This window comes from Watersipora subatra, chromosome 10, assembly GCF_963576615.1.
Source record: "Watersipora subatra chromosome 10, tzWatSuba1.1, whole genome shotgun sequence".
In the NCBI taxonomy this organism is placed as follows: Eukaryota; Metazoa; Bryozoa; class Gymnolaemata; order Cheilostomatida; family Watersiporidae; genus Watersipora; species Watersipora subatra.
Genome location: NC_088717.1, coordinates 56,959,281 through 57,214,092, shown reverse-complemented (window position 1 = coordinate 57,214,092; position 254,812 = coordinate 56,959,281). Strand labels below are relative to the sequence as shown.

The window sequence follows — 254,812 nt, the reverse complement described above, 5'->3', positions numbered from 1 at the left end:
ATCAATTAAACACAGATATTTATCGTCTTGACATGATATCGAAAACGTGGATATACCCGATTACAGAATTGACCTACAAATTGCCCCAAAATGAAATCGTCCCACACAAAATCGACACCTATCGTTCAATATCGTTTTATCTGCAGCACTAGTTACAGAGGCTCTCCATGTGAAGTAGGCAGTTCTGCTACAGATAAACGCCCAGCAGTTAGAAAGTGACACAGTAAGATATCTACAGCGTGTGATGAAATACTACAGAATTACACTAACTTCTCCATAACATGGTCGGCTACAAGATGAGAACGGATCTCCATAATATATACAGCACGTATAGCTCAACAGATTTTTGCAAAAAGACCACAGAGACGTGTGGATCTGATGAGTGTTACTAAGTTATAGAACGCAGGCTCATTGAAAAAGCTGACAAAATGTTTGATTAGAGGCAAGTCTGGTAATGTAGGTGGCGTGACGGATCACAGTGATGCTAATACCAGAGGTGATCACAGTTTTAGCTATGGTACAGACTACAGACACTACTGCTTGTAGTGAGTGTTAATACTTGTGGTGAGGGTACTTAGGGTAGTACTGGCTACTCTGAAAAACTGCCTGCTAGTTGGAGCATTGCCAATAGCGTAAATAATGATTTAGATGTTGTCTAGCAACTAAACTTCATCCAGACATAAAACAGCAATATGCTGCAAGCCATATACCACAACCCTAATTTTGCACGGTTAACCAAATGAGGCACTCTTTCAAACTGGAGTGTTCAAAGATTTCAAATGTATCCAAGATGACTTGTCTGCAATTATGAGCAAGTGATTTGGTCAAGCTGCCTGTTTATAAAATAACACACTGGGTCCTTTAATCGTTCAATCCATTAGAAGTATATATCATGTGTCGGCCTACAATAATTTAAAAAATCTTGCATACGCAAGTGTTAGGATACAATACCTTAAAAAATTACCTCCAACAAAACAAAGCTCGAAGTAAATTATTAGACAAGTATTTTCCTACAACAGATAACAAAAATGTGAAGGAGCTAAGATGTAGCAATTGCAATGCAGCAGTTTTAAGTTTCATGAAACTTAAAACAAATAAATAAATTTTACTAGGAATTGTTTTCATAAAAATAATAGAAATTCTAAAATAATACAAAAATACAATACACAATATTGTACTATGCTTAGTAGGAGTGACAAGATAAGCCAGGGAAACTGACCTATATAATTCAGGCAAGTAAAATACTTCTATTTTATATGTTAGAACATGAAATAAAATATGAATTGCATCGCTTGACTAGGTTTCCTCATTTAAAGGAGGGTCGACGTTGATAGGCCCTGAGCAGTCACATGGCAAATGGAACTTGACTATATTCACCTGTTCAGCACCTGTGAAGTAGACAGGTGAAATGTATTCTTGCAATCTAATGCATTTTCATGAGAGACAGAAAAGATGAGTTTGGGCATCTGAGACAGTCTGATTGCCTGATGATCTGTCTTGTAATATTATCAAGACACTAACTGTTCTAGCAACTACTGATCTCCTTGTTCCTTATCCAATAGAAGAGATTTTACCTAGCTTTGGGTAGTGTAAGTACAGTGCGCCCTCAGGATACGATTACCCTATTATACGATTTTTCCCCTTACAAAGTGGAACATGATGAATTTTTCACCTCGCCATATGAATCTTATTTCACCATACAAATTCAACAAAATTTTTGCCCGAGTTCAAATTTGGCAGTCAGTGTGCTTATTACGTATGTTAAAATAACAAGACACGGAAATGCTTTTTGCCGAAAAATTTTCAAAATGCTTGAAAGAGACGCGATGACTGATTTCTCTCAGTTCAACAATTCTCTTATGCAAATTGGCCATATTTTTCCTTTAAAACCAGCGAAAAAGTTGGAGTTGCGATTCCTTCGAACAGAAGGTCAGTGGTCAGACAACTTTCTTAAACCTGCTAACAAAAATCCACTTTATTACGAAAAAAGCCTTGTTCGGGCTTTTTTGTCGAACTAGGTTAAAAAAGGTTTTAATGAGGTCCATTAAAAGTTATGGGGAAAGCGAAGAAAATTTGATAAGTGATATAATTTTAGTGATAACAAGATGAAATTCAGTAAAATAGTTAAAAATGCATACTAAAACTTAGCTTCAAGTGTGTGTGTTTAGTAAGCTAAACTTATTTGAGGTGAATTCAAAGTTTATATTATATGTATGTCTGTCTTGAAGGTAAGAGCTCCCTATGGTACGTACTGCACATGGTACATGTGCAGTACGTACATGTGTATATACAGTACGCACAGTACCGCATAATGATACATTTTATCGCAGATCAAAACCACTAAATACACTAAGTATAATAAAGTTACTGTAGGTAACTATAGTTACTAGGGTTAGCATACTATTTTGTTCCTAATTGTTAATGTGTACAGTACTTATATAAGATGTTGATGTGTTTCATCTGGGGATGTTTGCATTATATAATTGCCCCTACATACATAGATTTTTTTACCATGCATTGCCAACCCTGAAATGGATTAAAATCGTATCCTGAGGGTGCACTGTGTGTATATATATATATATATATATATATATATATATATATATATATATATATATATATATATACACCACACACAGTTATTACACTGTGTGTGTAATAGATATATATATAGTTATATATACATATATATACATATATGTATATATACATATATGTATATATATGTATATATACATATATGTATTATATGTATATAATACATATATGTATTATATACATATAATATATACATATATATATACATAATATGTATATATATATGTATATATACATATATGTATATATATATATATGTATATATATACATGCATGTATATATATACATATATGTATATAAACATATATGTATACAGAACGGACTATAAGTTTTTAGTAGTTTGATGCATCATTCCTGCATGTTTGTTTGTACTTCAACTTATAACTAAACATATTATCTTGAATAAACACTTGGCTTGTTAGTTTATCTGATCAGTCTTATGGAGAGTAAACGGCTGGTGGAGTCTTTTCCAGTATTATATAAGCAATTCCTTAACTACAATGTTGCCAAGTTTACGCACTAAAGTAATAGACCTATCATGAATATGACGTATGATTGAAACCATATTTACAAATTAGGAGTTGCCCTCCTTTACACAATGATAACACCAATTGAAAGAGAATGTCACTACAACTTACGTTCAATGGAGTCAGGAAGGGGTCTATTTTTGGTCTCAGGCAAAAAAAGAGCATCTATGGCTCCAATAAGGCTAACCGATGAGAATATTATATAAGGAAGTTTATCCCAATATCTCACCTGCAAATGTAAGTCAATTGACTATATTTGGGTCATGATCTCACAAAGTGGAAATTATCAAAATTTAGATGGCAGCTCAGCTTAACAAAGGAAAACCTACACAATTCCCTGCAGAAAAATCTTTGTTTCTACGTTGATTAGAACTGATTTTATAGTCAAAAGTCTACATATACCTTTTTACAACAGTCGAAACGCGAATCCTAGAAAATCGCCCTTAAAGTTTCGAGTCACGTGACTAGTTGTTTAAAGTTAGAATCACCATAGCAACCACTACTAAATTTAGCTGTAATTACACAAATACATAGATTCCAGGACAGAATTTTATGCTGAATCTGAATATCTAAATTAGAAAGTTGTAAATATTTAATGTCTATAGATAATATTAGCTACAAGTTGATAACCAAATTTTGTTGATTGCAAAAAATTCGATTTGTTATTGCACAACAATATGGTAACATGGAACATAAAAATGTTTTTCACCTTATAGACAATACAATAAAATTTAATTTTAAATCCCAATAACTCAATTAAAATCTTTTCACTAGTAATGATTCATATTATTAATAATCTATAAAAAGTCAAAATTCAAGAGCGGAATATGTGGCTGATTTTGGCTATTTCACTGTGAATATTTCTTCCGTTGTTTAGATGGACACTCGTCCATACTAGATGCATCTGAAGTGTTGAGAGTTTTTGGTATTTTCACCAGGGGGCAAACTAAGTCTCGGCAATGCTCCTTACAAAATTCTCTTATATTGTTGTACAGGTAATGCTGTCGATCAACTGGCAATCCAAGTGGCATCAGCTGGTCAGGCATGGAGTTATCGATTGGTTTTATATTGAAGGGTTGAGTAGCACTGAGGGTTGAATTGCTAAATTGTCTAATTGTTACATTTTCTGGCGATTTACTATCAAATACAAACTGATGCGCTGTTTTGAATCCTGGAAATTTTCTGCAGTAAGTTTGCAGGTATGAGCTCCAATCGTACGTAAGCACAAGGACTTTTCCATCTTGTGAGCCAACAAGGACTCCCAAATTAAAAGTAAAAGATCTCTCAATACAGTCTTTTATTTCATCTAACGACGACACAAACTCTTTCTGCTATCTTCTTTCGAATATTCCAAAAAAGAGATCAGACCCAAACTTGGTGTGTCCCGCTATCATAAAATTTAACTCAACTCTTTGATGACAGCCTTTAGCCACTTTTCAAGCCAGATACATTAGCATGTAATTATTTTTATTTTGTTCTGCGCAATTATCTGCATGTATGATCAGGGGATTTTTAGCTTCGTCAGACTGGTTTGTCTCCAAGTAGTGATGCAGATAGGATACCACACTGTTGCACCCTTTGCCTATGCTAATCACCTCATCAACTAGGTAGTTTGTCTGACGGGGTAGGATTCATCTGTGACTCCAAAATATCGCACACTTTCTTGGTGTCTTAACGTATACAGGTTCTGGCTGTAATGGATTTGATGGATAATGCGCTTGCTGCGCCATATCAAATGAAATATGCAAGCATTTTTTGATTTAGCTTTATCTATCGTATCTCTGTAATGCAATCTAGCCTGGGAGGCAACTGCTAGATGATCTTCCTGTTGCTTCAGGACTGCTTCTTTTTCCTCATCAGATTTAGATGTACTTCTACAGTAAATGATATCAAACCTTTAACACCAAAAAATTGATATGAAAATAATCGATTGTTAAATCATAGCACAGACTGAAAATTAACTTATTGTATAGAAGCACAATAAAGAGTCTTGTATAAAGATAATTCAAGATTTAGCTATATCAAACACTAGACTATAGTAGCAAACAGTGGCATACTTACTGTTAAATAAAGGTGTTGTTCTGCTGACAAGTCCAGCACAGATCTGACATTGGTTTACAGCAGTGTACTCAAAGGAACAGCAACTTCCGCAGTCGTTTAAAACTAGAGATGCTGACTTTTAAAAATTCGGCATTAGAGCTTGCTTCACAATATTGGCTGTAGACGTATTTTTTAGTCATGTGTGAAGGCAACACTTCCGTAGCTTCTCTGGATATTCCGTTCAATCTACCAGGTAGCACTAGACTGTGCCGCTGCAGGAAATTTTTCATGAATCTTTGAAAGCATACGGACTGTTCATATGTGATCTTTGTTTTGCTTCCGCCATTTAGCTTCCTTGGAATGATTGACTGGACCGACTTGTAGTGATTTACCATCTTGTCCAGCCAATTGAGACATATAGTGTGCATATATGCAAACATAAGTCTGCATATTGGTTTATTATAGTGTTTATACTCAGTTCTAGCTTTCTCTTTAAGTAGATTACTAGCTCTTTTTTGTAGAAACTGTGTGCTTCCTAGCATGAAATCCGCATTCAATCTTTGCTAAGATAGCAATATCCAACTCAGTACTGGATAGTTCAGAGCAAGCATATCTGCAGAGACTGATTTCATTGCTCTCAAATTGAAGTATACACTTGGAGCCTTCTGGATCCAATTTACATGAACATTTACAATAAAGGGAGTGGTTAGGAAGGCCAGAATTTTCATTACCAGCGTGAAGTTCAGTTTCGTGAAGGAAATTTCCTAACGAAGTCTGAACTCTAACGGCTTCTTGCTTTTCTAACCGTGAAATTACCTCTTCATAATTATCTTCAGCATCGATCGAACATGGAACATCATCCACATCAAAACCTTCCTCTTCATCAGACGAATCTGTATCAGTTACATTGCCAAAGTATTCTTCGAAGGTATCATTTATTTCTTTATTACTAATCAAATCAATGACAAAAACGCTCGTTCGACTTTTGCAGCCATGTTTTATTATTTCCGGTTTGCATAGCAACGGCTTCGCGAGGCAAATTTAGGCTGTTTTAAGCTTCTATTCGTTGGACAGAGTTAAGATTTTGAAAGAGCATTCTTGATTGGCCTAAATAAATGTGATTTTCAAAACACAACAAATGCACATGGGATTGAGTTTACTAACTTGCAATCGCTATTACGCAAATTCAATACATGCGACTAAACCCCACTTACCGAGATCGCGACCCATTTAAACAGTGGTATAAAGGTCGGCATGTACACTCAACAAAGTTTTATTACACATCTATGAGACTTGAGAGACGCAACAAGAGTGACCAACTGAGCAACTGAAAGGTCTGATATCCATGAACGGTCAGTTTACATACTTACTGTTGAGGGTATGAAGGGGGCAACAGCGCCACCCACCCTGGCCAGGGAAGAACCAGTTCCAAGAGCTAAAGTTCTAGTCTAAAACAAAACCGAATGTAACATAAAACACCAGCCCGATATGTATAGCTATGTGACCTGATGAGAAAAGTGAACACAACTCTAAACTTTCACTACTGTTAAAAAACTGTAAGCTGTTTGCTGCTACTCAATCAGAAGGACCGACCTGGAAAGAGACATCAGGTTAATTGCAACACAATTTATGCATTGATCAGGTTGTAAAATCTACATTACAGCTAAAACTACACTACTAAATACCGCCCTTTTACGCTGAAGCAGAGCAAAAATGGAGTCGCTACTTCTAGTGTCAGCATATACCCTTTCTATGCTCTTATGGAGTCTAGAAGCTCACCTGTGTAGGATAAAGTTCTATAGTAGCTATATATATGTAGCTGAAGCATGGAGCAATGATAAACTTTCCTATCATGGCGAGGATGATCACAGCCCAGTATGAACCTGCAATGACACAATGGAAATAGACGCAGAATTGGGTGAGATCAGTATAGATAGTTAGAGATCCTTTGTAACTATTGAGACATCTTGGATGTTGCATAGATAAGGGATGAGTAGATTTACAAAAGCAAATACAGAATCTCCTTCAAGGCACAGTCAGACATTTCCTTTATCCCTTGTAGTTTACAACCTGCACAACCTACTGATATTATCGCTCCATTCGGACACACCAAAAAATTATCTAGTTTGTTTATCTAAATTTTATTTATTAAATTTATTTTAAAAAATTATCTAGCCACAACCTAATTTATCCCAGATATTAAGAGCTCAAACATTCTCATCTTCTTGAGCTTTGTGTAATGACATTTTTTTAAATAAAAACTGTGTTTTGCATAGTATATTAGTGTATTAGTTATTGTTATTTTTATCAGAATAAAAAACACAAACCTTTTCTATAGTCTTTTATTTTATACCAAAATCTGAGTAAATGAGGGCAGGATAGCACCTCCTAGAGATACAGCAATATATTCCCTAATCTCACCTCCTCTATTAATAAAATATTTATGAGAAACTTGATGTACTTCATATACTGCTTGATCTCTTCATACAGTTTTTTGAGTAAAATAATGTAAAACCGACTAAAGTGAGCTAAAAAAATTAGCTTTTTAGTCTTGGAACAAATTAGAAAGATTTACATTATTTTTCAAGTTTAGGAATTCAAACTAACTTGTTTTGCACGACTATCTCCTTCTCCGCGCCATGATCCCAGTTTTTCCGTTTTCTCAATGCAGTGGTTAAATTCTGATTTCGACCTAATTTTTCTTCTGTAGTGATGTGATTTTATGATAACTAATACCCTGGCAGTCTCGTATGACTTGAGAGATCGGTATATGTAATAACTAAGCGCACAATTATTCTTAGATGTGGAAAGATGGTTGAGTAGTGCAGATGGTAGCGCATTTCGCTGGGAATCTGAATATCTGTGTTTGACCCCTGAGCGGTGTAATCTTTATTGCTCTTAGCGTGGCTTCGAACAGACAGACGGACACATATCTTATTATAGTAAAGACTTGATGAATACCCAGCATTGTCCGAGTAATAAAAATGTCTTTGCACAAAAAACTTATTTTATTCAACACATACAACATTTACCATTCTAACTTTTAAACTTGATATCATGAGAAAATGTTTGTGTGCAGTTCAAATAAGTTAAGAGAACAAATAAACAAGGAGTACATGGAAGTGTGTATATAAAAAGATTTACTGTTGCAGCAGAAGCTCATTGTGTTCAAAATTTTTGATTGATACTGGTACCTTTCGATGCTGGTACAAATGTAAAAATGAGATATTGGACTTTCTTTGTCTGATACTTTGTCTGACCGAATGGAGAAAGAATGTAGAAGCAATTCCTACTCCAAATACTAATACAATTGTCCACATGAAAATCAGATTACAGATTTACCGAAACCGAGAATATGAGTGTAACGACACATTTGAAATCAAAACATCACATTTAAAAATAAAAAATATAGGTAATTGTAAAAAAATTAGCTTTCAAAAAAATAACAAATGCAAAAGGTAATGTTAAATTATAATAAAAAAAGCGCATTTAGCAATCGCGACAATGATATACAGTATATGGAAGAGTGATGGAAATGATAAGAATGGCTTAGCCTTGTGGTTACGTGTGTTTGTCCATAGATGTGCTATTTGAACGTTGAAAGATCAAATCCATTGCTAAAGTGATTTTTCATTGCTAAAACCTTATCGCTATAACTGGAGAGACAAATGAAAAGCACTGATATTTATGTATATAGATTCCATCAAAGTAAATCTGCAAGCCGACTGAAATAACCTTTCAATGTAATAAAAGTACTAATTTAGTTGAAACATACCTTGAGCAAAAATGATGGCGAACATAGCGGCTAAGGCTATCGTAAACATAGTGAATATTGCGGGGCGCCTGCCGAACTTGACAACAAATATGCATAGTCCATAGGCAACTAATTCGACTGCTCCAAGAATGGCGTTGTTGACATAAATACTCCCTTCCAGATTGGCTGTTAGAAATAAAACAATGACTTCACTGATGAGCTTAGAGAGACTACAGACAAGTATGATGATATCGATGTTTACTCTGGGATAAGATATTAACTATATAACTAAATTGAATTTGTTCAGTTCTTTGTAAGCCAATAATATCTCTTGCTACTAAGGAAACAAATATGCACAGCTAAAGGACTGGACAATTGGCCCGAATGTTAAGCTGAAATAATAACAAAAATCATTTGCACTGAAACCAATAATCACCCAGCTATTGCTGTTAATTGAACTTTGACCTTAGCTGACCGCCAAGCAATTATCCTTCAAAAAAATTTGGCCGTTACCTAAAAATAGGCTGGTAATATCAAAGGGTATTATTTATGATCACAATTTATAGTTTGCATTTTATTCTTAACATTTTTTACTTTATTAGTAAGCTAGGAAATGCCATTCCAATGTCACTGTTTATGGTCAAAGTTGTAATGGGACAAATGCTATTGGCTTTGGCTAAAGAGAGATAGTTTTACAGGTCCAACTGTCATATACTACGGCAAGGTCAACTAGAAGTAAAACTGTATACAGTCATACCGCAACGTACGAGAAAACCAAGATATGAGCAGCATTTCAAGTAAGTTTCTTATTTGAGATACGAGTAATCTTTGACATACGAGCGTATGACCAGTTTCTCGAAAGGCCAAGTATGACCTTTCGAAATGACCAAGTATGCAGGAGACCGCAAAAAATGTTTTTTCAAGGTTGGCTAAAAGTTAAAGTAAATGCGAGGTAAAAAAGTGTTAAACCGGAAACAGATAATAAAATTAAAATGACAATATTAAAGTAAGTTTAGTAAAAGATTAAGACTTAGCTTCAAGTAAATATTTAAATATTTTTTACCAAATATATATATATAATATATATATATTTGGTAAAAAAAATATATATATTTATATACCGTACAGGATGAATAAATATATATATGTATATATTTGGTAAAAAAATTTATTTAAAAGTATATTTATATATATATATTTATATATAAATATATATATATATGTATATATATATATTTCATATATATATACATATATATATATGAAATATATATATATATTTATATATATTCACATACAGTGCATGTAGTAACAAAACAGTTCACTTTTCTTGTAATTTGTAATTATTAATAGTAGTTACTGTTAGTGGTACAGCTCTTATTGTGATAACGAAGTCTCTCTTCTATTGCTGAACGAACTGCAAATGTCGGGATCAAGAGAGAGATAGATACCTTTATGCATCGTCTGCTCAAATTACTTTCGTAATGCTAGTAAATAGAAATATTACACTGCATTCTTGTTTTCATTTTTTGTTATCTCGTTCATGATTGGCTGCAATGAATCCCATCGCTGTAATTGAAAAATACCACACTTTGTGATCACATCCTGACTAAAGCAAAAAGGTTCCTCAGCTGTGTTGATCAGGCTATAGAAATTAAATAAATAGTGTGGCAGCCCCGGAATTCATTAAGTGTAAGGAATTTGCAGCAGATGATCTTTATTAGTGTAGCAGATTAAAATACTGTTTTCTGCTAAATAGTTGATCTGTAAAAAGTATCTGAGGTTTCAGATTTTTTAAGAAAAGATCAGCCGATACCAATTAAGATACTTAACACCCATATCAGCACAGATACCAAAATCAGGGCAACTCTATCTGAGACGGCCGTTAGCCACTACATTTGTCTCGAAGGTGAAATCTTACAGTAGTGTTCGTAGTAACGTTACATTTTATTGTCGATTTCAACAGCTAAATAAGTATTTGCCACCTTTTTAGCGAGTGTACTAAATTGCAACACTTTTTCCACCATAATAATCCTGTTTTATGGGGTTTCTTTTAATAGTACGGTATCGGACTAATTTGTATTTAGTTATTTTATATAAGAAATAGTGAATTGAGACACGAGTGAATTGACATACAAGCTCAGTCTCAGCACCCATTAAGCTCGTATGTTGAGGTATGACTGTACTCCTTGCTTGTACGCTCAACTTTGTATCAACTTCACAACGTACTGCCACGGCATAAGGGTCCTCATTCCTAAGTTCTTAAAGACTTATATTCCTTGATTAGTGACCAGGGATAGAGTGCTAGCTGTAAATTTACCAGAGAGATGCTGTCAGTGGTTATGATATACTGAACACCCATGCAGTTACATGAAGATAATACGAATGTTTCCTAGATCTATTCTATAAAGATATTCCATAGCTATTTAGCATAGAGTTAATCAAATATTCGAGTCTAGAGAGAATAAGGACAACTCACAAACATTGTATGACATGCCAAAATAAACAAGGGAGACAATAAACCACAAAAGTGCCATCAAGAGTCCAATTTTTCTCATGTTTGGTGTTCTCACAAGATCCAGAGTGGAATGGCTCTGTGGGGGCTGCAAACGATAAACCATAAAAACTGTCCAACTCATGACGCTGTAACATTTTATTAATGCTTTCATTGCAGACAGGAGCAAGTATACATTCTCTATTATGAGAAACCAATAAAAGCTAACACTCGTGACCTTCCTTCATCAATCTTGGCATGTCTATATAATAAAAAAACGTTTAAATATGACATCTTTATATGATTATCAATAATAAGGCAAGAAAAAACAAATTCAGAAACATGATGGTACATATGGTATGCTTGTTCTCTCCAGTTTATACAAATAGTGAAAAGTGTGCAATAAGTAGACTCATAACTTATTATTATGGTCGGACATGTGTCTTACAAACCACTTTTTACCATGTGAGCTAGATAGATAATTTGGAACCCTGGGAAGTATTTATAATTTGTTTGTTCAAACTTATGGTATTATTACCATAGTGTGATAGTTATAAATGATAGTGCTTTTTGTCACTACAATACCACTGTAAGTCACAAATGTTGAGTTTGAGGGATTTGGATAAAATTAAAATAACTTTCAGTGAAGCAATATATCGTGAAATGGAAGTTTCCAACCCTTACTTTCCGTTGAAAAACACAGATATAGAGGTCTAAGGTATTTAAATAGAATTCCAGAGATACCAAAGAACAGCCCATGCAACCACACTGGTTAGTAAAAGGTTGCAAACTTCTGATTTGCAGGTCTCCTTTCAATACCCCCTCAAAACTAACATGCACCTACCTGCTTGGGCAGTACAATAGTTACTGCAGGAGGCAGGTGCTTTCCATTGACTTTAGCTGAGGTTCTGAAATATTTTAAGGCTTCTTTTTCTTTGCCCTTTGATAGTTGCCACCTGGGTGACTCGGGCATAAAACTACAAATATGATGGAGTGATGCAAGGTGTGGCCTTACATATTCAAGGTGACAGGATGAAAGTTTTCTACTATATGTACACATGTAAGGTATACTCAAGGAACACTGGCTAAGACCCTGGTACAATATTATTGAGCTATAAAAGTGAAGTCAGAAAAGGAGGGTAGCGTATTGCTGGTGAATCACATCACCACACATGGCCAGTAAAAAAGGTCTCAGTAGAAACGTAACTGATAAACTCTTACAAAAAATATGTGAGGTAGAAGATGTGAAAAACTCCTATATAGAACTGAAAGTGTCTCCAGTTAGGGTCAAGGTAGAAGATTAGTCCAGTTAGAATATAGGCACATGAATATGTCATGTCTAATATAAGACCAAGGGTGGCTCTGTCTTGGGGTCGACCATACTCTGCCGCTGAAATGAAAACGGAGGAGGTATGGCTACCAAAGAGGAGACAACATTGAAAGCAAGTTAAACGAAAAAATCTAAACTGTGATATTTGGCTATATTGATGAGGAATAACCAATTTCATTCACCCTAAACTGGAACACATTGCACTGGAAACAGGTCAGTAATTGTTTGCGGCTTTAAGGACTTCTCTGTAAACTATATCTTAGCCTGAAGTACCTACTAAGTATATAGCCTGAGTTCCTTGTTCCAGCCACTCCAACACCCACAAAGAATCTTAGAATGGCAAACACAGCATAGACAGGACTAAAAGCAGCCCCTACACCGGCACCCAATGATAGTAATACAGATAACAGTAGCATCAGGCGTCTCCCAAACCTGCAAACAAATGTGGGCTGCAGAAGGAACCATCAGCTTGGTGAAGGTATGACTTTGTTCAGAGGCAAGCGGGGCAGGGGTATCAATTTTATTAAAATGTGGAAACCTATCTCACTATTACATGTTGTAAAATGTACTCATTTCAGCACAAACAAGTATAACTCTTCATAAACACATCCTAGATATGTTTTGCATCTAATATACATATCTTAATACAAATTTTGATGAGACGACAACTTCCTTTTTATATATGCTAATTTAGTCAAGGTTTTTAACCTCCTTATCGGCTAAGAATTTCATTGGAGGTGACATGATTAGGGCAGCACGGTGGCTCTGGGTATTTGCTTTCAAAGCGAAAAAAGTATGAAACAAATTGTCACATGTCATATAGAGTTATTGAAACAAATAGTCACATGCCATATGGTGTTATTGAAACAAATAGTCACATGTAATATGGTGTCATTGAAACAAACTGACACATGTCATGATGTCATTAAAACAAATAGTCACATGTCATATGATGTCATTGAAACAAATAGTCACATGTCATATGATGTCATTGAAACAAATAGTCACATGCCATGATGTCATCGAAACAAATAATCACATGTCATATGGTGTCATTGAAAAAAATAGTCATATGCTATATGGTACCATTGAAACAAAGAGTGATATGCCACATCATGTCATTGAAACATAGTCACGCGGTGTCATACTAACCTGTCAGCAACATCACCAAGAAAAATACAGCCAACAAAGAAGCCCAGCATATAGATAGTGGAAGCCAGGTCTACAAGGTACTCCTTGTTGCAAGTGAGATCCCACTATGATACAAGGTTTAGTTTTATAAATGAACTGACACAGAGATATAGATTAGAGTGTTTTGAAATATCTGTTGACAGTTAAAGGCACCCAAAAATGCCTATAGTAGTACATGTAGAGTGTGCAAACAGATGACAGGACAAGAACAGAAAGACAAACAGTTGTACACACAGACTGATAGAGTATGTAGATACCTCTGTAACGATAGTAGAGTTGTAGACCTCTCTGTTATATATCCAGTGAGAGCAGCTGAAGTTCTGTGAGTGAGAACTCATGTTAGCCAGATTAGTAGTAGTCTTTGTGTACTCACATGTATCTGCTACATATTGAACAAGATAGTAGGACATACCTGACATGGTGAGAGTTATTTATAATAAGATAGTTCAGACTACATAATGTTGTTAGTGAGTAGAGATGCTGGCTCAAACACGAAGTTCACATTATCTTTGCAGCTAACACTATTTATGTAATAGGATACAATAGTTTTTAATGTCACGAAATACCACTCTTACTATAGTACAAACTATTCTGCCCTTGCTGACAGCGGTCAGATTGGCGCGGTAGGTAAGGTGTAGGTATCGCAAACTGAATGCCAAGGTTTTGAGTCCAGTACATAGTAATCCAGCTTTAATATGCTTCTTAACTACCACATAAAATATGTTAGTTCTCCAGCACCTTAACTACCACATACAGTATGTTAGTTCTCCAGCACCTTAACTACCACATACAGTATGTTAGTTCTCCAGCACCTTAATTACCACATACAGTATGTTAGTTCTCCAGCACCTTAATTACCACATACAGTATGTTAGTTCTCCAGCACCTTAACTACCACATACAGTATGTTAGTTCTCCAGCGTGACCGTATCAAACAAAATTACAGGACAATCAAAGTTATATAAGTATATGGATAGACTAGCTGAATGTCCGGCGTTGTGTGGGTAATAAAAAGGGGGTTGCACTTGAAATTTATTTTAATTTTAAATATACAACATTTACCATTTTAAATTTTAAATGAAGGTGTTTGTTTATTTCTGTGTGTGTCCGGCCAATGCAAAACTCCAATATTTAAAAGCTCGAAGCATAGCTAAAACAGATTGTTGAGAACCATTTCTTACTTCTTATGCTACACACTCGCTCAAGATTTAAAATAGCTTATAAATAGTGGCAGGTAGTGCAGTCGCCAGTGGCTAAGTTTTTTTACCTAATGAACTTGAGTAATTTGAGCTACTCTTAAGCTTTACTATAATAAGGGCCATGTCTGAAGCCAGCTTGCGCTTATAATAATGCTTAGAATTGTTACGTTACATGCGTGCTAATAGAGTAGTAAGCGTGTTAGTACAAAAATACTAACCAATAGTATTTCTGTAAGCGCTGCATTAGTATGTGCACAATTATCCCTTAGTATGGTAAGGACAGCTTAGCATAGTGGTTAGCTCACCTGTCTGCCGAACTGGAGATAATAACTGGAGATAACACGGTGAAAGTTAATTATAATAAAATAGTTCAGACTACATGTTGTTAGTGAGTAAAGATGTTGGCTCTACATGAAGTTCAGATTATCTTTGCAGCCATACTTTTTACGTAACAGGATAAAATAGGCATGAATAAAGAATTTTAAAGGTTGACTTGCAACAAAATTCACATTACAGTTATTTGGTATCAAAAGATTCACCATGTCTTACTCTGCTGTGTTGTAGGTGCAAAATATGTGGAAATGTGATTACAAGCTCTTAAAAGCTCAAACACGAAAAGCCGCACGTAGATTGGAATCTCTTTATTTCGATGACGTAACCACAAAATTTGGTTATCGTCTTGTCACATATATTCTCACGTGAATTGAAAGGCCAATACAAAACTCAATATAAAACTTATCGTAGCACTAGTTTATGACAAACACTTCGGGTTTTACCGAAGACCCCGTATTAAATATAGATGCTCGCTACTTTACAGTTTTGTTTAGGCATTATTCAATCGTCATGTCGTAATCTGATCATGTGACCCAATACTTCGCAAATAATTTTTGCAGCACTTTTCGATTATCACAGGTGACCAACAGGCTCGTCATGATTATCAGACAATGATATGTACTCATTCGAGGTAAGGTTAAAAAGTTTAACGATTTTTACGGTAAGTTATAAGATATCAGTGATAAAAGTGACAGCATTACGATGACAATAAAATAGATGCGTAAGATCAATAGACATAGTTTTATTGAATGCGTGAAGTATATTTGTGAAAATATTTCGACGAATAAGGTTGCAAGAAAGTGTAAACAGAAACCATCTACCACAACTACATCACATTTGAGCCATTTTGGAAAGGAAATCCAAACTACGGCGGTCTCATGTGGCTGCGATTTTCTGTTCGTTTTTGAGCTTTTAAGAGCTTGTAATCACTTTTCCACATATTTTGCACCTACAACACAACAGAGTAAGACATGGTGAATCTTTTCATATCAAATAACGGTAATGTGAATTTTGTTGCAAGTCAACCTTTAAGATTTTCAGCCAAAGCTAAAGCCATTAAACATGAATTCAAAACTTTGAAATCATTTTAAATAAGTTTGGTTTACTAAACGCACACTTAAAGCTAAGTTTTAGTATGTATTTTTGGATATTTTACTGAATTCAAACTTTTTATCACTAAAATTTTATCACCAATTAGTTTCCGGCTTCATTTTTAATATAATTTTAGCTGAAGATATCCATTCGAATCTCATTAAAACCTAGTTAACCTAATTCAGCGAAAAAGCCCAAACGATGCCGTTTTTGTATTGAAGTGGATTTTTGTTAGCTGGTTAAGGGAAGTTGCCCGACTACTGACCTGTTTTGAGAGAACGCAACTCCAACTTTGCTACTGATTTAAAGGGAAAACATTACTGTTTTATAGACGGAAGTTGCTGAACTGAGAGAAATCGGTCATTGTGTCCCTTTTAAGCATTGTAAAAGTGTTTTTGGCTAAGAAAATTTCAGCATCTTTGTTATTTTGACGTACGTAATAAGCCCACCGACTGCCAAATTTGAACTCGACCGAAACCTTTGTTGAATTCATAAGGTGAAATAAGATTCGTATGGTGAAGTGAAAAAATCATATACCATGGTAGTTGTATCCTGAGGGTGCACTGTATATAGATAGATAAATAGTGTTCAATGGCCTGACATGGCTCATGTCTTTCACAAGTAGAGTTGTCTACCCCAGTTTACTTCGTAAATGTGCATCATTGACCCTTACTATACTTATTTTAAAGCTCTATTTAAAATACGACAATAGATAGACATTGTTAGACAGGTAATTTGACTTGGGTAAAGTCATTATGAGATATACATGTATCATGCCAGTTAGTCTCAATTTGAATGCAATAAAATAAAGGTTGTGCTTGCCTTACCTGCGGAGTATGTAATTAGACTTGAGTTGTCATGAGATGTCCGGTTTTGAGGCATCACACAAATCTGACCACCATTGCCTCCCTCAAACACCATGGCCATATTGTTGAACCCGCCTGACAGCGACACAAGCGCTAAAAATGCTAAGCAAAGGAAAGAAAGAATAAAACCCGTGCCCGAAATAAACAATGCGATGCTAAAATAGGGATACAGTTCTGGATATTTAGACCATGCAATGCTAGGATAGGGATACAATTCTGGATATTTAGACCATGTAAAGCTAGAATAGGGATACAGTTCTGGATATTTAGACCATGCAATGTTCTAGCTATACTCTCTGTATCTAGCTTCTGCAATACTCTAGCTATGTAAACTATGAAGGATACTACATGCTCATTCTACATGCATTGTTAGTCCAAAGTAACCTACAGGTAGGTGGGTTTTTTGCTTTTTCACCTTCCAATACTTGACCCTTTGATCATACAATGTTTACTATTTCTGGCGTTTATACAATAGGAAAACATTCTCTTCAAATATATATTGGGGCAGGTAATTAATAATACCTTTCACCACTGGCAACAATACTGAAGCAAATTCTTGTGTAATTTTTTATACTATACCATAAAACCTTTATTTGAACGCCATGTCACTCTACTTTTCAACCCTTCCCTGTAGTAGCGCTTTGTTAGAGGTGACGTTCAAATAAAGGGTGTCGTTATAATTTTTAAATAGCTCATCATAATTCTAATAAGATAAATATAACCCTTCACAGGCCCTTCATTTAGTACTCTCCTTCGGTCAGAGAGACGTTAACTTTGTTGGATGCAAGAAATCTGCCATAACTTACCTCCAACTTGTCGTAGATCTCTAAATAAATATGTATTGAGAAACTGAGAAATATTTCTACTAGATGATTACTCGCTATTAACGTATTACAATGATTTTATAGCCTGCATTGCAAGTTGTTGAAGCATTCAGTTTTTTATTTCATTTTAAATTAAAAGCATATTTCTATTTAATAACTAAATTTAACAATGTTGTATAAAAGCTCACTTTACTCATTGATATGTTTGCTAGAGTTTGCAGCCAAAACTGGCTTTTTATGTGCAATAGAAGATGAGTTATGAGCGTCGATTCATTGTAAGCTAAGTTTAGATATCGGCGATGATGCTATCAAATAATATGTTAAAAATCTGCAAATTTATAAGCTATATAGTAATCTATCAAATGCTATAAATATATATTCAAGAACAAGTGATATGAACCATATTTATAATACATGCAGGAACTAGAACCTTTGAAACAAAAATATTTGCATCGTTTGCTCTGCTAGTTGCATTCTTATTGCTACTTTTGTTTGAAACCATTTCATCTTTTTCTGGCTGTTCAATACCTTTCACGTTGTTTTCTGACCTCAGCCCTTCCTCTGCACTGCTGAGCTAGTTGATATTTCGGGTGAAAACAATTTTTTTATTAGAACAAAACTTTTACGCCTTGCCATTTGTAATAATATGGATGTTAGCAATCAGTTTGTTTTGATTGATTCTACTATATCTATATACAATGTATATGTCTCAAAGTTAGTGTGTCTGTGTGTATCTCAAGCTACAGTTATTTGAATTCTGCATTCAGATGGATTTGAACTCACGGAGATTACAACCGCAAGTTTTTATATCCACGCGCTCTACCACTGAGCTATACAAGGCGTATTGAACAATGATGTTATCATATACCGTATAGCGCATGCGCATGCTAAATGACATATTATTTGAGTATTGCGTATTGCGTATACATGTTACAATGCCCCTGCTATGAAATATTCTTCGCCTAACTATGGAAACACGATGCTTTTTCTGCTGAGCGATATCAACAATATACAATAATTTCTCTCGAAATTAAAATTTGGCGATTTGAGCACTGATTATGTACGTTATTAAGTGATATACGTTGCTCGCCATGGCGAGTTCAGCGTTATCAGCTATCATATATGGTATAGTGTATGCACACACTAAATGACGTATTATTTGAAACTCTATGAAGGCTCAATTACTATATCTGAGGTCAAGGCCAATTCTTTTCACGCGGACAATTGTATTATCTCCGCAGGAAGAGCCTCGACATTCTCTCACTGTTCGGTCAGACAAAGACAGTATGATATCTCATTTTTACATTTGTACCAATGTCCAAAGGTACCAGTATCGTCGTATTCAAAGTTTTGATGGATAGCTTCTGGTGGAACAGTAACCTTTTTTATACACACACACTTCGATGCCAGAATTGTTATTATTAATTCTACATATTTACGATTTTTATTTTGTTTTCTCAGTTCGTATTAATTGTATCATTACAGAATCATCTTTTATTGTAATCGTAGCAAAACAGATTTAGCTATTACTTGCTAATTATTTCACATTTACATCTAAACCTTTTTATAGTCATTTTATTTTTTAAAATTTATTTTACCTGCACGAAACATTTTCCTCATGATACGAAGTTTAAAAGTTGTTTGACAAAACTCGAAAACCTTTACAGTTGTTTTTATTTTCTCTCTTAATTTATTTGAACTGCACCAAAACACTTTTCTTGTAATATGAAGTTTAAAAGTTAAAAGGGTAAATTATGTCGTATAGATGTTAAATAAAAATTAGGTTTTCTACGAAAATACTTTTTATAAAAACACCTCAAAGATGTGCATTTATAAATAAACTAGTTGAGTGGCTAGGTGAACTTTTGATCAACATGTACAGCATTTACCATTCTAACTTTTAAATTAAGGTGTTTATTTATTTCTGCATACTGTGTTTATTTTCGTGGACTGTGTATATTTCTGTGTAATTGATGCTGTACCAGCTGTTGTGCCTACTACAGCTATATACTGATTGCAATAGTTTAAGCATTTTTCCTTCACATATGGACACATATTTTTCTTCTGGTATGGCTTCCCGCAAAACGTTAGCTAAAGTGGTAAGCGTGAAGCCATAAAATGTTTGCAGGTGTAATGTAAGTACAGTAAGTATGTACACAATTTATTCTTTAGTATAGCCTGTTGAAAAGCATGGTGTATTGGATAAATGCGTGTCGGCAGAACTAGAGGTTTAAAATTCAAATTTAGTGCGCAGCGAATTTTTCATTCCTAAAACTTTGTTGTTATAATTGGACAAGCCGGCAGACATACGGACATTGAGATTTATATATAAAAACTAGCTAAACGCCTGGCGTCGCCCGTATAATAAAGGAGCCTTTACACAGAAAATTTATTTTTATTTAACATAAACAACATTCACAATTCTAACTTCTAAACTTCATATCACGAGAAAAGTGTTTTTGTGCAGTTCAAATGAATTAAGAAAAAAAATAAAACCACCGTAAGGGTTTTCAAATTTTTTCACACAACTGTAACTTTTAAATTTCATATCATGAAATAAGTGTTTTGGTGAAATAAATTAAGAGAAAAATAAACCTGCAAAGGTGTTTAAATGTAAATGTGATATCATTAGCAAGTAATGGCTAAATTATATAGTCTGTTTTGCAATGATTACAATGAAAATATTTTTTGTATACAGTTATACGATTTTAGTTCAGTTCAGTGTTGGCACAATAAGGCGAAAATATATAGAGTGGTATAGAAACCCATAGTAATTATCTAATGCAAACACCTGGTAAAAATCATCATCGTTAAAAAATAGTGACAAAACAATATGTTAACCTTAGTAACTATAATTACCTACAATAACTTTAGTGCATTTTGTGGTTATGATCTGCAAGAAAATGTAACATTACAATATATCTACTACTGCAGTACGTACCATGGGGAGTACTTACCTTCGAGACATATGGGTAAAATAAGCACTGAATCTAATTTAAATGAATTTAGCTTACTAAACATATACTTGAAGGAAGTTTTAGTATGTATTTTAGTAAACTTCAAATTTTAAATTAAAATTTTATCATTTATCTGTTTGCGAATGCGTTTTTACCATAACAGGTGATGCTGAACTGAGATAGCGAGCAACGTATATAATCTCTTTCTGGCGTTGTGGGAAATATTTTGGACATTTTTGTTATTTCATCGGAATCAGTACAACAATCGCCAAATTTAATTTTGAGATAAATATTTGTTAATATCGTACGGCGAAAAAACAAATTCGCCTTATTGAAAAAATTCGAAAAAGCATCGAGTTTCATAGAGTTAGGCAAAAAATATTTTATAATTATAGGGGCATCGTAACCCGCGGGCGTAATGTATCAATTAATGAATTCAATCGAGAAAAGGCTATACGGTATATGATAAGAGCTATACGGTATATGATAAGAGCTATACGGTATATGATAAGAGCTAAACAGTATATGATAAGAGCTAAACGGTATATGATAAGAGCTATACAGTATATGATACGAGCTATACGGTATATGATAAGAGCTATACGGTATATGATAAGAGCTATACGGTATATGATAAGAGCTATAAGGTATATGATAAGAGCTATACGGTATATGATAAGAGCTATACGGTATATGATAAGAGCTATACGGTATATGATAAGAGCTATAAGGTATATAATAAGAGCTATAAGGTATATGATAAGAGCTAAACGGTATATGATAAGAGCTATACGGTATATGAGAAGAGCTATAACATTACAAGAACTCCGTGGCTTTGTAGTTAGATGCTAGTATAGAAAATTACGGTCACAATCTTCGTGAGTTCAAATCCAGCAAGAAATGAACTTTTCAATCTAGAATTTTAATAGCTACATGTATATCTGAACAGACAATGACAAACTTTGAGATATATATATATATATTTAAGATTTATAAATAAAATTTATTTTTGAGATATAAGGCATGGCAACAGCTTGCAATACTTGGTATTTAAACGGCACGGAGACTCAAAAAACAAACACACACAATGGAGCCATTGATAGTAAATCATTAGCCTAACAGACAAGTAGCTAGAGATTTTTCTCATGTTGCCTGTTAGATACCTCTATTGGTCACCTCATACTAGGGACACCTCTATTACTGCAGCCTTGAAGTACAGATGCCGCTAGTAATAGTCTGGTAGGAGCGATATCTCTAGCAAACCTTATTGATACAGCTTACTTGCTTACAATCATGTCTTGGTAGAGTGTAGGGTGAAAAATACTTATGCATCTAACTACTGGAGCTTAAATAAAAGGTAAACCCCATTCAAATAGTTCAGTCTACATATGGAATATACAGCAAGAAAACCTTAAAATAGCATGACTGAGTAATGCCCTTCTTGCAAATGGAGAATCTCTCATATGATCAGAGAAAGAGAATGCCCCATACCTTATCAGAAATCATAGAACTACCTTCAAGGGTCAAAAGGTCACTGTGTGATAAGTTGTTATGAGTTGAGAATGTTTACTGGACAATTGGTCTCATCTTAGCAGAGACTCAGTACAAAAGGTTACAGATGACTCTACCACTTACACCACAAGATAAACTGGTAGCGTCCAAAGCCAACCTTGCAGACAGCTTCATCGAATTCCCAGGTCAAAGTTCGATGTTCCTGTGAATGGCGTGAGCTGAAGTCATCTGTACTCGACTCACCCGCGAGCAGATGGGTTCTTTCCTCTAACAAGGAAATATTATAGAAACTATTTAATGCTTTAGTGTCAGGATATTGCAGTTAATGGGTGCAAGGTGTGAAATGTGTGGGTAGCAGGCTATACAAACAGATTTGTAAAACACGGTGCACGCACGCAAAGAAGATTTACTATTAAACTTTTGAAGCTATCACAACACAAGTATTGCTCTCGACGGCATAATAAAAATGCGAAGCAATTTCCCTGAAGACATGCAAACTTACTGAATGCCTAGTGCTAAGAATTGCTGCTAAACGCAATTCAGCAGCATTCTTTACATTCCCTTCCGATAATCAAAACGCACAGTAATAATTTGATGCCTAATTTCCTATTTTAAAGAACTCTGTGATGAGTTTTTAGTTTATCTGACAAATGCAATACAGAGCACTAATAGTCATCAGCCACATCTTACTAAGCAACTGCCAGGAATAAGTGCTGAGTCTTATAAACCATATGGTGAAACTGAACTATCTAGTGAAAGCTGAGCCTAAATTTATCAAACTCCAATCATTATGCTAACTGAAATTATACTTGTCAATGTTATTAAGTTTTCAGATCTTGTGCCAAGTGCGGTACTACTGTTAGTATAGAAAGTGAGAGGGTGATATGTTGCCCAGTCACAATGCCAGATGTCAGTCAGGACTTATTAGCAGTGCAGTAGATAATCGCTTAGAAGGAATAATGAAAACAGACTTCAACCTTTGACCAAATGCTGAGATAATACATTCTACAGGAACATGTATGTAATACACTTTGTCAATGAAAGAATGCTAAAATAATTTGAGCTGGGTATGTGGCAGGGTAAAAATAAGAATGTAATAGTGTTACCCACCTGATGACATGCTCAGTTTCCAACTGCTGCTTTCACTGCACTCTAGAATATATTAACATCAGATTAGAATGAATAGCCACTAGCATTAGTACCAACCTATGTAATGCTAATAAGTACAACTTGTATATACACTCTTGAGTACGTCTGCTCTGATGCTATAGAAACAACCAATGGGAATAACCTTTGCAACTTCATTTATGCTGCTAAAAATTTCATCATTTACTGAATGATCAGTTGAACACAGCTAAAGCAATCTATGTAAGCGTACTGTGTATCATTCAACTAGTAAAATGTTCATGATCAAGGAGCATCTTTGTCCATTGTCCCAGCCCGGGTTATAACAGGTTTAGAACAGCTTCTTATTTGTAAAGCTCTCTATATTGATAAAATATAACTGGGTGTTATCAATTATAACTATATTTGATAGCAGTGATAGTTACAGGCATACCAGACACTTGAATTACACAAAATGACTTACACCTTCCAAAAAGGCTTGAGGTTTGCTAACACATGTGAAAGGTGCTGAGTTATGGACTACTTGCAGCTACAAGCAACAAAAAGTATTACGTACATTCACACTTCAGAACACTAAGAGAGAATGAGAATGTATGGCACTGAGTAAAACTCTTCCGCCAATGTAAGTAGATTACTCAAAAGTAAATCACATGAAAAGTGCTTAACTTCAAGAATTTATAGGTTGAGGGCACATGATACTCAATTCTCTTGCATAGGCTACCTGTATTCCGGTATACCAGGTACCGTATATCATTTTAAATGATGTAATATCAAATCTTATCATCATATCTACACGTATAACAGGTAAGTAAGGCATATATGCCTTACTTACCTGTTATAGATATTGCATTATATATGTATAATAATGAAGGTCTCTATTCTTAAACAGAAGCAGCCATCTTAATCATGTGTTTCTCAAGCTATATAGCAGCTGGAACTTTACAAGTACTCCCTTCAACAAAGAGTAATCTAGCCAATAAAAACACATGTGCTCTGTAGTTATTCATCTGTCTTTAAGAGCTTCAAACTGTTTTTTTATCTCGTAGCACTTCTTAATGCTCTTGTTCGCTTGATTTGGCAAAGTTCTATTTGATTGTGTTTGCAATTTGGTTATCTGGTGAATTCGAGAGCATGTAAACATATTAAAGGTTGGCTTGCAGAGGTTAGTAAATGTCCCAAGTTTAACTTTAGGGCGTTACAGAAAAATGTTCATTTTACATGACCAAACAATTTGTACAATTGTTAAACTTTGCAGATATGCGTTTATCAAACTTTGCATTGCATCTTCATGTTACGATTGATAATTTTCTCCGGATAGTTGATACATAGAGGACGGCGGCTAAAAATGTTTATTAATTAACGCTTTAATGGCCTCCAACAGAAAACAGGTTATATTTTTTCTGTCCAAACCATTGTAACTATCATATATTAACGCGCTTGAGATGCTAGTTCGATTTAAACAAATTTTCATCGTAATACACACGCTACCGTTGAATCTATCTCATTCAAAATAACAAGAACAAAATGTACTATAACTTACCATTGCAAACTCATCGTTCGATGCAACATTCACTACCAGGTTTCACTTGAACTAGCTAAACAATTTGTTCTTCGGTACGGTACGCATGTAGTTTGCTTTTATAAAACAGTTTCGGTTCTATTAAAAGAGCGAGAGTTCGTCAAATAGCACGACAATGTTGAACTTTGCGATATGTGGGTGCCTAAGCTAAAGTTTAGTTTATCGGGTTTCCATTAATACCTCTTCCGTCAATTGATTTCATGTTCTGAGGCTATGAAACCCCATGACCCCTCGAAAACACCCAGCATAACAAATTACATATCTACCACGAATAGTAAGATCGTCGGCTATAGGTTCTTTTATCGAGCTAGCGACAAGACCACCCTTAGTAACTCCTGTTCGTTAGCTTAACAATTGTGTAAGTTCAGTCGCCAATACTCTACTTGTTGGAAACTCCTTGAAGACGTTAACTGCTTTATAACTGCCATACCAGCTTAAATGGCTTTGTGCTAGTTTTCTTCGTGTTTTAAAATCTTCAGTAGGAATACGCTCTCCATTAAAAGGTATTGCGCTTGTTACAAGATTTTATATTACTTTTGTTTCTGTGCTAGTATGACTCAATAGATGTTAGTGTGCTGTTAGTTTTATTAGCTCTATATCTAAGCGCTACTTGATACTGCAATAACAGAAAAAAGAATGTTTGACTGTTAAAAATAATGTTTAGGAATACAAATACAAACAAGTTATGATAACATCAATATCCCTTTGGCATGTTTGCTAAAAGTAGCCTATTTAATGGTGTAAACTCTTTTACAAACCATGTCTAACTCTTTCAACACATAATGCTGCATAACCGATTTAAACAACAGAACAAAACACATGTGAGCTTCGACAGCCAATGTTAGTAACGTCTCATGACCAGCGTGTTATCTAGCACTCATAGCAAGAACATTAATTAATAAATCACGTATTGCTGGTATTTGGCTGGTGTTTTTGATTGTCTTGTTCTGTGCCATGTTTCGTTTTTAGGAAATTGGATAGTGTCACTTGTACCATTTTGCTGAGCTTTAGCCAGTACATCTTAGTTTTGTAATTCAGGTTCACCATATACCACCGTCTGCGAATCGTTATTACGAACAGCAGACTGTGTTTTAGATGTGCCAACTGCTTCAGTACCATGACTGTACCAAGGTGTGTACTGAGTTTAGATTCAACTACTGGTTTTAGATCAATCCTGTTGCGACGAACAGCATGCTCTCCCATCTTGCTTGACACCAGATATGATTGATCAGAGAGTTAATGTAGAACTCGTCCTTGCTGCCACTTGTTTTTGAAATTGAAAGTCTCGTAGCTACACTTGCGACCCCATAGCTAGCTGTGGAAGATTTTTCTGTTTTGTTGTATTAGGCCATTTCTGAGTTTTGAGCTAATTTTGGCCCATTTGCTTGATAGCCTCAGAGTTAAAGGCGTCATCAGTTGGAAGAATGGAGCGTGTTGAATGTCCAAACATTTGTTGTGGTAGTGTAGAGTCTATCTCGGCAGCAAGTATGGTATTTTAGTATGGTAAGATATGGGTCCTCTGCTCTTTGCATGAACTTTTTGATGATCTTCACCGCAGCTTCGGCCTTTCCATTAGATTTCTGGTGGCCTGATGATGAGGTTATATGTACCAAACCCTGCTCTTTGCTAAAAAACTGCTTTTTGCTTAAGTGGACTGTGGTGCGTTAACAGATTACATTCTGTGACTCTGTACCTCTGATGTGCTCACATTCAAAAGAGTCTGAATAGTAATCTACTAAGACAAGGTAGTTTTCCCTTTGGGATGGGTAAGTCAAGATATATATCCCAATTTTGAACTGTGTTTTTTGGGTATGTCATGATGTTATATCGTTTCAGGTGACCGTGCAGGAACATCTAGGGCACATGTTATGTTTTTTCTATGATATCCTGAGCCATTTTGGCCGAAATATAGCAGATCAGGCCCTCCTGATTATTGCAACAGATACCGTGATGGCTTGTGCGCAACTTGTTCAAGATATCAGTTCGAGCTGCAGCTGGGACAACACTTTGGAAACCTCTGTATACCACACCATCTGTGTTTAGTAAACCAAGTGTTTTAGTAAATTATCTGGGCAACACTTAAGGAATGGATGTAGTAACACTACGAAACCGTCGCAGATGATGATGGCTCCTGCATTTTAACATGCAATCAGGTTTATAAAGTTGGATTAGCTGGATTAGCGCATTGAACCAAAAAATATAAATGCCTCAAAGACGCTGGAGGATAGCAGGTATTTGTATTAATCATAGCAGCAGAAAACAGACACAGTCGCAAAACACTTTAGTTAAGTAATAGGTAACGCTCCATGACTCACAAAATTACCCACCTGGCAGTTGTCTCCTTTTCTTAGAGAAAATGAAGTCATCCATAAATCTGTCTTATGGGAGCTATTGCTTTATGAGTAGTGATCCTACTACAGCTAGTTTAATGCATTAAAGTTGACAACAGTGGTATTAGAAAGTGTCTCTTCATCTTCAATTTGGAAGAGTTATGTCAAGGTCTCCAGTTTATGAGTTTTTTGTAGTAGTCATGTGATGGTTTTTGATGACGAGATCACTGCTAAGGGTTCATGAAAAGAGATTGATGTTTGTTTTCAGCATATTGAGAAAATGGTCTTTGAATAATCTTGCCTAATAGTGTAAAAAGTGTTAAATTTTTATTGGTCTATAGATATATAATGAAAACTATTGTATTCACAGGGCTTACACAAACCCTTTTTTGGTTTCAACTTCTTGAGCAATTCCAAAGAATGTTGATCTATAATTCACTAATACCCTTTGGGTTGAAATGTTTTTTATTGTTGACGAATAATATGCACAATCTAGAATTGAAAGCAAACTCTAGGGTGAACTTCCAATCATTCGATTTACTTTTGACCAAAGGATATTCTCATCACGAATGCTTGTTTAGCAGATACATTATAACTAGTAGTAATAACTTTATGTAATATTAGCTTAACACAGAGGATACATATTAAATTTAACTTTAATGTTTTGTGTAAAATAACTAGTATATCAATTTCAAATCTGCCATGACCTGCTGCCAGAATTATATATGAGAGACCATACCTTATTAATAATATAGTTAGTTGTTATACCTTATTTTCATATATTCAGTTATCATTATTCTCATTATTATGGTTATTATTATTCTGTTGTTGAATTAATTTGATTCCGGTACTTTCTCACAGCTCATTTCTTCTGCAACACAATCACCAGATGGAATACTATGCACCTCCAAGGTGTGATCTTAGCTGTCTTTGTTATAATCACATTACTAGCTGACTACTTGGCTCCTTCTTTACCACCAGTTTTTTCATATTCAAAAGGTTCAATGGATCTGTATGGCAGCGCTGCCAATGCTACCAGCCCTAATCCTAGTGGTAGTGGAGAATTGCCTATCTATGTAGGCTACATCGGATGTCTTCTCGCAGCGCTGTTATTCGGAAGTAATTTCATACCCGTCAAGAAATTTGAAACAGGAGATGGTAAGTTAGTCATTAATAAGAATATAAATCTTTTGTGTAGCATCATAAATTTAGGGCCCAGTAGATCTTTAACATAGGAAAAAATAGAATATATTTCAAATTTTGTATATCTTTTCAGCATATAGATAGTGCTGCACGATAAAACGATATTGCACAGTAGGTGTTGATTTTAAATGGGACGATATCATTTTGGGGCATTTTTTACGTCAATTTTGTCATCGAGTATATCGAGGTTTTCGATATCATGTCAAAACGATAAGTATCTGTGTTTAATTGGCAGAAACAACATCGATTATCTCTGGCTTTCGTGACTCAATATCGGCACAGCACTAGTTCCTGAAAACTTATTTAGGAGCCCGCGAATTTCCTTTATCTTTGAGAATCCTCTAGAAACGGACCGGCTAGAAAGAACGAGTGTCTTAAAGTTAGAGAGACAAGACAACTCCTAATTTTTGTATTTGGCCACGATTATCGACCTTGTATTTATGTTTTTTATTGTGAAACGGCACGATAATCTATATCGAGAGAGCATAACTCCAAGGTTTCGATACTGAACGATATCGATAGCTCACAGGCCAATATATCGTTTTGGCATGTGGTGTAATATCGCACAGCACTACATATAGATATTGTGTAATAGGATCATAATGGAACTACTTACTATCACATTTGGTGCATGGGGTGCTGTCATCACCATGAGCAAAGTTTGCATCTGCTCTGAATTACAAAAACTTTGTATGCTGATGTTTACAGGTGTCTTTTTCCAGCTGATTCTCTGTATTGCTATCTGGCTTCCTTCGGTCATACTTAATGCTATCAGAGGATTTCCACGATTCTGGCCATTTGCCATGCTTGGAGGTTTCATCTGGTGTACAGGTAGCTTTCTAACTTCTCATCGGTTTTTGCAACCACATTCACTTTTATCGATGCGCCTTTTACCCAATAATTAGACAGGCTTAGATTTTAGAGGTTAGAATATATCTCTGTTATAAATTATCAATATAATATCACTTATATTTGGCTAATAGTACTTAATAATATCACTTAAATAATACAGTCAGACCTCTACATACAAGTGCCTCAACATACAAGAAACTCGAGATATGAGCTGACTTTCGAGCAAGTTCCTTCTTTGAGATACTAGTAATCCCAAAGATACGAGCATTCGAGCCAGTTTTTGATGGCTACTAAGTGGTCAAGTACGCGAGAGGCAGCTTTCAAGAACAGCATCGCTTGGTCTTTCTCCACGAATCAGTTTGACAAAAGTTTTCAAATCTTGGCTAAAAGTTATAGTGAACACGAGGCAAAACCGCTCAACCAAAATCATAGTATCATAGCTCGCCAGGTGTTCATAGTATGGTAACGGATTAATTTGTACTTAGTGATTTTATATAGGAAATAGTGCCTTGAGACACAAGTAAATTGGCTTATGAGCTCAGACTCAGAACGCATTAAGCTCGTATGTCGAAGTATGACTGTATACATAAATAATATAACTATTATCTCTTACTATTTGAATAGCAGACAAATTTATCTGCATCATTTTTCGCATTTGATGGCTTTTTTGTTACCAGATTAATATTACACCAGATGTCTGTTGGCAGGAAACATGATGGTGGTCCCAATTATACAGTGCGTGGGTATGGCAATGGGAATACTCATGTGGGGCACAATGAACTTAATTACTGGCTGGGCAAGTGGACGGTAAGATGGAATCCTTGGCCGCCCTTTTTCTTTTCTAGCCTTTTCTTCCCCTCTCTTCTCTTGAACCGCTTGCTCCTTTTTTTCTTTCTTCAAATCTTTTTTCCCCCTCTTTATACTCCTCCCTTCTGTTCTCCTCCCTCCTCTTACTTCTCCCTTCTATTCTCCTCCCTCCTCTTACTCTTCTGTTCTCCTCCCTCCTCTTACTTCTCCCTTCTATTCTCCTCCCTCCTCTTACTCTTCTGTTCTCCTTCCTTCTCTTACAGGGAGGGGGGGGTTAACGATGTTGATGCATATACAAAATAACCTGGTGACCCTATAGCCTTAGTGAGTTCTGCTGCTGATGATTTCTATCAATAGTTATGGTAAATCAGAAACTAGTTGTCGCTGATAGACAATGTGTGTTCCTTATCAACAAGAGTTGTGATTGCCCTTCAGTTCCACATGATCAGGTGTCAAAGTACGAGGGTTAAGAATAAATGCCAAATTTTGGCTTTGTGCCAATAAAAGCTATCATGAGAGCGTTTCTTGGTTATATAATGCAGATCTCGGTTCTTTTGTTGTATTCTGTTATATTACAGTAACTGATCTACTTTCTCTTATTATGTAATAGATACTGGTGCTATGTGTTATATAGTGCTGCTTTTCAACTGATTCGAACCAGCTGTAATTTGGCTCTTGCTGAGAAAGGTTTGTCTTGGTGATCACAAGCTGTTTTGGCTCGGTCATAATGCTAGTAAAGTTATCAGACTTGATAAATGTGTAGAAAGACAAATATAGATGATAAGTGAGAGTAAATCTCTTGGAAGGATATATAATGGTATGTAACAAAAGAACAAAGACTCGCATTACATAACGGTGCAATATTCTCAGCTCAAAAGCAATAGGGTTGAATTATTACTAGTTGAACCTTTAAGGTCTATTATTACTAGTTGAACCTTTGAGGTTTATTATTACTAGTTGAATTTTTTAGGTTTATTCAGCGGAGGGATCTATGAGTTTACTTAGTTTTAGGTTTCATCTATGGCTGAAATAATGTTCATCTCTTCTGTCAACCACTGAGGTCAATAGCATCTTTCTACTGACTGATATTGTAGGTAGATTGGTTAGCTGTTGGTGATTGACTAATTAAATTAATGGTTTCTATCAATATACAACTAAAATTCTTCTTTTTAAATTAAATTGAAGCATGACTCTTCACTTAAATTGTTGCATCAGCGTGTAAGATGCCAAATGATTTAAATATTTTACTGTGCAGGCTTATACAACAAATATAGTAGGCTTCCATTGGTAATTATTCGTGTTGTTGAGGCCTGAGGCTACAGTATATGAACTGGATTCATAGCAGTATTCAGTCCTAATAACACAATTCTTTATGTCAAACAGATTTGGCTGGTTTGGACTCGATCCAGAGATTCCAGACAATACTCTCTTAAACTACTTTGGGGTCTGCACTTGTGTCCTGAGGTTAGTATGACACTCTTTCTCATGTACTGGGTTTTATGGTTCTAATGGGTTTGGAGTTTCTTTTTCTCCGAATTATAGAAAGGATAAAGTTCAAATGCATTCGACGCCATTTCGCTTTGCTAAATTTGTGCAGTCATTTTCGAGGAGACTACTATTCCACATTACAGAACCGCTCACTGCGGATGGATTTGAATTGATAAAACCCGGCTGAGCTCTCCCTAGTGGGGGTAAAAAATTCAGCGCATTTCATCACACCTCCAACCGGGTCTCTTCTAGCTACTTGCTGCAAACAATGGGTTGCTCATATGATGACGATGAGATGATTACCTTTTTATTTATATTATTACCTTATTTATAAAATAACTGAATCTACTGATTGTGCGGATTCCTACTGCATTAGTGCTGACCTCTTCCTAGGTTGAATTCTTCTAGCATAGAAAAAGCTTTTTAATAAAAGCGATTGTTATTCATGTGATCTTTGAAGTAATAACTGTATAGCAAGTAATAAATTCTGTTGCTCTATTGTAATATAGAAGGCAGCAATAAGGAAAACAGAATGAAAATTATGATCAGGTGTCCTGGCTGAGTTAGTGCAACGAGTGTATAAAGCGTGAATTGAAAAGCGACCATGACCCGAAAGCCAGTCTACTTTAACAAGTTCTGTTTCGAGGAGTACATCGCTAGTGTAGGAAAGATAGATATCGTGCAACTCTAAATTGTTAGAACGGTAGGGTGCAAATTCATTGACAGAGGTAAACTCCAAATCCATTCGAAGCATGGAAACCCAGTAATGGTCTGTTTATCGCTGTAACCCTGGGTCAACATAAGTTTGTCAATCTGCTCATTAATACGTTTATGAGTTAAATATAAACGGCTTTATACATGTATATATTTATTGTTTTCTCATGTTCTATGCTATAGGGCTAGACCAACATGTATCCTTAGTCATTAACTAGTCCTCTAAAGCGTGTGCTATATAGGGATCATTTTGTATAAAAATATGTACCAGATAAAGATATGAAATGTCAAAGTGTGTGGTGCTGGCACTGATCCATTTTTACTGATAGTAGTTGATAAGCTGTCAGCTATGCTCTTATCTGGCATCAGTTGTATATCAGTGATTGATATAACCTCTAACTCCCCTACTCCTTCACCAGAGGTGTTTATCTCTCACATGAGTAGCACTCAGACCAAAGCATTCTTACCTGCTCTAGATTATCATCATTTGAAGATGGCCTCTGGCTCTTGAGAACTTCAGTATAATATCATTTAAATGCCATAAATAATCATATTCTCTGTTATGTCACCTGTTTAGTGGTGTCAGTGGATGAGTCCTATGCTAATTTAAACCACCTACCAATATAAATTAACCTTCATTTCAGTTTGTATCTTCAGTTGGCGGAAGATATATTGGCAGCTCTCTCATATCTCCTTAACAAAATAACAGCTATATAAATTTATGTAGCAATGGTCTATCTATTACAGCGGTGTTATGGTTGCTCTCATTAAGCCACATGTTGGAAACCCAGATGATAGCTCAGCCTCTTCTCAGCAAGTTCTTGTCAATGAGAGAGAGTCCCTCATTCCTCCCTTCTCTGGTGATCCAGTGAGTAATCTTGCTACTGCAATTTGATTGGCTATTCAGTTAATCCTGCTGATCATATTGGCTGATCAATATATTCTATGCTCGACTAGATATAATCATGTTCATTTTGGTAGATCACTAAGGGATAATGTAGTCGAAAGGGTTGGCCACTGAATAAATATTTCTAAGTGCTCAAATCTTTTAACAGAGCTGGCTAGAATCAAATGCCGAAAATTATCATTGTTCCGTATAAAGTAAAACCTCTATTTGAATGTCATAGGGCTGTATTTTTTAACCCTTCCCTTGTGGCATTTAAGTGGCGTTTAATTAGAGGTGGTGTTCAAATAAAGGCTAGCACTGTGTTTTTCGACTAACTCGTCAGGTCTGTTGAAAGTGATAAATTTAACCCTTTGACAGGCGAAGCAATGCTAATGGTGCCTATATTTTACACTCTCTTTGGGCGAATATTTTGCTGATATTAATGCCGTCGACCTCAGCATTTTTCTAAAACATTTTTTTTATTCATCAAAGCATCAGACTGAGTCGAACAAGGAACTACTTTGATTATAAAATATTAGCGTGGTACTGTTATTAAGTATTTCAATGGTGCCACTTTCAAAGTTTTAAAGAGAAAAAAAGATGTACAGCTTTAGAGTAAGAAAACATTTGGTTTGGTTTGGTTTGGTTTGGTTTGATTTTTATTGCGTAATAATAACATGATAATATGAGTAAAAAATACACAGAGTAGCAATAGGACATGCCAGATAGCCAGAGGCTAGAGTCAAGGCAGCCCCAGCAAGCAGTAGGAAAAGAAACAGAATCAGCGATAAGCGCACACTCCGGAGCACCAGAGTCAGGAAGGACAGTCCCAGGACGCCCACAGGCGCTCTACCAACTTCGCCTTCAGCTGACCCGGAGCAGAGCCCGCACAATCACTCAAAAATTTATTATATAATTTCATTGCACTAAAAAATATCGATCTCTGTCCCTTAGAAGACAAACACTTTTTCAACTTTAATTGATTTTTACTTTTTAAACGGGTATCTTGACAATGATCTATCATAAAATCTTGCAACTCTTCCATGGGGAAAGAATTTGTTAAAAACATTAGCAGGCGATACTGGAATAAAATTTCAATTGGCATTATTTTTAAAATTTTAAAATTTTTGGAAACTGTTTGATTTGGTTTAAAATTGAGTATTATTCTGATTGCCTTTTTTTGCATGATTAAAAGTTTGTTTAAATCAGTTTTGTTGCCGTGGCCCCAAAACTCGATTCCATAAATTAAAAGAGAATAGAAAAAACTGTAGTACAAATTGATCATGGTTGATTTGTCTAGGTAGGGGCGAATGAAACGTAATATTAGTAATATGTAATTAAGTTTTTTGATGAGACTTTGGATGTGTTTTTTAAAAGTCAAGTTGTTGTCTAACGTGATACCTAAAAATTGAGTCGAATCTTTGATTTGTAGTTGAGAATTGTTTAAAGAAAGGCTTAGATTATAATTTTGAGTGTTTTTAGACGGATTTTTGAAAACTACTTGAAATGTTTTACTGTTGTTTAAAATGAGTCTGTTTGATAGGCACCATTCATTAATAATATTTAATTCCTCTTGGAGTTTAGAATTATCTGTTGAAAATATATTGGTGTCATCTGCGAATAAAATACAATCCAAAGCAGGTGCAGCATTTACTAAGTCATTTATAAAAATTAAAAATAAGAGGGGTCCTAAAATTGATCCTTGTGGGACACCAATCGTAATTGCCCTCATTTGCGAACAATCAGTATCTGTTTTGGTAAATTGAAATCTATTTTGGAGATAACTTTGAATAAGAGAGGAAGACTTTACACTAAAATTGTAGTAAAAAAGTTTGTCAATTAAAATTTTGTGATTAATCGTATCGAATGCCTTTGAAAAATCCAAAAATACGCCCTGAGTTATATTACTTTGATCTAAATTAGTATATAAAAATTCCATTAGACTGTTTATTGCTGTAGTGGTGCTTTTACCTTTTCTAAAACCAAATTGTTTAGGCGACAAGATGTTATTGGTTTCTAAAAAATCCCGTATTTGCAAAGACAAACATTTCTCTAAAATTAAAAACATACATGTTTTTAATGTTTAGAGACGTTTTAAAGTTAGAATACGCCATAACAACGGCCACTATTACGCCGTATGTTGTTTATGAAGAGTATTCTCATCATACATCAGAACCTCTTAAAATCGGCAGGTAAGCTTGTAAACAACATTATGGACAAATCTGAAAACAATGGATATGATTTAGCCCTTGGTGACTTTGAATCAGGGTGTAGTTTTGATGATTGTGACGATTGATCTTTTCAGGTACACCGTCATTAAAACCATAGCAACCATTACAGCAACAACAAAAATTAATTTTATTGATGTAACCGAGTCATTGTTAGTACTATTTCGTGGACACTTTTCTACTGATCACTTTCCGTTATGGGTTTGCAAAAATCAAAAGAGGTCAAAGTGGTGGACAAATAGAGGTGGCGTTCAAATAAAGGTGGCATTCAAATAGAGGTTTTCCTGTATTTGATGTCTTATGGCTCCACGGGTTAAATTGCTGTGTTTTGAATCACTAAATTTGCGTTGTGTAAAATGTTGACAAAATATTGCATTTACTTTCAATAAGTTGTCTGACCAAACACGATATTCAATTGCTTTTTCCTTACTGAAGCTATTTACTTGCAAACTTTTACATTTTGGCTTCATTAGTGAGAAGTTTAGGACCAGCTACCATGTGGCTGCCTTGAGTAGTAAAGAGCTTCTCATCATATGTCATCATTAAGTCTTGTAACTTCTAAACAATATCAGTCAGCAGCTCTGTACAATAACGCTTATATCAGTAAATCACTGCATATTTCAAGGATCTCTGCTGCATAGCTTACTTAATAAGATAGCAAAGCACAGAATGAAAATGATAGTAACAAATGATGTTTTGCCTCAACCACAGAAACCAGTGCAATTGAGTGTAAATACATCAGGTTATGCGCTATAAACTAAACCTATATAATTACGAAACCATTTAGACACTCCATATATGTACTGTATTCCTTGCACACTTTGCAGAAAAGCGCTCATAATTTGAGTTTGATTGATTCACTTGGTGTAAGAATCATGGAACTTGTTTACATTTACAAAGTCTATTTCACACCGGTTTGTGAATGTCTGAACTGTCTCAGATGCGTAGTATGTACTTGTAAAGACTAATTGGGCTCAACTCCAAGAGTGAATGTCTGAACTGTCTCAGATGCGTAGTATGTACTTGTAAAGACTAATTGGGCTCAACTCCAAGAGCGAATGTCTGAACTGTCTCAGATGCGTAGTATGTACTTGTAAAGACTAATTGGGCTCAACTCCAAGAGTGAATGTCTGAACTGTCTCAGATGCGTAGTATGTACTTGTAAAGACTAATTGGGCTCAACTCCAAGAGTGAATGTCTGAACTGTCTCAGATGCGTAGTATGTACTTGTAAAGACTAATTGGGCTCAACTCCAAGAGTGAATGTCTGAACTGTCTCAGATGCGTAGTATGTACTTGTAAAGACTAATTGGGCTCAACTCTAAGAGTGAATGTCTGAACTGTCTCAGATGCGTAGTATGTACTTGTAAAGACTAATTGGGCTCAACTCCAAGAGTGAATGTCTGAACTGTCTCAGATGCGTAGTATGTACTTGTAAAGACTAATTGGGCTCCAAGATAACATCAGCCATCAGGTCTTAAAGATGATCTTACACAAAATTTTTAGAGATTTCATCAAAAATCTATAATTTTCTATAATTTGCGATTGTTTTTGATGTTTGAGGTGATCTGACTTCCAAAACGTATTTTTCTTCTGATCGTTTTAACCATGATCAAGTTTTGTCGAATTTGATATCGAAACATCCTGGCAGTCAAATCACCTCAAACATCAAAAATAATCACAAATGATAGAAAAATACCGATACTTTCTGATAAAATCTACTAAAATGTTGTGTAAGTTGATATTTAAACTCACAGTATATCGCAGGTTAATATCTCAACTTTGACTTTTGTACTAGCTAGTGAGAAGTATCTAATGTTTGTTGACACTACTAACTGACTATAAGTAATGTATCCAGTAGACTGTTAGAACCAAGAAATCTCTGGTATCAAGTGGTCAATAGCTGATAGTGATCGCTGTTCGGCGACTGTACATCGCTCGTTAATTCGTGTCTCTGTATACCATCCTATTCACACATATCTTGGGCCACTAATGATGAAGTTTAAAAAAGACAGATATGTCAAAAATTAATTTCATATTACAATTGACCATTTTATAGGAAATTCTATTTGTTTATGTGAAGATGAACGTCTCTCGTGTAAACCTGTGAATCATATTCCAACATGCTTGTAATTTTCTTAGGAAATTTCTGTGTTAAAGTTGCGTGTCACAATTATCTAGGATATACATGTTTAAAATTATGTTTTATGCATGTATAAAACATAGTTTCTATTTTAATGGCTACATACTTTTTACTATAAATCTGGCTGTAGCTCTGAATACTTCCTCAACCAACTTTTATCTGTCCCTAGTCAGAGACGTACCTCACTAGTCAGAGATGTACCTCACTAGTCAGAGATGTACCTCCCTACTCATAGATGTACCTCCCTAGTCAGAGATATACCTCACTAGTAAGAGACGTACCTCACTAGTCAGAGATGTACCTCACTAGTCAGAGATGTACCTCTCTAGTCAGAGATGTACCTCCCTAGTCAGAGATGTACCTCCCTAGTCAGAGATGTACCTTCCTAGTCAAAGATGTACCTCCCTAGTCAGAGACATACCTCACTAGTCAGAGATGTACCTCGCTAAGATGATTACTCACAGAGAGTTTAAAAGCTTGCATGTAAACTTGTTAAAATATTTTCTCAAACATTTATCCAAACATGCATAATGTATGATATTAAATTGGCTCCGCAGATTGATTATTGCGCTAGAGTGTTTCAGACTTAACACAGTTTTCCTTGTCTGACTTACGACTTTCACCTATGACAAATCTGCTTATGGGCCCCTGTTAAATGTAAAGGTCAACTTTTCCCATAAAACAGGTTGTCATAAGTTTGTTCACTGTAAGTTTGTGGAAGAGAAGAGTGAACTGGTTACATGCATTGTAGTTCTCTGTCAATGATGAGGTATGGTATGAGTCTATCGTGTAGCTCTAACTCTCCATTAGCACACCTCTAATGCTTAACTAGTGCTGCCTTGACTAGTGCTGCCGTGTGCCACCCCGGGTCAGCGTGTCATAACATCAGCTAGATCTGTTCTTTCCGTCTTGTGTCTGTCGCTGTGGTACACTCGCTTAATAGTCGGTACGCTTGCGCAATCTATAGTGGTGTAACTTAGTGGTGGCTCTTGGGTCATTCTGTGAATTGGGTACACTATTGGTGACTTTCTCTCACTGTATTAGTTTTAACACACTGTTGTACCTGTCTCTCTGTCAAGGGTTCATATCTCTCTGTTTTTAACTTTAGATAATAGCAAATATTTGTGGCTGTTTTCTCTGTTTTCATTTCTCTCTTGCTTTACATCTTTCTCTCAATGTATCAAACTTATAAATTACCACTTTATCTTCTCTCGGTTAATTTCCATTTACTACAGTTGATAGTCTCAGACTAACAGCTGTTTTGCTGCATATTCATGGCTAGATTACGCATTCAAAAAATGCTGCTATGATAGACTCTCTGGAGTTGTTACACTCATTCTATACAAATATTATATATAGTATAGAGTTGAGCTTTGAATTCTTAATTTTCTCAGAGTTGTAGCTCTCTGTTTTAATCACACTTATGAACATTGAATTTTTATGCGCTGGCAGCCTCCAGCCTATGGATCAGTAAGTGATGCGAAGGAGAATTCAGGCAGGGTGAGGGCAAGGTCAGCTCCAGAGGATCCAGTGGATCATACAAATCCTCTTATTCGCCGCCTTTCTACTTTTCAGCGAAAAATACTGTAAGTTGTGTCGTGGTTTACATGCTTCAGTCCAGCTAGTACTACTTAGTTGTACAGTCAACTCCTGTCGCCTTTTCTTGTATTTCAACTTATACAGTCAACATCTAGTGGTGCTTCAAAGCAGTTTTATATTATATGACATGTGTACTACAGTGAACACTCCAAACCCTTTCGGTATATTTGTTCTTACAGTTATTATACTGCAAGGATTGTTCATACAGAGATGCAATGTTATGTTTCTAGGGGTGTGATACTATGCATTTTATCTGGCTTCTTGTATGGTTTGAACTTTGCTCCAGTCATCTACATAAAGGATAACTATCCTAAATGGTATGGCAATTGTACTGCTGATCCTTGCCTTGTGGAACCCAGTTCCAAAGGTATGTCTGCAAGTCTCATTTTCATCTTCATGTTGATGATCTATTCACACAGTTTGTTTACAACCACTTTTAGTGGGATTGCTATTAGTCACAGCAAGTGATTAGTCACCGTAGATGATTAATTATAGCAGGTGATTAGTCATAGCAGGAGATTAGTCATGGCAGGTGATTAGTCACCGTAGATGATTAATTATAGCAGTTGATTAGTCATAACAGATGATTAGTTACGGCAGGGGATTAGTCAAACCAGGTGATTAGTAATAGTAGGTGATTAGTTACAGAAGGTGATTAGTCACAGCAGGTGATTAGTCGTAGCAGGTGATTAGTCACAGCAGGTGATTAGTCGTAGCAGGTGATTAGTCACAGCAGGTGATTAGTTATAGCAGGTGATTAGTCATTATTCACCGCAAGTGATTAATCACAGTATGTGAATAGCCATGGCAAAAGTCATTTGTTGTTCACTTATGTTGTAATTTAACACTGTCACTTGCTACATGTAAAGTAGCTAGTATCAAATGTTGATGGTATATAGTCACTCAAATAATGACTGAAACATTATACCTCCTGTTATAAATGAGCGTTGTGTCCCCTGCAAACTTTGGATATTGTCTGTTGAGAGAAATTAATTATTTTATTATTGCATGTTTAAATAGGTGAGCAACTCTTGGTGTCGTACAGAACTTCATCTCTTAAAGATTTATGTTATACGGCGTGGCCTTGTAAGTACATACCTCATAGATAAGTCAATATACTTTGCACTCGCTTTTGTAGATATAGACTATGTATTCGCTCACTTCACTGGAATCTTGGTGACAAGTGTTCTCTATTTTACTATATATTGCATCGTCAAGAAAAACAAGCCTGTGGTCTACCCTCAAGTCATACTGCCAGCATTGGCTTCAGGTATTTTAATTTTCATTTGTGTGTAGAACTGAAACTAGCGAATTCCTTCCATTTACTTGAACTTATAGTTGAGATCAGGATACGCTGGATTGAAGTGCATAATGCTTTTTTGTATTTCTCTTACTTTTAAAAACTTGCTGCGATGTGGTTTCAAAACATTTATTGCTCATTTCATGACCTGCGCCACAGCATTTGACCGACTTTGACATATAGCCTTGTAGCCATTCATGAGTCATATTGGAATCTTTTCATTTTTATTTGCTTATTTATAACCACCTTGTTTGTTAGTACATGTAATAATCATATAATATATCTTTATATAATCATATAATATATCGTTACCTATCATCAGATTGCAATCAGTGTTGATCTGGAAGTGTTTTTCAATGCACAAAGTGTTACATGTAGTACACAGTTTATTTAGATGATATTACATAAAAAGCTTAGATCTTACTAAAGGACAGACAACTCCTTTGATTCAGCTCCTCAGGGGTTAGCACTTTGAAATGTCAGCTCAGGCAACTTAGAACATAGAGTGATAGAACATCAGCTGTTAGTTTTATCAAAGTTAAAGATCTACAAATTATGTAGGTTATTTTAAAATACTACTAAATACTAGTATACTAAATATACTAAATACTAAATATAGATGCATTATCTTATGAATATGTGGTTGGTTTTTATTGCACTATTTAATGGTTTTCAAATGAGATGCATATGCTTTGTTAGTACCATTGAGACAGGCAGATCTGTCTCTTATTACGCTATTGGAGGTGTCTAGACTTAGAGTGGCATCTTCTTGCAGGTTTGTTGTGGAGCATCGCTGATATTGGCTTCTTTTTAGCCAATGAAGTCTTGGATGAATCTGTTAGCTTTCCTATCATTAACGCGGTGAGTAGCACAACAACATTTGCAGTTTTCAGCCGTTTTTTCAATGACACACTTGTGTGTAATAGCATGCATATATGTATTGCACAAACCTTAAGCATCAGCCTAATTGGGGAAACTGTACCGTACCAATCATACATTGTGGGTAGCTTTGCACATTGGCAGGATCATTGGTACTCCGTACTCTAACCACACCACGACTTATTTGGGGTGTCACCTGCTATATTTTGTCAGTTCCCTATGCACTCTCACTATTCTCTTTATCGTGCATATGCTACAGTGCGTTAGCCTCTTACATCACTTGTACATTGTATTGTGGGTAATTTATTATTGTTATATTGTTTATTCACACTGCATGTATTCCATCGCATAATAGCTCAAGTAGCACACCTGTATGAACCTTCCATATTTGTGCTAGCGTAACGTAAGGATATCTCTTACAGGGACCAGGAATTGTTGCCTCCATGTGGGGAGTGCTTTTATTTAAAGAGATACAGGTATGTAAGAGCATCTGACAATGAATAAATTACACTATGAAATATTTAGTGACCCGTTGTATGAGAGTTATCCCATTTCTACTTGTGTAAATTAGAATCATGGACATACCAGTCTGGGTATGCTTGGAGTGGGTGCTTTTATGGTATTCTTTCAGTCATACTTATAAGCCACAAGAAAGGTTTTGAAGGCCATTTTATCATAATGCATTTGTATACAGCTTACCTAGAATGCTGTTATCCTAAATGACTATTTTATCACAATATATACACTATTAGCCGAATGTCCAGCTTTGTACAAGTAATAAAAAACAGCTTATAAACATTACCTTACCTCCTACATTACCTTTACACTGCATTACTTGCAACTGTTTATAAGCTGTTTTTATTACCTGTGCAACGCCGGGCATTCACCTAGTGAGGCCTGCGGGCAATCATTCTATGTGACCCAACATCGTTATACGTATTTTAACCGATGTAATGAATATCGTCAACATTATTGTCTGCTGTGCTCAGTTGAATGCCGTAGTCTAATGGATAAGCTCGATGTCTCCAAAACTCGATGCCTCTGCAAAACAGATATTTCGTTACTAAAACTTTATCAGTACAACTGGACAGAACAACAGATTCTGAAATTTTTATATATGTACTAGGTGAATGCCGGCGTCACCTGGATGATAGAAAGTCTGCACAGAAAATTGATTTCCATTTAACACATACAACAGTTACCATTCTAACTTTTAAACCTCATATCATGAGAAAAGTGTTTTATGCTGCTCAAATAAATTAAGAGAAAAAATAAAACAGCTGTAAAAGTGTTTAAATGTAAATGTGAAACAATTAGCAAGTACAGTCAAACATGGATAACTCGAACTTCACGGGACCGAGCGAAAGTGTTCGAATTATCAGAGCGTTCAAGTTATCAGAGCACTGTCACAAGTCCATGTATTTACTTATTTATTAGTAGATACATGTACATATACAAACTATAATATAAATCAAAAGCACAAATGGCTTGTTTCAAATTAAATGCTTCTAATGTAAAGTTTAAAACGTTTTTATCAAAAAGTATAGAGATTTTTCTATCACTTGAGATTGGTTTGTTGTTTGAGGTGATGTTATTGCCAGGACGTTTGACCTAAACACAGAATACATGTACGTTCAATAAGTATCCATTCAAAAAGCGTGAGTGATAGAGTGATATACAATGTACCGTAAAACCTCGTAAGACTTCTAATTGAACTGCCTCGGAGTGTTGCTCTTAACAAATACCACTTTCCTTGCTTCTGAAGGGCGATCGCTAAGCGGATGTTTGGTATAAATCAAATTTCACCAAACCTTTAGAAAAGTCGTTGACAAAAATATTTTGCCGATGGTGGTAACAACGACGCTTATGAATTACGAAAAGTTGAGGTTTACCTCTATGGCTTGGAATAAAGTGATTTTCTAAAGCGATAACAACCGTTTCGGTAGTCGTTGGGCAAAAAACAGTTCGAGTTAACAGTGTTGAGTTCGAGTTATCTATAGCAATTTATCATTGCGTGGGAACGGACCGAAGAAACCGTTCGAGTTAACCATGTGTTCGAGCTATCCGTGGGCGAGTTATCCATGTTTGACTGTAATTGCTAAATAATGTTCGTTTTCCTACGATTACAATGAAAAATGATTTGGTAATGATACATTTAATACAAGCTGAAAAAAATATCATGAATATGTTGAATTGATATCAATTAGTGCATACAAGTTTGTGGATAAAAAGGTTACTGTAGCAGTAAAAGCTAGCCATCAAAATTTCGAATACGACGATACTGGTACCTCTGGACACTGGTACAAACGTAAAAATGAGGTATCAGATTGTCTTTATTTGGAACTTTGTTTGACCGAACGGAGAGAGAGAATGTGGAGGCTATTCCTACTCGAGATAATACAATTTTCCTCATGAAAAGCCCTTACAGATTTAGCGATTGAATCTTTTAAAAAACTGGAAATAAGAGTCTAATGGCATATTTTAAAAATACAAATTAAAAAAATAGGTAGTAAAAAAAATTAGCTTCTAAAAAATTTCAAAAAAATAACAAACACAAAAGGTAATGTTAATTAATAATAACAAGTGTACAATCAGCATGTGCAATCAAAAAAAGGATATAAAGTGAATAGTGAAAGCGATTGGAATGATGAGAACGGCTTAGCCTTGTGGTTACGGGCTACTTGTTAGTAGATTTGAGATTTGCAGTACGAAGGTGATTTTTAGTTGCTAAAACTTTATCGTTCTACCTGTACAGACGAATGACAGACGACAGACACACAGTGAGATTTATATACAGTAGACACTCCTATAATGTATACATCTTATAATGTATACCTCTTATAATGTATACCTCTTATAATGTATACCTCTTATAATGTATACCTCTTATAATGTATACCTCTTATAACGTATACCTCTTATAATGTATACCTCTTATAACGTATACCTCTTATAATGTATACATCTTATGATGTATACCTCTTATAATGTGTACCTCCTATAATGTATACATCTTATAATGTATACCTCTTATAATGTATACTTCTTATAATGTATACATCTTATAATGTATACCTCTTATAATGTATACCTCTTATAATGTATACCTCTTATAATGTATACCTCTTATAATGTATACCTCTTATAATGTATACCTCTTATAACGTATACCTCTTATAATGTATACCTCTTATAACGTATACCTCTTATAATGTATACATCTTATAATGTATACCTCTTATAATGTATACTTCTTATAATGTATACATCTTATAATGTATACCTCTTATAACGTATACCTCTTATAACGTATACCTCTTATAACGTATACCTCTTATAACGTATACCTCTTATAACGTATACCTCTTATAACGTATACCTCTTATAACGTATACCTCTTATAACGTATACCTCTTATAACGTATACCTCTTATAACGTATACCTCTTATAACGTATACCTCTTATAACGTATACCTCTTATAACGTATACCTCTTATAACGTATACCTCTTATAATGTAAATTCCAGATAATGTAAAAAATCATGTGAAGTTGTTGCTTCCGACTGCGTAAAAAGATTCCATATAACGTTAAGTGTCAAGTCGGGTGAGTTCTCAATTCGATTTGAACATTAATCTATCTTGCTGCGCTTAACAAAGAGAAAGCGACAAGCGTATAGTGTTATACCTAATATATACATACTACATTCGCAACAATCTAGTTCGTCGTGATAGATGTGTCGACAAAACCAAGAATAAAGTAGCTGCGCGTTGTTCATGAATACAAAGGCGATCGATTGGTGCAGGTGCTACAGCATTGGTCCACCAATCCAAATATCATGAGTTGGAGTATCGTCAAAATTTTTCTTTTATCCTAACCTTGTCCCACCGAATACAGATAGACGACGAACAGGTAGCACCGCTTTTTTGTAAAATATTCTGTTGTTTTGCTTTCTTGTAGACGCTTAAAATGTTTGTTATCAGTTTTACTTTGAAGATTACACTTTGCTGTTTAGAAAAATAACAAATCGTTTTGAATGAACGTCAAAGATATGCGCTCCCCATCAACTTTTTGTAGAATTACTGCTATAATGGTCTATAATAACCAGTGAGAATGATCATAAGAAGGAGGAAAGTCGTCAATGTAAAATAATAATGCTGCAGTCATGGTACAGCCTACTAATACAAAAGTCATATCAAGTCTTTTCCTTTTTTGTATGCCCAAAGAAGTGAGTTCAGAAAGATCTTGGAACTGATTAGGCAATTTACATGTATTTCACTTATCTTATAACGTAAAATCCCTATAACTATATATATTCCTGAAATGGATTATTTACGTTGTGGGAGCGCGTACTTTATATAAATTTAAGAAACTAAAGTTGACAGTCCACAATAATTTTTATATAAAGCTAGTACCGTGGGAGTCTCATGCGCTGTGAGCCATGTTAATAGGTATGTGCACAATTATTCCACAATGCAGCAAGGTGGTTGAGGGGCGTAGATGGCTGCTGAGCCTAAACATAACTTCAGATGGACATGGCTTTTATTATAATCAAAGTTTTTTTCATGTAGTTGTTTGGTTCCATTCAAGCTAATTGAAGCCTCAATACTATGTAAACTAGGACTTTTAGCATGGTCAAGCTTTCCTGTTTGACTAGACCAATGTGAACTTGAACGGTGTAACACAGCATCTCTAAGAGCAGAGCTACCGGTATATTGTATTTTCTGTATTAGAGAGAAAGCTAAATGTTCCGTATATTTAAAATACCTTTATTGGACAGGTGTCAATGTTTCAGAATTTTAGTGTTTCCTATATTTTATAGTCTAAAAACACTCAACTGATCATTCAAACAGTTTAAAGTTGGGGTACTTTATGGGAAGGAATCCGCCTGACAAACTGTTGTTCATACTCGTTATCAGGAAGAGCAGTTGTAAAAGAAAACTTGTTTGACTGCGTGTGAGGCATCACTTACCAGAGGTGTGAATGCTAACATTAATTGAAGGTGTTTCGAACAGCAACCGTATGAACCAGTCATTTTGTTTTTGACCTGTCAAGTCCAGAGTTGTGTCAGCATAACTCTGTATGTGTTACACTGTTACAGTAGTCATTGGTAATACCAAACAAGTATGTCAAGGTTGTGGTGGGTTTTTCAACAGCCAAGTTAACATTAGCTGGTATGTCTGTTAAGGCTATAATCCTAATTGATGTTTTCATTGTTTGCATAATGCCAGTACATGAAAAGTTAGTTTAGCTCACCTCCACAATTCATACCATAGACATATTAACTATAGTTAATAGTCAATTCATACCATAGACCTATTAACTATAGTTAGTAGTCAATTCATACCATAGACCTATTAACTATAGTTAGTAGTCAATTCATACCATAGACATATTAACTATAGTTAGTAGTCAATTCATACCATAGACCTATTAACTATAGTTAGTAGTCAATTCATACCATAGACATATTAACTATAGTTAGTAGTCAATTCATACCATAGACATATTAACTATAGTTAGTAGTCAATTCATACCATAGACATATTAACTATAGTTAGTAGTCAATTCATACCATAGACATATTAACTATAGTTAGTAGTCAATTCATACCATAGACATATTAACTATAGTTAATAGTATAGTTAACAGATCTATGATTCATACGGATGTTTTGTTCACCTCTGGTTTTTAAAGATGTTTTATTTTTAGGGGCGGAAAAATTTAATCCTTCTAGCCATAGCTTTTTGCTTAACGATTGGTGGCTGCGTTCTTTGTGGACTGTCAAAGTGAGAATACTTCAATGCGCTTAGGCCATCTACCATCATCTCTCTATTATTGTCAGTTACCTCTATTGCTCAAGGTTCCTCCACAGAGGTCTCCTCGATCATTTATGTATAACTTGTTTTTTATTCAAGTTTTTGAGGCTTAGGCTTAGCTTTTGAGCGGTTGACCTCTTTGGGTACTGCTGAACTTGTAGCATGTGCTATTTATATGCTGTTGTGCAATTGTCTTACCCGCTGTCAGATCTTGGTTATTTTGTGTTTTGGCGTTGTAAAGTTTTAATGATTTATTGGTTCTTTATGAAATATATCCTCGAGTTAAATATTGATGATTTTTCTACAAGGTTTTCTGCATAAATTATAGTTCAGGCAAGGTATGGACATTTTTTAATATATTGCAGATTATATTATTCACTATTCTTTATAGTATTATAATTCATATGAAATTTTGTTCAGATAATTTAAAAATACAATGTACACAAAATTCCTGTTGACCCTTCGCTTTGATTATAAGTTCAATCATTATTCACTAGTTGCTTCAGTTGAAAAAGAGCCTGGACCAGATTGACCAATCAGAGAGTGACCATCTGATAATGCAGCAGCGGCATAAACAGCAGCAACAAAAACTCTTACCTTTTACATCCCTAAAATATTGCATTTACACAAGTTTAAAAAGAGGCTAAAAAATTTGCTAACTGCGATTGCATTTTATATCACTAAATTTGGTTAGTTTATGGATTGCATTGCATCATTTGCGAGTCTTGAAAACTCAACGAATATAATGATCAGAGGTGATATAATAGACAACTAAGTATGTGTCATTTGGATAGTCAAAGGTGAATCATATTTCTATATATAGCACAGTTATGACAGCATGTTAGCGAGTCACGGCAGCAATAAATATATTTTTTTAAATCATTAAAGTAGCCATGAATGTATAGATCTGACACATGTACACTATCCTAGCTCACTAGCCTGGAGTGTATGTGTGCAGGTACACTTCCATTATAAAGTTTGTATGGAACACTGCACAGTGTTTGTAATTCTTTCTGTTCATCTGTAATGAAGACCCTAAAGGTCTCCCTCCGCTTGTGAAAAAGCAAGCAGAGTAATGCTAATTCATATTATTATATTATGTTGGTTTTTTTATACACGGTAAGCATTCCCTTCCTGTAGTATAATCTAACAGACGAGTCCAATTTATTTCAAGCTTACCATCTGCTAAAACTGCATATAAAAAAAATGTAAAAAGAATCTTCAAAAAACATTGTTGGAATGGGTCATCCAAAGGTTTGTTCATCAGTATGTATTTTTAAACACTTTTTAAAGACATCGTTTTTGTTTCTACTCCTTTCCCCACTCATTGTGGAGACACCAGTCAGCTGTGTCTTGTGAGAATGCTGGCACAATAGTTGGTTGAAGCACAGGAGCAATAATTATTGTGGTTGGATGGCCTTTCTAACGCTACCAACGGTCCTTGTGTGACTTCAACCATCAACTTACACTCACTACCGAACCCTGGCTGTTTCCTAATTTGTAAGGACACCACACACTAAAACAGTAGTGACTTACTTTTTATTTAAAATTTATTTTTAGCTGGTGAAATATGGCATTGTTTAAATAGGTAATGTTTGGTAAGTCGTACGATTGGTTTATTGCCAAATTTAGGCAAATCATGATAGCACGAGTTTTGCACAGCCCGTGGCTCTCACGCTGCCGTGATCATGACTTTCCCTATCTATAGATAAGTTTTAGAGGTGCTATAATACTGTTTTGTTTAATGCTCCTTGCTTAGAGTCCATCAATGCAGGTTAAAGAAGTGCCTGAGCTATGCTGATGTTTCGTCTTACTCGTTTATCTAAAAGGATCTTTTTCTGCCTCGCCATAAGATAATGTAAAAAGTGATCCATGTTCACGAGCAACATTCAAGAAATGTAGCTTTTAAATGCACTCCTCTCAAACAGAACAACTGGCTCCTAACAAAAATAGTCATCCAACATACGAGAGCACTATTTGGCCGGGTAAAATTAATACCCCATATATGGTACTCAATATATGCCATGGGAAGACAACTCTTAGAGGCTCGTATTGAATGTGTTACAAACCATTCAACAACACACTTAATGGTCTCACCATCTTGGAAACCTCAAATACACGAGATCTTATATACTAAGTTTCTATACAGCGGTAGTGCAGCGACACACCCATATGTGGCACCGCAATGCCATCATGGAAGCAACTGTGTCACTCCCATTCTGTCATGATTCAGTGTCTCTGTTTGGAAGCGAAACGCCTGTACGATGCTCCATCTTTGTGCCATGGAAAGGGTCATGTGTGACCAATAGCGTCACACATGTTCATGCGCATAGATACAGTAATGCTTTTATGTTTCTTCATACGCAGACATATGCCTTGATATCAGGCGTCACACAGCCATTGCTTTACTGTAGCGTCCTATGACAGCATGACATGCTTGAAGCCCAATTGCCATTACACTATTACTATATGGAACTGAGTAGTAGACTCTGTGCTACTCTGCAGACCTGTTGGTATCCTACTAACTTACACAGACTTACTACAACCATTGATAAGATGATAGCTACATGTAGGTTAGAAACTAAAACTATCTGATTGTTGTATGTTGAAGCTGTAATATCAAAGACAAACACATCCATCTTATTTGTGGTACTACTCTATCTGAATTTTAGTGTGAGGAATTTTGCCTTTAGCATGAAGTGACTTCATACTTTATGAGGTCGCTTTTAAACCAACGCTAAAGAAATAACGCAATAATAATTTCTTTTAGTGTGCAGCGGCTTTTTAGTTTTTTTATACTCAGTTTGTTTGCAGCAACTGTATTTATATGAATTCCTTTTTTAACTGTCCAAAACAACAAGCCACTTCCGGAACGCAACTTTACATACCAGTTTCCATTGAAGCCTTATTGCTGCAATCTAATGTTAGCTTGCAAGATGAACAAGCACAAAGTTTTAGCACATTTTATTAAAAAGTGTCAGCATTTTTTTATCATTTTTTATTGTTTTTGATGTTTGTGGTGTTCTGATTGCCAGGATGTTTCAAGATTAAAATTTACAGTACTTAATCATTATCAAAATGCTCAGATGAAGTGAAAGTGCAATAATGACATCTATAGTTGCAAGGAAACTGACAGAATAGCAACGCGTAATGCTGTAACTTGAACACAATAGCTGATACCAACTATAGCAATTATAGCAACTAGTGACATCACTTTGCATGTATTTTTCTTCTGAGAATTTTAATTGCGATCATGTTCTGTTGATTTTAATCTTGAAACATCCTGCCAGTCAAATCACCTCAAATATCAAAAAAAATCACAAATGATAGAAAAATAACGATACTTTCTGATAAAATCTACTAAAATTGTGTGCCAGTTCCTTATAAGACACATTGGTATAGCCACTACCAACACTACATGTTTGATTGCCTGAAGCTTGTTGGATCAGTTAGATAGCGATGCACTCATTGTTACTGCATAAACACTACTTCCACGTCTTCACTTTTGTTCTCCAAGTCATTTTACAAACGAATTGTTATGTTATGTGCGTATTGAACTGGTTTTTACCTGTTACAAAGATCTGTCAGAGTAAAGAACTGTAACACAGAAAAGTATGAAACTGACTGCGTCACCAGTAAATCTTTCTGAAGCACTAACAAAGTTTTGACATTTGTATCTGCGTTAAAATTTGTTTCTTTTAATTATGCTAGAAGCTACTTAATAGGTTTAATTTTTTTCTCTAATACATGACTTTTACCTGATATCTTTTAATAAAAAGCTACTCTGATGTGGAAAAGCAACGAAAAGCTTCAGCGGGTGATTTTACTAGCGAGTTTACTCACAAATGGGTGAAAGCAAACATAAAGAATTTAGTTAATGACACTGAGTACTTTCTCTGCAAGCTCTTTTTTGACTGACTGAAACACATCTTTGGCATCATCCAGGTAGGACTGCAGCTCATCGGTGAGGTCACCTAAAGTCTCCTGAACCTGTAACAGACATCATTACTAATTGCATTGTGTCTCTTCTATAAGTTTGTTCTCAACTGAATGGGAAAGATTTATACTTCACCTCAATAGAATTGCTTTTGTTCATCAATGCTAAAATCAGAGATTACGTGTTTGTCACAATTTCCATTTCCATAACATTTCCATAATTTATTTCCATATTATTTTCATTTCCATAACATTTCCATAACTCATTTCCATAGTTTTTTCTATTTCCATAACATTTCCACAATTTATTTCCATATTATTTCTATTTCCATAATATTTCCATAATTCATTTCCATATTATTTCCATTTCCATAATTCATTTCCATATTTTTTCCATTTTCATAACATTTCCATAATTCATTTTCATATTATTTCCATTTCCATAACATTTCCATATTTCTAAAATAAAATTTCCATATCCATTTCTATAAAATTATGGACATACTTATGTTTATGGAAATGGATATGGAAAAGTAAACATTTTCATAATATGTTTAGCAATCCCTGGCTAAAATAGGTGCAAAAAGAAGTGAAATTTTATAGTGTCTAAATCAAGGCTAATAGGAGGCTTAACAATTTACACTTGTTGTTTAGTTGAAATTTTTTGAAAATAAAATGTTCTCTTTAATCCAAATGTTCACAGTATGGTATTTAGAATAAGTAGTTTAATTGAGGTACATGTGATGCTATTTATTTCTGATTTTTAAAATTTTTTCAATGATCACTCAGTTTTTCCGCTTCATTTATACATTACAGCTTAAGTAGGTGTTTTGAGAGCCAATCCTTCGCGCAAGTTAGCTAAAGAGCCAGATGATGCTATGATAAATATGTGGTCAAATATATGATTAATGCTATGGCTAGAAAATGTTGGACTGAAACTTTTTGGAAAAAATAATCTGGTGCAGGACTTTTTGGCACGATGCTTTTTGTTGAAGGACCTTTTAGCGCAGGTTACATGTTCCGAATTTATCCATTTTTTGTTGTAACGTGGCTCAATAGATTTCAAGTGATAGTGAAAAAAAAATTGTGCATAATGACTACATTTATTTATCTAACAAATGTAGTTCACGAAATCTTTCAATCAAACTTTAGCAATGTGTACGTGAAAATTATTTTTTTAATGTAATCCAAAGAAAACAGTATTATGTGCAAAGGAGAAGTTCCAGGAATAAGATAATGTTTTTACATATTCTTGTTATCATCGTCATGCTAGTTATTTACTGTATATAAGCGTAAATAATTTTTTTAGTATAAAATTAGCAGTATTAAAAAGTTTGAGCCAAAATCTTCTGCTTTAGAAAGTCAGCACCAAAAAGTCAGCGCCAGCAAATCTGTACAAAAGAGTCCTATACCGGAAAACATGACCATTTCAAAAATGTTTTAAAGATTTTTCAATCCTTCTTTGCAAGCAGCTGTAAGATCTCTGTGAGATGTAGGAATTGTACGCTATTGAATGCATAGCTAAACTTTGGAAAGGCTCCGTGTTATTTTAGTATCATCGAATAAACAATTTTAAAGCTCCTTTAAATACATAAAAAGCAAACTTTGAGCAGATAGATATAAGTAGGAGGTAAGTGGTAGGTAGGTAGGTAGGTAGGTAGGTAGAAGGTGGTAAGAAAGTAGTGGCCTATGCATCTATGTATGACCGGCTGATGGGTTCAATTCCAGTTGAATAGAAATATTGATTTCATTTTATTGAATCCATAAATAATTTATTTCATGATTTACACATATTTCACAGCTTTCTGATTTTTTAGGAATTATAATAGTCAAAACATTTATATATGGAAAGTTACTATCACTACTGTTCAAGCTATAAGTCAGAGACTGCACTCTTGGACTTCTGAATCAGTAGTAATGCTTTAGAAATGATGAACTGTTTACCAAATTAAAACTCTATGTGATCAGAGTTTAAAACCAGTTTATCAAACACCTTTTAGCAGGATTATGTATTGATTTAGTAAAAAACTTTTGTGGATGATAGTCTATTGGTAGTCATAACATGCGTGATTAAGAATTGTAGAAATGATGCACTGCAAAATTAAAATGGATTTTATGGCCTTTTTGTAAAAGCTGGCCATGAAATCCATCCTCATTTTATAGTGTATCATTTCTACAATTCGTAATTAGAGAGTCTCTACAATGTTAACACCAGTTATTGCTGGGCTTCACTGTTTTCTGTTGTAATCATCCAAGTTATGCATTGGTTACAGGTTTAGTTGTTGCGTCTGTGCTCCTAATTTGAACAGGAGAACCGAGATTACTTCGATGGGAACTATATTTATAGTTTTAGATCTACACATCTACAGATCTAAACAAGTTTTTTGCATGTGATACTTGCTAATAATTATATTAAGTGCACATTCTATTACTTCCTTAGTCTTAGCTTCCTTTAGAGTTTCCTTTTTTCCTTCAGTTTCCTTTTTCATGGTAAACAAGGATGACCCATCTTTCAATGCATTGTTTGTATAAGTGGCCCATCAAACAGATTATGTATATGTATGTTTTAGCTTGGATTAAACCACAACCTTTTTGTCATGTATCTCACATCAATCTAAAAAGCTAATTTTGTGCGTTAAACCATAAATCATAAATCTTGCAGTTGTCAATATTTTGGAAAATTTTTTCTCAATTTTGATAGCATTCCTGCGCAGCTCTATGTCACACACTTACAAAATAAGTTGTTCTTACCTTGTCACCTGCCTGCTCCTTCACATGTTCCCATAATCTACCAGCATAGTGTTTCAATGCAGCAACCACATTCTCTGTCATCTATAATAAAGGAATTGTTCACGGAGAACTCATCAACTCAATTAGGTAAACCTGGTGCTGATATCTGTTCCTAGTTTTTTAACAAATTTTGTTTACAAAGGCTGAACCAGCAAGAGCATCAGTGAGACAGGAACAGGAAAGCAAGTGCCTGTTAAACTATATCAAACAGGTGACTCACTTTTTATGGTTAGCAGATCTTGAGACTTGTTCCCTAACTTGATAATTTCTGTATTGCTATTACAGGTTCCGAAATCCTGTGTAAGCTATGTCAACAATGTTTTTATTGATCCTTCCACATGACAAACATCATTTTCTATTCCGTGACACCAACATGCTACATCTACTAATGTATGTTTCAGTTTATGAACTTTCAGTTACTACAGCCTACAATTCACTATCCGCGCTAATTTTCAGCAATACTATTAGATAACCAACTTTTAAAGCATGTTTGTACAACTCACTCAATAATTACTGATTTCTGTGTTTTCATTTATTTTCCATTCTTTTTCCATGCAAAGAAAAAGATTATTTAGTTGATGATTACCAATAAAAAGTTATAGACTGACACAGCTCTCACTCATCTATACATCCTTGACGTCAGCAAATAGGTTAGTGATAGTATTCTCTTCTGCATACCTCTGAAACCTTCTCCGCTTGAGGGACAACACTTTCCTTCAAGTCATTCACTTTGGAACTGATAGCTTTCCATGCTTCCTCGAAAAGTTCTCGTTTGCCTACCATTACTGGGTCAGCAACTTTCTGTTTGCCTCCTCCAAGTGCTGATGTCTGAAAACATAAAAGATGCCATTTTAATTGAAAACTTAGAAATGTTTCAACAAAAGAGCGCTCAAAGGATAATAGAAATTATAATGGCTTCTGGAGGCTTCAAAATTGTAGTTTGTTTATTCATCTGTCTGGCTGAGCAAAACTAATGATTCTTCTTAGAGAAGTTAAACTGAACACAGAAGAATCTAAGTTAGATTTCTGTGTTTAAAAGTATCTTTAGTTTCAATGCTTTTGTTCTTTAATATAAATTCTCTATTTATTCCAGCGTCTAAGCACATTCTAAAAACTACCTAGGAAATGAAATGTTCTAGAGACAAGTATGAACTTGAATGAAGTAACTAAACAGAGTTTAAATCAACGCAAGGTTTTTAGAGACCATTCTTTATTTACCAACATATCCTTTCCTTTGTAGTAGAGGTTCCTCAAAGCATCAATGGCGCTGTTGAGGGTGTCACCGATAATACTTCGAACGGCAACCTTGTGCGAATCTTCAATAAAAATTGTTTATATACACTGAGAGATCAAAGTGAATATCCACACTATGGGAGGTCAGAACTAACAAATATCAGACATAATTTTCTTTACTAAAACATCTCAAATAATACAATAATTACTGCAACTCTCACATTTAGGTGGAAGCTAATATTAATGCTAACGTTTTAAACATTCTGCCTACTTGTTCTTCTCAAAAGTTTCCATATTTGTTAAACGTAGCCTTTGGTAAGAAAGCGAAGTAAATACAATCTGTATGTATTTACACCCACCAATTTATGTACTTACCAAGGACGTTTGTCAATTCAGAGGCAGCATCAGCGGGACATTCATAGTTGTGTAGATTCTCAAGCACTTGTGTCAGGCCGCTCGATGTCTTATCAAAAACGTTGCCAATCAGTTGGGCAGCTCCTTCTACCTAAAAATGGCAAAAAAATCATCAGTATCAGTACCAGGCTAAATGTGGACTGTTTCATTGAGGTCAGACTATCACAATCATTTAGGAGCTGGTTCTCAGTCTACGAATGAGATGTGGTTTGTAGTCTACAAAAGATATGTGATTCACAGTCTACAAGTGAGATGTGGCCAACAATCTAAAAGTGAAATCTGGTTCTTATTCTACACGTGAAATGTGGTTCACAGTCTACACGTGAGATGTGGTTCACAGTCTACACGGAAATGTGGTTCACAGTCTACATGTGAAATGTGGTGTATAGAATCATTAGCTCTGGAGATGCTGGGGTCCTTCTTAATGAACTTTAAACAATAGCGAACATGCTAGGCATTCATCTTTCATACTATCGGCTGTTCTACATGATTTCTATTGAGCACTGCTACTTGTATACCATTTGTACTTTACAAATCACTTATATAAGCATATAAATCACTTGTCTCAAAAAGTTTCGTCAGTATTACTTCACCAACCAATCACCAAGCGTAAACCAGCTAGTTGATTTACCTATTAAAGGAAGTGGTAAACAAATTACTCTCAATATGTTGAATTTGGATTTGAATGTTTAAATGCGGGAATTCCCTGCAAGCCAACTTACCAAACTGTTAAGAATATTTGGAAGGTCAAAGGTTCTCTTTCCTATCTTTAAACCCTTCAAGCTTTCGATGGTGGCTCCAGCAACAGCTGCCAACATATTGCCGAGGTAATATATGCATGCTTCATTAATGGTTGAACACTCATATGCATATCCACATTGTCATGAAAATATATCAACTTCTAAGACTTCACCAATAAAATATCTGGTATTGATCATACAGTATCTGTTATTGATCATACAATATCTGGTATTGATCATACAGTATCTGGTATTGATCATACAATATCTGTTATTGATCATACAATATCTGATATTGATTATACAATATCTGTTATTGATCATACAATATCTGATATTGATCATACAATATCTGGTATTGATCATACAATATCTGGTATTGATCATACAATATCTGGTATTGATCATACAATATCTGGTATTGATCATACAATATCTGTTATTGATCATACAATATCTGTTATTGATCATACAATATCTGGTATTGATCAAACAATATCTGTTATTGATCATACAATATCTGATATTGATCATACATTATCTAATATTAATAAGAAATTGATAAGCTTGTACTCACACTGAATACAACCTTTGACAAAAATGATTTTCTTATTACTAGTTAAGGTGCTCCACATACGCTTTCTGCCTTCTGTGCATAGGACAATCGACAATTTATCTATGGAGCTAGTTTATGAAGCAAATTAAACCGCAAATTGTGAATAGTCATCAATCCTTTTGTTAGCTTTGAATATAGCAAAATGTCTGATGGTATGAATATGAGGAGCATCAATTCTATGATGCAACAATATGATAAACTATAATTTAATCATATAACATAATACGATATAGTATAATATAAAACAGTATAATATAATAATAAAATATTGCGTAATATGACATTAGATAATATCATGTTCATAGATAATTAACGAGTAGACTTCAAAATTACTACAATTATGTATCTGCCAAATATAGTTCACAAGATATTTTAATAAAATTTTGGCAATGTGTACGTAAAAACTATTTCAATGTATTAAAAAACGGTATTATATGTGACAAGGAAGTTTCATGAATAAGATAAGGTTTTTACATTTTATTGTTATTATCGTCATGCTATTTATTTACTGTATATGAGCGTAAATAACTTTTTTTGTATAAAAATAGCCGTGCTAAAAATAGCCGTGCTAAAAAGTCTGAGCAAAAAAGTCTTGCTCTAGAAATTCAGCGCTACCAAATTTGTAACAGAAAGTCCCATACCGGAAAACAAGAAAATTTAAAAATATTTTTTTAATTTGAATAAAAATAATACAATATATTATAATTACCTGCAATATAATTTTATGCTGCATAATATTGTATTGTATTTAATTATAATATGTTGTATTATTTTCATTCAATTAAAAAAATATTTTTAATTGTTTTAATAATAAAAATATAATATAAATAATAAAAATATAATAGTATAATGTTGTACCTTGCAAAGATTGTGAAAGAAGGCCTTTGACCTGGTCAGTAGCCACTTCATGAAGAGCACCAAACACTTCCTTGAGTTTATCTCCCAGTCGGTCCGCTGAGTCTTTCACTTTTGTACCAAACTCTTTCATTTTATCAGTAAAGGCACTAGCATCGCATGAGCTTAGAATGACACATCCTATGATGAGTATTGCCAACTTCATCTAAAAATTTAAACAAAAACATGACAAGGTTTGACGTCTCTTGCAACTCGCGGAAATATACAATGAAAATTGAAAGCTTGTTTTACAAAATTGAAGACAAAAGATGATAAAGATCTTCACTCATCCATGTTTTTGGGCAAAAAATTGACCACTAAGCGCAACTGTGTAGCAAGTTTAAAAAGCCTTAGTTTTATGAGATCTATCAATTAGCAGAAAAGTAAGTTTTACCTTTTTATTTGAGTGAATTCAAACGCAGAAGTGAAAGGCTGAAGTCGTGTACGAATAATAATATTAATAGTCAGCATCTACCAAAACTCCTTGCATTGACTACAAAGCATATCGCTCCTCCTCCTGCGTCATATCATCTAGCGCAAACCCTGTGAGCTAACACATTGACATGGCACACTCTTATCAGCGAATCATACGATGTGGGGTGAACTGCTGTTAAAATTTGGAGCTAGATCACCGGAAGCTGGTCGCCAAGTTGTATAAGTGTTATACGATTATGAATAGCTAACAATTGAAAACTTGTAAAAGATTTTTAAAGCATACTTGGCAATAGTGTAACTTATTTTATACAAAGAAACTTACTGTTAAAGATATTTCAAATGTAGAAACTAACATGACTTTGTTCTGATGCAAGACAAAGTCCTTCTTAAAGTAAATCTGCCGCTTGAGAAATGCACTATGCAACTTTTCACTTTTAATCTTGCCAGTTATTTTTAGACGAGTTAATCTTTAAAACGCAAGTAGTTAATTGGTTCTTATCTGATGCCTCTTGTTCTAGCAGATGCAGTGCTTGTAGGGCTGACATATCGTTCCCTTAACCAGTCAGAGTAGTGGCTAATGACTGGTGTTGTTAATCTGTCAGAGACCTTAGATCATTGTCTTAGTTTTTTGTTGGTGATAATTCGGTTCGAGTGGAACGATTTTGTTAAACAAGAAATTTTTTCTAAGCCTATGGCAGATTTTGAAAAAAATGGTTGCGGGATCTGTTGGCTGAGTAATACTAGACAGACTCACTCTTGGCTTCACGCGTTATATGCTCATAGTGAACTAGAATGATCTGAATCGCATCTGTATCTAGAGGATCCCATAAGCCTATGAATATACCAGAGCATTCACATCTGCATGTATTTGCTGGCTAGTGAATTAACATTGAAAGATATACGCAGGCCTTTTCTTGATTGACTTAAAACTTTGGCTTAATAAAGCAATGAAACCTCCCTAGCAACAACATGGTAAAGCCTTCAATAAACATTTCTAGCAGTTAATTTAAGAAGTTCCACAAAAGTGTGAAAGTCTATATAGAAATTGGAAAGTTTTTATTGTGGGTTAGATAAGTATCGATGGGTTTTTTACTATCAAGTGTTCATAATACACCTTAACCAACACCTGCGTACATGCCATCTACTTTTTAGGTGACTTGGAGAATAAACTACACACTTTCTATCTATCAGTTTCACACAAAATTTCTCTGCTATGCTACAACAGTCTGCTACATGTGTCAGTCATACTGTGATTAAACTATATGTGTCAGTTATACCGTGATTAAACTATATATGTCAGTTATACTGTGATTAAACTATATGTGTCAGTTATACTGTGATTAAACTATATGTTCAGAAACGTGGGCTACTTACAGCACTGGCGTTAAGGTTCTGGAGAACTATCACATGAGGAAAATGAGAGAATTACTAATGATCAAATGGTCTGACAAACACACTAACAATAGTGTGTATCAACAAGCTAAGATGTCCAGCCTCGAAAGTATGATCGTTAAGAACAGACTTCGTTGGGCTGGACACTTGGTTAGAATGCCAAACTACAGACTACCAAAACAGATTCTGTATGCCGAACTAGAAAATGGGAAGAGGTCACAGGGGGGACAAAGAAAGCGCTATAAAGACTGTCTCAAAGATAGCTTGAAGCGTTGTCACATCAGATGTGAAACCTGGGAATGGAATGCCACGAGAAGAACTGGATGGAGAACTCTAACTCATAAAGGGGTGAAGATACTTGAAAATGAAAAAATGCGTCACAGAGAAGAGCTCAAGGCAGCACGAAAAGTGCGGCTTAGCTCATCTGATACTTTGATGAATGATGACTACCAATGTCCACATTGCAATCGTCAATGCAGAGCAATGATCGGACTACGAAGCCATCTTAAAACACACCAAACACATCAATAAAGCAAGCAGACATCTTACTCTAAAGAGAGGGATTGCAGAGAGAGAGAGAGAAACTATATGTGTCAGTTATACTGTGATTAAACTGTATGTGTCAGTTACACTGTGATTAAACTATATGTGTCAGTTTTGCATTGAGTTAACTATGCATAAGTAGAATTAACTAGGAATAACTTGCGGTAACTATATAGAAATGTATCCTATAGAGCGGTTGTGGAGCATTTTAGGAGATTTTAAGACATTTTAGGATTTCTTAATGATTGTCAAGAGCTGTAGCTTACTGTCGTTCAACTCATGTGACTCTTTGTGATTTTTACTATTGGCTCTTGATGGTTCAATTTTAGTGTTTTCTGATAGTTCTACACTTGCCACTTCTGGTGGTTTAGCTTTGGTTACTCTTGGTGGTTAACCTCTGGTGTCTGGTGACTTATTTTTCAGCTCTTTATAGCAAGTAGGTGTTCCTCCATTTATGAGAGAGCTCTTTTGCCGTTATTTTCAGAGGCGCCTAGACAACTTTAAAAAACCCAACAGCTTCTGCTTATAACAAATAAGCAGAGATCATGTTTACAAACTATTGAGATAGTAGGCATCAACAGTTTTAGCAATCTGTGTACTGTGAGCATCGAGATAAAATGGCAATATTAACAACTCAGTCATAGTGAAAATGCAATCTTTAAATCAACAAAAGATTGTTACCAAGAGAGTTTGTCTTCAGTGGTGCTGCGTGCAAGGACTCCTGTCAATTATTTGCTGACTAGTTTACTTGCTCCAGCTATGTAGCTGAGCCACTTACATAGCTTGAGGTTTCCCATAAATTGAGGGCTCTACATACATTGTAGCTTTAGAGCTCCCCATAGCTTTAGAGTTCTACATAGCTTGAGGACTCTACATAGCTTGAAGGCTCTACATACCTTGAGGGCTCTACATAGCTAGAGGGTTCTACAAAAAATAAAACGTTTCTATAACCTGACTACTATAAATATCTTTGAATGTTGCTACCTAAAATAGTGTATATTACTAGTTCTAAAAATTCACATCGCATGAGGCAGCAGATGGGTAGACATGGCCTGCATTCACATTGCATGAGCCAGCAGATGAGTAGACATTGCCTGCATTCACATCGCATGAGGCAGCAGATGGGTAGACATGGCCTGCATTTACATTGCATGAGGCAGCAGATGAGTAGACATTGCCTGCATTCACATCGCATGAGGCAGCAGATGGGTAGACATGACTTGCATTCACATCGTATGAGGAAGCAGATAGGTAGACATGGCCTGCATTCACATCGCATGAGGCAGCAGATAGGTAGACTTGGCCTGCATTCACATTGCATGAGGCAGCAGATGGGTAGGCATTGCCTGCACTCACATCGCATGAGGTAGCAGGTGGGTAGGCATGGCCCGCATTCCCATCACATGAGGCAGCAGATGGGTAGACATGGCCTGCATTCACATTGCATGTGGTAGCAGATGGGTAGACATAACCTGAGGACTTGATAAAAGCTGAGAAACCCTTTTAATCTTAACAAGCATAATTTCAGTATGTTATGCATGTAAACGAAGTACTCACTTATATGCAATTTGATTTTAACTTGTTAACTGGTTATTACTTCACCTAATGTGTACATGTAGGTTTCCTGAAATCTGAGTTTTCAAGGTTGAAAAGATGATGAAATAACCCACAAGGGTTGTTTTTTAGCATTAGCTGAGATGGTAAACCCAAAAGTGAAGGTTAAAATGATATCACCATCAGTGCATTAGTGACGATATCATCATCAGTGTATTAGTGACAATATCATCATCAGTGTATTAGTGACGATATCATCATCAGTGTATTAGTGACAAAAAATGTGAACAATTTTCAGATGAAGACAAGATATCAAATATAGAACTAACCAAAAGGTATCTAAGAATGTTTCCTTACATAAGTTGAACTTTAACCTCGAATTGAGTGTGAAGTTACAGCTGTTGCAGGTAGCTATCTCACTCCTTGGATCAACAAGTTATTTATATCTTTTATCATCTCTTTTCTCCTAAATGTATTTTAACATATGTCTTAATAGAAACAGTCAAAGAAATCATGGCCTACTTGCATGTTAGTTGAAAGTTACTTCATGGCATTAGTTTTTCCTAAAATTAGGCTTTCAAATGATACATATGGTAAGGAGAGACATGCGATTACACCAAAAAAGTAGTGATGGGCTTTTTGTGTGTATGAATCAGAAAACAGTCAAAGAAGTATAGCATTATCATTATGCTCTTTAAACTCAGACCACAGATTACCAATGACGAGAACCAACTTTTTACTACTGAGATAAAATCAAAAAGAGCAACCAATGAGACCAATATCTGTAACAAAAGATAAAATAAAATTAAGTTTTAGTTTAGTTTAATTGACCTAGCGAACATTGTAAGTAATATTTTGGGCATATTGAAAAGATTTGACTTTGTCAATATTAGACATCTGTGGAACGATTGTGTAATCTAAAACCAACTATAAAAGTAGACAAAGGCTAAATAAATAAAAAAACATACATTCTAGTAGAATGAGGCTGTGAAAGAAGAAGCTGGGGACAAATTTGAAGGTTTTAGACATTGGATAATGAAAGGAACAAATAATGAGAGAAAACAAAATATATTCTATTTAACCAAAACATACAAGAAAATAATGGAAGGTATACAACCGAAGAATCTTGAAGGATAAAAAATATCAACATACCATGAGAAGCTAAATATGATGGCACTACCTGTCTACATTGCTAGGCTGAAGATTAAAGGAGATATGAAATAAGCTATTGGCTAGAGAGTCTGGTAAAGAGCGAATTGGGAGTATGGCAACACGGGTACAGAGATACTGTTCCTATTGAAGATATGATGGACAAATACTGGTAATGTGACCAACCACTCTTTATGACAAATTGTTATATCTAAAAAAGCATTTAGTAGAGTTCTCAAGATTATTTTGTGACTAATGTTGGAATGTTAAACTGCCTCCTAACATCTTTGTAGAGCAATCCTAAGCGCATACAATTTAGTTTAGTGTATGTAGTTTTTACTGTATAAAAAATACTCTGATTTGTGATGAAAACTGGAGTGAAATAAGATAGCAAATTACTTCCTCCTCTGATTTTATGTAGGAGTTTGTGTTTTGCCATTAGAGAAACAGGAGATACTCAGGTGTAGACCAATTTTTTGGCATATGATGATGACACAGCCCAACCAGATACAAGCCATTACCTACAGAACCGTATTATGGTGAGACTTGATTGCTACACGAGATAAAAGCTCAAGGTTTACTTCTAAATAAGCAAATAGTTATGCTCTATAGATTTCAAACAATGACCATGGAAACAGTAGAGGTGAAACAAGGTAGCCATGTTTAGTTATCTCAGCAGCTTTCTGTCTGAGATTGATTCTAGACTGATTAAGATCAGCTCTGAGACTGATTGTGATCAGATTTGAGACTGATTGAGATCAAATCTGAAACTGATTGAAATCAGATCTGAGACTGATTTCAATCAGATCTGAGACAGATTGAAATCAGATCTGAGACTGATCTCAATCAGATCTGAGACTGATTGAGATCAGATCTGAGACTGATTGAGATCAGATCTGAGACTGATTGAGATCAGATCGGAGACTGATTGAGATCAGATCTAAAACTGATTGAGATCAGAACAGATCTGAAACTGTGACCAAGGACAAATGACCAAAAACTATGGCCAATTGTGCTTTATGGAAATAAAGTATGAAACGTTAAAAGGAACAGCATAAAGAAAATATTAGTAATATCATACAACATCTAATAATTGTTTTGAAAACACTATTGCGGGCCGCTTTAACAATCTTCGACCTAATACCCATGCTCTTAGCAAAAAAAGGTATTTTATATGCTCTACGTCAAACCATTCATTTGATTTAGTGGTTAACTGATGTTTTTTTTTCTTTTCTTTTCGTTTTATGATTCTTGTTTGGCATAATTTGAAAAATTTTATGTCTGAAATAAAATTGTTACCAATAAAGTAATATATATAACTAGAAATTCCCCTGTCATAAAGCCCACGACCAAAGTGATATTAGAAAAAAGAAAGGGTACTGATGGTTGAGAAATGCACTATTAGCAGTCAAATGGCACTGCAGTGCAATAGGATAACTGCAATGGTAGCTGTAATGTACTGGGTGTGGGTGTTGTTATACACAACAAACAGCAATAATGAAAGGAAAAGATTATATGTTTATATCTTTCTCCCTGCAATAAGAGAAATGCAATATTGGCCAATATTAGAAGTAAAATGCACTGATATTATTAGAATAACCAATATTATTAATAAAGTAATAATAGAAAACCAATGCACAATTTTGTTTACAATTCCAAACGTCATAGCTAACAATATCAAGAAGTTGGGATATTTATATAGATTTTTAGAAAATTTATTTAACAAAACTATTTAGAAAAAATAATAACAGTAACATATTGCCCATCATCGATGTTGTGAGTGTGACTATAAGACTTCAATAGTCCTCCAAACTTATAATTAAATATTGTAATAATCTCATAAGAATCATTAGAAAAAAATATCATCATCATTTCCTTTACTTTCACTGCTTTAGACATCAGTTAGAATACCAAAGTACTCAAAAGTTTCCAAAATGTCAGTTACTTTGAAATCGGCAAAAAAGAAACGATTTCTGTACTTCTACGTTAGTTACAGAAACCTTCGGCAATTCGACAATGCTATAGACTGGTGAAATGTGCACGTTATTTTTTGTGAAATGCGCCCGACTTAATGGTTCTATTCTCTGTTGCTCAGCGTTTCAATTGCCGGTCTCAGTTTTGATAAAAGTAAGGCTTAGCAAGTTTTAATAACGATTTTCGGTCAAATTAATCTGTCTATTTGTGTATAATCCGTTCAGATGGGTAAGTTTTAAGAGAATGTCGACACTTTTCATTGACTTGGTAATATATTTAAATAGGTTTATATGTGTTTTGTACTTTAACGACTCCATTGAAAAATGGTTAAATTTGTAGATGAGATTTCGATGCAAGGGTTTGCGACGTTGTTGATAAATAATTTTCGTAAGTTGCGTGCACATGCATTTATCATAAAAAACTCTCAAACTTCGCTCCGCTCGTTCGGTCGTGGGAATATGCATCAGTAGGAAAGATGACAGTAAGCCAGAAGCTCACAGGCTAACTAAGATGGATAAATTACCAGAGAAATCAAATGGTTTAAATATCGAAGAAAAAGACTATTGCTGTGACACAACTATAGCAGGAAAGATACAAGACCAAACAAACAGCCTAGGAAAAGTTAGGACCAGTATATTTATAAACTCCTGATAGAAAAGGAAGCAAGTCTAATTAAATCAAATAATCAAAGACTGTATGAAGACAGAGAGGAATGATTTGCAATGCTGATCTTTCCTGGCTGGCAGTTGGCTATCTTGAGTTTGATGAGAACGAGAGAAGATTTATTGAGGAGAACAGTCAGCAGGAATGAAAACTGGTTGTCTAGAAACTGCTGGTATGGTATTGCTATTTTCTAAAAAAGGTTCTTAAAGCTTTAAGGTTCCATTAAGCTAAGCTTGGTTAATGATAAAGGAAAGAGTATAAAATGTAAAGGTTTTATAGTAACTTGTCAGTAGACTATATATTAGCCTCTGAGAGTCAGCGTATCAAGCAAACTGTTTTGTAGAGAGGAGCCACTGTCCTCTTAACTACATATTATGATTCAGGTTTGTTATTTACAAACAACTTTAAGTTTTTCTTTAGTTCAGTTTGTTTAAAGATTGACTACAGAGTATAAAATGTATCAAGCAAACTAAGTCCATTTAACCATCCATACAAGTCTCATGTTTACCTTCCGGTAGAAGGAACTGACGTAAAGGGCTGATTAGGAGAGAAAGACCAGATGTTCTATTACCTAACTATCTTTCCCATTATAAGATGCAGCATTTTACTGTTGACTGCATGTACATATAGAAAAGAGTAAGAGGGAAAAGGGTATATAAACTGGAACCAAGAGAGGATTCTCTACTCCAGTAGTCGAATATTGCAAGGTAAGCATTATATAGCCTGTTCATCACCAAAGTATATAGTTATATTCTTTGTTGGATAAATGCATAAATATCATGTTTGTTAGCAATTAGCTACAATGGAGTGTACATGTAGATAATACTGTGAAGTGTTTGGACAATATCAGCATGTATCAACATACGATAACTTCCTGGGTGAGCGTATGCTTTCAGAATAAGTGAATCTGGATATGCTTGAAGTTTTCTATATAAACCACTCATGACATCTGCATGTTTTTGCAAATATATGAAAATGAAATAAAGTAAAACTGCTTTGTGTTTTTAGGTTGTCACCTGATTTAAAAAGATGAAGTTCGCTGCAGTAATATTGGCCGTAGCCATTGTCGGGGCTTTTGCCCAAGATACCACAACTCCCGTTGGCCCACCACCATTTGTGTGTACCAGCTCCAACTCCTTTGTATGCACTGTAAGTGTCGTATACCTTTATTGTATTCCTTTATGTTATGGCTGTAAGAGATACCTTTCTTGTATTCCTTTATGTTATAGCTGTTTGAGATACCTGGTTTTTTCCAAACTCTTGAAGTTTGTGCAACATTTCTCTAAAACCTTCAACCTCTGGCATAGAGTGATAGTTTTTATTGATGTAACTATGGATTGCTTGTTACGCTGTTGCTTTCTTATACAGTTCCAAAAACTGGGACACACCATCAGTTACCATGCCAAAAAACTCGGAGGGAAACTCGCAGGTGTCGGACAGAACGTTCTGGATGCCGCTTTGAGCCAAGGAGGAGATCTTCTCGCAAACGCTGGACAAGGTAGCGTATAAATACCAAAATGATTTTGCTCAAATTTTCAAAGCATTTTTTGTTGTTTACACCATAAATATATATCTATGAGCATAATTCTTTTAGCTGTGCTTGGAACTGTTTTGGAGCACTTGAACACTGAGGGTCTTCTTGGCAAAAGAGCACTACTTGATAATGTTAAGGAGCATTTCACCCAGGGCGTTGACAAGCTTAAACAGGTAAGTTTTCTATCTAAACAGGTGATTGTTATAGTAAGAAACCAAGAAGTACACAGCCGCAGCTCACATAGATCATGATGTCTCAGACATGTCTGTGTTGTAGCTCAAAGAGAAGCTTCAGGAGAACTTTAAGAAGGCTGTCGCCAAACTCACTGGTATGATCGCTGACCAAGGCTCTCTTAAGAAAATTGAAGATGATGCTGAAAACAAAGTTGATGGAATTATCGGTAAGTTGGACTACAAAGTTTTTTGCAGTATGACTTTTCAAGCTCTTAAAAAATCTCAAAGAATTTACTATTGAAACAAATTTAAAAAGGAAGAAATTGAAAGTCGGCTTCAAGTAAAGACTTCAAGTGAAGCAAAGAAAACATGGTCTTCACATAGATTATGATATTGTAGCGGAGTTCAACAAAGAAAACAAGAAGGGATTCCTCAGCATGGCCTCCACTATTGCCTCCAAAATTAGAGACATCTTCCAGGCTGGTATGTCCAAGTTGAGAGAGAGGTTTGGTAAGAAGGTTGATGAGAGAGCCATTCTCGGATTTGACTCTATTGGAGATGCATGGAACGCTGCCAAGCAGAAACTGGCTGACTTTGCTGGAAGCGTGTCTGATACCTTCCAACCACACATTGACAGCCTTAAGACTGTGAGTCTAACATATATTTTCCTCTGATCTCAAATCTTTGCTTGAGATATTATGATATATAGAAGTTGTCTAGTAGAACATAAATAGCCTGTGCACTTCCTACTTCCCTACTGTGTACACTGTAGGGAATTGCTGCACTTGGAGCTCAAGCTAAGGAGCACGCTGGCAAGCTGGTCGATGCTGCCAAGGGAAGCTTTGATGATCTCAAGAACAAGCTTACCACACATATTGAAAGCCTTAAGGGACAAGCTGCTCAGCTAGGAACCCATGCTACCAATGCTCTGAATGCCCTTAAGGAGGCTGTCACTAGCATTGCCAGTGAGTTTTAACACTTTTCTAAAACACTCACAGAACGGTCAAAATAAAACCATCCACCTTGTGAAGTCAACAATGAAGAAGTGTCATGTTCACTAGGCAAATCCTTTAAGGCTTCAGTATTGAATTCTCTTTAAACAGACTGTTTCATAGCTCTATTGACTCTGTGTTTCATATCCCTATAAACACTTTTCATAGCTCTATTGATTCTGTGTTTCATATCTCTATACACACTGTTTCATAGCTCTATTGATTCTGTGTTTCATATCCCTATAAACACTGTTTCATAGCTCTATTTAGTCCGTGTTTTATATCCCTACTAACACTGTTCAATAACTTTATTGATTCTGTGTTTCATATTCCTATAAACACTATTTCATAGCTCTATTGATTCTGTGCTTACATTGCTTTAGCGATTCTGTGTTCCATATATCTATGAACAGTTTCACAGCTCTATTCACTTTGTGTCACACTGTTAGTTTTACTACCTTATAAACTTCTTTCTTTCAGCTCAAGCTCTGGCCAACGCTAAGGGAACCCTTAATGATGTCGCGAAGACTGGAAGTGATGCTGCAGGTGTGATCACTGACCACCTTGTTGGCGTCCTCGGTGGAAACTAATAACTTCACTTTTACAAATATTTTACGACATACTTCATGAATGCGGAATCATGTGAAAACTGACTAAATATAACACAAGTTTTCTATAAATCAACCGGTTGATTATTGAATAAGAACTTAGCAGTGAGGAGCTCGAAGCCCTTTAAACCATAGCTCATTTGTTAACTATTTTACTTATTTAAAATAATACACACCTTCCTTATTTGGTTATGCAGATGAAGTAAACTCACTAGCCAGGTAGTTTGGTAACTAGAATTTTCAAGGAACTTTGACTATTCTATCGATAATTGTAAAAGACAAAGAGTGAAAATATCGTCTGGTAGGTCAGCAACCATAGCAATGGCAGCCAGCGCCATGAAATAAAGAAGCGATGAGAAAAATTCTCTAAACACGAGATAGAAAGTCAGTCATAGCAATGCCTAAATCCAGTTGATGACACTTGAATATGCATTAGATCTGGGATACAAGATAAACTGTCAGTAGTGTGTCTCCTCACTTCTCTCACTTCTTTCACCTTTTTTCCTCTTTTTCTTTCTTTCCTTTTTTCCTTCTGTCCTAATTTTTTCAAAAAGATACATGTATATGTGGCATGCACTGAGTTGGTTAAATTATGAGAGACATATCAGGCTGTTGAACATGGTATAAAGCTCATGAGCTCAACAGGCAACTAAGGCTGTGTGAGGGCAAACCTTTAAAGTACGCAGTTACTAAACTCATTCAGCCCCTGCTTGTCATTGCGCATGAAAACCTTTAAGTACCAGCATCAGCATATCATTTTGTTTTAAGAAAAGATTTACTGGCTGTTCCCGAGACCACAACTCCGCCAGCATTTTAAGTCTAGACTAGCGAATTTTTGGTTATTTCATGTTATTCTTACTAAACTCCAGTCAAGTGATTAATCACTTGAATCGATTTGGCAGAGAGAACGATTTCAGGTCAAGTGCTTCTTTTATCACCATTAATGGCATTTTCTGGGAATAGAACTTCAGCCTGCTATTCCAAAGTCAGGCACTCTAAACCATTAAGAAATGGCACTCCTATATTAGATAATTCAAAGCTGTTAGAATAGCCGTGTCTAGGACCATGACTCAGTCTACCACAAAACATACTGTAATAAGTACTTTTATCCTCATATAGTCCACCAGCAAACTTGACACCAAGACCGCTTGTATTCGAAAGACACAATAATAGGTATATCATAACGAATGACATAATGAATGACATAACCACTGGGTAATAAACACAGAGACAGCAATCCATGAGACAACAATATTTTTACACAAAAATGAGTAATAGTATTACATGTAGTACACAAGACTAAATAATATAGGGTTATAAAATAATACATGCACGCATAGGTTACTATGTATACATAGACTACACGTACTATGAACTTTGTAATGCTCAGTTTTTAGATCAAGTAATGTAATCTTCCGATTCTGATCTGCGGTTGTCTTAGTTCTGATTAGAGGTTTTTGAGAGAATGTGCCCAGGATACACAAGGGTAAACAAACAGCAACAACTACTTGGAAAATGTGACTTAAAGGCGCCCTGGTTATGCAAAAAGAAGACCTTGTACATGTACTAATTATAAGCCAGCAAAGTAGGAATGATCGAGCACAAAAACTACATTGACATTTTGCTGAGGTGTATCCAGTAAAAGAGGCCTATCTTAATCTGACATACTTGTAAGATAGTCAGTGACAGCATTTGGTACAGTACAGCAAAAATGGAATAAAAGATATGCATTTGTAAAACATTCATAGTGAATCTTTATTTCTCCATTTAGAACCATCTACTTATACGAGTTGTATAAGAATATATTTTGCATAAACGTGATGTACAAAGTAGAGCATGCAATAAGGTACAAAAATCCCCGTTGAAGGTGGTCGGCTAATGGGCTGATTCCTTCCTTTACTAAAATAGAGGGTTAAACTTTGAAAGTTTGGCCCACACTTTCCTCTTTCAGGCTGAAAGTATCATAGTACCGAGCCAGAAGGCTGGCTAGCAGCTCTAGCTGTTCAAGCTTTATTGTATTTTGTTTGTTTTATTTTATTATACATTAAATCATAACATAACAAGATGATAAAAAGGTAAGATGCAATAAAGCACATATGCGCAGTAGCATGGCTATTCGAGGCACAGAGCCCAGAGTTAACAGATGAGATTTTAATAAAGAAAACATGGTTGTCTAAGCAAAAGAAATCGGTAAAAATTTATTCCAGAAAGTCCAGCAAGTGCTGCTTCAAAGCAGCCCTAAAACCATCAACACTTTCAATTTTTCTTAGCCAAATTAGCAAGGAATTCTACGCTTATGACACACAATAGGCAACCTGTCTAGGGCCACTAGTAGAAGAGGAGGGTGGAAGAGGTAATAAAAATAAGGAATGACGAGTGTTGTAATGTGTTGACAAGTTAGTTTGAGATTTGAATTGTGTGAAGACTAAAAGACATATTCTTAGTTGGTATAGTTGATGTATAGGCAAAACACGAGATCTTTTAAACAAAGGAGTTGATGGAAAACAAGAGTTTTTATGATATATTACGCTAAGAAATCGCTTCTGGATGACCAAAACTTTGTTTAAGTAGCTCATTGGAGCATTTTCCATGCTTCCAAGTGATAAACTATTTTACTGTTAATTAGAGCATTATGTAAAAGCAAAAGAAGTATTTTTGATAAGATCAATGAGGCCTGGTAAATAAGTCCCAAGCTTTGTCGCAGTTGTTTTTTCAATAATTCTATGTGTCTTGACCAGTTTAGTGTACTATCTATTGTAACGCCTAAAAATTTTTTACTATCCGTCATTTGTATGTTTTGTCGATTCATGGAAAAGTTTTCGGTTAATCGAAATTTTTTTTGTAGATTTTGAATAACCATGAAATTAGTTTTGTCAACATTCAATGTTAGTTTGCTTTGGTCACACCAATTTTTTATTGCATTTAATTTTTTGTTTATTATAGTTAAATCTTTATTCAAGTTTTGAGTAGTATAAAATAAGTTAGTATCGTCAGCAAACAAAATAGTTTTAAATTTATCAGTACTCTTTACAAGATCATTTATATATAAAAAAAATAGTATTGGTCCAACGATGGATCCTTGGAGAATGCCACATTTAATTACTAAAGGTTTGGGATATTTTCTGAGATATTATACGACTTTGAAAATGATTCGATAGATAATTTTGGATTAATTCTAAACTCGAAAGTGAAAAATTTATTTGCTTAAACTTATTTATCAAAATAGAGTTATCTATTGTATAAAAAGCCTTTGAGAAGTCAATTAATATACCTAAAACAGATAGATTATTGTTTAAAGCTGAAAGTGTACTGTGTGTAAACTCTATCAATGCTTCACAAGTTCTTTTCCCGTTATGAAATCCAAATTGAGATTTGCAATAACGTTTTCTTTAATAGTGTAGTTATAGATTTGCTGGTTGATAAGATGCTTAAAAATTAAAAAAAAACTGGTAGAATAGAAATAGGTCTACAATTATTAGATAAAAGCCTATTCCCTTTGTTTTTAAATATGGGTAAAACTTTAGCGCATTTCATTTCTTGTGGGAAAACACATTGCTTTATGCTTACATTGTGAACATGCTTTCACTAATTTTGCCATAATTCATTCTATGCCTTCTGTCTTTATTCATTTAAATTTGTAATAACTCTTTGAGCTCATGAACTTCTACAAAATTGAAATCTGGGAATGTATTTATCTTTGAAGCTTGAAGTTTTATATTTGTATTAAAAAAGGCTTGCGCAAGTCTAGGTGCTATTTCTGTAAAATAAGCGGTAAAATCTGTAGCTATTTGTTTGTCATCGGTTAATTCTTTGGAGTTAGAGTCTACAAGCTCAGTAATTTGTTGAGCTTTACTTTGGTTTTGCCCACAAGCATTATTTATTAAATTCCAAAGCTTTCTCGGGTTATTAATTTTTAATATTTCATTACAATAATTATCAGAATTTGCTTTTTTGATATGATATGAAACTTTATGTCTTGCTTTTATGCAGCTCATTTTTAAACTAGGACTGAATGGGTAAGCTTTGTATTTGCCGAATAATCTGTCTTTTTTACGAATCCCCAAAAAAGCTTTTTGGTCATAAAAAAGCTTTGAAAGCTGTAAGGCTTACAACAAGTTGTTTCCTTTATAGCAGTTTTTTAGTTCTTTTGGGCTGTCCGGAACAAGTCCTAAAGGTGAGTTGACACCCCAAATTTTTGTACTTCTGTGTCTAAGGCTTATTAGTTTCAGCAAGAGAAGGGCAGCTCTCCATCTCCCTGTTGGTCCTCCACTCTAGTGTAGGTTCGCACTGTAGAACTGGCTAAAAGTATCAGAGGCTTCTTGCTAAAGTTTAGGCACTGCCTGACTACGCTTCCCTTTAGTCCAGCCCGGTTTCAGCTAGTAGCCAATGAAGTCTTTAAGGGCAACTCTCTACCCTTACAGCCCTACCAGGCAGTATTTCTTGCGTATTATAATCTGACAAAGAGCTGCTATCTTGGTCCTGGCCATCACCACCAGATCTCTCACCACTTGCATCTTGATCAACAGTAAGTGACCGTGTATGTCAGTGCACCTCAGATGTCGTCTGTCCATGGAAACTGTGAGCTCTAAAAATCCATTGAGAACTAGTGAGTCACCATGAGAAAACACCAAAGATGGCTTTCTTGCTGATGTGGCTCACCACAAAACTTTCACAGCATTCACATCCCGTAACCGAACTGGCAGCCAGATCATTCCGTAGAACTGTAGCCAATAGACTGCGGCTGTCATTTCCCTCAATGTAACTCTGCACAGCTTTGAAGAGCCACTCAAACACCTGCTAGTTTAGCAGGTTCATAGTGGTGCCAGTGTTGACCAGGAGTTGGATAGATTGACCGCTTAGTTTTTTTGGAAGGAAATAGCTAGTCGAATGGAGTCAATTCAACGCCTATGACTTGATCGACTCTCCATCATCTCTGCACCTGGAGGCAATGAGGTTTGGTTCAGAGAGTCTTGAGCCTGCCACTTTTAAGGCAGGTGGTTAAGTTGCCTGATCAGTCATAAGCTGCGTGTGGCTAGAGCCAGTCTTGCCACTTTTTAGGCAGGTGCCATGTATGCCGCTGATCCAGCTTCTCATGTTTTCCATCGGCTTAGTCTACTGCTGGCCACTGGCCTAAAATAGATCTAGGGATGCCAGGCAAGCCCACTTCCCTACCAGCCAAGGTTGTGTTCAGATGACTCCACTCAAGTTTTTCCAGAGCTTTGTAGTAGTGGTGGGTAGCCACAGTAAGCTCCTTCCCTCCTTCTTCATTCCTCACCTTTGAGGTTTTTTTGGGCATAAGCCCAGCTTGGCATTATTGGTCTCGTCAGCCAACTAGTATGTCTGTTGCCAATACAATGAGACAATGAGCTTGTAGAAGCCTTTGTGCAACCTGTAGCAAGCACCGCTGTTGCAGCTCTTAGTCGTTTTTTGTAAATTGAGCACTTCCTGCAGTTGCTGAACCTGCTTCGCTTGCTGTTTTACCAACAGATTGGTCATTCACCACTGTCACCAGTTGGTTCCTCTTATTTGGTCTACTGATGGATGTCTGCTGGCGTTCTTCAGCCTGAATTTTAAAAAGCTCTGTACCAACTCGTGCTGCATCAGTCAACCTAAAGGCAAGTGCCACTAGCAAATTTCATTGCAGACAGAGACTGATCAGAATGCTGCAGGACATCTTTGTTGCCATGCTGGCCCAGTGGAGTCTGGCAGATTGCAGTAGCCAATTTGGACTAGCTGTTTTACCTTGATGGCGGGCATGTTGGAGAGGGAGGGAGGGGTCGGTCTGCGCACTTCTCTACAGGGTACTCAGTTCTGCCGATCTTGCCTAAGAGACAGATTGAACCAAGCTCTGAGCAAGTCAAATAAAGCTTCAACTTGGATGACCTGGCCACATTTTTTGGCGTTTTCTTTCAACACCTGCTTCAGGTGCCGCAGCACAGTGACCTCCGTCCACTGGTTAGCTCTAAGTACCTTTCGGAAGTAATAAAAACTAATCCATGTTTTTGGTACCTGTGTAATGAGTCTATTTAAACTAATGTGCTGGGACTAAGGTATTTTGTCAAAATCCCTAGTTAGGCAAAACTTTTAGAGGCAAACTGCCACTTTTGAGGCAGCTCAGCTGTCACCAAACTGCAAAGGATCTGGTTTCGTGTCACTCGGTTCCTTGTTGCAGGAAGTTCATCTAGGAGTTCACTGGCTTATGTAGAGCTGAGATACCGAAGGTTCCACTGCTACTACTAATGCAAAGTATCTGCTGTGAACCTTTACCTCTCTACTTAGAATCAGCCACTTGAGTATTATAAGAATATATTTCTTATAAACATGATGTATAAAATAAAGCACGCAATAAGGTAAAACAATCCACATTGGAGGCTTTCTTTGCTTTGCTGTTCTTGAGCTTGGCTTCTACCTTACATACTGTAGGCTCTGCTTACTTTTCCTTAAAATTCAAGTGGTTTTCTCATGGCCAAGCGGCATCTGACCAATCACTCTGTCAGCTGGGCTGTATAGCTTTTCTCTGGTCTTAATCCAGGCACAATCTCTCGGCCAAGACATTTCTCTTTCCTTCCTTCATTTTAATATCTGCCAAGAAAATATAGAGCGAGCTGGTGCCTTGGGTGTTTGGCTGAGATAGTGTTCAGCGGGCTTCCGCTAAACATTCACCACTGTCAGAGCTTTGTAAATATTGGCCAACATTAAACCAAGCCAATTGCTCAATATGTGTAAGTATGCTAAAAGAAAAGGAATGTGAGACATGTAAACAAAGATGTTCTCACTTGAAAATTTCTCAAGAGATTTTTTGAACTGACCTGATGTTAGTACTTAGTACTTGCTGAGTACGCAAGTGTTTGGCAAGCTTTCTCAAAGCACAGGGAACTTGCTCCAGAAGAATGACAGTTGGTCCGGAAAAAGGACAAAAAATGGCATTTTTGTGTAGACTACCGATGGCTGAAAGCAATCACTCAAAAGGACGCCTACTCCCTTCCTTGGATCGACGACAGCCTTGATGCCTTTCTGTTAGCAGATTTTCCAGTATGCTGAACTTGGTCATTGGCTACTGGCAAATGCTGTTAGATGGTGACACTCAGGAAAACTCAGCATTCGCTACCCGCTCCGACATGTCGAAGTTGAAGATTTTCCCATTCAGACTCGCCTCTGCACCAGCTTCCTCCTAGAGGTTGGAGCAGCGCATGTTGCACGACTTGCACTGGAAGCTATGCAATCTCTATCTGAATGAAATAATCATCATCGCGCCTGACTTTGACACTCACCTGCACCAATTGAAGAAGGTGTTCTAGCGACTGAAGAAAGCCGAACTAAAGTTGAAACTAAATCTGTGCAAGTTGTTTCAGTTGCAGGTGGGCTATTTAGGTTATATGGTTAGAACTGATTGGTTGGCTACTGAACCTGAGAAAACAAAGGTGGTCTGTGAATGGCCGACTATCTAGGGGTTCAGGAAGTTGCAAGGCTTTCTGGTCATAGTTGGGTACTGCCGTCAGTGCATTCTGAGCTGCACTACCACAGCATGACCTTTGCACTGGTTAACAGAGAAACGAGAAAAATGGATGTGGAGCAAACAAAAGCAGACAGCCTTTGAAGAGCTGAAAAGGCAATTTTTCTTGGCACCGATTTTGGGCTATCCCATTTCGAGTTAGCCATACATTCTGAACACAAATGCAAGCAGATGTAGATTGGGCTCAGTATTATCGCAAGTGCAAGATGGCACCGAGAAGGTCATTGCATACTTCAGTAAGATCTTGGCACCAGCGAAAAACTACCATGTCATCCAAAGAGAGCTGTTGGCTGTGGTCAAGACCGTGAAACACTTTCCACCTTACCTTAACGGACAACATTTCCTAGTCTGCACCGACCATGCCTTACTCCGCTGGCTGTGCAAAAAAAAGAGCACTCAAACCAGGTGGTCTGGTGGCTAGAAATTCTAGCTCTTACACCTAACACCCTAGCACCCTGCACCAAACTCCTCTGTTGATACGGGGTCAGGAAGAATGGGGCACGTTGCTCCCCAAATAATGGGGGCATATAGAGGTACCCCCACTCGCACAAAAGAGACACAATTAATCTATTAAGGCTCGACTAAGAATTACACTTGTCAGACTAATTAGAGTTCTGAACACCACCCATGGAAAATCAGCCAACACAGGAGTATAAGGTAGAGACACTCAAGCAATTAGAAGAGGTGCACACAACCCTCCAAGAGAAGCAGAGTGCCATTTGGTAAGAGGACAAGGAAAAGCCTCTATTCCATCCTCTAAGAAACTGGGTTTTGCTAGAAAACAAGCAAAAAAGGGGAGAAAATCCTAAGCTACAGGCAAAGTTCGAGGAGCCGTACCAGGTCATAAAAACCAGGCCTAACCAGACAAATCTGATAGAGTGACGAGAAAAATCTTCTTTCTAGAGTGAGAGCTGGCTAAAACCTTACCATGCTTATCAGGAGGAGCTACGACGAGCGCTAACTACCATGGAGCCTTGCAGAAGCCCTATTATGCAAAAGCAAGAGCCAAGAGAAGGAAAATAGAAGCCAAGCTGGATGCCAAACTAGAGTTTACCAAGTTGGAAGCGAAGGCTACAGGCAACCAGGAGTTCAGCAAAGAGCTAGAACCTTGGCTGAAAAAGCTTCAGAAAAAATTAAAACAAGACCAGGTCGATATTCCAAAACAGTCAGCCATACCCTGGAGTCTAGAGCCAGCAGCACCAGGAACTGTTTGGCATAACCCTCGGCCAGCTCGTCCCACTCGGCAAACGGACCGATATGGAAAGTTAGCTTGGCTATCTGCCGTAACAGCCAATCTTAAGTAGACCTCAAGTAGGGATACAGAGGCCAAAAAAGGTGCCAATCTGAGTAATCGAGCAAGTACTCTACAGAAAAGCTACCAATATTTATCAACCAAACACTGTACAGCATTCATCCGAGCGTGTCCACATGGCTAAAAAAGATAAGACTGTTGAACCTCTTAAAGAAATGTTCAGCCAATTAGAACCATTGGAGCAGGGGAGGAATGTTTGACAGGCTTCCTAAACTTAGATGAGTAGTCTGTGTCTGTGTGTAAGAGCATGAACAGTCGGACGAGGCAATGGGACCCTCCAACATTAAGGAATAACAGCGTTTTGGCCAGGCTGTTTCCATGAGTGACTCTTTTTGAACAGAGAAACTCATATTGAGTCACACCTAGTTGGCGCTCTGCTTTCCAGCGATCAGCCGAAGGCAGCAACAATTGTGACATTTAAAGAGGTGTTTAAATTGTGATGTTTAAAGAAGTGTTTAACAGCTAGCCAAGTGAAAAAAACCTTTGGAGATTCATGGAAGACTCGACTAAGTACAAAAGGTTGAATGAGCTAAGTTTGCTGAGACGGCTCGGACTTTTGCCTGACCAAGAAAAATTGATCACGGTAAAAATGCTCAGAAAAAAAAGATGTGTTCAGACTTGCCCAAAATGATGTATACAGTGAGACAGTCTGTCTTTATCTCTTGCATTCACATCGGCTCTTGCAATAAAAGTCTAGTCCTATGCGGCTCTATTGACATATATTTTATTTTGTATATGCTCAAGATCGCCAGAATAAAATTTTTAATCAAGTTGCAGATACATTATTATGAATGTCTCAAACATCTCAAATAAGAATAATTAAAAATTTGTTGTATTAGTTTCCTCCAAATGCTGTGTATACCTCTCAGTATGGACTACGATTCTGCCAGTCTACGGTAATTAGGTCGTTGAGTGAACTTATTTCATGGCGGCCTTTCTATCAGTGTAGTTCTCAGTTGCTACCCAAACCGGAAACTAGTTACTAGATAAAATAAGCAAGCTGCATCTTTGAAAAGAGTATGTTCGAATATATGTATAGTCAACGCTATCTAGTCATTATTAGTATCAAATATTTGTAGAAAGTATTTATTATTTGTAGAAAATAATTCACTGGTCAAACTTGATTAGTTGATTCAAGTACAAAACAAATCGTTCTTAGAGTTGACTAAAGTCGTGAACGCAAAAACATCGTTAATTTCCTTGAAGTCAATTAAACTACCAATTCTGGCAAAGGCTTAATAAATTCTTGCACCTGGTTGACAGTTTGTGGCGTGTACTCACTTGTTATCACTTAGTACATGTAGCATTGGATATAACAGTTTTTGAGTAGCTTTTAGTATTTTGGCTGTTGGAATTGAGTCGAGCTATGCAAAAGTATCTGTCAGTACAGCTCCAATTACACCTCATAAATCCATCTATTGGACAAGTTTTCAGCACAGACGGCAACGGGGCTTCGATGGCAAATCACATTTTGCATTATCTTCAACATTATTATTTTATTATATAATTTTTACTAAAAAACTTTCATCTCAGCAAAACTTTTTTACTAAAAACATACATCCAAGTCGTGGCCACTCGCATAGTTTCAGCTCATGTAATAGGACAAATTACTCTACTGCAGTAAACTCAAACACAATATATCATGGTTTGTGCAGCGGACATTCATGTCTCTCTTACCCGTGTATGACGGTTTTTACACTGACACAACTGTCCCACTGGTGGCGCCACATAAAAATCTTGTAATCAATAAAACAAAGGTAATAAATATATGTCATTCATAGATATTTCGTTCCAACGTGTACCTACTAAAAGCTTTTAATTTGGAAGTTACATAAATTGAGAGTGTAAAATTATAAAATGAACAAATGTTTAACAACAAAATAAGTACACCAAGCCAACAATTCAAAGCTTTGTTTCTGGGAGTTAAAAATGAGTGAGCATTGTTGATCAATCGATTTTCCTCACTTTTTACAAAAGAGAAGTAAACTTAAATTCTAATCATAAATCTAATTTACTAACTAAAACTGCCAAAAAAGTTTAAAGCAAATATTATAGCTAGGTGACACCGCATTAAAGTTATGAGACGGATGATTCATGATAGCAAAAAGTTATAAGTTCTTTTATTAGTAGACGTATTCGCATTCGTAAATGTATCACCTTTAGTTTATTATTTACATGTATATAGAAGACTAAAAGATACATTGTAAAAATAGATTTGTCTCCATTCTCCTATCTTCTTCTTCAGCATGACGCTGCTGATGCCTGTCAGCTTTAATCAGCTGTTTGTTACAATCTTTTACCAGCTTATGCTTGGAAAACTCTAAGTCTTTCTTTTTCTGCTCATAAACTGTTTTACTTAGCGAGAACTTTTAAAAAGAATCATGGTTATAAGTATGTTTGGACAAAGAACCAAAATGTGTATCTTCGAACGGATTAGAATTCAACAGCAATTCTAATCAAATCTGAAAAAGACATTAAAGATCTGAGTATTGATTAGGAAGTAATAAATAACACACTGTATCCAAGTTTTTGATATGCCTGACTTTATTTTCATAGATTCAGAATGTGACATAGACTGTCAAAGTTATGACTCAATTAGATTGAGTTCTTTTACCACTAATGGGTTTAGTGTTCTGCATGTAAATATTCGTCGTCTAAAAAAGAATGTTGATCGACTTTTAGAGTTGCTTGTGTCATTCAAATTTTCTTTTGACATTATCTGCCATCATATGCCATCATATGCCATTATCATAAGTGAAATCTTTTTGTATTGTAACCAACACACATTCTTTCCGTTTTCTTATTACATGTTTATAGGTGACAGCTGTCCATCTCGTTGCGGAGGCACAGGGGTCTACGTGTGCAGTGGCTAAGCTGTTTTAGATTCTTCAACTGTGTCACTATACGGAGCAGAGTCTATCTCACTGAGGCTGGCTGGGGCTGATGGATGTATATATCTCTATATCGAGCTCCATCTGCTGACACCAATAGGCTCTTAATTGGTTTAGACAGGTATATGGCATCTTTTAATCTGAGAGGGGTGGATCCTGTGATGGTTAGTGATTTTAATAATAATGCTATGTCCACTAACTCAGCTGATTATCTTGATTTAATTCACCAGTATAATTTTCAAAATATTATCGATATTCCTACTCTAACTTCCTATTCGGCTAGTTGTATAGATCATATATTAATTAATTTTCATTATTTAAATATTGTTTGTGGCACAGTGGAAAAATACACATCTGCCCACCAACCTATATTTGCCTGTTTTAATAAAACTTTGATGAATGAGTCTGAAAATATTCTTAAACGGAGTTATAAAAACTTTAATCCTGACAAATTAAACGATCTTTTGAATGGGGTTGACTGGGACCCTCTGGTTCACCAGATAGAAAGTGTACGCTTGAGTTATAACAACCTTTTGAACATAACTAAAGAAATTTTTGATCAAAATGCTCCTATAAAGGAAACAAGTTGTTGTAAGCCCAAAAGCTTTAAAAACTTGTAGATGACCAAAAAGCTTATTTTGGGGATCCGCAAAAAAGACAGATTATTTGGCAAGTACAGAGCTCACCCTTTTACTCCTAATTCAAAAACGAACTACATAAAAGCTAGAAATAAAGTTGCGTCTCTTATCAAAAAAGTTAAAGCTGATTATTGTTGTAATGAAATATCAAAAGTTAATGATCAAAGAAAGCTTTGGAATTTCATAAATAATGCTTGTGGACAAAACCAGGGTAAAGCTCAACAAATTACTAAGTTTTTAGACTCTAACTTCAAGAAGGAATTAACTGATGACAAACAAATAGTTACAGAATTTAACACTTATTTTACAGAAATAAAACCCAGGCTTGTGCAAGCTTTTTCTAATACAAATATAAAACTTCAAGCTTCAAGGATAAATACATTCCCAGATTTTAATTTTGTAGAAGTTCATGAATTTACTGTTCAGAAAGTTATTGCAAATCTAAATGAACACAAAGCAGAACACATACGAGTAGCTGGAATTCTCATAAAATTAGTGACAGCATGTTCATTTGAGTTATCAAAACCTTTGGCATACATATTCAACATGAGCATAAAGCAATGTGTTTTCCCACAAAGAATGAAATGCGCTAGTTTTACCCATATTTAAAAACAAAGGCAGTAAGCTTTTATTTAATAGCTATAGACCTAGTTCTATTCTGCCGGTTTTCTCAAAATTCTTTGAGCATCTTATTAACCAACAAATCCATAACTACACTATTAAAGAGAACATTATTGCATAATCTCAATTTGGATTTCAAAAAGAGAAAGGAACTTGTGTAGCATTGATAGAACTTACAAACAATACACTTGCAGCTTTAAACAATAGTCTATCTGTTTTAGGTATTTTCATTGACATCTCAAAGGCTTTTTATACAATAGATTACTCCATTTTGATAAATAAGTTTAAACAAATAATTTTTTTTCATTCAAGTTTAAAATTAATCCAAAATTATCTATCGAATCATCTACAAAGTGTTATAATATCTCAAAAAATATCCCAAATCTTTAGTAATTAAATGTGGAGTATCCTAAGGATCTACCCTTGGCCCAACACTATTTTTGTTATATATAAAGGATTTTGTAAAGAGTACTGATAAACTCAGAACTATTTTGTGTGCTGAGGATACCGACTTATTTTATACCGCTGAAACTTGAATAAGGAAATAATTATAGTTAACAAAAAATTAAATGTGATAAAAATTGGTGTGACCAAAGCAAACTAACATTGAATGTTGACAAGACTAATCTCATAGTTATTCAAAATCCACACAAAAAAATTTTAATTAACAAAAAGCATTGAGTAGACAAAACATACTAATGACGGATAGCATACAATTTTTAGGAGTTACTATAGATAGTACACTAAACTGGTCAAGACACATAGAACTATTGAGGAAACAACTGCGACAAAGCTTGTGACTTATTTACCAGGCCTCGTTGATCTTACCAGAAATGCCTTTTTTGCCTTTATATAATACTAAAGATTAACAGGAAAATAGTTTATTGCTTGGAAGCATGGGAAAACGCTTCAACCAGTTACCTAAACAAAATTTTAGTCATCCAGAAGCGATTGCTGGGAATAATATATCATAAAAACTCTTATTTTCCGTCAACTCCCTTGTTTAAAAGATCTCGTGTTTTGTCTATGCAGCAACTTTACCAACTAAGAATATGTCTTTTAGCCTTCACACAATTTAACTATCAAACTAATTTGTCGACACATTACAACACTCGTCATTCCTTATTTTCATAACCTCTTCCACCCTCTTCCTCTACTGGTGGCCATAAATGGGTTGCCTATTGTGTGTCATCAGCATGGAACTCCTTGCCAATTTGGCCAAGGAAAATTGGTAGACATGATGGTTTTAGAGCTGCTTTAAAGCAGTACTTGGTGGACTCTCTGAGATAAATTTGCTCCGATTTCTATTGCTTAGACAACCTTGTTTTTTTACATTAACAATCAATCTCATCTGCTAACTCGGGCTCTGTGCCTCGAAATGCCATACTACTGCGCATATGGGCCCACATTGTACCTTAGTTTACTAGAATCTTATTATGTCATGATTTAATGTAAAATAAAACAAACAAACATTCGCTCGAATCTGAAGCCATATTTCTTTAATCAGTAAAATCTCTAACGACGAGGATCTTCAAAATCTCAGACAATGCGTTTTACAAGCGATAGCATTTATTATGACCTACATGTATATAAACCTTTCGTGCTGATGATTTGCTAAAGAAGAGATTATATATTTATCGCTCACGGATTCTGCATATACACTCACTATACACGTCACAAATAAAACACTCGCTTGAATCTGACCACTTCAAAAAAAGTTTTTTTCAAACGTTTATATCTCTGGACAGGGCTAATCTACAAAGACAAAAATGACATCAAATTGTAGCTGATGTTTCAGCCTCATACTGGTTTTAATTTTACTTGATTGACTTCTTTGACGCATTCACATCTTTAAATAGACTGTTAATTATCACAGTATACAGTTATATTCCGAAATGGTTGATAACTTCATAAATATCATGTTTGTTAGCAATTAGCTAACTATTAAATGAATTAAAAACTAATTTTAAAAAGATGAAGTTTGCTGTAGTAATACTGACCGCAGCCATTGTCGGAGCTTTTGCCCAAGATGTCACAACTCCCCAGGCCCACCAGAATTGGTGTTTGAGTAAGTGTCATTTAGCTCTAATGTATTTCTTTATGTTATGGCTGTAAGCGATGCCTGTTTTTTCCAACTTGTGGAAATTGGGAAACATTTTTCTGTGACACAGTTTTATGAACACATCAGTTACCATCTCAAAAAACTCAAACAAAATCTGGCTGATGTTAGACAGAATGTTCTGGACAGTGTTTTGTGCCAAAGATGCAGCCTGTTTACAAAAGCTGGAAATGGTGGGGTGACAAATCTAAACTGTTCTTGAATAGCAGTTCAAATCTGTACTTGTTGATTGGAGCTGATAGATTTGAGCATAACTTTTGTAGCTGTACTTAAAACTGTTCTGGAGCACTTGAACACTGAGCATTTTACCCAAGGCGTTGACAAGCTTAAACAGGCGAGTTTTCTATCTAAACAAGTGATTGTTATTGTTGTTGTATTATTAAGAGTTGTCTACCCCCGTGCTTATATTGTTGTTAACCACACCCACTGCTCTGGAAGATTCTAATGACTCATGTTCTATTGCGTGTGACTTATGTAAGACACTTATTAAATGTCGAGCATTCAGACAAGCTGTGTTCTTTATTTAATAGTAATAATCTAACATGGTGGCAGTAGTAAATGTGTGGATAGCAAGATTATATTTGAAACTTTCAGTATAACAGTGACATATTAATCATTATGGAAGGAATTTTGTCTCCTCAGCAGCTGGATTTAAGGTGTGAGGATTTGTCTGGTGAATGGTGTCGTTGGCAGAGGGCTTTCAGTGACTACCTTTTAACAATTGACCTGACTGGAACTACTAAGGCAGCTGAAAAGAGAAAGCTGGCCTTATTCAGGCAGGGGTGAGGATGTAAGATAAGTCTATTTGCAGATGAAGTTCAAATCACAACTTGATGATGACGGCAATACTGAAGAGCTAGAGGGGGAACTGCTGGGAAGAAGTTAGATGATGTTATCAAAAGATTTCAAAAATATTGCAGTCCCAGGTCAGGTGATGAGTAGATTTAAGTTTCACAATAGCAGTCAAGGTGGTGACACTGTGGATGTATTTTTGATGAAACCAAGACAGTTGGCTGAGGGTTGTCAATTTGGTAATTGGAGAGATTCCTTGATTCGAGACAAACTGCTTTTTGGCTTGGATGATAAAAAAGAGCTTATGAGAGAATCAGATGAAAAGTTGTCTCTCGACTATGTGATCAAGTCATCGAGAATTGCTGAAAAGTCAGGAAAACTGAAGCACCAAAACGCTGAGGAAAAATCTGAACATGTCAATGCAGTATTTCAGTTTAGAAGAGAGAAACCTGTCAAGTCAGCAAAACATGGATTTTCCAAGCAGAAATGTGAGAATTGTGGGAAGAGTCACAATAAGGGTCAGAGTTGTCCTGCATATGGTACGCAGTGTAAGCGTTGCCAAAAGTTTGATCATTGGGCAGTTATGTGTAGACAAGAATCTCATATAAATGAAACAGAAGATCATGATGTTACAGAAGAAGTTTATCTGGGTGAAATAAACACCATAAATGCCACTAACTCGTCTATGACTGACTCCTGGTATGCAGATTGATGAGTACACGCAAATGCTGTGAAAATCCAGCGAGCCAGATTTAAACTGGATACAGGAGCTGCTTTGAGTGTATGTGGACCAAATCAGTTAACTGGTGATGTTTTGCCTTCTGGCAAAAAGTTATATGGACCCGGACACACACCACTAAACTGTATTGGGATAATCAGTGTAAGATGACTGCCAAGAGTGAGATTACTGAGGAATATATAAATCTAGTTCCAAACCAGAAAATGCCATTACTTGGTAGGAGAGCTTGTGATGAGTTGAAGCTAATCAAGGTTGATGAAGATCAATGCCACATTGGGAGTGTCACTATCAATCCTAAGTTGTTTTCAGGACTTGGAAAGTTGGCAAGGAATATTCTATCAAGTTGAAAGAGAAAGCAGTACCTTATGCTATACATGTTCCCAGACCGATATCATTTCCACTGAGAGACAAAGCAGATAGAGCGCTTCATAAGATGGTAGAAGATGGAGTCATCAAGAAGGTTGGACCTAATGAACCTACATCATAGTGTGCTCCAATGGTGGTGGTTCCAAAAGCTAATTAGGAGGAAGTAAGAATTGTATCTGACTTCACAGAGCTTAACAGGTTTATCCAACGGAAAATTCATCCCATGGCATCAGTGGATGCGAGTTTAGCTATGTTAGATAGAGGAACAGTGTTTTTTTAAATAGATGCCAATAGTGGTTTTTGGCAGATTCCACTTAGCTTAGACTCCAGTTATCTGACCACTTTCCTCACTCATAAAGGACGGTTTAGATATCTTCAACTTCCACAAGGCCTATCCAGTAGCCCAGAAATCTTCTCTGCCGAGATGAACATAATTCTTAAAGACTGTGAAGGTGTTGTCATACACATGGATGATTTGCTTGTATTTGGGAAAGATCAACAGCAACATGATGAACGACTACAGGCGGTTTTGGACAAGATTGCTGACGCTGGTATGACCTTAAACAAGACAAAATGCAAATTTAGTGCCCCATCTGTTGAGTTTTTTGGACACCTGATTGGTGAGCAGGGCACTCATGCAGGACCAAGGCTGCAAAGAATATTGGATTTCCCCCGACCTGTTGATGTTCATGGTGTTAGAAGTCTTCTGGGCATAGTAAAACATTATGCTAAATTGTCATCTGAGCTTGCCAACATTACAGAGCCATTGAGAGCGCTACTCAAGGGGCCATGGCAGTGGTTGGATCCTCAGGAGTCCGCATTCCAGAAACTGAAAAATGTTTTGCTGATGCACCTGTTCTCGCTATATATGATGTAAAGAAAGAAACTGTAATAACCTCAGATGCAAGCAAATTGGGTCTTGGTGCTACTCTCACACAAGCTTAAGATGATGGAAGTCCGAGGCTGGTTGCTGCTGCAAGTCGTTCTCTGACAGAGACAGAACAGAGATATGCAACTATAGAGGAAGAGGGTTTAGGAGTCTGCTGGGCTATGGAAAAGTTTGCTCTCCATGTCCTAGGTATGGAAAATGTTACAATAGAGACTGATCATCAACCTCTGGTATAACTATTTGGAGATATGTTCCTTGATAGATTGCTACCTAGACTCCATGGATTCAAGCTTCGTCTACAGAGATTTCAGTACATGATGAAACATATCAAGGGAGCTATGAATATGACGGCATATACACTCTCTCGATATACCTCTGCAGAACCAAATAGTTCAGATGTAGCACGAGTGGATGAAATGGAGCATTATGTTGATTTAGTTGTATCTCCTAGTGGCTCAGATTCTAGATTAGAGCAATTGAAAGTTGATCAGAGAGACGACACAACTATTTCCCAAGTGATCAGATTTGTTGAAGGAGAGTGGCCTGTCTACTTGTCCTTAGAAGACACACTTCTGAAACCCTACTTTGACAGAAAATCTCTCTTGTCAATGAGTAAAGGGTTTCTGATGCTTGGTACCCGATTAGTCATCCCGGTAAGCCAAAGAAAACAAGTGTTGAAGGACCTTTATAAGGGACATCTTGGAGTCACCAAATGTCAATCAAGAGCTAAGAACAGCCTGTGGTGACCAGGAATGCCCAAAGATATTGAACAGATGATAAGAGACTGTAATGACTATTGAGTAAATTCCAACAAACAATGGGAACTTCTCAGGCCAACCTCTACTCCAGATAGTCCTTGGCAAATGCTTGGCACCGATCTCCTACACTTCAAGGGTCCAATTTACCTGTTAGTCATTGATTATTACTCTCGCTATCCAGAATTAGCTCTTTTAGGTGCACGAGACTTCTCATCAAAAAAGGTTATCATGTAGTAATTATCAGACAGTAATATCTGATAATGGTCCACAGTATTATAGTAATGAGTTTGCAGACTTCACCATCCAGTATGGATTCTGTCACGTTACAGGCAGTCCAGAATATCATAGAGGAAATGGAGCTGCAGAGAGAGGAATGCAAACCATCAAGAAAATGCTGGTTAAAGAAGAGGACCCATATCTGGCACTTCTGGCTTACTGTTCTTCACCACAGTTTGGCCTGTACTCCCCTGCAGAACTGTTGATAAGAAAGAAACTTAGAACCACTGTGGTAACTCATCCAGATGATTTGCTGCCCAAACAACCAGATCATGCCCGATTCATTGCATCAAATGAACAATATAAGTCAAGGATGAAGCAGAACCATGATAGTAACTGTAAAGTAATACCTCTAGCACCTGTTCACTTTGGAGATGATGTCTGGGTCAGAGATAAACAGAGAAATAGAAAGGTGATTGCTGCATCTGACAATATTACAAGGAAAGTTATAGTTGAGACAAAAACTGGTAGATTGCTCAGAAACAAATCAGATGTTGACAATATGGAGCCAAATGCCCCTCTACACAGATCTCAGAAAATCAAAAGTCCCCAGTAAAGTTTGAGGCAACTGGTCATGAATAGCAAAGACAATCATTGATGGTGTGCAGTTTGTTTGTATTCTATAGCAAACAAACAGTTCTTACATGTTTCTCATTCAGTTTATTATATGTTACTTTTGTTGGAAGTACAATCATTATATTCTTGTTTAGAGCTTGAAGGGGGATGTTGTATTATTAAGAGTTGTCTACCCCCGTGCTTGTATTGTTGTTAACCACACCCACTGTTCTGGAAGATTTTAATGACTCATGTTCTATTGTGTGCGACTTATAAAAAACACTTATTAAATGCTGAGCATTCAGACAAGCTGTGTTCTTTATCTAATTGTAATAATCTAACAGTTATAATAAGAGATCAAGAAGTACATAGCCTAAGCTCACACGGATCATGATGTCTCAGACATGTCTGTGTTGTAGCTCAAAGAGAAGCTTCAGGAAAACTTTAAGAAGGCTGTCGCCAAACTCCCTGGTATGATCGCTGACCAAGATTTTTTTTTTAAATTGAAGACGATGCTGACAAAAAGGTTGATGAAATTATTTGTAAGTTGGATTACAAATTTAGATTTTTTGAATACCAAGAAGAGAAAAATTTAAAAGCAAACATTGTCTTCACATACATTATGATGTTGTAGAGGAGTTCAACAAAGAAAAAAGAAGGGATTCCTCAGCATGGCCTCCACTATTGCTTCCAAAATTAGAGGCATTTTCCAGGCTGGTATGTCCAAGTTGAGAGAGAGGTTTGGTAAGAAGGTTGATGAGAGAGCCATTCTCGGATTCGACTCAATCGGAGATTCATGGAACGCTGCTAAGCAGAAACTGGCTGACTGTGCTGGAAGCGTGTCTGACATGTTCCAACCATACATTGACAGCCTTAAGACAGTGAGTTTAACATGTATTTCCCTCTGATGTCAAACCTTTGCTTGTGATGTTATGATATATAAAAGTTGTCTAGCGGAACATAAATAGGGTGTGCTACATTGTAGGGTATTGCCGCACTTGGAGCTCAAGCTAAGGAGCACGCTGGCAATCTGGTCGATGCTGCCAAGGGAAGCTTTAATGACCTCAAGAACAAGCTCACCACACACATTGAAAGCCTTAAGGGACAAGCTACTCAGCTAGGAGCCCATGCTACCAATGCTCTGAATGCCCTTAAGGAGGCTGTCACTAGCATTGCCAGTGAGTTATAACACTTTTCTAAAGTACTCAAAGAACAATCAAAATAAAGCCATCCAGCTAGTGAAGTTGACAATGAAGAGCTGTCATGTTCTCTAAGCAAATCACTTAGGGCTTCAGTATTGAACTCTCTAGTATAAAAATATAGTTCTAGCAAACTTAATGAATGCCGTGTATAAACCTGCTTTCCCTGTTCTTTGTGATCTCCTATAAACACTGTTCCAGAGCGATCTTAATACTGTGTTTTCATATTTCTTTAAACACTGTTTCATAGCTCTATTTACTCTGTGTTTCATAGCTCTATTGATTTTGTGTTTCATATCTCCATAAACACTGTTTCATAGCTCTATTGACTTTGTGTTTCATATCCCTATAAACACTGTTTCATAGCTCTATTGATTCTGTGTCTCTTTGTTAGTTGTACTACCTTGTAAACCTTTTACTTTGTTTTGTTTTATTTCATCAAAGGATATGAAAACAGAAAAACAACAAAAGAAATAATGATGAGGCCCAAACTGGGCAGTAGTATTGCTAGTCAAGGCGCTGGCCACAAGTTAACAGCGAGCAGCCAGAAACTATTTAGTCACCACTCAACAGGTACAGCTTGAGGGCATGTCTAAAAGTGGGCCCACTCACAACCTTACACAGTTCATCAGACAGAGCGTTGCATTGTGCTGACTGCTGGTAAGACATTCTGCGATGACCCGAAGCAGATTTAGATGAAAGTAGCTTTAGATTTAAGAAAGGGCAGCGAGTGGGATATTGATGAATGCAATGTGATTTAAGGCTGTAGAATAATTAATGAGACGCGATGAGAGTTCAAAATTTATAGAGTTTATTCAGTCAAAATTGAAGATTTTTGAAAAAATGGTCAGGTGTTTTCTAATTTAGGTTTTTATGCAAAACCCTGAGGACTCGTTTTTGGAGAAGTTTGAGTTTGTTTGCGTATTTACCTGGGGCGTTTCCCCAAGCCTCAATACAGTAGCTGAATCTAGAATGAATAAATGTGTTGTAAATTAGAACCAAAATTTTGTGGGGTAAATAACTTGAGCATTTATATAAGAGTCATAACAAAAGTTTAACACTATTAAAAAGTTTGTCTATGTGATCCTTCCATGATAAATTTGTATTAATGTGAACACCAAGAAATGTTACACTTTCGACTTGGTTTAAAATTTTACCATGCAAAGTTAAAGCGGTCCTAGGGAATTCGTATTTATTTTGATAGATTTTTAATATTATAAAGTTTGTTTTGTCTACATTTAATGTTAGTTTATTCATAGTACACCATTTTTAGATTTCATTCAGTTCATTATTTACTGCAGAAATTTGCTCATCTAAGTCTTCGGATTCTAAAAACAAGTTTGTATCATTGGCATACAAGATGGGAGTCAAAACTGTTAAAATGTTTGGTAAATCGTTAATATAAATTAAAAAAAGTGTAGGGCCAGGTATGGGTCGCTGGGGAACACCACATGTAATGCTTAGTTCATCAGAAACAGATTGTCCAATAATGGTGACTTGCTTTCGTTGAGAAAGAAAGTTTTCCACCCATTTAATAGAATTTGAACTAAACTTTAGCTGTTTCAGCTTATATAAAAGAATTGGGTGATCGAGGGTATCAAAGGCTATACTAAAATCAAGATAGACTCCAAGTACGGTTTTCTCATCATTAAATGCTTTTAAAATTTGATTTGTGAATTGAGTAAGAGCTAGTGAAGTGTTTTTATTTTTCCGAAATCCAAACTGGTTTTCATGAATCAAATTATTACTTTTTAAATATTGCATTATTTGTGTGTTCATGATCTTTTCCAGTATCTTGCTTATGACAAGCAGTATCGAAATAGGCCGATAATTTGAACATAGCTTTACTGAGCCTTTTTGAAATAAAGGTTTTACTTTAGCTATTTTAAGAGATATTGAGCTCAAGCTTTGGCCAATGCTAAGGAAACCATCAATGATGCAGGAAAGACTGGAACTGATGCAGGTGGTGTGATCGCTGACCCCTTTGCTGGCACCCTCAGTTGAAACTAATAACTTCACTCTTACATATTATTTGTAATATACTTCATGAATGTGAAAGTCATTTGAAAACTGAATAAATATATCACAAATTTTCTATAAATATGATTGATTATTGGGTAAGAACTTGGCATGCAGCTAAAAGCTCAAAGTGACTTTAAACCATAGTTCATTGGCTAAATATTTTATTTATTTCAAATAGTACATATCTTCATAAATTCATTAACTACTTTCTCCTCTGTTTTACGTATGTACTTGTATCTTGTCATTAAAGTCACAGTAGATACTCAACTGTAGACTGATTTCCTGATGTACGATGATAAAATAGCTCAACCAGATACAAACTAAGACCTACAGAACCAATAAGAAACAAGATAAGACCTACAGAACCAATAAGAATCAAGCTAGGAACTACAGAACCAATAAGAAACAAACTAGGACCTACAGAACCAATAAGAATCAAGCTAAGACCTACAGAACTAATAAGAAACAAACTAGGACCTACAGAACCATTAAGAAACAAGCTAGGACCTACAGAACCAATAAGAAACAAGCTAGAACCTACAGAACCAATAAGAATCAAGCTAGAACCTACAGAACCAATAAGAAACAAGCTAGGACCTACAGAACCAATAAGAAACAAGCTAGACCTACAGAACCAATAAGAATCAAGCTAGAACCTACGGAACTAATAAGAAACAAGCTAGGACCTACAGAACCAATAAGAATCAAGCTAGGACCTACAGAACCAATAAGAAACAAGCTAGGACCTACAGAACCAATAAGAAACAAGCTAGGACCTACAGAACCAATAAGAAACAAGCTAGACCTACAGAACCAATGAGAATCAAGCTAGAACCTACGGAACTAATAAGAAACAAGCTAGGATCTACAGAACCAATAAGAAACAAGCTAGGACCTACAGAACCAATAAGAAACAAGCTAGGACCTACAGAACCAATAAAAAACAAGCTAGAACCTACAGAACCAATAAAAATCAAGCTATGACCTACAGAACCAATAAGAAACAAGCTAGGACCTACAAAACCAATAAGAAACAAGCTAGGACCTACAGAACCAGTAAGAAACAAGCTAGGATCTACAGAACCAATAAGAATCAAGCTAGAACCTACAGAACCAATGAGAATCAAGCTAGAACCTACGGAACTAATAAGAAACAAGCTAGGATCTACAGAACCAATAAGAAACAAGCTAGGACCTACAGAACCAATAAGAAACAAGCTAGGACCTACAGAACCAATAAAAAACAAGCTAGAACCTACAGAACCAATAAAAATCAAGCTATGACCTACAGAACCAATAAGAAACAAGCTAGGACCTACAAAACCAATAAGAAACAAGCTAGGACCTACAGAACCAGTAAGAAACAAGCTAGGACCTACAGAACCAATAAGAATCAAGCTAGAACCTACAGAACCAATAAGAATCAAGCTAGGACCTACAGAACATTATTATGGTGAGACTTGAAAGCTATAAGAAATAAAGGCTCAAGACTAACTCATAAAAAAGCAAATAGTAATGCTCTATAGATAGCCAGAGTCAGCTATGGAGACAGTAGAGATGAAACAGATAGCCATGTCTAGTTGTCTCAGCAGCTCTCTGTTTGAGATTGATTCTAGACTGATTGAGATCCGATCTGAGACTGATTGAGATCCGATCTGAGACTGATTGAAATCAGATCTGAGGCTGATTGATTCTAAGGTCAACAAAGGAACTAAACTTAATTTAAAAATCTGAGAATCTTCCACAAGCACCTTAAAGCAAGGCATATAACTATAAAAAATCATACACTCTGGAAAACTATGCTAATTGTGCTTTATGAAAATAAAGTATAGAACGCTAATAAAAACAGTATAGAGAAAATATTAGTAATATCATACAACATCTAACAATTATTTTGAAAACATTATTGCAGGCTGCTTTAACAATATTCAACTTAATATCCATTCTCTTAGCAGAGAAAGGTATTTTAAATGCTCTACGTCAAACCATTTGTTTGAAAAAGTTAACTGATGCTGTTTTTACTTTTCCTTTTTGTTTCATGATTCTTGTATGGCATAATTTGAAAAAAATTTCTGTCTGAAATAAAATTTTTACTAATAAAGTAATATTTAAATATATACATATCAGTAGGAGAGAGAATGATATGCCACAAGCTCACATGATAACTAAGATGAATAAAATACCAGAGAAATCAAATTGTTTAAATATCGAAATAAAAGACTATTGCTGTGACACAACTATAGCGTGAAAGATACCAGACCAACCAAACAACTTAGGAAAAGATGGAACCAGTATATTTATCAATTCCTGATAGCAAAGGAAACAAGTTTAATTAAATTAGATGATCAAAGACTTTATAATGACAGAGATGAATGGTTTGGAATGCTGATCTTTCCTGGTTGGCTAACTTGAGTTTGATGAGAATGAGAGAAGGTTTGTTGAGGAGAACAGTCAGCAGGAATAAAAACTGGTTGTCTAGAAACTGCTGATATGGTGTTTGTTATTTTCTAAAAAAGGTTTCTTAGAGCTTTGAAGTTCCATTTAGTTAAGCTTGTTTAAAGATAAAGGGAAGAATATAAAATGTGAAGGTTTTATAGTAACTTGTCAATAGACAATATATTAGCCTCTGAGAGCCAGCGATCAAGCAAACTGTGTTGTAAAAGGAAACCACTGTCCTCTTACCTAAATGTATATATTTTGATTCAGGTTTGTTATTTACAAACAACTTCAAGTTTTTATTTACTTTGATTTGTTTAAAGATTAAGTACAGAGTATAAAATGTATCAAGCAAACTAAGTCTATTTAACCATCCATACAAGTCTCCTGTTTGCCTTCAGGTAGAAGGAACTGACGTAAAGGGCTGATTAGGAGAGAAAGACCAGATGTTCTATTACCTAACTATCTTTCCCATCCTAAGATGCAGCATTTTACTGTTGACTGCGTGTACATATAGAAAAGAGTAAGAGGGTAGAGGGTATATAAAGTAGAACCAAGAGAAGATTCTCTACTCCAGTAGTCGAACATTGCACGGTAAGCATTATATAGTCTGTTCATCACCAAAGTATATAGTTATATTCTTTGTTGGATAAATGCATGAATATCATGTTTGTTAGCAATTAATGTAGCTACAACTGAGAATAGGAAATTGTTTAGATGATATCAGCAGGTATCAACATATGGTAATTTACAGGGTGAGGGTATACTTTCAGAATAAGTCAACCTGGATATGCTTGAACTTTACAATAGAAATCACTCATGACATCGGCGGTTTTTTGCCAATATATGATAAGATATTAAGTAGGGCTGGTTCGTGTTTGCAGGTTATTACCTGATATAAAAAATGAAGTTCGCTGCAGTAATACTGGCCATAGCCATTGTTGGGGCATTTGCCCAAAATGATACAACTTCCGTTGGACCACCACCATTTGTGTGTGACAGCACCAACTCTTTTGTATGCACAGTAAGTGTCATTTACCTTTATTGTCTTTTTCTACGTCATGGCGGTAAGAGATACCTGTTTCTGCAACCTCTTGAAGCTCATAAAATATTTCCTACTTCTTTTAATGTCTGTCGTCATAGTAATAGTATACTAGTTAAAGTATGGATGGTTTATTACATTGTTGGTTTCTTATGCAGTTCAAGAAACTTGGACACACCATCAGTTACCATGCCAAAAAACTCGGAGGCAAACTCGCAGGTGTTGGTCAGAACATTCTGGATTCCGCCTTGAGCCAGGGAGGAAGTCTTCTTGCCAATGCTGGACAAGGTAGTGTTTGTAGTCTAAAATGATTGGTCTCAAATTTTCAAAGCAGTTTTTGTGCGGTCTACACCAGAAATATGTAACAATATACATGTATATCTATGAGCATAATCCTTTTAGCTGTACTTGGCACTGTGCTGGAGCACTTAAACACTGAGGGTCTTCTTGGCAAGAGACATAATGATGATTATATACTATATTCAAGGAGCATCCAGGGTTTTGAGAAGCTTAAAGAGGTATGTTTTCTTTCTAAACAAGGGATTGTTATAAGAGACAAAGAAGTACATAGTCTCAGCTCACATGATTGTGATATCTCCAAAATGTTTTTGTTGTAGCTGAAAGAGAAGCTTCAGGAAAACTTTATGAAGGCTGTCGCCAAACTCACTGGTATGATCGCTGACCAAGGTTCTCTTAAGAAAATTGAAGAGGATGCTGAAAATAAAGTTGATGGAATTGTTGGTAAGTTAGATTACAAGGGTTGCCGCATAATGACTTTTAAATTGTTTGAATATTGAAAAATGAGAAACGTCAAAACTTATGTTTTATACGGATATCGATTTAAAAGCAAACATTGTCTTCACATACATTATGATGTTGTAGCGGAGTTCAACAAAGAAAACAAGAAGGGATTTCTCAGCATGGCCTCCACTATTGCCTCCAAAATTTGAGACATCTTCCAGGCTGGTATGTCCAAGTTGAGAGAGAGGTTTGGTAAGAAGGTTGATGAGAGAGCCATTCTCGGATTCGACTCAATCGGAGATGCATGGAACGCTGCCAAGCAGAAACTGGCTGACTTTGCTGGAAGCGTGTCTGATACCTTCCAACCACACATTGACAGCCTTAAGACTGTGAGTCTAACTTATATTGTCATCTGATCTCAAATCTTTGCTTACCATATTATGATATATACTGTAGAAGTTGTCTATCGGAACATAAAGAGCCTGTGCTACACTGTAGGGAATTGCTGCACTTGGAGCTCAAGCTAAGGAGCACGCTGGCAAGCTGGTCGATGCTGCCAAGGGAAGCTTTAATGACCTCAAGAACAAGCTCACCACACACATTGAAAGCCTTAAAGGACAAGCTGGTCAGCTAGGAACCCATGCTACCAATGCTCTAAATGCCCTTAAGGAGGCTGTCACTAGCATTGCCGGTGAGTTCTAACACTTTTCTAAAATACTCACAGAATGATCAAAATAAACTCCTCTAGCTACTGAAGTTGACAATGAAGAACTGTCATGTTCTCTAAGCAAATCACCTATGAATTCAGTATGAAATTCTTTTTAAACAAGTTTCATGATTTTTGTGTGGAAACCTGCATTTCCGGTGCCTTGTAATCTCTGCTTAACCTCTCTATAACCTCTATAAGTCAAATTTTTAAAAACACTGTTTATTAGTTCTATTGATTTTGTGTTTCATAGCTCTATGAACGCCGTTTCATGGCTCTATTGATTCTGTGTTTCATATCTCTATAAACACGGTATTCATAGCTCTTTTGATTCTGTGCTTTCATAACTTTAGCATTTCATATCTCTATGTACACAGTTTCACAGCTCTATTGATTCTGTGTGTCATCTTTAGTTTTACTACTTTGTAAACTTGTTACTTTCAGCTCAAGCTCTGGCCAACGCTAAGGGAACCCTTAATGATGCCGCGAAGACTGGAAGTGATGCTGCTGGTGTGATCACTGACCACCTTGCCGGCATCCTCAGTGGAAACTAATAATATCACTGTTGCATATAATTTATGATATACTTTGCGAATGTGGAAGTCATGCGGAAACTGACTAAATATAACACAAATTTTCTATAAGTCAGTTGGTTGATTATTGGGTAAGGACTTGGCAGTGAGAAGCTGCAAGAACTTTAAATCATAGCTCATTGGCTAAATACTTTATTTATTTAAGATAGTACATATCTTCCTTATTTGGTTATGCAGATGTAGTAAACTCACTAGCCAGGTAGTTTGATAACTAGAAGTTTTAACGAACTGACCATGCTATTGGTAATTGTAAAAGACAAAAATGAACATATCGTCTGGTAGGTCAGCAATCATACCAATGGCAGCCAGTGCAATGAAATAAAGAAGCGAAGGTAAGATTCTCTAGACACGAGATAAAAATTCAGTCATAGCAATGACTAAAATCCAGTTGATGACACTTGAATATGCATTAGATCTGTGATACAAGGTAATCTGTCAATAGTGTGTCTTCTCACTTCTCTCATCTTTTTCTTTCCTTCCTTCCTAACCTTTTTGCAAAAAGTGATACTGGGCATACACGGGGCTGTCTAGAAGGTTTAAGAAAGATGCTAGCTCAGATTTATGCTTTATGGTGATAGCCAAAAATGACATCAGAGGGTTAAGTTATGAGAGACCCATCAGGCAGCGGAGCATGGTAGAAAGCTCATGAGCTCACCAGGCAACTAAGGCTGTGTGAGGGCAGATCTTCAAAGTATGTAGCTACCATACTTGTTCAGTCCCTATTTGGGCATAAAAACCTTTAAGTGCCACCATCAGCATATCATTTTGGGTGGGTGGCTATTCCCGAGACCACAGCTCCGCCAGCATTAAAATTCCAAACCAGCAAGTTTTTAGTTATTTTATGTTATTGTTACTAAACTCTAGTTGAGTAACTAATCACATGTACCCATTTGGTAGAAAAAACAATTTCAGGTCAAGTGATCTTTCCATTACCATTAAAGACATTATTGGGAATTGAATTTCTGCCTGATATTCCAAGGTCAGGCGCTCTAAGCCATTAAGACACGGTCGCGCTCCTATATTAGATAATTCAAAACAATTCAAATAGCCATATTTATGACCATGATCCAGTCTACCACAAAACATACTATAAACTTTGTAATGATCGCTTTTTTTGATTAACTAATATAATCTACCGATCCAGACTTGCGGTTGTCATAGTTTTTATGAGATGTTTAAAAGAGAGTGTGCCCAGGGCACACAAGGATTCAAAAACAGCAACAATTGCTTGGAAAATGAGACTTCAAGATGCTCCGATTATGCTAAAAAGAAGACCTTGTGCTAATTATAAGCTAGCCATGTAGGAATAAATTAGCACAAAATCTACATAACATTTTGCTGAGGTGTATCTAGTGAAAAAAGCCTATCTTAATTTGACATACTTGTTAGAAGCCAGCAACGGAATTTGGTACAGTACAGCAGAAATTGCATAAAAAATATGCGTTTATAAAATATCCACAGTGAATCTTTATCTCTAGATTTAGAACCAGCCACTTGCATGAGCTGTCTAAGAATATATTTCGTTTGAAAGCGATGTACAAAGTAAAGCATGCAATAAGGTACAACAATACACATTAGAAAAGAAGTTTGACTTATGGGCTGGTTCCTTCCTTTACTAGAATAGAGAATTAAACTTTGAAAGTTTGACCCACACTTTCTCTTTCATGCTGAAAGTGGCGTAGTGTCGAGTCAGAAGACTGGCTAGCAGCTCTACCTGTTCAAGATTTTTGTAGCTCTTTTGAGCTGTCCGGAACAAGTCCTAAAGGTGAATTGACACCTCAAACTCTTGTACTTCCGTGTCTGAGGCTTAATGGTCTCAGCAAGAGAGAGGCAGCTTTTCATCTACTTGTTGGTCCTCCACTCTAGTGTAGGTCCACAGTGTCGTACTGGCTCAAAGTATCAGATAGTTCTTGCTAAGGTTTAGGCACTGCCTGACTACGCTTCTCTTTGGTCCAGCCCGGTTTAAGCTAGTAGTCAATGGTGTCCTTTAGGGCAACTCGCTACCAGCCATACCAGGCAGCAGTTGTTTGTGTGATAACCTGACATGGACCATCTTGATCCGAGGCAGCACCACCAGATCTCTCATCACCTGTATCTTGCTCAACAGTAAGTGCCCATGTATGTCAGTGCATATCAGCTGTCATCTATCCATGAATACCATGAGCTTGGAAAATTAATTTAGAACTAGTGAGCCACCAGGAAAAAATCCCAACAATGGTTTTTTGATGATGTAGCTCAGCAAAAAAACCTTTTCCGATCACTCCGTAGAACAGTAGCAAAGTCCCGTCAGCCAATAGATTGTGGCTGGCCAACATTGAACCAAGCCAGTTGTTCAATATGTGTAAGTGTGCTAAAAAAAGAATGTAAGACCTGTAAAGAAAGATGTTCTCACTTGAAAACTTCTTAAGACATTTTTTGAACCAACCTTATATTAGTACTAAATTTCTTAGACTATTAGCCACTACTTTTTTCAGACGTTTTGAGCCATGCGGTTTATTTAGAGGCTGCGGCTCTAAATAAATTTTGTGATTTTTTATCGTTAGGGTCGCACTAACTGGAATCTCCGGTTAGCGCGCCTTCAGCGGTAAAAGAAAAAACAAAACAGTGCCCAACGGTACTGTTCCGTTAGGCACTGGGTTAAAAAGCGGCGGTTTATACGAAAAATTGCTTAATGGCACTGTTCCCTATTAACCAGCAAAGTTGTGGCCTCGTTAAAAACACTTTTATGAGTTCAGCGGCCTATACAAAAAGTGCGGCCTATGTATTGTTTTATTATCAGTTTATAAAAAGATAGAGCAGATGCGACTTATATAGGAGTGCGGTTAATAGTCCGGAAAATACGCTTCTTAATAAAAGGAGTTGGTAGTTGCTAATTGTTTCTTTAAATGGTTCATCTCTAAAATAAATTTAGGCTCACCACAAGGCTGAAATATTTCAAACCTAGCCATCAGTCTCTTATTACAATGAAATAATGTTTAAAATTTTGATGACTGATCGCCAAAACCAAAGTTAGGTTAGGAAAATTAGCCGATCCAGAGAAGATCGACACCACGACTAGGTCGAGCCCTGACTTGGTAGATGACAAAGCTTTTGGTAACACTTCCAGTCAGCTGAAGTTGGGCTACCGAGTTGACATTACTACCAAGAAGTGGAGCCAAGCCATTCTTAGAAACTGTAAGAGACACAACAAAAATGACCAAGAGCAATGCACCTAAAAGCCTCACATCGCGTAGTCTATTGTTGTTGTTTTTTTGCACCGTTTTCATATACATATATTAGAAATAATTATATATACTTATATGCCTTGCACTTGAGTAGTAGGTTTACTGTAGAGCAAGTAGAAAAACTTGTTCATTTTTTACACTGTTGGCAGCGGTGGGTTTGCTGATCTTGACTCCACAAGAAGCAGGGAACCTCCGGATATTCTAACCAAGGCTATTCTAGTGATAGTAAAAAGAGAGCTCTCGAGAGAATGAGTACTGTCCAACAAGACCACCTTCTAACCACAGAGAGCCTTAGCTGGCTAAAGGGTGGCATGCCTCTAAGAGTCTGCAAGGATGCTCGTAAGAGTTCACACTCTCGAACCCAAGCTCGGAACAACTCTTGCCTCTCGAGGCAAGATTGGTACCGAGCCAATCAGGGCACAGGCTCTAGACCAACTTCAATCTATAAGCCACTTCCTCCCTAAGAACCTAGAGCGGAGGGCTTATCTAGTTCTTGATCAACACTTGAGCTTGCTGAGTTAGCAAATGTTTGCCAAGCTTTCTCAAAGCACAAGGGACTTAGTCAAGAGAAGTGACAGTTGGTATGGAAAAAGGACAAAAAATGGCATTTTTGTGTAGACTACCGACGGCTGAATGCAGTCACTGAACCAGACGCCTACTCCTTTTCTTGGATCAACGACAGCCTTGATGCTTTCTAGCAACAAATTTTTCAGTATGCTGACCTTGGTCAGTGGCTACTGGCAGGTGCTGTTAGATGGTGACACCCAAGAAAAGTCGGCACTCACTACCCGCTCCGACCTGCAGAAGTGGAAAGTTTGCCCATTCAGACTCACCTTTGCACCAGCTACCTTTCAGAGGTTGAAGCTCATGTTACATGGCTTGCACTGGATGCAATAATTGCACATAATTATTATTGCGCCTTACTTTGACACTCACCTGCACCAATTTAAGAAGGTGTTCCAGCAACTGAAGAAAGCCGAACTTAAGTTGAAACTAAATATGTGCAAGTTGTTTCAGTTGCAGGTGGGCTATTTAGGATATATGGTTAGAACTGATTGGGTGGCTACTGAACCTGAGAAAACAAAGGTGGTCCGAGAGTGGTAGACTCCCTAGGGGCTCAGGAAACTGCAAGGCTTCTTGGTTATAATTGGGTATTACCGTCAGTACATTCTGAGCTCTGCTACCACAAGATGACCTTTGCACTGGTTAACAGAGAAATGAGAAAAATTGATGTGAAGCAAACAAGAGCAGACAGCCTTTGAAAAGCTGAAGAGGCGCTTTTTTTTCGGCACCCAATTTGGGCTATCCCATTCCGAGTTAACCATATATTCTGAACACAAATGCAAGCAGATGTAGATTGGGCTCAGTATTATCTCAAGTGCAGGATGGCACCGAGAGGTTTATTGCATACTGCAGTAAGATCCTGGCACTAGCAGAGAGAAACTACTACGACACCCACAAAGAGCTGTTGGCCGTTTTCAAAACCGTGAAACACTTTTCACCTTTCCTTTACGGACAACATTTCCCAATCCGCACCAACCATGCCTCATTCTGCTGGTTGTGCAAAAAGAAAGAGCACTTGAATCAGGTGGCCTGGTGGTTACACATTTTAGCCGAGTTCTAATACACCCTAGCACTCTTACACCTAGCACCCTGCACCAAAATTCTCTGTTGATACAAGGATAGGAAGAATAGGGCACGTTGCTTCCCTATTAATGAGAGCATTTGGAGGTACGGTAGCAAACCCAAAAGAATCGCTAACTATTCTAGCAAGCAAATTATAAAAAAGGCGATGGTCTTACAAAGAGTTGTGAGAGAGCAACTCCATAAGCCTTCATTTAAAATAGACTGAAGAAAAATTTGTATGCAAAGAACATTTAATCAATTTATTTTTTATTGTTTACATCTTCGAATGATTTATTTATGTTCATAATTGTTTATCAGAATAATCTATCTGTTCCAATCAAGCGCTAGCTGTTGAAGTCATTCAAGTTATGTTTTTCCGTTTTTGTTGTTACTTTTTCTTGAGATAACATTTTGTATTTAGTTTTTTTCGTTATTAGGATGTGTCTTACTGTTTCCCAAGAATATTATTTTCTACATAGTATATGTAGAATTTTATAGACGTTTTATTAGAGCTCAGATTATTAGACTGCAATGGCTAGTCTTCCATCAATATGAGTTTTCACATCAGTTGATGTGATTGACGAGTTTGAATAAGAACATAATGTCAAGCCGTTATGCTAATAAAGAGGTACTGCTATATTTTGGTTTAAAAAGGCAGCTGTCATTTTGTTCTTAAGAAAGACATGATATTATCACTGTAATAAATTGTTTATTCGTTAGATCAATATCATTTTTGATTGTTATTCAAAGACTAGCAGCCAGCTCGGACAAGATTACAACAAATGATATCGTTTCTGATCGTTATTAGAAAACTTGCAGCAAGCTCAGCTCAAAGAAAATTGCAACAAATAATTAGATAACCAGTGAGCTGGTTTCAGCTTCTTCCTGTTGAGTTCAGAAGGTTGTATCGTTGGCAGCTTTCGGTTCAGCGCAGATTCGCTAGAAGTAAGAGTTGTCTCCACCCCAATGCTTAAAGTTTTCTTCAGTACTCCTTACTCGGCAACAAGAGACACAACCAATCGATTAATGCTTGACCAAAAAGTACACTTGTCAGAGTAGTTGGAGTTCTGACCACCACCCATGGTAGATCAGCCAACACAGAAATATAAGATGGAGACACTCAAGCTATTACAAGAGGTGCACACAACCCTCCGAGAAAAGCAGAGTGCCGTTCGGCAGGAGGACAAGGAAGAGTCGCAACTCTATCTTTTAGGAAACTGGGTTTTGCTAGTGAACAAGCAAGAAAAAGTTGGAGAAAATCCTAAGCTGCAGGCAAAGTTCATAGGACCGTGTAACAGCTCATATATAAAAGCTAGGCCTAACCACACATGTCTGATAGAGCAACAAGGACAATCCTGTGTCTAGAGTGAGAGCTGGCTAAAACCTTACTGTGCCTGTCAGAAGGAGCTAGGACAAGCACCAACTACCATTGAGCCTTGCAGAGGCCCTAATATGCAAAAGCAAAAGCCAGGAGAAGGAAAATAGAAGCCGAGCTGGATGCCAAACTAAAGTTTACCAAGTTGAAAGCCGATGCTACAGACAACCAGGAGTTTAGCAAAGGGTGAAAACCTTGGCTGAAAGAGCTTCAGAAGAAATTAAAACAAGACCAGCTCAATATTCCAAAGCAGTCAGCCAGACCTTGGAGTTTAGAGCCAGCATCACCAGGGACAGTTCGGCATAACCTCGGCCAGCTCGAACCACCCGACAATCAAACCGATATGGAAAGTTGGCTTGGTTATCTGTCGTAACAGCCAATCTTGAGTGGCCCTCGAGTAGTGCCACAGAGGCCAAAAAAGGCGCCACTTTGAGTAGTCGAGCATGTACTCTACAGGATAGATACCGATATTCACCAACCGAACACTGTACAGCATTCATACGAACCTGTCAACATGGCTCTACAAGATAAGACTGTTGAACCTCTTAAAGAAATGTTCAGCCAATTAGAACCATTGGAGCAGGGGAGGAATGCTTGACAGGCTTCCTAAACTTAAATGAGTAGTCTGTGTCTGTGTGTAAAATCATGAACACTCGGACGTGGCAATGGAACCCTCCAACACTAAGGAATAACAGCGTTTTGGCCAGGCTGTCTCCATGCGTGACTCTTTTTTGAACAGAGAAACTCATGTTGAGTCACTGATGACAAAAACTGGCTGTGAGAACCGCCAGCCTGATACAAGCAAAGAAATTGCAAGGAAAGGATTGGGTCTTTGCCGAGATAGAAGTCCGCTGCCCGAGATAGGAGTACAGTGCTCGACAACCCTGGCTCCAGTCCTAGCTGGTCTTTCCTCTCAACACTGTGTGAGTAGTCTTTAGAGCCTTCACTGGCTTGAGAGTGTGGTGACTGATTGCAGAGACCAGAGTTGGGCTAGGGAGTGGGGCCGATCTCAAGACGACCAAAGCCACTATCAGGCTTAGCTTCAACTCAGTAGACGGCACGGCTCTCAATAACATTTCTGGTCAGCCAAGGTTGACTACCAAGTCGGCCTTACTACCGAGGTGCAGAGCCAAGTCACTCGCAAGAGCTATAAAAAATGCTGCTGAAGCTATTTCATTGTGACTGCACTTATATATATTTGAAAAATATTATATATACACTCATTTGGTTTGAACTTGAGTGGTTTGTCTCTAGTGGAGCAAGCAAGAAAACTAGGTCGCTTCCTCTACACAATAACATTGCTTCAGACTCAGCAAGACATAAAATTATTTATATATGATTTGTATGAATTTACATATTATGATTTAGATTTCCTATTTATTCACAAAAAACACCAAAGTTGTGTCATATTAAGTTGGTTTAAAGATTAACTACAGAGTATAAAACGTATCAAGCAAACTAAGTCCATTTAGCCATGAATACAAGTCTCCTGTTTGCCTTCCGGTGGAAGGAGCTGACGTGAAGGGCTGATTAGGAGAGAAAGACCAGATGTTCTATTACCTAACTATCTTTCCCATCCCAAGATGCAGCATTTTACTGTTGACTGCGTGTACATATGGAAAAGAGTAAGAGGGAAAAGGGTATATAAACTAGAGCCAAGAGAAGGTTCTCCACTTCAGTAGTCGTATATTGCAAGGTAAGCATTATATAGTCTGTTTATCGCCAAAGTGTATAGTTATATTCTTTGTTGGTTAAATGTATGAATATCGTCTTAGTTAACAATTGGCTACAATGGAGTGTAGATGATACTGTAAAGTGTTTGGACAATATCAGCAGGTATCAACATACGGTAATTTGCTACGTGAGCGTATGCTTTTAGAATAAGTGAATCATTTTGTTTGACGTTTACTATATAAATCACTCATGACATCTGTATGTGATTGCAAATACATGAAAAATGATATAAAGTAGAACTGCTTTGTGTTTTCAGGTTGTCACCTGATATAAAAAGATGAAGTTCGCTGCAGTAATACTGGCCGTAGCCATCGTCGGGGCTTTTGCCCAAGATGCCACAACTCCCGTTGGCCCACCACCATTCGTGTGTACCAGCTCCAACTCTTTCGTATGCACTGTAAGTGTCATTTACTTTTATTGCATTCCTTTTATGTTGTGGCTGTAAGAGATACCTGCTTTTTTCAAACTCTTGAGGTTTGTGAAACATTTTTCTAAAACCTTCAACCTCTGGCATAGAGTGATAGTTTTTATTGATGTAATTATGAATTGCTTGTTACGCTGTTGCTTTCTTATACAGTTCCAAAAACTGGGACACACCATCAGTTACCACGCTAAAAAACTTGGAGGAAAACTGGCTGGTGTCGGACAGAATGTTCTGGACAGTGCTTTGAGCCAAGGAGGCAGCCTGCTTGCAAACGCTGGAAATGGTGGGGTGACAAATATAAGCTGTTCTTGAATAGCAGTTCAAATCTGTACTTGTTGGCTAGAGCTGTTAGAGCTGAGCAGGACATATCTATGAGCATAAATTTTGTAGCTGTACTTAAAACTGTACTCGAGCACATGAACACCGAAGGTCTTCTTGGCAAAAGAGCCCTACTTGATGGTGTCAAGGAGCATTTCACCCAGGGTGTTGACAAGCTTAAACAAGTGAGTTTTCTATCTAAACAAGTGATTGTTATAATAAGAGATCAAGAAGTACATAGCCTCAGCTCACACAAATCATGATGTCTCAGACATGTCTGTGTTGTAGCTCAAAGAGAAACTTCAGGAGAACTTTAAGAAGGCTGTCGCCAAACTCACTGGTATGATCGCTGACCAAGGCTCGCTTAAGAAAATTGAAGATGATGCTGAAAACAAAGTTGATGGAATTATCGGTAAGTTGGACTACAAGGTTGTTGCATTATGACTTTTAAATTTTTCGAATACCGAGCAAAGAAAATTGTGAAAACTTATGTTTTACACAGACATGATTTAAAAGCAAACAAGATCTTTACATACATTATGATGTTTTAGCCGAGTTCAACAAAGAAAACAAGAAGGGATTCCTTAGCATGGCCTCCACCATTGCCTCCAAAATTAGAGACATCTTCCAGGCTGGTATGTCCAAGTTGAGAGAGAGGTTTGGTAAAAAGGTTGATGAGAGAGCCATTCTCGGATTCGACTCAATCGGAGATGCATGGAACGCTGCCAAGCAGAAACTGGCTGACTTTGCTGGAAGCGTGTCTGACACCTTCCAACCACACATTGACAGCCTTAAGACTGTGAGTCTAACATATATTTCCCTCTGATCTCAAACCTTTGCTTGCATTGTTATGATATATAGAAGTTGTCTAGCCGAACATAAGGAGCCTGTGCTACATTGTAGGGTATTGCCGCACTTGGAGCTCAAGCTAAGGAGCACGCTGGCAAGCTGGTCGATGCTGCCAAGGGAAGCTTTAATGACCTCAAGAACAAGCTCACCACACACATTGAAAGCCTCAAAGGACAAGCTGGTCAGCTAGGAACCCATGCTACCAATGCTCTGAATGCCCTTAAGGAGGCTGTCACTAGCATTGCCGGTGAGTTCTAACACTTTTCTAAAATAGTCACAGAACGAGCAAAATAAAATCCTCCAGCTACTGAAGTTGACAATGAAAAACTGTCATGTTCACTAGGCAAATCAAATAGGGTTTCTGTATTGAATTCTTTTTTAACAAACTTAATGATTTCTGTATATAAACCTGCTTTCCCTGTTCTTTGGGATCTCTTCTTTACATCTCTATAATCTCTATGAGAGAACTTTTGGTAAACACTGTTTTATAGCTCTATTGATTCTGTGTTTCATATCTCTATGAACACTGTCTCATAGCTCTATTGATTCTGTGTTTCATATCTCTATGAACACCGTCTCATAGCTCTATTGATTCTGTGTCTCATTGTTAGTTTTACTACCTTATAAACTTGTTACTTTCAGCTCAAGCTCTGGCCAACGCTAAGGGAACCCTTAATGATGCCGTGAAGACTGGAACTGATGCTGCTGGTGTGATCACTGACCACCTTGCTGGCGTCCTCGGTGGAAACTAATAATATCACTGTTGCATATAATTTATAATATGTTGTTACGTTAAATCTTACCAAATATAGATATTCTTTGTGGTTAGTTGCTAACAAACTAGTTTGCTGGTAGACAATGGAAGCTTCGCTTGTTTTTTCACTTCTGATCTGATTTAACAAAATCAGAATTATAAATGATAAACTTATACTCTGTCAGCGATTGGTCAGTTAGTTCCAGCTATCCAGGCTCATCAAGGTCTCAGAGGATCTCATTACAACTGTTTTTGGTAACGCTACTATTGGTTATATCACTTTACCTCAACGTTCGATATGGAAATTTATTTCTAGACGTGAGGAAAAAAGACTCCGATCCTGATGGTTGCGTTTGCTCTATTAATTTCATCGCCTTGTTACCATGAAAACATATAGAAAAAAAGCCTGTTAAGGGCAAATACACATACTTAGAGCAGCAGTTTAAATAACAGTGACGAACAGTGATAATATTGATGAGTCGTTAGAGATGCTAGGGTTTCAGTGGTCGGCGATAAGGTCCAGCGATTGTTCATTAATGTTCCTCTCTGGCCACTCAATGATAGGTTGTCGAGAGATCAAGGTCAGTGTAGGTCGAGTGAGACTTATTACCAAACAAACACTCTTGTGGGTTTTATCTGCTAAAACGTGTCCTCATATACAATGTATGCGTAGGTTATGTAATCCCATTGTTCTAGGATTGTTGAAATTCCCTATTCTGATTGGTTGAACATACAGGTTTCTTGATTGATCATTTTCACCTACCATCACTCAACCAATTACTTTTGCACCTCCATAGCAGCTTCTTCAAAAAAAGGTAAATGACTGGCTATAATATGCCTAAAATAGTTACTATCCCACAATAATCATAATTTTTTCAAATAATGTTTTTCGCGCAAGCGAAAATACTAGTAGCTCAAACTTGATCGGTTTAATAATTGTAAAATTAGGGGTTCACAATAGCGAAGCATTACGGAAATTTTTTGGCCATATTTGAATTTTAGCCATATTTTTCTTATTTGAGTATTTTAGCCATATTTCTGAATTTCTAGCTCTCCAGTCATTTAAATGTCTACAAAGACCGAAATTTCGTAACACTCTTTTAAGCAAACAGTATTAGTGTAGACAAGCCATTTTAGGCTTGTGTTATTGTAAAAGTGACAACTGAGCTCAAACATAAATAAATGAACTGCTTTCATTCTTTAAAACTATTTGAACAATCATTAAAACCGTATTCTCCTGTAGGTTCAGAATAAAAGAGCTTCTGACCAGCTGAAACCAACCCCATCCCTTAGTTACTTCTCATGTTATTTGCTCCGGTTAAAGTGTGTGCTTATTGGATTATAAATTACAATGCTTCTAGAAGTCTTTCAAAAAGTCTGATGGTAACAGAAAAGACAAAGATTTGATGCATTCACTAACCATTGGATAGAAGGCTCTTCTCACACACTTATTTACATCAAACACTAAAATTGTTACACTTGCTGTTATTTTTTGAGCAAGAATAAACAACTCAAAATTTTCATTAAATAGACATACATTTCACCAATCACGGCAGTATTACAGCTCGGTAACAAATCTGTTCTTTTGTAAGTTTGCTGTCAGGAAGTAATATATAAATATAAGCTCAATAGAATTAGTCATCACCGCAAAAAGTTATTGAGAAGGTAATTTATGAGGTTAAGCCTGGAGGACTGTATGCTAATCCCATGTGAGAGAGTCGTGTCAGCCGTCGGAGTTGCTGCCTCTGATTCACGATATCCATCGTAGTTGCCACCGTAGTTGCCACCGTAGTTGCCACCATAGTTGCCACCATAGTTGCCACCATAGTTGCCACCGTAGTTGCCACCCCCAGATTGACGATACTTGGCTCTTCTTGCCCTGCTCTCTTGTCTAGCCTCTTTTATTTTCTGTCTTGCTTCCTTGTTTTCACGCCTATTATTTTGCCGGCTACGTCGGGACTTTGTTGTCGATGGTGGAGGTGCGCGAGTATTACGGTGAACCGGGCATGCCTGAAACAAATTACTGCTTTTAATTAAGTGCTTTTGGGTGCAAGTTTACTTGAGCAAAAAATTGTGTCAATCTATATTTGCCAAAAATACAGAAAAATGATGTATTTAATAAAAAAAAATTACTAGCTAAAAGAGAAATACAAACAGTTTGCTAATACAAATGGTTTTCTTAAAGTTAATCAAAGCAAACATTTTTATAAAAGGATTGGTGCAGCAGAACAGCAAGTCGGTGTTTACAAATCACAAAAAAAACTGAGTATCATGTATTTCTTATCGGGTGATAATAAAGTGCAACCTTTTTTATCAGTCGCCCAGAGAAACCTTTTTTAAAGAGGAAACAAACCAGTTTTAGAGCTTCTATTGATTTTCTGCTCTTTGAATTTATGTCTAACCAACAGTATTTGCTAGAATTTTTACGAAAGCCTCACATTGACTGAGTGAACTTAGTCGAATTCATCAAATGGTGCGTAGCACTTTAAATTATCTCTGCAGAAGTTGTCTTACTTTGTACTCCTACATGTATATGTTTGAGACTGAGCTAATGTTCATGGAGTTAACATCGTTCAACGGCGGCGTACCCAGTATGACTCAGTCAGGAGGCTTCAGTAGAAAAATTCAAGAACGTGTGCCCAGATTAACCACAACAAAGTCAGCCCTTCACGTACAAAATTATCTCATTTTTTAATCTGTTTGTGTATTAGAACGGTGATATGTTTGTATGTTAGAACAGTGATATGTTTGTATGTTAGAACGGTGATATGTTAGAGAAAGTCTATTTATTAGAATTAACTGTAACTAATTAAATTTGCCCTACAGCACAGAATTTATGATAACACCTTAATAAATAATGCACGTAATGAAAAAATGTCTTGTATAAAAATATAAAAAAGTGAAATGTTTGTAAAAAGTAAGCTAAAAAAGAAATCACCAATAGAGGTTTTGTATGCTTACTATATCTTTTAACTAGCAGTGCCTCCCGGCATCACCCGGGGATTAAAAATCAGCTTATAAGCAGTGAGAAGTAATGAGAGTTGCCTGCTACTTGTTGGCAGGCAACTCTCCAGCAAGTGGCAGGCCAATGCCAAATGGCCTGGCATATTGTCAATGGAAAATTCCAGTAAGCTAGTAGGCTTCTAATGATGGTACGCCATTACATTGTGTCAGAATTGCCTAGCTACGCTATTCTAGTAATAGCTATAGCTGGAGGGACACACATACACACACACACACACACTTTTAGAACTATACATATAGACTAGCCGAATATCTGGCGTTGCACGGGTATTAAAAAACAGCTTATAAACAGTGGCAGGTAATGTAGTTGCCATCGGCTAATTTTCTTTATCCAATGAATTTGAGTAATTTAAACTAGTTAGCTAGAATTATCTTATAGGTTAGTAAATTAAGTTACTATAGTAAAAGTCGTGCTTATAATTGTGCTTATATGTTGTGCTTGTACGTTATGCTTAATGATTTCTCACGCAATCAATCATGATCTTCAAGAGTGCTAGTCGTAATCAATAGTACTTTTGCAAGCACTCCAGGCATGCGTATTTCAAAAGGTGTAATGAGTATGACCACAATTATTTCATTGTATAGCAATGTAACCACTTGGTCTAGTGGTTAACATGCAGATCTGGAGGTTCTGAGTTCAAATTCAACGCAAATTGGACTCTGTGTTCCTAAAACTTTATCGCTATAGCTAAACACGCAAATGACAAACAGATGACAGGCAAACAAACACTGAAATTTATATACATAGACTGTTAACTATCAATGAAATTTTTTATCTTAGTCGCAGTAGCATAAATGATCCATACTGACTAGGAAACTGACAAACATCATCTTCAGCCGACGTTGCAAGGATAAAACACTAGCTACAGCTGCAATAAATTTAAAGAGGTCATGAGAATTTGGAAGAAAAAAAAAGAAGTATGTCACATTCTCTGTATGACTTATAGCACTAATATGTCTGAGCTACACTGAGAACCAACCTGAGTGGCACACTTGGAAACGCTGGTTGTTTCACAAGTTGATTCAACTGGGCACTCCCGCTGCCACCGCCGAATGCCATTACCACATGTGGCAGAACAAGTGAAACGAGATCTCCATGGACCACATGCATTACAGTTCATGTTGCCTTCCACAACTACTGTATGATTGACCAGACTTGTACTAGTTACTTCAGTTGAGCTGTTACTAGTTCTACTCCTTTCTGTTGGATTAGCATTAGATGATAAAAAAGATTTGGTGATTGCACTTGTTCCTGATTTGGAACTTCTTGGCGGGTCTGAGAGTGGGGTTGCAGGTGTTGCTCCTGTTGAAAGGTTTGGCTGTTTGGTTAGATCTGTTGAAACAATTCTGTTTAGTATAGAACTTGATGTACCAGCAGTAGAGATAACTCTAAAAGCTGATGCCGAGGTAGTCGAAGATAAACCAGTGATAGGTCGTATGTTGTCTGCTGATTCTGTGGAAGTTATGGTTTCTATAGTTGGAGTAAGTGCTAAAGTGGTCATTGTCATAATAGCTGGGATTGGTGTGGTGGGTGTTGGTTTAGCTGATGTGGGCAGTGTTCCACTTGTTGAAGGGGTCGTGGTAGCAGACGGTAATGTGTTACCGGTAGCAGACGATGTGATAGTAACTGTTATAATGGGATTTGTTAAGACCGGGGCAGCAGTAGTGGTAGTAGGTCTGGTAGTAGGTGTAGTAGTAAGGGTGGTCGTAGGGGTAGTAACAGGAGTAGTAGGAGTGGTAGTAGGATTGACAATATGATTGAAAGTAACAGTGGTAGTAGGAGTAGTAGTAGAAGTGGTAGTAGGAGTGGTAGTAGGAGTAGTAGTAGGAGTGATGGTAGTAAGAGTAGTAGTAGGGGTGGTAGTAGTAGCAGTAGTAGAAGTGGTAGTTGAAGTAGTAGCAGGAGTGGTAGTAGAAATGGTAGTAGGGGCGGTAGCAGGAGTGGCAGTAGAAGAGGTAGTAGGAGTTGTAGTAGGAGTGGTTGTAGGAGTTGTAATAGGAGTCATAGTAGGAGTAGTAGTAGAAGCAGTATTAGGAGTGGTAGTAGGAGTGGTGGTAGAGGTAGTAGTAGGAGTGGTAGTAGGAATGGTAGTAGGAGTGGTAGTAGAAGTGGTAGTAGGAGAGGTAGTAGCAGTAGGAAGGGTAATAGGAGTAGTAGTAGGAGTGGTAGTTGTAGTGGTAGCAGAAGAGGTAGTATGAGTCGTAGTAGAAGTGGTAGTAGGAGTGGTAGTAGGAGTAGCAGTAGGAGTGGTAGTTGGTGTGGTAGTAGGAAGGGTAGCTGGAGTAGTAGTAGGAGTCGTAGTAGGAATGGGAGCAGAAAAGGTAGTAGGAGTTGTAGTAGGAGTGGTTGTAGGAATCATAGTAGGAGTGGTAGTAGGAGTGGTAGTAGGAGTTGTAGTAGGAGTGGTAGTAGGAGATGTAGTACGAGTGGTAGTAGGAGTGGTTGTAGGAGCGGTAGTAGGAGTCGTAGTAAGAGTGGTAGTAGGAGTGGTGGAAGGAGTCATAGTAAGAGTGGTAGTAGGAGTGGTAGAAGGAGTGGTTGTAAAAATGCTTGCAGGAGTTGTAGTAGGAGTAGTGGTAAGAGTCAAAGTAGGAGTTGTAGCAGGCATTACATTAATAGCTGTGGTAATAGTTGTTTTTGTTGCTGATATTGCAGTAGTAGCCACCACTGGTTTTGTAGTGGGTGTTATCACCCTAGTTGTTGTTGCGGCAGTCTCTGTAGTTGAATGCGTATTACTAGCCATTCCTTCATCAGTTTTCAAGGTATTACTTGTAGTAGAAGGTGATCTACAGTGGGCAGTTGGCACACACCAAAGATGTTCACTTGCTTGCCCACAGAATCTTCCGGCTTCAAACAATTGACAAAGCGCGTCTGTTACGCTGTTGTTATCCGAAACTAGTGGATAATAGAAACCTATAATCACAAAAATAACAATGGTGAGGTAGCATTTTCTCAGAACTTTGCTGTCACATCAAGAGTTGCTTATTCAAGGATGTTTATCTATGAAAAAATTGTTTAATTGAATCAATGGCTTGATCATATTGCTAGGTTGACAGTTATTTTTCTAAAAAAGATAACTATATCCTAACAGCTTATCAAAGCAACATAAGTGTATTAAAACACGATACATTATCTTCTCAATTCTATGGGGTTAATACTATAATGCTTGTGAATAACTAACAAGTCTAAGAGTTTCACAGTGTTGTAGCTAATCTAAGATTACAGTGATAAGCTTTTAGATCGCTGCTACTGCGGCTGCACCTACGACTACCGCTAATACTGTCATTACTACTACTACTACTACCACCGCTATTGCTACTACTGCTATTGTTTTAAGAACTGCTACTACTACTATTGCTACTAAACCTACTAATAGTACCAGTACTATTAGTAGTACTAGTTTTGCTGCTACTAATACTACTACCTCTGATACTAGCACTACTGCTATTACTGCCACTACTACTACCATGACTACTAAAACTGCTAGTACTACAATTACTACTACTAGTTGTTACTACTAATGCGACAATCACTCTCACTACTATTAATCATACTAGTACTTATTCCCTTACTGCTCTTACAACTACTACTACTGCTACTCATACTAACTCTACTAGTACTAGTACTATTTGTAGCACTGCTACTGAGTCTGCTACTTCTTTTACTGCTATCACCACTTTTGTTATTTTTACAGTAACTGACACTTTGTTACTGCTGATACTACTACTTGCTGCAACTACTACTATTACTATAGACATTGACTGCTTTGTATTACTTCGAACCAAGTTTTTAGTTTTAAACCAGCAAGAAGCAAAGGAATGCGTGCTCATCATGATTCAAAAATTACTCATATATTTTTTTGACTCGCCAATATGATACGTGTATGGGAGTACCTCTATGGGAGTACCTCTATGGGAGTACCTCTATGGGAGTACCTCTATGGGAGTACCTCTATGGGAGTACCTCTATGGGAGTACCTCTATGGGAGTACCTCTATGGGAGTACCTCTATGGGAGTACCTCTATGGGAGTACCTCTATGGGAGTACCTCTATGGGAGTACCTCTATGGGAGTACCTCTATGGGAGTACCTATATGGGAGTACCTCTATGGGAGTATCTATCTGGAGTGTATGGGAGTACCTGATGTACTATCTACTGTACTAGTCGGAGTGTATGGGAGTACCTGATGTACTATCTACTGTACTAGTCGGAGTGTATGAGAGTACCTGATGTACTATCTACTGTACTAGTCGGAGTGTATGGGAGTACCTGATGTACTATCTACTGTACTAGTCGGAGTGTATGGGAGTACCTGATGTACTATCTACTGTACTAGTCGGAGTGTATGGGAGTACCTGATGTACTATCTACTGTACTAGTCGGAGTGTATGGGAGTACCTGATGTACTATCTACTGTACTAGTCGGAGTGTATGGGAGTACCTGATGTACTATCTACTGTACTAGTCGGAGTGTATGGGAGTACCTGATGTACTATCTACTGTACTAGTCGGAGCATCAGATACTGCAAAACAAGCCCATGTCCCACCATCCACTCTATTGCACACTGAGTTGTTCTCTCCACTTCTCCAATCACCAATAGATGTGTTTTCACTCGAATCTGTGAAAAAGAGATTGGATGGATTAACAAAAAAACAATGCAGAACAGCTTTAGAGAATTCAAATCAGTATCGCAGCAAGCTATCAAGCGGCACTCTAAGAATACAAGAACCTATAGACAGAGCTTTTGTTTTTATAGTAACTTGACTGAGACAATATATTTTGCTCAGAGAAGTAGATGATGAGACTGTCAGTTTTTTAAAAGAAATTTAATGTTCTAGTAACCCCAATTTATCGTTAGGGATTAAATTTAGCCCAATAACTCAAACTTTACTGTTTCACTTCCTGTATCAGTAGCCCGACTGTTGAATTAGCTAAAAGAAATCAAAGCTGTCTGGCATGTATTGAGGATCAGGAAACTCACTTGTTGCGTTTTCTATTGCGCAGACATAGGAAAAGGAAGCTGATATTTGCTTGCTGCAGTGGCTGCTTGGCTGCCAGTGCAAGCAGACTTCTCGTTGGCCCTGAGCATTGCAGGTGCCGTCAGTACCAGCTCCTTGAATTCTCAAGCACTTCCCTTGCTTTGCACATGTTTCTGTAGTAAAAGCCAAATAATTAACAGTTAACTTACAGGAAAGTTCTGCAAAATCTTTTTTCTTTTTATTGGCAAGCTAAGTTTCTCTATTCCAATTGTAAGTATCAGTTTAGCACTGGAAATGTCAGTGGCTTCTTTGATTGGACGAGATTTTAATGGTATTACCGTTTCCATAGTATAAAACAACCATATTTTACAGCTATATATCTTTCATCCAAAGACCCAAACAAACACTTTAAACTGAGGATACTAGGTAAAAAATAAATTTTTTGGTCGAGCCTAGTTGTATAAGAGATTCTATGAAAGCTACCAGGCAGTATTGTGTGAATTCTGATATTTAGATCTATCTAGTAAATGCTGTCGCATGACCAGATGATTTTATGAGTTTCAATAAAGTAATACTAAAAATTAACATCATGTAAAAAAGCAAGTTTATTTTAGGATTTACGACGTTTTCTAGCTTTCTTCCATCTTTTAGCGTCATTGCATAAGTGGTTACAGATTTTATAAACAATCTAGCTTCTGCCATATGCAAACCAGTCATATAATGTTACAGCATTGATGCTGGACTAAAAGCTATTTCAAATAGACAACATAAGACCTGGTGCAAAGATATAATCAAAATTAATTATCGTATTACAATGTTTATTTGCTTGTAAAAATACAGCTACACACATGCAAACAGGCCGAAAAACGCAAGCACATGTATACGAAAGTGCTCAAACAGAATAATATACATTCATATAGGTATATTTCATGTGAAATGGGACAATGAGATGTCATATATAACCTAAGCGAGTCCTATCTTCATTAGGAGTTGTGCTCTCTGGTAGAGGAGACTGTTGAGCAGTTGTAGCGGCATCTGTAGAAGTAGTCAGGACCGACGGAGATGGTGTTTGGCTGCTGGTTGCGCCAGAATGGCAAGAAGGGGTATCAAAGCACCACATGTTGTCAATGACTTGTTGTACTCCATGGCAGTTAGAGAGTGTTTGCTCTGCACACCTACCCATCACTTCTGTGCCTCGGTGTGTTCGAATCGGAAAACTACTTTCTAAAGCCAGAAAAGAAATTCTTAATTTGAAACTACCATAACCTATTATAATATGAAATACACAAAATATAATTTTTGTAAAAGCTTACAATGAGTCTTTTACTTATCTACATAACCACTTTGCAAGGAATATATAACCATTTCAAAATACACTAGATGGCTTTCTCAGTATAAACTGACATGATCTCTGAATTGCTGTGCACTTGTTCTAGATAAAAGTTGGGAATTTATAATGTGCGTTATATTTTATTTTGTACAATTCAGAGCTAGCTTCACTACAGTATATAACTTGAACTGCACACCTTAAGTTCATTCACTTGACTTTCCCTGGTTTAAAATGCACATTAGCTATTAAAAGTCCCAATATTGTATATACTATATTATGACGTATTGTATATACTATATTATGATGTATTGTATATACTATATTATGACATATTGCGAAATATTTACATATATAAATCTCAAAGGTTGCGTGTTGTCTGTGGTTCGGTCTGTCTATCTGTAGCGATTAGGTCTGTCTATCTGTAACGATTTCCAGCTATAGCGATTAGTATCTAACAATGAAAAATCTGTATCACAGAAGATTTGATCTCGGAACGTCCTTTTCACCAGGCAATAGCTAACCAATTAGGCTACGCAAGACACATTAAATTCATTGGACGATTTGAGTGGTTATCTGGGCTAAAATACGCATAGCAGCTCTGCATTACGTTACGGTGCAACGTCACTAAAATTGCTTTCATGGCTCTTATTAGTAAGTTTGACAATAGGGATACTAGCTTTCTCAAATTAGCCAATGGCAATGTGCCAGGCTAATGGCAAGTGGCAGGCAACTACATTACCTGCCACTGTTTATAAGCTGTTTTTAATAATCTGCAACGCCGAGCATTCCGCTAGTTATATTATATAGCAATGATACAAAACTTTTAAAGACTACCACTGGTAGTCTTTAAAATATTAAAATAGCCAATGGCAACTACATTACCTGTCACTGTTTATAGGCTGTTTTAACACCCATGCAATGCCAGGGATTTTGCTAGTAGTCATATATAGTAATATATACGACTTATTTTTATTAACCATTCTAACTTTTAAACTTCATGTCTGGAGAAAAGTGTTTTTGTGCAGCTCCAACAAACTAAGAGAAAAAATAAGCAATGAGTACATAGAAGTGCGTGTATAAAAAAGGTTACTGTTGCAGCTAAAGCTTGTTGTAGTCCAATATTTGATGGACAATACCGGCAACTCTCCAAACTGGTACAAACGTGAAAGTGAGATGTCGGGCTTTCTTTCTCTGGTATGTTGTCTGACCGAACGGAGAGAAAATGTAGAGGAAATTTTTACTCCAGGAAATACAATTGCTCACAGGAAAAGCATTCAGTTTCTACAGTTTTACCAAAACCAGAAATATGAGTGTAACGCCAAATTTGAAATTGAAACTGCTTATTTGAAAATTACAAATTACAAGCATAGGGATGTAATGGTAAAAAAAACTTTTCCAAATTTTTTTTAAAGTGCAAAAGATAATATAAATTAAGAGATGGCAAGACCTTGTCATACAACTTTAATCTGTTCCACTGTTGGCATCATAAGACAAAAATGTCGTATAGAGGGGTATAGAAACCCACAATATTGATCTAATGCAAGCACCTCTTGGTTAAAAACCATCAGTTTTATGTACATACTGTGCCTTTCAAAAATTAGTAATAAAATAATATGTTAGCCTTAGTAACTCTAGTTACCTACAGTAACTTTAGTGTATTTAGTGGTTATGATCTGCAATAAAATGTAACATTACTATGTACTATGTGCAGTACACATCGTAGGGAGTTCTTACTTTTGAAACATATAACATAAATTTTGAATTTAACTTAAATGAATTTAGCTTACTAGACACGTTCATAAAGCTAAGTTTTAGTATGTATTTTACTAAACTTCAACTTTATCATCGGCTAAAATTTTATCGTCTATTTGTTTCCGGTTTTGTTTTCACTACAACTACTAATGAATAACACGGAACTGAGAGAGAGCAAGCATCGTATCACTTTTAAACATTTTGGAAGGGATTTCAGTGAATAGCATATTGGCATCTTGGTTATTCTAATCAGCACACCGACTGTCATATTCGGATTTTGAGATAAACCTTTGTTGACATCGAATGGCGAAAAAATGTCGAATGGCGAGGGTGGAAAAACACCATGTTCCATACCGCAAAGCGAAAAAATCATATAGCAGGGTCTTCATAACCTGAAAGCGCATCGTGTAATAAAAAGCGCACATTTAGCATCAGCAATTCAAAAAAGGATATACAGTATATGGTAGGAGTGATGGAAATGATCAGAATGGCTTAGCCTTGCGGTTACAAGTGCTTGTTTCTAGTCTTGTGGTTACAAGTGCTTGTTATTAGCCTTGTGGTTACAAGTGCTTGTTTCTAGACTTGTGATTACAAGTGCTTGTTTCTAGACTTGCGGTTACAAGTGCTTGTTAGTAGCCTTGTGGTTACAAGTGCTTGTTTCTAGACTTGTGATTACAAGTGCTTGTTTCTAGTCTTGTGGTTACAAGTGCTTGTTTCTAGTCTTGTGGTTACAAGTGCTTGTTTCTAGCCTTGTGGTTACAAGTGCTTGTTTCTAGCCTTGTGGTTACAAGTGCTTGTTTCTAGACTTTTTAATTAAATGTCACAAGTTCAAATCCACTATGAAGGTGATTTTCATTGCTATAACCTTATCGCTATAACCGGACAGATAGACAAACAGACAGACAAACATTGAGATGTGTATATATAGATAATAGATAAATAGATAAAAGTGGCTGGTACATTTTTATAAAACCATTAATAGTAAACACAGTATCATCCTAATATGATAGTTCTGGTATATTATCTAAACTCTGGTCAATTTGCCTCTAAATTTACTTTGGAATTCTGTGTAAATTCACCTTTATGGTATAATATTAGTCATTTAGATATGGATAATATGACTTACCTCTAGTGTAGGTATCTTCAGTCATATCTCTGACAGCGAAGCACGCTTGATCTCCACCTCTCACTCTTATGCAAACTTGGTTGTCTCTACCATCTTTCCATTTAGTTGTTACATTGTTTGCGCTGCTGTCTGGCAACAAAAGATTAGACCAATCTCAAGATTGCCTCAGTCTGTATGTGCTTATTAGACTCACAGCGTATGAGCTAGTTTAAGAGCACAGTCTATTGTGGTAGAGTTTGGCTAAGCGGCTTTATCAGATCTTTTGAGTTTGTGTTGAGGCATTTATACTACTCCTGCGTGTTTCTCAACTCTAGTCGAGTCAACAGACTCTAGGCAATAAACTATATTGATTGTATACGACTACACAAATTATCATCAAAGTGCTTAGATAAATTAAGAATCTTGTTATATTTGGGCAGTGTTTATAGAATTACAAATTACATCAAGAAAAAAACAAATTGCATAATGTATTATACGATTCACTAAACTTAGCTTGAAAAAATAAAGATAGTCTTTCAAACATTAAAAGTTTAACTGATAGCCAAAATTATCATTTTAAAATAGATTTATGTTCATTAGAACAACTGTACTACTCTAATGCTGCGACACCATGCTGCTAGACAGTAGCCATCTTGATAAGCCAGTAGGGCTGCCTATCTTTGACATTTCAACATTATATCAACTGGTGAATGTAGATGTATATGCATGAAGCTGATGAACAATGCAAGGTAGCAGATCTATACTTGAGCATTCATATATACACACATACATACGTGTATATATGTACATCTAAACATACAAATCTCAGTGTATGCGTGTTTTCTGTATTGCGGTGTGTCCAGCTATAGTTATTAAAATCTTGGAACAAAAAATCATGTCATGCTGAATTTGAGCTCGTGAAGATTTAAACTGCATGATTTTAAACCAATCATGTAACCACAAATCTACAAAGGTTCTTACATATGCTATATATGTATACATACTCTTACTATACATTGTATACCCTTTTCCCGATTTCACACGCCAACTCGATTTCACACGCTAAATGACATATTAATTAATACATTGTGCCTACATGTCCCTGTAATAAAATATTTTTTGCTGAACTCTATAAGCTTTTTATAGAAGCTTTTACATCCTCACCATACTAGGGCAAATTTTTTTTCCGCCATACGATATCACCAAAGATTTCTCTCAAAATTAAAATTTGGCAATTTGAGTACTGATTATATACATGTACGCTATTAGGAGATATATGTTGCTCACCATGTCGAGTTCAGCATTGCCTATTATGGTAAAAATGGATCCGCAAACAGATAAGTAATAAAGATTTTCGTTGAAAGTTTGTAGTTTACTAAAATACAAACTAAAACTTCCTTTAAAGGTTGACTAGCAACAAAATTCACATTACAGTTATTTGATATCAAAAGATTCACCATGTCTTACTCTGTTGTTTTGTAAGTGCAAAATATGTGGGAATGTGATTAAAAGCTCTTAAAAGCTCAAAAATGAACAGTTAATCGCAGCCACAAGAGACCACCATAGTTTAGATTCTCTTTCCAAAATGGCTCAAGTGTGACGTAGTTGTGGTAGATGGTTTCTGTTTACACTTTCATGTAACCTTATTCGTCGAAATATTTTCACAAGTATACTTCACGCATTCAATAAAACTATGTCTATTGTTCTTACGCGTCTGTTTTATCATCATTGTAATGCTGTCACTTTTAGCAATGATATCTTATAACTTACCGTAAAAATTCATTTAATTTTTTAACCTTACCTCGAAGGAATAATATCATTGTCTGATAATCATGACGAGCCTGTTGGTCACTTGTGATAATCGAAAAATGCTGCAAAAATTATTTGCGAAGTGTTGGGTCACATGATCAGATTACGACTTGACGATTCGATCAAGCCGAAACAAAACTGTAAAGCGGCAAGCATCTATATTTGATACGGGGTCTTCGGTAAAACATGAAGTGTTTGTCATAAACTAGTGCTACGATAAGTAACATATTGAGCTTTTTATTGGCCTCTCAATTCACGTGAGAACATCACGTGACAAGACAATAACCAAACTGTAATGACTACGTCAGAAAAATAAAGCGATTCCAATCTACGGAATCTTTGAAAGCTTTTCGTTTTTGAGCTTTTAAGAGCTTGTAATCACATTTCCACATATTTAGCACCTACAACACAACAGAGTAAAACATGGTGAATCTTTTGATACCAAATAACAGTAATGTGAATTTTGTTGCAAGTCAACCTTTAAGTCTGTGTTTAGTAAGCTAAATTCATTTAAATTACATGTAGATTCAGCGTTTATGTTACACATCTATTTCTAAGGTAAGAACTCCGCACGGTATATATTGCACGTAGTACATTGTAATGTTACCTTTTCTTGCAGCTTATAACCACTAAATATACTGAAGTTACTGTAGGTAACAATAGTTACTAAGGCTAACATATTGTTTTGTTACTATTTTTTAATGATTATGGTTTTGAGGATTTTTACCAGGAGGTGTTTGCATTAGATAATTACAATGGGTTTCTATACCACTCAATACGATAATTTGGCCTTATGATGCCAACTTTGAAACTAACTAAAATCATAAAATTGTATACCAAATAATTTTTAAATATAATTGGAGAAAAACAGACTATATTTAGCCGTTACTCGCGAATTATTTCACACTTGCATTTAAACACCTTGACATTTTTACTTTTCCTCCTAATTTATTTCAACAAAACACTTTTTTGTGACATGATTTTTAAAAGTTACAGTTGTTTGAAAAATTTTGAAAACTTTCACAGTTGTTTATTTTTTCCCTTAATTCATTTGAACTGCACAAAAATGCATCTTAAGATATGAAGTTTAAAAGTTCGAACGCTAAATGTTATATGTTAAATAAAAATAAATTTTTGTCCAAATACTTGTTATTACCTGGGCAATGCCGAGCACTCACCTACTATATATATTAGGAAAAATAGAGTCGGGAGCCCTAAAGTGCGCAGTAGACAGTGAAAAGAGAAGAACAGAGAGTAAAAGCCTAGGAATCCTTCTTGACCAACATACACAAGGGGCCAGCTAAATTCCACCCAAGTAAGGTGACAATAGAACCACACACTAATGATCAGAAACCTGAATGGAACACTACACAACTTTGTGGTGCCTACCACTGACAAGTATCTAAGATTGACGACCTCCACCAGACATATACATCGCTGAACAGAAGTGACCTAACGGCTAATATAGAGTTGATAATTATGGCAGCACAGAAGCAAGTGCTTCCAACTGGGCTAGTCTAAACACAGCTCTATTACACTAGAAATGATCTAAGAAGCTGATTGCCAACCTTAGATACTCATCACTGATAGGCACCATGAAAAGGTATATAGATATAGATTTAGTGCTAAAATTAACAAGTAAAATAGCACATACCATGAATATTGTTTACTGGACAGACATGAGAAAGGCTGCCTTCTGTCTTTTGACATGCACTGCGAATTTCTTTATAGTATGGGTACCCGTTGCTTTGGCTATTTCCAAACTCCCAGTAGAGGCAGACCCGACGTTGACCTTGTGGATCACATAGCCTGTTTACCGGTGGCATCATAATTCTCAAGCAACTACTCTGGTCAGCGCATGTTCGTACTAAAGTAAAACACTTCAAAATATTATATAGTTTAACCAACATGATAGACAAATAGAAAATTGGAAAATTTGGAAAAGACTTTGTCAGCTGCCTGAAGATTATTACAAATAGTTTTAATATGATATCAAACACATTCAACAAGAGAAGGGTGTTTGCAAATTCTGCATGTGTGCACTAGAAATGTACATCAAAGATGTATGCCAGAGTACAATAGAGATGTACACTAGAGACGTATGCTAGGGTACATGTGACAAAGTGTTGCAAAAAGATATTTGTCATGGAATGGAGCATTTCATAAGCATTCATTTAGTTATGTGTTTCCATAAATTTGGAGTTATCCTCTACCAGCTGCCTTCAGTGATATGTTACTGCCACAGTAATTACACTATTGATGACCCATAATTAATTTCAGTAAAAACGTTCTCAGCATACACTTAACACATTTGTTATAAAGTAAGCATTTAGTTATGGTTGCCTAACAACATTGAACGGTCATAATGATCTTGCTCTACAGCTGCTAATAATGCATTGCTGAGCATGTATTTATCTGTTGTCAATAACACCCAACCTAACTTGGTGATTTCCTATCTGCCCCATTTACTACCTACCCCAATCAAAGCAAAAATTCAAAAACTGTGGTGGGTACACATTTGGAATCTGAATTCTGCATGTAAGCCCCAACTGCAAATGTTTTACACGTTGGGAATTCAAGAGCACCCAAGTCTCAAAGCGCCAAGTCTTATTACTCTCTGGCTAATAAGCTGATCTGTCTGATGCTGTCTCTAGATCTATTATTATGAATCGTTGCAAAAACTACCGTGATAATAATAATAATACTAATAATAATATCTCAGGAAAACTGAGTTTATCTTCAAGCGTCAGGCATTGTACTCTATGATTTCTTTCTTCTGTCTTCTGTACAGCTAGCTGACACAATAAGCAACTCTTTTTATTATAATGCTATTTATTAGTTTGCAAGTTATTTATTATTAATGCAAGTTTATTAGGTGAAATAGAATCAAGTCTAAGAATTCATTAAAATAGAAGTGATGTAGTATGTCATGATATACTTACTTCTAGCAGCGGCTGTCACAGACAAAGTCACGCTCAGAACTAAAAATAAAAGTCAAAAGTAGCTTAGAAAAAAATTGTTTAAAATTTCCTTTAGCCAATCCAAGTGTTTTATAATTATAATAAGGTTCGTTATTTCAATGCACCCAGTATTAATAGAAAAAAGGTTTTTATTTTTTATGTGAAGGGATGGCAAGAGGAGGATTATTAAAAATGGTAAGGTCATAAAATAGGTGTTGACTACAGATGCAGGTGCTGACTACAGATGCAGGTGCTGACTACATATGTAGATGCTGATTACAGATGTAGGTGCTGACTACAGATGCACTATTTTTTGCAAACTAATCTGAGAAATGTCGTAAATTTTGTCTCCATAATTAAACCATCCGACATTGGAGGCATGTACATGTATTGTCTCCTATGCTGTACATGTAATATTTACCGAATGTCGCAGAAAGCACTAACTTTCATTTGATCTGCTGAACCATATCACACTGAGAGCACCTGTCTTAGCTTGCAGCACTTTGCTATCTGGCATGAAAGGCAGCTGTCATGACTTTGGCAACTACAGCATTTGACTAAAGATGTGCATGCTTTGACTTGCACCACTACACCATTTGACCTAGCAGACGCCTGCTTCAACCTACACTGCTATACCATCTAATCTAATGAGCACCTGTTGACACCTGTTGACACCTGTTGACACCTGTATCGCTGTTCTGTATGTCCTAGGAAATACTAGTTTTAGCAGTATGCAGTCAAAATGAAGCTATAGATTTATACCATTATGCAGAGATAATTGTTGTACAATGGTACCACAATTATCAACACAGAGTAACAAGAATTTTAAAAGGATTGTCTGCTCACTTTCTTGTCATTAACTTTTAAAAAGCACTTTTTTGTTGCTTTTATTATAATAAAACACCTTGTTTAACTAGACCCATTTACCGTGTCTCAGAGATAACTAAAAATCTGTTCTATTTTTAAGACAACAGCAAAGAGCCATAATCTTATACAAAGTCTTTCTGTGGTGATTCAATGATATAACACTATAAAGTATATGATATATGATATATGGTCTATGATGTATGGTATATGATATATGATGTATGACATATGGTATATGGTGTAAGTTATATTATATATGATACATGGTGTATGTCATATTTCATACGATGTATGATATATTATGTATGGTATGTGATATGAGATGTATAATACATGATACAATATAATGATTTATGGCGTAGGTAATACATGATATGTGATATATGATGCATCATATGTGATTAATGGTACATGGCATATGGTACATAATACCTGATATATATAATGTATGGCATAGGACATATGATACAACGTATATGTTTTATGACATGTGATATATGATATGTGACATACAATGAATGAAATATAATATATGAATAACAATATAAGATATATGATATGTGATGTATGATATACAGTATATTATACATAGTATATTATATATACCAAAGGTATACTATGATATGGGATGCCTGACACATGTTCTTTGATACATGGTACATGACATATAATATATGGCATATTAATTATAATATCTGATGTATGACATATGTTATAAGATTTATGATATATATTTCATGATATATTATATACAATCTAGGAAATATGGTGTATTATATTCGATGTACGTTATACGATATATGATATAATATATCATAGGTCATTATGACCTATGATATTTAAAATATGCGCATTAAAAATGTTAAATTTAAATTCATGTCATATATTCATTTTCTTGCATAAGCCAAACTCCAGGCAATTATGTACAGTTACTTATTAACGCTATACAAAATACATGTTCAACAGAAAGTTGTCACTTTTATAGTTTCCTTTTTTATTCAAACTCGAAAAATCTCTGTATTTGTGCATTAGTGTAGGCGATAACACAAAAATAGTTTAATCAAAACATTTAGGGTTTTTGTTAGCTTTGGTAAAAACTTAATGAGAAAAACATTGACACAGTGATGTTGGTTATTAATCTTGGCTGAATTGTTTTGAAATTGAAGCGAGTCACTAAAAATGGCTAAAACATTATTCCGATTTCTGTTAACAAACATAACAAACCGAAATTTAAAATGTTAGACTACATATATGTACTTACTCAAAAGCTTTAAGATTTTCGAATCCATTATCCTTTTCCAATGTTTGTTCTGAGAATAGACTGAATACCTGTAGTCCCGTCTGATATAGTGGGATTATCTACATATTAGGGTAGTTATGGTCCATATTTAGATTAAAATGCAGCCTACCTGGTCACTGATCATCTGATGGCAAGCTGATTACATAATAACTTAATCTAAAGTAAACAACCTGACGAGACAAGTTCTTCCCACAGTTGCGACATATCAGGTTTTTTTTATCAAGGATAATATTACACTGGTTGACTGTTCAAAGGAAACTAAATTTCAGTCTAGCATACATGTACTTAGTACTTAGTACTTGACTGAACTGAGGAGCACTCTGTCTTAAGTTCACTTATATGTCTTCTAATCTTTAATATATTTTGTAGATTTGGCAGGTAGCCCCGTCAGCCATTGACTATAAGACACAATAGCAAATGGCAAATAGCGTTGCAAATAGCAACATGGTGACTGTTTGAAGCATAGAATTAAAGCTAACATCTTTTTACCAATAGCGACTTTTATTAAATGACACCGAACACAAGATAAGAAAAAATAGTAATTTAATAGCAAGATAAGTTCATATTCTTGTTATTTAAGCTATATATTATTTGATAAGCAAAGACATCGGCGCAAAGGCTCTTGATGATGTTGTTACAGCTTAGTACTTGACTGAACAGAGGAGAACCTTGTCATATATTTAATATTACAATCTCAAATATATAATTTGTTTTGGTGTTTTTGCAGATAACCAAAGCAGCCATTAACTATAGAATAAGACAGAAAATGGAATAAAAGAAATAGTTTCAAAAACCATAATGACCGTTAACGATATTAACGATATTAACGATATTAGCGTATTAACGATACGACATCTGACAGCAAATATTTCTAATAACTGCTAAATAATGAGAATTAAAAGCTTTTAGCTGATATCGTAGTTTTTTAATAAACTTTTGTTTACTGGCTAGCTTTGAGTCTTAGAAAAAAGTGTTAGTTTGCTTTCATCTTTACTGATTCAGTGAAAGAGCATCTTGTCTTTGTGAGGTGGGAGACAGGAAGAAATCTTCAGTTAACAGCTAGTGGTCGGGACGCACCATGTATGTTCCGTAGTTTTGCCACAGTAATTGTATCCCCAGCTGACCCAACAGAGAGCATCAGTCACACCACTGCCCTCTGAGTACAGCGTGTAGTATGGCTCTAAAGTAAGATTGAACAAGAGCAGAAGACTCTAAAACTCAAAGTCTCGTAAGGCAATAAATAATACCAGTTTGTCCACCATAGTTCGACATAGCAGTTACATTTAAGTTTTTGCTCACAAATATTAGCAATAACGTTGAGGCAGATATATCTTATTTGATTTCTTGAATGAAATTTATCGAAAATCAAATTTTCGAGCTCGATTGCTTAAAAAATAATAATCCAAGTTATCATTTTTTAGAATCTCATATTTCTTAAAAACTCATATCTATTCTGTCAACAGAATTTATTGGAAAAAAATTCCCGTATTTCACGGAAAAAAATATTTTTTTGAATTGACTGAGCAACACTAATGTTAAAAACCTACTTTGAATAAAAGAACGGAAAACAAATACGAAGTTTATAATTTTCTTGTATGTATCAACATGCAGAATAAAGAGCTAAAGATTAAAATGCAATCAATTAGGTATAATGTTATGGTAATTTATAACTTATGCTTTTTGCTAGTAAAAATATTTCTAATTATTGGTTAGGTAGATGATAAAGCTGATACAAAATTTTTGTAAAGCCGCATTCATGTTCTTACAGCGCAATGTAACACTGTAGCTAAACATGAGCTACATTAACACTGTAGCTAAACATGAGCTACAGTAACACTGTAGCTAAACATGGGCTACAGTAACACTGTAGCTAAACATGAGCTACAGTAACACTGTAGCTAAACATGGGCTACAGTAACACTGTAGCTAAACATGAGCTACAGTAACACTGTAGCTAAACATGGGCTACAGTAACACTGTAGCTAAACATGGGCTACAGTAACACTGTAGCTAAACAAGAGCTACAGTAACACTGTAGCTAAACATGGGCTACAGTAACACTGTAGCTAAACATGGGCTACAGTAACACTGTAGCTAAACATGAGCTACAGTAACACTGTAGCTAAACATGGGCTACAGTAACACTGTAGCTAAACATGGGCTACAGTAACACTGTAGCTAAACAAGAGCTACAGTAACACTGTAGCTAAACATGGGCTACAGTAACACTGTAGCTAAACATGGGCTACAGTAACACTGTAGCTAAACATGAGCTACAGTAACACTGTAGCTAAACATGGGCTACAGTAACACTGTAGCTAAACATGGGCTACAGTAACACTGTAGCTAAACATGGGCTACAGTAACACTGTAGCTAAACAAGAGCTACAGTAACACTGTAGCTAAACATGAGCTACAGTAACACTGTAGCTAAACAAGAGCTACAGTAACACTGTAGCTAAACATGAGCTACAGTGTTCTAATCGCAAGCTGACATAGTTAAGCATAAAGTTGAACATAAATAATTTTAATAATAACAACTCATATTATCAAGTAACATCAAATACAGTCATTTTCATTTCTTTTAAGCTAACTGTGTTTTTTTGCTAAAGATATCAGCTCGAAAGCTATTGTTGTAGTTGCTATGAACTATATTGTTCTGCTATTTAAATATTTTAGAGTTGTTCAGTCACAAAGTTTAGATCAATTTTTATAGTTGTTTACTAAAATCAGCCTAATCTTATATGCTAACTTACATGAATATAAATATGTGGTGAGATGACAGCAGGTCTCATGCAAAGTTGGCAGCAATTAAAATATTATTGCATAGAAGTTATGTCGGAGGGTTAGTTAGTTTTAATACAAAATTAGACCAACCTTCTGTCACAGCCTTTCTTTTTTACCTTATCACATTTCACTGAAGTTGAGTTTTGTATTTTCCACTCTTACAGTGCTACAGTATTCTCATAGTCTATTACTGTAAAATTACCGGTGCAGTGCAGATGCACCTGTTTGGCTTACACATTAAAATATAGCAAACATTTCATATCTTGCACACTTACTTTTACGACAGTTGTTTCTATTTAGCCACCTAGAGGAGTAAACAGTTTGTAAACTGTCATCATCTGTCAAACTGTTGACAGCTGTCAAGCTGTTGTCAACTGTCAAACTGTCATCAACTGTCAAACTTTCATCAACTGTCAAACTGTTGTCAACTGTCAAACTGTCGTCAACTGTCAAACTGTCATCAACTGTCAAACTGTTGTCAACTGTCAAACTGTTGGCAAATTTGTCAAACTGTTGTCAACTGTCAAACTGTTGTCAACTGTCAAACCTGCTGGCAAAAATTGTCATTTTGTTAGAAATTTTACACAAGTAGTATTTTTCACTTTGATATACGGTAGGTTGTGGTTGGTATAAGATGTGCTCAGCATGCTTGATATAAACTGTGTCCTGTCTGATAAAAGTCGGTGTTTAACCTTTCAAGTCCCTCTCTGAAAGAGATAAACCGGTAGACCGACAGGTTATCACCAAAGCTCCTCATTGGAATGTCGTTTATAATAACTCAACAACATTCTGACATTAGCTGAGGGTTTAGCAATTGACACTGCCATTCCCGCAAAAAGCCTGAATGTCCGGTAAGTTGACATTACTAAATAAACATCTCATAAAGACTAGGCGACTTACATAAAAGTTTGGAAGGTTATATTCTACACTTCACTCAGACAGAAGCTATTATCAATTATTAACAATCAATTATTGGTAATTACTAATTATCAAAGTAAATGTTTGAGTCAGCACAGTCTACAGGATGCACTAAACCACGTGAGACAGTTAAAAGTCAGCACAGTCTACAGGATGCACTAACCACGTGAAACAGTTAAAAGTCAGCACAGTCTACAGGATGCACTAAACCACGTGAGACAGTTAAAAGTCAGCACAGTCTACAGGATGCACTAACCACGTGAGACAGTTAAAAGTCAGCACAGTCTACAGGATGCACTGAACCACGTGAGACAGTTAAAAGTCAGCACAGTCTACAGGATGCACTGAACCACGTGAGACAGTTAAAAGTCAGCACAGTCTACAGGATGCACTAAACCACGTGAGACAGTTAAAAGTCAGCACAGTCTACAGGATGCACTAACCACGTGAGACAGTTAAAAGTCAGCACAGTCTACAGGATGCACTGAACCACGTGAGACAGTTAAAAGTCAGCACAGTCTACAGGATGCACTGAACCACGTGAGACAGTTAAAAGTCAGCACAGTCTACAGGATGCACTAAACCACGTGAGACAGTTAAAAGTCAGCACAGTCTACAGGATGCACTGAACCACGTGAGACAGTTAAAAATGAACTTGCACAAAATTTGTGTAGACTTTATCAGAAAGTATGAATATTTTTTATTATTGGCAATTATTTTTGTGTATGAGGTGATCTGGCTGCCAGGATGTTCCAAGAATAAAATCGCTAAAACTTGATTGCAAATATAACGCTCAGAGCAATCTAAAGTGTGATTACGACGTTTCTAATTTCACAAAGAGATCGACAAAACAGAGACGCGTAACGTTGCAAATTGAACGCAATAGCTGATATCAACTATAGCAACAATAGCTACTAGTGACATCATTTCGCACGTATTTTCTTCTGAGGGTTTTAATCATAATGAAGTTTTATCAATTTTAATCTTGAAACATCCTGGCAGTCAGATCACCTCAAACATTGAAAACAATCACAAGTGATATAAAAATACCGATAGTTTCTGGTAAAATCTCCTAAAATTTAGTGCAAGTTCAACTTTAGCTGGTTCAAAGTGAGTTGTCACTTCGAACCAGCTAATTGCTGTCTCTTTCTGTCTTAGCATAAATAGATGTGAACTGCCTTTTAGGGTGGATACTGTCAGTCCAATTATAGAAGTAGACACTACGTTACATAAAATAAATACATATACATAAAAACATTATTTGTCATATGCAGGATAAATGAAGTATTGCATTAAAAGGCTTGAAATACCTTCATTATTGTCAGCTCGAGAAGCAGACGAGTCAGAGAGAGCAAAGCAAGCCCAAGTCCCACCAGTTACTGTTTTGCATACCGAATTATTCACTCCGCTTTTCCAGTTGTTAGTCCTAATGTTTGCATTCAAATCTGCATAATATGTTATAGTATAATCCTACACGGGCATGCAATGCACAAGCCACAATTTAGTTGCTGTTTTAACCGGATAAGCTGTCTATGATTGCATTACTCTATGGAATCGGTTGCAAATATTAAGCTATATCTTACCTACTGTGCTTTGCAGAGGACAAACATAAGAAAATGTCGCTTTTTGTTTGCTGCATCGCTTGTTTGGCTGCCAGTAAATGCAAACCTCTCTCTGACCTTGATCATCGCAAGGACTATTTGCGCCCGCACCCTGGAGTCTCAAGCACTTGCTCTGACCAGCACAAGTTGGCACTGCAAATAGATAAAAGAAGCTAACAATAAGTAGAGCGCTTTGCAAGTGCTTTTATACCTTTGCTAATACTTTATACTAGTGCTCTGGAAGTCCCGTGCACTGTGAAAGAATGTCAGGTGTGATAAGTATCTGCACAATTATTCCACAATACAGCAAGGTAGTCGAGTGATGCAGTTAGTAGTATGCCTGGCTGCTAAGTTGAATAACTAATTTGATTCCTATGGGATGCTTTTTTACCTCTAAACATGGCTTTAGACATACGAACCGATGAACACGGGTTCTTATTATAGTAAATATTGTTCACGAGTAAGAGATGATAACTCTTTGGACAAAGTTAGTAGGTAGAGTAGGATTAATACCTTCTATAATGAATTTAAAAAACTGTGTGTTCTCATCCTAAGGTTGTATTGTAGGCCTAAATGAATATGGTGCAACATTGAACTCTTTTAACTCAGTATAAATATAACTAAAAATTATTGTTAGAGAAGGTTATACAAAACTTTTTAAAATAGCTTTAAAATTAAAACAAATAATTTGCAACTGTACTGTTTTAAATGGTCTCGTACTAAGATTTACCCGTCAAAATGTTAAACTGGGACAGCTCAAAAATTAATACATGTTGTGGTTTATCTTCACTATAATAAGGGTCGCGTTGGTCGGCGTCGATCCACGTCGATCCTCGTTGATCCATTTGGCTAAAGCCATGGTTAGAGACCGAAATAAAAGAAATCTCCCTACAGGATTCACACTCATGACCCTCAGCTTAGTAGCTAAGACTGTAACCCCTGTGTTAGTCAACCACCTTTCAGGGCGCCAGAACAATTGTGTAGATATATATTTTCTGTACTTTATCTGCACATCTGACATCTCTCACACTTACGAGACTGCTAGGTTACTAATGTCCTATAATAATGCCTATTTCTTATCCAATTTTTACTTGGCCTCTGTATGTATACAGTCACTGTATATTTACATTGATCTTTGTATTTCTGAGATGTTAGTGGTTAATAGCTTGGAAAGCATGCTTGCACACGCTAGTAAACACACGCGCACACCTATATTAAGACATGCAACACACCTACATGCATGCATACTCACACCCGCATAGACATACATGTATGCACAAATGCACATACAAAATCATACCCAAATGTATATGCATGATATTGGTTTTAGCTCTATGACAATGAATTTTAATATCGCCAGTAAGGATGTTGCAGCTGTCTAACCTTGCTGACTCGTGTCAATAGCAGCTTCAGTCAGTGTCTGGTAGGGGGTTGTTTCAGGGGCTCTGGTAAACTCTGCAACTGTTGTGCATGATGCGTTACTATGTATCTATTTAATAAATCCACTGTTATTTGTTCACATATATGCTGTCACACTATATATAGAGATTATATTATATAACACACATAAGTATGTGCTGCATGAATAATTAAAGAAAGTGATTGCTATTGGAGGATGACAGAGAGAAATGGTTGGATGATGAGAAGCGAAAGAGCTAAGTGTTATGGGATGGTAAGTGAAAGTCATTACTTTTGATTGATGAGAAGTGAAATTCATTGTTATTGGATGCCGACAAGTAAAGTTAATTGTTATTGGATGACAACAGGTAAAGATAATTGTTATTGGATGACGACAGGTAAAGGTAATTTTTATTGGACGACGACATGTAAAGGTAATTGTTATTGGATGGCGACAGATAAAGGTAATTGTTATTGGATGACGACAGGTAAAGGTAATTGTTATTGGATGACGACAAGTAAAGGTAATTGTAATTGGATGATGACAGGTAAAAGTAATTGTTATTGGATGACGACAAGTAAAGGTAATTGTTATTGGATGACGACAGGTAAAGTTAATGTTATTGGATGACGACAGGTAAAGATAATTGTTATTGGATGACGACAGGTAAAGGTAATTGTTATTGGATGACGACAGGTAAAGGTAATTGTTATTGGATGACGACAAGTAAAGGTAATTGTTATTGGATGACGACAGGTAAAGGTGATTGTTATGGGATGACGACAGGTAAAGGTGATTGTTATTGGATGATGACAGGTAAAGGTGATTGTTATTGGATGACGACAGGTAAAGGTAATTGTTATTGGATGACGACAGGTAAAGGTAATTGTTATTGGATGATGACAGGTAAAGGTAATTGTTATTGGATGACGACAGGTAAAGGTAATTGTTATTGGATGATGGCAGATCACAGACTTTTTTATAACAGACAGTCACAAGTATTCATTTTAATAATAACAATAATAATATTAATAATAATACTAAAGGTGTTTCTGTAGCCAACCATGCCATGTCTGGTTAAGATACACTGTTAGGAAGTTTGATAAATATAGTTCAATAACATATCTAGCAAGATTGAAATAATAGCAGATGTGTTAAAGGTAGACCATTAGAATGTCAGATAAAAGTGGATAAAAAGAAGGGGGGTGGAAATGAGTAGATAACGGTTTCATATCAGTATACCAATAATAGAGTAGTTAGAACTAAGCAAATACAATTCTGAAAGAACTAGTTCAATAGTTAGCCGCTCTGGTAAAATTGGCAGATGGCTGGTCTGAACGGAATAGACCAATAACTGGTCTGGTAAGAATTGGTAGATAGCTGCTATGATAGAAATAGACCAATAGCAGGTCTAGCAGAAGCACGCCATAAAATCACACATACTACTGCTAAAAGTGTTCATGGCACTCCACAAATGTGAAACAGCTCAACCTCAAAAAGGTTATTGTTTAAGTGTGATACATATTTTCCATTTTAATGAGAAAGAATTTGAGCAGCATCGGTCTACGCGCTCTCATAGCGGCCCATATTAATGAGACTGAGTTTCTTAGACAAAGATTCTCTTGTCATTTGCCTCTAAGACATCCTGAATACTTTATGATTTATAGACTCCAATTCGAAACTAATTTTAATATTATGTCATGAGGTAACAAAACATAACCTTGTTGATTTGCACCAGCTTCTCCTTCCCGTGAGGTCTTATCAGTTGTAAAATACTGTGTAGTTGTCTGAGCTGCTGGAGAAGTTAGGGTAGTGCTACTTGTGCTGGAATGACATGAAGGCGTGTCAAAGCACCACAAATTGTCAGCGACACCTCCTCTGTTACTGCAGTAAGAGTTTTTTTGTTGTACACACTTGCCAGTCACTGCTGAACCAGAGTCTGTTAGAATCGAGAACGTTTCTTCTAAAAAGTGAAACGAAGTAAAATGGTGAATAATTGAATTTGACAAGAATATATCTACGTTCAGTCCAACACTTAAAAATGTACTCAGTTTACTCAGACACCAATTCCCTAAAAACAAATACGTTTTAAAGTTTCGATTAAAATCTTGTACAACATATATATATATAAATATAGATGTTGATGATATATATAGATACATATATAAATATATGTATCTATATATATTTATATATATATAGATACATATATATATAAATATATATATATATGTATTTATATTATATATATTTATATCATCTCAAAGTTTGTCTTTTGTTTGTCTGTCCAGCTATAATGATTAAAATCTTGGAATAAAAACTGCACTTCGTAGTGGATTTGAACTCACGAAGATTGCACCCGCAAGTGCTTAATCATGCACATCTACTCAGAAAACTAAGCCGTTCTTACCATTCCCATTGTTTTCACCATATACAGTACACCCTCTTCGCAGTTATACATGTTAAATTATTAATTAGTACAGTGTTCCCTTAGGCCACGATGCCCTTTTTATAAGATAGTTTCGTCATAGGCCTACTATATGGAACACGATGTTTTTGTCGTCTTCTCCATACTTGCAGAGGAATTTTTTACTTTTTCTACCATACGATATCCAAAATAAGTTCTTGAAAAACTATTATCTAGTAGTTGGTGTACTGATTACAATGAAATAACAAAAAATGTCAATATGCTATTTGGCGAAATCCCTATTACAAAGCCTAAAAGATATATTCGATGCTCCGCTATCTTAGCTCAGCGTTATTCATCATAAGTTAGAGTAAAAACGAATTCGGAAACAGATGAGAGATAAAAGTTTAGACTATAACAGAGTCGAAGTTTGGTTTAGTAAAATACATTCTAACATTTAGCTTCAAGTATGTGTTTAGTAAGCTAAATTCATTTAAGTTAAATTCTACGCTTCTGTTATGCGTCTGTCTCAAAGGTTAGTATTCTCCATAGTACTTACTGAACGTAGTACATTGTTTTGTTACAATTTCTTGCAGATCGTAACCACTAAATACACTAAAATTGCTGTAGGTAATTATAGCTACTAAGGTTAACATATTGTTCTGTTACTACTTTTAAAATGTCCAGTACATATATAAAACTTTGATGATTTTACCAGGGGGTGTTTGCATTAAATAATTACTGTAGGTTTCTATACCATTCTATACAATTTTTTCCCTAGAACTCTAAAACCAATAAAAATCATATAATTGTGTTCCAAATAACTTTTTATTGTAATCGTGGCAAAATAAACTTTATTCAGTCATCACTTGCTAATTATTTCCCATTTACATTTAAACACCTTCAGATTTGTTTTATCTTTTCTTTTAATCTAGTTCAACAAAACACTGTTTTTACGATATGAAAATTACAAGTTACAGTTGTTTGAAAAAGTTTAAAAACGTTTACAGTTGTTTTACTTTCTTTTAAATTTATTTGAACTGCACAAATCACTTTTCTCATAATACGAAGTTTAAAAGTTAGAATGGTAATTGTTATTAAATGTTAAATAAAAATAATTTTTTATATAAATACTTCTTTATTACTCAGGTAATGCCGGGCATTCATCTAGTAGATACATGTATATATATATTCATATATATATAATATATGTTATGTATAGTATATATAGTAACTAAAAGCAGATGCAAAAGTATAAAAAAAGAGAACTCTACCCTGAAAACCTAAGAAGCAACTAGCGTAGTATAGAATAATAGAATAAATGTTAGGAGTAAAGTAAATTTTTAGCAAAAGCGCTACAAATCTGTTTTGTGCAGTGCCCTTTTTAGGCGCAGTTTGACTAAAAAAAACTTTTGTTTTAGTCAAACTGCACCTGGATAGTGCATCATACAAAACAGATTTGTAGCACTTTTCCTACAAATTTACTTTACTCCTAACATTTCTTCTATTAGTATACATTATGTATATAGATATACATGAATATATAAAAATCATACTGGTGATGATTTGTTAAGATTACACTCAATGTTGATGGTAGCTACTCACAAAGAATAGAGTGTTTTTCATGTACTCACAGTACTTGAAAAACACTCCACTATTATCTCAACAGTTGCTTAAGACCTACCATTAACATACTAGGTACTTCACATATACTCCACTATTACCTAACAACTACCAGTAATACTCCACTAGGACATTAAAGGCTACTTGAAGAATATCCCACAATTGCCATACCAGCACACACATATTACCATACCTACTACTATAAGAATACCAAGCTATGGCCTTAATAGCAACTACAGAGGTAAAACTTAGTGAAGGTTTAGTAAGGTTTCTGTCAAAATGTTGCATCAGCTTGACTGTACAGTTTGACCAACATCACCAACCAACCTCTTGAGCCAGTATACCGGTTCCAGTCTCTAACAGCAAAGCAAGCCTGCTCTCCCGCCCTAACTCTCATACAGACTTGGTTATCCACTCCGTTTTGCCAGTTTATTGTCAACTTGTTCTTGCTTGAGCCTTCAAGTGGAGTAAGACACTGCTGCTCAAGGACTTTGAGCTAACCAGACTATTGTAGACCAAACTATGTGGTGAATACTATCCTGGAAAAGGTAACTAAAACGTGTTCTTTTATTTGGTTAGCTTATTCTTTCATAAATAAAAAATTATGCAAAGTTCGAAGCGTCCAGAAAAGCTCTGCATTTCTTTATCTCCTGTCTATTATTAGTGTGTATTCTGTTTGTTACTATCTTCTGTCTGTTACTATCTAACTAAACAAAATCTGTTGCTAGGCAAACTTTTCCTTGAATATTTTAAGGCATCTTTATAAACCGGTTGTTTACTTGTTTATTTATAATTTAGTTTAATTTTTAGTAAAAAATATTGTTATATGAACAGCAGTAATCATCTTGTGAAGATATTCGTTGTAGATGACATTACAGCAGTTACAGCCCTAGCTGAATGCTGAGTGGTAGTAGTATTTGGCAAAATAGTGACTTACCTCTATTGCTGTAAACTGGACAAACATGAGACAAACTTTCTTCAGTTTTTAAACAACGACTGTGGCTTTCATATTTGTTTTTTTCTTTAGCCTCGGGTTTAGTTTCCCAGTAAAGACAGACGTTGCGCTGGTCTTGGTTATCACAAGAGTCTTCTTCTCTTGGCATGCTGATTCTTAAGCAATCGCTCTGCTCATCACAATGACGAACTGCATTTATAAAGGAAGCTGGTATGCTCGGTATAGCCATTTTTATTTTATAGAAACAAAAGCCATTAAGTGGGAAACTATGAAAGTTTTTCAAAAATAAGCATGCAGGAGTTAAGGAAACAGAGCTATAATCATATAAGACACATTTTTCTTTAAATTTTCACAATTAATTCATTACAACTTGTTAACAAACTAGACGTGCAGATGACATAAATTTCCAAGAAATAAATTGATGTGATTTTGAAACAGTCCTAGCTATATTTATATTTTAAGTAGAGTGTATGTAAGCTACATACTAGGATATGCCATGTAGTCTTTGTTACTTCCACTTCCAGTGACTGGTGTCTGAGATTGAGCCAGGCAAACAACTACAAACAAGAGTTATGCGTAAACCTAACAGCCCGTTTCATATTTCTATTACCTTACTTTCCTTGACCCTTTAATATCTCTTTACCAGCAATTAGTCAGCCATAACTATTAAGTTAGTTTAACCATCTGTTTTTATTGAATCAATATATAGATGAGGTTATAGACATTCATGAGTACCTGTTCATTGTTGTCAAACTGATATACCGTAAAACCTTTATTTGAAACCTCTATGATGCTATCAAATAATATGCTATAAATCTGCAAATTTACAAGTTATATAATGATAATCTATCAAATGCTATAAATATATATTCATGAACATGTGACATAAATGAACCATACTTATGTTACATTTAGATACAAAAATTAACGTTTTTAAAACAAAAATATTTCCATTGTTTGCTCGAATAGCTGCGTTCTGATTGTGGCCTTCCATGGAATGAACATCTTCTGTTTGTCCAATATCTTCCACAATATCTTCTGACCTCAACTCTTCTGCACTGCTGGACTAGTCAATATTAGCACCCAAGCAATTTCCTAGCAGAGCAATACTTTTTAGCGCTGCATTTAGCACAAATGCAATGCGTAAAAGTTTTGCTCGCTAGGTCTAACCTTTGGTCTAAATCTAGTCATTCATCTACTATTGTAAATGTAAACCGTTGTTTATATACACGTACTTTAAAGTATCAAGACCGCGCTAAACAAGGAACTACTGTTATACTGATATCGTTATTAATTATTTCTATGGTGTTGCTTTCAAAGTTTTAACGTAAAAAAGCGAAAGACTGTAGTTGGACAACAAGCGAATTGATTGTTATTGATGTAAACAATTCATTATTAATACAATTTTGTGGACACTTTTCTACTGACCACTTGATATTGTGGTTTCATAGACCAAAGATTGTCAAAGTGGGGGTCAAATGGAGGTGGCGATCAAATAGAGGTGGCAGTCAAATGAAGGTGGCAGTCAAATGGAGGTGGCGATCAAATAGAGGTGGCGTTTAAATAGAGGTGGCAGTCCAATAAAGGTGGCAGTCAAATGGAGGTGGGGATCAAATAGAGGTGGCAGTCAAATAGAGGTGGCGATCAAATAGAGGTGGCAGTCAAATGGAGGTGGCAGTCAAATGGAGGAGGCGATCAAATAGAGGTGGCAGTCAAATAGAGGTGCCGTTCAAATAGAGGTGGCAGTCAAATAGAGGCGGCAGTCAAATGGAGGTGGCAATCAATTAGAGGTGGCGTTCAAATAGAGGTGGAAGTCAAATAGAGGTGGCGTTCAAATAGAGGTGGCAGTCAAATAGAGGTGGTAGTCAAATGGAGGTGGCAGTCAAATAGAGGTGGCGTTCAAATAGAGGTGGCAGTCAAATAGAGGTGGCAGTCAATTGGAGGTGGCAGTCAAATAGAGGTGGCGATCAAATAGAGGTGGCTTTCAAATAGAGGTGGCGGATCAAATAGAAATGGCAGTCAAATGGAGGTGGCGATCAAATAGAGGTGGCAGTCAAATAGAGGTGGCGTTCAAATAGAGGTGGCAGTCAAATAGAGGTGGTAGTCAAATGGAGGTGGCAGTCAAATAGATGTGGCGTTCAAATAGAGGTGGCAGTCAAATAGAGGTGGCAGTCAATTGGAGGTGGCAGTCAAATAGAGGTGGCGATCAAATAGAGGTGGCTTTCAAATAGAGGTGGCGGATCAAATAGAGGTGGCAGTCAAATGGAGGTGGCAGTCAAATGGAGGAGGCGATCAAATAGAGGTGGCAGTCAAATAGAGGTGCCGTTCAAATAGAGGTGGCAGTCAAATAGAGGCGGCAGTCAAATGGAGGTGGCAATCAATTAGAGGTGGCGTTCAAATAGAGGTGGAAGTCAAATAGAGGTGGCGGATCAAATAGAAATGGCAGTCAAATGGAGGTGGCGATCAAATAGAGGTGGCAGTCAAATAGAGGTGGCGTTCAAATAGAGGTGGCAGTCAAATAGAGGTGGTAGTCAAATGGAGGTGGCAGTCAAATAGAGGTGGCGTTCAAATAGAGGTGGCAGTCAAATAGAGGTGGCAGTCAATTGGAGGTGGCAGTCAAATAGAGGTGGCGATCAAATAGAGGTGGCTTTCAAATAGAGGTGGTGGATCAAATAGAAGTGGCAGTCAAATAGAGGTGGGGATCAAATAGAGGTGGTAGTCAAATAGAGGTGGCGATCGAATAGAGATGGCAGTCAAATGGAGGTGGCGATCAAATAGAGGAGGCAGTCAAATAGAGGTGGCGATCAAATAGAGGTGGCAGCCAAATAGAGGTGGCAGTCAAATAGAGGTGGCAGTCAAATAGAGGTGGCAGTCAAATAGAGGTGGAGATCAAATAGAGATGGCAGTCAAATAAAGGTGGCAGTCAATTGGAGGTGGCAGTCAAATAGAGGTGGCAGTCAATTGGAGGTTTTACGATAAGAACTAGTAAAATCATTAGTTAGTGAGTTGAAATAATGGTATAAACCAAATGGATTGCGAGTAATGGGAATAGAATAACAGCCAACAGAAGAAAAGTGCGGATTTTACTATATGTATTATGCGCGATTTACTCTAGGCTATCACAATTATTTGTTATTTCTATTATTTTCAGAATTACTATACTGTTGTTTTGTTATTTTTAACCACCAACTACTATAGTAGTGTCTTATTAATTAAAATAAAGTTCTCATCTATTACACTCAAAGTACATCAGCACAAGTCTGAAAAACACTTCAACCGAGCAACGACAGAACTAGCAACTTTATTTAGTTCTAGCCCACTAAAGAACGCTTTCAGTGCCTGTAATAAATATTGTTAATCGGTTTTATCAAAATTTATCAAACTTTAAGAAGGTTATTGCAACAATGAAATGCATTTCTGTACCTTCCTCTATAAAGTATTTAGACAGAGAATCATAATTTCACGATTGTGACTTCCACTGGAAATCAAGTTATTGCTGGAAGAGCAGAATTAAACTTATTTTACCCAATCTTCTACAGTTACTTGTTTGTTATGTCATGGCGCCGCATTCACAATGTTAAAACATGTAATTTGCAGTTTTTTTTCATTCTGGTGTATCTTTATAAACGACTTGCAAAAATAAAATGTCTTTTAGAATACTCACTCGTAGTTATGAAGATGGTTAAACCAGTCATGGCTGCAGAATGGCTGAAATACAACTAAGGAGCTCAGCTGTGTGACCAACAAGCCATAACGTTTGCCATTTTCCGCTCTATCTCCTTTATACTCATATTTTTACAATGACCAGAATGATTGCTGATAATAGCTAGGCTAGCTGTGTCTCTGTCCAGCTAATGGATAGTTTTGGTAAAACAGCCGGTGCACTTTCGTTGGTGCGCAGCTGTCGGACGAGTATAAAATGCTTCTTACAACCCTTAGCAGTGCGTTTTATAAGTGATTATTATCAAATACTCTGACAGAACTAATGGTGTGTAATATTATGTTACTGTTGGCTCAAAATGTTTCCTCAAACTATTGTGTCTAAATCTTAAAACTCTTTTTAAAATAGTTGACTAAAGTTGATTGCAAGCTACAGAACTAGTAGCAACTGCTTGTTGACCAACCAAATTGATTAAGGATGGATCGAGGTCTTGAACTGTTTTTAAAAAAATGAATGAGTCTCATGTCTTTGATTTTTCATGCAGTTGACAGAATGTGTAACAGTGTTAGTTAAGGCACAATTATATGGATAATGAAAAACACTTGTTATGGATGGTAGTCACTATATTTCTTAGAACCAGCTAAGAATACTATAGCACAATTGTTGCATGACGAGTAACAACAAGTTCTCATAGAAGTCAGCAGTAATCTACATGGTGTCTGAGATTATTAGTTTCCACCGAGGATGCCAGCGAGGTGGTCAGTGATCACACCAGCTGCATCACTTCCAGTCTTCGCAGCATCATTAAGGGTTCCCTTAGCATTGGCCAGAGCTTGAGCTGAAAGTAAGAAGTTTATAAGGTAGTAAAACTAACGATGATACACAGAATCAATAGAGCTATGAAACTGTGTTCATAGAGGTATAAAACACAGAATCAATAGAGCTATGAAACAGTGTTTACCAAAGTTTCTCTAATAGAGATTATAAAGATGTGCAGCAGAGATCACAAAGAACAAGGAAAGCAGGTTTATACACAGCATTTATTAAGTTTGTTAGAATTATATTTTAATACCAGAGAGAGTTCAATACTGAAGCCCTAAGTGATTTGTTCAGGAAACATGACAGTTCTTCATTGTCAACTTCAGTAGCTAGAGAAGTTTATTTTGATCATTCTGGGAGTATTTTAGAAAATTGTTAGAACTCACCGGCAATGCTAGTGACAGCCTCCTTAAGGGCATTCAGAGCATTGGTAGCATGGGTTCCTAGCTGACCAGCTTGTCCTTTAAGGCTTTCAATGTGTGTGGTGAGCTTGTTCTTAAGGTCATTAAAGCTTCCCTTGGCAGCATCGACCAGCTTGCCAGCGTGCTCCTTAGCTTGAGCTCCAAGTGCGGCAATACCCTACAGTGTAGCACACGCTATTTATATTCTGCTAGACAACTACTATATATCATAATACTGCAAGCAAAAGTTTGAGATCAGAGAAAAATATATATATGTTAGACTCACAGTCTTAAGGCTGTCAATGTGTGGTTGGAAGGTATCAGACACGCTTCCGGCAAAGTCAGCCAGTTTCTGCTTGGCTGCGTTCCATGCATCTCCGATTGAGTCGAATCCGAGAATGGCTCTCTCATCAACCTTCTTGCCAAACCTCTCTCTCAACTTGGACATACCAGCCTGGAAGATGTCTCTAATTTTGGAAGCAATAGTGGAGGCCATGCTGAGGAATCCCTTCTTGTTTTCTTTGTTGAACTCGGCTACAATATCATAATCTATGTAAAGACCAAGTTTTCTTTGCACAACTATGTAGACACGCAATGCAAAGTTTTTGCTTGAAGCCAACTCTCAGATTTTTCCTCCATAAATCTATTTCAATAATAAATTCTTTGAGATTTTTTAGAGTTTGAAAACTCATACTGCAACATCGTTGTAGTCCAACTCACCAACAATTCCATCAACTTTGTTTTCAGCATCATCTTCAATTTTTTTAAGAGAACCTTGGTCAGCGATCATACCAGTGAGTTTGGCGACAGCCTTCTTAAAGTTCTCCTGAAGCTTCTCTTTGAGCTACAACACAGACATGTCTGAGACATCATGACCTGTGTGAGCTGAGGCTATGTACTTCTTGATCTCTTATTATAACAATCACTTGTTTAGATAGAAAACTCACCTGTTTAAGCTTGTCAACACCCTGGGTGAAATGCTCCTTGACATCATCAAGTAGTGCTCTTTTGCCAAGAAGACCCTCAGTGTTCAAGTGCTCTAGCACAGTGCCAAGTACAGCTAAAAGGATTATGCTCATAGATATACATGTATATTGTTACATAATTCTGGCGCAAACCACAAAAAAACTGCTGTGAAAGTTTGAGCAAAATAATTTTGGACTTTATACACTACCTTGTCCAGCGTTTGCAAGCAGGCTGCCTCCCTGACTCAAAGCGCTGTCCAGAACACTCTGTCCGACACCTGCGAGTTTGCCTCCGAGTTTCTTGGCATGGTAACTGATGGTGTGTCCTAGTTTTTGGAACTGTATGAGAAACCAACAGTGTAACAAACCATCCATACTCTAACAAGTTACATCGATAAAAACTATCACTCCATCACTAAAACTAAAACTATCACAGTAGTTGAAGGTTGTAGAGAAATGGTTCACAAACTTCAAGAGTTTGAAAAAAGCAGGAATCTCTTACATCAATAACATAAAGGGAATAAAGAATAAAGAAATAAAAAAAGGTAAATGACACTTACAGTGCATACGAAAGAGTTGGTGCTTGTGCACACGAATGGTGGTGGGCCAACAGGAGTTGTGGCATCTTGGGCAAAAGCCCCGGCGATAGCTACGGCCAGAATTACTGCAGCGAACTTCATGATTTATACTGTGGTGGTGACCTTAGAACAAAAAGGTTGTTTGAGTTATCAAAATAAACTTACTTCTATGCTGAAGAGAAACAAAACATTCAAAGTTATGATTATGCCATTACACAGTAACTCACCTTCAAATGTATGACTACCAGAGTGAAGAATGCTGCCACTGCGCTGACTTATATACCCTCTCCTCATTCTCTAATCTCTTCTGTCACGTAATTTGCTGTAAAACTGCGCCACGTCAGCAGAACATCTGGTCTTTCCCTTTTAATCAGGACATCTCCCGGATTTTGAGTTATGCCATTACCCATTTTGGCTGTACAGCAGCTCATCTCAGCCAGATGTACGGTCTCACACTGATGTCAAACAATCTTATCACTATGTACACATTCCACTTAGAAAACATTCAAATTTTATTTACTAACCAGAAGGTGACTTGATGTGTAGCAATACATATTCTCTAAGGGCATATTGGTCTCTCTTGGCATTTTAGCTCAGAAAATATATAAAAATTTGAAAAGCTAAACAAAGAAGTTAGTGAAGGCTAACTTTTTATGAACTTTGAATATAATACTTAAAAATGTAGCAATTGATTTAAAAATCTATGTTTAGTGAAGCACTCCCTTTATTTTCTAGTTTTTGCATAACCTTTTGTAAATGTAGTTGTAACCAATACTTGAACTTGGCACCAGTTATCCTATAGCACCAGTTACATGTACATGTAGGTCTGCATTCATTAATCTGTTTTGTATCACAGGTGTCCTTTAGCGAGATATTGCCGAAGCCGAGGCCGGGCCGTAGTTTACACACACAAAAAAACAACAAAAATCCACATAGTTATGAGCAAAAACTAAAGTATCCACCCAAATATCTCACCAATCCGATGAGCAGCACACGCAAAAACTAAACCAATCGACAGAGCCACCCATCATGTCAAAAGATTCCAAGTTTTAAGTCATGTCTTACACAACTCACCTTATGGTTTCTCAAAACTTTTCCCAAAGTCCCTATTAATTTGAGACTGTCTGATTGCTGTTTTAGAAATGGTCGCCGCTAGCCTAACCTAACGTCCTGATTCAACATCTCAGTAACTAGCGGGACATTGCTGAGTGCTCCCGAACTTTTTGATTCCCTCTTTTAGCAATTCCCCGATAGTTAGTGAGATGTTGAATCAGGACGTTAGGTTAGGCTAGGCTAGCAGCGACCATTTCTAAAACAACAATTGGCAAATTAGTAAACAATTAGTAAACTATATAAAATTAAACTATATGTAAAAAATTGTAAAGTTATAATTAATAAAAAGAGGTTCTGTTGATACCTTAAAGACACGCAGGTAAAAGTATAAAATCAATTGCAGGTAAAGTTAGATTTGAATAGGCTTAAAGGTTAAGGCCGTAATAGAAATATGTCAGTGACTCACTCCAATTAGACTAAATGAAGTTTAAATTAACTTAGATTGCATTTTTTGATATTTACATACATCATAAATTATGTTAAATATTTACCAGATTTTTCAGCTCCATCTGCAGAACTGTAATGTTCAAAGAAACTTTGAATGCCATTTGTTGAAATTAGTTAACGCGGAGAGTAAAATATTTTTTGTCAAATTTATAATGTATGTTGAAACATTTGTAAGTTGAAATGATTGCAAATAGAGGTTGGCTTGTATTCAATTTTACAGATCAATGCTTTAAGAGTGAATTCTAAAGTACTTTGTAGGTCAAACAGTCCCAAAGCTATTGAACACGCCCCGAAAAACCTGTGCAACAACTGACAATTTAGTAAAAGTACAAAATTGTTTCAAATATTTTCATGGACTAAATAACAAAACTGGAAGGCAACGCATCGGCAATCATAATGCTGTGATATGCGAAAGCTAGATATGAGTATTACACGTAATCTTTCTGTCTCCAAGCTGCCAATCGCAATCACCAACTTATTTTACCATTTAAACTACAAGCTAGTTCTCTGTGTCTTTATGTCTTCTCACTGTCATATTGTGTTTTTATTCTGCTTCCGTTATTAAGTTATTTTATAAATTATGTTTCTTTTTTGTTCATTGCGGATGATATAAAGTCTTTGAAAACATGCTTGTCTTAAGTTTAGTACATTGCATGTCGCCGTGTAGGCCTGGGAAAAGCCATTTTGTTGTTTCCAGCAAAATAATATTTTGGCATTATAAACTGGTAGAGTTAACTTACACACTTACTCAACTCCCCAGTCACCAAAAGGAAACTTGAATTTCCTGAACACAAAATCAGTTTTATAAGAAGTAGCATTTAGAGATAATCAGTGTGTAACAGAGAAGAGCCTTATAGCCTAACTGATACCTTTATCTATAAATCTCAGTGTTTGTCTGTTATTTGTGTGTCCATTTATAGCGATAAAGTTATATGAGCGAAAAACCTGCTTCGTACTGGATTTGAACTTTGAACTATCTACTACGCCAGGGTCTACATTATTATACAATTAAATAGTTGTGGTCATACTCAATAGACCTGTCAACGGGCTTAAGCTTAAGCTAGCGTTAACCATGAAGCCATACTAGAAGAGAAATACGTGCCGGTACGTGAACAAACATGTTCGAACTTAAATGGTCAATAAGACTATATAATTGTAATTAGTATAGAGCTGTAGTAGGAACTGCGCCGGCACAGTATGAATTACACAGAAAAGTAAACACAGTACATGTAAATATTTATTAAAAATAAGTTTTCTGTTGAAAAACTTTTTAACTGTAAAAATGCCAGGCATTCAGTTAGTGTTTGAATATAGAATGCTGCCATATATAAAAGCTTCAAATGATATGATTTAGGCTAAGAGCATTATGAATTGTGAGACAAAGCTCTTTGAATACCTTGTATACCGCTACTGATAAGTTTCTGATATACTAGCCAAGAGTCACAGCATTGGCTTAAAATATTTTCTAATTTGTAGCCAGAAAGTTACAACTTAGTTTTTTAACTGCTATCAATATACCATATTAGGCCAAATATTAAACAGCATTTCCTACAGAGATTATTACCTGCTGCCAACATATGTATTTCACTGAAACCATTTGAAAAATGAAAAACCTTCTTTTCTATGGTTATCAATGACTACCAAGGAAACAGTTTTGTGCTTCAATCTGGTTATATTGAAAAAATAAAGGATACTACGAGCGCTAAAACATTCTGGGAAAGAATCTATTATCAGTCAAAGTAAATACGTACAAAAATATACACCTTTTTGTAGATTTGGAAAATAGACCTGCTTTGTTGCACATGCATGTACATGTAAGTACAAGAATAATCTTAGAAGTAGGTGATTCGTATGGTACCTGTTGGCAGATCTAAGTTTGTCAACCTATGTTAGCTGATGTTAGCCATTGTTAAATGCTGTTAATAGTCAGTAACAACTGTTAACATATGTTAACAGTTGTTAACATATGTTAACAGTTGTTAACATATGAACACATATATAACAGATGTTAACATATATGCCAACAGCTACATTGATTAGCACTCCTGACATATATGTATATAATAGCCGTAAGCTAAAAATCTATACAAAGATATGTACATAAGGAAAGAATTAATTCTTCAGTTCTTAGCTTGGCTCCACTTTTAGAGGTGAATGAGGACGTTTGACGGAAGCCCCTTATTTTAGATTATGCTGTGCTGATTGTTGAATGATTAAGTAATCAAAACGACCTGGTAAAAAGCCTTTATGTGTGAATAGAAACCCTTAAATGTGAACTATCAAACAAAATGGGCGAGGCCATTATTGTTTCTATATGGTGCCAAGTACACTCGCGATCCCTGAGACTTTCGTCGGTGGCTTTTTCGAAAAGCGTTTCTCTTTGCCGATGAAAATCGATACTTCACTGCTTCAACTACGGATAGCTGAGGTTCTTCAAACTCTCTGTGTAAAACATATTGACAGAAGCACATCCCCTACAAATGGCAAAAGAGTTGTTAAGCTAAGGCTGTTGCAGTACATCTGGACATTCTCTCACTGATAAAGTAGATAAATAGGCAGCTTTCAATCACCTAATCAACTCCTGTGCATGAGAAGAAATAATTTTAGGAGCTTTTTTAAAACAACTGAAATTGCTTCAACAAACTCATAGCAAACAAACTCAAAATGTAAAGAAATAAAAAACAAGTCGTACTTCACATTAACAAACTCGATATAATTGGCTCAAGTTCAACCGGCAAGCAACGCAACGTCTCAACGAATATTTACCATTCTTGGTAAAAGATTCATTGCCAACCATCGATGACAAGTTTGTTTTAACCAATGTTTGTTTGTTGCGTTTGGTAAGAGTGAGTCAGAAATTATTTACATACAGATTACATTTAGAAAGTTGTCAAAATAAAATTCCATAATTTTTGCTAAAATTTTGTTTTACTTATCAGCTGTCACAAGTCTTTGACAGAGGCAGTCTCTGTGCCATGTATGTCATGTATGTCATATGCAGGAACAAGTGTTAACATAGTAGTGTCAAGATTCTAGACTAAGGGCATTTCAAGATATTTTTCAAGTTCTTCGAAAAAAACACAGCTACTTAGAGAAAAGGTGGCTTGAAAAAAATGAAACTGAACGGAAAGAGAAGTTTGACTGCAAATTTTCTGGTGCCTGTTATTAGAGATCACAAGACAAAAAAACAAAAACAGGTTTGGTCTTTTATAGTTGAAATCTATAACTGAAAGTAAAGTAGCGTGTCGGAGGGTCAAATCAAATTGCTTACCTTTTCTCGGTGTTCTTTTTCTTCTACATTTGGCAATTTGTGTCTGGTGAGTGCCTCAAAATAGTCCCACTCAAACTTCTTTGTCAGCGTATTCACTCTTTTCTGTAAGCAGTTAAAAGTCAGCGTATTCACTCTTTTTTGTAAGCAGTTAAAAGTCAGCGTATTCACTCTTTTCTGTAAGCAGTTAAAAGTCAGCGTATTCACTCTCTTCTGTAAGCAGTTAAAAGTCAGCGTATTTACTCTTTTCTGTAAGCAGTTAAAAGTCAGCGTATTTACTCTTGTCTATGATGTTCCTGTGTGACATATTAGAACCCATAGGAACAACTGAACCTGATGTTGCTCACCTTGACCACCATTATGGCTAACTTTTATATCACATGTATAATTGTAATTATTATAATTATTATTATTATAATATATATTATTATAATTATTGTTATTATAATTATTATTATTATCGGTTTTATTATGGGTTTTACCACAGCTTAAGCTGGTGTTATTTCCTGCTAACAAGATAGTTCCTTTAGGCTAGAATGAACAGAACTTTCTTGAGGATGTTAGCCAATCCAAACAGATTGTCTGCTGCATCAACGGTTTTTTTCATAACTCTCAGTAGAGCGATCCATTGGCAATAAACCCGATTTTTGGTTCCGATAACTCCTGATATTGAGAGGAAGAAAGGCCAGAAAAGGGAGAGAGAGAGGGAAGCCTGGTATTGTAGCAGTAGATGAGCTGAGGTCAAAAATTGGTGATTATTATTATTAGTCACTGAAGAGTTTAAAAAGATAATACTGTAAATAATTCAGTCTTAATCAACATATTTTTATTGTGAGTTCTTACCATGATTTTATCTAGCTTGAGGGTGGCACTGTCTCCATTCCCTAAAAAGTTTGTCTGTGCGGTCAGAGGTCCGTTAACTCTTGTCATATTGTCATGAACATGACAATAAAGGGTTTGCTACAATATTCAGTAAGCAAATAAAATGTTTTCAGGGTTACATGCTGAGAGAAAAGGAAGAAAACTTCAAAATTAAGCTTCAAATATGCAAAACTCCAAAACCCTGCTACATTAATATTTATTTTTAGAATGGTTAGGTCAACTTTCAGTTTTAGCGTTTCTGCATATACAAATACAAAAAATCAAATTTCAGGACAAAAAACCAATATTACCCGGAAAAAAACGTAAAGTGATCATAAAAAGACCAATTGGACCAAAAGAAATTGTTTAAACCTAAAATAAGAGAGCATGAGAGTTATAATCTGATAGTAATTCGTACTAATTTATTTTTTATATTTTTATGACAGTTTAGTAACTAAGAAACCATTATAATGAGTAAATCATAGTATCCACAGATGAAAATTTTAAAAACATTGTAAAATAAAACAATATCTTGGTTCAACTTATTGGATCCAAGAAAAATAAGGACCTAAGAAGGAACATTACCTTTACTTTTCTCACAGGCAAGGTCAATCTTACCTGGCAGAGTTCAAAGTTGTAGTAGATAAACAATCTTACCTGGCAGAGTTCAAAGTTGTAGTAGATAAACAATCTTACCTGGCAGAGTTCAAAGTTGTAGTAGATAAACAATCTTACCTGGCAGAGTTCAAAGTTGTAGTAGATAAACAATCTTACCTGGCAGAGTTCAAAGTTGTAGTAGATAAACAATCTTACCTGGCAGAGTTCAAAGTTGTAGTAGATAAACAATCTTACCTGGCAGAGTTCAAAGTTGTAGTAGATAAACAATCTTACCTGGCAGAGTTCAAAGTTGTAGTAGATAAACAATCTTACCTGGCAGAGTTCAAAGTTGTAGTAGATAAACAATCTTACCTGGCAGAGTTCAAAGTTGTAGTAGATAAACAATCTTACCTGGCAGAGTTCAAAGTTGTAGTAGATAAAATAGAGACGTATTCTAGATGAGCAAGACCAGTAGGCCCTCTGGCAGTGTAGCACCAGGTTGGTTTCTCTGAACCTTTTGTTTAGCTCTTCTGTTTTAATTCTGTACTTTAGATATTTCTAAAAACAAAACAATATATACACTTATCTAATTAGCAGGGTGTATAAAGACCTATATAATTAACAAGGCATATAAAGACTTATATAATTAACAAGGTATATAAAGACATATAATTAACAAGGTATATAAAGACATAATTAACAAAGTGTATAAAGACTCACATAATTGACGAGATGAATAAGAACAGCGAGCATTACGAGGGCAACTAGAGTAGGTAAAAAGAAAACCAAGATCATAAAGCTCCAGAAAATGCTCCCTGACAAGTCAGCATCTTCCGAACTATGATGATGTAATGCGCCTACAAAGTATATATGTATGTATACACTGTACTATCATCAAGGCTGTACTGTCAAGCATATGCACATACACGTATAATGGTTGTGACCTCATGTCGACCTTTTCATCGTATATCAGCTTTGCCGTGTTGTTTGTATGAATTTTTATTTTTCCAAATAGAGCTGTAAAGTTAGAAAATTTACGGTGCAGAATGTTGCACTTTGTTGCCATAATTGTTTTGCACACACTATACCCGTTTGCTATATATATATATATATATATATATATATATATATATATATATATATATATATATATATATATGTATACAGTTATGTCAATGTTTGTATATATTTTAATATAATAGACGACCTGATTGTTTCAAGAGCATACCAGTGGCCAGGAATCACAGGCTAAAGTTTACCACTGCTGTTAACTATTAAAGGGAATAGGAATGACCAGTGACTAACAATCAATGACCGCAACTGCTGCCTCTGTCATCACTGAGAAGTGCAAAAAGGCATATCAGTGGCAAGGAAACGGAGGCCAGACAGAGATTACAGCTGCTTCAGGCATTACGGAAAATCATAAAATAGCATACCAGTGACAAGAAACCAAAGGCTAAAGGTCACAGCTGCTGTCACGGCCATCACTGATAAGAATAGGGTTGGAAGTGAGCAGTCAACTGCCTTCTGGAAGAACGACACTTTGGAGGCTTCGGTCAGGGATTTAAGGATGCTTTCAAACTCTGCATCAGTTATCTGTAGCCAAACAAACAGTTCTGCGTTAGCCAAATAGCAACGCACAGATTAGAAAATAGCCAATGAGAATTGGCATTATGACTCATTTGATGTAAAGTCACTCTTTTACGGAAAGTTGTTAATCAAAATCATTAAAATCCGTTGTAATCAAAAGTATGTTGTCTATTCATCTAATTTCTTTTTTGAAGCCTACAAATTAATCAGAGTTTGTTGTTGTAATTAGCCCGAGTACCTGGAGACCACGACGAGTGAGAGCGGAAGGAGCTCGGTAGACGGGATCCTGTTGAGGACAACAAAGTGAGGTGCATGGACAGTAAGTGTCCAGTATGCTAGGTGGTGTTCCCCGCTCAAGCTCAAATGACTTGTACTTCCGAGCTGTAATACGGCGGATGACTGCTCCGTTAGGATAATCTGTCAAATTATGAGCAAATACTCAAATCTTCATAACAAAAGTATTATATGTCTGATAGCTTTGCTGTTTCACTTCATGTCTTTAGCGATTCTACTGTAGGAGGTGTCAAGAAGGCTGTGAACTAAGACAAGGTAAAGAACTGAAGCTAAGGAAATGCTTAAGGTTGATATAAAAGATGAAGGAGTTGTCCTCTTTATGTACTCACTGCTTGGTTCTTTGGTTATGATAGCCTGAGAGTCAGAGGAAGTCTTTTGAGAAGATGAATGTTCTTTAGAAAAGGGAGAGACACCTCTAAAATCTCCCTTTTCGGCTGGCGGTGCAGAAGGCTGCACAGCCATATTGTCCTTGTTTACTGGTCCTGCAATAAGGGGTAACAGTGGTATCTTACAACTCTACTGAAAATACCAACTTTTAAGAATGAAAAAGCATGTAATTCATATACAATGTATATGTGTTACATACATTGTGCACATACCATATATAATGTTAATAACATTCACAATATGGCACACATATAATGCATATACAATGTGTTCATCTAAAAAATAATGTGTGTCATATGCATTATGTAAATGTCATATACTGTGCCAGCAATATAAAGTGTTGTGTCACATACAGTGTGGATGTATCACATGCTTATTACGCTTTAGCTGCTACACTGAGTAAACCTATTATGTCTGTGGATCGTACAGTACCCACTGCTTGCTATGCGTAACGTACACCTTCTGCCATAACAACCTGCTTGACATGTGATGCACTATGAAATTATGTCACCACTCCAAGTACCTCTGTGTTAGATAGTATTCATGATCTCGTATGAGCAAACACAACAGTATATATGTGTAAGATGATTGTTCTCTCATGCCATGTCATGCCAATGACTCATGTTAAATCACATTCAACAATGTTATGCACATACATGGTTATTACAGAGAATGCTCTGTTCGGTTGGCTACATACCACTAAGTGTGCTACACAATTCAAAATCTTTTTTGGCTCGCTACTGGCTAATGGTTGTTCATTTCATGCCAATATGAGTAAGCCACAATTAACTCATTTTGTGAGAAGAATAAGTGAATGTGACTGATTTTTACCCTTTAGGTAGTAAGACAATTATTTCAACTCATTTTTTCATTTTTCACATTTCACAAACTGCTCATATTGTTCCGTAATCAAAAAAATAAATAAAGATGGCTGCATCGCCCCAACGAAAAACATGCTAAAGCACAGCAATCTGCAATAGATAGTGTTCATGTCAAGAATAGATCAATGACATTCACTAAGCTTGAATAAAAATTATGCCATTTAAGATTCTGGCAGACACCTGCCAGCTGGTGTCTACTGGAGCGCTCAGTGCCCTCAGTACAACAAATCGTAATAACCTGATGCAATACTTAGCCGAAGTGTATGTCGTACATGAAAGTTAACTGTCTACGCTATATCATCATTGCTCATTCATATTGTATTTATGCATATGTTACTGATAATTAATAATACTAGTTACCAACCAGAAGAGAGAATCTTGGTGAGTCTATCATAGCAGTCTGTGTCAATAGAGTGAAATATTTTTGGCAGGCGACTTAGGCTGGCAGGAAGCTCCGCATCTGGCAGCAACAGAACTAGCAGCCTGTTCTTTCTGTCTTCCTGCAATTAAGATGTTATTGTTTCCTTCTAAGCTCTGCATTTTACGAAAGTGTCAGCTCTTGTTTCGAGCTGTGTGTTCTTGTTCTCCTAGTGTTGATATTGTATGGTCATTTTCTGTCAGTGTCAGTTTTGTAAGTGTCACTCACTACTCTCATCTGTACTCGCACTAGATAATCATAACCATAAATGCCACTTATTACACGTGTCATCTACTAAAAGTGTTATCTATGGCAAGAGTTTTTTACTGCAAGTGTCACCTACTGCAAGTGTCACTTACAGGTGAGCGTCATCTACTGCAATTGTCACCTACTGCAAGTGTCACCTACAAGTGAGTGTCATCTACTGCAAGTGTCATTTACTGCAAGTGTCATCTACTAAAAGTGTCATTTACTGCAAGTGTCAGCTACTGGAAGTTTCACTTACTGCAAAGTTCCTACTGTAAGTGTCATAACTGCTTGTGCTCTCACAAGAAGAATAAGAATAAAAATGTCAAAAGACAGCAATCTATGCCAGTTTTTTGTAGGATCAGTGTAGTATTTAAAACGCATATACCACTCTACGGCACGTGTGTTACTTTAATTTTACAGTGGCTTTTGTCATTATTACAAGGTTTATTATGATGAACAAAATGTTTAGCTCTTTAAATGGGAACAACATCATTTATTATACTTTCTGCATATCCCTCCATTGTACCCGCTGTCATGAGATACTCACTTCTGACATGACGCCATACGCAACTGACTCAAACTGAGGCAGCTCATTTTCTACAAACTCTTGACTGCAGACGAGTACAATTCGCTGACTGAGTGTGATAGCCAACAGCAGGTTTGAAGTGTTTGAAAGGTCAGCCTTGAAGTCTCTCTCGTTAGTCATTACCTTCAGGTCATGCGGGCTGTAAAACGTTGAAATTTTGTACATGCTGACGATTACTTTACTTTTAAAAATATACTAATTGAGCAAACATTTACAGTAACTACTATATATAAATCTATCTAATTTTTATTTTATTTTATATTTAGTCAAATATGCACTATAAATATGTTTGTCTATGCATTAAATTACGGTTCTAGTGAATCAATAAATACATGTATTATTCAATATTTGCAAGGTTGGGAGTTGCGATACCTCTCTGGGTTTTGAGCCTCTGAAGATGCTAACAGCTCTGAAGAATTCATCAACATATTATTTAGTTTCTTAGACACTCTTAAAGGTCATCATTACTCTGTCAACTTATTGTTTATTTCAGTTACTCCAACATGTTGAAGTGATGAAAGGGGAGGCAATTGTCAATATTGCCCTTATCTATCAAAACGTCAAACTGATGCTTTGACGTTAAAAAATTGGATGCCTTTCATATTCGGCAAGATTACGCGTGTGGCTATTATTGTGAAAAATATTTACACAGTTTACATTCTCCATGCCTTTTTGACACCTCAACTTTACCTTCACACACAAGTATTTAAACAATTCACACTGTTTTGCCATAAAAACAAGTTTTGGTGCGTTAATGCGTCATGCATTAGATCATTAAAATGGAAGTGTGTTCATTATTTTACCTAAATTTAACTATTTAACTCTGTTCCACTTCAGCAGTTACATCAAATCTAATGCTTAACCCTCTCTGTATTCACATTTTAGCTACTTCTCAAGTTTTACTAATTGATCTCTCAATATGCTAAAAATATATTATCTTGTTTAGCATAATTTTCTGAGAATTGAACAAGTTGTAGAAGTAAACAAAATTTCACTAAAACAAAAGAGTTGTCAATGTGAGATGATACCCAAACATACACCGCTATTACTACTTGTCGCTGATGTGAATGAAGCCTCTTGTTTTGCACACAAAACTCAAACATTGTTTGTTCTAAAAAACTGTCTCAGATTGCACAGTAAAAAGATTAGTTAAGGCAGGATATTTTACAAGCACATCCATTTTACAAAGTCAGCCTACTTGCAAGTTGACTAAGCTTGATAAAAGCATAAAACTATTAAATTATACGCTATAATGTATAAAATTTTACATTATAAAGTATAAAATTATGTATTATAATTTTATAAAATTATACGTTATAGTGACTATTTAGGATCGAGCCGCCAACTAAATGTAATTTTTTGTATTTGCAACTTCATACGATTTTTTAGATGAGGGCAAGATGGTGTTGTCTTGTTGCATCTAGTTACGAGCATAACGGAGCTCTTTAGCTACAGTAGCAGGAAATATTTTAAGTATAGGCTCTCTCTTATTGGTCACTTTAAAATATGAGCTTTCTCGTATTAGTTATTTTGAAATGTGAGCTCTCTTATTGGTTACTTTTAAAGAAGAGCTCATTCTTATTGGTCACTTTTAAATAAGAGCTCTCTCTTTTATTGGTAACTTTTAAATGCGAGCTTTCTCTCTCTCTTATTGGCTACTTTTAAATATGAGCTCTCTCTTATTGGTTATTTTTTAAAAAGTGCTTATCCTCTTATTGGCTACTTTTAAATAAGAGCTCAACCTTATTAGTTACGTTTGGAATAAGGCAAGCTACAGCACTATTAAATCATAATTTTTTTTTAAATTGTCAAGAATTCTCATACATGCATTTGACAGTGATGGCATAGCCACTGATTTGTACAACATTGAAGATAGCATGCTGGAATGACAAACACTGGACAACGAGTTCAAGGTCAAATGAAGATAGATGAGGTACTGAAAATGAATAAAATGGTCAAAAACATTTATCACAAATCGTTAACTTTAAGGTTCCAGTTATTCATATCAAACCCTAACTGACCTGCAGGCTTCCAACAGCTGGAAGCCTTAAAAGAAGCAGAATTGGGTGTAACAAACACGACAGAAACATGCAAGTAGTATTTTCAGGCTACAGCATACAATGCCAATGAGCAAAGCATGACCAAAACCATAGCATAGGAGCAATAAATTGTTAACAATGAATATGTTCACAATGAATGAGCACTATGTTTGGTTAGAACTGGGGCTAAGGTTGTCGAAGCTAAGCACTCGGAGCACCAATCATTCTCTACCTGTCATCGCTAAATGATAATATAAAATAGCCTGTTAAACATGTATCAATCAATAACAAACAGTGCAAAGCAATAAAATTATTGAAGTTGTCTGCTTTCATAATGGAGCATATAACTCTGAATTTGTTCAACGCTGTAACGACTGTTGACATGCAGATAAAGCTTGACTGATATCACATTTAAGCTGGCATTTTGTGCAATTATATTACAAGAAGCAAAAGAAACCTGGCTAAGTACAACTGTTTAAACTCAGTATGCAATATATTTCTAAAAACTCAAACATGTGAAACACAGTTAATAAAAGATAACTAGCATTTATCGTAAACTTGTATATTGAAAGTTTCACGAATACTTTCAAGAACATTTTGAGTGCTGCATAACGCTTTTTTATTGTTCTCTCAAAGTTCCAATATTAATAAAACTGCCAAATCAGAATTTAGCGGTACAATTAGACAGTGTTTACAAGCAGCTAAAATTTGTCTATTACTACCAGTAGCTCACTCAGTTCATACTAGGGCAGTGCTAAAGCTTATCTGAAAGCATAGTGTCAATCACCTGTTCTCTATTGTCGAGACATAATGCTCAACAAGATCCTGGTCATCAGCGTTGGAGGAGTGGTAGATGAAGGCATGGCAGTGCTCATCCGACTGGAGAGGTGGGACTCCATCTGGCATATCGACTTCTTCTTCTGCTTCGTGTCCTACTGACTCATTTTCTTCAGACTCACTCTCTGAAAGACAAGGTAAAATAAATGTTGAAGAACAGAAATGTAGATAATAGGTGTTTGTCACAAGCTTAATCTGTTCTAGTCAACATTTTGGTATTGTTAAAGGGATAAGGATTCAGTCAGACTACAGAGAAGGCATTTTAGCAGACAGTTTACTAGCAATTAGTGGAGCTCATTCCAAAACACATACATGTAAAGAACTAAAGATAAATGTAAACAACATATTTAACTTAAAGTGCAAAACAACTCAAATAACTAATAAGGTAAAACACTCTAAACTTGCTAACACGTTTCCAAACTGACTAAAAAAATTAGTTATGCCTGGTATTTAGGCAATCAACAGTTTTTTAACATTATCATGAACCTATTGATGTTGTATTTTTGAGCTTTCTCAAGAGCCGCAAGTCAAAAACTTGTTATATATGTATGTATATCACTTCATTGACAATACTTTCATTTCAAACAAAAATGTTTTCAATTTATACCATACAAGAATCTTAAAACAAAAAAGGGCAACAGTTAGCCAATCAAATCAAATAATTGGTTTGACATATAACCTTTAAAATACTTTTCTCTGTTAATAAAACAGATATTATTTGGAAGATCGTTAAATTTAAATTACAATTAAAATTTGCCTAAAACTTTAAAAACTGAAATTTTTTGTTACAAGTTTTCGACCCTTGACCCTTGACCTCGTACATAAAAAGTTCTATGATCACAGCTAGCAGTAGCTGTCAGAACACTTTTACAAACAGACAATTTCTGAAAAATAATTGTATTATAATATTTAAGTGATCGATTCTGCAGTAATGCATTTCATGGCGGTTAATTTTAGTCGATATAATACAAGCAGCTCTTAAACAGAATCAGAGCATCAAACTAAACACATGTGGAGCTACGAGCAATAGAGCGAGACACAAATGTTTTTCCACCATATATACGCATCGAAGTAAGAGAAGAGCTTTCTAGGCTTATAGAGGAGCTGCTACACGGCAGCAGTTGGCCCCAGTCATCACTAGATGTAGACTTGTCCAGACACGTTGAGCAAGATTCGCTAGGTGATGAGCAGATGAAGGTATGATCCTTTGCTTCCCAGCCACCATTGTAATCTGCTGCTATGTACGGAAATAGACATTTTGACAGCTAGAACTAGAGCTCAATATTTTGATAGAGGTCTGCTAGTTCTCTATGACGACTCTGTGAAAGAACTGTATATGTATGCGGGTTACGTCTGTCTGTTACATCTGCGGGTTACGTCTGCGTGTTACATCTACGTGTTACATCTGAGTGTTGCATCTGCCTGTTACGCCTGAGTGTAATGTTGTAAGACTAAAAGGTCACTTAGCAAGAGGATCTAATTCGCAGGTAGTCTAAGTGGTGGCTAAGTGTTGTGAGACTGCGAGAAAGTATATGGTGCGGCAATACAATATCAAGAGGCGTGTTAAATATTGTATGTGAGTCTAGTGACAGCTGACAAACAACAACAGGTGGTTAACTGAAATCTAGTGTGTAGGAGTTTTATTGTACCATTCTCAGTGACACTGCTCAATGGTGTACCATCTGATGACTTGGGGTATTCCTGATTACCAACCCCACCATACTCTAAACAAAGCGCAATAACAATATAGTTGCAAAAGGAGAAAATGGTCAAAGAAAGCAGAAAAGTGCACGCACGCGCACACACACACACAGAAACCAAGCTCAATTGGGCAACTGATATCTGTAGAAATGCTACCTGTCTTTTTATTGGCTGATTAATAAAACAAGCATCTTTATGACTTTAAAAAAGAAAAATTTATGCTAGAATAATTTTACTCGTCGAACAAAAGTTAAGTTTGTAGTTATTTAGTTGCTCAACCATTGAGAGTTGACATCACAATATGGAGAAAACTGTTCAACTGTAAGCAACAAAGCAAAAATGATATGAATTTATAAATAATATAGTCATTACCTATGGCATCCAACACTTCATCGTCGACTGCGCAAACAAGCAGATCATCATGTCAACACATTGTAGTCATTTAGTAAGTAAAGTACGTGAATAAAAAGATATACATTGAAGGACTTTTATATTCAGCTTAAGGATAGTTAGATTTAAACTGGAAATATCATACAGGTTTTTTTTTGATAAAAGAATACTAATACAAAATGTAGTAAAAGCTTATAGGAATGTATTATTTAAAATCATGCCATTAATTTATGATAGTCCAGCTACAGAAAATTTGTTAACTTAAAATCACATAGCAAGACAGGTAGAGACAACTTCAGAAATGTCAAATAAACCTATGAAGGTCCTAAAAGATGTTCTCGTAGGTATAAATTTTGCTGTTCATGGCTCTAGGCAAATAGGGGAAGACTCGCAATCACCCACTCAACTAGGAAAGATCTCAGGTTTCAAATCTAAAAGTAGTTTCAAGTGCTATGCTGTCAACTCTATGCTAAATCTTTCACTCCACTATCTAAACAGTAAATACTGTGTTACTATAGCAGCACCTGACAAATCTTCGCTGTCAGAACTGTAATCTGAGTCTGAAAGGAGAGAGTGACTTATTTAGCACCATCACACAAACAAAACAAGGATAACCCTCCATTTTCCAATAGATGAAAAACTCCTCAAGTTTTTTGAGACAAAGAAGGTCAATTTGACAAGAAATCTTACCAAACACACTTTTAAATAGTTCAGTGTAACAGCCTAGGCTGAGGCCAGATATTTTGGCATCTAAAACCAGTTTTAGATTTTGAGTAGTTTAATAAAATGAGATAACACAATGTAAAAGTTGGCACAATTGAATATGTGTGACATACACTCTTTAAAGACAGAGTACAACCAGTCAATATAGCAAAGACTATACTGTTGAATTGCAGACTTGTTCACCATGACCAGAAAATTAAACAGCTGCACAGGTATGAAGCAAAAAGCGACTGAAAAAAGAATTTGCATTTAGGTAATCTTCAATACTTCAAAATTTGATTTTCTTATACTAACGCCTTAATCTAACAGTTTAGTTTTTAGAAAAGTACGAAACTATACAAAAAATTACTCAGACAGGTCAAGCACACGAAGGTTAAATAATCTACATGGAGTTTTCTTCTCTTAGAAAATAGTTGAACAATAAAATTTACATCTTTATCCAATATATAGTTTTACTGGGTTGAAAAACAAGATGACAGAGTGATTTTAGGTGTCTGGCTTATCTATTGAAAAAATGAGAAAAGTTTTACTAGTTCTTATAGATTTATTATTAGAAGTTGAGATTGATTGACAAATCAAGGAGGTAAAAAGAGGAGACAATGAACAGAAGGTAAGTGAGGCGAAGATGAATTGCATGCTGGTTATTTTGATACGAAGTTATTCACTGATCGCCAAAAATATTTACACAAATCGATATTGATATGACAATCTATGATCAATTAGTATTTTCAGTAAATGTTATTTTTACCCCCGTTCGCCGCTCTTCTCTTTATCAACTTTTCTTGGGTATCTCCGCATCGCTGCCGCGTATCCCTGTATCGTTGCCGAGTATCCCTGCATCGCTGCCGGGTATCCTTGCGTCGCTGACTTTTGTGCTGCTCTCCATAGGAGTACAGTTTCGTGTAAGATGCCGTATTTTGAAATAGGTTTGTGTTCTTATAGGAAGAAGGCACCACAGGGTGTGCATGTGCCCTACCAGCGCCTCCCCCGCTCGCACGGTTACCCTTTTTCAGTCCTACACCCGAGCCGGAGTGTTTACCCATCGCTAACGAAAGCTACAATGCTTCGATGCGCTATCATTCAAATGTTCTTGAATGAATGTGAGGCAGCTTTCAATATTTCAACAGATGATACCTTTTTTCTGATTGGTGATTGGCATTTAGAAAACAATCTGGCAGATGTAGCTTTTTTAAAACTCTATTCCATTATCCTGTCAGTTTGTATATGAAATGAATGCCTCGCTAGCTAGCCAAGAGGCTTTTCGATCGTCTCATGCATGGATATTATTAGCAGCACAATCTTATAGCTGTCAGCGATAGCTTGGCACCTGCGCAGGTGTGTTAAGAAGAGCTTTAGCATTCTGAGTAGGTTTATAAGCTGTAGGATATGAGAATATTAAATACCCTGTAGTAGTAATTTCTTAGTAAACATTATTGAACATATGAAAGACTTATAGTCCTAAGCTGCCAGAAGGAGCTCCAGTCAAACCTCGAATGTTAAATATTATGCATGCTTTATAATCTTCTCTGAAAAAAAGGCTTTTCAGTTGTCATCCGTTTACAGTTAACAGCTACTTATATAGAGGTGGCTCACCAATGTTTCTTTATCAAAAATGATAGATAGTTTTAAACTGGATCTATTTAACTAACTCCACTAACTCATTTTGTTACATCCATCTGATGCTAGCTGATGGCAATTGGTGAAATCAGATCAGATTTAACAGCTTAAAAATCTAAAATTAGCAAAAGAAGTAGTTTTTTAGCGTTTTTATTTAGTATTCATAACTGTATTCTATCTCCTATGTTATTACTGGTCCATGTCCTGCTATCTGTTTGCTTTCTCTGTCACAGAGATAAAAACAGGCACAATTATTTTGAGACCCTAGAAGGTTGCTGATTAGTTCAGTTGATTAGCGTGTCAGTATAATAAACTGAATGTCATGGGTTTGAGCCACAAATTGACCAACATTTTAGCTGTTCCATTAAATGCATGTAGAAAAAGTTTGAAATTGCCAAAAAGTTGGTACATTTAAAACAGTTGCTATTGTAACACAAAAGTAAAAGGCTTTGACATCTATGTTGCACTTCGGTTGAATGTTGGTTGTGGGCAGCCGCACTATATACTAGATTGGTTGTAGGTACCACACTAACTATATATCATGTTGGCTATATATATATATATATATATATATATATGTTACTGCACTATTATATACTAGGTTGGTTGTAGATCATCATACTAAAAGTAGAGAGATCACTCGCAGTAATTTTTCAGGCCCAATAAAATAACTTTTGAATTTTATAATAAATCAACAATTATCTATTTAAAATATCATAACAACTGGATGTGAGCAATGTGCAAATATCAATAAATTGTATTTAGGGTTCAAATGGTTTTCATGGCAGCACCTGCTTTTGTACAGAAATTGCAGAAACTAAACATTGACAAAACTAATAACTATTACAACACTTAAGGTTCTAGCTAAATGGTTGGAAAGTATCTCACAGTTCACCAGTGTGTCAGCTTATGATAATGCGAAACGATATATACTTTTGATGGTTTTAACGTAAAGCCCAGCTTTGGTTGTTTTTGAGGCATCTTCACATTGCTATTATTTCCTTTTTTAATTCGGAGAGCAACAAAAATCTTTTTGCATTTGGTAGAGTTCATGGAAACTTACCCACTACTATCATATTTTTTTCACAGCAGACAAAACACCAAAGAAATTGTAAAAAATAGACTTGAACCTTTGTAAGTTCATTTGCCATCTTAAAACAGCACAAATCATACTAAAATTTAGAGTTTTGCATAATGTTTAGGATATGTGTTAGTATAGTATAGTATAGTATAGTATAGTATAATATAGTTAGTATAGTATAGTATAGTCAGTGTAGTATAGTATAGTATAGTATAGTATAGTATAGTATAGTATAGTATAATATAGTAGAGTATAGTATAGTATAATATAATATAGTAGAGTATAGTATAATATAATATAGTAGAGTATAGTATAGTATAGCCACTATAGTGTTAGCACAAATGTACCTTGTATACGAATAGCATTGGTCTGTGTAGCTGCTCTTAATGTAAAACTACCGTAACCATGGTTCCTAAACCAAGTGAAAGGGATGAAAGAAGTTGCCATTACAAACCAACAATATTACAGCTACTGCACCAGCTACTGCAGTCATTAAATTAAAATGGTGCATTTATTGTCTTTTTTGAAATGCCAAAGGGGTAAGTTTGAGAGGCAAGTTACGTGTACTGTACGTTTCGTATAAAATAAAATTCCTATAACGTGAACATTCTCAGAACGGTTTATTTATGTTGCAGGAGCGTCTGTTGTACAAGGCACCTCTTATACGAATAGCATTAGTCTGTATAGTTACTCTTTCAAGAAATAAACATCGACAGACCTGGATTGTTTCTAGCATTCTTGTTGTAAGCGTATGCCTCGAGGTTGTTAACTGCACATAGTATATATTGTGAGGTAGGAGCAGAATGCAATTACAATTCTGAATCTAACTTTATTAAGATCAAATCCAGCAGTCTTCAATTAGTGAGTAAGTTGCTTGTGATGTGTTGATGGTTGAAATTAATATAAAGCATTGTGAAGTCGCTTCTTCATTTTCTTAGATAGACTCCTACCTAGCACATTCAACGCTCTATACAAAGTTTTTCTGTTGCGCCATTTTTATAAACTTTTAAAGTAAATGAAGAGCTTTTATAGAACTAGAACAAGGTCTGTTTATGTTGATATCACTCTTTTTGCATTGTTGAAAGATGATTGAGAAGGCATCTACCAAATAAGTGTTTAGCAACAATTGGCAAAAACAACACTTTATTTTTCAACAAAAAAACTAAACCATTTTTTCAATAAAAAATCAAATAGGCCTATTTGTATATATTAAAAAATTATATACATCAACTGGGACAAAATAGGAAGTTTCATGCAAAGTAAATGTGTCAAGAAAAGTCAAATGGTTTTAGCTTGCCTTTCATTTTTGATAGAAGAAATTTCCAAAAAACCTTTTCTAGTGAAATATATTTTGTGAAACAGGACTATTGCTGTTTAACTTTATTATTGCAGTCAGGATCTGACCCGTAAAATTAGATCACATTAGTTGGTGGTGTCTTTATGTATTACATAATCGATTTTAGTGTTTTGGTCTACACATTTTGTCTTAGTTTTGGGGCCTCAACACTAGTTGTCTGGATTGGGGTAGTCAGTATTCAGCAAGAGAATAAGGCAGTTATAGACAAGATATCTTCCTTGGCTTATAACAAAATATGCATACTGTTGGATATACAATTATTTGTGGAAAGGGACTGAGTCGTAGAGCATACAGGCAGCTGTCTTTTTTCTTGATTCTATATGCCTATATCAGCGACCATTTTACGCTTTAGTTTACTAAGACACAGACTAAGATTCTGACTCTCCCACCAGGAAGTCACTTTGTTTACTCTTCACCATAACAATGCTTAAAGCTATTAGCTTGACACTCTTTCTTGCCACCAGCCTCTTGTGAGAAGAAAATAGTCTGAGTTTGCTTCTAAAGGAGCCGGGGTGGTGAGGCAAAAAAGAGTCAGGAAATGTAATGGGCGGTAAAGATCGCCAACTAGGGTATAATTATGACCAGAATGAGTCTAACTATGTCTAAAGAGATACAAGAGTAATTAGGCAAGAGAAGTAATCAAATAATACGCCTACCAGAACTCTGGGCACTCTCTGCTAATGAGGCCACATTACACAGCTAATTGTTTAATAGTCATACTCTGACAGCTCATTTAAGCTCATTTAGACTAAGAAAGTCATTTATATACTCCGACACCTCACATTATACAAAGAAAGTTGTGTGTATACTCTGACAGCCTTCCTCACACTAACAAAGTCTTGTTTATACTCTAACAGCTCACATTAGACTAACAAAGTCTTGTTCATACTCTAGCAGTTCACATTAGACTAACAAAGTCTTGTTCTTACTCTAGCAGCTCACATTAGACTAACAAAGTCTTGTTCTTACTCTAGCAGTTCACATTAGACTAACAAAGTCTTGTTCTTACTCTAACAGCTCACATTAGACTAACAAAGTCTTGTTCATACTCTAGCAGTTCACATTAGACTAACAAAGTCTTGTTCATACTCTAGCAGTTCACATTAGACTAACAAAGTCTTGTTCTTACTCCAACAGCTCACATTAGACTAACGAAGTCTTGTTCATATTGTTTTACATCTACATAAATATATATATATATATATATATATATATATATATATTTATGTAGATGTAAAACAATATGAACAAAACTATTTAATTTTCCAATTTATAATCTTCCAATTTATAATTTTCAAATTTATACTGCTCCATCCTATGTTGAGCACTCTGATTTTAGTTCCAAGTAGGATACATTTCAATATATATATAAATATATATATATATATTTATTTATATATATTTATTTATATATATTTATTTATATATATATTTATATATGTATTTATTTATTAAAAGCACGTCTATATCTAACTCTATCCCACTACATCTAAATAAAATCAGATATTCATCTAGCCATACTACATTGATGGTTAATAGAGTCTCACATACATCTAATAGAATTATCTTTGCATCAGCTTAAGTCAATAAAGATCTATCTGCAAAGCTGATGAACACATAGACTGCACTGGCTACTTGCTCAACATAGATTTTGCCAAAGTATCCACGGAAAAGAGTATGATGTTGGGCACACCAGCTCAAACATTCAGACCTGCCTGAGGACTTCTAGCTTTTCTAGTAGTCATTTCCCTTGCTCTTTCAGCCCATTTATTTCTCATGCTAATCAAGACAAATATTACTCCGAGCAGCTCTATTGAATGATTGTTGGACCTACGGCCCCAGACATCGTAGCAAAGTTCTACTATCCTGCCATAGGCCACTATTGAAGTGCTTCATGGGCAGCCAAATTATCTGTCAAGAAACTTCTCAGTCAAGTCACAAGCTACTCTTGTAGCGTCAACCTCGCTCTCGAGCAGCGAACATACCAGCCATGCCTGTTTATACATTCTATTGGGCTAAGTGATTGCTTGTCAAACTGTTTCACAAAAGCTTGGCTACTATTTTCTATGGCAGTATTGATACTAAGTGAGTAGATAAGAGCAACCCACTGCAAGGACCCATCTGTTACTATTTACTTTAACAAATGAACCATGGTTTCTAGAGAAGAGTGAAGTCTAGATATATCAGAGTGAGTGTTAACTCAACATCTGGGCTGCCACAAGTCCAACCCTTGTTTTGGTTGAAAGCATTCAAAAACAAATTCAAGGCTACTCAACATGGTTCTGCTTGAGTTCTGAGTTGCTATAAATATTGCACTGAGAGTGGAACACACGAGACAAAATCAAAGGCTTCCTTTATCCTTGCCCTCTCAGTCAACTACCAGAGGAAAATCATTGATGCAAAACTTTTTATCCGTCATACTTCTACATGCCTCTGTTTTAATACTTGTCATTAATTTAATTAATTTTCAAAGTTGGTTATTGCTGACAATCAGCAAACAAATTAAAAGAAATTTTAAATGGGCATATCAAGCTTAAGTTTCTCGCTGCCTCACGCTCTACTAGCAGCACTTATGAGTTTACTAACTCAATATTTCTATAGTCAAATTTAGTTAGATATCTGCAAGTGATTACCTACATGGAGTAGTAGTCGAAGATAGCCTGGCTATAGTTTGTCAAAAAATATAACATACATTGCAAAGCAATTGCATGGCAATTCTTTCGCAACTACTTCTGTTACGAAGTCAAACTCCGTCCAAATGTCAACCCTTTAATCAATTGTGGTTATTGATAGCTACTCAAAAAGTAGCTGTCAATAAACGTCATAAACACCAAGGCCATTACTGCTGCTTTTTCTGTGAAAGTACGTGGAAAATAATTTTAGTTACAGAAAAATCCACTCCAAGCACCTGACATATACATTGCTTTTCCACAATTCAATGATTGCTACTTGCACCTTGTATACATAGAAAGATTACATGGATACAAAATATATAGAAATATTTGAACTTTTGAAAGATGCCTTTCCTACCATGTTTATCCTCTGATGAATGTATTTTACTAAAAGCCCTCTCTTGAATAGTATCAGTAGTTTTTGAAGATTCCAGTGTCATTCAGCTATATTTTGTTTGCATTAAAAGTTAAGTAACGTATTTTCATTATCAGTTTGATTTAATAAAAAGAAATTTTGTAAAATTTTAATTTGAAGTACCGAAGTCTTTAAATTTATTACTATTAAACATGAGAATATAAACAACCTTAAGTCATCGACAAAATAAATCGATGTAAATAACCAGCAGTCAGCTCATAACTATATGAAATGTCCTTCTTAGCTTGTTAGCTTGTGAACCCACTTGTGTTTTAGCATAGTCTCTCGCGACATGGAGATGTTTTCAAAGGAATAATGACTCCTGTGAATTATATCTTTAACAGTTTTAAGCCTGGATCAGAGATAATTTGGGCAATTGTTTTCCCATATGATCCCAATAAGCTCGGCTGGGCAGTTTTGCCTTGTTTTCTATTAGTCCTGATTTATGTGAAACTACAAAACTTTGCACTCTTTTTAGGTTATGGTTTGAGTCTAACTCCAAAGTTTAGAGTTGAGTGGATCATTAGTTCTTGAGATATCGCCAAAGTACCGAGGAAACTTCTTACTAACTACAACATGAAAAATGACTCCTGACGGAGCATTAATTTCTAAAGAGACACTGGATGAAATTCTTACTAACGACGGGGCAAAATCAGACAAAACTAGAAAGCTTCTTTTTAGCAACAAGTGCTTTACATTAAAACTATCTGTTATTTTATTTATAACAAATATACACACTCTATCAGACTCTATCATACTCTATCAGACTCTATCAGACTCTATCAGACTCTATGAGACTCTGTCAGACTTGGTCTACTGCAGTCAGATATTTTTTGTGAGTTACTTCTAAAACATCACTTCTCTGAAAGAGTAAAAAACTATTCACTCTATTTGATTTCTGTTTTTTATTGAGTTTTACAAGCTTACATCTTCAAAATGATATTCGGCTCTAAAGAAATTATGCTATACTAAGTACTTCCATGGTTGATGGAAAGTTATTAATACAGTCCAGGAACAGGAGACCTACTTGCATAGACAAGAATAGGCTTAAAAGTTTTAAAGCATAAGAACACGGTTCCAATGGTTCGACACGGAGATCCACACCATAAGATCATACACGTTTGTTTAAGTTGATTGCTTATTACTATTTCATCTTTTCACTAATATCTTATCTAGAGTTTGTTAGTGACGTCACAAACCTCTTGCTAGTTCCATAAATAGTTTCATAAGACTGTGACAACCAATCTAGAATAATGTCATACAGAAGCTGCCGAGTGCTGACAGAGCACCAAAGAGCTTGTAAACAACTAACGTGTATATACGTAGCTACAACCAGGCGTTGTAACATTATTGGTAATGCCTGGTTGCCATTTAAAGCAAGACGTTTCCGCTAATGTTTGTTTACCAGTGCCGATGTACCCTTTTGATTTGTGAATGCTGCCTCATACTTGATATTTAGATAGATCAGTAGACATCTGCGTGCTGGAAAGCGGCGAAAGGTCTGCAGAAGTATTTTTAGACTTGAGGCAAAGTGCAGATCGCAAGAAGAGCAAAGGGATCGTATACTAACACTGAATTGGGTAACAAAGTTTAAATATGTTAGAGAATACAATATGGCCTCTTTAGCAAACAGAAAGCTCTTCTATCTCAACACAAATCATGTTTAATTACAATGACACTTGACATTCGGTCTCAGGTGTCTGCTTATGTCGACATTGATAGTTGGAATTGAATAAGCTTTAAGCGGCAATAAGTGCAGGTGCTATGTGAAAAGGCACCTTAACCTCGTGCCTCTTCTCACTTGGTGTTAGCAAGCCCGGTTGAAGTTCATCCATCTAAGTTTTCATATCAAATAATGCATCTCATTTTAACCACCTGTTAGTAGTTTAACGAAAATTTTTGATGCTCTTTGAAGAAGTGAAGTTGTGAAAGAATCATTTACATGTTTGGCTGGATACAAGACTAAAATTATCTCTCACTGTCATCAATTTTTTACATTTTAGAATGGGTTCAAAAATAAATTCATCAGATGTAACTACAACATAAAAGCTATTACAAAATTGTATATTTTGTAATAACTTTTCAGAGCAGATATTTGATGGTTTAGAACTATTTATAAAATATATTAATATATTTTTATGTTAAAATAATATACGGATTATTAAGGCTTGTGCCAGCAATGGAATATTGTTGCTGAACTAGAGATGCGCAGCAATCGCAGAGTCAAATGATAATCAATGCCTCATTGTTTCCATCCTACCTGTCTACAAAGTCTTGTTCCTTTTAAAAAGAGAATAAAGCAATTTTTACCTCACAACAAATGTAACTTACCCGTGTCAAAATACCACATGTGTGCACAGCGATATACTATAACAGGTGTCGATACGCTATTCAGAGCTATATGTCTATTACAGAAACAAACTTGCCCAACAGTGCTGTAAGGCAAGCATCTGTACAAAGAACATATTCTGCTACGCCCCGCTCTTTGTTCATGGAGTACATATAATTACCTGATCTCAGTGACTCACAATGCAATGTTGACCTTAATTACTTCTGACCTAGTGTCAGCCAGAGAGTTTCATCACATGCCATCCCTTATTAGCGATACAGATGCAATTGCCTCTGATCTACCCAAGTACCTGTCGGAGTCTGTTGTTCTGTTTACATATCTCCCACTCCCCCATTGATCTCTCAGAAAATTATGCAGATAAAGTTTTAATCAATAAAATGAAGCGTTGGTTGTAAAACTCGGAAATAAAATAATTGAATCGTTTGGCATATGGTATGGTGGAATCTACTGACAGCGAGCATGTGGCAAGCAGAGATGCACCCCTACAGTGTAGGGTGTACATGTGTGTGTAGGGCCTACACACACATGTACGTACGCTGTGCTTAAAGGTTGCCGCTCCTCTAATTTGAACTCCCAAAAAACTTACCTGTTTCAGCTCACCAAACGGCAACAGGCTAGTAGTAGTAGTAAAGCTCCGTGCAGATATGATATCGTGGTTCTGAGCTGCTTATTAAAAATTCTTTGGTCAGACTCTGAGGCTATGATTATTTTATGCTTGTTCAATCCTCTTAATAAGAACTCATGCTATATAGAAAGAGATGAATAGGCTATTTCATAATTCCACATTTGTCTGGCCAATCAGCTAGGAACATTAGCCTGGCATTCACAGTAATAACAAACACATAACCGCATTGTATCTGATTCCTGTGTACCTCAGCTCTAGCCCAGATATAATAATAGTTGTCTTTGTTTACGCGTAAGCTTAAGCGTTTGTGACAACCTGGGTCAGCAAGTACTCTATTAATTAATTATATCGGAAGAGATTGCATTACGTCATATTAGTAGGCAGCCACCCGTTACGGGTTAGAACTCTGATTCACTTTTAATAGGCGGAGTCGTCATTCCATTAATGAAATCATATCAATGCAAGTAAGAGTGTGGCTAGTCAAACTTCATAAATCCTTGCTACAATAAAAACTATGCTGTGTTCCTTTGAAGCCATGATGGATGTTGGAAAAAAGACTGGATCATGTAGGATTTGAACCCAGCCATGCAGCTTGGCAGGCCAGGCATGCTACCATCTGCACCACTCCACCACTTTGATGCATGAAGGAATAATTGTACACATATTTATTACATATGGTGATCTGTCACAGTGCCCCAGACTGCCACTGGCACTGCCACTGGCACTAATTTTAGTTAACTGTTGTAGATTTACCAACAAATAAATTTCTTAGATTGTTTTATGTGGTTGTCTATAGCTATTGATTTATTTATCTATTGACTTATAATCTCAGCAGCACTTTTTGAGGCTAACTTTGTTTTAAGGTTTTCTGTAAATCAATCATAAAGTTTAAGTATTGAATTACGAATGGCAACGGGAATGGCAAACGAATGGGAATTTTGACATTAAGAGTTACTGACCATGCTCCTTGATACAAATCATAATCGCTCATGGCAATTAAGATCGTTAAAAGTTACTGATTTTCAACTTTTAATTTTTAACTCGGAGTCAAATAAAAGATGTTTTTATAGAAAAAACATCTTTTATTTGACTCATTTTTAAACAGCTTTTTAAAAATATCAGAGAATCCAAACTACGGCGGTTTTATGATGACGGCGATTAACTGCTCACGTTTGAGCTTTTAAGAGCTTGTTATCACATTTCCACTTATTTAGCACCTACAACACAACAGAGTAAGACATGGTGAATCTTTTGATACCAAATAACTGTAATGTAAATTTTGTTGCAAGTCAACCTTTAACATATTTCAACAGTTACCATTTAATCATTTCATTTTTTATTTCATATCACGAGAAAAGTGTTTTGTGCAGTTTAAATAAAATAAGAGAAAAAATAAAACAAATGCAAAGATTTTCAACTTTGTCAAACAACTGTAACTTTCAAATTTGATATCATGAAGAAAATGTTTTCTGCATGTCAAATAAATTAAGAAACACGATAAAACAACTATGAAAGTGTTTAGATGTAAATGTGAAATAATTAGCAAGTAATAGCTAAATTAAGTCTGTTTTGATACTATTCTAATAAAATATGATTTGGTAATGATACAATTAATACGAACAAAAAAAACAAAATAAAAACCTTGAATATTTTGAATTAATAATAGCGATTCATGCATAAAAGTGTCTGTGTGCATAACAAATTTTACTGTTCCAGCAGAAGTGATTCATCAAAACTTTGAATGCGACAATACTGGTGCCTCTCGATACTGGTACAAATGTGAAAATCTTCTTTGTCTGACTGAACGGAGAGAGAATGTAGGGGTTATTCCTTCTCGAGATAATACATTTCTCCGCATGAAAAGTATTAGCCTTTACCGATTTAGCAATCGCGCCTTACGAAAGACCGGAAATTGAAGTGTTACGGCAAAATTAAAAATTGCAAATCAAAAAATAGGTAATATTAGCAAAAAATTAGTTTTTTAAACAATTTAAAAAAATAGCAAATACATAAGCTAATATTAGTTTATAATCAAAAGTGCACATTTAGCATGTGCATACAGTATTCTATACATGCTAAGGACTGAATAGCTCAGCAGTTAAATGTGTGGTTTGAAACTTGCTGCTACCATCTTCGTGAGTTCAAACCCATAACGCAGCAAGCTCGTCATCCAAGATTTTAATAACTATAATAACTAACCGAAGTACACACACAAACTTTAATATATCTTATATATATAGTATGTATATATATTCATCTATAATATATATATATTATATATAAGAATCTTCTATAAGATATTATATTTATTGGATAATATATATTTTATAAGATTATTCATTTTGAATGCATGAGAAGTTCAAACTACAATTACATTGCAAAGAGTAAAAATAAATTGAGTACCTACCTGCACTCATATCAGCTACCATAGTTGAGAAATTATAGTCACATGTATAAGCATTGTAAACATAGAGCTATCACGTACGGCCATAAAGTTATTAGTTAAACATAGGTTTTATACATATAGCTTTATATATATATGCATATAACTTTAGCCTGCAGCGCACAAAATAATATTTATATTCACATCTTATTTTGGACGGTATTTTAATTAACTTTATGGAAGTTGTCCTATTTTATATTGCAAAGGTAGACAACTCTAAACATCTAAACAAATAGAGCAAATCAGTATCCGTTGACCAAAACATTTTCTTACAGTAGACCATCACAGAAAAAAAACAAAGCCTGTGGCTAGTCGATATTTGAAATATACGCTCGAGGTCAGCGCACATTCATAGCAATTATTGTTTGCTGTACTGTATCAATCTACTTATCCAAGATTGACACGCATGAACCGGTGCCAAAGGCTATTGTTAAGTTGTCACATTAAGTACCTTAATTGACTTCGACAAGTTTGCGTTAAGTGAACTTTACCGGAGATTATATTAATTCTAATTCTATGATTCTTTTTAAATGTTATAGAGATGAAGAGATCTAGATTGGCAAGAATGTCAGGTAATGATATGAGAGCATTGATCAATTTTTTAAGAGAAGAAAACTCCAAGATTAAGTTAGAAACACTATTAATGAGCAATTGGCTTTCTCATTTTCAACTAGTCCTATTACTGTTTTATGGCAAACTAAAACATAACTTTCATTGAGTAATTTCAAAGAGTGACGAAACGAACATGCAAGAAGCTAAAATTCTCACCTCCCATTATTTCTGCCATATCCATGTCATCTAGGAAGTCCGTATCCTCAGCGAATGGGTCATCATCAAGGAGGCCATTACCATCTAAGCCATACATCATTCCCGCACCAACTCCTGCTCCGGCCAAGCCAGCATGCAAGTACCTTCGGCGCATGTGGTAGTGGTCCATACGGCGGCCCGATTTGGCTCCTCCCGTTCGAGCACCCTACACACAACACAGGTACAGAGTGTAGTGTACCGTAGGAAGCTATGATGAACAGAAAGCCCAATGAGGTTGATTCGCCATAACATTTTTTCAATAAATGTATTTATTTCGTTAACTAGTCAAGCTATTTATTTATCTATTGAAACAAGTGCCGTGGTTCACAGAAAGGTGCTGGTTGTCAAAGTTATAACTGATATTGTAGAAAGCATGCATCATGACTGGATTTAATAGAATGAAACAGTTAGATTTCATGTTTGAGGAGGAATTAGTAACACTTGAGGATGCGTCTGGATGGACCTAGCAGCAGATCAAAACATCTCCATATGTATAAGTAAGTAAGTGAGTAAGTGAGTAAGTAAGTGAGTAAGTGAGTAAGTAAGTGAGTGAGTGAGTGAGTAAGTAAGTGAGTAAGTGAGTAAGTAAGTGAGTGAGTGAGTGAGTGAGTAAGTGAGTAAGTGAGTGAGTGAGTAAGTGATTGAGTGAGTGATTGAGTGAGTGAGTGAGTGAGTGGTGAGTGAGTGAGTGAGTGAGTGAGTGAGTGAGTAAGTAAGTATGTACGTATGTAAGTGCATGTATTTAGTCTCAGGAAGAGAAATAAAATTTTTGTATATGTGCTCATAAAAAATTGATGCTGACTGAAAAATACATAAATAAAAATGTAAAACCATAAAAATCATATTACTTGTTAAACATGTGATTAAGATACAATATACACTTAGATCTAAAACAGTGTTTGTGTAGGTTCACTCTAAACTTTATCGCAGACGTTCTGAGGGTAGTTTACCAAAACTTAGATTGATGTGGCTTCTGATGTTATTAGCCTTAATTAAAGGTTGACTTGCAACAAAACTCACATTATAGTTATCTGATATGAAAAGATTCACCATGTCTTACTCTGTTGTGTTGTAGGTGCAAAATATATGGGAATGTGATTAAAAGCTCTTAAAAGTTCAAAAACGAACTGTTAATCGCAGCCCCATGAGATCGTCATAGTTTGGATTCTCTTTCCAAAATGGCTCAAATGGGACGTAGTTGTTACAGGATGGTTTCTGTTTACATTTTCATGCAACCTCAGTCGTCGAAATATTTTCACAAATATACTTCACGCATTCAATAAAACCATGTCTATTGTTCTTACGCATCTGTTTTATCGTCATTGTAATGTTGTCACTTTTATCACTGATATCTTAAAACTTACCGTAAAAATTGGTTAAACTTTTTAACCTTAGCTCGAAGGAGTACATATCATTGTCTGACAATCATGACGAGCCTGTTGGTCACCTGTGATAATCGAAAAGTACTGCAAAAATTATTTGCGAAGTATTGGGTCACATGATGAGACTGCGACTTAACGATTAGCTCAAGCCGAAACAAAACTGTAAAGTAGCGAGCATTTATATTTGATACGGGGTCTTCGGTAAAACCGAAGTGTTTGTCATAAACTAGTGCTACGATGAGTTTTATATTGAGCTTTTTATTGGCTTTTCAATTCACGTGAGAACATCACGTGACAAGACAATAACCAAACTGTCATGGCTACGTCAGAGACATAAAGAGATTCCTATCTACGGCGGCTTTTCATTTTTGAGCTTTTAAGAGCTTGTAATCACATTTCCACATATTTGGCACCTACAACACAACAGAGTAAGACATGGTGAATCTTTTGATACCAAATAAATGTAATGTGAATTTTGTTGCAAGTCAACCTTTAAGCTTTTGGTGGTTAGGCGGTAGTCATATAGTTGTTGGACAGAATGCAACTCTGAAATGCCACTAAGTTTCATAGCTGATTTTACTATCCTTTGTAGTAGTTTCTTTGTGTTATTAATATTATTATTATCATTAAATAACTTTTATTATCATTAGATAACTTTTATTATCATTAGATAACTTTTATTATCATTAGATAACTTTTATTATCATTAGATAACTTTTATTATCATTAGATAACTTTTATTATCATTAGATAACTTTTATTATCATTAGATAACTTTTATTATCATTAGATAACTTTTATTATCATTAGATAACTTTTATTATCATTAGATAACTTTTATTGTCATTAGATAACTTTTATTATCATTAGATAACTTTTATTATCATTAAATAACTTTTATTATCATTAGATAACTTTTATTATCATTAGATAACTTTTATTATCATTAGATAACTTTTATTATCATTAGATAACTTTTATTGTCATTAGATAACTTTTATTGTCATTAGATAACTTTTATTATCATTAGATAACTTTTATTATCATTAGATAACTTTTATTATCATTAGATAACTTTTATTATCATTAGATAACTTTTATTATCATTAGATAACTTTTATTATCATTAGATAACTTTTATTATCATTAGATAACTTTTATTATCATTAGATAACTTTTATTATCATTAGATAACTTTTATTATCATTAGATAACTTTTATTATCATTAGATAACTTTTATTATCATTAGATAACTTTTATTATCATTAGATAACTTTTATTGTCATTAGATAACTTTTATTATCATTAGATAACTTTTATTATCATTAGATAACTTTTATTATCATTAGATAACTTTTATTATCATTAGATAACTTTTATTATCATTAGATAACTTTTATTATCATTAGATAACTTTTATTATCATTAGATAACTTTTATTATCATTAGATAACTTTTATTATCATTAGATAACTTTTATTATCATTAGATAACTTTTATTATCATTAGATAACTTTTATTATCATTGGATAACTTTTATTATCATTAGATAACTTTTATTATCATTAGATAACTTTTATTATCATTAGATAACTTTTATTATCATTAGATAACTTTTATTATCATTAGATAACTTTTATTGTCATTAGATAACTTTTATTATCATTAGATAACTTTTATTATCATTAGATAACTTTTATTATCATTAGATAACTTTTATTATCATTAGATAACTTTTATTATCATTAGATAACTTTTATTATCATTAGATAACTTTTATTATCATTAGATAACTTTTATTATCATCAGATAACTTTTATTATCATTAGATAACTTTTATTATCATTAGATAACTTTTATTATCATTAGATAACTTTTATTGTCAAAAGCATTTTTGCATGTGAATGAATTAGAAATGCTTTACACTATAGAACTAAGATGGCGACATTTAGCTCTTGCGGGTGTCCATAAACCCTTCCTAAACTCAAATTATTGGTCTCAGGATTATTAGTAGATTCATTTAAGTGTGATGTATTACAACTGCACCCTCAGTCATTAGGAAATTATGTCTGTGGATCAAATATTTCTATGCTTGTATCTATTTATGTATTTTTTACCCTAATAATTTTAATGATCTCTGTTGTCACTTTCATCAGATATTTCTTCTGGTACAAATAACTTACTGAGGTGCAACAACTCCGAAGTCAGCAAGCTTCATAAGGCTTAAGTTATAAGCTTTTTTAGCCCAGTTACATATTAAGAATAAAAACTACAACAAGCACGCGTCACGAAAAGTGACGCGTGCTCACTAGAATTTTAACCAGCCAATAAGAGCAAGGGTTCGGCCACGAAATTTCGAGCAGGACCGAAATGGTTCGTTTCGGCCAGAAATGTCTTTGACCGAACAGTGTACAACTGACACCGACGTCGTTTTGCGTCATTTAGTTCGTTTCGGCTCTCGTGTGACCATCCCTTTAAGTTTATCAGCTCGTAGTGCTAAATATCTACCATCAGAACACTTATATGTCCTTCACGTTTCACTTAAAATTTATTAATGGCTCGTGCCTTTTAAGACTTGTTAGTGGTTCGGTCAGGAATCAGCAAGTAGGAACGGCGTCAAGACTATCTTGTAAAAACAGTAATATTCTAGCGATGTTTGCAGCTGAATTTGCTGTTTAAGGTCAAAGAACAAAATGGTTCTTTTTAAAGCTGGTTAACATTGTGTCACAGTTCGTCGGATTTAACCCGCAAAGCATCAGTAATCGTTTGTGATCAGACTATCACAAACCCTTGCACGTTGACATCGATGAATAGTTTGCGTCGCAGTGTTATCATTACACAATGTTAGTCCCGCAGTAACTATCATTTAAGGAAAGGCAGAGTAAGTATTCCATGACAACCAATCAACCAAAGAGGTAGGCTACACATTGCACAGACTTTCATGGATGTTCTGCAAAATATCGATAATGTTTGGCAGCTGCAATGTTTCCTGATTACTCTGTGTTACCACGGCGATGTCATCGGTTTAAAGAGTGCATAACTGATGAATAATTGCTGAGAGGACAACTCCGCCATATGGCGATACAGTGTTAACTAGCTATAAGAGAATATTCATATAACATTATGACTAACTCAAGAAAGCAATCAGAAGGATTTACCAAGGCAGTGGTTCTTGACTCCTACAAAATTTTATTCAATTAAGCCATTTGAATGAGCTTGTTTCCTGTATTTCAAACTTTATAAATGCAATCAATTTGTTCAACTGTATATGAAGTTTTATGCACGTACTAATTTACTTTATAAAGGCTAGGTAGAACAGCCATGGCAGCAGCAATGGTTATTGATGGTGACATTAGAGCATGCCTAAGTGGCAGCTGGTCTGCGGTTGTATGACCATCATAAGCAATGTTACAACAACTTGACATAAATATTAATAACCATTTTAATAACTCTAAAATTCTAATTGGCTAGTATCGATATCTAAATGATGACCTTCTTTTATTTATGTGATTTGATGACTTTATTTAATTGCTAGTTACCTTTACGTATTTTCTATATGTCAGTTGCTAGCTACATATTTGCTACATCTACTCTCATTTGCTAGCTATATATTTGCTACATCTACTCTCATTTGCTAGCTACATATTTGCTACATCTACTCTCATTTGCTAGCTACATATTTGCTACATCTACTCTCATTTGCTAGCTACATATTTGCTACAACTACTCTCAGTTGCTAGCTACATATTTGCTACATCTACTCTCATTTGCTAGCTACATATTTGCTACATCTACTCTCATTTGCTAGCTACATATTTGTTACATCTACTGTTATTTGCTAGCTACATATTTGCTACATCTACTCTCATTTGCTAGCTACATATTTGCTACATCTACTGTCATTTGCTAGATACATATTTGCTACATCTACTGTCATTTGCTAGCTACATATTTGCTACAACTACTCTCATTTGCTAGCTACATATTTGCTATATCTACTCTCATTTGCTAGTTACGTATTTGCTACATCTACTCTCATTTGCTAGTTAATTTTTGCCTCTACATGTGCTATTATTTGCGAAGTACACATTTGTTACAATTCTATAATATTTTCTTAGTAATATGACACTCTTTGCTATATTTATTATTTACTATAAGTAGCTAGTTATGTTGCATGCCTGCTTCATGTTCACAATTTAACACATATTTTTTAATGTTTTATTAATTTTTGGCTAGATTTCAAATAGTTTATTTACCCACACCTGACCTTCATCTATGTAAAGGTCTTTTTTCATCTTTAGTCTTTTTATCTACTGTCAAATTTCCACTTATGAATCTCTTAACATAAATACTGCTCAAATTTATTTTCTGACATACATAAGTGTATTTAAGTAAGACTTACTTATGGTAAGTCAGGGTAAGTTAGAGTTAGTTACAACACATAAGTTTATCACTGCCTTTACCATCAGGTCTGCATCTCCACTCATATGTTTTTGAAATAAAATTTAAAAGAAGTTTTTTTACGGTTTCCTACTTAATTTTAACATATAAACCATATTTCAATTCTTGTATTTTGTTTATTGTGATATAATGTACTCGTTTTATTGCTATATATAATGACTTCAATTATTTATCATTTTAAGCTCTGTAACAGATTGAACAAAATACAAGGAACTCTTATAAAAAATTTGCTTTTGATCAAAATGGATCAATTTTCTATGTCAAGGTTAGACTGAATTACGGGCAGCTTAAATAATGAATAATTTGAACAGCTATACTTCTTGTAGTACAACTCTGAAATAAACAAAGTTAGTCCCTATATATTGATCATACATTGATCTTGTTATTGGGTGCTATTTATCCTTACTAATGTAACATTCTATCATCTTCACCGATCACATTAGTATAATACATTTAACCTTTAGAGCTATGGTTGTAAAATACCTGACATATTCCCTGCGGCTTCCATAGCTTTGGAGCACTTGTCTTCTCTTACTTATATAAATGAGAGTTTTAAAAACATACGTAGAATAATAATTTAAGATTTTATTTTAAAGTTTTTTAAAATTTTAAAAGCATTTTAATTTTTACTTTTTAAAAATTTGACTCTTATAGAAGTTGTTCAACTGCTTATATTATGTAACTGGTACATATACAAGGGATATCACGTGCCTGTTACCAACATGCTGTGCTATGTAATGAGAAATTTCTCATTGAGGTGATAATGAACGGTTTGACACTACGCTACCAAGGATAGCAAGGATAGCAAGGATAGCAAGGATAGCAAGGATAGCAAGGATACCAAGGATAGCAAGGATAGCAAGGAGATGCTTATTATCGCAGTAAAATGAAGAAAGAATATAGATGACTTCATGAGCAACGCCCGATAACATATAAGTATTACAAAACAATGACAATGAATGAATGAATATGAAGTACCATGACAGATTTGACACGATATAAAACATGCTAAGAGATATCTGAGAGACAGTTTCAGCAGTGCTGAAGAAAAATAATACGAGTAACGTTGCATGCTTAGTATCAACTTACAGAACTGCGGTAAAATTTTGGATCCTAAATAATTGCAAAATATAAACTGACAGACAATCTTTCATTTGAAATGTAAAATACAATCAGACGACAAGCTTTACAAAGTGGCCGAGATTAATCTGGTTTTACAAACTTTGTTTGTAAGTTAAATATGAGGTAAGTTGACAGCAACAACAGTAGTGGCTTCAACAGCAAATAATTTAAGATAATATTTTAAAGCTAAGCAAAGAGTGTCGTTACCTTGCCCCATCCTCGGTAAAGGTCGCCGTGTTTATTTCTATTGCGTCGACCGCGTCGATCCGTGCCTCTCAGACCAACCACTTTTCTAGAGTGGTTAAGCCGATAGAAACGGTTTACACCGGAACGGTGACCACGACCGTATCGCTTCATACTAAAGCTTTCTGAGAACAACTGGAAACCATAAACACGGATGGCTTGCAAGAGAGCTGTATCTGCGCTTTAGAAGACACGAGTGAGCACGGGTGTCATACCAGTAGACATTCTAATAGACTCGTATTGATTGAACTGAGAGCATTGAAAGGATCAAAACAATAAGAAAAGTCTCCTTCCAGTATACGAGAACTCGGATCTTAGACTAGTTGTCAGCTATAGGATATTTAATTACTTAGACTTGGTGCACAAGATTACTTGTCATGCAGTAGATTTTATAATTTAATCGTTCTTATTAGCATAATAAGCGACAGTGACGATGCTGCCACTGCTGCGGATAAGAATCAGACCACAGGAGACTGTCAGGGATTGCGCGTGCCGAGATGTACCTAGGTACTCTGACAGCAGAAAATAAAAAACTTCAATATGATTGGCATTCTAAATACAGATTAAAAATTATTATCCAGGACAGCTTTCGCAGCGACAGCGGAAACTATAGCCTTGTAGAAAGTGTGAACACAAAGAGGCGTTATCCCTAAGGAATCATATGAATTAGCTGCGTGTGTTCTTGGCTACCTCAAGCATGCTTTATTTGCTACGCAACACAAAGCAAAAAAATTATATAGTTGAACTTAGCAAGTCTGTCAAACTGATAGGCATAGCCTGTGTTTTAGAGCAGCAGCATTCCTGTGTTTACCGTAGCACCGTGTGCCTTGCTGCAGACTGCTCGTCCGCTGTAGACATTCATTTCCCAGGGAAAACAGCCAAACTCATCCTAGAGTAGTTAGTAATGCATATTAGTAGGAACAGAGGCTACGAGTAAAAATGGAGGTTTGAATGTTACGACCAGCACAGCTAACGAAAGGTAGATACTGGCTATAGGAAATGTGTTGACGCCAACTGTACATTCCTGTTAGCAGAAATTAAGTGAATTTAAGTGCATGGTAGCCTGTATTTATAGACAGCATGGTTTCAAAATTTCTGGAAAATATGCAGAAGGTATATATTGAACACTAGGGTCTGATTTGAAGTCCTAAAACTACATGAGACACAAAAGTCATATATATAATTAATAACTAACCAACCATAGATACTAGCATGAAAGGCAGTATAGTCTACACCTACATATGTACACTTGAAAGTAATTCAAAAACAAACTTCAATAGTAAAGATTTTAAAAAATGATAAGTACAACGTCTATGCAAAGAAACTAATAGCGATGATAATGAAAATGATTGTCATTGAAATTATAGTAATACTATTGCTATGCTTATAAGTGAAGATGTATAGGCAAAAACATACTCTGGTGATCAGCAAGTATTTTAAAAACATAATTTTCATTATAGAAGAGAGGTTGGGTGTGTTGGGGATTAGAAAAGGTCGTCAGACTCATTCAAGGTTTACAAAATGCAGCGCCAGCTTATGTTACAGCGCATGCTCTAGATCTGAAAGTTTATTAGACATTCACTAGAAAGCTACAACTAAGCCTCTACGAGACAGGGCTGTTCGCATCATGTTATTTAAGTTTTCAATGTTTGATAACATGTCCATGTAAAATGTTGGGCCAAAGACTTTTAAAGCTGTTCTCACTACCAAGGATATTGTTATTTCATCTGCTAATATGGCACCTGAGTACAAGCGAGTATCATGTTAGATCTATAATTAAATAAACTAACTCTGTAAATAATTATGTATGCAACCTACTTATGCTGGACATTATAAGCATTGTGTCAAAACCATGTAAAACCATTTCTATACAAGTGATTGCCTTCAAAGTTGTATTTTTTTAGGTTAAACAACTTAAGAGCAAAATAACTTATACTAATTTTTACAGCTACAAAAAAATAATGCAAATTCACAAACTGTCCATAGTAAAGAGTTACATCGGTTAGTTTCAGAGTCAAGCAGCAATTATTGTTTCAACGACAATATTATTACTGATGTAAAACAGTCTTAATGAGGGCATAAGGTCGGCAGACAGTCGCCTTCCCTCGAGTTGAGACGATAAAAAGAGCTTCAGCAGAGACTTCTAAGCAAACTCAGTTTCTGCAGTGGGCAGAAAATAAGCACTCAGGACTGAAGAGGCTGCCTACGACAGCTTATTGATTACTTTCCGCTGTTCCGCGTTATGGAATAGTGAGATACCGATAAGGCAATATCTCTCTATTCATTTTACTTGTTATTATTATCTATATTATGTTTATAAATAATTGTTTCCTGTATTGAAATATATGACAGTAAACGGGTCATTGGACAGGTATGCATAAAGATGATAATACGCCTTGCAACTTCTCAATCAATACATCTGACAAGACGAGACTCATCAAGAGGACAACTCCAAGAAATAAACAACTGCGCTGAGATGCAACGGGACTGAACTTACATGTACATATTTAAAAACTTTCACTTAAAAAGCTAATGAAACAAACATAGTATTGCATCTGGCTATTTATAATCTTTCTTCTCTGAGCCTACTCTACCCCTCCGTCTCCTCTCAGAGGTTATGTGTCTCTATTATTTCAACATTGTCTATAAATAATATTACCCTGGGACATTATTCAGCATCAATGCATATTTTCATCTTTTTTTCTCAGTGCTGCTCTCTCAGCAGTGCCAATATTCATTCTAGATACTAACAAAACTAGATAAAATGGTGTAAGAGATAATGCCAGCCCTAGAACTAACGAGTTGGTGATAGCACATGTGACACCAAATGACACCTTGTTTTAGTCTATCGAACATCGCTAGCCTTACATTAACAGCATACAAAGTTTTGTATGTTATGGTGCAAAAAGAAATGCATCTCAAGCCCTTGTCAAGGCAAGAGAGCCTAAACTCACTGTAGGTACTTAACAAAACTAAAATAGTATTAGTATATGTGACCGATGTATACCTGTGTTGAGTTCTCTTTTTCTTCAATCTCTATTTTAGAGTTACAATTCTCATCATAAGCTCTAACAATCCTGGATGCTAGTAAAGCTTGTATAACCTTTTTTGCACTTTCATACTCGTCTGCACGGTCTTCTGAGTGGAAGCTATCTTCACGTCGTCTCCGCATTCTCCTCCGACGTCGTCTTCTTTGCATTGGTGTAGCCATCTTGTTAAACCAACTTACTAAGTCGAATACGGCTGACAAACTGTGTGAACACAGAAATGATACACATTATCGATATAAACGTAGCAGCAGAGTTATGGTTGTCTTGAGCTGTAATAATTTTCGTTCGCACTGTCGTCTGTTCGCTGCTATACAGCGGACTCATTCCCGAGTGTGAACGCATTAACACATTTTCGCGTGTCCCGTTCCCTCTACATGAATATGTTGCGCCAGCTATGAGTGAGCCGACCTGAGCGTAGTCTAGGGAGGCTGTCGTAAACTGCACTATGGCAGCAGTATAAGAGATTCTGATTGCTTTTCAGTATTGCCAGGGGAAAGACGATGATGAGTTTTTGACAAGCATTTAAAGGTGGTTCCTTTTTCTTTCTCGATAATTTGATGGCGGATAGTCAATATTGAGTTTATGAATCAGCTTTTTAGTTATAAGTTTCTAATTAGCCTCACTTTTGGAGCAGCAGTCAGCAAACATGTTCGTGTTTACACAAGAGCACCCTCAGGAGCTGGTAAACAGTTGATTCTCATTAGCGTCCTAACAGCTTATCAGTGTAACAATGACCGTCTTTATTTTGGTCTCTAGCAAGTCTTCTCTGTTTCTCACCAAGCCTCGTCACTCATTGCAGTCCATATCCACTTTTTCTATATTCATGCTGTACACTATACTAGTGGGCGCACAGCAATTTAATCAACTTTCAGCTCTCATCATTGTGAGATGAACTGCTACAGCTGAGGTTGAAAAACTTTAAATCACAGAACTTTGGCTTTTTTAATTTAGTTCAGTCATATGTAATAACCGAACTTTGGGTTTTTTTGAATTGTACATGATATCGGTGGTGTATTTTACCAGAAGCTCATGCTGATTATATGATGAAGGTGGAATAATATAAGGAACTATTTTATTGTCTATATATGATAAAGTTTTACGGCGAGTTTGATCCAATGGTTTATTATTAGCAGAAAGCAATTCTTATACCACTTTCTTCAATATTGCTGTTGCTTTTTGGTGCTGACCTGCTTTTTGGTGCTGACCTGCTCTGTGGTGCTGACCTGCTCTGTGGTGCTGACCTGCTCTGTGGTGCTGACCTGTTCTTGGGTGCTGACTTAAATTATATCAGTTAAATATCTACTTTTTAGAAATGCTGATTCTGCTGTTTAGCCAGCCCTTAGTACTAGCACCTGCCTACAAATTTTGGCCTGAGATATAGAGTAATCTCTCCTACTTTCTAGGGGTAATGCTCCAGACCCACCCATAAAATAGGAATTTCTGCTAAATAGAAACTAGATGTTTTTGAAGCATGAGCCATAATTGTAACACTTTAGAAAACTTAAACTGCTTTCTAAACTTTCACTATTCTTATACATGTAAGTACATGTACATATACATGTACACGTAAGTACATGTATATGTACACGTGGCATGCATGTATAGTACATTATGCATATAACACTAAAAGTGGCAAGAGATTGATGACAACTAGGGCAGGAAGTGAAGGGGCAAAGTCAATGTTAAATATTTTTGAACCAATCATTATCAAACTAGGAAAATGATGAAAAGCATTTATTAGAAGTTGGAAAGCGGTTTCGATTTATACTTTGTTGAAATTCTATTTTTATCGATGACATCAATCAGCTCAGTGCTAGGAGACATTCATATCAATAAACTGTGCTTTGCCCTTCATGCCTTCGCTACATTAGTGAGACATAATGAGGCGCAGTGAGGATAATGAGACTAATAGTGAATCACAGTGTAAATACATGTATAAAAATGAAGGCAACCACGCTGTAGAGTGAAATAGTGACAATACAGTACACGGTACTGCTGTACACTTTACTGCTGTACTATTTTACACTGTACTGATGTACACTCTACTGCTGTACACTGTAGTGCTGTACTATTGTACACTGTACTGCTGTACGCTCTACTGCTGTACACTCTACTGCTGTACACTGTAGTGCTGTAGTGCTGTACACTGTAGTGCTGTACTATTGTACACTGTACTGCTGTACACTCTACTGCTGTACACTGTAGTGCTGTACTATTGTACACTGTACTGCTGTACACTCTACTGCTGTACACTGTAGTGCTGTACTATTGTACACTGTACTTACTTTTTAATTTGTTCATTTTAAAACGACAAAGATTTTTATAACTCGTGATATAGCAAAACTGTCATAATTGAAACCATGAAATGGAGAGACTATTGTATACAATTATAAAACTAAAGTACAACTTTATGTACATCAGCACTATTTACCTGTTTTCCTGTTTCAGAAGACTAGCAAAAGCAAAGTGGCATTCTTAGCTAGCTGCAATCCATGTTTTCTTGTAGTGCAACAACAAAATAAGTAACGGCGTTTTAACACAAATTCACATGTCTATGAAAAGTGCTATTTCTAAAGCTAACTTAGACTAACATCTTGTTAACTAGCTTAATAAAAAAAAATTTCTTCCAAAACAGACCTTAAAACAAATATTACACAATAGTAAGGCTTTGCGTACAATGACATGCTAGTACGTGGAATATATTCTCTACACTTATCATTTATAGAGCTCTGATATTTAATATAAATCAGAACATCATGCGGTAAAATTAGATAGCTTTTTACGTCTCAATAAACTGGTAAATTGAATCTAACTAGTCCACAGCGCTAAGCGTACTTTGGTATGAGAGGTTAGTGACATCGCGTAGACTGCGACAGCTCTTAAAGGTTTAGGAAACACTCTACAAAACTCTTTTAATCTTGCTTCATAAATCTCCTCTTTCAATCAGTAAGCTACATATTTAAACATTGTATGTATTGGCGTGTATATATTACTTTGTTTTAAAAATTAATATTTTTTGAGTTGTTCACACGAAACTTGAACAGAACTGGTCTGTATGTCAGGCCACCTGTATTCCTACCTGACTAGGTTGAGGACCTCCATCTTCACTCGAAATAATATTCATAATCTCCTGAAACACTCCAGTATCGGTCACCTCTGAGCGAATATTCCTCTGCTGTTTTATACAAACTGAACTACGCTGACGATGTCCACGGCGATAGTGGTGCCAACTCGGTTTCCTTACGATACCGACAGGCTGATATTTTCGACCCATCGCTAGTTACACAACTACCTTTCTCTTACGCCAATCCTTGTTTGCATTACAGAGTGCTGCTCTTCAACGATCAGATGTTGGTGAAACATTTGCATGTTCTACGTAGGAATATATCCTTGACGGATTCGCGCAGAAGCGCTGTCGAAAGTTCAAAGGGTCAAAATAACTGCACCTATGAATAATCTTAGTTGTTACCTCTGTGTTTACGACTAGATCTAAGATATGTGTAGAGGTATGACGGTCAGTGGCAACTGGTGCGGCCTATCATTTCTTATTCTTAATTTCATTAGCAACTCCAACTGAGATTCTCATTAGTTCATCTCCTATAATTACATTTACTACAAGCTTTGACCGCCTAAATTTATCTCATACAAACAACATAGCGTGATAATTATATCAGAGGTTTTCTGGGACTACGTGATACGTCCAGCAGGTAGTCTTTGATTCTCCCTAGTAATATTAGCAGGTAATTAATCTATGTTACTTGATGTTAGTAATAGCGGGTAGACATGAATCAATATTTGATGCTAATAGCAGCGGAGGAAATTGTATTTAAAATACTATTATTTCATATAAATTAGGAGTTACGCTTCTTTTCGAGAAATGTTGTTCACTGATCATGTAGTATTTTACTTTGAGCCGCGTGTAATGGTAGCAGGATGAGAGTTTTGTAGGTTTCAAATACAAGATCAGTATTTTCAGCTAACACTAGTGTATTTATATTACTCTCATTTGTAAGATTGTAAATGATTATTAATAAATACTTGATATTGATAGATTACTCTCATTTCAAATCATTGCACGTAAATTTAATTTTTCATTTATATGAGGCTAAAGATGGAATAATATATAGTAATTTTATACTGATCAAAAATCAATTGGTATCTATAGCAGACTACCTAGTATATGGGCTTTTATCTATACCAAGCTTTCACTTAGCTTGCTCTTGGAGATTTCTCCCAAGGGAATTAAACAAATGGCCGTTTTCATGAATTACTAGGTATTGTTTACACATGCAAAATGGCAAGGGTAGCTCTATGCCACAAATCTAAATTTATGAGTATGAAGAATCGAAATTGAAAAGAATTGAAACAAGAATTCAGAAATCTATTAGAAGAGGACCATCAACAGTTTCTACCTATGTCTATGTATGGGCATGTCTATGGCTATTATCGTTATTGTTGTTCAGCTGGTTAGACTCGAGAGGGAGCGACTAGTCAGAAGGTTTCAACACTTTATTTAGTATTCCATTTGATCCTAGCAGTGCAAACAGATTTATATGGCTCAGATCATTCTCTTCGAAATGTTTAATTTAAGCAACACATCATCCCATCGTTGTAGGGCCAGTCGCTTTTATTACCACACGCAGTACACTCACAAAGATTGCCCACAATTTTTTCATTTATTTGCCAAATGTCAATATTCTATTTATATTAATATTATTATCGATATTACTATTACTGTTATTATTAATATTTTTAATGTTGTTGCTGATGCTATTCAAATCATGTCTACAAATTAACCTCTCTATAATTTACTTTGCAATAACTGAACTCCCAGTTTCGTGCGTAAGAAAAACAATTGATATCATATCTATTGAGTTGCTGCCTGTACCACCCTTTGACCTTTCCATCTGCAGACTTATGTGGAGAACCTCACACCCTACCTCATTTCATAAACGCGTGAAACTATGAACTGATAATAATAATAATAATATACTAGTAAGCAGTGCTGCGCATCTCTGTGCCATTTTGAGTGAGAAACCACTTATTCTAGAATTACCTTCACAGGTATATGCTCTTCTTCAACAATGGAAGGCCGGATAATCGGCGAAATATTCCAGAAGAAACCAAAGTGTGAGTTCTATGTGAAGAAGGTTAGCAGAGTTTTATAAACAGTAAAAAAAGAGAGAAATAGTGCTATTTAACAACGAGTCAAGGTCCAGTTTGTCATAATTCTAAATCATTATGGCAGCTTTAGGTGCAAGAAGAAAATATGAATTAATTTTAAAAAGTTCAACTCAAAGGTTTTCTATAAAGTCTGACATGCATAAAATGCTATAGAACGCTTGCACTTACCAACATGAGGAAGCAACTCTAAAAGCCTTATTATTTATTAGTTATATGTAGTTATTGATCTGACATGAAAATAAACTAAAAACCTTTTAAATGTACTTTTAATGGTTATTACTGTTTCTTTCGCTTCTAAAAAAGTGGTGAAACTTACCGACGGTTTGGTTCCTTTGTGCTTGGAGGAACGAGCATGCTTGCTTCTTTGGTGGTGAGCTCTTCTCGTCAGACCTTGTCGTCTGCGGCCAGACAGCCCTTTCTGCAAAGGTAATAAGCTAAACTTCAGTTATTCTGCCAGTTTAGGGGTAATTAACGTAGTTAAACCTTTTTGCTTAGTTGCAACAGGCAGTTTACGTGGTCGGCCATCTTTAATTAGGTGCTAGGTAACAAACAAGCTTACGCAAACACTGGTTAGAATATGTGAAACTTCTTTACTAGCGTTGCAGCTAGTAAATTTTCATACTAATTTTTTTTAAATGGTTACAAATTTAGTCACACCAAATAAATACTTTTGGCTTTTTAGCAAATACTTGCATAGTTTGCTTAGGCATTTTATTTTATAGAGTTATCTAGGAAGGTAGACACCAAGATAAAACTATTATTGAAACCTTATTATATTAAGGAAAAATAGTTTTACATAATGTAACATATTTGCTAAAATTGACGCTCATCAGTGTGCATGAGAAATGAACGCAGAAAACAATGGAAATGACCTGGAAAGGAAGCGTGTTTGAGTTTATTGCATTAATATCTGCTGATTGCTGCTAACCTAATCAACTTGAAAGTGTTCTTGTACTCCGTTCCGCATCTTGTCTATATTACCTTCTGCTTAGACTAGCATAGCATTGATGTCTATTTATATCTCATGATTTTATGAAAGATTCTGAGAAAAAATGCATCGATCTCAAGGTCATTCTCAAATGTTCTTAAATGTATCGCAGCAAACTATTCCATAATCACACAACGCCGTTACAAGTATTGTGAAATTGATACAACTATAGCAGAGCTGAACAAACATCTGATAAAATATTTTTTCACTATGTAGGTTGCCTCGTAATTAGGTCAAATTTTATTATTAACTCTGATACGAGCATTCCATTCTGTTTACCTAGAGGTAACAGCTACCATATATGGAGCTTATTATGGGTTTTATTGGAAAAAATCTACAAACTGGCTAGTACTAAATGAACAATGCGTTAGCCCTTTATGAGGCCTGTGTGTATACTTGTTACATATTGCTGTATCAGTGCTGATAGAAGCAGAAAGATTTGTCTGCAGATCCTTTTAAGAAAGGAAGCTAATTCAAAGAAGATACAACAACTGAAAACAGTGTATTTAACAGATGAACTGGGGACAAAGTGTGCATGAGTTTTACGGAACCAGAACCGGAGATATGATAAAAACTACAATATTTTAGATGGAAAAAGATTTCAACTGTCTCATTCCATGTTGATAATTAGGCAGCCCTAATATATGGTCTAAAGTGTGTGTGCTCCAGTCCGCAAGCTTCAAATTCTGAGGCAGCATCCATGATTTTTTTGCATAAATAATTTATTATAAGGTCTAGCTACACTACTCTGACATTTGTTAGCGTCCTTAGCATATTTATAGCCTAAATTTGTCAACAATCTATGTAAAACCACAATTATGTTTGAATTCCTGTACATGTAAGTGCATACTAAGATAAGAAATAACAGACCAAATATGCTATATATCAGAGATTTTCAGAAACCACTAAGTTTCCAGAGACCATATAACTTGACCATACAACTTACTTTTGTAGACGCCTTGTATGTTTTATTAGTTTTTCCAGATGCTTTTGACGATTTATGAGATTTGGCACTTCGATTTTTTTTAGCGCGTTTAAGGCGGATGCCGTGTCTAACCATTTTAAAGCTGAAATGAGTGTGTTTAGATTTTTAATATAAAGTACGTTCTGCCTGCCTCTGATCCCCGCCGTCAATAGAGGCAGCATAATAGAGCGGGCGACAACAAGTCGGTGAAGAGTGTGCATTGCGTAGCGGTGAAAGTGCTGTGAATACGTCCCTCATCATGCAATCCCTTTCTTTGTTAAAGAGATTAATCAGCCAACAACAAAGGAAATGGCTGTTTAAAATTTACTAAACTCTAGCCGCTGGTAAGAGGCCTAATAGATCTCTATTACATTTGTAGGCAACACAAGTCTAGGTCTTGCTAGGCTAATCTCTCACCTAGTACGCTAGACTCAAATTATAAAACCAGATCGTTCAACAAGTTTAAAGATACAGACATAAACAATTAATGCCACTCAAGTTTTAAGAGGTATTGTTTTAACACGAAAAGTTTGTTGTCTATCAGCAAGCATTTTACTATAAAATGTATTACTCGGAAGGTTGCAGCGATGCAATAATATAAAAGTAGGTGTGACAAATTTGGCTGATCAATTATGATCTTTTTGTTAGATCCCAGCAGCTTTCGATAGATTAAGCACTCGACGAATAACTTTTATAACTAAAAATGTAATGATATTAAAATTATTTCTAACTTTTTTATACTATTTATAAAAATCTAAAAACACTCTTGAAATATGTAATTTGTCACATACTGCCACGGTTGCTGAAATCGAAGAAAGTTGCACAAGATTTTCATAAATTATCCAATCGATCGCCAACAGTGATAAGGTGATATCTTCTTTCCACAGTCCTAGAATACTTATGTGAGTTTTTAAATTTACCTGGTTGAGGGCACTTTTGACTTGGCGATGCTTTCTGTTATTTCGATTCCGTTGAGCATTGCTTACTTTTGCACAACTAACAGGCATTTCGCATTGACTTACAGATCAGAATGAATGTACAGGCACGGCAGCACGGCATCAATCTGGACTTGCTAGGGGTTAAATCGTGAGTCAATAGCAATTCGTAAAATAATGATTTGTTTCACTTGATTACTGTTCCCTTGCCGATTCAGGGCAAATAAGAAATACCGTTCCCTTGCCGATTCATGGCAAATAAGAAATGCCGCAGTATAAAGAAATCTTTTAATAGTATTACTTATTTAGTGATCAGAGTCGAGAAGAACTAACTGGTCTAAAGAGAACATATAAGTTTTGCTGACAGCATTTTCAGTGTAGACCAACCTTTTTTATAGTTCTTTGCTTTTAAAAACGAACTTACATAAAATCTTTGTGGGTTTTATCAGAAAGTATCAATATTTTTCTATCATTTGCGATCGACTTTAATGTTTAAGGTGATTTGACTGCCAGGATGTTTCAAGATTAAAATCGATAAAAATTGATTGCAATTAAAATGCTCAGAAGGAAAATACCTGCAAAATGACGTCATTAGCTAATATTGTTGCTATAGTTGATATCGGCTATTGTGTTAAAAGTGCAGTGTTACGTGTCTCTATTCTGTCCGGTCTCTTTGCAACTACAGACCTCATAATAGCGCCTTCGCTTTAGCTGAGCATTTTAACTGCGAACAAGTTTTGTTTATTTTAACCTTGAAACATCCTGGCAGTCAGATCGCTTCGAACACCCGAAACAATCACAAATGATGAAAAAATAAGGATACTTTGTGATAAAATCTACTAATTTTTTGTGCAAGTTCATTGTTAATGCAATCAACTGAGTCAGCAAGGCTGTCTATAATATAATATAAAGCCTTTGAAGTGCTTAAATCTGTGACAGTCATACAGCTGTACAGCCATTCCTTGCATGCAGGCATATTGTATTCTATAACATTTTATATAATGTGTCACACCGTGTTGTATTATTTTGCAAATTACTGACAAGCAGGGGAAATTTTCTTTGAACTTAAATAAAGATAGTATGATTGTTATCTGTAATCACAAAGTATACAGTTTGTAAATCTAGTAACAAGTACTCTATATACATGTAGGTAAGTGGAGTGTATACATGTAGGTAAGTGGAGTATATACATGTAGGTAAGTGGAGTATATACATGTAGGTAAGTGGAGTATATACATGTAGGTAAGTGGAGTATATACATGTAGGTAAGTGAAGTATATACATGTAGGTAAGTGGAGTATATACATGTAGGTAAGTGGAGTATATACATGTAGGTAAGTGGAGTATATACATGTAGGTAAGTGGAGTATATACATGTAGGTAAGTGGAGTACATACACTTGAATATCCTAAGCATATATCACAGGCTAGAGCTATCTAACATAAACATGTATTTACTTAAACATACTAGCAAAGAGGCACTCATGGTTGTCTTTTGCAACCTGGACTCTTCTGCCATGCCAAGATCTTTGGCTATTTCAAATTATTTGGTAAAAAGATATTTTCCCTCTGCCATTGCTATCCCATACTCTTTTGCTATCTCAAGCTTCCTTGCTATCCCATGCTCTCTTGCTATCCTATGTTCTATTGCTATCCCATGCTCCATTACTATCCTAGCCTCCCTTGCTACCCATGATCCATTGCTATTCCATGTTCCCTTGCTATCCCAGCTTCCCTTGCTATCTCATGCTCCCTTGCTATCCCATGCTCCATTGCAATCCATGCTCCATTGCTATCCATGCTCCATTGCTATCTCATCCTCCCTTGGTATTCCAAGCTTTATTGCTAAGGTAGATTTTTACAGTTAAAATGTCCCGCATGTTTCAAGCTACAAGGAACAAAGCTAAATAAGCTAAATTAGTTTTAAATATGAGTTTATGTGTTTCTTACCAACAGCTGCTGACTTTCCATTCTACATGAAGTCACATCAACAAACACTAGTACGTTTTAGCGCTGTCAGTCAGGTTTGCTTAAACAAGTATGGCTGTGACTAATGTTTCCATCTCTTTGTCAACAACGTGGGCCCAATTAAATTTTATCCAAATTATCTTTCAAAACAATATGTTGCGTCCAGCATTGTTACAAGTATCATGTGACAATTTGTGACAAAAGACTACAGGAGCCCTCTTACATGATGCCTTACATGAATGACAAAGTAATCCTTTGTGTTAGATTGTGTTACATTGGCAGCGTATCTCGATATCTGACACTGCTGTCTGGTGTCTCTATTAGGCATGCTCTAGTGTTGACATTTGGATATTTCATGTGAGCTACTTGAACATTGAGCGCAAGATGTATTTGTCAAATGCATAAAAGTCTAAACATTTATGTTTGTCAAAGGCTGTTTAAGCCTGGTTCCCATATCAGATGCGAGACCCTAGCGGTAATCTCTCGCAGCAAACCACTTTCGGCGCTAGGCTCGGCGGCTTATGTTCACATAAAGCTGCATCGCTGGTGATCGCGTAAAAATGGCCGCCAGCCATGCCGTTTTGAAAGTGCTGACCTTCACCTGTACAGTGCATTTTGGAAAGGCTTTGCTTGCGGCTCTTTGCGAAAGTTGAACAGCGCTAAACTCTTGCATTGACCGCCGGCAACTACCCGCGGCACTCAGAGCATATGTTCAAATTTCACCGCTGATAGCCTGCGGTCCTGTCACCGATGCTTGCGGCGTATATGGGAACCAGGCTTTATGGTTAGCTAATATAGAAGGGTCTTATAAGGACCTGTTCATGTGCACATGACTCCCACTCTCGCAGCTGCCCATAGCTCATGCAATCTCACTTTATTTATTCCTTAAAGTTTATATATCTGATAATAACTGGGCAGCCATGTTTGTACCCACCACGGGTAGTGGTGCAACATGAGCTGTCCATTAATTTCAAAATCATGCTTTTGATAGCTTATTATGTTTAGTTCTTCACATGCTGTCGTTATAGATCTTTAGTGAACAGTCTGATGAAAGGATAGACTGCATCCTAGAAACTAACAGCTAAATTCAAGCTAAGTACACACTATTTTTCAAACTAATTATAGACTTAGCTCCATTCTGAGCACTCTTTATTAGCTTTAATTTAATAATTATTTTTGAGATAATTTTTTACTTCAGCAGTATATATATAAAATCCTCATAAAGTAATAATAACATAGCGAAGAAAAAAACTTTGCTGGAAGTTACTACGAACCTATTTTGTGCTACCGGACTCTTCAGATAAAACATATTGGTAGTGACTTCTAACAAAGTACGTTTTTCTTTAACTTATACCTATATTTTATTATTTCACTTCGTGAAAACTTTATTTTCGACGTAGAGTTTTTTTAGCTGGCATTATATTAGTACTAACTATATTTACTTATACATTCTTCTATATAAATCTCGGTGTTTGTCTTTTTGACTTTTGTCTTTTTGTTAAACCCTGTGTCTAGTTACAAAAATTAAAGTCTAGAAATACTAAATCAGTACGACACTGAATTTGATCTCAGGACCTCCAAATCTACATAGAGGCGGCGAATGTAACCATTAAGCTACACGGAATATAATGGGTTCATTGGGCAAAAAGTCATTACATTGGTTAAGATAGTCACGATTAAAGCGCTTGCTTGAGGTTAATAACTAGCACTGTTGACTATTAATCGTAACGGTTGTTAAGGTGGCTCAAAACGCTTGTACTGTTTTAGTAAAGATTTTAGTAAAGATCTAGCTTTTCAGGTAAGTTACTCAAATTTATTAGGTAATCTGTTTTATTACCTGTGCAATGTCAAACATTTGGCTAAACTATATGCATAAATCTCAGAGTACATCATTCGGTCTTTCCAGCTATAATTGCTGATTAGTATCTAACAATAAAGAAATCGTATCGCAGAAGATTTGATCTCGGAAACTCTCAATCACCAAGTAATAAGCTAACTCATTGACTATGCGAGATGCAGTGGGTTCATCGCGTGATATAAGTCATTATCTAGGTTAAAATATACATAGCACTATGCGTTACGGCCCTACGTCACTAAAGCCTGGTTTCCATATGGCAATGCAATGATTGTGCGCAGCCCAGTGATAGTGCGCAATGCATTTCTTAGGCTGCGATGCAGTGTTTCCATATCGCGGGTAGGCGCCATGCTTGCATTGGACAGGGTGGGTAATTTCCTTACTTTTTTGTAGGAGAGACTGATTTCTTCAAAAAAACACCCCTCCGTTGCAACATTGCGCTGTCATATGAAAACCAGGCTTACTCTTTCGTACAGCAGACCGATTTTTTCGGAAAACAGCCCTCCATTTGAATTGTAGGATGGTTGAAAAAGTCGAGCGGTTTATTGTGGGATACATCATCGCGCGCACCCGTCGCAAGGATCCATTCTGTTAGATCCTTGCGATCAGCGCGCGCACGTCGCGCGCACGTCGCGCGATCGTCGTGCGTTGACGTTTCCATATCACAGCCGGCCTACACACGACATCATGCGCCTTGTTGCGTGCCTTGCGCTGTCATATGGAAACCAGGCTTAAAGCTTGCTCTCACGGCTCTTATTATTAAGTTTAGCAATAGGGGGACTAGCTTACTTAAATTAGCCATTGGTAATATGCTAGGCTAATAGCAAGTGGCAGGCAGCTACATTAACTGCCACCATTTATAAGCTGTTTTTAATACCCGTGCAACGCTGGACATTCGGCTAGTTTAAATATAAATATGCACATATGTACACGTTTATCTTCTTCAGTGTTCCCATTGATTCATACTTTATAAAACTCTCTTCTCATTTTTTCCTATTTTATTTACTAATGAAAAAGATGGCGGGGAGTAAATACATAGGAGTTTTGAGTCACACTATGTAGGCAGCTATAATTATAGGCTTTACTTTTCTACTAGATAGAGGGGTTGGTATACAGCCTAGTGTTTGCTGCTGCTGAAGGCAGAGGAGCACTCTGCACAAGCTTTTAATGTCATCAGTAGTTGATCCATAATGCTGGCGCTTGTTGGTAACGCTATTTAATCACTTGCATCTTATCTTACCCCAAAATAATGTACTGATTCAGACACAAAGCTTCAATAAAAATGTTTTTAATATTTAAAGAACAAAGTCTCATAAAATCTTGGCACATGCGTACATGCGTGTGGGTGCAACAAGTAACCCTTCCCTTAACTTAACCACCTCCCACCTTTAAGTCTACCTCCTCCTCCTTTAAGTTCACCACCTCTTTTAAGTTCACCACCTGCCTTAAGTTTACCATTTCTCTTAAGTTTATCATCACCTTTAAGTTCATCATCTCCTTTAAATTCATCACCTCCCCCAAGTTTATCACCTCCTTAAATTCATCACCTCCCATAAGTTCACCATCTCTCTTAAGTTCATCCCCTTCCTGAAATTCATCATCTCCTTTAAATTCATCACCTCCCCCAAGTTTATCACCTCCTTAAATTCATCACCTCTCCTAAGTTCACCCCCTTCCTGAAATTCATTACCTCCCCTAAGTTCATCACCTCCCATAAGTTCACCATCTCTCTTAAGTTCACCACCTCCCATGAGTTCACCACTTTACTTAAGTTTGTCATCACCTTCAAGTTCATCATCTCCTTTAAATTCATCACTTCCCCTAAGTTCATCACCTCCCCTAAGTCTATCACCTCCCTTAAATTCATCACCTCCCATAAATTCACCATCTCTCTTAAGTTCACCACCTCCCATGAGTTCACCACTTTCCTTAAGTTTATCACCTTCAAGTTCATCATCTCCTTTAAATTCATCACTTCCCCTAAGTTCATCACCTCCCCTAAGTCTATCACCTCCCTTAAATTCATCACCTCCCATAAATTCACCATCTCTCTTAAGTTCACCACCTCCCATGAGTTCACCACTTTCCTTAAGTTTATCACCTTCAAGTTCATCATCTCCTTTAAATTCATCACTTCCCCTAAGTTCATCACCTCCCCTAAGTCTATCACCTCCCTTAAATTCATCACCTCCCATAAATTCACCATCTCTCTTAAGTTCACCACCTCCCATGAGTTCACCACTTTCCTTAAGTTTATCACCTTCAAGTTCATCATCTCCTTTAAATTCATCGTCTCCCCTAAGTTCATCACCTCCCCTAAGTCCATCACCTCCCTTAAATTCATCACCTCCCATAAGTTCACCATCTCTTTTGAGTTCTTAACTGTTTTTCAACTACCTGCTCAACATTTGCAAACATTGGACAACAAATATTTCAATATTCGTGGTATGAAATCTTAACACTGGTTGGCAGTAAAAATGGAAAAGTTAAAAATCTACTAGCCTCTCACTTGGCCACTAATAAACTAGTCAGCACTTAACAGCCAACACTCAGATACTAAACTCTTACCTACCCGTTTAACGTTTTTCTCCATCTAATAAGATGTCTTAAGTCTACTAGTAACGACTTTTCAATGAATACATGTGAATGTTTTCAAGTTTCACACGCCTCTGTCAAGGTTATGTGAAAGGTCTACTCAAGGCTACGCCGACAGCCACCAAAGTCAGCAAGAATGTAACCTGATTACTATTGGCAAAAAGTGGTTATACTGTATTACCCTGGCTATGACTGCTTCTTCAGACAGATGACCAAATATATGAGGACCGGTAATTAACTTATACGGCTAAGTACTTGCAGTTCGCTAACAATTACTTAGTAGCAAAATGAAGGCCTTAATTTCTGGCAATTGCACCAAGATCCATGAAATTAGGGTACGGTTTTATTGAATCCAGTTATCCATGATATGTCAGCACTCAACCTAAGTTTCACTGCATGGCAGCAGTGCAATAACCCTAAGTTTAGGATGTAGCTTATGTGCAAATGTTCCTACAGCTGTAGGGAGCACAACTGCATGCTATACTCTAGGTGTACATACTATATATCACTACTTTAGAGATTCCAACTGTTCCGCAGATACCTATCATCTACCAGGAATTATAGAAATATTTACTGTATAGCCTACCCTACTGTAGATTATATCCAACCCTTACCATTATTCTAGAGAGTCTGTAGTAGGTACTTTCTGGTATCTACTACATACTACTATTCTATAGATATCTACTGCATACTACTACTCTAGAGATATCTACTACATACTACTACTCTATAGATATCTACTGCATACTACTACTCTAGAGATATCTACTACATACTACTACTCTAGAGATATCTACTACATACTACTACTCTATAGATATCTACTACATGCAACTACTCTATAGATATATACTACATACTACTATTCTATAGATGTCTATTACATACTACTACTCTATAGATGTCTACTATATACTACTACTCTATAGATATCTACTGCATACTACTACTCTAGAGATATGTACTACATACTACTACTACTATAGAGATATCTACTACATAATACTATTATAGAGATATCTACTACATACTACTACTATAGAGATATCTACTACATACTACTACTCTATAGATATCTACTACATGCAACTACTCTATAGATATATACTACATACTACTATTCTATAGATGTCTATTACATACTACTACTCTATAGATGTCTACTATATACTACTACTCTATAGATATCTACTGCATACTACTACTCTAGAGATATGTACTACATACTACTACTACTATAGAGATATCTACTACATAATACTACTCTAGAGATATCTACTGCATACTACTACTCTATAGATATCTACTATATACTACTACTCTATAGATATCTACTGCATACTACTACTCTAGAGATATCTACTACATACTACTACTCTATAGATATCTACTACATGCAACTACTCTATAGATATCTACTACATACTACTACTCTATAGATGTCTACTACATACTACTACTCTATAGATGTCTACTACATAGTACTACTCTAGAGATATCTACTACATACTACTACTATAGAGGTATCTACTACATACTACTATTATAGAGATATCTACTACATACTACTACTATAGAGATATCTACTACATACTACTACTATAGAGATATCTACTGCATACTACTACTATAGAGATATCTACTACATACTACTACTCTAGAAATATCTACTACAAACTACTACTCTAGAGATATTTACTCCATACTACTAATATAAAAATATCTACTACATACTACTACTCTAGAGATATCTACTACAAACTACTACTCTAGAGATATCTACTACATACAACTACTCTAGAGATATCTACTACATACTACTACTCTAGAGATATTTACTCCATACTACTAATATAAAAATATATACTACATACTACTACTCTAGAGATATCTACTAAATACCACTACTCTAGAGATATCTACTACATACAACTACTCTAGAGATATCTACTACATACTATTACTATAGAGATACCTACTACATACTACTACTCTAGAAATATCTACTACAAACTACTACTCTAGAGATATTTACTCCATACTACTAATATAAAAATATCTACTACATACTACTACTCTAGAGATATCTACCAAATACCACTACTCTAGAGATATCTACTACATACAACTACTCTAGAGATATCTACTACATACTATTACTATAGAGATACCTACTACATACTACTACTCTAGAGATGCTGAAACTACATTATGACATTGACTTTTACAAACTAAACTTGGCTGCAGAGGAAATGACTGACCAACCTGGTGGTACCGGCTGAAGGAGCTGAACCACGGGTTGATAAAAATAGTTGAAAGCGAGCCATTGTGCAGCGCATTATAATAGTTATAGTGACTGCCACCATACGACATCTTCCAGCAAGTGTCATATGTTTAACACTGTTTTTATTGAGCAGTTGGAAGACTCAATTTACATTAACCGGTTCATTAAAACTACCAATTAAAAGCATAAGTTAAATCGTTAGCGAGTTCAAATTTTATATCCATTAGGAAATCACTTTCTTTTGTTGCAGGGTTAATATAAACGGAGACAGCGCTTAGCTGTCAATAATTTGGTGCAGCGCTTTAATAAAAATCTGGTAGCTTGTATAGTTTATACAGCTTTGTTGATGAAGCCTCATTGATTGGCAAGACAGATCTGTTTGCCTTATTGATTCACCCCACAGCATGAATAAGTATAAGAAAGCAGTAGTTGCCTCACCCTGATCAAGCATTTGTTTTTGATCAAACCATTGCATAACCAAAAGACATGTTGTTTACACAAGTCAACTTAATTTAATCCTTTGTATATTTGTCAAAAAGAACTTAAAATGTCAAATGAATTTGAATGTTTCCCTCATGTAAATCAGTTATATATTTCACTGTTGAAATCTGATTAGCTTATTTTTATAGTTTTAAAATAAAACGTATTATCAGCGACAGCGAGATTATATCATAAGAATATTGACACACTACTAGCAACCCATTAGAACCACACTTTTTAGATATGCATGTACATTTTTATCAACTTTCAAATGTATTCATTTAAATTTCAAATAACGACCTATTGCAGAGCTGCAAAAAATCTCTAGGAAAGTAAATCACTGCAGCGAAGCTGAGAGGTTTTATACAGAAAACCAAACATCAGTTAGGCTCTTACTCTAAGTTATAACCAAAATAATTATCAAAATATTGTAAGCAATATTAGCAAAGCACGCGGTTTTTAAATTTTATCGTTGGATACCATTTTGGCTCAACTTACTATTTGGATAGCAACTATACAAGAAGTTGGTTGCCCTAAATTTATATATTTTTTTGTCAAAAAGTGTATGTGACACACAGTGAGTACAGCAAAGTGTAATACATAGCCTCAGCTCTTATTGTCAAGCTGCTCAGGTGGGCATCGTATGCGAATAGTGCTGCTTGTACCAAATTGGCAAGCAATAACATATTCCGTTAGTGAGCTGATCGGCATAAATAACTATTATCTAGATAAAAATTTTGCTCTTATAACTTCTACTCATGCGATAAAATCCTCCATATCTAGATAATGTGTGGTAATAAAGTACAATAGAACTGCTAGATATATTACTCTACAAATGTATTGCTATGCATCCCAGCGGCTTGACATACATCTTAGTGACTTCTTAAAACCCGAATCTAAAACATCTAAGAAAGCAACGACATGAAGTCTAGAAGAGGCACATATAGCAAAAAGTTGTGATGAGTACAAAATGCTAACACGTGGTAGAAACCATTGTTCACAAATACACATTTCATCAATAGTTAGGACTCTGGCAATATACGGTATGCATAACCAATGATATTGCTACTGGCGCTTACAAAATAATGGGTGTTGTATCTTTAGAATGTAATGTAATAGGAGCTAGAGAGAGCGTTTGCAGTTTGAATGTTCATTTATTGCTGGCTAACTATATAATGCCCTTGTTTACTAGCAAGACATAATTCATCACACCTGATCTTGTGGTCACTGCTGTCAGACTGCAGGTGCTGACAATAATAACTATTGCTAGAATACAACAATGGGTTTGCTATTTATAGCTTCCATGCACTACTTGTAACAGCAGGTGAAATACATGTTTCAAGAAAATATGGTATTTATATATGAGATTTGATATGGTCAAATACTGTGGCATTTACTGTTATCAAGATTTAGAGTCATTGCGCTGTTTTTCAAGGAGTATATGTTTTAATTCTACAAGCATTTTTAGGTTGGTATTACTTTGTAAGTCTGTTTAAAACAGTGCCAATGAGAAGTTATTTGCTCTCTTTTGCTACTATCTGGATTGTCAAGTTCTCAACATGCAGAACATAAACAGTTAATTATAAAAAAACACTTCAGCAATCTACAATGAACTTATTCTACTTTTGTTGACATGTTCAAAGTACTTGACATAGCTAAAAACATAGTAGTCAAATAGTAGTTACAAAATATTAGAATTGGACATAAGGCTATTGAGGTCAAAAGAAATTGTCTCCATTGTTTTTTGTGATACTTGTAGATGTATGTCATTGGCATTGGCGTTGGTTTACTTTGCATTCAATCAAACATCTGTTAATCTATATGCATAAAGATAAAGCTGTGGCCCATAGAGTTAAGCATAGATGTAGCATAATTGGTTTGGCTAGAAACTGCTACAGCACCCACATTATATTAGTTATTGAGGCATAAAGACTGCAGTGTACGTACAACAATCCTTCAAGGTTATACGAATGTCACCAAATATTTAGGCTAGAATATGCTTTTGCTGTTTTAACCAACTACTATTCAGCTTTCATAATAAAAAATACAACCATGTGGTAAGGGCCAATGGTTTTACAAGACTTCTCATTAAATTTTTTATGACAACCTTTCAGCATTTCAGCTGATGTCAACCTTGCTTTGCAAATGATGCTTTAAAAAGTACAAAAGCTTCATGAACAAGAACTTACAATCAACTTGTTAATTAAAGAGTAAAAATTTCATCAGTAAGAAGTTAAATTCTCCTGAAGGTCACCAATAGGTCACCAAAGATACTCTAACGATCAACAGCACTTGCATATTTGAAGCCTACTTTGTATACATAAGCAATTCACTTGATCCTACACGTATTAACAACCTTCAATTGACTGTAAATGTACTTAAAATAACACAATTCCTTATGAACTGAATATCATTTTGAAGCTCCAACCTTGTAGAACTCAATGGAAAGAATTCAAATATAGTGAGCAGTTTTTACACTCTTTCAGAGTTGTGATGCTTTAGAGGTAACTGAAGAAACATAATGATTGCAGTACACCGAGTCTGATAGAGTGTCTATATTTGTTATGAATAGAAGAACAAGTAAATTTAGTTTAAAGCACTTGTTGCTGATGAGAAGAAGCTTTCAAGTTTTGTCCATTTCTGGTATTCATTAGTACGAACTTTAATCAATGTGTCTTTCAAAACTAATGTTCTGTTGGCAGCCGTTTTTCATGTCTCTGTCGGTTAGGCCTTCAGCAGTCTGGTAACATCTCAAGGAATAATAAGCTAATCAACTTAAAACTTTGGAATTGTAATAGAAACGAAGTTATGGCACAAAGTTACTCAAGTGTCATAATCTTACATAGACTGAAAGTATAGAAAACAAAGCGAAACTGCAAAGGTTCGGCACGCTTCACTGAACCCGGTGTGGTGAGGTTTCGGTAGAAAATCATTTCCCTGATTTATCGCAGCACCAGGCTTAAAAGTGTTATGGTGCGTAAGTCGTTATTTGACATGTTGTCTTTTCAAATTTGAACACAAAGTTGTCAGCTCTGCTGACTTCAAATACTTACACTGATCTTACAAAGCATAAGTTAGAAATTATGCAATGAATATTTACCATTACAGCATCGGAACAGGTACACACATTATAAAGATGGCAGCTAAATATCTAACTGTTGAATAGAAACCAGCTGCACACCCTAATTCACGTAGACAAGCTTTGATCCAACAGAATCGATTTCATCAAAGCATCTGTTGTTACATCAAGTCTTTTGTTGTTTCTTGTGGTAAATATACTGTTAGGTTTCGATTGACTAAACTATTGACTAATGCCTTAGCAACTGTCGCTACAATGTATTAATATAGTGAAAGAGCAAACATTTGGAGTTGCCTTCTTTGTATAAGCTGCAGTATTAAATGCGAAGTTGTAAACACGTAACAGCTCACACAAGTATAAAAATTTTAAACATATTGCTCTAGACTAGCAACTGTTTGTTAAAATTTTAATCTACATGTGGTTAATTTTAGTTGGATGGTTTGATGATGCAGTTATGAAATAAAATAGAATTTAATAGCTTTCAAATTGTAGTTAACCGTATTTCATGCTCATGTTATTTTCAAAAGAGCTCTAAAAATAGTGTAATTTGGTTTAATTCTAGTTATTTATTCAATAAAAGTTTTGCTGAAAACTATAAAAATATTTTTAGCACCACCGAAATTTATGAATTTCAATATCAGTTAGGGGTTATCATCTTACAGTATTTGCCATTTTAAACTTCCACATTTGACGATAGCGGGTGCGTCAAATGAATTACAGAAGTGTAGGTTTGTAGGAAGATACTAGGAAAAAAGCATTGAGTCCGGGAAAAAAATGTTATTTGAGAAGGCAATCCTAGTGATGACAATTTGAATAATGAAGAATGAGTTTGAAAAACAGGTAAACATGTAAAACATATTTACATTATTTATAAGTTTATATGAGTTATGTAAAACATCCATGTATTGTGTTTGTTCCATCTTTTGTTGAGTAGGATTACTAATATTGTACTACATGTATTTTATAAATAAATCCCGATACGCCATATCAGGTAATTTTGATTTGCAATGGCTTTTTGAATTTGTTTTTAATTGGATTCAAGTCAGAAAAAATGTGACCACTGTAATAGGTCAAAGATGAATTTTAAAGCTTGAAATTTGGGCTCAAATTTTGGACTTACACACCTGAATCTATGGCATATAACGTGAACTCAAGGGATCAACATCTTCTTGAGTTATGTATGTCTAGCTACCTAATAGTAACCAATCTGAAGATTACTAGCTACTAACTGGTTAGAAATCAGCCTTTAGTTTGAAGCAACAGAGTAGGGCATAAAGCACACTCAAAGAAAATTCACACAACTAAAGTTTTGTTTAATAACTATCAATCGTGCAGGGAAAAGAATCAGCACAACCGGTGAGTAGATGAGTGCGAAGAACAGACATTATTGATTGCAGAGCACACTTGGTGTAGAAATTTACACATGTGGCATAAATTGGGAGTTACTTACCCTCATTACCATTCGTCGCATGCCTCCACCCTGTGGTTACACAATAATCAATAAAGGGTCAGCTGACTAGGCATTTGGTATCTTAACCAATCAGAGAGCTGAAACTGAGGCTGAAGCAGTCTTTAAACTACTGCATACAGGATTACAGGGTTATGGGCAAACGGTAACTGTTTATTCCTGAAGGTAGAATATGTTTTAGTTGGCTTCGTGCGCTCTGCTTGCACCTTTTAGCATAGGATGCCGTATAACTAGATGGCTTCCTTAGAGTAAATTAGGGCGCAAATGTCAGGCCAAAAAAAACATATCCAAATTTAGTTTCACTTTAAACAGCTTGTTGTTGCTAAAGCTTGAATAGATTTCATGTCACATCCTGCCAGATTATTGAATTTAAACGCTATGATTAAACATCTATGAACCATTGGATCATCTTACTGAATGCGTTGAATGTATAAAACAGAAGAGATGTTCAAATCTTGTTGACTGGAGCAAAACAATCAAGATTGGGTTTAGTTTAATTTTGTGATTAGAAGAAAATTTTGGATTTACATCAACTATGGTAAAACTGCTTTCAGTTGAACTATTGCCAGTAGAGTTTCATAAGAAAGGCAAAGTAAGGAAAGAGCTACTAAAAGTCATGAATTTACCAGATTAGAAATTTGCAAATAAAAAAGCAAAGTGAAGTAAATTTTCATAGACAAAAGTTTTTAAGCAAAGGAGTTGCTCTCAAAGCGGGAAGACTCTTATGGCATGAACACAGATTTGTCAAAAAGTGAGAATACAATATCCTCCATGATTTTGAAGAGAACATATAAATAAAACATGCTAAACTAAGTAAGTGGATAACAGCTGTATCATTAACTGAGCTTTCATGTTTCTAAACTTTTTGAAAAATAAGGTAACTTCAAAAGAGGTGGCTTTATGAGATTCAGTGGCAAGTGAGTGTGATTTCTACTCTTATCACAAATACTGTGTTGCAGCCCGTAGGGAGTTGTCTCACAATGCTTCTTAATAATTTATGACCAGTTATTCAGTACACCTATATATGAGCGTAACACACTTGTGTAGCTTTGTAAAGGCTTTCTACCAAGATAGCTACAGACAAGTCAATATATCTTCATATTCACCATTTAATACCCATTTGTAAAGGTCCTATATTAATTAATATAGTCTTTTTATGAAACTAGTGGCATCAAAGCTGCCGCTAGTGCTAAATAAAACATTTAGCATCACACATTTGTGAAACTGAATTAGGGAATTCTCGTGGTATGCAGACAGATACGTATATGAGGCTCTAGGCTACAGACATAGACATCTAAAGTACCTATACAAATGATAATAAGTTGGTCAAGATGTAAAAAGACAAGTTAGAAATGTCTGTGACAGGGTTAGTCAAGCTACAGTTAAGCTATACAGACTAGTTTTACACCTTATAGAAAGATAAGCTAACAGGCTGCTTGCTTGTTAGCTTATCTTATAGAATGTGCATTACTCAGCATTCGGTCTTGACTAGAAAGTTTGATAAATTTAAATTTTAACCAGTGAATGATTTGAGTCAATCACCTCAAGTAGTCTGTTGCCATACCAACGGCAACTATGGTAGTAACATGTTAGCGGTGTATAAAAGTTGTATGGTTTTTTTCAGCCTGCATGCCAGTTCTGTATGACTCATAGCATGCCGAGTCATTTATTTAGACAGAAACTTGCTACTAACTTGTTGGCTTGTGACCTGGTCTCTTGTAGCACATGTTTGTTCACTCCTATCTTTTAAAATGCAGGTACTGTGGCGCAAGAATGAAAAGCCTGGATGTTTACCATGGCCTTGACATTACATGTGTTTTACATAGTTGCTGAGGTTGTGCTTAAGTCTACTGTGTGCGCAGTGACCGGTAAGTGTAGCTAGGTACATTAGGAGTCATCTTCCCTCGCGTGTAGGTATGAAATGGCTCAACTTGTGACTGTTTTTGTACAATTTTTAAAACACTTGTAGTATTTCAAACCAATTTTCTAAAAAACTGCATTTTAATTAAACACGCACTTTTATTAAAAAAAAACTGTAACATGCACGCTTAATTTTAATCCTAACCAGCCTAATTCGATGTAATAATGGAGCAACTTTATAAAACTCAGGGCTATCGTCCGATTTCTGCTGTATGTATATATGCTAAAAAAATATGTACAGTATACATATATATTTACAAAAACTGGTATTATATATCTAGATAATAACGATATGAAGTAAGTTATATATGTACTTCATATTGTTATTATATCTTCCTCTCGGAAAAGAAGATATTGTTATTATATCTTCTTCTCGGAGAGAAGATTGAATAGTGATGAAATGTAATAACAACTGTAGTTATGTTGTTCATTGGAGCACAGAGTTTAATAACTCCTGCACATCAAATGTGGCTTACATCAAAGCGCAATATTGGGAACAGCTAAGATCTTGAGGCGAGTGCTCCAACTCCCAGGTCTCTGGTAGGAGACCCGAGTTTGACTAGACATTACCACCCACTTGAGTTAACAAGGGTGAGGAAATAATTTTTTACAATATATAATATAATATATATTATATATTGCTGTATTATATATAGTATAAATTATATATAAAATATATAATTTATATATAATATAATATATATTATATATAATGCATATTATATATTGTATTACTATATATAATATATAGTAATATATAATATAAAGTATATAATAAATAATATATAGTATAATAGTATAATATAATATAATATATTATATTATGGTATATAATATATAGTAACAATTTTAAGAATGTTTATTGCATTATATTTATAAATATTCCAAAAGATTTGTAAAGATTCGTAAACTCAAGAGCCAGTGTTACCTCCCATGTGGCTCTCTGCTATTTATAACTCAGAACAAACTGGTGTGTGCAGAGTGAACATTACCCTGAAGCCTGTGATTAGTGCCTACAACTATCTACATGGCTGAAGCCAGCAATGCTGCCAACTTTGCACACGCAAGCAGCAGGCCAGTTGAACTACCAATACGAGGAAGTCACATCAGAGTGAATGCATGAAATAAAACTGCTGCTGACTAGTTTATAAACTGCATGTAACAGTTGAGAACTGCAAGGAAGGCAAAGAAAAAGATAGTTGAGATAAGGTTCTTTGCAAGGAAGCAGATAGTTAAAACATGAATCTTTGCAAGAAAGACCAAGAAACAGATAGCTGAGATGTAAGCACTTCTTTCTTACTGTCACACTACCGCTCGGTAGCACCTCCCTCTTGCTGTCACACTACCACTCAGTAGCACTTTTCTCTTACTGTCACACTACCACTCAGGACTTATTTCGAAAATTGTAGCTAGTTTTTATGCATCGTAAGTGTATTTTATTAAAAAACAGTCTGAGGGTCTGACGACCACTGGTCTATTTCTTGTGACTATCCATCTCTGTATTTCACATTCCTGTTTAGCCAATACTCGTGATCAAAGAACAGCTTGTGTTGACCTGAAATAATTAGCTATCCGAGAATCTCAGTAATCCGATGTAAGGCAAGTTTATTTTAGTAAAAACACTATTTACTTTGAACGTAATTGATTTTACTGTGTAAAACCGCTGTAAGCAAACGCTGAACTGTTATGATTTTTAAACCAACCTTGTGAGAGCAGAAGTTTAATATCCTGTAACGATACGAGTAAACATATCTGTTCATTTAAAACATGTTAAAGCAAATAACAGGTAGCGGGAACACAGCTATTATTTACAGAAAATGTTTTCGTTTGATCTAATGATGTACACTGTATATTCCTAGGTCCTGGATGAGATGTCTACAGTTCTGATTCAATGCTAGCAGTGATGAGAATTGTTGCTCTGTGTGTATTACATGCGATCATCATCGCAGGCATAGCGTATGGCGTCAAGCTTCTCAGATATAAGCAATTTACAGTTTGGGTCTTACAACTTGCTAACATGACAAATCTAGTGGAGGAACTTGTCTATAAAATCCTAAAGTGTCTAAATTTGTGTTCAACAATTAGCTAGGCTCAGACCAAAGGTAGCCCTGCAGACATCACATCACACATAAGGCTGGTTCACACTATATCACCATATCTCGGCGTTGATGCCACAATACTTCGATGAATGTCGATGATAACGATGTTCACACTATCCCAAACTCATCCGCATTTGCATCAGGAAATAATTCCTGACAGAGTTCTAATTTTTCTTTTTAATTTTTCGCGAAGAAAACTCTTTGTTTTCGTGTGCTCGAATCAAATACTAGGCTCGCAGCAACTATCATAAGTGGAAATAAAGAAATCACACTATCCGCGACTGCGTATTACTATCGCCCAAATAGTTCACATTATACGATCTGTTATCGATGCTCAGCGAAATATCGGCAAAGTTTGACAACTGCGGCCTTTTCCGCTGTATCCGCATTGCTTCGTCGATGCTATCGGTCACCAGTTCACATAATCAATGATGAGCGCCAAAAGGAAAATGCCGACACACATCGATATAGCGTGAACCAGCCTTTATGAACATTTTATAAGTTTACGGTCCAGTTCAATGACTGTAAACTTTGTGTCAGTCAATTTGTGTTTATAACAGAAATGTTTTCCATTTACTCCTGCAAGACATCAATAAACAAACTAAAACTCAACGGTTTACCCGAGTTTGGTGAAATACTGAACAGGAGGCTCAATCCGGAAGAAATGCATATTAGACACCTTGTCAACTGTTGTAATGTCAGTTATTGGGCATGGATGCTGTTGTCAGCTGAATAAATTGAAAGCTATACCGAAATTCTTTGATTTTGTTGGTCAGATTGTTCTCTATTGATTTGGCCTGAGAGTGGCAGTTTATACAGAAGCAATTTTATACTCCTACATGTAACAGCGTCTAATGGAGTAAGAAAATTTTCCAAAGCGTTTAACTAACCTTTCGTAACAGGGCATTCGTAACAAGTTGGCAGTAGAAAGTGATAGTTTACTCAACTTGGTAGCTCTGACAAGCTCTCACTCTCGATTGTCTATCAGCCAGAGAAAATTTTGTGATAACTATTCATGAATTCCAATAGAAATCACTTTAAACATAACTTTTGCACATGTTATAACCCTACAAGCTGTTACTTCTTAGGGCTTTTGATGTGATAACTAATAATCCCAAAGATTTTAGGTCTGCCCAGTGCTACATGCGATAATCATGCCTTTTCAGCTTGCTGACGACTTTTAAGACATGCCTCCATTCCCTGACATATATAGAGAGAAGCGGAGGCGATTCTTTACATAACTTTAAAACCGTAGCAATGGTTGAGTAGGAGGTACAGTCAATCTAAATATGGAAGCACAACCCTAGTCACATGTAGGTCGAACTATTATTCAGTAATACACAGACTCAGGAGAAATGGCTGTCAAAAATTATCTGCAAAGACCAGGCAACGTGAGTTAATCCTCAAAGAAAGAGAAATAGAGAGAGTTTGAAAGTCTTTTCACTTTATCATCTTGAAGCAAAAACCTTAAACATATTTTTAAACATTTCTATCATTTTTCAGTCAGTGAATCCTGTTTGCACATTTCTTATGCAGCTCAAACTATAGCAGCACAAATGTTTAAAGCTAACAAGTATCTTAGGAAGGCAAGACACGCCTGCCCGCAACTTAGCTTATAGAGTAAAACTGTGGCTAGAGGTTGAAAGTTATCAAAATAATCAACAAACCAACTAGTCCCAGGCAAAGCCTATCACACTATATGACTTCATAATACTATCTCGTAAGCTAACTTGACTAATGGGCTTTCCTTTTTATTTCTTTGACTACAATCGTAAATGCTACCATTCTTTAGCCTTGTTTTTGATAAAAAAACAGTTATTTTCAAAAACATTGGCATGCAATATAATTTGGAAATCCACTTTTTAAAAAAGAATGGTATTTTTGTTTGAGACATTCACTACCACCACAGATAAAGCTCATGTATGCGTACTCTCATTGTTATATAATGAAGATGTCCTCATCTAAACACAACATTCAAAAATTCCACCTACCCCTCCACCAAATCGTGAACGTCGTTCTCGTGATTCCGTAACCAAGACGGGTTTTGTGTTCCACCCTATTCCTGCCCAGCCGTGTAGCCGGCCACCCAGGAAGTGGTTTAACTCAGCCATTCCTACACCTACGTCTCACTCAACTGCACCGTGGCGTGTCACTCGGCATGATAAAATTGCCTTCTTACAAGTCGGACAATCTCAACCAATGATTTCTTGATTGTTATTCGTAAAGAAATCAATAGAATTTTAACTGCTAGAAATATGATACCATGCTGACAGAGAGTTCCGGCAAAGCTGTCTAAACAGAAGAATTCAAGGCTATAAGTCCACTGCTCAGTATTAATGCAGCCTTCTAGCTCCTGTCCCGTGTTCCTTCGTGACATTTGTGACTCTATATCGCTGCCAAGGAATGGTCTTCAGTATTGCCTAGCGTTGCCAAAGGGACAAAGTTATCTCCAGGAACGACTGCAGCCCCTGAGCGGTAATATTTGTATGTTGATGAATTATTCAAGGCCCTGTGCATATTAGGTGTGTTAGGTGAGCAGTAGGCAAACACCTTCCGTCAACTGTACAGTACTTAACACAATGAACCAGATATAGCTCCGTGAAGTGATAGGTATCAGAAAATCATAGCTTAACTATCTTCAATGGCTATTCAGTGACCTTCATGAGACACAGGTGTTACATACAGCTCTTCCCGCCTTCCCTATGTTCATGAGATCTCAACTAAAGACAGATTAATTACTTGAACATATTCCTTCACTTTGACAGTAAAAATGCTAACAGATGTCTATTTATTAGTCTTATAGCCCTGTGATTGAGAGTGACTATCGAGAGTGAGAGCTTGTCAGAGCTATCGAGTTGAGTAAACTATCACTTTCTACTGTCAATTTGTTACTAATGCCGACATAATTTGCCAGCCATGGTTAGTTAAACGCTTTGGAAATTTTCTTACACCATTAGACGCTGTTAGGAGTATAAAATTGCTTCTGTATAAACTGCCACTCTCAGGCCAAATCAATAGAGAACAATCTGACCAAAGACACAGTGTATTTCTACCACAAATTTTTTCCTAACAAAATCAAAGAAATTCGGTATAGCTTTCAATCTTTTGAGCACTTCAATTTCTTTAAAGTTTTTAGAAAATTCAGTTTAAACAAAAAATAGTTCAGGGTATTTTGATTAATATCCTTTGGTTACAAAATTTCATTGAATTAAATTTTACATATTTATATATAAATCTCAAAGTTTGTCGCCTTTCTGTCATTTGTCTGTGGTTCGGTCTGTCTAGGTATAACGATTAGCTTCTAGCAATGAAATATCCGTATCGCAGATGATTTGATCTCGGAACGTACTATTCACCAAGTGATAAGCTAACTTATTAAGCTACGCAAGATGCAATTGGATTCATTGGGCAATGTGAGTCGTTATCTGGGTTAAAATACGTATAGCGACTCATCGCATAGCCACTCTGCATTACAGCGCAGCGTCACTAAAGCTTGCTCTCACAGTTTTTATTAGTCAATTTAGCAATACAGATGCTAGCTTACTCAAATTAGCCATTGGCAATGTGCCAAGCTAATGGCAAGCAGCTACATTAACTGCCACTGTTTATAAGCTGTTTTAATACCCGTGCAACGCTGGGTATTCGGCTAGTTACATTATATATAAATAGGTAAATTTGTTTAACTTTGTATATGGTATATGCTGTTTAAAGGAATATATACATATATATATATATATATATATATATATATACTATACCCATCTAGATATTTTTCAAAGTTTGTGTGTGTATTCGTGTATTCGTCTGTGGGTGTGTATGTCCAGCTATAGCTATTATTAGAATCTTGGAATAAAAAATCCTACCGAAGAAGATTTGATCTCAGACCTTCCCAATCACCAGTCCAACGCCGTACCAATTAGGCCACAGAGATTGATTTCCTCACTAGCCAATATATGTCGCTATAACATGGCAGCAAATACCCAATGGCTTTGTGTATGACGCAGGGTGATTGCATAAACATCACAGAGACAAATCTCTCTCATTAGTAAGCTTACTCCAATTTTCCATTGGCGTTGTGCCAGACTAATAGCAAGTGGCAGGCAACTCTCATTACTTCTCATTGTTTATAAGCTGATTTTTAACACCCGGGCAATGCCGGGTAGTATTATACACCCGGCGTTATATATATCGTTCAGCTGATATATGCATATATATACAAATATACACATATATATACATATTCACATATATACATATACAAATATATATATACACATATATATACTCATATATATGCACATATACACATAGATATAAAAAACGGACATTAGGTAAAATATTGTTAAAGCAGCTAGCAATGATATTTTCAAAATAGTTGGTAGTGGTTGTAAGCAATTTTTTCATATCACGGAAGCTGAAATGATTTGAAAACTGTAACCGTCACGAAAAAATGAAAACACAAACCATGAAAGATCTTAAAACCTTTAATTGAAGTAAAATAAAAATTTTGCTTCAATTAAATATTTGTATTAAAATACTAGAATATATATTAAAATATTAAAATATATTAAAGTATTCACATTCAAATATTTCATTATATTTCATTATATTTCATTAGCGAGTATTATCATTCTATTGGTAAGAACATAAGCAAAGGACATGACATATAAATTGCTACAGCAGTATAGAGCACTGCTCCCAACTCTTAGATAATTCTAGAACATACACTAAAATATGCTGATGAATTTTCAGTCTCAAAGACATTTGGAGTAAAAAAATGTTTTTTAGCTGCTCTTTGTGACACACTAAATGTAAACTTGTCAAAGATAGTACAAAACAATCATACACTTGTTAGAGATAGTACAAATCAATCACATACTAGTTAGAGATAATACAGATCAATCACGCACTTGTTAGAGATAGTACAGATCAATCATACACTTGTTAGAGATAGTACAGATCAATCACGCACTTGTTAGAGATAGTACAAATCAATCATTCACTTGCTAGAGATAGTACAGATCAATCATTCACTTGTTAGAGATAGTACAGATCAATCATTCACTTGTTAGAGAGAGTACATATTAATCACGCACTTGTTAGAGATAGTACAGATTACTCACACACTTGTTAGAGATAGTAGAGATTACTCACACACTTGTTAGAGATAGTACAAATCAATCATTCACTTGTTAGAGATAGTTCAGATCAATCGCACACTAGTTAGAGATAGTACAGATCAATCACGCACTTGTTAGAGATAGTACAAATCAATCATTCACTTGCTAGAGATAGTACAGATCAATCATTCACTTGTTAGAGATAGTACAGATCAATCATTCACTTGTTAGAGAGAGTACATATTAATCACGCACTTGTTAGAGATAGTACAGATCAATCATTCACTTGTTAGAGATAGTACAGATCAATCATTCACTTGTTAGAGATAGTACAAATCAATCATTCACTTGCTAGAGATAGTACAGATCAATCATTCACTTGTTAGAGATAGTACAGATCAATCACGCACTTGTTAGAGATAGTACAAATCAATCATTCACTTGCTAGAGATAGTACAGATCAATCATACACTTGTTAGAGATAGTACAGATCAATCATTCACTTGTTAGAGATAGTGCAGATCAATCATTCACTTGTTAGAGATTGTACAGATCAATCATACACTTGTTAGAGATAGTACAGATCAATCACGCACTTGTTAGAGATAGTACAAATCAATCATTCACTTGCTAGAGATAGTACAGATCAATCATTCACTTGTTAGAGATAGTACAAATCAATCATACACTTGTTAGAGATAGTACAAATTAATCACGCCTAGTTAGAGATAGTAGAGATAGTAAGGACCAGTTACTATGTAATTGTCACATGTAGTATATAGTAAATATACACTTATTAAAGATAGCTCTTTTTAAGCAAACGTTTGTTACTAATAAAATGTGTCAAATATACACTTGTTGTTTTAGTTCATATATAATACATACTTGATACAAATACCCCATGTCAAGTATAGATTTCACATGAATACCTCACAACAAATATACATTTGGTACAAATGTTGTATACTAAATATACACTGTGAAGTAAGATTACAAGTAGTGATACGCAACATATTTTGAGGAAGATTCGATGCCATAAACACCGTACACGTATATCTGCCTTGGTTGTAAAATTAATATGATAAATATCTGTCAAAGGTATTGAAGAGAAAACTCATTGTTGAAATGGTGATATGCAGCTCAAAATCCTATTACATGACTTTTGAAAGTCATGCGATACTTGTCTATTTTACAAACACGTGTTGAAATGTAGGAGAGCTTTTTCCCGTCGATGAATAGAAAATTTTAATTGGCCATCTCGATTGGCTTGACGGCATGTTCTCAGTAAATGTTTGCATACGGTGTGTATAATAACAATTTCCAATAGCTATAAACAAGACTTCTCTGTCTCTTGCAACATAATAAGCCATAATAATTTAGCCAGATGGCCATTATATAACAACTTTTACTATGAAACAAAGAATTGCTGCCATTTTAAGCAAAATAATTATTAAACCGTTAGAGTTAGGCATTTCTTTAAAACTGATTTTCCTGAATTGTTTATAAAAAACAATGTAAAATGTGAAAACAATAGCGCTAAAGTTTGTTATCACGAGTCAAGCTATCAACTGTTGCACTTATAGCCAGCGACAGTTTATAGGCATAAAGTACAGATATCCTTGCTAGTTAGTAAACAGATTTTATTAAACCAGATGCACACCAGCTGCTTGAAAAGAAAGGAGTTCCGCCATGAGTTGAAGCAGCCATATTTTATTTAGATTTAGTCAGCAAATTTCCATCTATAATGATCATATGTTAATATTGTTTTCCCATCATTACGCAGATGCCTTTTTAATCCCGCATATTACTATCCTTTTAGAGATGGTAAGATGACAATTTCGCATTTGACAGTTTAATGAAAATAAAAATACAGAATAAGAATACTAGATTTTATGCCTTCTTAATAAGCATAGTTAGTATTTTCACTGCATCTCAGCATTAATTATATAATTAATTATATAATTAATTATATAGTATAAAGATAATATATAATACAGACAAGAGATTCTTAAATAACTCATGGCAGAAAATGAGTCTGTAAAGAATAGCTCAACTTTTGTATCAAACTTGGATTCAAACTAAACTACTAACATTAGGAAAGTTTGGAAGTATCCATCACCTGATGATATCACAGAAAGACTGTATTTTAAAAAGTACAATTTTTAATTAGACCTTAGTTTCTCTTTTTAGCAAACTTTTTAAAACTGTATTATCTATTGTATTATCATTATTATTCCCTAAAACTGTATTATCTATTATATTATCATTATTATTCCCTAAAACTGTATTATCTAGCCTGTTTGTTAAGCCGCTAAATCTTTCCTTTATCAACTCACTCAGCCTTCACATGCATTTGTTTATATATGAGTCTGAAAAACTTTATACCAAGAAAAGTTAGCCTCTTCATCAGACTCAAAAGAATTTTATTAGAAGCAAGTTGATTTACATGTTACATCAGATACTTGCAGTGTGCTTTCCCTTGCTGATGTTTTAATTGAACTATTTTATCAAGTTTCTGGCAAAAGAACTGTTAAGATTAAAAATTGCATAAATGCTGTCTCACCATCACTTATTAAACACTCTTACAGAGTCTTCTAAATACCATAAAATTAGGTTAACCAACAAGTCTCAAAATTTAGTTTCAAGTTTTTGTTTACTTAGTTCACTATCATAGATTACTGATAACCATGCTTCTGAGGAGTTGTCTTCTTAACATACTGGTCATAATTTATTGTAATCTACTATCAAAGAACTATCACAACAAGACTATAAAGGAACAGCATAATGCTTAGTAACTATAAGTGAATGCGTTGTGCAACTATGAATCGTTGTCAAACCATGGAGAGTTTTGTGAGACCACTGTGAGACCACACAGAGAACGTTGTGAGACTACACAGAGAGCGTTGTGAGACCACACAGAGAGCGTTGTGAGACTACACAGAGAGTGTTGTAAGACTACACAGAGATTGTTGTAAGACTATGGCAAGCATTGTAAAAACATGGAAAGAGTTTTTTTCGACAAATAGCATTATTATTAACTAGTACACTAGCAGTTCCGTGCATCATTAGAGCTCATATGTGTGTTAGCTATGTGCAGAATTATTCACCATGCATCAAGGTGGTTAAATGGTGCAGATGATAGTGTGTCTGGTTACCAAGCGGAATGTCTGTGATCAAATCCTGGGCGATGCATTTTTTTGTAATGTTTAGCTAATGTAGCTTCAGACTAACCTTCTATATAAACTTTTAGACTTCAGAAAAGTTTTAAGTTTTAAAATTTAGACTACAAAATAAAAAAAACATCATAAAAAATAGCCAATTGAAGTAATAAGTCGCTGACAACAAAAAATGTAAAAAGCAGCCGGGGTTCAGAGGTCAAAAGGTTATTGGGCTACACAAGGGCTATTGCTATGAAGGGCATCCAATGTTCTACCAGTTCAAAGTCTGTAGAGTTCATTCAGAAAAAGCCTAGAAGCTATTTTCAAAGGGGTGTCGGAATATAAATGATCTGTGAGTTTTGATCGTTACCTAAAATATTTCTACATACACATTTACAGAATCGTGATCAATATTTCGGTTTCATGACTTTTTGGTTTAAGCAAAAAGCGAGCCATAGGAAAGGATCATAGAACACGATTAAAAAGTAATAAACACTTGGTATTCTCAGAACCATCAGCTTCTTGTTTTTGTAGCAGAAAATAAGACAAGCACTGTTTAAGCTGCTCTACTTAATAACTTGACATGACGTCACTTGACTTCTAGCCATACACAAACATTCAAATAAGCACAATTGACATTGCGTCACTAAGAAGAGCAAACAAACACATCTGGTAATGATGCAATGAATAATATGGTGTAAATTATCTTACAATCACATGTGTATGGTTTCTTCTATCAAAAAAGGCATTGCTAGATCTTCTGATGTTGCTGCCGTAAGTCGCAACTGCCATGATGAACCGTAACAGTTTCGACTCCGAGACTAAACAGCTATGAGAGTTAGAGTTTTATGTCAGCGATATGAGAGGCCTAATATAAGCTGGCTTTCTAGACATTGATTTGCATGCATATTATGCAGAGAGTGCTCTGAGTGTTCTCACAAAGACTACAGTGTACTTCGGAGTGGCAGGCTAGCAATTGTTTTTAAATTTTAGAAAAGTACACACGGCGCGAACAGAATGTTATAGCGACTACTTGTAAAATCTCTGTAATAGAGAACTTTTCCAATAGACCATGGACCACTCGACCCAATGAAACTATCGTTATTGTTAATATTGTTAATATTATTATAATTACTGTTAACACTAACTAGTTGTTATTTATTTTGCACATCAGTATGTTTTGCTAGAAATTGTTAGCCAAGTAAATTATAGAAGTACCATAGAAAAGAGTTGGCAACTCATGTTTAAATAAAATTCAACTTTTGGTGACAAAAAACTATAATTTTTTGCCATTTTCACCTATTCAAGTAAACAAGATAATAATAATAACAACAACTATAATAACAGCGCTCATGTTGTGTGTGAGAGAATTTATTACACTAAAATGCTAAGTTTATTCATTGTTTCTCCAGTTTAGAGACAAAATATAGAATGTTTTAAGTTCCTTATTTCATATTCTAAAGCTATTTGCTAATACTTATGATAAAAATTAAACTCGCTTAGTATAACTAAAATTTAAAATAAAAAATTTGACTAAAGTAAATAAAAACGACCTCAGATAAAAGTAAAAGTTTATTGGTCTGCAAGAGATTTTTATGATAAGATGAGGTACAACAAGGATGAGGTTTAATTATCTCTCTATGCAGTGTGAGCCTTAGTTTTTAGTTCAACTGCATGTCTGAGTAGTATGTAGGCCTCTTAGCATTGTTATAAGCTACCATGATCTGGTACATAATAGACTCCGTGAACTCAGTTTCAATGTTACTAGTGGGAGATGCTGACACAAAGCATGAAGAGTAACGAGTCCTTGACCTGCTGGTCATAATACCACTTTGAGACTATTATGGGGATGTCTGAATATTCATGTCACTCTAGCCTGTGGTACTTAATAGTAACAAACAAGCTAAGAAGTTCAAGAACAAACCTCTCTCTTCCTTTCCCCAGTCCATTTAAGAAAATCGGATGCGAGGTTTGACACTCAGCCATGTTATATAGATTAGTGTAGCCTGTGGCCCTTAGCCTCTTCAATTAGGCTATAATAACTAAGACAAATACTTGTTACAAACATTTGAATACCATTTTAAGCAATTGTTTAAAAGATAGAACTTTTGCATAAATTTCATATAACACTAAGTGTTATGCGTAGCCAAAAACCTTGGTATGCGGTAGAAGTTGTCTTCTTCCATCAACATTTGCATACATAGAACATTTCTCCTTCAGTATCAGAGTAGTGGCAGTTGTTTGTCTAGTCAGAGGGCGCCGTGCAACAAATGTAGCTCCCTGACTTGATCTTTGTGAGTCATCATCGCTGTCGTTTCTAATAGCTGCCCCTACGCTGTCCGCTGCCAGTTTGTAACCTGCTGCAGTCACAGCCTTTTTAACAACGGTTAGTAAGAGGTGGTTGAGCATGAGGTCTTGGTACAGCGCTGCCTTATAATCTATTATTCATTTTTCAGAATTTAGTGAAGAAAAGTAAGTTTTAGTAGCAAAATAATAAAATACTATTTGACAACTGTTGGATGTTGGCGGTACAAGTTACCAAATAAGTGTGGTGTGTGAAAGTGAGAATGCAAGGAGGAAATCGCAAACCATTAGCATGTTTTATAATTAACCATTCAAAGTTTGCGTACCAAAGGAAGCTTATACCAACTTTCAGCCCACAAATGCTCCAGTAGCAGCATTCCCCTCTGCTGTTTATCTATCTATCATATTACTGTATTCCGCCTAAAGGCAACACTTTCCTTTTATTCTCTTATATACCTATCTATTCACCTCTGCTCCTATCCACCTCTTGGTTCCTCTATCTACTTGCTGTCTGCGAACCAATCCTTCTATTTATATATCTACAAGCTTATCTATCCATTCGTACATGTATAATCATTCATATGTTTGCCCATCCTCCATATATCTACCCATCTGCAATAGATTTACTCACCTGCTTACCAGTCTGTTCATTTATTCATGTAGGCAGCTATCTGATTATTTACCTTGTCACTCTTCTGTCTACTGCCCTAGTTACCTCTATCTGTCCACCTGCTCATCAACTCCTGCCTAATCTATTTACTGGCCCATCCACTCCTCTCTCATTTATCCACTGGCTCATCCACCCCTTCCTCATCTGCCCACTGACTCACCCACTTCTCCCTTATCGATCTACTGGCTCACACGCCTGTCCCTCTTCTGTTCATTATTTTATCCGGTCTTCTCTCATCTGATCATTGGCCCATCTATTCATCCCTAACTTGCCCACTAGATAAGCCCCCATCCCCCATCCATCATTTTTTGTTCATTGGCCTCTTTTCTTCATCTGTCCACTGGCCCACCCACTTCTCCCTCATCTGTTCATTGTCTTATTCACTTTTTTCTCATCTGTCTATTGGCCCAGTAATTTCTCCCTCATCTACCCACTAGCCTAGCTCGCCCTCTCATATCTGTCTACTGGCCAACAAACCTTTACCTTATCTGTCCACTGGCCCACCGTTCTTTTCCTCATCTGCTGCTCATTGGCCTTTCCATCTCTCGCTCATTTGTCCACTGGCCAGCTCTCTTTTCCCTCAGCTGCCCACTGGCCTAATTATCCTAACTATCTACCAATAGGTATCACTGTTTTGTTAATGATCTAATTACTTTCTCTTGGTCATCTTTACAATAATAAGTACAACCAATAAGTCCGTACATACCTTGTGTTTACTTATACGGTTATTATACAGCACTCTCATTTATAATTCAACAAACAGAATAATGTACATGTGTTTGCTTACCTGTCTTCTTATCTCTTTCAATATTCCTAGAGTCAGCAAACACTTGGGCATCCATGCTTTCGAAAAACTTAAGTGAATTTCTCAAAAGGCTGTTAGTAGACGCCAAGCGATGCAAATGGTAACGTCGGCGCTTATCCATGCTAATTTCTTTTACAATATTATCACTAGCAGCAGCTTGAGGTTGTATTAATTACTGTATGTGAGCTCAGAGCCTCCTAACAGTCGTCTGGTGATGCTGACATAACTCCTAACTATATATATATATATATATATGTTATCCTAGACATCACAGGTCATCTAATGTAGGTATCTTGGTCGAATAGCCCGCAGTTTTAACTATCAATAGCAATTGTTGATGCTCAAGCTATAAGAATTATATACTTGACAATGTCAAAATAGTTCAGTGGACATTGCTAAGCAACCAGTTAGTAAATACATGTAGTCAAAGACACAACTTGTCATATCTTGTCACAACTTGGCATAGCATACCTATTCAGCAATAGTGGAGAAAAAAGAGACCTCTATGCTCACAAAATTGGTGTTTATGTTATAAATTGGTTGATCCAGTCACAATACATTATTCCTCGGTTTAATAGTGTTACTTTTTTATTTTGTTTGCGCAAAGGATATTGGGATGTTAAAAACTAATCAACTTACAGAGTGTGAATTTTTGAGTTTAAGAGTTCAGGTTTTTGCGCAAATAGCGAATCAGGCAAGATTAAAACTAAAGTGTCAGTGCATACAATCAACTTCCTCTGCCTTGGTTATTCCGTCAAATGCCTTCCTTCTTCCCTACTTTAAACCAAGAGCTTGAGAAGACGATTAACCATGTTTAATGTAACAGAGTATCTGTAATATTATAAAGCAGGCTCTAGATGTTAACATAGAATTTTAGCTCAGCCCTGTTCCAGACACACTAGAAAATGATTATACAACTTATGTATATGTAGATGTCCATGGCGTACAACTTAAACTTGTATGCCATAGACATCAGAGTGACAGCGTTACAATGAACATTGTTGATCTTCTTTAGTCTATAGTCTATAGGCTAAAACAAATACGAGTGCGCTGGCTGTACTGTGCGCCTTGAGAGATCATCAGGTGTAATAAGTATGGGCACAATTATTTTTCAATGTGAAAAGGTGATTGATTGGCCCAGACATTAGTGAGTTGGGCTAGGAATCTGGGTAATCTGCAATCTGGAATCTAGGAATATTTGGGTTGGTTTCCTGTGTGAGGCAATCTTTTTGTCTAATCTTCTCAGCGTGGTTTCGAACGAACTCAGCCCTTATTATAGTAATTATTAGTTTATCATTTAACTTTTTGAACTGCAATATGGAATTTAAAGAGTCAAAATTCCATAAACTTTAACATTGCATCAGGCCATATTATATAATCATATTATAAATATCTCTTCACTGGCCTGCCAACTCTTCTCTCATTTATTCACTGGCTCATCCATCCCTTCCTCATCTGACCATGGGCTCACCCACCTACCTACTCCTTCCCTCATCTGCCCACGGGCGGCCCTACCTACTATAATATAATATTTTTATTGTATTATAGTATTATGCACCATTTTTAATGTATTCATTCATAAAAGTACACCTCTATGGAACTATCTCTGTTTTTAGTATAAAGGCAGGGTAGGGCAACACTGTACTCTTTAGCAACCTGGTAATACGTGCACACTTAGGGACAGCTGAACTGGTGCAAACAGTGCTTCAAGAGTAATTAATATAAAAGTGAAAGGAGACTGTTGTAAATCTTTTAAAATACTTCAAACAGGCTACTGCCGAGAAGAACACCGTATTTCGCAAAAACTCTTCATTTCTAAACTTTTTGCAATTTTTTTTATGGCAGATTATGGGAATATTCTCTTTTTGTTACTTTTTACCCAATTTGGTTGGAGAGTTTCATGCTTATCGGTGAAAATAGGTAGATTTCTAACAAGCTAAATTGTTTTATCTCATTGGTCAACTAATACTAGCCTGGTCATGGTAGGCCAAGATAATCACAGTGGGCTACAGGGAATGAACTCGGTATGGCTACAGGCAGCTTTCGGGGCAAATTTCTACGCAGAACACTTTGTCATAGACACTTTGTACATTCTATAGCAAAACTTTGGTTAATAGTTTATGACTTGCTCGAAGTTAAATCTTGCCATGGCATCAACTGAGAAGACAAATCATCTTACAGTCAATTTAACCAAAATAACCTTATCTACATGTATATGTGCCACTACCAGATATAGTCATATCACAATATATAGGCTTCAAAAGGTTGCAGAAGTTTAAAAATGACAATGTTGATTTTATTGAATTAAATGCTAACAAGCTCATGTGACTAGGCCTTTCGGTCAGTTAAATCTACTTCTTGGCTATTAAATCACTGTTTTCAACAGTATATTTTGTTGGCGAGCAAACAACTCCAACTAGATAGAGGAGTCTCTTGTGTTTTGCTTAAAATGAAAAACTTGAGTTCCATACTTTATTGCTTCCATTTCATCTTTCATCAGCTATATTATGTATGTTACGGCATAATAAAATTCAATTATTATGAAGTTGTCTTCTCTTACTTATAACTTTCGTTAAGTCCACTTACCTGATTTGGCGTTGATGGTAGCTGGAAAGTAACTTGTTTTTTGTGGAGGTCTTCGCTTGCTGAAGACCAGATAGAATGATGTCCTTTTATATATCGCAGTCTAGTAGCTGTTCTGTAGAAAACAATTCACATGTAACATGAGACAAACATGTAAGTTACGCTTCAGAAATATGCTGCATTTCATTATGTCGAGAGTTAGACTAATAAGAAACAAAGCATATAGTTTTAAATATTGCCTAGAGTTTGCATAGTCAAACCAATTAAGCGCACACCGGTAATATTAGTAACTACCAGCTAGTAGAGGTAGATAGGTGAGGTAGTTGACGGGTCACTATGCTATTACATCTAGCTCATCACTAACATTACGCAAATCCAAAACTTCTGTGACCCTCTTTAAGATGGGAATCTGATGAATGCTTTACTTTTAAGAACTATTTTTGCGTTATTCTTAAACTAAGTTTAGTCAAAGATTTCTCCTAAAACATACCTGCGAGGTTGGGAGGCACTATAGGGCTCCTCTAACATAACTTGTAAAACGTCCTCGTCTGTTTCATCGCTATCATAAGCATTATTCAAACTGTTGTGACGAGTGAATGGGCACAGCTCTGGATTAGCTACATTTGTGCCAGCATAGCTGTAAGATCTCTGCGGTCTGGGCGATACATAGAAACTTGCTGGAATCTTAGATGAGCTACTGCTACCACACCCTGTGTGAAGGTTGTCGCCGTCAGATGTAGATACGTGGCTAGGTTTCGAATTTGGCACACCTCGTTTCAGCTCTGTTATGCTGTGCAAGCTTCTTGGTCGTTCGCTTATGTTGCCTTCAGATCTAGATGCTAGCCTCAGGTCATTAATTGGAACCTTGTTTACTGGTGGTCGACCCAAAAGGTTGGATGGTATTCCACTAAAGCTGCCGAGATGATTCACGTTTCTAAGGCTCCTGGCAGCAGGGACGAGGTGTCCGTCTGCTGTACCTGCATAAGAAAAATGTATTTTGAAGATTAGTCCTTGCTGTGCTGTATGCAAACTCTCAGTTGTACCAAGTGAGTCCTTATGATATCTAAACTCTCAGCTATACCAAGTGAGTCCTTATGATGTCTAAACTCTCAGTTGTACCAAGTGAGTCCTTATGATATCTAAACTCTCAGTTGTACCAAGTGAGTCCTTATGATGTCTAAACTTTCAGTTGTACCTAGCGAGTCCTTATGATATCTAAACTCTCAGTTGTACCAAGTGAGCCCTTATGATATCTAAACTCTCAGCTGTACCAAGTGAGTCATTATGATATCTAAACTCTCAGCTGTACCAAGTGAGTCCTTATAATATCTAAACTCTCAGTTGTACCAAGTGAGTCCTTATGATATCTAAACTCTCAGCTATACCAAGTGAGTCCTTATGATGTCTAAACTTTCAGTTGTACCAAGTGAGTCCTTATGATATCTAAACTCTCAGTTGTACCAAGTGAGTCCTTATGATGTCTAAACTTTCAGTTGTACCTAGCGAGTCCTTATGATATCTAAACTCTCAGTTGTACCAAGTGAGTCCTTATGATATCTAAACTCTCAGCTGTACCAAGTGAGTCCTTATGATATCTAAACTCTCAGCTGTACCAAGTGAGTCCTTATAATATCTAAACTCTCAGTTGTACCAAGTGAGTCCTTATGATATCTAAACTCTCAGTGGTACCAAGTGAGTCCTTATGATATCTAAACTCTCAGCTGTACCAAGTGAGTCCTTATGATATCTAAACTCTCAGCTGTACCAAGTGAGTCCTTATGATGTCTAAACTCTCAGTTGTACCTAGTGAGTCCTTATGATATCTAAACTCTCAGTTGTACCAAGTGAGTCCTTATGATGTCTAAACTCTCAGTTGTACCTAGTGAGTCCTTATGATATCTAAACTCTCAGTTGTACCTAGCGAGTCCTTATGATATCTAAACTCTCAGTTGTACCAAGTGAGTCCTTATGATATCTAAACTCTCAGCTGTACCAAGTGAGTCCTTATAATATCTAAACTCTCAGTTGTACCAAGTGAGTCCTTATGATATCTAAACTCTCAGCTATACCAAGTGAGTCCTTATGATGTCTAAACTCTCAGTGGTACCAAGTGAGTCCTTATGATGTCTAAACTCTCAGTTGTACCAAGTGAGTCCTTATGATATCTAAACTCTCAGCTGGACCAAGTGAGTCCGTATGATATCTAAACTTTCAGCTGTACCTTGTGAGTCCTTATGATGTCCAAACTCTCAGTTGTACCTAGTTGGTTTTTGGGATTTCCAAACTTTCAGTTGTGCTTAATGGAACGCTCAAAATTTCAATTGCAAAACTGTGACAACATGTCACGGCAGTTTTGCAGCTTGCCGTTAGTAATAGCTATCAGCAGCTCTATTGGCAGAGCTATTTCTGAAGAGCTTTGTTGGATAGCCCAAATAGAAAATGTCTGATATTGATGTGTCACACAAGCTACGAAAGGCATTACCTCTACTCCTTTTGTGTATTTAGGCTTTAGCCTTGTTGGTGTATCAGTATTAGAAACATACTCGATATAAGCTCATAAACTACAAGATTTAGTTTCATCTAAAGCTTAGATCATTGACACATTCTGCTTTAAGTAGTGGATAGCTAACAACAAAACTTCAAATTATTTTATATGATATATCATTATATAACAGCACATTATTTTATATTATATCATATTAAATTCTTATATATTATAATATATTATATATTATTATATTAATATGTTCAATATATAATATAAACAATACTATATTATGTATTATATATAATATATAACACATAATATAATTAATTAACATTATATTAAATTAAGTGAAACTATCTTGCACAAAACTATATTTTTATATTATATCAAATCATATTAAACTACAGTATATTTTTTTATATAATAGTTTAGTATTTTGTATTATTTAGTAGTACATGTACATGTATATGATTTTGTTTTAATATACTACATTGTCCTATTTTACGTTTAGCTACACAAAGCTGTATCATTCTACAATAAATTCAGTTGCATCATTTGTAACAAACACTTACGATATTGATTTGTACCTCCAGTTGCGCCTGCTGATGGGAAATGTTGTCCTACAGAGTGAAAGCATATCAAATCAACAGCTAGATTTACTATTACAAATTCATTCAAGACTTAACATGCATATTCTAAATGCTTGTTTATGCTGAAAGACAGAAACTCTCCTCACACTTCTTAGGCTTTGGTAATGTTGTTAATAGGCCTTGGTAATGTTGTTAACTCAAAGAGAGCCTTATGAAATTTCAAAAAATGAACAGCAGCACTAAGTCTTATAGGTATATCAATCTAACTGTTTATTTGTTGTATGTCCAGTTATAGCAATTAGAATAGGTACACTTGACCTATAAGGAACAAAAAAAATAAACTTGTACTTAAATTAAGCTCGAAAACATTGGTTTTGCAAATAGGCATGCTAAACACTATGCCACGCGGCCACCTTGCTATACTATGGAATCATTTTGGACATACTCATTACACCTACCAGTCTTCAATGACACATGAGACTATCAGTGTACTAGAAAAAAATACATGCCCAGACTTGCCCAAAATGCTATAGATATATGTGTATATAGCATAAACTTAATTAACTTAAATAACTTAATTAACTTGAAAACTTAATAAACTTGAGACACAGAAATAAACAACCACCTTCATTTAAATTTTTGTATCGGTAAATGTTGGATAAGTTGTATAAAAATAAATTGTTTGTGCCAAAACTTTTTTATTACTTGTGCAATGCTAAGCGTTTAGCTAGTGCTACACAAGTTTATAAACCCAATGCAAAAGGTATACTTCAAATAGCGATTTTGCATTCAGAAACAGTAAGCCTTAAAAGCTCATTCCTCGTAAAAGCTCTGAGAGAGCAAGATTTATAATTTTTGGGTTGATTTTTTCTCAGAGTTCAACCAATACAAAGGTCTTTTAAAAACACTTCAATTAGATATATATCATAGCCTGCTGACAATCTACCACATAGACATCTTTAGCTCTCTAAAAGCATGCATATCTACCAAAATTCACCTTTAGGGGACAGTGTGTAGGAGGAACTCATTATCTCGTTGCTAACAAGTGCGGACAAATTATTCAAAAGAGTGAGCAAGCAAATGTAAATATGTATGTTAGTTTATCAACATGGAACAAGTAAACGACTTATACTTACCCTGACAATAACATTCTGTAAATGTACCGTGATCTGCCGTTTATCTTAGCTGAAGGTTTTGTCAGACCAAGAGCAAGGCAGATGACACAAATACACAGAGCATCTGGTAGTTAACTAGATAGTATATCAATTTAAATAGTACCCTATGTGCTATGATAATGTTGTACATAGTGTAAAGTTATCATTTAGTTCAAGTCAGAAAAGGAGTGAAATCAATGAAGGAGAAAGATTCAAAATTAAGTGAAGAGGATTCCTTATACGTGTACGTACATGTATGTGGCTAGTAACACTGACACAATGTTAAATAGGTATGTTAACACATCTATATCTAACAGAGCTTTCTGTATCTGACAGAGCTTTCTGCATCTCACAGACCATTCTCTATCTGGAAGAGCTTTTTGTATTATGACAGAGCTTTCTATATTATCTGACAAAGCTTTTTATATCTGACAGAGCTTTCTCTATCTGACAGAGCTTTTTATTTGATATAGCTTTCTCTATCTCACAGACCTGTCTCTATCTGAAAGAGCTTTTTCTATTATGACAGAGCTTTCTATATCAAACAGAACTTTCTATATCTGACAGAGCTTTCTCTATCTGACAGAGCTTTCTATACCTGGCAGAGTTTTCTGTATCTGACAGAGCTTTCTATATCTGACAGGGCTTTTCTATCTCACAGAGTTTTCTCTATCTGACAGAGCTTTCTATAACTGACAGAGCTTTCTCTATCTCACAGAGCTTTCTCTATCTGACAGAGCTTTCTCTATCTAACAGGGCTTTCTCAATCTCACAGAGTTTTCTCTATCTCACAGAGCTTTCTATACCTGACAGAGTTTTCTGTATCTGACATAGCTTTCTATACCTGACAGAGCTTTCTCTATCTCACAGAGCTTTCTCTATCTGACAGAGTTTTCTCTATCTGACATAGCTTTCTATACCTGACAGAGTTTTCTGTATCTGACATAGCTTTCTATACCTGACAGAGCTTTCTCTATCTGACAGGGCTTTCTCTATCTGACAGAGTTTTCTCTATCTGACATAGCTTTCTATACCTGACAGAGTTTTCTGTATCTGACATAGCTTTCTATACCTGACAGAGCTTTCTCTATCTGACAGGGCTTTCTCAATCTCACAAAGCTTTCTCTATCTCACAGAGCTTTCTCTATCTAACAGAGCTTTCTATATCTGACAGAGCTTTCTCTATCTCACAGGGCTTTCTCAATCTCACAGAGCTTTCTCTATCTCACAGAGCTTTCTCTATCTGACAGGGCTTTCTCTATCTCACAGAGCTTTCTATATTATCTGACAGAGCTTTCTCTATCTCACAGAGCTTTCTCTATCTCTTAGAGCTTTCTCTATCTCACAGAGCTTTCTCTATCTGACAGAGCTTTCTCTATCTAACAGGGCTTTCTCAATCTCACAGAGTTTTCTCTATCTCACAGAGCTTTCTATACCTGACAGAGTTTTCTGTATCTGACATAGCTTTCTATACCTGACAGAGCTTTCTCTATCTCACAGAGCTTTCTCTATCTGACAGAGTTTTCTCTATCTGACATAGCTTTCTATACCTGACAGAGTTTTCTGTATCTGACATAGCTTTCTATACCTGACAGAGCTTTCTCTATCTGACAGGGCTTTCTCTATCTGACAGAGTTTTCTCTATCTGACATAGCTTTCTATACCTGACAGAGTTTTCTGTATCTGACATAGCTTTCTATACCTGACAGAGCTTTCTCTATCTGACAGGGCTTTCTCAATCTCACAAAGCTTTCTCTATCTCACAGAGCTTTCTCTATCTAACAGAGCTTTCTATATCTGACAGAGCTTTCTCTATCTCACAGGGCTTTCTCAATCTCACAGAGCTTTTTCTATCTCACAGAGCTTTCTCTATCTGACAGGGCTTTCTCTATCTCACAGAGCTTTCTATATTATCTGACAGAGCTTTCTCTATCTCACAGAGCTTTCTCTATCTCACAGAGCTTTCTCTATCTCACAGAGCTTTCTCTATCTCACAGAGCTTTCTCAATCTCACAGAGCTTTCTCTATCCGACAGAGCTTTCTCTATCTCACAGAGCTTTCTCTACCTGACAGGGCTTTCTCTATCTGACAGAACTTTCTCTATCTCACAGAGCTTTCTCTATCTCACAGAGCTTTCTCTATCTGACAGAGCTTTCTCTATCTCACAGAGCTTTCTCTATCTGACAGAACTTTCTCTATCTCACAGAGCTTTCTCTATCTGACAGGGCTTTCTCTATTTCACAGAGCTTTCTCTATCTGACAGAGCTTTCTCTATCTCACAGAGCTTTCTCTATCTGACAGAGCTTTCTCTATCTCACAGAGCTTTCTCTATCTGACAGAGCTTTCTCTATCTGACAGGGCTTTCTCTATCTCACAGAGCTTTCTCTATCTAACAGAGCTTTCTCTATCTCACAGAGCTTTTTATATCTGACAGAGCTTTCTCTATCTGACAGAGCTTTCTCTATCTCACAGAGCTTTCTATATCTGACAGAGCTTTCTCTATCTGACAGGGCTTTCTCTATCTGACAGAGTTTTCTCTATCTGACATAGCTTTCTCTATCTGACAGAGCTTTCTCTATCTCACAGAGCTTTCTCTATCTCACAGAGCTTTCTCTATCTGACAGAGCTTTTTCTATCTGACAGGGCTTTCTCTATCTCACAGAGCTTTCTCTATCTCACAGAGTTTTCTCTATCAGACATAGCTTTCTATACCTGACAGAGCTTTCTCTATCTGACAGAGCTTTCTCTATCTGACAGGGCTTTCTCTATCTCGCAGATTTCTCTATCTCACAGAGCTTTCTATATCTGACAGAGTTTTCTCTATCTCACAGAGCTTTCTCTATCTGACAGAGCTTTTTCTGTTTGACATAGCTAATAAGGCGTGTCTCAGCTGGCAGAACTTGTTCTATCCTAATCATCATATTTGGCATTTAAAATATTTGCTCTTGAACAGGTAAGTTTTAGTTACAAACAACCTATAGACTTGAGAATAGAATATTTTTACATCTTTAACAAATGAGGGATGAGGAAGGTAGATTATGATTAGCATGGATTCCCCACAAGATAATTGTATACATCTAACCTGTATAGCCCGAGAATTCGTTAGCACTTGGTTTGTTTTTGCTGTTTCAGATCATAATACAGAGAGCTGATAGATTGCTAGAGACTTACTGCGGGTGCCCGCTGAACTCTTCATACTGTTGCCAGCTGCTGTGGGTGAACTGAGGTTACTGATCTTTGGGCTGTCCTCCACTGATGTAATTCTTGATTTAAGGCTGTGATTAGACTTTCCAGTTGAAGTAGAAGAGTTTGTCAGAGTGCCTAACATTGATGTCTTGGAAGCTACGTATCCGGATGTTGATGGAAGCTTAGAAGTGGATGTTGGCTCATCATTGCCTGTCGAACCTGAACATCATGTTAAAGTATTAGTAAGTAGTGAGCCTGTCTAGCTGTTCATCGTTTTCCCAGCAAATCCTGAACCTTGGCTGACAAGCCCCACTCAAAGATCTGATTAGGTCTCTTTAACTTAGTGCTTCTTACAGTCAGCGTGTGGGTGCCCTTCAAATAGCTGTCAATTCCGCTAATAGTGCCAATACTAATTTAGTAGTTGCCATCTATTGAGGCAGATGCAGGGGAGTTATTGCTTGGTATAAAAGAAATTTATTTACACTGCGCAAGGCATATTCAACCTTCTATAAATGGACCCTCGAGACGAGACAAGGCTAACCACGCTCAAACAAAGAATGCTCTAAGATGCATTTGTAGAATAAACATTCCTGAAAAAGTTTAATGTAAATACATACAAATCATTATTATTAGCAAATATTAAATGCTTGCGTTAAGAAATAATTAAACCAAAGTACATAATAGAGACGGTTCAGTACAAGGAGAGATTCGCGAAGTTGCATCAAGAAAATGTTGCTGAAAGAAAAGTGCACCGACAGCGACAAATATGCTACAGTCTGCAACCAGAACCATACCAATTTTTATTGGATTACTTGGAGTTAGTTAGGAGCTGGTACATTAGATCAGTCTGCACCGTGGAACAAATTAAGGAGATTGATTAAAGTCTAATCAATAAAAGGCCTTTACCTAGAACAGACGCAATATAAAACCATGATGATCTATTGTTCCTGTGATATATTGCTAAATGACTCATTTCAAGGTCTGCCTTACGTGCATGCGACTCCTAGTTCTGTCACTAGTTTATAGAGGCATTGTGTGAAGACTTAATTACACCGTTTAAACAAACACGGAGCACTCTGGTTATTAGTTGCTGTACATGAGACGCTGTTAAGAACTTGAAATCTATACTAATAAGTCCCACTTAATCATTGTGTCTGTCTGTTCGACCACAAGAATACTATGCGTCTGTCTGTTCATCCACAAGAATGCTAAGCATCTGTCTGTTTGTTCACAAGAATGCTATGCGTCTGTCTGTTTATCCACATGAATGCTAAATGTCTGTCTGTTTGTCCACAAAAATGCTCTGCGCCTGTCTGTTCATCCACAATATGTGCCTGTCTGTTTGTCCACAATAATGCTATGTGTCTGTCTGTTTGTCCACAAGAATGCTATACGTCTGTCTGTTTATCCACAATAATGCGATGTGTCTGTCTATTTGTCTACAAGAATGCTATGCATCTGTCTGTTTGTCCACAAGAATGCTATGCGTCTGTCTGTTCATCCACAAGATTGCTATGCGTCTGTCTGTTCATCCACAAGAATGCTATGCGTCTGTTTGTTTATCCACAAGAATACTATGAGTCTGTCTGTTCATCCACAAGAATACTATGCGTCTGTCTGTTCATCCACAAGAATGCTAAGCGTATGTCTGTTTGTCCACAAGAATGGTAAGCGTCTGTCTGTTCATCCACAATATGCGCCTGTCTGTTCGCCCACAAGAATGCTATGTGTCTGTCTGTTTGTCCACAATATGCGTCTACACATGTTTTGATTGATTTCATCCAAACTTCATACACATACGCTCCGCACCTTCCGCCAGGTCACTAAAAATGTTCGGTTTTGAAGTTTTGTCTGGTGCCTTAGAGTGGGTCTCTTAAATACCTACCTGCGGGCTATCTGATTGAACACCTACCTGCGGGCTATCTGATTGAATACCTACCTGCAGGCTCTCTGATTAAATACCTACCTGTGGACTATCTGATTAAATACCTACCTGTGGACTATCTGATTAAATACCTACCTGTGGACTATCTGATTAAACACCTACCTGCCGGCTATCTGATTAAGTAGCTAACTGCGAGCTATCTGATTGAATACCCACCTGCGAGCTATCTGATTAAATACCTACCTGCGAACTATCTGATTGAATACCCACCTGCGAACTATCTGATTGAATACCCACCTGCGAGCTATCTGATTAAATACCTACCTGCGAACTATCTGATTAAATACCTACCTGCGAACTATCTGATTGAAACTTAAAAAAATCTTGGGCATAATCGAACTTGCTGCTATTTACAGCCTTTACAGGCAACTGAGGGTGTGTCAGTAGTTTGTGTTATCACTTTGTGTTGGACTACACTGGTGAGTTGTAGTAGTCCAACTGTTGTGACTCTAAGTGTAATTACTTTGTGTTGAACTACACCGGTGAGCTGTATTCATCCAACTGTTTTGACTCCAAGTGTTATCATTTTGTGTTGGACTACACCGGTGAGCTGTAGTAGTCCAACTGTTTTGACTCCAAGTGTAATCACTTTGGGCTGAACTACACTGGTGAGTTGTAGTAGTCCAACTGTTGTGACTCTAAGTGTAATTACTTTGTGTTGAACTACACCGGTGAGCTGTATTCATCCAACTGTTTTGACTCCAAGTGTTATCACTTTGTGTTGGACTACACTGGTGAGCTGTAGTAGTCCAACTGTTTTGACTCCAAGTGTTATCACTTTGTGTTGGACTACACCGGTGAGCTGTAGTAGTCCAACTGCTTTGACTCCAAGTGTAATTACTTTGTGTTGGACTACACCAGTGAGCTGTAATCGTCCAACAGTTTTGACTCCAAGTGTAATCACTTTGTGTTGGACTACACTGGTGAGCTGTAGTAGTCCAACTGTTTTGACTCCAAGTGTAATCACTTGGTGTTGGACTACACTGGTGAGCTGTATTAGTCCAACTGTTTTGACTCTAAATGTGATCACTTTGTGTTGAACTACACTGGTGAGCTGTAGTAGTCCAACTGTTTTGACTCCAAGTGTAATTACTTTGTGTTGGACTACACCAGTGAGCTGTAATCGTCCAACAGTTTTGACTCCAAGTGTAATCACTTTGTGTTGGACTACACTGGTGAGCTGTATTAGTCCAACTGTTTTGACTCTAAATGTGATCACTTTGTGTTGAACTACACTGGTGAGCTGTAGTAGTCCAAATTGTTTGACTCCAAGTAATTTAAGTTTTACATGAATTTTGTTACCAACTAGCAATATGACTTTATAGTGACATTTAATGTGACAAGCAAAGTATGAGAGAGATTAAGATATTGTGACATTTTCATACTGCTAAAACGTTTACGAGTTTTTTACATTTACACAAAGCAATACGTCAGAGATGTTGAATTTAGGGGAAAGTTTTTTATAACATCACACAGATTCATTATTAATAAAAGGTGACGTTGGAATCAAAGTTAAATTGGTAAAACAATAAAGTGCTATATGAATGTCAAAACATCTTATTTTTTTGTTACAATGGAAGTTGTTTTAAATCTGCCAGCTTTCATGTCATCACAAAATTCTGTACATGCAATTAATGAGATGACTGAACTGCTGGTCAATATGGAGCTCAAACCCATAACATTTAGCTTATTATTCTGACATTCTAGCTATCTGAAATAATCAGCCACCTCTCAAGCCCTCTAAAGGTTTTCTGTATATTTGATTCATTAAAGTTGGCGGACCATCATTAGAGGGATTACAATTTCCATTGTAATTCCTTCTATTTGAAATCAGCTCCAATAAAGATCTGTTTAAAATGTCTCACCGATTCATCGTTAATAAAACGTGACCTCCAAATCAACACTAGATTTTTAGAAATGATAAAGTGTAGTAGAACTAATAATATTAGTTTTGAATTAGTAAACTAGTACTGATTAATAATAACAGTTGCTGCATAGAGTGTGTGCATAAAAAAGATTACTGTTGCAGCAGAAGCTATCCATGAAGGTAGTATAATGTGTTTATAAAGTGTTCTAATATATATGCGTTCATAATAATTGTATTGGAAGTCTATTGAGTTGGTTTATTCAAATATAAAAACTGTTAAAAATATGCCTGAGTAAAGATTAAGCGAATAAAGGTTGCTTAGTAATAAAAAAAGCGATCAGTTGGACACGTGGATAGTTTTATGAACCTACCCATGTAAGAAAAAAATATATAAAAATCTTCGAAAAAGTGTAAAATACTAGGTTTTGAGCTACAAAAAGCTATAAACTGTTGGATATGATCTGACAAAAGAGCTTAAACAGGAACATTCCCATTTGGCTGACTTGTTTCAAAATTTGAGTTATCGAGTTAAAACATACACTCAAGATGTCTGAAGGGTGTTACTTTTTCATGCTTTTATTAAACTTTCATATTCCTGTTAACTAGTAATAGAAATTACTAACTATGATTAATTCTATCTGTGCGTACAGTCAGTCTCTGTTTCCACCCCACAAACACTAATTTTACAATTTACATAGAGATTTACTCTCTAAATGCACAGGGAGTTTTCACAGAGTTGTCAAAGTTTCACGAAGCGCGAACTTATCTATATTGTTTTGAAGTTAGAATAGGGTGAGTTTTCCAGTAGTTGTTGATTCACTTAGTCATGCAATGTATCACAACTCAATCTTTGCTCCTTAAGTTAGTGTCAATTTAGCTCATCTGAGAATATATAAACGATCACATTAAACTTCAGTAGCCGCCAGATTTTCCATATTTAATAAAAGGCCATCAACTAACAATTGAGCACTTGAACAACTAACGTGCCATTGAACAACTAACGTACCATTGAACAACTAACATACCATTGAACATTTACGTGACATAAGAAACTTGCTGGTTTTATTGTTTTGCCTGGGGTTAGGAAGTGACAATTACAGCTATGAGAGTTCCCTTTAAACCAACTTTACGTTTCCTCTCATGATAATCTCAAAACTTGATTAAGTCAACCATTTTCATAAAAAAGTAAAAGAATAATGTTTGATGGATGATTTTTGTTTATACATAAAAAATGGTTTTACAGATAGTAGCTAGGAATGTTGAATTAGTCATGGTGTGTAGCTGTGGTTTATCATCCAATGGAAAGACAACTGCAAAATAAGTTTTTCATAACAATATTCATAGCAATGCTATAAAATGTCGTTATTACCTTTTCGCTTTAATAAGTCTCTATTTATATATATATAAATATATAAATATAATATAAATATATATATAAATATAATATAAATATATTTATAAATATAATATAAATATATATAATATAAATAAATATATATATAATATAAATAAGTATATATATAATATAAATATATATATAATATAAATAAATATATATATATAATATAAATAAGTATATATATAATATAAATATATATATAATATAAATAAATATATATATAAAATAAATAAGTATATATATAATATAAATATATATATATAATATAAATAAATATATATATAATATAAATAAGTATATATACAATATAAATATATATATAATATAAATAAATATATATATATAATATAAATAAGTATATATATAATATAAATATATATATAATATAAATAAATATATATATAATATAAATAAGTATATATATAACATAAATATATATATATATATAATATAAATAAATATATATATATATCTCAGTGTTTATCTGTTGTCTGTCATGTTATTGCGATAAACTTTTAGTATCGAAAAATCACCTTCGTACTGGATTTGAACTAGTGACATTCAAATCACCAGTCTACTAACAAACATGCGTAACCACCAAGCTAGCCCATTCTTATTAAACCAATTGCTCTTTTTTATAAACAGCTTATGTTGCAACAGTAACCTTGTTTATACACACATTTCTATGTACTAATTGTTATTATTAATTCAGTACTAGTTCACTAATTTAATACTAATACTATTAGTTCATACTGCTCTTTACCATTTTTAAAAATCTAGTGTTGATTTAAAGGTCACGTTTTATTAACGATGAGTTCGTGAGACATTTTCAACAAATCTTAATTGAAGCTGATTTCAAATAGAAGGAATTACAATAGAAATTGTAATCTGTTCAATGAAGGTCCAAAAATTTTAATGAATCAAATATACAAAATACTTTTCACTAGCATTCAACCCGGTGATGACCCAAGTTTTTCTTTTTCAATCAGATAGTCTGCAGGTGGGTGTTCAAGAGGGCAGAAGCAGACAGAGTTTTTAAACTAAATATTTCAGTAATTTGGCAAAAGGCATGGAACATCTGTGTGTCAAGTTTGGATAAAATTGGTCGTAAAATTTGGAAATCTAGACTGCTTACACAGACACTTACACCACATACAATAACAAACAGGAATTTATTACCATAGATTTGTGAATTACAAAGGCTTATGCGCGGTGAGACCGGTAGCTATCATTCAGCTTATAAAATAGCAAAAATCATACAACCATATTTAGTAGGAAGAGCATACACAGAAGCTAATCTCAACAAAGCTAATGAACTTAGGCTACATTGTTGGCTTAACATAGTGTTTGTCGACATCTCAATTGAACAATATGTCTGTTGGACCTGGGAACTAACAAGTCAACATAATTAATGCGTAATTGAATACGTTACTACCGTATGATAGTCATGCATAATTTCTCTCATGGCAAGAGAGGAGGTCAATAATTGGCATGTTTGAATAAAGCTCAAAGATACAAACTCCCACTTTTAAAGGGAGTTTGTATCCTTGGGCACGATTTGAATAGACACAAGGGATGCACATTGATCTGCTAACAAGCTTGTACCAAAGTTGCTACAGTTGAAACTTTTATTAGAAAACCTTTTGTTGTACGACAAGTGGTGCTCTGACATAAAATATAAAAACAAATAAATATAACTAAACAGATCTATTTTACTATTTAAGTCGGCCAAATTTCGAAGCTACTAACCCTTTTTTAAGTTTTTTAACGGTTGTTTATATTTTGTCTCAGATGTCAGTAGAACTCAGATGTCAGTAAGTACTATGAGAATTGCTGAATAAAACTGCTATGGCACAACCTGTACAAAAAACCTTAAAAAATATGTTTTCTCAGAAGACCTCAATAGTTCAAGTTTTTGATAACCGAGATAAATAGTTACAGGTGTGCTAGAGCAGTGACAACTAATTACAGGTGTCCTGTATCATCAACACGGATCTACATTCGAGGCGTACTTATGGCAACCAGTCGCTGGTGAGCTATACTATTAGCAAATACTACTGTTCCTTGTACCAGTGGTAACTAGTTACAGATGTCAGATGTAAATGTAATGTACTAATGGCAACTAGCTATAGGCAGGTGTGCTTTACCAATGGCAACTAGTAAAATTGTGCTGTATCTGTGGCAACTGGTTACAGGTGTGCTGTTCTAGTGGTAACTGGTTACAGGTATGCTGTACCAGTGCCAAGTGATTACTGGTATGCTGTACTAGTTACAACTGGTTAGGGGTATGCTGTCCTAGTGGCAATTGGTTATGGGTGGGCTGTACTAGAGACAATTGGTTGCAGGTGTGTTGTGCTAGTAACAACTGGTTACAGGTGTGCTGTTCTAGTAACAACTGGGTATAAGTGTGTTGTACTAGAGGCACTGATTACAGGTGTCCTGCACTAGTGACAACTAGTTACAGGTATGATTTGCTAGTGGCAAATGATGACAGGTGTGCTTCACTAATGGCAAATGGTTTTGGGTATGCTGTAGTAGTGGCAATTGGTTGCATGTGTGTGCACTATTGACAACTGGTTACAAGTATGTTGTACCTGAGCAGCTTGGCATAGACTGGTCAGCCTCATCAGACTTTTTAGGGGTAGAAGGCTTCTTTTGAGGCTTTTTGCTGCTGACCGAAAAGGCTGAGTTAACTTTGGTAAATCCATGAAGAGCTTTGCTAGTAGAACTAGAACTTGATTTTGAGGAACTTCTGTTCTTCATAATTCCTAAGCAAGAAATAACATTTATTTTATTCAAACAAAGACAGATATCATAACTTCATTCATTTGCTCACCCATTGCATTATTCTCCAGTTTGACAGATTCTACTAAATGACGCAAACTAGAAACCATTTGTACTACTGGATGGAGCTTGGCTGCATGGCATATTTTAAACCTGCTTTTTATATTTGAATGAACCAACTGAATAGAATTCAATACAATTATCATAGGCATATATTTATTAGAACACTTATATATACACATTACATCACATTCATAGACACCCTACACCACTTTCATTAACATACAAAAACTCTGTAATAGACATACTAGTCCACTCTCACAGACACGCTGGACAACTCGCTTAGACATCATGCTGGATGACTTGGATAAATGTACTAAACCACGTTCATAGATATACTAAACCACGTTCATAAACACACTAGACCTTGTGAGCCATTTCACTTTTTTCATCAGTGTCTAAAACACCTGTTATAAAATTTATGCATCTGGTAACAAATCTAGTAACAAACACTTCATTAGTTGTTTGTACAGTACATGTACCTTAATTTGATACAAGTACATTCTGAGTACCTTTGATTAAGACAAAAAGAATATTTCAACAAACAACAGGTGGTAATGAAATACTTCTATCAGGCTTTTCAATGCATTCGCCTAGTGAGATAAATGGTCTTACACATTTGTTAGACTATGCACCAAATGACTCCAGCCTTATATACCCTGTGAGAACAAAGGCTATATACTCTGTGAGAACAAATGCCATATATTATTTGAGAAAAAAGGCTATATACTCTGTGGGAACAAAGGCTAATGTTAATAACTTTTCTAATGACTTAGAAAATGTTATTGAAATTCTCAACCTAAATGATTTCCTGGGAACAAGAATGATAGACTTATAGAACCTGTGGGAACCAAGCACTGCCATAGACTACTGACATACAAAATGGTGTCCTTATCGACTGCTTCAGTATGTAATGTAGATCGTCTGAGAGAAAACGATAATTAAATGAAGTGAAAGTTGGTGCATTACCCAAGAAGATAATCATTGAGAATAACGACGTTCAAGCACTTAACCTAGATTCAGTGCTGCCTCAGCTACTTGACAAATTAATACGTTAGCAGTGAGTGCTGGACAGCCTTTCTGCGCAACCTTGACCTGCGAACGTTAGCTCAGTGCTCTACCTATTCACACGAGAGACACAGAGACAATCAAATGAGTTTCTATCGGAAGAAACCTAAATGTGATTCACTTAATAATATTTGCAACGACCTTCTTCATTGACAGGAGGTTGGTTGTGACTGGTGTTTGTATGAATGTCTTTTTCAATAATACCTGAACTGATTGAACATTAGCCAGTGAAGTTACACATTCGATTATCTTTGTCTATGTTGTGAGTAACAGAAAAAAGCGGTTTTAAAGTCCGACTTATTGATTCTTGTTAAAGATAAAAGTGCATTTTTGATAACAGAATTAACCAATGAAATGGGAGAGATGTAAACGCTCTTTAAAAGGCACCAACTGATTGGCCTTAGTGTTAAAAGTACATACCGGTATCTGCTTTGGCATAAAATATAAAGTATATAACAATCTTAGTTTATAATATAATATAGTATAAAACATTGTATTACTTTTATTTCATACAACAAGCTCACTCCCATAGTTATACAGACTTGTTATATATAATTATGTACAAAACAAAAATTCTACAATTCTTCACTCTTTTGTACCTTTCTATTAAAACCGTTGATAGATACACATTTCATAATACTTAATAAAAGCTGTAGGAAGTTCCTGAAGTTTCAGACAAAACTAGATCAATTTGTTCTTATAGGTAATGTACATATCTTGTACACTCAGTAAATCAAGTACATATCATGTACACTCAGTAAATCATATACATATCGTGTACACTCAGTAAATCATGTACATATCTTGTACACTCAATAAATCATGTACATATCTTGTACACTCAGTAAATCATGTACATATCTTGTACACTTCGTAAATCATGTAGATATCATGGACACTCAATAAATCATGTACATATCATGTACACTCAGTAAATCATGTACATATCATGTACACTCAGTAAGTAATGTATGTATTAGGTACACTCAGTAAGTAATGTATGTATTAGGTACACTCAGTAAGTAATGTATGTATCATGGACACTCAGTAAGTAATGTATGGATCATGGACACTCAGTAAGTAACGTATGTATTAGGTACACTCAGCAAGTAATGTATGTATTAGGTACACTCAGTGAGTAATGTACGTATTATGTACACTCAGTGAGTAATGTACGTATCATGTACACTCAGTGAGTAATGTACTTATCATGTACACTCAGTAAGTAATGTACGTATTATGCACATTCGGTTCAACTAGTGCCAGCTCATAGAAAATTCTATGCGCAGATAGTCACAATATATTTAGCTCCAGAATAAATCTGGTTTAGTATGAAGTGTCATACATGCAGCAGAGAGAGAATAAATCTGGTTTAGTATGAAGTGTCATACATGCAGCAGAGAGAGAATATATCTTGATAATGAAAATAAAAAAAATTAAAATTAAGGTTTTTAAATTAAATTTTAAAAAGCTATAAAAGGTTGAAGTAAGAACATTTTAGAGAGCACCTGAGTGCAGGTCGTCTTTAGTTTGTGTTTATTTTAAAGCATCTGAGGTGGAATCGCAGTCAAACCTATTTCTGGCATCTGATATAAAGGTGAACCAACCCACATGATCACCTCAAGACAAGCTGCTGGTTATTTTCATAGCCAGTTAACTAACATGCCTAATAAATTTGGTGCAAACTGCTTTCCTTGTGGTGAAGCTGAAGCTTTCTTTTCTGTAGGAGTTGGCTTGGCATTAGAGTCGGTTGTTATTGCTGTCTCGATTGGCCCATTTTAGCTCCCTGGAGAGTCATTTGTTTGCAAATCAACTTGATATTCTTCTTAGGGAGTGGTCCAGTAATCATGATGATCAATGTTGCAAGGATTATAAACTATATGTATCTATTGTATAATATTGAATAAATTTACATTAATTATACTTTTGAGAGCCATTCAGCTGCATCATTAAACAAGCAATTATATAATCCTAATATCCTGTGTCACGTTCAGATTGTTTGCTTGTAAAATGGGTGGAAAACATATAACCAATAAAAAAACATTACAACTTCAGCATTTAGCTGTCAGATTGTTTTCATGACCAAAAAAAACATTTTTGCTTAGCAAGATTAGAACTGGTATCTTCAAAAGCAGCGAATGTTAGTTATTTTGACCTGCAACGATAAAATACTTCAAATACATGTAGTTGGTCTATTTGGTTATTTTAGCAGTAAAGTAGGCAAAATTTGCTAGCAGCTGTCAACATCAACACAGTGTTGAGCCAGTAACTTGTTAGCCACTGTGATGACAATGCTGAGCCAGTAATTTGGTAACAACTGTCAAGGCAGTGTTGAACTAATAACTCGCTAACAACTGTCAAGGCAGTGTTGAACCAATAACTTGCTAACAACTGTCAAGGCAGTGTTGAACCAATAACTTGCTAACAACTGTCAAGGCAGTGTTAAACTAATAACTTGCTAACAACTGTCAAGGCAGTGTTGAACCAATAACTTGCTAACAACAGTCACAAACACTTACTGTCAAAGCATTCTATGTGTATACCCTGGCATAAATCAGCTCATTTCCAAATTGCCGTACTCCGGTAGCAGCTTTCATTTTTCTGCTGTAAGTCATTAAACCTCTCCCAAATCCACAAGTTACACCTTCTTGTTTGTTTTGTTAGCGAGAAGATGTGGCCATCTGCATATGGTCGGCCATGTGGCACTGCCATTGCAGATATTAATTAGCTAGCAACGTATTCGGTTGTATTTAATAAACACTAACTAGCTACTTTGCATTAAATAATCCCTGAAAGTAAATCTATCTATTGCGTGTATAAGAAAGATGATTTTACTTCATCCAGATTTCTATGCGTGTCTCTAAAATAGCTGTTTTTAGTTCTTTGGGATTATCTAAGCTAAGTTCTGACATGATGCAAATGATTAAATGATGATAGCCTTGCGATGAAAATTATGTTCTGTCATGGAAACTTCTTACCTTATGTATAAAAAAAAATACAGAAAAGAGCTAATCTAAGGAGGAAATAGATTCTCACAATTGCATATACCAGCTAGCATTGACTAGTTGTTAAGTGCTACTAATTGTGTGTACTCATTTGAAATTTCATTATGTGTTCTTGTTGAGCTATAATTATCCTTTCTGATTAGCATCTCACAGAACTGCTACAAAGTTAGCGGCCTGTCCAGTAGTACGATGTGTCGACTCGACTCGTCTAGTGGGACCGCATTTGTTTTAGTGAGAGGTTGTTGTAGTTTTGTTTACTTACCGATGCCCACTTCTACTATCCATGATGTATTTATTGGCAATGTTGAGTGTCTATACAATTGGTTAGAGGTAGCAATTCAAATTGTATCCACTTCAAGGTAGTCTAGTATGTCTATGAAGGCTGTCAAATATGTCTATGAAAGCGATTAGTATATCTATAAAAGCGGATTACTATGTCTATGAGTATGTCTGGAGTGTTTATAAAATTGATCTAATAAGTGTATGACTATGATAGTTGTAATGGAAGTATATTAAGGAGGTCTATGCGGTTTACAAGATTGATTTGTACTTTTAACTCACTGACTCAGCAAATATCACCTAAGGGTATAATAAAGTCAATAATTTTTAGCTGTAGTTTTTAATTTCAGTGCAATAGCTGCTCATTTTTAAAAAGCGTTAAACTATTTTGTTGCGCAGTTCCCGCTATGTTATGCATGGTCATTTACGAGCACTTATGTATTGAGAGCTGTCCTATCCACCCTTCCGAAAGTAGTTAATTTAAAGATAATCAGGCTTCTGCTGCTGCAACTACTGTAAAATCTCAGAATACACAAGTCGGATCTTGAGTTTCATCATGCAACAAAACTCTCACTGCTATTCATACTAAATATCCAAATTAGTTAGACTATTTTTTTGGCAATTTCTAGCTGGTTGTTTGTCCCAACACTTGTAAATATCACAATCTGAGTAGGTTAGTACTACATGGAGCTCTTTATATCACCAAAGTTTCAGTATAAGAGCCAGAGTGAGTTACCACAGCACGCTGTAGGTACGTTACCACAGCATGCTGTTAAGTAAGTTACCACAGCACGCTGTTAGGTAAGTTACCACAGCACGCTGTTAGGTAAGTTACCTCAGCACGCTGTTAAGTAAGTTACCACAGCACGATGTTAGGTAAGTTACCACAGCACGCTGTTAGGTAAGTTACCTCAGCACGCTGTTAGGTAAGTTACCTCAGCACGCTGTTAGGTAAGTTACCTCAGCACGTTGTTAGGTAAGTTACCACAGCACGCTGTTAAGTAAGTTACCACAGCACGCTGTTAGGTAAGTTACCTCAGCACGCTGTTAGGTAAGTTACCACAACACGCAGTTAGGTAAGTTACCACAGCACGCTGTTAGGTAAGTTACCACAGCACGCTGTTAGGTAAGTTACCACAGTACATTGTTAGGTAAGTTACCACAGCACGCTGTTAGGTAAGTTACCACAGCACGCTGTTAGGTAAGCTTGTGTCAATAATTCTTGTCACCTCAATCTTACATATGGTGAGACGCGACTGACTCTTGCGTGTTATATGTGTGTGTTCGGCGTTGGAAAGACTAAAATATGTTTTACATAAATAGGTTTAAAAGCTTAAGTGTTTTTCAACAAAATAAAACAATTTAATAAATACTCTGCAATGCTTGTTTCTTAAAAAAGCGTTTTATTATGATATCTGATAACAGAGACCCATCGCTGATTACAACTACAGAATTATAGGCAGATATTATTGTTATGAGATAAAACTTGTTTAGAAACCAACTCTGATTAGTTTACTATTATAAAAATTTTGCATAACTACTTAGGCTCTCAAAGCTTTGATTTATTTTCAATAATATTTTGCTCGAAGACGATCGGAGTATAGCATGCAGCATGATTCAATGAAAACTGGTTTCATGTTGATAAATCGAGTTACAATTGCTACAACTATTATTATAATTACAACTACACAGCTTTGGACACTCTGTTTTCTGGTATAAGTTTCTTTTTGTAATCTGTGTAATGCCAATCATATTTATTTTGGTCATGTTATGTTTATAATGGTAAATTATGAAAAAGATTTTTGGGGAAGATATTGACTCCGAATAAAGTTTTAAGAAACATTGTAGTACAGGCATGTTATATTTTGTAGCATTTCACAGTTTGTTCAAACACATCACCTTTTAGTAAAATTGTAGTAGTATACATGTCATGACTTAAAAATCAGCCTTCTGTGTCTGACAATAACACCGGGTTTTTTATGAATCTGATTTGATACAAGTTCTTAGCATAAACTTTATCAGTTAAAAACAGTTCTTTTTGGTGTAATTCAGCTCATATATTTAACGCGACAGTGGTATCAGGTTCACCTTCGCTTACACCTCTCTTTACCCTTAACTGTTACTAGTCGGTTGAGAACTAGTAAACTACTAACTTTATCAGTAATCTAGTATACCAGCTGACTGACAAACCACTCTCTTAACTCTAAACTGGTAAAGTCGATGAGAAACAAATAAAATGCCAAGAACTCACGTCAATCGGTCCTCGTCACGATGCCTTTCGATTAATCCATAAAGAAGCAAGAATACTATTTCGTAAAAAGGTTTGAACCATCGACTCTAGCATAACACGGCTGCACTCTTTAAGCAATCATAGCAGCATTTGGCAGCACTTTAATTCCTGAAGACGAAGCATTTGCAGTATATAAATAGTGTTAGCTCAATACACGCAGGTTACACACGTGGCCAGGCAGTTACCATGTGTTTCTCAGTGATTCAGGGCTAGCGGTCAATAGACAGAATGATATCAACTGAGAGAATTAAGTTGATTACTCAGAATGTTTCCATTTATATGCAGCGAGGCCTCGGTGATCTCTGATTGGGTTACTCAATGAGATATGCCGTGATTAGAAGGAGCGTGTGGAGAGGGAGTATTTACACAGTAGACGAATCAATTTCGTGATTGTCGCAGGAAATCTCCTCTTGTGTTATTGAAACTTGTGCGGGCAAATATGATATGGCTAATATATTGAGTAAAAATACTTGAGGAAGCACTTAGCGAGGAGTTCCGTTGTTCACTCAAGGTCTCTGGCATGTTCCACCGAAGGCCGAGTTTAGATAGACAGATGCCAAAATCGCATAAAGCTGAGCATTGGAATAAAAGTCAATAATGCGTTGAACCTTCAATTCGTAGAAATGATAGTTCAAAAATGATGTTACTGAAGTTTGAATTTTAGCAACAGTTGAATGGTTAAGAAATGATATGAATTAAGCTTATTAGCTACTGGAATATGGTTGAAGTGACAGCTTATATATACTCACTTATACGGAAACATCTTTATATTTTTGCCTAAATCCCTTATTCAGGCTACCCTTCCGTTGGAAAAAAGTCATTGCAGAGTATTGGAAAAAACCTGCCACCTTTTGCAAGTGACGGGCAGCTCAACTATAGTGACTCACATTATTGGGTGTCCTCCAGTTGCTGGGGTTCGCTTGTGATTACAAGCAACAACTTAAAAAGCAAATTGATTGAAATCGGAACAACTGAAAAGTTGGACTGATAACTGACTAAGATGTACGTATTTTTTGTAGCTAAAGTGTCTCAGAAATTACTAAAATTGTGGTCAGTTGTTAACAACAGAAAAATTCTTGCTTAGAATGATGTAACAGACATCTCTTTAAACTTAAAGGAGTGTCACAGAAACTTTCAGTAAATTGGGGCTGATTCTGGCATCGTTTAGTCTGCCTGTTAAAAAATAAGGAATACAACTAAGCTAAGTATCAATACACTAAAATGTAAGTTTAGTCAGAGTCAAAATCAAATTCAAGTCAAAATTAAGTCAAAGTTAAATCAAAGTTGAGTCAATGTCAAGTCAAAGTTGAGTCAAAATCGAATAAAAAGTCTGGCTAACTTTCTGTAAAAGACTTTTGCCAAACTTGAAGTTAGCTAACAAATGGCTGACATGAGATAAGCAATTGTGTATTGAATTGTGAAAGCTAGCGAGTTTATTGTACTGTAAGTCTAACAGAAACAATGAAAGTCAAATTCAAGTCAAAATTAAGTCAAAGTTAAATCAAAGTCGAGTCAATGTCAAGTCAAAGTCCAGTCAAAGTCCAGTCAAAAGTCTGGCCAAAACTTTTGCCAAACTTGAAGTTAGCTAACAAATGGCTGACATGAGAAAAGCAATTGTGTATTGAATTGTGAAAGCTAGCGAGTTTATTGTACTGTAAGTCTAACAGAAACAATGAAAGCATTAGTAAAGAATGTATCTCAAGTCATCAGCGCTCGAGTCGTCCTTTTCTTAGTCAATAATTTATATTCTACATAATCAGTCAACTGAAGGTTGTTTTATTGGTTGAATGATAAAATATTCACAGGCTTGTTAAGTGTATCAATAAGTTTATGGGAGCCTTTGTCTACTAAAAGTAGACATCTTAAGACTGGATTAGTATGACATGTGAAAGTACGGTCTGGTGGAAGCTGTACTAGCTACAGAGTTTAGATTAGTTGCTAAGATCAAGTTTCCTGATTTTAAGCCAATCTTCGAGCTTTCAAAAATACTAACCAAATTAAAAAATGGTTTTATAAAATAAAGATTTGACTATAATAAAATATTATTTCTTAACTAGTAATGATAAGTTAAAAACAGCTCTAGCTGTTTTTAAACTACAGTACTACACCACTGCTGTGTCAAGCACTGTAGAAACATGGAGTTTATTGAAAAGCAGAGGATAACTCCGGATATATTCAAAGTAATCAAACCACAGTCAGCCAATTTAGCAAGATGCATATAAACATCTTTTAGCATCTAATAAATGCAAAACAAGAAATTAGCAACCTTTACTTAGACGGCCTTTCTCTGTGTGTGTGATTTGTGCGTCAGAAGCAAAGTTACTAATTATGTTTGGTTCGACTTTTTAATATATAAATATTAAAAGATAGGGTTGGTGGTGGTACTGGACGTCAGTAGAAGTAAATTTCTCAAATTGTTTAACAAAGTCCAGACTGCTCGGTTTTATGATTCCTTATTCTGTCTGAACACTAATAGGAAGCACTAAAGTTTAACATTAAGAAATGAGAAACCGCTAATATAATCAGACATACTTTAAAATATTCAAAGGGCACAGACAGCAGCAGACATGGAGGTCTATAAAAGGTTGCTAATACAATAAGTCTAACATCATTGCGTGATTGGAACAGGAAAGAATAACGAGTCAAATTGCAGGACACAATGAACCTCACAAGCGTTTGACTATCAGTTGGGCTTGAACAGCTACTGATTTACCCAATATGCACTAGTAACAGTAGACGCAAACGGCATTACTTATAAATGTAAACTTGAGTAGGCGGTAAGCGTTGTATGCATATGCAGCTGAACAACATCTGCATCAACAATCAGTACACATTTGGCAAACTCTTTCCCTCAGGAATTTACGGCTTTACATTGCAGTTGTGTCCTCCCTACAAAAATACTTTGGCAAAAATACTGTGAACAACTAAATAGCAACAGAAAACACAATCTAAAATATAGCTTGTTCTGTTCATTTTAGTAAAAAGAATTGTTAAACATTGGAAGTAAAAGTTAAACACAATGGTAGACAGTGTTAATGTTGCATGTGGTCAATAGATGTACCATAGTATCACTGGAGTAGTATAAGATAGCCTACTAACAAGCGAACTCTATTACATGTCTACTATGCATATACTTAGACATATAGTATCTAAGTATATTCAAGTGCAATATATAAAAATCAATGCAGTTTCAAATGCTTTCAGTTCTATTGTAAACTATGTCTTTAAAGGCACTTGGCATGTAGAAGGAATTTTGTTGATCTATTTATGAGGAAGGAGACTGTAGGGTGTTATAGTAACCTTCGCGGATGAGCTGACGTGATTGAAAAGAAACAAGGTGACCTACTGAAAACGGAAAAGGTGTGGGTTGTGTTGATATTCTTTCGAGTGGTAGTCTTTATCAAAACACTTAACAAACAGTATTGTTTGGTCTATCCATAGTATGTGATCACGCACAAGGTTGTAATCAAAGACTCCATAATACGTACTTGCCACGCTGTATTCGTGATCTACAGCCACATATTGGCAAATACAATCAAATGAATAGGGAATGGTTTTGCCCTTGCTAAAGAGCATTAGGCCCTCATTAGAGGATTTGTAGTGATTACACATTAATAGATGTAATTTTGTTACTTTACACAGAATATTGGGATAAAAAAGTGTTTTCATCTCAGTGTAATAGTTTGAATGGCTGGACTAGTTAGCTCTAATACTACAAGTGAAACTTTGTTTGAAAAACTTGACTTACTTAAAACTTGACTTACTTAAAACTTGACTTACTTAAAACTTGACTTACTTAAAACTTGACTTACTTAAAACTTGACTTACTTAAAACTTGACTTACTTAAAACTTGACTTACTTAAAACTTGACTTACTTAAAACTTGACTTACTTAAAACACTTTAATTTAGCGTCAATTTAAACTCTGTTTACATTTTGGCAGCATGCTGCAATTTTTAATTAAAATAAAGACCAAAAAATTAGCTAAAACCTACTTCAATATATTTTTGTTACTGCTTTCTTAGCTAAAAAGGGATGTTTTGTAATGCAACATACTACATTCAGTTGTGATTGACAGTTTTGGTAGTAAATGAAAGTAGCCTTGTTAAAAATATGTTGCATATAAAAGTGAGATTCTCAACAAATACTTAGCATTTAATTTTGGAAAAAGTTTTGAAAAAGAGCAATGATACATGTAGATGTTTTCTAGTGCAGGAGTTACTTTTCATTGAAGTTGTCTGCTTCCATAAGCAAGTTTTTGACGTTTCAGGGCTAATTTCACTCAAACATGTGATTTTAGGAGTATAAACACAAGAGTTGTCTCACCTCACTTTATCCATAAGACTGATTCTAAATAAATTGTATCAGAATATCTCCTGTGATTCAGGAGTAACTCAAGGGTTGGCCACATTGTAATGGGATAGATGTCTAACATACTGAAGTAGTGTCTGTCTCTCTGTCTAGGAATACTTCAAAAGGTTTTAAAAATGGGCTTGTATGATGTTTCATGTTTTAAAGCTACATAAGGTAATACGCTTGGATAACAATCTTTTAGGAAAATACTTATTAAGTCAGAAAATAAATAACAATTTTTTTTAATTTAAAGAAGATAAATTTGACCCGGTATGTCTGCTTGTATTTATTTTTCTGCATTATTGTTCCTTTTTTTATAGCTTTACATCTGTAAATTCATGTCTAGTTTAAAAAAATAAGTTAATGCAATGTAACATGTTGTTTTGTATTATAGTATAATATAAACTAGTATAATATAAAGTACTATATTTACATTATTTACATCACATATTTATTATATGTGATATGTAATATTTAATATATCACATATGTAAATATGTGATATATTATTTATATCACATATTTACATCTGCATTATTTTATATTATTTACATAATATGAAATAATGCAATATAATACAATACATTGAGACTCAAAAAAGCATAAGCTACTACACATACGGGTGTATAGTATGCTATTAATTATTTAATATAATTATGAATTCTGTTTAAAAAAGAACATAACTAAATTTTGATGTAGTGTTCTATTGAAGTTTCTTTGGAAATACAACATGACTAATATTTTAGAATTTATAAATGTTGTTTGTGAAAAGACAAGCTCGCCCAGACTACCCATACATAAAAAAGATGCCTACTTTTTTGGAGAACAGTTATCTATTAAGTCTATTTACCGGCTGGCCATTCTCGTTTTCGCAGGAATAAAACAAAAGAACGCATTGTCAGTTGCTCACTTATATTTTGAAATAATGATTTAAACTGGTAAAGCACAAATTCATGCATTAGATTATTTGGCTCAAAAATCTTCCCAAATGTAAAAAATAGAAAAAAAACACAGGGCATATCTATCGACAATAGAGATTACTGGAATAGTACAATAATACAGAAAAATAAAATTAACTGCTAAAAGCCATCTTCTAGTCTGATATTCTTTTCCCTTTGCATGGAATTAAAAAGTGCAGCAACAAAACACAATAATTCTAACTTAATTTACTTCTCATTTTTAATTTTATTAAAATTGACATTTTATGTAGAACATTTTTAGGTTGATATTAACTTTTTAAATATTTTTGCAATATTCGGCTTCCTTGAAATATCGCTTTTCATGAAATATCATTTAAAAAATGGAAGAAATCATGATAGAGAACATCAGAGTTTATAATAGCTAATGGTTAATAACAATAAATAAACAATGCAACTCAACGTTTCAATCTTTCCAAATTTAGAACTAAAAAGTGCTGAAACAGAAGTTGTCTTACCAATAATTCAACGAAAGTTTTTATAGAGCCGTATAACTTAGTACGAGTAAATTTATTGAACTTTTAATCGCCGTTGAAAGCATCGGAAGTTTGTTATATTTATAAAATTAAAATCACGTATAACTAGACTAACTTTTACATCGTTTTATTGGACGAATTCTAGCCAATTAAATTTCTAACAAAAATTTACAAACTTTCCTACCATTTATCGTAAAGAAAGCGCTATATACAATGACGTAGTGCGCATTGTTGCTAAGATACGCGGTAGGAGGACAAGATTTTATCGTGCGTTTAAGGTTTCGTATTTCGCGTGCGATTATTTTGTAACAATGTTGTGTTGTGCTACACTATATCTTTAGCTGTTGCAAGTGGGTTATTGTAAATACCTAAAACGTAAAAGAGTTTAAATCAGTATTAATGGTTGTTTTAAATTACGCATGTTTATTGCAAAGACGCCATTTTTATTCATATTACAAGAGCATTGATAACTAGTTCGCCATCAAGCTAACTTGATAGCTTTTTAGATTTTCTTTCCTTATTATATAGCAAATGCAATTAACGAAAAAATCTAATTGTATAATTACTAGTTGAAATTGTGCTTATTTGCCATGTAAAACCTGAAAACCTTGTCCCATCTATATGTAGTCTAACCGTCGATAGCGTGACAGTGAGTTAACTGCACGGTAGCTCATATGACCACTGGTATTTGCTAAGCTATTACGACCCTCAGAAATATAAGCTTTAATAGTCAGAAAAATTTGTAGTTTGAGAGATTGTACGTCAGTAAAAATCATTTCTATTTATACTTTCAAGTGTTTTTATATTTTAATGAGCTAATGGACCCAAATAGTAGAAGAGTATTGCAAAATGGTACTACACATGATAAAAAAGCAATCTTTTTGGTTGAAAACTTTGTCAATCGTCTCATTTGCATATGTGAAATTACATTAGCTTTTTTGCTGTATTATCTCTATGTTCATCAAACGACAGTTTATTATCGATTGTAACACCCAGGTATTTAAAAGAAAGATGCCCTGCATATGGTAGTTATAATTTTATTTCGGGCAGTTTGATCTACCACAGCCTGTTCTGTTTCTAAAGATATTTTACACATATCAGAGTAAATAGACAAATCTCATGGTTAGCATTCGTTTCCATATGTTTGCAACATTGATTTCAAAGTTGTAAAAAAGTGTCCTGTGTAATTAAAAATGGTGTTGACAGTAAAACAACAGGCGTTAATATAATTGCTTCAACATGTTTCAACATGCTTCAAAAGTTCTCTATAAAAATACTTTGTGCTAGTTTTTACCAGTTAGTTTTAAAATTGTCTCCTCATTGATAATGAACTCGTATAAAACATCGGACAGCTTATACATTTT

The 254,812-nt window shown here is 35.7% G+C and overlaps 11 protein-coding genes and 1 long non-coding RNA gene across 12 annotated transcripts; 6 read left to right on the top strand and 6 right to left on the bottom strand.

The window, feature by feature from the left end:
* Positions 1-1,042: 1,042 nt before the first annotated feature.
* Positions 1,043-25,523, bottom strand: LOC137407416 (organic cation transporter protein-like). The gene is made up of 15 exons (XM_068094069.1): positions 25,384-25,523; positions 23,829-23,870; positions 22,842-22,985; positions 17,387-17,527; positions 14,193-14,314; positions 13,897-14,000; positions 13,022-13,176; positions 12,636-12,804; positions 12,259-12,391; positions 11,400-11,523; positions 8,942-9,106; positions 6,946-7,049; positions 6,537-6,614; positions 3,238-3,355; positions 1,043-1,388 (listed from the first exon to the last, which is right to left on the bottom strand). The coding sequence occupies exons 2-15, from the start codon at positions 23,836-23,838 to the stop codon at positions 1,297-1,299; spliced, it is 1,659 nt and encodes a 552-aa protein (XP_067950170.1). The 5' UTR covers positions 23,839-23,870; positions 25,384-25,523; the 3' UTR covers positions 1,043-1,296.
* A 214-nt stretch (positions 25,524-25,737) lies between these two features.
* LOC137405869 (transmembrane protein 144-like) lies at positions 25,738-48,126 on the top strand. Its single transcript, XM_068092306.1, has 13 exons — positions 25,738-25,925; positions 28,752-28,910; positions 29,664-29,786; positions 30,515-30,614; positions 31,998-32,078; positions 33,564-33,684; positions 38,824-38,841; positions 39,525-39,658; positions 39,902-40,038; positions 40,810-40,941; positions 41,747-41,832; positions 42,273-42,326; positions 47,562-48,126. Exons 2-13 carry the CDS (start codon positions 28,757-28,759, stop codon positions 47,640-47,642), a joined length of 1,221 nt encoding a protein of 406 aa, XP_067948407.1. The 5' UTR covers positions 25,738-25,925; positions 28,752-28,756; the 3' UTR covers positions 47,643-48,126.
* A 7,883-nt stretch (positions 48,127-56,009) lies between these two features.
* LOC137405708 (uncharacterized) lies at positions 56,010-58,338 on the bottom strand. The gene is made up of 3 exons (XR_010979798.1): positions 58,256-58,338; positions 56,764-56,849; positions 56,010-56,132 (listed from the first exon to the last, which is right to left on the bottom strand). It is a non-coding gene; the product is annotated as an uncharacterized lncRNA (long non-coding RNA).
* Positions 58,339-66,695: 8,357 nt separating this feature from the next.
* LOC137406236 (apolipoprotein A-I-like) lies at positions 66,696-69,333 on the top strand. The gene is given in 7 exon segments (XM_068092773.1): positions 66,696-66,708; positions 67,010-67,150; positions 67,370-67,708; positions 67,812-67,935; positions 68,108-68,355; positions 68,481-68,673; positions 69,181-69,333. Coding segments are annotated over 6 exon segments (1,134 nt in total). The 5' UTR covers positions 66,696-66,708; positions 67,010-67,030; the 3' UTR covers positions 69,291-69,333.
* Positions 69,334-92,078: 22,745 nt separating this feature from the next.
* LOC137407249 (spore coat protein G-like) lies at positions 92,079-92,818 on the top strand. Its single transcript, XM_068093855.1, has 2 exons — positions 92,079-92,093; positions 92,303-92,818. Exons 1-2 carry the CDS (start codon positions 92,079-92,081, stop codon positions 92,816-92,818), a joined length of 531 nt encoding a protein of 176 aa, XP_067949956.1.
* Positions 92,819-92,978: 160 nt separating this feature from the next.
* Positions 92,979-93,455, top strand: LOC137407248 (spore coat protein G-like). Its single transcript, XM_068093854.1, has one exon. The coding sequence runs from the start codon at positions 92,979-92,981 to the stop codon at positions 93,453-93,455; it is 477 nt and encodes a 158-aa protein (XP_067949955.1).
* A 2,404-nt stretch (positions 93,456-95,859) lies between these two features.
* On the top strand, positions 95,860-97,477 carry LOC137407247 (apolipoprotein A-I-like). Its single transcript, XM_068093853.1, is given in 5 exon segments — positions 95,860-95,994; positions 96,094-96,217; positions 96,359-96,606; positions 96,716-96,908; positions 97,368-97,477. Coding segments are annotated over 5 exon segments (810 nt in total).
* An 8,275-nt stretch (positions 97,478-105,752) lies between these two features.
* LOC137407246 (apolipoprotein A-I-like) lies at positions 105,753-107,818 on the top strand. The gene is made up of 7 exons (XM_068093852.1): positions 105,753-105,872; positions 106,053-106,182; positions 106,290-106,402; positions 106,506-106,629; positions 106,769-107,016; positions 107,121-107,313; positions 107,709-107,818. The coding sequence occupies exons 1-7, from the start codon at positions 105,753-105,755 to the stop codon at positions 107,816-107,818; spliced, it is 1,038 nt and encodes a 345-aa protein (XP_067949953.1).
* Positions 107,819-109,461: 1,643 nt separating this feature from the next.
* LOC137407245 (mucin-2-like) lies at positions 109,462-113,453 on the bottom strand. Its single transcript, XM_068093851.1, has 2 exons — positions 111,825-113,453; positions 109,462-109,830 (listed from the first exon to the last, which is right to left on the bottom strand). Exons 1-2 carry the CDS (start codon positions 113,451-113,453, stop codon positions 109,462-109,464), a joined length of 1,998 nt encoding a protein of 665 aa, XP_067949952.1.
* A 13,994-nt stretch (positions 113,454-127,447) lies between these two features.
* Positions 127,448-142,336, bottom strand: LOC137406408 (uncharacterized). The gene is made up of 9 exons (XM_068092982.1): positions 142,303-142,336; positions 139,124-139,195; positions 138,621-138,827; positions 138,011-138,139; positions 135,374-135,616; positions 133,638-133,709; positions 132,237-132,407; positions 131,964-132,098; positions 127,448-128,128 (listed from the first exon to the last, which is right to left on the bottom strand). The coding sequence occupies exons 1-9, from the start codon at positions 142,331-142,333 to the stop codon at positions 128,001-128,003; spliced, it is 1,188 nt and encodes a 395-aa protein (XP_067949083.1). The 5' UTR covers positions 142,334-142,336; the 3' UTR covers positions 127,448-128,000.
* Positions 142,337-142,901: 565 nt separating this feature from the next.
* Positions 142,902-145,308, bottom strand: LOC137406130 (apolipoprotein A-I-like). Its single transcript, XM_068092661.1, has 8 exons — positions 145,290-145,308; positions 145,045-145,185; positions 144,694-144,823; positions 144,467-144,579; positions 144,240-144,363; positions 143,806-144,053; positions 143,505-143,697; positions 142,902-143,137 (listed from the first exon to the last, which is right to left on the bottom strand). The coding sequence occupies exons 2-8, from the start codon at positions 145,162-145,164 to the stop codon at positions 143,028-143,030; spliced, it is 1,038 nt and encodes a 345-aa protein (XP_067948762.1). The 5' UTR covers positions 145,165-145,185; positions 145,290-145,308; the 3' UTR covers positions 142,902-143,027.
* A 3,032-nt stretch (positions 145,309-148,340) lies between these two features.
* On the bottom strand, positions 148,341-240,919 carry LOC137407244 (uncharacterized). Its single transcript, XM_068093849.1, has 17 exons — positions 240,751-240,919; positions 232,931-233,164; positions 226,018-226,504; positions 225,531-225,642; positions 190,570-190,671; positions 174,772-174,976; positions 158,580-158,754; positions 155,715-155,892; positions 154,865-155,000; positions 153,562-153,714; positions 153,177-153,355; positions 152,785-152,944; positions 152,069-152,205; positions 151,760-151,906; positions 150,734-150,850; positions 149,894-149,995; positions 148,341-149,096 (listed from the first exon to the last, which is right to left on the bottom strand). Exons 1-17 carry the CDS (start codon positions 240,917-240,919, stop codon positions 148,902-148,904), a joined length of 2,988 nt encoding a protein of 995 aa, XP_067949950.1. The 3' UTR covers positions 148,341-148,901.
* Between the last annotated feature and the right edge of the window lie 13,893 nt (positions 240,920-254,812).

What these genes read in the sequence shown, in the direction of transcription:
- LOC137407416 (XM_068094069.1), bottom strand. An exon ending in TTCTACCTCACATATTTTTT is followed by an intron (nt 12,392 to 12,635) that starts GTAAGAGTTTAT and finishes TCATATTTGTAG; the next exon opens with TTTTATGCCCGAGTCACCCA. An exon ending in CGCCATCATTTTTGCTCAAG is followed by an intron (nt 7,050 to 8,941) that starts GTATGTTTCAAC and finishes GTGTCATTGCAG; the next exon opens with GTTCATACTGGGCTGTGATC.
- LOC137405869 (XM_068092306.1), top strand. Translation starts at nt 28,757, where the DNA reads ATGGATCTGTATGGCAGCGCTGCCAATGCTACCAGCCCTAATCCTAGT. An exon ending in GCTTTCCTATCATTAACGCG is followed by an intron (nt 41,833 to 42,272) that starts GTGAGTAGCACA and finishes TATCTCTTACAG; the next exon opens with GGACCAGGAATTGTTGCCTC. An exon ending in TTTTATTTAAAGAGATACAG is followed by an intron (nt 42,327 to 47,561) that starts GTATGTAAGAGC and finishes TTTTATTTTTAG; the next exon opens with GGGCGGAAAAATTTAATCCT.
- LOC137407246 (XM_068093852.1), top strand. Translation starts at nt 105,753, where the DNA reads ATGAAGTTCGCTGCAGTAATACTGGCCGTAGCCATCGTCGGGGCTTTT. An exon ending in GCTTGCAAACGCTGGAAATG is followed by an intron (nt 106,183 to 106,289) that starts GTGGGGTGACAA and finishes TAAATTTTGTAG; the next exon opens with CTGTACTTAAAACTGTACTC. An exon ending in ACATTGACAGCCTTAAGACT is followed by an intron (nt 107,017 to 107,120) that starts GTGAGTCTAACA and finishes GCTACATTGTAG; the next exon opens with GGTATTGCCGCACTTGGAGC.
- LOC137407248 (XM_068093854.1), top strand. Translation starts at nt 92,979, where the DNA reads ATGACCTACAGAACCAATAAGAAACAAGCTAGGACCTACAAAACCAAT.
- LOC137406408 (XM_068092982.1), bottom strand. Translation starts at nt 142,333, where the DNA reads ATGACTGGTTTAACCATCTTCATAACTACGA. An exon ending in AGACTACATGGCATATCCTA is followed by an intron (nt 138,828 to 139,123) that starts GTATGTAGCTTA and finishes TTATAAATGCAG; the next exon opens with TTCGTCATTGTGATGAGCAG. An exon ending in TCCAGTTTACAGCAATAGAG is followed by an intron (nt 138,140 to 138,620) that starts GTAAGTCACTAT and finishes CTCCACTTGAAG; the next exon opens with GCTCAAGCAAGAACAAGTTG.
- LOC137406130 (XM_068092661.1), bottom strand. Translation starts at nt 145,164, where the DNA reads ATGAAGTTCGCTGCAGTAATTCTGGCCGTAGCTATCGCCGGGGCTTTT. An exon ending in GCTTGCAAACGCTGGACAAG is followed by an intron (nt 144,580 to 144,693) that starts GTAGTGTATAAA and finishes TAATCCTTTTAG; the next exon opens with CTGTACTTGGCACTGTGCTA. An exon ending in CAAAGTTGATGGAATTGTTG is followed by an intron (nt 144,054 to 144,239) that starts GTGAGTTGGACT and finishes ATGATATTGTAG; the next exon opens with CCGAGTTCAACAAAGAAAAC.
- LOC137407244 (XM_068093849.1), bottom strand. Translation starts at nt 240,919, where the DNA reads ATGAAGAACAGAAGTTCCTCAAAATCAAGTTCTAGTTCTACTAGCAAA. An exon ending in GAGTTCAGCGGGCACCCGCA is followed by an intron (nt 226,505 to 232,930) that starts GTAAGTCTCTAG and finishes TTTCTTATGCAG; the next exon opens with GTACAGCAGACGGACACCTC. An exon ending in TTATTCATCTCGTCAATTAT is followed by an intron (nt 151,907 to 152,068) that starts GTGAGTCTTTAT and finishes TTTTGTTTTTAG; the next exon opens with AAATATCTAAAGTACAGAAT.
- LOC137407245 (XM_068093851.1), bottom strand. Translation starts at nt 113,453, where the DNA reads ATGCCTGCTACAACTCCTACTTTGACTCTTACCACTACTCCTACTACA. An exon ending in TTTCCAAGTGTGCCACTCAG is followed by an intron (nt 109,831 to 111,824) that starts GTTGGTTCTCAG and finishes AATTTGTTTCAG; the next exon opens with GCATGCCCGGTTCACCGTAA.